A 254,250-nucleotide genomic window follows, 5' to 3' on the forward strand; every position below is an offset into this window, starting at 1 on the left:
CTCAAGCCGTGGAAGAACAGAAGAAAAGAAGAATTTGATAAAAATCTTGGACTTTGATAAAAATCTTGGACTTTGATTTGAACTTGAACTTTGATAAAAACATTGGACTTTGATATGCTAATGACTTTTACAGTTACAAGCCAGCAAGGAAGAAAAAGACAAATGGACTAAAAAGGGACGGCGTATGGTGAACAGTCAACAGCACTTGCTTACCATGGTCCCTGTGCCCCATGATGGCCCAGCTGACGCACGGAAAGACGCACCTCTCAAAGCAGTAATGATGTCGACGCTTGAACGAGGACAGGTGGCTCCTTGGTTTTCTGTAGCTGCTGCATCATTTGTCCAATTTTGCATGATCTTTGCCGTAAGCAACAGGGCAGAAGTAAATTTGCCACATAACACTTGCCTAGACCACTCTACCCATTTCAGGGATTGCAAATTGGCTACACTCAGCTCCTACTTGTTGGGAAGCATGAATATGTGCTTGTTGTTGATTTCTTTTCAGGTTGGAGACCTACCCTGTTACCAAAGTAAATAAGCAGGTAATCGCACAGAAGCTCATGAATGAGGTAATCCGCAGATATGAGGTACCGGAAGTGATTGAGTCAAACAAAGGTACACACTTCACAGGTGAAATAATGCAACACATCATGTCTGTTTTGGGTATATTCTAGGCTTTTCACACACCCTACCGTCCACGGAGTAGGGGGAAAGTAGATACAAAAGACAATGGAGGAAATGGGTAAATTTTGAATTGAGTGTTTTCCATTAGTTTTTCTTTTTCTTAGGAGGATACATGCCACGGTATCAGAGTTTGGGGAATGATTTTCTTGTTAATTTTGTCATAGGCCTCTCTAAGGAATTGTCAATAATGTATTCTGTAGTCTCTGCTTTTCTCCAAGGTCCTACAGATGAGTGTCACAATCTAAAACCAGGTGACAGGGTCTATGTGAAAAAGTTTGAGCGAGAAACCCGGTTTGAATGTCCTTACCAGATGTTGTTCACCCAACTGCAGTAAAGCTCGAAGGAAAGCCCACTTGGATCCACACTTCGCACTGCAAAAACTAATGATCCTGTATATCCTTTACATGCTATAATGTGGTACAATTCCTCTAACACACACCTTTGACTACTGTACACTAGCCCCCTGTTTCAGAACAAATTAATACAATGAAATGTGCAATATGAAGACTACACTGAGGGTGAGAATCCAACACCGCATCGTGCTAAGAGAGACGTTGACGCTCCAGGTGGTAACTTTGATCCACATGTACACATAGATGCAATAGGAGTGCCAAGGGGGGTGCCAGATGAATTCAATTCTAGAGATCAGGTTAAAGCAGGTTTTGAGTCCTTATTTGCTATTGTCACTGTTAATAATAATGTAGATTGGATGAATTATATCTATTACAATCAGCAGAGATTTGTAAACTACACCAGAGATGCTTTGCAAGGGTTAATTGACCAGTTAGGGCCCACTGCGTCCATGGCGTTCCAAAATAGAGTGGCCCTGGATATGATTTTAGCAGAAAGAGGTTGGGTATGTAATTTCCTGTTTGTGTATTATCCCTTTTATGTGACCAAAATTTCCCTTGTTTGAAAAAAAAAAAAAAAAAAGAAAAAGATGAAGAGCCAGTTCCGATAATGCCAACCAGGTACGTTACCAGAAGAATGGAGAGATGGACTAGTACTGTGTCTGCCTCGGTCTCATAAGATGGACTGTCAGTGGACTTCCCATTTGCCTAGGGAAAGTGCAGAAGACCTTAGGTTCCGGCGGGGGCACACCCTGTGGGGTGTTAACTCGTACAGATAGAGGGTATGGAGGCCCGGAAATAAGCCCAGGGAATCCATGGCTTCCTTCTGAGGTGAGGTAGGGATCCCTCCCTTTTAGGAGTAGGGACTTACGGGCAGTGGAGAAACCCTGACGCAAGGGAGAGACGACCGAGGAAGAGTGCAAGGTCTGATGCTTGATCTCCATATTAAGTTTTTTAGGGGGGTTTGTGAGGGTATATATATATATTGCCATATGTGTTTTTTATGCTTTTATACCTATATGCAAGTTTTATTCAATTCCAAATGAGAAAAAACTTTAATACTTCGCCTTACATCAGATATGCCAAGGTTTTGCAAGAGATGTATCTTAAACACAGCAAGAGAAGATACCGAACCAGACGCAAGGACGCATGTACTTGGCCGATTTCTCAGAAGCCCATATCAAGATGTTCAACCATGTACATAATTTTCACTGTCTTAGGCCCGAAATCCGGACTTCTTAGAATTAAGTGGGTGGTTCTTTGTACTGGAGTTAATTGAATACGTGATTTTCTGTATAAGCCAGAGGCGCCTCACTGTCTAAGGCGGAAATCCGGACTGCCCATATATGATTATGAGCCCATCACCCCCTAGTGGTGAGAGGGCAGAGGGTATAAGATCTCATGTAATCTGAAATAAAGTGCGCAGTTTTTTCTCCCGTGTGAGGAATGATACCAGATCCCTGTGTGGTGTCTCTTCTTACCGCCGGCAGCGGGGAAAGTGGGGTGGGCGGATTGGTGTTGCACTTAGAATTTTAACCCTCATAAAACTGCCTCCAAAACGTTCATGATTGCGTTCCATAATACCAACGTTCTCAGCCGCCTGTCGTCTCTTGACGACTTCTCCTTTTATAATCTGTCCGAAGACAAATTCCTTGGTCACATCGCAGTTCCCGTGCAGGCGCAACAAAAAGGGGAATTGCCGCTAAATGTTTTCGTGCCGCGTCCGCCGATGCGCACCATTCTCGCAGCTTAAAACGAATGTTTTTGGACCAAATAAATATATAAACATAATATCAGTAAGGTAGATTTCGGCCAGGATTTGAACATGTCCAAAGACAGCATTTTTAGCTACTATGCAAACACTTATCCACAGTGTCAGCTCCCCGTCACCTGCGCTACTTCCGGAAATAACTGCGTCCGACATCCATACTTTCCAAATGGAATTGTAATGCTTCCACGCCGATTCCGCAACCGAATTGCGAATCAGAGTCAGGAGCTCTCTTCTATTATTTCCATAAAAAGACGGGAAACATACCCCCTCGACATCCGCAGTCGGGTGCAGCTCCCTGAATCTCTCCATCTGGAAACGAGAAAGAACGTCAACAGTTTGGTTCACATTCCCGGGAACATGTCTCGCTTCCAGCTTGATATTATTCTGCAAGCATCTTAACACCAAATGGCGTATAGCCGCCAGAACCAAAGCGATTTGATGATTGTTTCTTCTCCACTCTTACCACCAATTGGTTATGCGACCAGAAGCAAATCCTTTTGTTTTCCAGAACCGAACACCAGATCTCCACAGCCACCCTCAAGGGGGGGTCATTCCAACAGCGCCACATTTTTGACCCACCGTTTCTTGACCCATTTTACCGGCCATGGTGCCTTGCACCAACTGTTCTCCAGCATCACTCCAAAAATCCCACGAACCCGACGCCTCGGAAAAGAGGCAGAGCTCCTCGTTTGCCACTTCCGCTACCTGACAAATAACCTGTCCGTTGAAAGAAAGTAAGACTTGCCAGACGTGTAAGTTGCCCTTTGTCATTCTGACAAAGTGATGCTGCTCTCTGACCCCCGCCATTGCCAATGACAGCCGCTTGGTGAACGGGTGGCCCATAAGAATGACCCAGCACGCAAATTTTTAACAAAACTAGTGGCTCTTGTAGCGTAACCTTTTTTTTTCTCCCGCGCGATAGCGGCACTCCGGCTTTCTCCATCAACGTTTGAAGGAGGGAAGTAACAACGCACCGGCTGTCGGCGGAAGGCCGACTCGATGTCAGCCTTTGCCAATAGCTCTCCGTTACTTTTCTAGCGGACCCGACAGACCGCCCTATCGAAAGAAGTATACAATACGGCCATCTGTTCCTTTGAAATTCTGTCGTTGACTGATTCACCTGTAGGATAGGATAAGTGATGGATGAGCCGAAACTTGCCTAGTTCCTTCTTAGGTACCAAAACCAACGGCGAAACTCGCAAGTTCTCGAATGGCGGCTCCTGAAAAGGACCCGCCATCTGACCTAGTTCAACCTCCTTTAGCAGCTTCTCCATCACTAACTCCTTATTCTCGTGCATATTTTACATTGCAAATAAGCGTCAAAGCAGAACTTGGGGTAGCACTGCAGAATCACGAAACCTGAAGCGAAACCTGATTTAAGTAGGCTTGCTTCCTATTTCCTTTTTGACCTTTGTTAAACGACCAGCAGGACCCCGAGGGCTTGTACGCCACGGGTGCCTGTTGCCCAACTCAGATTCCCGAGGTACTACTCTGAAAAACAGCTTCGGCAATTTTTGCACAGGATTAACTAAATTTTTTAAGCATCCGTCGCCTTAGGAACTGAATTTTTTTTTTTCTTTTTTTCTTCCCCGAGATGCGACGACGAAAATCCTCGTCGTAGCGCCACCATACTCGAAAAACGCTCTTTATTGACTTGCCACATGCTCCACCGACAAGAGGGACCAAATATCCATACATCCGTTCTTTATTTTCTCTACCGTGTCCTCCGTCATGCCCACACCCAATGGGGCTATGCAAATTAAGGAATCCGAATACCTTAACCATCTTTCCAAGCTCTTCGCCTTTCCCGCTTGCCCCCGCAGGCGAGTCACGGGGGCGTGAGCCAAATTACCAACCTCGGGCGAGCCTCGGCTCCCCGGATGAACATAGGACACTGGTAGTCCTTTTCTTTACCAACTCTTCGCCTTTCCCGCTCGCCTCCACAGGCGAGTCCCGGGGGCGACAAAATAGAGAATCCAAAACCGTAAACCATCCTTGGCCGACTCTTCGCTTCTCCCGCTCGCCTACTGCTGGCGAGTCCCGGGTGCGTGAGTCAAATTACCAACCTCGGGCGAGCCTCGGCTCCCCGGATGACCATAAACCAAGCTCTTAGTTTTTTTACATAGAATCCACTCTTTATCTTTTTACCAACCGAGGTGAGAATTCTACCACTGAACCACCAATGCTCAGGCACTCTTTGATCAAAGTGTTTAACCAGCGCTCTCAGCGCTACCATGAAATCGTTAACACCACCGAGCGATGCAGTGCCCCAGACTTTACCACATGCTGACTCACCCGCTCTGTCGTCCTCTGGCCCTGCCAAGGGAAAAACGGGGGCGGGTGGTCTCGCTCTGTGAACCATAGAAGTCTGAGCTGTGTGTCGTACCGGAGCCCTGTTGTGGGCGACACCACGGTTTCCTGGGCTCCTAATCAGAAAACCGTAAACCATCTTTTACCGACTCTTCGCTTTTCCCGCTCGCCACCGCTGACGAGTACCCGGGAGCGTGAGCCACATTACCAACCACGGGCGAGTCTCATCTCCCCGGATGACCATAGGGCACTGTTACTTTTTCTTTCTCAAATCATTCACCAGCGCTCTCGGCGCTACCATAAAATTATTCATATTACCGGGCGACGAGTCACCCCACACTCTATCACATGATAACTCACCCTCCAATTCGTCCTCCGGCCTTGCCGAGGGAAAAGACGGGTCACTCGGTCCAGTCTGGCTCCGCGACGGACTCGCCACCGCGTGTCGTACCCTGTCCCTATTGCGGGAGACACCACGGGGAAGCAAGCTATAGCCGTGTGAAGCTCTGGTGGCCGCGACCGGTTCGCTCCGCCTGCTGGTGCGGACGGCCCGCCTCTCATCTGCGGAGGAAGCCGGTGAATATGGTAAAGCTTGCCGGGTAGCCCAAGCCGATGCCCCTTGGCCGCTACGCCCATTGCTGCTTTTCACCGCTTCCGATCGTTTGTGCCCCTTGCCAAAGGGGGGCACCTCCCGGCCTGCGCAAAACTTTCCTGAATCCGCTGACGATGAACTGCCCTGCCTCGCCTCGCTGTGCCGTCCCCTGCCCGCCACATTAAACTCACCCTGCCTGTGTTCTAATCCTCTAACTGTCCCGCTACTGGCCCCATGACTACCGGGCGTGTAGCTTCCCCTTTCCCCCTTATAATCCTCCGCCTAGTCTGCTCCCTCTGCGTTGCCCCGTAAGCCCTCTGCCGGCTTGTAGTGGCCTCATAAAGCCGTGTTGGCTTGCCCCTCACATCAGGGCATGAGCCCCGGGGCGAGTTTGAAGCCGTGCTAGCTGCATTCCCCCCCCCTACCCCCCCCCCGGTTCCCCTCTGCTTTCCCGCCATGAGCCTATTCCTCCTAACTGTCCCCCCCCCCCTGCATTCTTGCTCTTATGTCCCCTACTGCTTCTTGCTTTCTTATGTCCCCTACTGCAAGAAAGGTTTGTTAATAGTGCAGTGAGAAGGAAAGGTGTAGACAAACGAAAGGAAAGTACCAAGGAAAGCTGGAAACAGGACAATAAGAGATAGATGCATTCCCCACATCTGAGGGAAGGTGCCGGATACAACACAAATTATAGAGAGCATTATCATAAATGTGTGATATGATGAATTGCTCCAAGGGCGGTATCTCCAGTCACCAAACTCTGCATTGTTGTGGACGGCAATTGGACCAGTATTGGAAATTGTCCTGTTTTCTGGGAACTACAAAAAAAGTGATTTTTACCTGTTTCGCCCTTACTCCGACTCCTGGAGCTCCTTTTCACGAGGGGCACCTGCACTGTACCATGTATTACACCACGCTCCAGGGCAATGGACTACAATCCCCAACAAACTAAACCCTCACTATGGCCTGCTGCGGACTGACATCATGAACTACAACCACCATCATTCCCTATTTTCCCCTTTTCAGTTGCATTGGAGTAGATGAGAGTCAGGATTTAAAGCTACCATGACCCAAACTTACACCCAACTCCCGCTTGCTGCAGGATGCACAGGCAGAAGATCGCTAACATCTTGGAACTGATGTTGCTGAACCAGCTGCAGCATGATGGGGGACCTGGCTTGAAGCTCTCCTGGCTCGGCACGCTGCGGTGCAGACCCTGTACTGGAACCTTCTGCTATCTGTTCTTCCAGCTCCCAGAAATGTAGGCCCTGTTGGTACGCATGCTCCTACCCACATGGCTAAGCCCTTCTCCACGCAAGTCCCAGTTTCTTCTGAGCAGTCAGTGGTGCACGGCTCACCCTCTCCACCTACTTTCCTGAAAATTGTTCCGCCTACCCCACTGCGCTCTCACCAAGCAGGAATATATCAGGGGGTAAGCATGTGTTGACCTGCCAACAGGAAGTGCTAGGTCTTGCTACTCGGGCTTACTCCTCCTCCTGGGCAATCTAGTACACCACTCCTTCTAATCACAGATGCAAATTCTGTGGGCAGGTTGGGCAGTGGGCACCTTCCACCGCAGATATTAATTCTGTGGGTGAGGTGGGAAGCAGGTACTGTCCACAGTACCTGTTAAACACATCCTCCAGCATTCCTCCCTATGTCACCGAAGACCGTTGGGGCACCCAGGCGGACTCTCTTCCCCTGCAGTAGCCACAGTGTGTGGTCCATCAGCTGGTGTTAAGGCAGTGGGTTCTGTGTCACCTGCTGCCCACACGAGGGCTTCATCTGTTAACAGTCAACATGGAGCAGAACAGGTGAGCGGGCAGCTGTTGCAGAGGTCTGCTGTTGCTCCTTCTGTTTCTCCTTTATTGTTTCTAGATCAGCAGATAAAGCACTATGGCAGTCGTGAGAGAACAGGCAAGAAGAGGAAAAGTTGGTCCAACAGACACGGCAGCCGGATCCGTCAGCACTGTTAGGAGTCTTGTACCAGTGCTAGTTATTTGGCTTCCCCAACCTCTTCATCACCTGAATCCACCCCATCTGTGGCTACCAGAGGATATCATCGGCATTGTCAATCCAAGAGGTGTCATCGGCACTGACAGCATTGTCAGCGGTCTGTGAGTGGGCCGAATCAGCCTCCGGTAAATGAGGTGTCCTCACAGGAGAAGCTGTCCCTAGTATTTCCGGCCACCTCAGCGATGCCTGCTGCTCCCCTTCCAGTTGACAGGCAGGAACACAGTGAGTTTGGATTTTACTGACTCTATGTTTTGTAGGGTAGCCCCAGTGGGCACTCGTCTTTCCAGCACCGTGAGAGAGATTTGGTGTCATGAATATGTGGACGTACGGTCCCTCATCCCAGTTGATAAGATGAGTGGATAAGGAGATGTCTTTCATGAGAGATTCAGATAGGAAACCGAAGGTCACTAAGACGTTTAGAAATTGGTTTCAGGGTTTTTCCGTGTTGGTACATGTTCTATGTCAACGTTGTTGGGCGGAACTTTTTGCATATCTGGATCCCTTCCATGAAGTCTACAAGCTGCACAGTGGTGCAGCTTGGGGGTGCTATGATAAGGAATTCTGGTGTCACCTTGCTTTGGCCCCTCTATGGTTGGGCCACCATAGCAATGGAACCCTGGATACAGCTAATTTTGGCATAGAAGAAATTCGGCCTCCTTTCGAGCAGAGCCACTACTTCTGTATCTCTGCCATAAGCGTACAAGGGCTTTTGGTTGTTCCAAGGGCCACTGCTATTTCCTCGCCACATGTAAATTTTGTCATGAGTGTTTATTCTGTGAGGGAGCACACCCCACAGTGTGATGTTTCCACAAAGTGAGGCAGCCTGCCAAGTTGGGTGGTCCCAGTAAAACAGAGAACGCCAGTGAACGTGGATGAGATGCGGCGGTGGTTCGCACTGTACCCTAAGAGGAGGAAAGCAGAGCTTCAGTAGTGGTTTTCGTGAAGGTTTTGTCATTCCTCATGAGCCCTCTGCTGCATTGCTTTTGTCTGATAATCTTAAATGAGTTAAAGAGAATTTGTCCGTCACAATAGTTAAGTTGGCGATGGAAATAAAATTGAGTTGTGTGGTCGGTCCTTTTTCCTGAACTGCCTGTTCCTAACCTGCAGGTTTCTTCCCTTGGATTGGTCCCTAAAAAAGAGATAGAGAAGTTTTGTCATTTGTCATTCCCAAGAGGGTATTCGGAAAACGATCGGATTTTGAAATACCAGGCGGCCGTCTCTTACACTTCCTCCAGCATGGCGGTTCACTTGGTCAAAGGCTGCAGGCACGGGGCGTTGTTAGCAAAGTCAAACATAAAATCTGCTTTCCGTCTCCTTCTAGTTCATCCAAGTTGTTTTCATTTGTTGGGCTGACGGTTAGAAGGTTTGTTCTACGTTGATATGTGTCTACCGATGGACTGTTTAGTTTTGTGTAGCTATATTGAAACAGTTAGCAGTTGGGAATAGGTGGCTAAACTTGAAACAGGGTCCCCTCCGTTTTGCACTTGATGATATCTTGTTTGTAGGGCCCAAGAAGTCAGGATTGTGTCTGTTTTAGTTACAGGCCTTTCGCGGTATAATGGGTAGACTTGGCCTGCTGGTTGCTGGAGGCAAAACAGAGGGTCCTGCGATGGTTTGGCCTTTTAGGAATCAAAATTGATTTGATGGAAGGAGATTTTCCGTTACCCGATGCTAAATTATCTTGTCTCATTTTGTTGATAGATCAGTCTCTTGTTGCTCATATGCTGATATTACAGCAGTTGCAGTTCCTATTGGGACTGTTGGTTTTTGCTTGTAGGATTATCCCAATGGGAAATTCCTTTCAGACAATTTCCTTTGGCTACAAAGGGTGTGCAGCGCCTGGGAGATTTTAGTAGAGTCACCAAGTCCATGAAGGAAGGTTTATAGGTTTTCTGTATGCTTTTAATGGTGGGCATTACTATCAGTCAGACAATGTGTCAAACATGGATCTACGAAGATCCATGTTTGATACCTCGGCATTCACTGCTGAGGTGTTGGTGCAAATTTTGGAGGACAATGGTGAAAGTCTCCCTGGCCAGAGGGGTGGGTTGATTTGGGCTTGACTAGGAACCATACATTGTGGAGCTCTGAGGTAAGGACTTTGAGAATAGTCAGATTCATTTTTAGATGGACAACATGTCCGTGGTTCAGGCGGTTAATAATTTGTCATCTGGGTCCTTGCCTGTGCTTGCATTACTGAGACTTTTAGTGATGCATTGTCGGCAGAAAAACATTTGGTTTAGGGCAGAACACGTCCCAGGAAAAGAGAACTTACCGGCTGATGTGTTGTCTCAGTCTCACTTTTTCCTATTCCGGAGCCTAGATCCGAGGTCGATGAAACATGAGGAGCCTTGCCCGGAACATCTATGGGACGTAGTCATGAAACTTGTGAGCTTGCTTCAACAACTGGTGGTACCTGTGACATGCAGGAGTCATTGCAAGGCCTGGCAGGAATGGCTGGAGGTGGCAGGTGGAGTCATTCCAGAGCCCAAGGTTAGACGCTCTGAAGTCACTTTGGAATTTTCATTAAAGGTTGGAGAGCGCTTTGTCAGTAGGAGTTGCGCAGAAGTGTCTTTCAGGGGCTGCCTTTATGATGTGAGGGGTGTTACAAAACAATTTATTATACAAAAGGCGTTGAAGGGCTGGAGGAAGGAGGCCTGGAGGAAAGATAATCGGAGACTGGTTTTGTTTGCTTTGCTCCAGCGCATTAGACATGGTTGGTCATAATGGGTAGGAGTGCGCCCCGGTTCATGGCGGCCATTTCCCTAGTCTTTTTTGTGGCACTGCATTGGTGAACTGTTTTCAAGGAGTACTCGTGGTATGGGTGGTTTGCAGGTGGGTGATGTAGTCCTTGCAGAGGCCAGGGTGAAGGTCTGCATGTGCCGTTCCAAAACAGATTAATTGGGTTAGGGGTGTGTGGTTGACGATAGTTGCATTGGGCAGGGGCTGTTGTCCAGTAAACTTTTAATGTGGTGTGTCCTACAGCGTCTCAATTGTAGTGCATGCCAGTGGTTTGAGATTTACGTGTTTTCAATTCACAGTGGTATTTAAGAAATGTCTTTGTCAACTCGGCGAGGCCAAGTTCAGCACACAATATTTTAGGATTGGGGCGGCAGCGGAAGCAAATGTGTTGGGTATAGTGAATGATAGAACTAAAAAGGTGGGTCGTTGGAGATCTGCGAGTTTTCCGTTTTATGTGTGGCCTGGTTTGGTTATTCATTAATTCTGTCCCCACCCCCAATCTTTTTATTTTTTTCTTTTTCGATCCTTTTGCCAGGTTTGGTACAGCAGCAGTTGGTTATCATGGTCACCCGTTTATTTATTGGGCACAGCAGTGGGCAGCTCAGCAGCCAACTGGACCTGACCTTGACTTCTCAGATGTTTATGTCTTGTGGAAGAGGATCAAAGGTCTTAGGTAGGTGCAGTTCCTGCTGGAGGTTGTCTTGCTGCCTAATAGGATCCATACTAGTATGATCCATATCACTGTGCACAGGCGGATGTATACCAGCTGTATACAGGAGATACCCAGGTTAAACGAGCATGCTCCATATCACTATATACATGGTTGATATCACTGTATACAGAAGATGTATGTACATCTCCTGTATATAGTGATATCGACCATGCTGGTGCTAGGCCAGTTTCACATCTGCGTCAGAACCTCCTGTTGGAGATCCCATCACAGATCCAGCTCAAAGTACCAGAAGAAAAGTCACTGCATGCAGCGCTTTTTCTTTTATCCAAAAGCCGGACAGCTGGGTGGAAAGCGGACGGATTCCATTATAGTCAATGGGGTCCATTCGGCCCTGTTTGGCTCTGTTCAGAGACAGAATCTTGGGAGGACCCCACATGCGGGGGAGTCTGCAGCATATACAGTTAGGGCCAGAAATATTTGGACAGTAACACAATTTTCGCGAGTTGGGCTCTGCATGCCACCGCATTGGATTTGAAATGAAGCCTCTACAACAGAATTCAAGTGCAGATTGTAACGTTTAATTTAAAGGGTTGAACAAAAATATCTGATAGAAAATGTAGGAATTGTCCACATTTCTTTACAAACACTCCACATTTTAGGAGCTCAAAAGTAATTGGACAAAGAAACATAACCCAAACAAAATATTTTTTTTTCAATATTTTGTTGCGAATCCTTTGGAGGCAATCACTGCCTTAAGGCCTCCTTCCCACGAGCGTGACGGGCTCCGCCGCGTAATATTACGCAGTGAAGCCCGTCACGGCGCCCCCCAGAGCCCCTATACTTACCTGCGGGAGATAGCGTGAAAACGCTTTCCCGCCCACCGCCGTCGCATCATGTGACACGCCCACCGCGTCACGTGACGCGGCCGGCAGTGTCACGTGACGCGGTAGGTGGGGAAGCGTTTTTTCACGCTATCTCCCGCTGGTTACAGCGGGAGATAGCGTGAACGGACGGCTTCCATTGACTGCAATGGAAGCCGTCAGCGCGTACAGCCCGTCCTCACCCGCAGCAAATAGAGCATGCTGCGGGTGAGGACGGGAGAAATCGCGGTGCGTAATTCCGCGGTGGAATTACGCATCGTGAGCATTGTGCTATTAGGTTCAATAGAACCTAATAGCAGGGGGCCACGCAGCGGATTTTTGCCGCGAATTTACGCGGCGTAAATCCGTTCGTGGGAAGGAGGCCTAAGTCTGGAACCCATGGACATCACCAAACGCTGGGTTTCTCTCCTTCTTTATGCTTTGCCAGGCCTTTACAGCCGCAGCCTTCAGGTCTTGCTTGTTTGTGGGTCTTTCCGTCTGAAGTCTGGATTTGAGCAAGTGAAATGCATGCTCAATTGGGTTAAGATCTGGTGATTGACTTGGCCATTGCAGAATGTTCCACTTTTTTGCACTCATGAACTCCTGGGTAGCTTTGGCTGTATGCTTGGGGTCATTGTCCATCTGTACTGTGAAGCGCCGTCCGATCAACTTTGCAGCATTTGGCTGAATCTGGGCTGAAAGTATATCCCGGTACACTTCAGAATTCATCCGGCTACTCTTGTCTGCTGTTATGTCATCAATAAACACAAGTGACCCAGTGCCATTGAAAGCCATGCATGCCCATGCCATCACGTTGCCTCCACCATGTTTTACAGAGGATGTGGTGTGCCTTGGATCATGTGCCGTTCCCTTTCTTCTCCAAACTTTTTTCTTCCCATCATTCTGGTACAGGTTGATCTTTGTCTCATCTGTCCATAGAATACTTTTCCAGAACTGGGCTGGCTTCTTGAGGTGTTTTTCGGCAAATTTAACTCTGGCCTGTCTATTTTTGGAATTGATGAATGGTTTGCATCTAGATGTGAACCCTTTTGTATTTACTTTCATGGAGTCTTCTCTTTACTGTTGACTTAGAGACAGATACACCTACTTCCCTGAGAGTGTTCTGGACTTCAGTTGATGTTGTGAACGGGTTCTTCTTCACCAAAGAAAGTATGCGTCGATCATCCACCACCGTTGTCTTCCGTGGACGCCCAGGCCTTTTTGAGTTCCCAAGCTCACCAGTGAATTCCTTTTTTCTCAGAATGGACCCGACTGTTGATTTTGCTACTCCAAGCATGTCTGCTATCTCTCTGATGGATTTTTTCTTTTTTTTCAGCCTCAGGATGTTCTGCTTCACCTCAATTGAGAGTTCCTTTGACCGCATGTTGTCTGGTCACAGCAACAGCTTCCAAATGCAAACCCACACACCTGGAATCAACCCCAGACCTTTTAACTACTTATTTGATTACAGGTTAACGAGGGAGACGCCTTCTGAGTTAATTGCAGCCCTTAGAGTCCATTGTCCAATTGCTTTTGGTCCCTTGAAAAAGAGGAGGCTATGCATTACAGAGCTATGATTCCTAAACCCTTTCTCTGATTTGGATGTGGAAACTCTCATATTGCAGCTGGGAGTGTGTACTTTCAGCCCATATTATATATATAATTGTATTTCTGAACATGTTTTTGTAAACAGCTAAAATAACAAAACTTGTGTCACTGTCCAAATATTTCTGGCCCTAACTGTAATTGGCTGCTGGCTGCCCAAGGTTACGCCCCTCCCCTCCCTGAGTGCCACCCACAGTCGGCCCGCTATAGTGCTGTAGCATATGGCGGAGCCCGTGGGCCCCTGTATGCTAAGAGGCCAGTTTGCAATTGCGACCCCTGATGATATTGTAGTGAGGTTCCCTCCAGAATGTTCTATGTCTGTCTCGTGTCACCGTCTTGTCAGTAGAGTGCATTAGATTTATGTGAATGGGATGTTTGCAGGACTGAAGGAGTTAATGTCCAGTATGTTCTGTCCTGTCTGGAAAATGTATTCTTCTGTGTGTATCATTTGTGGTCACGTGATGGTTATATATACAGATACAGTATATATACAGATATATATAATGTGCTTGCAGAATGCAAGGAGTCTGCAGTCTGTCAGTCAGTAAGAGAGAGTTGAGTGAGCAGTCATTGAGAGAGTCTGTCATGTTGGTCCGTGCATGGAATATGGAGGAGGCTGAGTGATTGCCTGATGCGCAGCCTGGGCCCGTTCAACCCAGGACTCCTCTGTACTACTGCTGAGTACTGACAGAATGGCACCGCTTATCAGCGAGCAGAGAAGAGAATCGGTGTGAGTGTTTTTGCTGGTGGAAAAACTGATTGCCGGGAGTGAAAGGACCTGAAGATAACTTGGACTGTGGACAGTTTCACTGAGATAGAAAGTCTTGTACGCTGTGATTACTGCTACTGTTATCAACCTTATTGAGAAGTTAAGTAAATGAACAAGATCGACCGTTCCCTGTTTGGTTTCAAAATATATCTTTCTGTTGAACTATTTTATTCGTCTACAAGATCCATTCCAGGAGAAGGAATGGTGGCATCACAAGTGACAATTGGACTTAAGGTAACCCCTGGTTACTATCTCTGTGATCTCCCCCTTGGCAACGGGGTCGAGTCCCAAGCTACCCTTAGCGGGAGGAGAGCTCCGTGACAAGGATAACATCTCTACCCCGCTGTCTCCCCGGCTGTGGGCCTGCTCCTCGGACGCTGCACTACATTTCCCATTCATCCTCTGACGCATGTGAAGCATGCACCTGAGGATCGCAATTTCACAGAAGTGATGCAAGGTGTTTTTGAAAGAAAAACGTTGGCAAGCGCGATATTGGGTCGAATTTCATGCTCGCCAATGGGAATCCGGCCTAAGGGTGTGTTCATAATGTAGTGTACAGAAGTTATTGTGCACATGTGTTCTGGAAGTTTCTGGATGGTCTATGCAGTCTTGTGTTTCTGTGTATTTCCACTGTCTCCTATGTGAGTGAATAGGATGTGTATTGCACCTTTGCAGCAGTGAATGGGTTACTATCTGGGTTATGTCTGGGAACGTATCTATTTGTATGTCATGTGACCTTGTTAGATATATGTGGGTGCAAGATGTGTGAGAGGAATCCTGGTCTTTTCTTTAGTTTGACTGTTTCCTTGGAGAGAGAAAGAGAGTCTGGCCTGTGTGAAGTGAAGAGTATCTCAAGTTCTGTGAGAGTGGACTGGTAGAGTGTTGGTGGAGTTCTTCAAGAGTTGGTGTCCGGGACCAGAGAACCACAAATAGTTTGGCCTGTGTAAGTCACTCTGTTTCTCCCGTGTTTCCTCGCTGTCACGTCACGTGTTCTAAACCCTCACTAACGTATCGGTGGATGTAAAGAGGACTGCTGTGATGGTTTTTTAAGTTACTCAGTAAATGGCTTCACCGATCGTTCCTGGTTTGGCCTATTGAATTCTACCCCGTGTAGGAAAGATGGACGAAAGATACTTTCCTCCAGGACTCTTATTTATTTTCCGGAGAGATCACCGCGGAGGAAGGAACAGTGTCATCACGAGTGACAAAGAAGAACCAACATAATCCACGTGTGGGTTTCCTAGTTAATATAGTCCGCCTGCCCTTGGACGTGTCCCTGGTTACCTTCCGGGTAGGTGATGGTAAAGCCACCATGACAAATGAACTACTCTATCCCGCTGTCTTCTAGCCTGAGGCCCGCTCCTTGGATGCTGCAATAAGAATGTTTTTCACGCACAAGTTCTGTTCAGTTGTGATATAGATGTAAGTCGAACGTGAAAAAAAAATATTAGTTTCAATGAGTCAACTCACGCGCAGAATTCTTCTCTTGCACTGATAGTGAGAGATCGAGAAATCGCAGCATGTCGTATTTTTGGGTGATATTTCTAAGCGAAGTAAAATAAAATCGCACTCGTATATAGATGGGATTTCCATGCAAGTGTGATGCGATTTTTACGTGCGTGGAAAAACGCACGTGAGACTCGCAAAACATCTCACACTCGCATAAAAAAATATGTAACTTTACAAGTGCAATATCAGTTCTCGGACCGATATCGCACTCACCCGTGTGACTACATGCTTAATCCTTTGCGATCCAATTTTGGATTCAGGATTTCCTATGGGGCTTTCTCTTTCTGCCATTATACAATGGCGCCATCTGCTGGCTAGAGCCAATACTGCAGTATGGGACATGCTGGAGAGGCTCCTGACAACTGAGCGGCCAGTAATCTACAGTAAGAATACCCTGCCGGACGTCTTCCGACATCGGAGCTGTACAGCCTTCAATCAGAATGTCTTCAGACGTCGGACAGTGGATTGGAAAGGGTTAAAGAATGATCACAAAGTATGTCTAACACTGCAGAACGGAACGAGACCTCTCACACGTGTCTATGGTTTGCGCAGCAGTAGTTTCATAATGATCTACGGTTGGATATATCCAGCGCGGTGGGGGATGGGACGGTCTCTGCAGCCACCATGTTGAAGCTCATGTTGCACAGATGTTGGGCAGTAATTCTCCGCACAGCTGAGGCTTCTGCTCCATTTACATCATCTTCCTGATCTGAGGGGCAGCTGTCCCTACACAACATGTGCTGCAACTCGTACCTGCGACCTGTAGGGGGACATTAAAGGGGTTGTCCCGCGCTGAAACTGTTTTTTTTTTTTCAATAGCCCCCCCCCGTTCGGCGCGAGACAAACCCGATGCATGTGTTGAAAAAAAAACCGCATAGTACTTACCCAAATCCCCGCACTCTGGTGACTTCTTACTTACCTTGTGAAGATGGCCGCCGGGATCTTCACCCTCGGTGGACCGCAGGTCTTCTGTGCGGTCCATTGCCGATTCCAGCTTCCTGATTGGCTGGAATCGGCACACGTGACGGGGCGGAGCTACGAGGAGCAGCTCTCCAACACGAGCAGCCCCATTCAGAAGAGAAGAAGACCGGACTGCGCAAGCGCGTCTAATCGGGAGATTAGACGCTGAAAATTAGACGGCACCATGGAGACGAGGATGCTAGCAACGGAACAGGTAAGTGAATAACTTCTGTATGGCTCATAATTAATGCACGATGTATATTACAAAGTGCATTAATATGGCCATACAGAAGTGTATAACCCCACTTTGTTTCGCGGGACAACCCCTTTAAGGGGTCCTGACATCACTAGACATCCCTGGACCTGAGGCCATAGAGACGATGGACCCTTATTTGAGACCATCAGGTGGAGGCAGGAATCTCCACTTTGAAACCAGCTAGAATATTGCATGAGACAATCGCAGAGTTAGCAATTCCCGAATTTCTACTTTGGAGCTGCTGATTAGGAGACCAAGGGTAATTTTAGACCAGACGATTCTCGTTTGCATGAGAGAAGAAGCCAGTGATGTCCTCACTAACTCATTCGCACTTGTGCAGCCTGTTTTCACGGTCAGATTCATCGTTGACTCGTTCAACGCAAATCGTTTAGTATCGCTCAGTCTTTCACACTCGCTATGTCTTGAGGGATGCTTAAAGCATCGCTTCTGTGAAATTGCGATCCTCACGAGCGTGAAATGATCGCAAGCGTTTTCCATTGACTTCAATGGGAAACCTTACATTGCATGGTATGTGAGTGCCATGCGACGTCTTTTTAAAGTCCCATTGATAGCATTGGGCGAGGTGTTCCGAGGGAGCGCCCAAAGATAGAACACGCTGCGATTTTTTTTTTTGTTGCTGCAAGGGAAAAAAAAAATCACTCGTATGAATGAATGCATTCAAAAGAATGGACTTCATATTCGTGCGAGTTTTGTGCGAATCACATCACTTAAAACTCATGTGAGTATATTGTTCGTGTGAATGCGCCCTCAAAATGACTTTACGTCTTTAAATATGGAGCTTCACCCCCCCTTGGCAGCCATGATGGCCCCGTGCTCTGCGGTGCAGTCATGTGAGGTTCATTAATTGTTATAAATGTCCGGTTCCTGGGAAGTCAACCTGACATTAAAATTCCACCAAGAAAACCACCAAGTCAGGAGATGTGGGCCATTCCTGGCCGGCGTTCTGCCTGAGGTATGAGCCGTGGTCACACATTCCGCTGCGCCGAAACCAGTGCTAACGCTGCAGCTTCTCTTCTATGGAAACTATTCATGCTTTACATGGTGGAGCTCATTGTGCACATTGTGTCCGGTACTGTAGTGTCGCTTCACCCTATAGTACAACTCCTCAGTACCCCCATAACTGTGATAGTCACAGCACCCTCATAACAATGCCAGCCTCAGTGTCCTCATAAAAGTCACAGTTACCCCATAATGGTGATATCCACAATGCCCCCATAATAGTGTTTGTCACAGATTACAATAACGCCATCCACAGTGAACCTTGTCAATGGGAAAAACCCAAATGTGGAATTTCCAACGTGCTTCCGCATGGATCCACTTGAGGTGACATGACACTTCTTCATGCGCCTCCATGCAAATAAGCGTCAGCAATCCACAAGCTAAATCAGTATGCGGATCTGTGGCAGAATAGCCACAGATGTCTGCCGCAGTTTTAGAGGTGGAATCCACAAGGAAATTCTGCGTTAGATTCGACCATGTGAACATACCCTAATAGTGAGAGCCATAGTGCCCCAATAGCCAGGCCAGACACAGATATTCCATAAACATGCCAAGCACAGTGTTCCAATAGCGAGGCTAGACACAGATAGCCCATAAAAGTACCAGCCATAGTGCCCCAATAGACACAGGTAGTCCATAAAAGTACCAACCAGTGCCCCAATAGTCAGGCTAGACACAGATAGCCCATAAAAGTACCAGCCATAGTGCCCCAAACACCAGGCCAGACACAGCCCATAAAAGTACCAGCCATAGTGCCCCAAACACCAGGCCAGACACAGCCCATAAAAGTACCAGCCAAAGTACCCCAATAGCCAGGGGAGACACTGATAGCCAATAAAGGTACCAACCACAGTACCCCAATAGCCAGGCTAGACACAGAAAGCCCATAAAAGTACCAACCACAGTGCCCTAATAGTCAGGCGAAACACAGATAGCCCATAAAAGACCAGTCACATTGCCCCAATAGCCAGGCCAGACACAGATAGCCCATAAAAGTACCAACCACAGTGCCCTAATAGCCAGGCCAGACACAGACAGTCTATAAAAGTACCAGCCAAAGTACCCCAATAGCCAGAGGAGACACCGATAGCCAATAAAAGTACCATTCACAGTGCCCCAAACACCAGGCCAGACACAGCCTATAAAAGTACCAGCCCAGTGCCTCAAACACCAGGCCAGGCACAGCCTATAAAAGTACCATCCACAGTGCCCCAAACACCAGGCCAGGCACAGGCCATAAAAGTGCCAGCCACAATACCCCGATAGCCAGTCCAGACACGGCCCATAAAAGTACCAGCCAAAGTACCCCAATAGCCAGAGGAGACACCGATAGCCCATAAAAGTACCATCCACAGTGCCCCAAACACCAGGCCAGACACAGCCTATAAAAGTACCAGCCGCAGTGCCTCAAACACCAGGCCAGGCACAGCCTATAAAAGTACCATCCACAGTGCCCCAAACACCAGGCCAGGCACAGCCCATAAAAGTGCCAGCCACAATACCCCAATAGCCCGGGAAGACACAGATAGCCAATAAAAGTACAAACCACATTGCCCCAAACACCAGGCCAGACACAGATAGCCTATAGAAGGAATAAAATAATAAGAAATAGCAGTCTATGAGGTTGTTTCAAACAGTCCTGGGTCATGGAGCATGCGGAAAGGAATTGGACAGCCTGCATTTAGATGCCACTCCTGAGCCTGACAATTTGGGGAGGGGATCCCCTCTGGAACAGGCGTGAGCGGCAGTGGAGGGAATATTGATGGGCTCTGATTGGCCGAAAATATACTTAACCATCTGTCTAGGTCAACTCAACTTTCCCCCGACCTGAAGGCGGCAGACTGAGAAGGAAGAATAGGTGACGATGTACTTGTATCATTTCACCATTCTTCGAATCATTCAGTTCAGAGCCGACCGCTGACACACCTGTGCTATAGTCCATGGTGAGAGATGTAGTTTCATTCCACATCCCCTACTCTACCTTTCTGCCAGGCATGCTCTTTGTAGATACATAACCCTCTGGGGAGCAGCAGGAAGATGTGAGGTCCTGAAGCCTGAGAGCTCGCAGGATTGTGAATGCAGCTCTGGATGTGGCTGGAGTGGAAGAGGATGTCAAGATCACAGCAATTTTAGTAAAGTTTGGGGTCACAGGGTCCCTCCTATATACAAGTGCAGCAGACATAACTGGGTCATTGTAATCAATCAGTACAGAAATGACGAGTATAAAGTGTGCCTTTTATTAACCCTCTCCCTGCTGTGTTTATATGATCTGCTACTCATATACTGCTACTCAGTAACATATGATAATATGTTACTGAACTGAAATAGCCGGGACTTTGAGGGTCCCTGTCACTAGGTGGGTGACATATAAAGAATAGAGGACTAGGATGGGGGGCATTGTGGGTCTAATGCACAGTATTAATCATTCTGATGACCTACCCTTTGCACTTTATGTTGTGGTTGGACCTAATAATTAAAGGGGTTGTCCCGCGGCAGCAAGTGGGTCTATACACTTCTGTATGGCCATATTAATGCACTTTGTAATATACATTGTGCATTAATTATGAGCCATACAGAAGTTATCAAAAGTTTTTTACTTACCTGCTCCGTTGCTGGCGTCCTCGTTTCCATGGAGCCGACTAATTTTCGCCCTCCGATGGCCAAATTAGCCGCGCTTGCGCAGTCCGGGTCTTCTGCTGTTCTCTATGGGGCTCCGTGTAGCTCCGCCCCATAACGTGCCGATTCCAGCCAATCAGGAGGCTGGAATCGGCAATGGACCGCACAGAAGAGCTGCGGTCCACGGAGGTAGAGGATCCCGGCGGCCATCTTCACCGGTAAGTATAGAAGTCACCGGAGCGCCGGGATTCAGGTAAGCGCTGTGCTGTTCTTTTTTTCAGTCCCTGCATCGGGGTTGTCTCGCGCCGAACGGGGGGGGGGGGGGGGGGGGTTGAAAAAAAAAAAACCCGTTTCGGCGCGGGACAACCCCTTTAATTTAAGGGTGGTTTCACACCTGCACCCGGCGTTCCGCTTTTCTGCTCCATTCGGGGAGCAGGAAAGGGGACTCCCCACACCGAACATCTCCATCTCTGGACAGAACCGCCCAGCTTTTGGACGGAAGAAAAAGCGCTGCATGCAGAGTCAGACACGATAGGAACAGAGTACTTTGCTACATGCTGTCAGGGCATGCTGGGAGTTGTAGTTATACAAAATCTGAAGCCTTGTCAATCAGCATGGGGTCCAGTCTTGGAGTCCATGGAGAGATGAACTCAAGTCTTCCTGCTCTTATTCAGGTATTCCAGGGTTCCCCCTTAGGGCCCATTCAGATGGCTGCCTATCCTGTTAATGTGCTGTCCATGAAATACAAAGACAGCACACAGACCCATTATAGCCAATTTAGCTATTCATATGAGCGTTTATTCATGCGAACTGAAAAAAAATCCTGCATGTCCTATTCTGGTCTGTATCATAGACGAGTAGGACATACAATAGCCGCTGCCCCTGCCACTTGGACAGCATCTGTGTGCTATCTGATGTGAGTCACGCCCAAGAATCAGAGGCGCACCTCGCATACGCCCATCTGAATGGACCCTACGAGATGGCAGCAGGGCACACATTCACCTTCTCACCACTGAGGATGTAACTAGGATGTAATAAGTTGGTGTAACTTGTTGTACTAAGGCCATATAATCGGATCTTCATGGAATCTAAACCCAAGTTTGGGGAGAGAGCGACCACTGAAGACTCTGCAGGAAGGTCCGTTCTGTTCTCTGTGCAGAGCGTGTTCTGTACCACAACTCAAACAAACCCTAAATCAACAGGGACTGCAGTGGCAGGAAAGGCCAAGGTGCAGGGCTGCACTAAAAACGGGGCCCCTGGTTGTTTAAGGTGGAAAGACGCAGAGTTATGGAATTCCTAACAATCGTATATTATATAACACCTTCCAATTTTCTCCAGGGGGGCACAGTATACAAGAGGGTAAGAGGGGGATACATGGAGGTTGAGACATAGAACATCTGTACCCTCTGTAAACTAATTCTGCAAAACAAAACTATCATATTCTGTTGAATCACACCTACAGTCACTCAGTGGAAGGGAGGAGCAACCCTGGGTAGCGGCCCTCCCCACCCCGAGTTGGCCATGACAGTTGGACTGCATATGGTGTGGGCCCGATAGAAACCCCTAGCTAAGGGGTTGTGTTGCAATTACGACCCCTAAGAGTATGCTGGTGCTCTAACCAGATCACAACGATCGGAGAACAGCTTCTCTGCAACAAGGAGGCTCCAGAGCCTGCTTACCGTCACACCAGCAACTTTACCACTACACCCAACCTCTCCGGACCATCTGAACATATGTCCTATAACTACCATAATACTGTCCCCTAAATACAAGACTATAACTACTATAATACTGCCCCAATGTACAAGAATATAACTACTATAATACTGCCTCCTATGTACAAGAATATAACTACTATAATACTGCCCCCTATGTACAAGAATATAACTACTATAATACTGCTTCCTATGTACAAGAATATAACTACTATAATACTGCCCCCTATGTACAAGAATATAACTACTATAATACTGCCTCCTATGTACAAGACTATAACTACTATAATACTGCCCCCTATGTACAAGAATATAACTACTATAATACTGCCCCCTATGTACAAGAATATAACTACTATAATACTGCCTCCTATGTACAAGAATATAACTACTATAATACTGTCCCCTATGTACAAGAATATAACTACTATAATACTGCCTCCTATGTACAAGAATATAACTACTATAATACTGTCCCCTATGTACAAGAATATAACTACTATAATACTGCTCTCTATGTACAAGACTATAACTACTATAATACTGCCTCCTATGTACAAGAATATATAACTACTATAATACTGCTCCTATGTACAAGAATATAACTACTATAATACTGCCAACTATGTACAAGATTATAACTAATATAATACTGCCCCTATATACAAGAATATAACTACTATAATACTGCCCCCTATGTACAAGATTATAACTAATATAATACTAACCACTATGTACAAGAATATAACTACTATAATACTGCCTCCTATGTACAAGAATATAACTACTATAATACTGCTCCCTATGTACAAGAATATAACTACTATAATACTGCCCCCTATGTACAGTAATATAACTACTATAATACTGCCCCCTATGTACAAGATTATAACTAATATAATACTGCCCCCTATGTACAAGAATATAACTACTATAATACTGCCTCCTATGTACAAGATTATAACTAATATAATACTAACCACTATGTACAAGAATATAACTACTATAATACTGCCTCCTATGTACAAGAATATAACTACTAAAATACTGCCTCCTATGTACAAGAATATAACTACTATAATACTGCCCCCTATGTACAAGAATATAACTACTATATTACTGCCCCCTATGTACAAGATTATAACTAATATAATACTGCCCCTATATACAAGAATATAACTACTATAATACTGCCCCTTATGTACAAGAATATAACAACTATAATACTGCCTCCTATATACAAGAATATAACTACTATAATACTGCCTCCTATGTACAAGAATATAACTACTATAATACTGCCCCCTATGTACAAGAATATAACTGCTATAATACTGCCCCCTATGTACAAGAATATAACTACTATAATACTGCCTCCTATGTACAAGAATATAACTACTATAATACTGCCCCATATGTACAAGAATATAACTACTATAATACTGCCTCCTATGTACAAGAATATAACTACTATAATACTGCCTCCTATGTACAAGAATATAACTACTATAATACTGCCTCCTATGTACAAGAATATAACTACTATAATACTGCCCCTATGTACAAGAATATAACTACTATAATACTGCCCCTATGTACAAGAATATAACTACTATAATACTGCCCCTATGTACAAGAATATAACTACTATAATACTGCCCCTATGTACAAGAATATAACTACTATAATACTGCCCCTATGTACAAGAATATAACTACTATAATACTGCCCCCTATGTACAAGAATATAACTACTATAATACTGCCCTCTATGTACAAGAATATAACTACTATTATACTGCTCCCTATGTACAAGAATATAACTACTATAGTACTGCTCCCTATGTACAAGAATATAACTACTATAGTACTGCTCCCTATGTACAAGAATATAACTACTATAATACTGCCTCCTATGTACAAGAATATAACTACTATAATACTGCCCTCTATGTACAAGAATATAACTACTATAATACTGCCCTCTATGTACAAGAATATAACTACTATAATACTGCCCCCTATGTACAAGAATATAACTACTATAATACTGCCTCCTATGTACAAGAATATAACTACTATAATACTGCCCCCTATGTACAAGAATATAACTACTATAATACTGCTCCTATGTACAATAATATAACTACTATAATACTGCCCCCTATGTACAAGAATATAACTACTATAATACTGCCCTCTATGTACAAGAATATAACTACTATAATACTGCCCCCTATGTACAAGAATATAACTACTATAATACTGCCCTCTATGTACAAGAATATAACTACTATAATACTGCCCCCTACGTACTAGAATATAACTACTATAATACTGCCCCTATGTACAAGAATATAACTACTATAATACTGCCCCCTATGTACAAGAATATAACTACTATAATACTGCCTCCTATGTACAAGAATATAACTACTATAATACTGCCTCCTATGTACAAGAATATAACTACTATAATACTGCCCCCCTATGTACAAGAATATAACTACTATAATACTGCCCCCCTATGTACAAGAATATAACTACTATAATACTGCCCCCTATGTACAAGAATATAACTACTATAATACTGCCCCCTATGTACAAGAATATAACTACTATAATACTGCCCCATATGTACAAGAATATAACTACTATAATACTGCCCTCTATGTACAAGAATATAACTACTATAATACTGCCCCCTACGTACAAGAATATAACTACTATAATACTGCCCCTATGTACAAGAATATAACTACTATAATACTGCCCCCTATGTACAAGAATATAACTACTATAATACTGCCCCCTATGTACAAGAATATAACTACTATAATACTGCCCCCCTATGTACAAGAATATAACTACTATAATACTGCCCCCCTATGTACAAGAATATAACTACTATAATACTGCCCCCTATGTACAAGAATATAACTACTATAATACTGCCTCCTATGTACAAGAATATAACTACTATAATACTGCCCCCTATGTACAAGAATATACCTACTATAATACTGCCCCCCTATGTACAAGAATATAACTACTATAATACTGCCCCCTATGTACAAGAATATAACTACTATAATACTGCCTCCTATGTACAAGAATATAACTACTATAATACTGCCCCCCTATGTACAAGAATATAACTACTATAATACTGCCCCCTATGTACAAGAATATAACTACTATAATACTGCCCCCCTATGTACAAGAATATAACTACTATAATACTGCCCCCCTATGTACAAGAATATAACTACTATAATACTGCCCCCCTATGTACAAGAATATAACTACTATAATACTGCCCCCTATGTACAAGAATATAACTACTATAATACTGCCCCCTATGTACAAGAATATAACTACTATAATACTGCCTCCTATGTACAAGAATATAACTACTATAATACTGCCCCCTATGTACAAGAATATAACTACTATAATACTGCCTCCTATGTACAAGAATATAACTACTATAATACTGCCCCCTATGTACAAGAATATAACTACTATAATACTGCCCCCTATGTACAAGGATATAACTACTATTATACTGCTCGCTATGTACAATATTATAACTACTATAATACTGCCTCTATGGACAAGAATATAACTACTATAATACTGCCCCCTATGTAAAAGAATATAATTACTATAATACTGCCCCCTATGTACAAGAATATAACTACTATAATACTACCCCTATGTACAAGAATATAACTACTATAATACTGCCCCCTATGTACAAGAATATAACTACTATAATACTGCCCCCTATGTACAAGAATATAACTACTATAATACTGCCCCCTATGTACAAGAATATAACTACTATAATACTGCCCCCTATGTACAAGAATATAACTACTATAATACTGCCCCCTATGTACAAGAATATAACTACTATAATACTGCCCCTATGTACAAGAATATAACTACTATAATACTGCCTCCTATGTACAAGAATATAACTGCTATAATACTGCCCCCTATGTACAAGAATATAACTACTATAATACTGCCCCCTATGTACAAGAATATAACTACTATAATACTGCCCCTATGTACAAGAATATAACTACTATAATACTGCCCCCTATGTACAAAAATATAACTACTATAATACTGCCTCCTATGTACAAGAATATAACTACTATAATACTGCCCCATATGGACATGAATTTGAGGAGGTCCTGACATGTTTGCAACTTCTATTTGGGGTCAATATGTTTGTAAGTTTGCTGATATGGGTGGGCTGCATATTGCTGACTTGTGAAGCTACAATGTTCATAGCAGCATCATAAATCTGTGGGCTGCAGCCTCTTCTGCAGACTACCCCTCCCAACATGACCTTATGGCATCTACCTGTTTTTATGGTGGTTGTTATAGTTGTCACCACTCACAATATTTAGCTCATGGTTGCATATGAATGTGAGTCTTTATACGGATGACACCTCCGCTGTTCTATGTACAGACATATTGTGGGGCCCCTCCGGCCCCGCTCCACACATGGGGGTTTATAAACACTTCAGCCATCCTGCGTAGAATCTGCAGCTCAGACTTCGTTAGTTTACACTCATCTCATCCTCTATGACTTATTGCCTAAATATAAAGCGATGTGCCCCCCGGCCCCCCAGCGTGAAGGCTCCTGTACACCAGAAGCTATATTAGAGTAATGTTAATAATATGCAGAAGGGGAAGGGGGGGGGGGGGGGGGGAATACTATAGCAACAGTTTGTGGTGCTGCTCGGTGTCTGCTGTTGTATCACTGATGAAACGTTTCAGTTCTTTTACACGACCGGCAGCTTTTTAATATACCTTGTTTTTCAGTTCTTCGCTACTTTCAAAATCAGTTAATAAATGGGAACATTCTTGTTCCATTCAGAGGCATTAAACTTGTACGTTCGCAATATTTCTCCCAGCTGAAGCTTTGTTACAGTTGTATCCATGAGATCACAATGGCTTTCAGCATCTGGATGTAAATAGGAATGCTCTCATCCACAGCCGGCAAGCAGAGATCTGGAAAACAGCTGAAATACAAAGTCTATAAAAAGTTTCAAAACTTTTCATCGTAAAGTTATTCGTATTTATTTACTTATCACTGAGAAGCTCCTATGAGCCAACAGCCAGGTGACTAACAGCAGCTCGCAGCAGTCTCCAGAATTCAGGATTTCTGTGTTGTTATTAGTGACTTTAAATGCAGCTTCGGTTGTGACTGGAGTAGAATAGTATGTTCACGTCTTGCAGATTTACTATATTTTCTGCAGCAGCAAATCTGCTCCAAATAGTAAATATTTTGTCAAGGATTTTGGTGCGAATTCGTAACGGACTTCACCCCTTTTTTTGAAGGAGTAAAACCCATTGTGAAAATCTGACATGCTGTGGCATTAAAGTCGGCAGCACTGGTCAATTTATGCTGCAGGTTTTCTCTGCAGCGTGTGGAGGGAGTGCTAAAATCTTATCCACAGTTCAGCTAACTGTAAATACTGCGCAAAATCTGGTTTGATCACGCCCAAAGGATGTAAATTAAGATCTGTACAAGGTAAGTAAGGCCGTGTTCACATGGGACGGATTTTCCATGCTGACTGTCCGCACAAAAATTCTGCAGCCTTTACAGTAGAAGCGAGGTGAATGTGATTTCAAAAATTTGTTTACATGCTGCGGGGAAAAAATTGCAGAAAATACATGCAGGAATTGGCAGGTAGAGCAGATTGTGGATCTGCAGATTGTCAATGATGGCACCAGATTCTTGGCAGATTTTTTGCATATTTCTCTCTGTCATAGACTTCAATAGAGATGGTGAAGTCCACAATAAATCTGCAACAAATCTGTAACAGATGCTGTGGATTTCTGCGCGGCAGATCCATCCAGCGTGAACATAGCTTTAAGGATTTTGCACATTCTGATAAACCAAGCTCTGCTACATTGAGTTGAAATGTATGAAGTGAGGAAGGGAATGGGGAGGGGTTATTGTTGGATTGGGGTCCTGATTAATAAGAGGAGTGACAACTTCTGGTATCTTCCACTTCTTGGATACAATGGAGGACCTAGAAATAACATCCGGAGATGGATCCTGAGGAGAACATATGGTGCCTGTGCCCGGGACTGTAGGTCAAGTGGGCACAACATCCACATTGAATGGAATCCAGTGAGAGGCTGTAGGAATAATGGATGTCAGCGGAAATGTTACATTGGAACTGGAGACAAAGTTATTTATTAATAAAGTGAAGTCTGTAAAGTGTCGCCTCCGAGTCCGAGACCACCGCTGAGGGGCTATAGGGGTCACTTATAATCTCCATAAACAGTGTCCTGGCCATAAACAGACACAAGAGAACAACAACTGCCATGACTGGACTGATAGCTTCAAAATCTATCCAAAGACAATTTGGCAATGATACAGCATGCCACCCCCAGAAGTAGTGCAGTACAGAATGAGATCCCCAGAAGTAGTGCAGTGCAGCATGAGATCCCCAGAAGTAGTGCAGTGCAGCATGAGATCCCCAGAAGTAGTGCAGTACAGCATGGGATCCCCAGAAGTAGTGCAGTGCAGCATGAGATCCCCAGAAGTAGTGCAGTACAGCATGAGATCCCCAGAAATAGTGCAGTGCAGCATGACACTCCCAGAGGAAGAGCAGTACAGCATGGAACCCCAGAAGTAGTGCAGTACAGCATGACACCCCCAGAAGTAGTGCAGTACAGCATGGAACCCCCAGAAGTAGTGCAGTACAGCATGAGATCCCCAGAAGTAGTGCAGTATAACAGGGGAAGCCCAAAAAGGGACAGCATGCATGCAAAGATCGGATAAGAGGAACAGCACAACCCCCAAAATCATAGAATTACAGACCCTGAGGAATGTGTGATTCCTAAAGCAGAGATAGGGAGAGACAGATTTATGTGCTGGCCCAGTCCTGGGTGTGGGCTACAGCGGGGCATGATGGGAGTACTTGGACTTGGACTTTCCAGATGATTTGTCCACTTGTTTGGTTTTGTGGGAATGTTGATTTGGAAATAGTCAGGGATGTCCATATATAACACCTCACACCAGCCCTGGGGTGAGACTTAACCCCTACTTGCCCCTGTTGGTCCCTACACTGCAGTTAGTGATCAGTATTGCGAATAAGATGAAGGCTTGAAAAATAAGAGGCCATCCCAGCTGAGTGCACAGAGGAGACACCAAAGTCCAAAAAATAATATAGTGGTCAGTATATAACATTAACGGGGTTAATATATAGGTGAGTATATAAGGTAGGTCACTGCAGCCTTTAGTATGGTGGCCAGTATAGCTGCTAGTACATAGTATTTCCATTATAGCACATTCACACAGGGCGGTCAGAAAAAAACATCTACATTTTTGCTGCATTTGCGGTTCAAAAACTGCAAACGCAGCAGAACCATAGCAAACACACATGGAGTCTTTCTGAGGTCGTTTTTACTGTATCCAAACAGTCCTGTTTAAATTCAGCGAAAGAGAGATGAGATTGCAAATGTGGGTTTCACAGGTGCTTTGCCCATTAAATAAAGGCACACAAAGCCTGCTTACTGTTCTGTTCTCAAGAAAGATAGGTTGCTTTCAGAACACCTCAGAAGATGTGTTATAGAGATGTATGAAGCTACATAAGTATCGTTAAAGACCTGAGTGTACATTAATCAATGGTTCGACAGACTATGCAGAATGGAAAAAAACATCAGTACTGTTGCTGCTCTCCCTAGTAGTGGATGTCCTGTTAAGATGACTCCAAGAACAGAGTAGGCAATCCTGAAAGAGGTGGGAAAGAACCCAAGGGGAACAGCAAGAGACCTACAGAAGAGTCTACAAACAGCAAACAGCTCTGGGAAAATGTTCTATTGACAGATGAAACATAAGGGTTACTTTTCTTCACAATGCTATGAAGAAAGTAAAGGCAGCAGTCCGGTACTTCAAGGTGAAGAGATGAGTGATGCAACAAGACAATGATCCAAAGCATACGTGTAAATAAACTAATACATTGTTAAAAAGATTTGTATTTCAGAATTGCCAAGTCAGTCTTGACATTCATCCTATCAAAGTGCTGTGGCATGATCTGTAGAAGGCTGTACACGCAAGGCATCTCAGAAATGATGATTAACCCAGACACATTTGCAGGGAGGAATGCTCCAAAATTCCTCATCAAAATGGGCACCTCTTATCGGCAGCTACAGCACACATATTGCACTCCCTGTGTGAAGTTAGCTTAAGGCTGCTCTCACGGAGCCCGCTTTTTACTGCGATTAGCACTTTTTAACCGCGGTACAATGCTCCTATTGATTTCAACGCCGCAATATTTAAGCGGTCTGCTCTATTTTGCAGCATTTCAGTGTTTTTTAACGTACCTCATCACCCATCACAAAGTTGGGGTGCGTTAAAAAAAACCGCTGTAACGTGTTCGAGAGCGCTACATGAAACTGCGATCTTGGGAGTGGTGTTTTCTCACTGTCTCTTAGCGGTGTTGCGTATGTACAGTATTTATTACACACCCATAGAGAACAGTAGGGTTGTATGGATGTGATACACAATAAAATAGAACACGCTGTCTTTTTTTTTTTTACACGCAATTAAAAAAAACAAAAACCGCTAGTGCGAGCGGCTTAGTGAAAACTGGTGCCCTAAGGTCTTATTCACACACGCGTGTACTTGTCAGTGGGCACTTCATGTTTGCAACAGCCGGCATACAGACATGACACGGACCTGTTAACTTTAATAGGTCTTTTCAGTCGTAAGACTTTTTATGTTTTTTTTTGTTTCGTTTTTTTACACTTGCGGTCCGTGCAAATAAAATAGAATTGTGTGTCCTATTTTCAGCCATTTTACGTACGAGAATAGGACATACAACGTCCAATACCTGCCAGTCTCAGACAGTACATGGACCCGTGTCCATGTGCGGTCCGCTGCGAATTGCACATGAGAAGCTCGGGGGCAACCTGCACACACGTGTGAATTAGCCTTAAGGTTAGGTGCACACTTGCATAAAAAAAAAACCTGAAATGTTTTCATCCCTGCGCCGGTCCAGGTGCCCTTTTTTATATTTCTGTGTGCCATCTATTTTTCATCTCCACAAAAATAAATGAAGCCGCCCCAATTATTGTTTACTGTATCTTTAAAATAAACGGACAGCACACGGACGACACCCAAGTGCCATCCTTTGTTTCTATACCCATTAAAGGGTTTGTCCCGCGGCAGCAAGTGGGTCTATACACTTCTGCATGGCCATATTAATGCACTTTGTAATGTACATTGTGCATTAATTATGAGCCATACAGAAGTTATAAAAAGTTTTATACTTACCTGCGCCGTTGCTGGCGTCCTCGTCTCCATGGAGCCGACTAATTTTCGCCCTCCGATGGCCAAATTAGCCGCGCTTGCGCAGTCCGGGTCTTCTGCTCTCTTCAATGGAGCCGCTTGTGCAGAATGCCGGCTCCGTGTAGCTCCGCCCCGTCACGTGCCGATTCCAGCCAATCAGGAGGCTGGAATCGGCAATGGACCGCACAGAAGAGCTGCGGTCCACGGAGGAAGAGGATCCCGGCGGCCATCTTCACCGGTAAGTATAGAAGTCACTGGAGCGCGGGGATTCAGGTAAGCGCTCCGGTAAGCTTTCTTTAGGTCCCTGCATTGGGGTTGTCTCGCGCCGACCGGAAAGGGGGGGGGGGGGGGGTTTGAAAAAAAAAAAAACCCCGTTTCGGCGCGGGACAACCCCTTTAACTGGAATGGGTGAGCCTTGCCCATAAATCAGAGTTTTTTCATCTAGTATGTGTAAAAAACTTTGTAGTGTGTTGCACCATAGAATAATATAGGGCCTGTATGCTGTCTGGGTATAGTCCATATATATACATACATATATATATATTTATCAGACTACACATGGACCTAAAAAACACTAGTGTGCCAAAGGCCTAATGCCTAGAACAGTAGAGAGAGATCTGTGCTGCTGGTGTATCTCAGAGGATTATCCACAGTGACACATTGTAACAACCCTCAGCTGTGAGCAGCATTAGGTCTGTACAGGTTTTGGGAACATATTTATTAATACCTAATGCAGTCGTTTGTCATTCAGACAAGTCCGAGCCGGTGGAGGGGTATAACAGCCTGTAACAAAGAGACATTAACCAGGAACTGAGACATTGTAGAAACATCACTGCCATGAATATACGCTACAAAGTAGCAGGTGCCCAGTCTCCCCCTGCTGGTGACACTTAGTAATACAGTTATCCTTTGTAGCTCTTGTACTGCCCCAGAGCCTGAGAGCCAGAGATCAAAGAGAACATGAAGGGCTCAGAACGTGGCTCCAAACTGGGATTAAAGAACATCTGTGACTATGTCCTTATAAGAGATGAATCCACCCCACCGCTCAGTGACGGAGCCGCTGTAAAGGAGATGAACCTACTGATTGGCAGATCCTGGGATCATGATCTCCCCCAGAGCAGCTCTGCTTAAAAAGGGTGATAAGAGATTTAACCCATCATTATAAAACCGCCCCCTCCTCCTGCAGCTGTGGATTACATGCAGAGATTTGGGGTGATTGGTCTTCCCTTTGTACATCTGCTTTTTCAGTCGACGACACTGCTATGTATGATGTGTGCCCTTCATTTGGTATGCTTCCAGGTGCCCACATGTCCTATGGGCATGGGCAGAGCTCTGTACTCTCAGGTGTCTCCCCACTCACATCATACAGTATCTGCAGCCGCATCCCCCTCCTCCCCGTCTACCATGTACTGTAGATGGATTTCAAGGGAACAGAGGAGGTTTCTGCATAGGCAAGGGGAAGGGGTAAGGAGAGTGACACCATCCCACAATAGTAACCCATGTGCCTTGGCCTTATTAGGTAGTGGTATATTTATCACAGAGGTATGGCACTGCAATGGGCACTGAATGTTGGTAACACTGTTGATGGACTCCTCACCTTCCCCGCTTGTGAGGCTACAAGACAGCAAATTAGGTTGTACTCCAGGAGGAGTAGGGTGCTGTGAACAATTGAAAGCACATCCCCATGACAACACTTCTTGTACTATGCTTTTTTTTTTTTTAAATCCAAAATTACCATCTACATCAGTGTTTACACATGAGACTACTCAAGGCAGGTATGATGTAGATGGCAATATGGTTCCACACAAAATCCTGATAACACAGGCAGTAAGTGTTGTCATGGGGACATAGGGAATATATTAATTTGTAGCTGAAAATCCTGATATTTCAGCAAAGCTGACCACGTATGTACAGAAGGGCCTATTCCAGGTCATGCTTTTATACCTCCAATCACACTAGGCAAAGGTAGGCTTCGGTGGATGCAGGTCCCCTGCTGCTCATATTCCAGACGGGTCTCATTTCTCCATAACATTTCTTATTCTACATTTACTTCAATTGCCTTAGTCCTTTCAGAGGGGGAAAAACCGTGCAGCTCAGAGCGATGCAGCAACGAACTGAAGCAAGGCCAGACAGGATGAGGAGTGCTATATAATAGTATATAATGAATCTACCCTGCCCCCTGCTGGGTAAGAGGAGCAATGCATTTTGATATTTGTCTGTTGCTGGTTTTAACCTGCCCTCTACTGACTAATGGGGTTAATACTTAAAGGGAATCGGGCACCTGCTTATATAGTCCTATAAACTAAAGCTCATTGGTGAGTAGTAGGTGACCACTGGAGGTCTGGGGTGTAAGTGCTATACTTACCTTCCCCATTGTTCCTTCTGTGTCAGCTCTGGAGCTTCTAAGTAGGCTTCCTGTTCTAATGTTATAATGGGCTGAATACTTAGCAGCACTGCTCAATGCACTGAGGGACAGCTTCCAGCACCGACACCGGGGGGGGGGGGGGGGGGGGGGGCGGGGGGGGGGGGTGATGATGGGGAAACAAAGTATAAAATTTACATCCTCAGGCTAACCGGTAAACCTACTTTGAGCCCATAAACTTGGCTTCTAGGATGGACACATGGCTTTTTTTCAGGCTTACAAACTATGATTCTAGGCCTAAAAGTAGGTGACAGATTCCCTTTAAAGGGGTTTTCCGGGAAGAATACTACTGCTGACGTATCCTCAAGATAGGTCATCAAATAGTTAATCGTCTGGGGTTTGTTGCTCGGGACCCCGACCAATCAGCTGAGCGGGCGCATGCTGTCAGCCCTGCAAATACGCAGAGGTCAGAGCAGAAGTCTCAGTGCCGACCTCTATGAAGTGGCCAGAGCCTGTAACTGCAGGCACAGCTCTCATTGAAATCAACACGAGCCGTGCCTGCAGTTACAAGCGCCGACCACTATGCAGAGGTCGGCATAGAGATTCCTGCTGCTTCAGCTCCGACCTCTGTGTATTTATGGCGCTGACAGCATGCACCCGCTCAGCTGATCGGTCGGGGTCTCAAGCAATGGACCCCAGCCAATCAATTATTGAGGACCTATCCCGACAATTATTCTCCTTGGAAAACCCCTTTAAATCTAAAACCGGGCATCAAACTTTTTTTTTTTTTTCTAGGGGCCTCACCAGGCAGAATATTGTGATTGCCTCAGTAACCACTAGAGTGCGCTGCACAGTTTAACAAACAGTTCTAAACCGCCTCCTGGAGGTAGCTGGGTAATTCTTTTACTATCAGGTGGGTGGTGGATGATGGTTTGAGGGCATTGGACATATAGGGTTAGTGCGTATATGAAACACACGGAACGCAGGATGTGGTTAGAAAAGTTTTTTTCTTCTAAAATAAAAAAAAAAATCTTTATTCATCCACATTACAGTCACAGGTCAGCTATGGAGTCAACAATTTCAAGTTTAAGGCAAGATTTGTATAAATATCTTTAAACGTGCTTGAATTTTGCAAAAAAGAGGCAAATTTCCTCAGTTACGTCCATAATGAAAAGGAAATGACCCCCACTTGGCCAAATGAAGAACACAGAGAAAAGGAAGAGTCCCATGATGGGCGCCGAGCTCAGACAGGAAGCACTGGGCACTACTGTGCATGAGATTGGGGCATTTTCCCAGCTCAGCACTTCCTGGTTGACATGAGAAACCCATGGCTGCTTTATAAACCACCCCGCCGGGCGTCACGGAAAACATTCGAGCAGGACCACCTTAAGATAGTTTCGGTAACTCGCACTGAAGTGAATGGGAGTTACGCAAGCAGCATGGTGCGCTGGGCTACAGAACTAACACTCACTTGGATGGAGTTAAGGAAACCTTGCAAGGTTGTCGCGCTCAGCTGTTTCCACAACACCCGGCAAGGTGGTCAGGAAATCGGCTGCGGGTTTTTCATCTCAACCAGGAAATGCCGAGATGGAAATGCCCTTTAAATGTGGGTCTGCCGATACGTCAGAAGGAATAATAGAAGAACAAGAATGCAGTAACGAAGCAACATGCCTCCGGGTACAGAAATGTAACCTGTTCCATGTAACCGTTATATCACATCTAATGTCCAAGCAGGTATGTACAGTGCGGTACCGAGAGGCTGGACATCAGTCATATTATTGACCTCTCGTATGCAAATCGTTGCAGAGATGTAGAAAAGTTTAACTTGACCGTGACGTCTTTCCTAATCCATTGAAAAGTTGTTGCCATCTTAAATTGAATCCATTGAAAAGCAATTGAGGGAGCAAAAACTGCAGCACAGAACATTTCCTTAATGCATCAAGAGTCAGATTAAACTTTGCTACATCTGTAATCTTCATATAAAGCTAAAGCTGGACCTGTACAGCCACTAGGGCTGTAAATCGCAGTGTAGGAGTGATAGGATGGGCATAACAACGAGTCCTGCATGAGGAACACGGCAGTAGCGCCAACGTTCAAACTTTCAAACAGTGCCATCTATACCTTTAGGAGAAGTGACCTTCATGATTAGCCATGAAAAGTGGAAAAAGAGAAATCTGCTTTGACTTTAACTCCCTGAAAATGGTTTTATGCAAAAACCTAATCCCTCCAAATCAATCCAGCATAATACATATGACCTCAGAGCATAATAAACACGTAGGCTTGTTACTCAGTAACCATGATAGCCACTGGTTATTGCAATGGTACACATGGCATGTCTGCTGCCCCCATCGCGGTCCCCTTTTTGTACGAGCTATAAGGAGATACATTGCCGTAATCACTGAGAAGGGGGAGCAATCAGAAATGTGTACTGTAGAGGGAAAATCTTTTTGCAAATGAAATATTTCTGGTCATAGCTGTAATGTCGGGTGAAATACAATCCCTCCTTCACCGTCAGCATGGTCATACAGTGTTAGAAGAGGAGACAAAGGAGATACATCTCCAATATACGGCAGTGATAGAATTCCATCCTACATAATGTTATAGTACAGACGGCTTACACTCTAGTGGGAGACAGTCTTCCTGCCTTTTTCCCACTTTTTGTAATATTTTTTTTTTTTTAATAAAACTCCTTTTTTCCACATTTTGAATCAATGAAGTGCATGTTAACGCACTACAAATATTAAAGGTCATTAATGCATTTCCTTCAAAAATATATATATTTTTGGGACAATCAAAACATTTCAGCAGACTAACAGGATTGTTAAATTTAAATTCCTGAATTTCAAAAAAAAAACAAAAAACTTTCCTGCACAACGGTTCAAAACTTTTTGAAAAAGACAAAAATATCTTACTGAAGAAATTCCAGAAATTCTCATCCTCTCCACAAAAAAAGTGACAAAGCTCAATAAAGGACCTGAATGTAGCCCCCTCCCCCGTATACAGGTGAGATATGGGGGGACATATGAGAGATTTCACAGGAATGTTGTCATCAGGTATATACAATATTAAAAACCAACTACAACTCCACAGGGGTTATGCAGAACATTGCAACCGTTGCATTACATAGGAACAATAGTTGTGGAAGTTTAGTGCAAATGCAAAGACATAAAGACCCCAGAACTTGGAGCCATTAACCAGAGTCTAGCCCCCCACAGTAGTATTCAGTAGCTCATTAAATGCCTATAAAGGACACAAATCATCATATCCATCATAACCGCAGTCCAGTGACCCACAACTAATGTCCTCAATTATGCTAAAGCCATTAAACCCTCACAATAAGCAGTAAACAATTCAGTGTATCACCCCACAGGGACCCCCAACCCCTCGCATTGCACGTTTCGATTTCTTGTGTAAGAAGAAGAAAAAAATTCTCATATTTTGGTTTTGCGTGAAAAAAATTCAAATCCCAGGAAGGAAATGATATAAAAATTGTAACAGGTTATCAGAATGCAGCGAAATGCGTGAGCCAGCAGGAAAGACGATAATCCGTCACAGCAACCAGCGCTGGACAAGAAGAAGAGACGGATCTCCAGGATTAAGTGCAACATCTGCTCCGTCCTTCCATGACGTAAAATACATGTTACAGTGTTTACTACAAAAGTCAATAAAAAATACAGGAATGTGATAAAACGGCAGCAAAATGAGGATACAGCCGCCCCCATAGAGTCCACAGAGCAGCAGCCTGACTTCGTCCTCATTGGCGCCCAGAACTTGTGTCATCTGTCCAACAGGGGAACGATGGGAGTGACCGTAAAATGTAGAAACCCCACCCTTATACGTCTTCATTACACAGTATTGCATTGTCTCTATGTACAGACCCCAAGAAACGAGAGCGGCCACTTCTCCCTTAAGGCAACAAGTCTGTAAAAATGTGCAAATGGTCTCCACATTCAGTAAGAAGAGTAGAGCAGTCCCATGTTATTGCTTGTAGAGAGTCTGGGTCTCGGATACAGTCCCGCCATCAACTACTAATGGAACAGCCGCTCTACACAGATTGCTGGCCAACGTCACGTCCCACCAAGAAGGTTGTACACCCAACTTGTGGGGGGTCGGTTTCATGCGACAGGGTTCCTGTCAGGCACTTGTGGTCTTCACATCACTCAGTATCCCATCACTTGGACTCAGTTGGTCTGTATTCAGTTTCCCCGGAAGACACTTGTGAAATACGCCGGGTAGAGCCCCAAAGCTTCCTTGTGAATTGTCCTGTTCTCAGCTGAAGAACAAAAACAAGGGCAGAAATGATATTCATGTTGTAAGAAAGAGAAACGAAAATGGAGGGTGGCGACCTATGGGTCACATGACTGAAGTTTATCGGCAATTTTAAAATAATTTTACAGGTCACATAAAGAATCCTGTACTGATCCTGAGTTAAATCCTGTATTATACTTCAGAGCTGTACTCACTATTCTGTTGCTGGAGTAACTGTGTACATACATTACTTATCCCCTACTGATCCTGAGTTATATTCTGTATTATACTCCAGAGCTGCACTCAGTATTCTGCTGGTGGAGTCACTGTGTACATACATTACATTATGTATCCTATACTGATCCTGAGTTACATCCTGCATTATACTCCAGAGCTGTACTCACTATTCTGCTGGAGGTGTCACAGTGTACATACATTACATTACTTATCCTGTACTGATACTGAGTTACATCCTGTATTATACCCCAGAGCTGTAATCACTATTCTGCTGGTGGAGTCACTGTGTACATACATTACATTACTTATTCTGTACTGATACTGAGTTACATCCTGTATTATACCCCAGAGCTGCACTCACTATTCTGCTGGTGGAGTCACTGTGTACATACATTACATTACTTATCCTGTACTGATACTGAGTTACATCCTGTATTATACCCCAGAGCTGTAATCACTATTCTGCTGGTGGAGTCACTGTGTACATACATTACTTATCCTGTACTGATCCTGAGTTACATCCTGTATTATACCCAGAGCTGCACTCACTATTCTGCTAGGGAAGTCACTGTGTACATACATTACGCATCCTTTACTGATCCTGAGTTACGTCCTGTATTATGCCCCAGAGCTGCACTCAGTATTCTGCTAAGGTCATGTATTCTTGTCACACCAGTGTTTTGTTGACTACAGTGATAAACACTTTCAGCAAATCCTGACCTCCAGAGGTTGTCCAGCTCCCACCACAATTAGCTTTCCGTCATCCAAGCCCACCAAGATGTGACTGTTTTCTTTCGTCACGGACACACAGTGTACAGGAACCTTCATCGGCAGTGGAGTGACAGCCAGACCAAGGCTGCAAAGGAACAATCCCATTAATGCACATACCTTCCGAACTCCAATTTACAGTTTTAATCTGCAAATAATATTCTGTAACTTTGTACTTTTGTCGATCATGTCAAACTCTAGTCACATCCAGAGCTGCATTTAGAATTCTGCTAACTGACATTTAGAATCTGTCAAGTCATTGCTGACAGACCCAGCATTCAGCTGGAACTCTCTACATCTCCTACAGTGCATCAGATAGGGAGGATGCAGCAAGATGCAGCTCTGGTTGTGACTACAGATTAGAACATAAATGAACGATCATTACAAAATATAACGGACAGCAGCAGAACATGATGAAGCCTTGTCTCTGCATCGGTTCTCACCTGTGCAAGTTCCGTATCTGCAGAGAGCACTGCATGGTGCCGAGGACCACGTAGTCTTGGGTGACGCACAGCGCGGAGGCCTGCTCCTCCAGGCACACAGAGGACAGGTGCTTCCCATTCACGGAGTACAAGTGCAGCCCAAACTTCTCCTAGAAACCACAACATGTTAGCAAATGAGGTCTGCAGGAAGATATACACAACACCCCCTAAATCTGTTTCCGGGAAAGCTGGGTGACAACCAAAATGGGTGCCGCCAAGTCCTGAATGGCAAATCTGGGTAGCCATGAAGCATTATGGGGGATGTAATATTGTGTAGATTTGCAATTGAGGAGTCTGGGATCGCTGGGTGGTCTCATTCCCAGCTGTAAAGGGGTCCCACCTCTTACAGAAGGATGTAGACAGGGGATATGAGGAGTGTCCTCACCTTCAGGGAGCTCCGGCCTTCAATCGTACTCTGGAAGACGATCTGCCCCTCCAGACCCACAGCGAGGTGGGAGATGGTCAGCGGGAGAGAGCTCTCACAGGGGGGCTTAATACACCTCAAGAACTGGCCCCGCCGGACGGCGTGCACGATGATCGTCCCGTCCTGCGGGAAGACGTCACGGATTACATAAGTATTAACATTCATATAAGCTTCTAACAGACTGTTTCAGTTCCTCACTATTTGCAAGGCATCTGCTTGCTGTTAGTGAATAGAAACATTCTTATTCACATCTAGGAAGCTGAAAACCTAATATCTTCTCCAAGCTGAAGGTTTGCTACAACTGCATCCAGTCTAAGCGATCAACAGTGAGGTAAGAATCCTGGAGTCCAGACTGATGCATGTTAACTGCACTGATACATTGTAACAAACTATCAAGACAGCAGAGAGATGTGTGCTGCCATTTTTTTTTAAGCTCACACTGGATAATCTAGACTAAGTGCCCGATATTCACCCCAATGATATCGTTCGTGTGATATCTTTCATACAGGAGCAATAATTGCTTACTGAATGGAGTTGGAGGGCGCTAGAGATCGCCTCCAGCAGCCCGCCTCCATTTAGAACAGGCAATTGTTCAAAGATCAATGTCAGTCGGGAAAGGGTATCATTTCTCCTTAAGGAGACCACCTAAAAGGTGTGTGAGGAGACTTGTAAGGCCATGCATGCTCCTCTGGGAAATATGCAAATCAGGAAGATGAAATAATACCTCTGCAGCGCCACCTATTGAAAGACAACATTCCTGCAAGCTAATGTTGGACTCTTTATACAAGTCTTATAACAATGACTGGGAATTAAAAGCCAAACCAGAATCGATACACAGACAGCTGTTTGGGGGTTCAGAAACTTACTGCACACCGATGAGCGACAAAAGCCCTGAAACAGCTGTCTGTGTATGGATTCTGGTTTGGCTTTTAATTCCCAGTCATTGTTATAAGACTTGTATAAAGAGTCTGACATCGGCTTGCAGGAATGCCGCCTTCCAATAGGTGGCGCTGCATGTTCCATCCTTCTCATTTGCAAGATCAACGTCTGCAAATGGGCCAATTGTCGTTAGATTTTTATACTTGCCTAAACTGAATGATGAAGATAAGCAAAACAAAATTATCATCGTTAGTCAATCAGTCGTTGGCAGCGCTTACACTTAATAATCAGCATTCAGTTTTGCATGATCCAGCGATAAACTGAACGATCATCGTTCTATGTAAGAGGGCCCTAACACATTGTAAGAAACTCCCAGCTGGGGGAATATTAGGCTAGGATGGGGTTGCAGCCTATGAATGAAGCAGAAAGTTCAGGTTCCCTGACAGCAAGCAGAGATGTAAAAAACAATGACAACTACAATTTCTTTTTCTGCAATCTATCATCAATGAAACATGTGATGACCAGATGTGTTTGTCCAGTTTTAATGACCTATCTCCCACTAGGAGAAATATTCTTGCATATTCGTGACAAGTCGGAGAGAATAATCAGCAAACGGATTCTCCCACCGCAGGTCAGACACAAGGGATTACCCAGCTGGAATGAGACTACATCAGGGCATGCTAGAAAGCCAGAGGTTGGACACCACGGCAATAGAATGTGGAAAGCTGACGTAAGAACCTCAACAGACCTTGGAACCAGAGACGGCAATGTCCAGCTCCGTGCTTATGGCCACGCACGTCACTTCGTCATTATGGCCATACAACACCTGCACAGGCTTAGGAGACAAACCCATGGAAAGTCCACCCTGGATGGGGAAAAAATGCGTAGTCAATATACCAAACCCCACTGCAGCACAAAACAGGGAAGATTAAGGCTGCTCACCTGCTGAAGAACCTCCCAGATAATGCATGTCGTGTCCCGCGAGCCAGAGATGAGGTATATGCCACACAGATCCAGAGCCAGGCACGTCACCACATCTGCCCCAGAAAGAGATAGGTGTGGAGTAGACCATGTTACTACTATGGACAACCCCAATGCTGTAATATGTGCTATATCACCCCAAAAACAGCAGATCTGATGCTGCCACACAAATAAAGGCTTCCTGCTAATTACCGATATGTCTGGTGATGTGACTGATGACTTTTCCCCTGCTCAGAGAGGTGACCCGCAGGCTATTGTCCCAGTGTCCACCACTCAACAGTAACTTTGCATCATGAGACACGACCAGGATCCTAGAGGATAACTCCGCACCCAAAGCGAAGGGGCCGGAGAGGAAGCGATGTGTCCTAAACAACAAAGTAAGGTCATCAAACTATATACAGCACTATATACACTGATGTCCATCCCAATCATCTTCCTATACAGACAAAAAGTAAGGCCAAAGAAAACCTTGTTGTGCCACTGGCTGTTAGAGGGTAAAGTACTACCTCATCATACCAGTCGATGGGGGTCACAGCTCCTGCCAAATCTGGCAGAAGTGGTGAACCTGGAAGGGTCACCAGCCTGAGCCCACCACCTCTCTCTACTTCTGCATCTGTCATGTGATGTCATGGGAGGCTTCTGGGAGATACTCACTTGGTGTTGGAGACGGTGGGGTCCTTTGTGAAGCTGAAGTAATTAGAGAAGTTCTTATCATAGGGCAGCCAGCCGTGAGTGCCGAGAAGACCGTTTGCACTGACCGTGACCTGTGAGACAAGAGAAAGCTGGGTCATCAGAACTCAACGTGGCTCTACGGGTCTGAGGTCCACTTAGATGACTCACCAACACATCCGGAGAGCCCTGGGTCATGAAGGAATGAGCTTGGTTTTTGGGGACCACAGCCTGCACCAAAGGGACCCCTTCCATCATGCCCTGTGAGATGGACACATATTATTACATGGCTGCTTGTATGATATTTCCTCACCAAATCCTCCAGAACATGGAAATAATATAATAAGTTTGGTGTCCAAAGCAGAAAACAAATGTGGAGGACAAATGTCTGCGGCCAAAGACCCCAACCCAAGTGACTGGTTTCTCATTGCAGGGTCCTCACCTCCACAAAGAACGGCTTCAGCTCAGATAACTTCTCAAACAGATTGGGTGAGTATGTGTCCATCCTGGAGAGTCTCCTGGCGGTGTGCTCTGCGGACAGCCGCGGTGGGTGAGGTTCCTATGGAGAATAAAAGATGAAGCTTATCAACTATCCGCTATTGAAAATAAAGTAGAAACTTCTCAAGAAACATATTATCTCTTTATTTCCTGTATTTGTAGAACCATCTTAATTTCATTCCCAGGTAAAACCATGTGTAAATGCGCCATTCCATCATCTGCCATGTTTAAATTCTATAAAAGTGGCCAACACTTCCACATAATACCTTGAGAAGCTGGCAGGGGGTCTGCCCAAAGTTACTGATGATCCCCTCCAGAGCTTTCCTCTCCGTCTCATCCGCAATAGCATCCAAGTCCACCACACCTGCGCAAAGAGAAGCTGGTGAGATCTGAGGAGAGGGCATTCAGAAACCTAAAGATCTTCTGTAAAAGTCTTATGAGATGCAAAACATCTCCCCAGCCTCTGACCGCCCGCATGGGACCACCATCCCTCCAGCCACATGGCAGTAATATCCCCCCCATACACTCACCTTCATATGTGCAATAATAAAACACGTTCAGCGCTTCTATGGCGGCTTCCCCCCTCTGCTTGTAACCAAAGATCAAATCTATCCATTCATGAAGATGAGCAGAGACGTACTCCGATTCCTGGTGAAGAAAACGCCACATCACCGATTATTACAGCGAACGCTGTCCACCATGATGAAAATGTAGTGCAAACACAGAGCAGAACCTACCAGAGCCTGCCTGTGCTTGTAGATGAAGTCCTCCCGAGACGAGGCCCAGCGTGGTAACACAACGTCGTCCACTTTACCATTGGAGATCTGGAGACAGCCGAGATCAAAATCTGGAAGAAGCATATAAGGGGCGAGATAATGCCAAAATCCAAATAATGACAAAAATACTACAAAAACAACAATGCTATTTAAAATATATAAACAATAGCAATAATAAAAAAACAATACTATAAACAAATATATGGCAAAAGCTGCACTATTAGGCCGAATGTCCACGGCCGGGTAGGATTCCGACAGCGAAATCTCGCAGCGGATTCAGACTCTGTGCCAAGCCAGGGAACATACTCACCTCTCCGGATCCGCCACGAGTGTCTCGGCCGGCACAGTGCAGGGCAGGGCATGACACGCTGGCGATGACACGGATCCGCGGCGATTTAAAAATTGACATTTTGGAAACGCTGCGGATCGGACAGCTTCCATTAACAATGGAAGCCGTCCATGCGATTTCCCACACCAAATAGAGCATACTGCGATTTTTCCCCACAAGCGGAAAATTGCAGTTGGTTTCCATTCGTGGTCATGGAAGAATTTTTTTAACATAGAATTCGTGGTGGGCGTCTATAGTTTATAGAATTCCGCAGCAAAGATCCGTCCGTGGGCATTGGGCCCAGAGTGTCAGTGCCACTGTGGTGTACCTTTGGGGTGAGGGCAGCCCACTGTTTTCAAATCTGGCGACATTAATAGGTTGCAATCCTGCATGGCGCACTACACGTATCATGTGGTCTGACATCTTGTATTTGACTTTCTGGTGCAGGAATTAACACTAAGCAACCACCCCCCCTCATTATATAGAGGGCTGTAAGTGGTTGTCTCATCAGTGTCCTCACGTGTCTGTTTTTGACTCCTCCGTATATCAGTCTTGGCTCCGTGTGTTTGAGGGATATCGGGTTTATATGCTTGCCTTCTTGTATCATTGAGTATGCGTCCACTTTTCGTCATTTCTTTTTTTTTAATATTTCCCATTCTGTAATTTTAACTGTGCTTCTAAATGGGAGCAATCATCATTCAGTGAATGGAGGTGGAGCGGCCAGAGAGAATTGCTACCCGCCCGTCTCCATGCACAGTAAACAGGCAGCTGTTCGTAGATGAGCAACGGCCCGTTTACACAGACAGATCGTCGTCTGATTTTTATGCCTGCACAATCTGAATGATGAAGGAATGATAGTTCATCGTTCAGACTCTGCAGGCATTTACACGGAATGATTATCGTTCAGATTCCTGCGATCCAGCAAGAAGATGAAGGATACTCGTTCAATGAAAAAGGGCCGTAAGGGGCTTAAACTGCATGCGGCTTCAGCTGAGTGCCGCAACTACAATATTGGGGAGAGAGCGATCTGCTTTGGTGTCATTTAAAATGGAATAATCATGTGAAAAATCTCATGACTGCTGGGGAATTTTACTGGCAGTCTGTATTGCTGTTGCAAGACCCGGACCCGTCACCGAACTTACATGGTCACAGAACCCTATAGCTTTCACAGTTCGGTTTAGTAGAATCGCAGAGGTCTGTGTGTTATATTCATAGTACAGACCCCAAATCCCTTAGCGCTCCCATCCTCAGTGGCAGCCTCTACTAGTGGTAGTGACGTTTATCTCCCCCTCCCCTACATACCATTCTCATTCTCCAGGAATTCAGAAAAATAGAAAAACTCTGGAATCAACTCTTTGACATCCACAGGGTTCTCCATACGGGCTTGCCAAGCAGCGGGGATAGAGTGGAACTGCCGGTCAGAGCAATCAAACCTGAGAAAAAAAAGGAACGATTATGAACTGTGCAAATGTTTACTGCAAACCCTCTAGCCAGAATAAGTGCTGACTCCTCCACCTGCCGCTCTGCAGCTGAATGTGCAAGGTAGTGAACGGCTCCATGCGGATCATGTAATGCATCACTCCAGCCGCGTTGGAGTAGTGGGTGCCATAATGGAACTTGTCCACTGTCCCTGTAGGGTCTTCAAAGCTCTCGTACCTGCGGGAGAAGAAAAGAGACGATGACGCCTGCTTCATTCACGCTTCCTAAAGATGTAAGCTCATGGGGTCAGTGTCTGAACACATCTCGTTTTATTGAATTCCACATTGCTAATTACTACAAAGGTTGCCCCTAGCTGCAAAAAACTATTGCACCTCCCATACTGGTATAGATAGACCTGTAATACAGATTTTTATCCCTAGGTGGCGCCACATTTCAGCAGCGCACTGCACTGATCAGCAGATCTGGAGGGCCATAAACGTTGATTACAGGTAGTCACTATGAGTGTAAAAACCTTCATTAATGGCCTCCATCCTCACATACTGCCCTCGGCCCTCGCAGGCTCCTTGCTGTAAGCACAGTGAAAGTCTCCACGGAAGGAGTGTTCTTACTAATTAGATCAGGTATTCCTGCCTACATAACGAATGTAGTACAATAGGAGTCAAGCAGCAGTGATGGGGGTTTTATTAGCAACTTACTTCTCTTTCACCTCCCGTGCATGCCGCTCATTCACTACCCCAATGGGTTTGGACAGGTCGCGGAATACTTCTGGGTTATTCAGGTCCAGGCTTTCAGAAATGTAATCTCTCAATATCCAAGGAAACTGGAATAAATGAAATGGAAAGAAGACCCTCATGTAATGTAACAGAGATAATCAGACCATAGATGTTGCATTATATCACATCCTCTTCTCCAATCGCATCCAAAGTTGCATTCACTATAGTACTGACTTCCTTTAATACATATATGTGCCATTGAGACATGTTAGATCATCAAGCATCCAAGAACCAGACCTCCTCTTATTTTAGCTTGGGGATTTTTAGATGTTGAGCTGTGATTGTGAGTCTTGCACTGAAACTAATAGGCAGTATCAAGATCCAGGGCCTCACATATCTAGTCTTGCTGCAGTGCATGGGAGTTGTAGTATGCCAGGGTATTAGTGTATCTTGACGCCACCAGCAAGTACTGGTAGAGTCAAGATTGACAGGGGGGGTGACGCCCCCCTGAAGCTGATTGGCTGCACAGGTGGTTAGGAGCCAGGTGCTGGCAGGCCACTAAAGAAGTATTAGAAATTCATACTGCGGCCAGGCACTGGGACTGCGCACTCACCACAGGGTACTGCGACAGGTCGTTGTACGTTCTTCCAGCGATCGTGTTCAGCTGCATAAGGTACTCGAAGTTTGAAATCTCCCTCCACACCCATTTCTGCAGAGAGAGAAGTCAGGATGAGAAGATGGAAAGAGGCAGCATAGCTACAAAAGAGAGCATAGGACGAGGCGGATTCTAGGACCTCTATTGCAAAAAAAGGGCCCCATGAATCAAAGCTGGCCATACACATAGGAAAATAGTATTTCAAAATGGCCGATTCAAAAAATTTCATCCATTAAAATTCGTACGCGAGCAATCATCTATGATGGTAAAAAAAAGTGATCCGTTATGTTGGCTAGTTCCTGATAAGCATCAGACAGGAGGCTGCACTGCATGGAGGTGGCTGCAATACATAGAGGGGACCTACAGAGTGTGACAGGCAATCCGGTAAAAAAAAAAAAACACATTTTATCATCTTTATGCCCCTCACCTAAGTGGCTCTTTAATTCAGGTTTTGCGTTTGTCAAAAACGTTAAAAAATAAAAAATTGTCCTGGCAGAGAAAGGGTTAATGAGATCCTAATAAAGACAGAAGCTTTGATTTTCCACTATCTACCATATATTACTGAATGTTTTTAGAAAAGAACCGCCAGAGTGTCCACTAGCGAACATATCACATACCTGAGTCAGGCCTGAGGCTTGGAGAAGCTCCTGTGGGGAACGTCTGCCAAACAGAAACTGGTTGGGGGGGTTTAAGCCCAGGATCCGAGAATACACAACATTTCTGACCTGCAAGACGACGGGAAAAGTGACTCAGAATACACATGGGGGTTGGCTGCGATGTAAAATCTCCTGCTGGCTGCCCCATTCTCCTCTAATAAAATAAGCCTGGCTGCCATATTTCTCACCCTGGCACTAGGGGGCACAGTGGAGCATACTGATAGAGTCCAATGAGATCTGTCTCACACGAGCGTATGATAATACACTGTACCAATATCCCATAAGTGGCCATGTTATCGCTTACACAAATTGTGCGAAAGACGTGAGCAAAAAAAATCGCAGCATGTTCTATCTTCGCTCGTATTATGCGAGTATACACGCCAAGACAGTACATGGCTATGAGCGGCCCGCAGCAAGTACACAATGTCACTGCATACCTGCTGCGTGCCACAAGTGTGCCACTTGTGGGGGGCATGCTGCAAATTACAGTCATGTGAGGCTGGCCTTGGGCCGAATGCACAGGCATGCATGGATTCCCCATGGGGAATCCCGCACGCATCCGCCTGTGCCCGCGGCCCTGCATACCTGTCTGTCTTCCTTACTGAGGACGTGTCCGCCCTCGCACATGCGCAGTACAGCTTTCTGCTCATGTGCGTGGAACAATTTACTTCTGCATTGCATCCTATGGACGGACATTGCTGGGGACGCCCGTGGGCGGATGCCCGCTGCGGATTCTGCAGCAAAAAAATGCCCATGTGCAATCGGCCTAAATCAGAAAGCAGTAAGCTCCCCCTAGTGGTGACTGCCAGTATTTTATCATTTAAATCTTTGACTGTTTTATAGGAGAGGATTTAGAGCTCTGTATCTGAGAAATGAATTGATGCTCATCGCAAAAGGTAGAATTTAGACAGAGGAAGATGGAATCCACTTACATTGGTCATTATTTCCCCCATCTACTGACTTATGGGTACTTCATGGGTTTGCGCCCCCTAGTGGTGAAGATGACAACCCTGGAGGTTTATGGAAACTATGTTCTGTACTGGAGGAGTAATGTCACAATTACCTGCTTCCTAAAGTTGACAAAGTAATTGGCTTGGTCAATGAAGAAAAACTCCAAGGCAGATCTCCGGAGATTATACCGCCGCAGATGGACTTCACGGAGCTGAGACAGGGGACGCTTAAAGTCATAGCCAATACCTGGACACAAGGAGGGAAGAACAAAAGGAAAAGACTTCTAGTGAAGAATATTTTCTGTTTTGTGTCTCAATTCCTCACCATTTTTAAGATCTCTGTTTGCTGTCAATAGACTTCAACCAGAGTATAAAAAGCTGGACCATCTGGCATCACATCCAGTGGTCACATTACGTAAGGCCCACCAGAGCCCAAGACCATTGAGATGGCAGTCATGTGACTTCTGGACGCGGTTAGGGCACTAGATATCGGTGCCTTCATTTATTATTAGCTGTTGATTAGTCAGAGAAGTAACTGCAGAATAAACATAGCGTTACTTGCGGTGTAACATCTCCCTCTAACAAAATAAGTAAGGGTTTGGCAGCCAAACTTCTTTAAGTAAGACATAACTGTCCCATCATTTGGCAGCAGAGCTTGCACTCTAGCGCTGTTGTCTTTACCTTCCTCAGTCTCCTCCTTCTCGTTGCTGAGATCATAGAAATAAATGTGCTGTGTAGTGACTTCCAGGCGGCCTGGGATGACGGCCACAATGGTGATGAGTTCACAGTCTTCGGAAATCACGAGCTTCTCCTTCTGACTCTGCTCCTTTATCTCCACCCTGCAGCACAGGACACGGGGAATCAGAGGGCACACGGACTAAAGACGTGGGTGGGCGATGCGCCCAATGACCAGAAGTGATGAGGAGACTGCGATCTCCTGGGGACAGTTTATGAGAGTGCTGCATGTGAGAAGGAGATTAAACCCTGAGCATCTGGGGTCAAGGATGATAGGAGTGATACCATTAGTAAGAGACAGATTAGACTGTGAGCTCCTGGGGACAGGGATGAATAGAGTGCTACATTGTGTATGTGATATGGCGATTAAATTGCCAGCTCTTGGGGTCAGACGATATTTGCTTTTTAAACCCTTGTATCACTCACTGGTAAATATTCTGCAGATCCTCTTCAGCCAACTGGTCATCTTCTTGTTCATTCACTTTAGCTTCCTTGGCAACAGCGAGCAGGAAAGAATCTGCCACTGCCTGACTGGGGTCCGTACCTAAGGGAGAAGACAGTGACAGCAAATCCCATTAAGTCAGCCGTCCATGTCCCATTAACCCAAACACTGCCCCTATACTGCACCCAAGAGCAGTCAGTCCTCACCTAGGTTGTCGCGGAGGGCGCTGGCCTCAGTATGTGCATCAAATTGGTAATTGGGCACCAACTTCAGCCTCATCCTGGAATAGGTCTCAGCACTAGACAGCTTCCACCTCACCTCCGTTGGGTTCCTGGAAGAAGGGAAATCGGTTATTGATGCCTGGAGACTCCATGCCGTGAGCGGAGACCCTCAAAGAGCCCCAGAACACTCACTGATCGGCCCATGCTCCACGGGACCCGGTCAGCAGACGCAGGAGGGATTTCCATTGCCTTAGGACAGCGTTGTGGTGGCTGTTTATCTGCTTCAGGACGCTGTTATAACGCTGGTTCTCAGTTCGGATCCTCTTCAAGATGAGCTCCAGGACCAGCTCCTGTACAAAAACATGGCGTTAGACAACAAAATGCATTTCTACCGTCTTTAGTATGCAAAGCAATGAGAATTTAAAACAGCATTAACCAGCGCTTTACATTGGGTTTTGCAAGTCATTTGCTTTACATGTAATGATCTTCAAAACACATCCAGAGCTGCACTCATAATTCAGCATCTTTTCTGTAAGCTCTCAGGCTAACCTCAAATTCCCCCTGATGTCCCTTGACGCCGCACGCCATACCATCATGTAGCACATCCATGTCTTCCTATCCAAGTACGTTACTGTTATTTGAATCTAGGCCATCAGTATTGAGATATAGCGCTGGATCAGGGTTTTTGACTGCACCTTGTATAAAAGGCGGCACAGGGTGTACAAGGAAATACACACACATAAAGTAAGAGTGAGTACAAGCTAAATTAGAGGAAAGCAGGTCAGATAACGGACCTAACGAAGTGATTCTTGGCAACAGCCCACCAAATAACATAAAAAACAAAACACATTGTCCCTACAAAAAAAAGAAGCGAGATCTCGGACATCCCCTTTAACGGACAGCTCATCCCCTAGCCTGCTCCTATGTTGTGACCGCATATTCACTGCCTTTCTGCTTAGCTATTACGGGGAGCTGTATGACAGGGCTGGGGAATGGTGTAGGAGATCAGGAGGGCAGAGAGTAGAGAAAGATACTATTATAGAGGGCCGTATGACAGTGACGGGAGATTGCGGATGAGAACACAGCAGAGATAACTATTACAGAGGGCTGTAATTCACTCCAGGTGAATTTTCTGCACTTAGCAGCAGCTACCTAAAGAATGGTTGAGATAGGAGGAGAGATAGCTGTGTAGTATTGAGTGGGTGTGGTTATGCTACACAGCCTCTGAAAAAGAAGAGGGAAATGGGAGCTAAGCTTGTGTTCATTCATTAGAGATATCAGCTGATCAGTGCTGTGAACGCCCCCAAGCCAGAAACTTGAATGTAGGAGAGCCTACAAACCAAGTATGATGCTTTTTAAATCTATGAGAAGGACAACAATGCAAAAAAAAACCAAAAAAAACAGGTAAATACATCATTTTTTTCTGCATGAACTGCATGTATGGATTTTTCATGCACAAATGTTTCTATAGCCTTTAAGCTCATGCCAGAGACAGCCATGACATGCATACAACATAAAGCTTACCTGAAATTTGCCTCTGCTCTCCCCCTTCTCCGACTCTCTTCTTAAGGAGCTGCTCATTAAAGCATCGTAACAGGAGTTCCAGAAGGACGACATCAGGTTGTGGCTTTTAGCAAACGTTTCTTTTTCCAGTTGCTCCATTGTAGGCTGGACCTGGCAAAAAGGAGTTGTGTCCGTTAGAAGACGGATTGGCATCAGAACGTACACAGCTATTGTTCGCTCATCATCATGAACGATGTGTAAACAGGCAGTCGTTCATCTGAAGTCCAAGTCTGGGAAACACACCCTGATCAAATCTGGTTCACACAGCTGAGGGATCGTTCTAATGTATCACTGCACTGTAGGTCAAAAACTCTGTGACCTAAACACATCGGCTGCACAACCATCTCTTCTGCCAGAGACTCTATGCCGTTAGGCCAGACCTACATCGATGCACTGCAACAAGCCCAGCAGTTGTGCAAGCAGAAATCGGGTTAACATAGATTTGCAGCCTCTGAATGGAAACTCTTAATTAATGACAGCGAGTAGGAGAGCCTGAATGAAAGCACAAAGTATATTAGAAAGTTGCTGAACTTTTTGCAATCCGATGAGATCCAGATAACGCTTCTTACCTGCTTTTCTATGAAGAGTCTCCACTCGGCTGTAGTGCAGAACCTCTTGAGGTCGTCATGGAAGGTTGGACTCCCATTGGTAGGGGGAAGAGAGGGCAGATGTTGCTGGAGCTGGAGGCACTCATAACACTGGTCCATGATAGTCCGGATAATGGGCACCAGGCCTAAGAAGGTCTCGGATTTGGCACTGAGAGAGTGCAGCAACGGGATCTGAATATTCCCAAGTAAGAAACAAGCCTCCTCCTTCTTCAGAGCGGTGGCGTATTTCAGAATTTCATGAAGCTTTGAAGAGGCTGATAAATGCATCTGATGAGAAGATTCACAGTCAACACCGATGGTGCCAATGTCCCCCGCCCAAGAACAGGTCAAAAGGGTATCATATATAAATAAGAGGACAATTGGAGAATTAATATTTAGTGAAGGTTTTCTACTTCTGAGGGATCAAGACCCCCAATGTTGAGGTAATCGTGTTCTCACCTGTTGGTCATCTAACTTGATAAACCCTACAATGATCCTGAGGCCAATCTGTGCCATTTCCTTCAGGTCTGAAGTCCCGGTCATTAAGTAATTCCAAACATCCAGTTTTTCTAATAAGTTAGTGACCCCTTCAAATATCTAATGAGATAAGAGAATGTTCTCAGTGATTAACACATTATAATCATATACAAAAAACAGAAAATATATGAATGGGCAATTCCAGATTAAATTCTGTATATTACTCCCATCATTGCTCAATACTGCCCCTACAGACAAGAGTATCAGCCTGAGGGCTCTTTCACATGGGCGTATTTTTCATCAGTCTTTTGTGAGCCAAAACCAGAAGTGGAGAGAAAGTAGAATGGAAAGATTTGCATTTCTTCCGTATTTTGGAGCCGCTCCTGATTTTGTCTCACAAAATACTGATGCAAAATACGCCCATGTGAATATGGGCGCATTCAGATGACCGTATATCGGCCGGGTATTCACACCGGCCGATATACGTCGTCTCTCTCTGCAGGGGGAGGAGGCTGGAAGAGCCGGGAGCAGTGCTCTGAGTTCACGCCCCCTCTCCACCAACTCTCCACCCCCTTATCCTGTACTGATCCTGAGTGCCTATGTCCCCTTCCAAGCCGTTTTTCGGTAGATCTATGAAATAGCAACATGTAGACTGAGAAATTGACTAGAAAATAAATATATAACCCAAAGTGTATCAGGGTTGGTCAAACTTGAGATCACATGACCATCTGAGGAAAAAGAGGCTGGGAGTTTCATGTAGATAGGAATAGCTAACCTAAGGTAACACTAGCTTGCTTATATATACTGGTGGAATAGCTACATAATGAATAAAAATAAATAAATAACTGGAATGGGCCTAACCCCTCTGGATAGGGGATAACTGGCTGATCAATGGGGAACAAACCGCTGGGATTCCCCATTGATGGCCAGAACGGGACACTGGCAAAATAAATGAAGCAGCAGCATGCATGCTCCACCACTGCTCCATTCATTTCAATGACAGCATCAGAGATTGCAGAGCTTGAACTCTGCTATTTTCGGCACTCCCACTGAAATGAATAGAGCAGTGATTGTGCATGTGCACGGCTTATCTACTCTTTTTACCAGTATCTAGATGGACATGTGACCCACATTTTGAAGATTGATGGGGGTCCCAGTGGTTGGACCCCCACCGATTAACTAGCTATCCCCTATACTGAAAACAAGGTATACTTAATGTCACTGGAACACCCCTTTAAAGTAAATTTGAAGAAGCAAAAACAACTGGAATGTCACCTTCTCGCTCCAGAGTATTTCATTGCTGTCACCTTCGGAGAAAAGAAAATCTTGAAGGAGCCGCATGAGCTTCAATACATTGTGGCAGAGGCCGGAAGATGAAGACGCTTCTTTAATATCGGTTAATGCTGATTCTAACATCATCTCCAGGAGGCTGAAGAAAAAAACAAGGAAGCTGATTAATTTCCATCATGTTTGCCGAGGGACATGGTCATCGTACTTTTAGCTCACCGACCTCCTTTTGATTTCATCCGGAGTTCTCACCAGTTTACAGGCAGATCCGAGCTTGGTGAGGACAGAGAAGACTTGACCTCGCTCCTTCCAAGCCGTATCGTCGTGACCTTCCACTCCCCTCCAGGTGACAGAGAAGATTATGTTGGTGAGAAGATTGCACAGCTCTTCCTCTGGTGTCTGCTGGAGAAAAGCTGCATATTATACAAAGGAGAAGCAGCCGATAGGAATCCATGGCAGAGGTTATGGTGGAAGAGGATGACGTGGTACAGGACAAGTATTGGAGCCTTTGTACCATGACTTTTGACCATCACGAATGGCACAAGATTAAGCTTGATTACAATCAGTCAAATATCAGAATACACAACGTCAGTAGTCATCTGGGATCGCGTAAAAATGTTGAAACTGGCCTCTGTAGTAATGGGGACATGTATCACCTCTATCTGCCAGTCCGATGATACATTAATCTGGGTTTGGTGGACGCTTGGAGAACACTACCTACTAGAATGCCGAAGTAGTGATGATCTGGGACTGTTTTTCAGGGTTCAGGCCCTTTACTACTAGCGAAGAGTTAATTCTACAGCATATAAAGACATTTTACAACTGCCACTTCCACCTTTGTGGTAACAGTTGGAGGAAATCTCTTTCCTGATCTAGCAAGACTGTTCCCAAATGTAGACAGCGCGCTCCGTGCAGACCAGGGGTGATGAGTTGTGTGGGTATTCAAGTGGATGCACACAAATGGAACGTCAAATTTCAGATAGATCTCCCCCCCAATATCAGTGCCTGACCTCAAAATGGGGCAAAATCTCCCTAAGACACCCCATAATCCTAAGGAAAGGCTCGTCAGAAAAGTGGAGGCTACAGTGACTGCAGAAGGGGAAGAACCACACATCGATGCCCTTGGTCTTGGTTGTGTCCTACCTGTGGGTTACTGGTGTTGGAGATGGTGTCACTTGGCAGAGTTTCCTGGTAGCTGTTTTCATCCAGGACATTAGAGAGGCTGGAGCTCTTCCTCGCTCGCATGCCGGGGAAGGGTTTAAAGGCCTCCAAGGGTGACGGCGTTCCTGGTTGGCTGACAGGTGTCTGGTTCCCGCTCTCTATGGTAACGGCGGAGCTAGTACTTCCCAGATCCAAGCGTAGATCGAACGGAGACATGGAGAAGGGTGAGAGGGGCTGGTATACATTATCATAGGGAGGTCCATCAGTACAGATGGTCTCCTCCAAACCTGATGTGTCCATAATATTGGAAGAGGAGTGACTTGTTCGGTCTGAGGAGTCGAAGGACTTGAAATTATAAGCATGAAATGTTTTATCTTTGGCAACTGGTGAAATGGAGTGATCAGAAAAACCTTCAGAGAAGTCGAGCTCGGGGGCCTCAAAGTTCTGGAACACAGGATCTAGATCAGTCTGATCTATTGACCCATGCTGACCATTTGACTCTCCATCCTTACTGCTGCCCATTCTCTTTAGAGGGCATACAGTTCCTCCGTACATTGGACTACTTAAGCTTCTGGGCCTTGATTCGTAGGATTCCTTGATGTAGAGTTTGGTCAGAATATCTTGCCATCCGATTTGCTTGGCGAGTTGTCGTACGATATCTTGTTGGGAGTAGATGAGGTGGAACAGCTGGGGACATATAAAAAATTGGCAATTCATGACTATACTTTTTACTGCATACCAACATGGGTCATGTAAGATTTACATCATGCACTGTACAGCGGTTAGGTGTAGGACAGCCTACATCTCACCATATACAATGCAGCAGCGGTGATGTGCCACAACATCTATTAGGGCAGCTATAAGGAATCATACGACTCTTCACTAACCTTGCGACAAACATCAAGCTTCACCGGAAGTTCTGCCCTGTGCGACAGGTAAACCACAGACAGAAGATCCTTATAATTAGGGGTTATATCTGAAGCGAAAGCAGAATTTAAAAACGGATTACCATTTTCAGCAAAGTTGTAGCAGAATTAATGCTCCTTGGATTACCCGTCTCATGAGAATTAAGGAGGGAGTTCTTACCGGAACCCAGGACCTGCTCAGAGAGGCAGCGGATCAGCAACATGGACACTGGGACATCACTGAGGAAGGAGATCAGACCCTGGTATCCGATGTCCTTCAACTTTAGCCGATGCTTCAGACGCTCACCGACTTTCTCGTACTTCACCAACTTGTATAGGATCTGAAAAAATAAGCATAAACAGATGCTACACCTGCAGACTATCCTCTCTTTATGTACTGTTATCAGTCATTTAAAACTGAGCAGAGGCTGACTGTAGTTGTTTTCAATGAGATGAGTGAGAGTAGGAGCAGAACTTCCCCCCCCCCCCATGATCCCTACTTTATATCTTATATTCTGTGGCAAGACCCTCCAGAAACATTTACATCGTATGTGTAACAATAAGACTGCAGAACTCAATACACACAGCAAGAAGTGAAAGATGACAAAACAAGCAGCTCAATATATGGGGAGATAAGCTGTCAGAAATACCTGACACCACCACCACTAAAACAAATCTTGCTTCCCGTAAAATCTCTGACCAGTGGAAGAAGGAAAGATCACACTTACCTTAAAAACTTTCTCCCTCAACTGATCTGAAAACTTTTTCTGGACAAGGAGGAAATAGAAGACCTCAACGTTTCCTTGTTCCAAGAGGAATATGTACAGATGCTCGTTATTAATGTTTGCCCTTAAGAGGCTGAGAAGAACGTCCAGGATGCCACACACCTGAAGTACAAGAAAACAGCAAATTAGGACCTTACATTACTTATCCTGAGTTACATCCTTTATTATACTCCAGAGCTGCGCTCACTATTCTGCTGGTGGAGTCACTGTGTTCATACATTACATTACTTATCCTGTACTGATCCTGAATTACATCCCGTATTATACTCCAGAGCTGCACTCACTATTCTGCTGGTGGAGTCACAACGTTCATACATTACATTACTTATCCTGTACTGATCCTGAGTTACATCCTGTATTATACTTCAGAGCTGCACTCACTATTCTGCTGGTGGAGTCACTCTGTACATACATTACATTACTTATCCTGAGTTACATCATGTATTATACTTCAGCGCTGCGCTCACTATTCTGCTGGTGGAGTCACAGTGTTCATACATTACTTATCCTGTACTGACCCTGAGTTACATCCTGTATTATACCCAGAGCTGCACTCACTATTCTGCTGGTGGAGTCACTGTATACATACATTACTTATCCGGTACTGATCCTGAGTTACATCCCGTATTATACTATATAATCTATCTCGAGTTACATCCTGCACTATACTTCAGAGCTGTGCTGACTATTCTGCTGGTGGAGTCACTGTGCAACAGACATTAAAAGGGATTTTCTGGGACTTAAAAGAAAAAAAATAAAATAAAATCAGGCTTAGAATTATGTAAGAGGACACTCACCTGCCCCAGCGGTTCCTCATCCAGTGCTGCAGTCCAGGTGTCTCCCACCTGAAACCTGAAAGAAGCCAGCTTGTCACCGCTCGGGCAAGCACAGACTTCACCAGTAATTCTTTCATTGCCACTAAAGCCTGTGATTGGCTGAGTGGTCATGTGGACAACGGCATAAGACTGAAATCTGGCTTCTTTCGGGTTCCGAGAGGTGGGCACCAGGGCTCCAGTGCTGGATGGGGAGACGCTGAGAGAGGGAAGTGTGATTTTTTTAAATATTTATTTTACACAATTCAGCGCCTGTAAAGTAATGTTTATATGCAGGGACTTCACTAACAGAATAGTGAGTGCAGCTCTGAAGTATAATACAGGATCAGTAAAGTAACGTTTGTACACAGTGACTCCACTATTTATGGAGATTTATTCTACTGCATATGTAACCTATAAAATCGAGTACATGCACTTGCAGATCTTATACGGTCATCATCTTTCAGGTACAAACTGGGCTTTCTTGGCCAACACTAAAATTGCTAAGAGTCTTGGATTGTCACACTGGGAGTGATTATGTCACTTGATGATATAATTACCCCTTCCGGGTCCATGACGTACATTTACGTCCTGGAGCGTCGGGGTATGTATGCAAAGAGGTCGCGGGGCGACCTCTCTGCATACAGCACGGGCGTCAGCTGTTTAGCTGACTGCCTATCAAGCCATCCCCGTGGGGTGGCTTGATAGGCTGCCTGTCAGAATGCAGTATGACATAATGCTATAGCATTACGTCATACTGCAGGAGCGATCAAAGCATCGCATGTTGTAGTTCCCCCAGGGGGACTTTAAAGTAAAGTTAAAAAAAAAAATCAATAAAGTTTTATTAATTATAAAAAATAAAAAAAAGTAGTTATAAAAGTTTATATCACCCCCCCACTTTTGCCATATCGATTATTAAAAAATCTAAATCCTAAAATAAAAATACATATTTGGTACCGCGTGTCCGTAAAAGTCCGATCTATCAAAGTAGCACATTATTTATCCCGCACGCTGAAAGTTGTTCGGAAAAAAAAAAAAAAAAGAACGCCAGAAATGCACTTTTTCAGTTACTCTGTCTCCCAGAAAAAACGCAGTAAAAAGTGATTTAAAAAATCGTATATATTCCAAATTGGTATTATCATAAACTACAGGACAGCCCGCAAAAAATGAGCCCTCGCTCAACTACGTCGACAGAAAAATAAAAAAGTTATTGCGTGCACAAAATGACCGCAGAAAATAATTTTTTGTTTGTGCGCCGTAAAAACAAGACGCACTGAAAGATGGCGGAATGTCGTTTTTTTCATTTTACTCCACTTATAATTTTTTAAAAGTTTTTCAGTACATTATATGGTACTTTAACCCCTTGAGTGGCACCCCCGGAAATTTTCCGGGACGAGCTCCACTGCTCATAGCGACATAGCCCGGAAGATTTCCGGGCTATTTATCACTATGGGAGCTGCAGAGCACAATGCCACAAGCTGTGACAGTGTGCTCTGCCTGCACAGACCCACATAGAGCAGTGCAAGGGCTTTGAAAAACCAGCAGAAGATATTGCCGATATGTCGGCAACCTCCTGCTTTGTTTACAGGTTGCCATAGAGACCATCGGCTTGTCAGAAGCAAGCCCATGGTCTCTGTGGCAGGGAGAGCTTGGTGCTTGGCTGTCAGAGGACAGCTAGGTACTAGCTTTTACAGCAGAGATCAGAGAAAACCTCTGATCTCTGCTGTGTTAACCCTTTACATGCTGCAGTCTATGTGACTGCAGCATGTAAAGGGCTGTCACTGCAGCATGTAAAGGGATGTCACTATCGGACCCCTGGAATGTGATCAGGGGTCCTGATGAGTCCCTGTGGAAGTCCCCTAAAGGGACAAAAAAAAAATTAAAAAAAAAAAAAAAAAAAAGGTAAAAAATTATTTAAAAAAAATAATAAAAACACTTGTCTCCCTTTACTTTGTAAAAAATCAAAAATACAATCACACATGTGGTATCCGTGCGTCGTAATGACCCAGAGAAGGAAGTTAATGCATTATTTAACCCCTTAATGACATGGCCCCTTTTTTTCTTTTTTCCCCATTTCTTTTTTTCCTCCCCCCCGTTTAAAAAATCACAACTTGTCCCGCAAAAAACAAGCCCTCATATGGCCATGTCAATGGAAAAATGAAAAAGTTATGGCTCTTGAGACGCAACTGCAAAATTAGTTGAAATTCAATGATTAGACCATTTTAAAAAACCTGCCCTGGTGGGCAGGAAACCCGCCACTCAAGGGGTTAAATGGCACCATTAAAACCTACAACTCGTCCCGCAAAAAACAAGCCCTCATACAGTGACATTGATGGATAAATAAAGGAGTTATGATTTTTTTTAAAGGTGGGAGGAAAAAACGAAAATGGAAAAAAAAGGGGGCAGCGCCATGAAGGGGTTAAAATAAATTTGAGAAGGTCACTAAAAATCTGTTGCGCAAATCTATGGGTCATTATTTACATATGTCTACAAGACTGTCTCCTTGAAGTGCTGGGGGGGAAGGTGACTGCCCTCAGATGCTTCAGGGGGAAAGTCCCAATTCTCTTCACTTACCTGCTCCTCATCATTCACGGCTGCTGTGTATTGTAATACGTTATGCAGATCCTCAGGACACAGGTTCTTTGAGAGGAAATCCTTAGTAAGAGTGAAGAGGGACATCTGTACGGTCTTCACATTGTCCCCAGTGATCTGCTCCTCCTTCTGCGTCCTGTGGTTACATAAAAGCTAATTACTAATGGAATGTCACATTTAAAGGAGATGTCCCGAGGCAGCAAGTGGGGTTATACACTTCTGTATGGCCATAATAATGCACTTTGTAATATACATCGTGCATTAATTATGAGCCATACAGAAGTTATAAAAAGTTTTATACTTACCTGCTCCGTTGCTAGCGTCCTCGTCTCCATGGTGCCGACTAATTTTCGGCCTCCGATGGCCAAATTAGCCGCGCTTGCGCAGTCCGGGTCTTCTGTAGTCTTCTATGGAGCCGCTCGTGCCAGAGAGCGGCTCCGTGTAGCTCCGCCCCGTCACGTGCCGATTCCAGCCAATCAGGAGGCTGGAATCGGCAGTGGACCGCACAGAAGAGCTGCGGTCCACGAAGACAGAGGATCCCGGCGGCCATCTTCAGCAGGTGAGTATGAAGACGCCGGACCGCCGGGATTCAGGTAAGCGCTGTGCGGGTGGGTTTTTTAACCCCTGCATCGGGGTTGTCTCGCGCCGAACGGGGGGGGGGGGGGTTTAAAAAAAAAAAAAACCGTTTCGGCGCGGGACATCTCCTTTAAAGGGAACCTGTCATCACTTTTGAGCCCCATTAACTACATTTAGTAGGAAGCTGCTTTTTGTACTCCCTCGTGAGTCCCTCGTTTCAGCGCTGCACCCGAGAAATCTGCGCATGCACACAGAGGTTTTTTCTAGATGGCTTTGTGTGCACTCTCCCATAGAGTTCAATGAAAGAAGAGCACGCACAGCGCCTTCTGAAAACAGTCCCACTGTGTGCGCGCGTGTGCTTAGGTAGTTTATGGGGCTCAAAGGTGCTGACGGGTTCCCTTTAAGAGATTCAAAATAAATGCTTGCTCTTGCACACCATTTTCTTTTACCTAAATACTCTAAAATTCTGAGTTGATATAGAATTGTAAGCATCTTTATGACACAGCTCAAATCCCTGCATAGACAGTTATAGAATAGAATCCTGCCTGCAGCCACCACAAGGGGGAGCTCACTGCACAATTTTTATACACTGAACTTTAAAAAAAATATCCTCAAACCATGCAAAATTAGAGAATTACCCATAATGCTTCCTGACCGAGTCCAGAATGTACTGCACGCCGTATTTCCTCCGCACTCGCTGCTTATGGTCTTTCATGATGGACGAGAGATACTGAATGTGACCTGTCCAGTGATGATGAATTAATTACTTTTAATTACACGGCATATTACACGACATTACCGTATTGAATATAGCAAGATGGAGGCACTCACCAAGTCGCACAGCAAAATCACTTTTACTCCAGATACGAAAATCGAAAAGTAGGTGCTGGTAGAGGTGGTGGAGCAGGAAATTGTGACCTTCAGACGCAACCTGGTCCATCAACATCTGAGAGGCCATCAGCACATTCATGTCCAGTATGAGGGGAGACACCTGAGGACAGATGGCGGCTGCAGGTTACACAATACAAGCAACCACCATTGCAGAAAAGGCCAGTCTAGTCTGATAAAGCTTCATCATTCTTGGAAAAACTGCAACTTTCTAGTAGAGTTTAGGGGAAACGTATGATGGCTCCTACACCAGAATTTTGGAGTCAAAACGTTGCCCCACTTGCGACAAAACATGCAATTTTTTTTTTGCTTTTACACTACTCTCACTGGCTTATCAGGAGAGAACGTGGCCATCGCAGACCGACAGAAGTATCAATTACACCAGAAACTGGCATACATTATGGTAGAAATATACGGCAAGTTGGACCTGATGTACATTTCTGTGTAGGTGCATGGAGGTGCCAGGATGGGCCCAATACATTAAGAGGCGTGTGCCTCCAAGTATCAGGTACATCATGCGCTGGAGGAAATTATACTAAGACTGCTGCTGGAAATGCCAGGCTTTGTAAATTTTCCAGTGTTTTAGTTCCTTACCATTCTCAAGATCTCTGCTTGCTGTCAACAAGTGGAAAGATTTCAAAGCCCGAAAACTTGGTTAGCCCAAATACTTCTCACAGCTGAGGTTCGTCAAAATTGTATCCAACCTATAAACATCTTAGACTCCAGACTGATACATATTACCTGCACTGATACATTGCAACAAACTATCAACACATGAGAGAGATTTTGTACTGCTGGTACATGTTCCTCACATGTGAAAAGTATTAAAAATTGACCTTCTCAAAAACTGACCTACTGGTGTTTCCGCCCTCCACTAACCGACCTGATCCTGACATCTCTATCTGAGTGTGTGGGACCACCATAACTCCCAGCACGCTCGCTGCCTTGGGGTCATATTCAACTCCGATCTCTCATTTATCCCCTACATCCAAGCTCTTGCCTGAACATGTCAGCTGCACCTCAAGAACATCGCAAGAATCCTTCCTTTTCTCACTGCAGACATGCTAAAAACGCCCACTGCTGCCCGCATCCACTCTCTGCTCGATTATTGCAACTCGCTGTTGATCGGCCTCCCCTGCACCACTCTTCCCTCTCCAATCCATCCTGAATGTGGCAGCCAGGCTCATCTTCCTGCCTGGCCGCTACTCGGACGCCTCTGCCCTGTGCCAGTCACTGCACTGGCTGCCCGTTAAATACAGAATACAATTTAAACTCTCTGCCTTCATTCATAAAGCCCTCCACAGCACAGCGCCCCCCCTATACTGCCTGCCTCATCTCAATCCATTACCTAGCCCGGGCTCTCTGCTCTGCTAATGGAATCAGACTGAGTGCCCCTTTAATTCGAACCTCTCATTCCCACCTCCAAGACTTCTCCAGAGCAGCACCGTTCCTCTGGAACGCGCTACCAAAAAATAGCCGGGCAATCACTGACACACTAAACTTCAGGCGTGCTCTAAAAACGCACCTCTTCAGGGAGGCATAACATATCCCCTAAACAAACCCCTCTGAACTCCCCCTGATAACATGCTGCCTGACCTACTGACTGCAATCCCTGCTAGTCGTGATCAACCAGCATCTGCAGTCATACCGATTTCACCACTATACGGCCTGACCATTGTCTGTGTGTATAGCATCCCTCACTCTCCACCTCGCCATACCGGGCACATCCCCAGCCCCTTTACCTTCTGTATCACCCCATTATCTGTTGAGGTGATACAGAAGGTAAAGGGGCTGGAGATGTGCAGCCCCTTTACCTTCATTGGAGCAGGACCCTCACCCCTCCTGTTTCCATCAATTGATTACTTCATGTAACCGTTGTCTTGTGTTATTTCCCCTGTATTGTAAGCGCTGCGGAATATGTTGGCGCTATATAAATAAAGATTATTATTATGTCCGTAGAGGATCTCATCCTCTGGATGTAAACAAATGTCTATTCCTTGACAGCATGCATAGATCTTAAGAGACTGAAACAAAAAAGTACAACTTTATCCAGTAAACCTCTTATTAATCTGCCATTTATCAGAATCAAACAGGTGATGGAATATCAAATATTCTGGATTATTGGAAGGTCACAAAAAATGATTTAAAAAAAATCTTTTCTTTCTGGCCCAGTAAAAATTTACATCATAGTTGATATTCTATACTAAAAAGTGTTGAACTTGCAAGACTCTGCACTCCGGACAAGGGGAACAATTGGTTGGAGTTATTCCAGCATTCACTATGATCCTGAAGGGCAGCAGTTCGCACCTTCTGCAGGAGGGCGCCTATGATGGCGGGGCCATGACATTGCAGTAAGCTCTCCTGATTGGCTGGGTGATACTGGATGAAGTTCTTCACCATGAGAAGAAAGGCCGCCACCCCATTCCGCTCCAGTCTGCTCTCTAGAGAAGAAAAAAAAATGGAGGACAGCGTCAGGATGGCGAATGTAGAGACACGAGATACCAAATTAAAGTCTTCACAAAAACAGGTACAATCTTCACCGATATATAGCCTACATGTGCAGCACACAGAAAAACGTTTGTAATCTGGCTTTACTAGAACTCGGCATTTCTTGCACTCCTCACGTGTTCTGGATTGTTGGAGGTCACATCATAATTTTAAAAAATCTAATAATTAGTTATATTTTCTCCCACTACTTTAGAGTTTGATTCTGCGCTGGAAGCAAATGTCAGACTATTGGAATTTCAGGTTTAGTGGATGGCAGATTAGCTCTTTGCAATTCAATTTTAGAGTCAGGGTTTCCTAGGGGGCTTTCTCTTTCTGCCATTTCACAATGGCGCCATCTGCTGGCTAGAGCCAGTACTGCAGTATGGGACATGCTGGAGAGGCCCAAGACAACACAGCGGCCAGTAATATACAGTAAGAATACCCTGCCGGATGTCTCCCGACATCGGAGCTGTACAGCCTTCAATCAGAATGTCTTCAGATGTCAGACAGTGGATTGGAAAGGGTTAAAAGAATTTTCCACCACTTAGAATTGCTATGGTTGAAGGGTTATGAGAGTCCATGGTTGCTCTGGGTTTTACTTCCACATTTCGGTTGGGTGTGTGAAGTATTCCAGACTATTGGAAATTTGCTTACACACCCATGTTATATATTTTATTGACGCACCTGAGGATTTTCCCAAGGCCAGTTGCATAGACTGGGCATTCCTGGAGGAGGTGAGTTCTGGGCCCACCAGGTCGTGGGTCTCCTGAACATCGGGTGCTTCTTTGGTCTGTGATGCTACTTGGTACAGCAGAGGCAGGAGGACGCCCATCCCTCCAACACAGTTCACCACATCCTGCGGGACAGAAGGAAAAGTTCACTAGTAGGATGTAATTCTACAAGGATTACTGGACAAGCCCTTTACAAACCTATTAAACACTTCAGGCGTGCAGAGGACCCCACAGCGGACCCCAGACACTGGCATTAAAGGGGTTGTCCCGCGCCGAAACGGGTTTTTTTTTTTTCAACCCCCCCCCCCCCCCGTTCGGCGCGAGACAACCCCGATGCAGGGAGGTAAAGAAAGCTCACCGGAGCGCTTACCTGAATCCCCGCGCTCCGGTGACTTCTCTACTCACCGCTGAAGATGGCCTCTTCCTCCGTGGACCGCAGCTCTTCTGTGCGGTCCACTGCCGATTCCAGCCTCCTGATTGGCTGGAATCGGCACGTGACGGGGCGGAGCTACACGGAGCTACACGGAGCCCCATAGAAGACTGCAGAAGACCCGGACTGCGCAAGCGCGGCTAATTTGGCCATCGGAGGGCGAAAATTAGTCGGCACCATGGAGACGAGGACGCCAGCAACGGAACAGGTAAGTATAAAACTTTTTATAACTTCTGCATGGCTCATAATTAATGCACAATGTACATTACAAAGTGCATTATTATGGCCATGCAGAAGTGTACAGACCCACTTGCTGCCTCGGGACAACCCCTTTAAGACAGTGTTAGATGAAGACTTTGGTCAGGTTATCTCAATTGGAGGCCAACTGCAAAATCCAAAATGTAACATGACTAGCGGTCTAAAGTGACAGCGCTTACCTTCACATCCCATGTGACAACTCTGTGACCCGTCAACCTCCCATCAAATGCTCGACTCGACGATAGGTCCAAGCAGATATTATTTTTGGAAGCCTGAAAACATCAAACAGAAAAAAAAAATACATGAACCTGGAAACCAAAAAATCTAAATGCAATATTTTATTAGAAAATCACAAAAAGAGAAGGAAAAAAAAAATCTTGTATTCACAACGGGAAATTTCCAAAACAAAACTTTAGTCACCCAAAGCAAACTTTTACTTTCCATGCAACAAGGTCAAATATTTTAATCTCTCTAGTGATGGAGGGGTTAACCCTTTCCAATCCAATTTGTATCCTGGTTTTCCTATGGGGCTTACTCTTTTTCTGCCGTTATACAACAGCGCTATCTGCTGGCTAAAGCCAGTACTGCATGAGGTGACACGTTGGATAGGCTCCGACAGCAGAGAGGCTGGCAATATACAGTAAGAGAACCCCGACGGACGTCATCCAACATCGGAGCTATACAGCCTTAAATCATAATGTCTTCAGACGTCAGACAGTGGATTGGAAAGGGTTAAAGGGAACCTGTCAGCAAGTACAGTATAAACCCGGGACGGGCGTATATACGGAGGGCATGTAGGTCTTGTTCTGAAACAGTGCGAATTATAAGTACAAAACACACTTTAAAAGATCCACTACGAAAGGGGGTTGGAGACACGGGGATGGCGTTGCGCCAGCCTCTCGCCATCCGTGTCATCTAGAGTGACAGCTCTATTCCTATACACATGCAGAGAAAGTTGTCACTCTAGGCGATCCGGGTGGGGAGAGGCCGGCTCGGCGACATCCCAACAACTCCAATCTAATGGCTCGTTCACATCGGCACTAGAGATGAGCGAGTATACTCGCTAAGGCTAACTACTCGAGCGAGTAGTGCCTTAGCCGAGTATCTCCCCGCTCGTCTCTAAAGATTCGGCTGCCGGCAGCGGGCGGCAGGGGAGAGCGGGGAGGAACGGAGGGGAGATCCCTCTTCCCCCCACTCACCGTCGCAACTCACCTGTCACCCGCGCCGGCAGCCGAATCTTTAGAGACGAGCGGGCAGATACTCGGCTAAGGCACTACTCGCTCGAGTAATGTGCCTTAGCGAGTATACTCGCTCATCTCTAATCGGCACCTTTGAATTCGGTTTTTTGCTGCTCCACTGTGGAGCAAGAAAAGCAGCACCCAGTGCCGGAATAGAACCGTCATATGACAGAACTGAATGGACCTCACTGACTATGACGGGGTCCATTTGGTTTCTGGACAGGCTGCGGATATTTTACAGGATGAAATAACACTCCATGCTGCACTATTTTGTCCTATGGTAATTATATTATGCCTAGCGGTCCGATGGGATTCACAAACTAGTAAATGCTATTCCTGGGGCACAGTGGTCACCTCCACAGGCTCCAATGCAGTTTCTAGCAGACTTTTAGCTCACACAGGATATTATCCATATTTTGCAGATTGTCCTGCAGTCCACACAGTGTTCAATAATCAATGCAAGCTGTATCCTATTTTGTTTGTATAAATCACACTCAGGTTTGTGGCGCCCCCTACCTGTGGAGTGTAGAACAGCAGAAGCTTGGTGCAGAGCTCAGAAAATTCACTCTCTGGTGTAAAGGGAGACACAAAGTTCGGTCCTGTTGGAAAAAAAGGGAATAAAATGTACGGTTGCTCTAGAGAATCAATATGAAATCCCCCACCCCCAAAAAACTCTTATGGATGGAGAAGAGTGAAAAAAAACCTTTAATTTATCCTGCCAATGATCAATGACAAACAAGACCCCTAAGGCTGCCTGTCCACGGGCGTTGCGATATCCCGCGGCGTATCTCCGCCATGGGGGCCGCTGCTGGAGAGCAGGAGCCAGCTGATGGATCTCCGTGGTGAGCGTATCTGACCGATAGGCTCACCGCTGCGAATCGCGGCAATTCGCAGCATGCTGCGATTTGCCGCCAGCGAGCAGAGAATCACTATAATTCTCCGCTCGTGGACAGAGGGCGGGCGCTTTCCATAGCAACACTATGGAAAGCGTTTACTGCGTTCTCCACGGCCGGGTTATAGCCGTGGGGAGCGCAGTGAAAATTCGGCCATGGACCGGAGCCCTAAGCCATAAACCATAAAGGCCTAAGGCAGCAGCAAGAAACTGCCTGCAGCTCCATCTGATTGTAACTGGAACATAAGGCCTGATAGAACTCATGATTAATAGTGGAAAAATGATTCAAAGGCTTGTAATTAGCTACTAATCGCAAGAACATACTTGCTCTTTTAAAGGGCCACTAACTAAAATGCCCTACCTGTCACACAGCCCATCCTCTGCCCAGCCCAAAAGACTTGATAACATACAACAGTAGATTGCATTCAATGTCTGAACAATTGCAAATTAAGTGTCAGTACATCTCTATATCACTGGAGAACATGGTGATGTCCGACACCTTCCTTATATTGCAAGATTTTGTCAATTAAAAGGGGCTTTCCAGTGAAAATACTATTGATGCTGTATCCTCAGGATAGGTCATCAATATAGTCGATCGGCTGGGGTCCATAGCTCAGAATCCCATCCAATCAGCTGATTGTACGTCCGCTGATAGCGCCTCTATCAGAGGCCAGAGTGTAGTGGCCGGCACTTGTAACTGCAGGCATGGCTCTCACTGCAGTTACAAGTGCCGGCCACTACACTGAAGTCGGCGCAGAGACTTCTGCTGCTTTAGCTCCAACCTCTGTGTATTTATGGCACTGACCTGACAGCATGCGCCCGCTCAGCTGATTGGTCGGGGGCCCAAGCGACAGACCCCAGCAGATCAACTACAGATGAGCTATCCTATGGATACAACATCAATAGTATTCTCACTAGAAAACCCCTTTAATGACCTGCCAGCCATCCTCCCACCCCCATCACAGAACTGCAGACCTACCAGCCATGTACAAGGCCTTTACATGAGTTGCCTGAATGGAGTCATGAAAGATGGACACTGTGCCGAGATGACCTTCTAATGAAGTAGGGGTCCCCCATTCGGTGTCCTGGGTTCCGGCCACAATGGTGGACACAAGACCTTCCCGTGAATTCTGCGTGCCACCAAGGCCCCATCCGTGTCCAACTGAGGTGGCTGGAAAGGACTGGGAGCGACTGAGCAAGGAGTGTGAGGCAAAGGTGAGGTCCGGGGTATGAGATGGAGAGGTGGACACTGTGGTGGTCGTGCGGTGGCCAGCAGACCCAATGCAGCAAGAGGTGAAGGACTGTAAAGAGGAGACACAAGCTGTGGATGATGGAATGACTGCCTGGCCAGGAGGCAGAAATATGAGCAGTCTTCAGCTATACTACTCAGTTTCTCCTACTTTGCACCCAAGCTTCTCTGAATGGCATATAAATCTCATTTTAAGGAGGCCCGAAATTCTACGAATGAACCAGGAGGTGCAGGATGAACAGAGCTAGAAGACTCCCAGCATGCCCTTACAGCCTGTGGATGTCAGGTCATGCTGGGAGTTGTAGTGTTTTACTGCTCCTCTCCCTGCATAAATAAGGGCTTGTTTCTCAGCTTACCTCATTGAGAGATGGAAAGCGGAGTGGCGCCACTTTTCTCAGTTGCCCGTCTGCATAAATATGAACCATATTCTGTCCGAACGGACGTCGTCCAGCGAGGTGCACAATGTCCACACAGTGCTGTCAGAGAATAGAGAGAGGTGAGCCCATATAGGAGGACGCAGCTAATGAGCACTCTGCGAATGAATCATTAATCTAAAGTTAATTACTAAAGAGAGGAATATCTGCAATAGATGCGGCGGCGCCCTCTGGTGGGCCGTATAGGTCTGGCACGGACTGTCAATAACCCTGCATCCCATGGTCACTTACCCACATGGAGTCATTGAATTGCAGCTCAGGAACAGCAACGGTCATATATTCCTTCTTGGTACAGACGGCCACGACCAGCATGCCGTCCGTGGTGAAAAACGCCTCGAAACCCGTCCCACTCGCTGCAAAGAAACTGCCACAGAGAAACAAATGGCGCGGAACAGTTACATTAATAGGACTTCTGATCCCTGTGTGTGCTACAAATGACAGACTTCATGTACAATCCCATGTAAATAAAGCTTAACCCCTTAATGACACGGCCTATTTAGGGCTTAAGGACGCAACGATTTTTGGCGGATTTTCATCCCATTTTTCAAAAGCCATAACTCTAATTTTTCCCGTGGACGCGGCTGTTTGAGGGCTTGTTTTTTGCGTGACGAACTGTAGTTTTTATCGGTGCCACTTTTGGGTACATAGACTATATCGTAAAACTTTTATTTTATAATCGCAGAAAGAGAAAACGCATCAATTCTGCCATAGATTTTGTTTTAAAGCGTTAATTATGCAGCATAAATGACACAATACAATTTTTTTTGTGGGTCAATACGATTACGATACCAAAAGTCGTTTTGTTTTTTTTTTTACTTTTTTGCAATAAAAGCCCTTTTTTGGAGAATTTTTTTTCTGAATCGCTGCATTCAAAGTCCTATAACTTTTTTATTTTTCCATGTACAGAGCTCTATGAGGGCTTATTTTTTGCCAGACGGGCTGTAGTTTTTACTCGTACCATTTTGGGGTACATATGGCTTTTTTGATCACTTTTATTGCGTTTTTGGGAGGCAAAAATGCTACAAATTAGTATTTTGCCTCAGTTTTTTAGCATTTTCTTTACACTTTTTGCCATGCAGGATAAAAAGAATGCTCAACATATTGTACGCAATGTTATGGACACCGAATATGTGGGATTTTATTTTTTATATTTTTTAATGCGAATATGAGAAAAAGCACATTTTTTTTTTCCATTTTTATTTTTTGTACACCATCTGTGTCCCTCTGGGAGACTTACACGATAGCACCGATGATAGCTATGATAAGGCATTGCAGGACTTCTCTCCTGCAATGCCTTATCCCTTCTTACAAAGATCATAGGCAATGGTAATACAGGACACCTGTAGGTGAGGTCCTGTAACCATGGCAACCTGCCGAGCTCTCTGCGATTATATCGCTAGAGCCCGACAACATTACAAAGGGAGTGCGCTTCCTCTGTGAACCCTTCCCATGCCGCGGTCTACATAGATCACAGCCGGGAAGGGGTTAACAACAAGGGTGTGGGGGGCGCATCTCCGATGCACCCCCGCTGTTGCAGCGGGAGGCCGGCTATCACCGACAGCCGGATCCTGCTGCTGGATAGCGTGAGATCTCTTATGATATTGCACTATCCACATGACGTAAGGGTACATCCAGTTGCGGGAAGTACCCAGCTGCCAGGGCGTACCCGTATGTCCTGGAGCGAGAAGGGGTTAAAGAGTAACTGCACTTTTTAAAAACTTGATGTATCGGAGTGGTATATCAAAAGTTTTGATCAGTGTTGAGACCCCCACTGATCATTAAATGTACAAGCTGCAGCATTCACCCAAGCGCTGTGCCCCTTCGGCTATCTTCGCTGCCTGTCGGTCACATACTCTTAATGACTGTATAATAAAAAGTAATAGACCATGTCCCAGAAATATTAAGACTTGTTTCAAACCTGCCCCAATATAAGGGCGCTGAAGTAAAATGCGTCAAATTTATTAAACGGTGCAATCCATGTGCTAGAAAATCATTTATGCCAAATTTTATACCGGCTTCTTCCAGTAAATCTGTTGGGTTTCAGGGGGCCCCATTCCACAAAGCTCTACTCACTTTAAGTAAAATTGGCGAGCATTTACCCCTTAACACCACAGGGTGTACGTTTACGTCCTGGCTCCGGGTTACTTAACACAACAGGACACAAACTTACATCCTGTAGATGGTGCGGTGTCAAAACTGAGTCCGCACTATCCCGCAGCGGGACTCGGCTGTTACTGATAGCTGGCCTCCTGCTGCAACAGCGGGGGTACATAATGACAGCGACGCCTGCTGATAACCCCCTACATGCCACGATCTATGTAAAAAAAAAAATTAAAAAAAAAAAATCACAGAAGGGGCACGCTCCCTCTGATGCAAAGGACCTATGGGTTGCCATGGCAACAGGTCACCAGATACTGGCGTCCGGCTTGCCATTGCCCATTACAAGTGATAAGACATTACAGTACATAAGTCATGCAATGCTTTATCATAGCTGCTCTGGTTCAGGTGCCGTTCAAGGACATAAAGAGTGTAAAAAAAACACAAAAAAAAACAACATTTTTCCCTATTATAAATTAAAAAATTAAGAAAAACCCCACATATTTGGTTATTCGTAATGACCTGTACTATGAATTGAACACACTGCTTTGTCATATGCTGAAAAAAACGCTAAAAAAAAAGAGGCAAAATGCTTATTTTTTTGTTTGCTTTGCCTCACAAAAACATGCCATAAAAGTGATCAAAAAAGCCGTAGGTACACCAAAATGGTACAAATGAAAACGAAAGCTCATTGTGCTGAAAAACAAGGCCTCACGGAGCTCCAATCATGAGAAAAATAAAGTTATGGGACTTTGAATGCAGAGATGTAAAAATAATTGCAATTTAAAAAAAAAAGGGGGGGCTTTATTGTACAAAGCTGGAAAAACCTAAAAAAAATTATAATATATTTTTGGTATTGTCATAATCGTACCGGCCCGCAGAAAAAAAATGTATAGCATCATTTATGATTAACGCTGGAAATAAATAAATAAATGGCAGAATTGAGGTTTTCTTTCCCTGCTCTCAAAAAAAAGTATAAAAAAACTTCTACAACATATTATATGCACACAAAAGTGGTACCAATAAAAACTACAGTTCGCCACGCAAAATCAAGCTCTTATACGGCCGCGTCCACAGAAAAATAAAGTTATGGCTTTTGAAAAGTGGAAAAGAAAATGTGCGTCCTTGCGGCCAAAATAGGCCGCGTCCTTAAGGGGTTAAAAGACAAAACAAAAAGCCACTAAATATTTGCGCGCGCACACAAAAAAAAGGCAAAAACGTTGCAACCAAGTTTTTAGCATTTCCAATATCTCTTCTTGCCATCAGTGCACAGCAACAACCGGAGACCCCCCCACCCTACAGTAAAGTCCTACCTTACGCTGCACTGTAAACCCCCCAAGTGGGTCCACAGACCACTATGCATGCCTGCTATTTGGGGGTTCTCACCTGTATAGCTGCTTTCGTCTTCTTCCAGCCTGAGAATCTTCCTTCAGGTCATCGTTCAGACAGATCCAGGCATGAAAGGCAAAGCCGGCACCGGGCCACTTCTGCATTGTCGGCACCATAATACCAGACATACTGGGGGTCAAGTCGAAATACTGTAATGCCCTCTCTGGCCCATCCTTCCTGGCCATGGCAGACAGAGCCCGGATAACCTGAGTTGCATATGGATGGGCAGTGCTACCGTTCACCCTGAGAAGTCTGATCAGGTCCCGGAGCTCGTTGGGTCTGATCGAAAGTCGCCCTAAAACCTGCAGGAGATGGATGAGGTTTTCTGCACACTTTGCATCCAGCTGCACCTCACTGCTCAGAGTGGTCAGGATGTGAGCAACCATCCCCGCCTGTACGCAGGTCATGCGATTACGCAGTGTAGCATCACAGATCTGGTTCAACCACTCCGACACCAAGATCTGGAGATGTCTTGAAGATAGATCCGGGATCCACTGGACCAAGATCAGCAGCGGCTGCTCATTCTGAATGCAATTCATGGGATCAGAGTTGTAAGGACCTTCCACGGCCTGTAAAAGGGAAAATGTGCAAAATATGGTTAACGCCTCAGAGGTCAATGTTATGGGGGAAGAAGAGCGGGGACTGTGCAGGTTCACATTATTTAAATTTAATCCCTGTATAGCAAAAAATTCTGCAACTTTCCAATGTAAGTTGTGCTTCACTTCCTTGCCACGTTCGGCTTGCTGTCAGTGAATGCAAACGCTCAACACTACAGACCCAATATTTATTAAAGTTGAGGATTTGTTAAACTATATCCAGTCTACACAATTTACTGGGGGGGGGGGGGGGGAAATCACAAAAGAAAGAAGTATATATTCAAAAGCAACAGAAGGAGGCCATCCTTACTGGTACAAAATACAAGGGCAGGAACAGACATCACATCCCTCAGCGTGCAGACGGGCAAAATGATATACGGAGGAGCTTGCACAAATATTGAACAACCATTCACCCACCTACCACATATTAAGGGGGGTTACTTATTATTACACTTGCACATAGATAAGGGTGCTAGTGGGTGCACCACACAGGATTACAACACCGGCTCTGACACTCCTAGCTCCCATAGCTTTAAAGCCAGAGTGCTCGCTTCAAAAATAATGATAAACAGAAGGTATTTGTTAAATATATTGGCCAAAATATGCAAGAGCGCAGCACATGTCAACGGTCCTTGTTTTCCAGTAAACCAGCAGGTATGGCCCCTCCTGTGATTTTTCAATTGACAAGTCCTATTTCTGTAATTGGTTTGTAATGTTCGTGTAGGGAGTGGCAAAAAAAACCAAGGACCCTTGACGTGGGTTGCGAGCTTGCGCATTTTGGTCAATATTCATCATTTCTGCAGCAAGCAGTCTGGCTTTAAATGCTGAGGGAGCAGAGTGTGGTTCACTTCTGAAGTGCAGGGCAGCCCACGCAGGCTGAATCGTATGTGGTGTCATTAACAGTTATAAACCCCTGTGGGCAACCTGCATTAGCAGCACAAACCTCTCTCCTCTCTTGATCGTTTGATTCAAATGTATCAATGCAAGTAAAATGCATTAATCTGGAGTCCAGGATGTTTACCACACAAAGGATTATCTAGACTGGATACAACTGCAACAAACCCTCAGCTGTGAGAAGGATTAGGTTAGAATGGGATTTGAATTTCTGGATGTAAAGAAGAATGTGCTTATCCGCTCTAGAACCCGCTGTCCCTGTTCTTCTCCTCCAGACATTTATGTAAGCAGCTTATTGAAGTCTTCTTTTCCAAGTCAAGACACCCCCATCACAACAGATAGTTGTTCCTGCCCCCTTCCTATAGAGATGAGAACCTCCTCACCCCAATAGTGCTGTACCTGTAGGAAGAAGGCTGGCACAAAAATGACCCCACCAACAAGGAAAGAGGATCATGACAACTATACATGGGGCCTCTCAATTTACTTAGCCCCCCCTCTAGAAGCAATAGGGGCAGCTTCTATTATGGACAACCCAGCAGTTCTCAGTCCTCACCATGTTCAGTAATTGCTGGAGGAGACGCTTGGTGGGCTGGCTGCGGCTCTTCAGGACCTCATAGAGATGCGGATATCCAATCCGCTCCTTGAATACTTCCTAAGGGAGCAAAAGGAAAAGCAAAAAAATGTCTTATAAGTTATCATGTACCGCAGCTCTATACCCAAACTATCCCATCAGTCCTATCCCAAGCATGGATCTTTGAATCACCATTATAGCAACACAGGGTTTGTTTCCCAACTCTTTCCGACTCCTGAAATATGTCCTCTAGTGGACAGCAGGAGGTCCCCCAGGCATCCATCCAATCTTAAAAGTGCCGACCCGATTTTGGGAAAAATTCTGTCCAACAACCGAATGAGTAAGGGGGTATATTACCTGCAGCTATTCTTCTCTGTTGTCCCTCCAATCTATCGCTTCCAGCAGTCCAAGACACAGACAAAATTTTCAGACTACCTAATCCCCCACGGTGTACTGGTAGTGTTAGACTACTAATGCAGTATATATTTGCTCTCTAATTGGCCAGAGCTGCTCACATGATCATCAGTGGCCAATCAAAGTAGTGCACAGCGTGCATTAGGTCATTTAAAAACTTCTGCAGACATTTTTGATGGCCAAAAAAACCACTCAAAATGGGTAGAATAACTGCGGGTGAAATACCGCACCTGTCCCGGGACCAGAGGGTCACTTTAATCACAAATTACAGCTCATCATCACTTACCTTGGCAGAAGGAGAATTCCTCATGATTGAGGTCAAGACACCAATGGCGTTAATGGTGATGGCGTCGGAATCGCTGTCGATAACCTAGACAGAAAGCCAGATAAAGCGCAGGATGAAGATCAACAATCACAGTAAGAGCCAATCACAATACAGCGGCAACAGCAAGATGATTCAATGACAGGCAGGAACAGAAAAGCACCGCCACCTCCATCATATCCAATCACTGATGTAAGCACTGATCACTAGGGGGCGCTCATGCACAGAAAGCTTCATCTATAGATATATAGAAAAATCCCATCAGCACCGAGCAAAAACTGCAAAAACCTTTCATTCAGGATCATTTCCAGATGGATGTCTGAGCGCCATTTTGGTTAATGAGATGAATGATGCAGAATTAAGGGAACCCAATAATAAACAATTTGAAGATTACCACTTGCTGTTGCTGAATAGGGATATTCCTGTTCACATTCAGAGGCTGTAAACGCATCCTGACCTGGTCCTAACTCACACAGCTGAGAACTTGTTACAATGTATCAGTATGTTATATACCACCTGCGCTGCTGCAGTATTTAGCTCATGGAAAATGGTCTACACTGATACACTGTAACAAAAACAGTGAAGCTAGGCTATGCGACCAGGTCTTGATCAGGGTAAGGCCGCCTGCAGACGGGCGGGTCGGATCCGGCTGCGAGGATTCTTGCCGCGGGACCCGACCTGAGCGCCTGCAGAGAGCAGCACGTACTCACCCGCGGCTCCGGCTGTTTGATGTGCCGCTTGCCGGGCAGCCGGCGCATGCGCGGAGCAGAGCCAGCCAGACCCGCAGAGAAATAGAACATGCCGCGGTTTGTTCGCAGCGCGAGATTTCGTGCGGACCAACTGCGGCCCTCTGCCTAGGATTGCGTTTGCTAACACAATCCTATGGCAGCTTCCAAGGGTGGAAATTCCATGGAAAATGCCGCCGCCGAATTTCCGCCCGTCTGCAGGCGGCCTAAAAGCGAAAGGATGGTCCTTCTTGGAAAATTCTTTTCAATATGACCTCTGTAGGTCTGGTAGGCCATTCATTTCAATGCATTATGCCCGATTTATTGTAATGAGCTAGTGACATCACTGCTAGCTTTATCGTTAGTCGTTGGCTTGCATTTAAACTGAACGATTATCACTCATTTTCACTTGTTGAACTTTTTTTGAACGATAATCGTCCCGCCTAAAAGCACCTTAAGGGACAGGAATCGATGTGATTGCACTCTGTACACTGCACTCCTTGTGCTCCCCCTGGTGGCGCTACTATGTCAGTGCACATTCTCTCCTAGCTGCAAAAAATCCCTAAAAGCAAACTCTGACTTCTGACGATGAAAGCGTGGGCGTCCCTGAAAGTAAAGAACAAAAAGCAGCTGCATCACATCTACTGTCTCCTAAAGGAAGGGAGGATAAACGCACGATCCAATAAAATGACAAAACCAAAAGTGCAAGAATTAATTTGATACTAAATCAAACACATTGTCAGGAACTCAGAAGGTAAAAATATTCTTTAATTTGTAGTATTTAAAAACCCACGTAATTGGGAAAGGTTAAAATGACCCTCTGGATTCAGGACAAAATTCTGTTCTGGGACCGGAGGGGGTATATCTGCAGTGTTTAGGTTCGCTGCCGTCTCTCTGATCTGACGGTTCCAGGTACAGTTTTCAACCTTCCAAGATGGCCAATGCAATCTCCAGATGATCTACGCCCACAGTGTATTGCCAGTGTTCGGGGGGTTTCACATCTGCCCCGGCACCACCGGCCAGAGGTTTCGTCAGATGCGGCTGAGAATAACGGAAGAAAAAGCATTCATGCAGTTCTTTTTCTTCCATTCAAAAGCAGTCAGACCCCATTATAATCCACGAGGTCCGCCCGGCGCCGTTCAATTCCGTCCAGAGAAGAGACCGTTCCCCTGCGGGGATTCTCCTTTTCTGCTTCCCGAACGGAGCAGGAAAGTGGAATCCCCAGCGCAGCCTTAGACTACCCATGCACTATACCTGCTCTCTGATTGGTGAGAACTGCTCATGTGATCAGCACTGGCCAATCAGACAGCAGTGCAGTGTATATTGTTGCAGTCATTGTGGGCATCCCACGATTGGTAGATTAGAGGGATGGCAGTGAAGAATTGTCCAAGAACAGAATTTTGTCCCGAAACCGGAAGGCCGCTTTAAGGCCAGCGTCATACGAGTGTACGCGCATTTGTGGAATTAACTATGCTTTTTTGCATGCGCATCAGCATATTTTACTGTACCATTTCCACATGTTATGCGGGGAAAAAACAAACTCCGATTGAAAAGGCCAATTAGACGGATGAATTCCAGGTAGATTTTATTTTTTCCTGTGGAATTCCGCAGTGTTTTACGCATCACCTGACGTACTTTGCACGCATTTGCACATCCCCATTGACTTCTATGGGGACTTTTGCTACACAAATGCGCTGCAAAATAGGACATTCTGCATTTTTTGGCACGACCAAAATGCGCAGGAAAAATATGCGCATTTGGACAAACCCATTGAAATCAATGGCTTCTATTCTCTGTGTATTCTGGATAGTAGTGGAAATCTGCTAGTGGATTAGAGACACAACAGACATCCAAGAACCTCCGTCCGTGAGGAAGTAATGAGTACGAAGCCCATATAGGAACAATTTCTGGAACTGCAGATATTCGCACAATGCAACGGAAAGTTCATAGATAGAATAATCACCAATTCATCACATGGTATCGGCTATATAGAGGTTACCGGCGAGTCCGTCAACCAAGGAGGTGGCCTAATAACAGATCCGAATAGTGGAGGCAGTGACAGTCCCAGGCAGGCCAGTAATTGCGCTTAGAAGCTCGTGGAGATAGCAACCCCACATCATCAGCGGGGATCATTAGCCTAGTAAGACGGTTCCGTCATCTGCCGTTATTAAGAGGCTTTCAGACAGAACAATTATTGTTCAAAAAAATCATCCAAAGTCGTGAAAGTGAACAATCGTTCGGTCTAATCGCGAGCGGACGAAAAATAATCGGTCGCTTCATCAGTCGGCGCTCATTTTACGCAGGCATAAAAATAATCATTGGCTCGTTCACTTATTGTTCAGTATAAATACGGATCGTTCAGTCGTTTTCAGTCACTTATACAGCGAATGTGAACGACTTCTCGTTTGTATGAGCTAACGATGTACAAACAGGCTTCCTGAGAAATGGTCCGTTTAGACAGTCTAAACTGACCCTTAAAGCCCTTTTACACACAAAGATGATATCTCAAAAGATGGCTTTTGAGCGATCATTTCGCATAAACTACTAATTGGTACGAATGCCAATTAATGGCTTATTAATGCGTGTGAGCCACTGGGAGCTACATTCAGAGAACAGCGGGTGGTCTGTTCTCTGAATACGTTCCCTTTGTTCTGCAGTGGGGCTGACAGCTGAGACAATGTTATCAGCGCTCCCCGCGGAGAACACAGCATTAAAGGCCCATTTAGACACAACGATTATCGCTCAAAACCTATTTTTTGAGCGATAATTGTTCCGTCTAAATGCGCTGCCATCATGCACTGTTCATTTATCGCTCATTTCTAGCCAGCTAGAAATGAGCGATGAGCCTTATCAGTACTGCACGCTGATATCTCAGTGGGCAGTGCCAATAGCATTCTTTCAGCTGGTATCCCGCTGGGACTTCTCAGCAGGATACCAGCTGAAAGCTCCAAGAAGAAAAGGAGCTGTATACAGAAGACAGCGCCCCAGCTGTATACCAGCTGAGCACTCTGAGAACACAGCAGCTGTTTACAGAAGACAACGCTCCGGCTGTCTCCTGTATACAGCGGGAGCCTTCATTTACACACTAATAAGCTCTTAAGTAGCTAATTAGCTACTTAAGAGCTTATGCAAATTGAACGCTTAAAACTGTCACTCAAACTGCTGTTTGAGCGAATTTTGAGTGATCATCTTGCCGTGTAAATGCACGCAACGATTTTCACTCAAAAGATTGCTTTTGAGCGAATTTTGAGCAATAATCATTGTGTCTAAATGGGCCTTAAGTCCCTGCTATCAGCTCTTCTGCCGAACAATGGATTTTATGCCAAACATAAAATCATCGTTCTGCAGAAAAGTGAAAGATGGGCACATTTACACACAACGATTATCGCTCAAAAGATGGCTTTTGAGCGATAATCCTGTGCAGAAGGACCCTTAGTCTAGCGCGCTTCTTTGCCATTGTGAGTCTTTGCCAATCCAAGTAGTTAGATAAAATACCAAAGTATCTGGTTTAGGCTACATTCACACGGTGAGAATCTCACGCATATTTTGTCCATGAGGAGACACACAAAACACTTACGAATAGGAACTCCACTCTTTTGAATGGATTTCTTCACATGAGCCCTTTTTTTCCTCACAACGATGCTGTGAGGAAAAAAAAGAAATGCAGCACGTTCTATCTTTTGGCGTTCCCTCTGAAAGCCTCGCTCGTTGTTTTCAATAGGACCCTAAAAGATGTTACATGGAACTCGCATACCGTATGATGTGCACGCGATGTGATGCTTGCGATCCTCTGAAACGAGTGAAACGCGCCATTTAACAGAAGCAATGTGAGGCGTTTTTGGATGAAACATGCCTCCTATAGGAGAGAAAACCGCACACTGGCAAGCGCAATATTGGGATGAGTATCTCACGCTCGCTTATGTGAATCCAGACATAATCAATGAAGGACTATTACTGCACCTTTCTCTTTAACCCCTTCATGACGCGGCCCTTTTTTTTTTTTTCTTCCCATTTTCGTTTTTCCTCCCCCCTTTAAAAAAATCGTAACTCCTTTATTTATCCATTGACGTCGCTGTCTGAGGGCTTGTTTTTTGCGGGACGAGTTGTATTTTTCAATGGTGCCATTTAATGTACCATATAATGTACTGAAAAACTTTTAAAAAGTTCTAAGTGGAGTAAAATGAAAAAAAAAACAAAAACCACATTCCACCATCTTTCAGTGCGTCTTGTTTCTACGGCGCACAAACTGCAACAAAAATGACATGATAGCATTATTCTATGGGTCAGTGCGATTACTACGATACCAAACTTGTATAGCTTTTTTTTACTATACTATTTTTTTCAATTATTTTCTGTGGTCATCTTGTGCGCGCAATAACTTTTTTATTTTTCCGTCAACTAGGTTGAGCGATGGCTCATTTGCGGGATGTCCTGTAGTTTCTGTTAATACCAATTCGGAATATATACGACTTTTTGATGACTGTTTATTGCGTGTTTTCTGGGAGACAATGTGACTGAAAAAGTGCATTTCTGGCATTCTTCATTTCTTTTTTCGGACGACGTTCACCGTGCGGGGTAAATAATGTACTACTTTGATAGATCGTACTTTTACGGACGTGGCGATACCAGATATGTATTTTTATTTTATTATTTACATTTTTTAATTATAGATATGGCAAAAGGTGGGTGATTTAAAATTTTATTACTTTTTTTTTTTTACACAACTAAAAAAACTTTATTAATCTTTTTTTTAACTTTACATTCAAGTCCCCCTGGGGGACTACTACCAGCGATGCTCTAATCGCTCCTGCAGTATAACGTAATACTTGATAGGCAGTCTCTCAAGGCAGCCCTGGGGTCTTTCAGAAGGCCCCCGGATGCCATGACACCTGCACGGCTCCCCCGATCTCACCGCGAGGCAGCTGTGCGGGACCCCCGAACATCGTGGGATTTAAATACCGCTGTCAGAACTGACAGAGGCATTTAAAGGGTTAATAGTCGTTCGGCTGATCGCGGCTATTGCCCGCGGGTGTCAGCTGTAATAAACAGCTGACGCCTGCGCTGTATGCAGAGAGGTCGCCCCACGACCTCTCTGCATACACACCCCGACGCTGCAGGACGTAAATGTAAGTCCTGGAGCGGGAAGGGGTTAAGATAGATATTTCCAACAGGTTACCACACTTGCACCTTTTCTGACGACGCTGCGACTACGTGAGACGATGTGACTGACCGATGTGCTTGAATTAGTATCCAAGCTAATTACGCATTTTCACTAAAGATAAAGAGCCTCATACTTGGTTACTATTAATGTTCTTCCCAATTAGAAGCCCCCATAACTCCGGTTTAATGACATTCGGATACATAGATTGGATACCAGTGAGGTGAGGCTTCCGTTTCTCGAGCTGCTGAGGTAAAATAAAGCTGTGATTGGTTGCTATGGGCAACGGGAACCATCTTGCTGTTGGACCGTTTTGCTAAATGAGGCCCAGGAGGGTCACTAGGAGGGATGGGGGGTATGAGACAAAATGGCTGCCAGTGAAGACAGGAGAGCGTTGTGTCCTCGATTTTGACATTTACCAGTCTGGTATTAGAAAATGACATGTCCCACTAACAAGTCTGGTGAAGACCCCCCTGTGGGCGCACAATCTGTAAGTAGTATTTCAATTTTAGGGAAAAATGTTGCATTTGTAAGCAAAAAAAAAAAACTGTGATTTTGCACCGGAACACTACAGATATGGTTTCTGCCGCGGCTGGAACAGGAAATCCCAGGTTTCATGTCCCAACAGGACACCTCCCACCTCCATTTTACAGAAGTGAGCCCAATAGGCGACTACCAAACAGATGGATTGGCCGTACAAGTTGTGATGATGGTGAACTTTCTCCGCAGCCTCCCCGGACCTTACGGCTTGTAACTTGTTTCTCTAGGGTGTTAGAGTCCAGCTGCCCCGCGCCATGTCTGATCTGTGAGTACGCACCACAGAAGCCATTGCAGCAGTTGTAATACGCTACCTCGTGTATGGCAACAACTTGACTATGTCCAGTGACAAAGGGGGTCATGTTGATCACCTCTGATGTGGAAAACATTGTTGATGTTGTGCAACAAAACTTTTTGAGTTTCCGCTTCCACCAATATCAGATTTTTGTATCCAAGTGTCATTAAACATCCGTTATGCGGGTTTCAAATCGGTAAGATCATGTGTAATAACCATGTATAATACACACACACAGCGCACCGACGCTCACTCTATACTGCCCCCGTGTGACCTCTATTTTAGGCAGACTGGAATCTGATTGGACCAGATATTCCACCTCCGTTGTTTCTAGTAACCTAGCACCTGCTAATAGTGCGCATATTCAGGGACGCCCCCAATACAGAGATGCCGGGGTCTGGGGACGCTGGGGCAGAGAGGAACGAGCTGCACATCTGCTGCCAGCGATAATTAACTCCTGCGGGAGGCAGATCTATTCCTGCTTCCTCTCTTTACCTTCTAGTATACGGCTGGCTGGAGACGCTCCAGGGAACATCACTATATCCTCATCATGGTTTCTTACCATATATTTGACTTTTCGGATTTCCATCCGCCTCACAGACAATGAGTGGGATGACAGGGCGCACGCGTGACCACTGGTCTCATGCAGACGTACCCAACTCATTCTGCTACTGGGGTTTCAATAGAGATTAATAGTTTTGGACAAAATGCGCCAAATTGATTACCGTATATATTTTCGAGTATTAGCCGACCCGAGTATAAGCTAAGTCAATAGGTTTTACCACAAAAAATTGGTAAAACCTATTGAGGCGAGTATAAGCCTAGCTATACTCGTGTATATAGTAGATTAAAAAAAAGCAATACTCACCTGTCAGACGGCGTCTGACATTACTGAATGGCTGTGATTGATTTATCGATCGCCGGCTGTGATTGGCCGGTGCTTGATCCAACCACAGCGCTGACGGTGGGGATTTCAAAAGCAAGTCAGGGAGGAGACTGCAGCAGCTGGCCGCACCGCCATGGACAGCATCACGCCGGGGACACAGACGCCGGCTGATAGGTGAGTATTGTGGGTTTTTTTTAATCTCACTCGGGTATAAGCTGAGGGGGGCTTTTTTAGCACATTTTTTTGTGTTGAAAAACTCGGCTTATACTCGAGTATGTACAGTAATAACGTGTAATTTTTTTTTGCCCAGTTTTGTAATTCTAGTTCATCAAGTATTGTATTCATTGAGTAACATATATATAACCAGTGACCGTAATCAGCGACCCCCAAGAAGATCACAATCAACATATAAGGCACAATGTAAAGCACAAGCAGCATGGTGTCAGCGGAGAGAAGATACACAGCGGTGGATTACAATTTTATAGAGCTGCTGTATAGGGGACAGTGGTACTAATGTTCCATGTATAAGGTAATGGCTGTAGATCCAAGAAGAAGAGGCAGAGGGGTTCAAAAGGGAAATGCCCAAGAAAGCGGGGCAGAACTTTAGGGAGGAGAGGAGCACAGCTGTAGGCAGGGGTGGAGTCTCATGCAGAGGAGGGGCAAAGCTTTAAGCAGGGGAGGAGCAAAGTTTTATGCAAAGGAGGGGAGGGGCCCAAGACAGAGGAGGGGCAGATCTCCAGACAGAAGAAGCGCTTCAGGCAGAGTAGGAGTAGAACTCCAGGCAGAGGGAAGCTGCCTCTTAATTTTATGCACCGCTTTCCAGGCACATCTATAGTTAAGCACAGTTGCTTGTCTTAAGATGGACTTAAAAATCTGAACCTGACAAGCCGAGTGCCGTGCTACAAGCCATTATATGTCTATACAAATCCTCTGCTGACCTTAGACAACCACCATGTTCTCAGAGAGAACTAGTCCAACTGCCCAATTAAAGGAGGGTCAGACATGGCTGCAGGGTGATCATATTGTATGACAATGACCTTTAAGTATCATACAAAGTCATGAAACCCGAGCGTGTCTGTATATCAGAGGGAAGGCAATTGCGACCATTGGGAACGGTAGCCCTGTGACTGCGTATTGGGGGCAGTGACACTCTTGACCCATTAGCTAATCATCTATGGATTAGCTTTGGAAAATGATGATCCCACAGAGAAGCATTAGACTGCGCCCCCCACTGACACCATACAATAACGACAATGTATTAGTAGAAAGCAATGCAGCACAAAACACGAATTCACTGGAAACCACGAGCACCTTGACCCTGTAATACCTTCATGATATCGGGCTCGGTCAGCAGCTGAGTGGTCAGATCACTCCCACTCTCCTCTGGCCGGTGACCACTGCTCAAATAAAGCTGTAAAGAGGTTACATGCACAAAGAGCTGTTAATAACACGGGAGGAGGAAGAGGCGCTACATGGAGCTTAATGAGCGGGTGTCAGAAGACAGCGAGGGAAGACATGGAGAGGGCGACGATGGGGACGGGGCAGATGAGGATGACCGGGAGAGAAGGAGGATGGGGACGGGGCAGTGGAGGATGACTGCAAGGATATACCGTAAGAGGAGAGAGCTGGGGGAATATGACAGTACTGGTACATGGAGGGCTGCACACTATATTTTGCTCCATAGCTTCCACTGCAGTATATATCCTGCAGACAGATATTCTTAGGAGATACCTTGGGGAATCCAGGAGCCCCTCGGCTATCCCGCTTACTTGCCTAATGGCTGCAATACCAAAATAACCTTAGATAACTACTAATTAAGTAATTCTCTGATGTGTTATTTTCATCCTTAGTGTCCACTAGAAGGCGCTTTAAGAATACAGACCCCTAGACTCTGTCCTCCAGGCTCATAGCTGCAAGTCCTACCTTGCTGTTCTGGATCAGACGTATGATATGCTCAAAACAGTTATTGCTGAGAAATATCGCTTGTAGAACAGGTCGGTCGCTGCAGTCCAGCATCAGAGGAATGGAGCCTGAAATCAAAGATGGGAGAAAGCAGTGACCTCCAAAGTGCGAGCACCAAAGTTAGGCAAAGATTTTTCAACCCTTTCCAATCCACTGTCTGACGTCTAAAGACATTCTGATTGAAAGCTGTACAGCTCCGATGTCGGAAGACATCCGGCAGGGTATTCTTACTGTATATTACTGGCCGCTCTGTTGTCGGGGGCCTCTCCAGCATGTCCCATACCGCAGTACTGGCTCTAGCCAGCAGATGGCGCCATTGTATAATGGCAGAAAGAGAAAGCCCCCTAGGAAACCCTAAATCCAAAATTGGATTGCGAAGAGTTAAAATCTCACACGGCTAATTAATCCTAAGTAAACAGTACCCTACATGTCAAATCAATACTAGCTATACAATACATGTTGTACAAAAGCAGCTATTCAGCGTTCCCATTCCCATTATACAATACCAGATATGCAATGGTGGCCACGCTTACTGACACCCAGCTTTTGAGGAATCCTGAATGACACTATATGTATAGTAATACTGGATGTGAGACACCACCATGTACCCCTCGCCTAAGTGAGCAATTACATACGGAGCATGTTGATGCGCAGGGCCAGCAGTCCTTCCTCCCAGTGTGATCCCAGCTCTCTCTCGGGAGAATACAAAGGCCGGTCACAGTTGAGGACCTTGAAGTAGCAGTCAAGGATCTGTCTAATCTCCACTCTCCGCTGGCCGGGGCTGCTGCCGTGTAGGATATGAATCATTGAGATGAGGCAGTCCAGGGTCAGCTGCAGCACCCGAGGGTCCCTCTCCTCCTGACCGATGCACCAGCTCTGCAGGACCAGCAGCAGGACATCTACAGAAGCGGGGGTGATGAGGAGCAGGGCATTCACCTGGAAGAGAACCGACAAGGGGACATCAGTTCACATGGAACACAAGCAAGGCACCCAGGCAAAAAGCATGTTATTTGGAATGGGTTTTTTTATTATTTTTTTTTTAATCCTCACAGTTTAGCATATACACTTACAGTCAGAAAGCATCCACCACCTGGCACCAGGTTGGGGTACATGTGACTTACTGCATTTTTTTGGGTGGGAAGCAAAAGAAAACTAATTCTGGCATTACTTTTTGTAACTATTTTTACGGCGTTCACCAAGCAAGATACATAACGAGATATTTTCACTGTCTGGATCGTTACGAACACGGTATTATATGCTGTTGTGTTTGTTTTTTTAAAATTTGGTAGGTTATCTACTTTAGGTTTAATGTTTTTATTAAGATTTTGCATATTAATCATATACATAACAAACACAGATAAAGAAAATGAAGGCATCTGTTTGTCACAAGCCACATAGGGCCAAGGCAAAAGGATGGATTATAAGAGACAAGTGCAACAATTGTTCAGTAAACCATGTAGTCGTCTGAAATTCTCTCTTGTAGCACCTTGTAAGCAGCCATCAATGAATAGTCAGGAGAAAAGATATTATCTCTAACATTTAAGGCATGGTATCAGATCCTCACATCTGATATTTTCTATACCTGTTTAAAGTGGTTCAGTTCTCGATTGTCTGAGCCCTCTTCAGTGAGAATGTTAACCAACATTGGGCAGACAAAAAGGGGTGTGAATAGCTAGAAAGTTGGAGGTAGAAGTTGAAAGAAACAGGGTCTCGGGGGGGGGGGGGGATCCTCCGTGGTCTCATCCAGATAACTCCACCCCATTTTATCTTTAACGCACCTCCTGCCTCTCGCCGCAGCCCGACCCCCACTTCCTCACCAGCCCACCGTCAGTTGGAATTGTGGTGAGTCGCGATATGCGTTCTACACTGCCCAAGCTTGAACACCATGTCTAGGTCCATCAGCTCCTTCATCGCCTAACTCTTCCATATACATTAATTGGTTCAGTTCCTAAACAAACTCCAGTATGGGGGGGGGCTAATTTGCTACGCCAATGGCGCAGGATAACCGCTCTGGCTGCCGTAAGGAAATGCCGCAACAGCCCTTTTTTGGTAGTGGCGAATGGACCAGAGATGATCGATAGCAGTGCCAACTGCGGGGTGAGCTCTACCACGCAGTGTGACGCATCTTCGTAGAGCTCAAACACCTTATCCCAAAAAGGTTTGATAAGTGCACAGCCCCACCAGATGTGTAGCATGGTACCACGCTCGGACTCACATCTCCAGCATTCCTCTGGGGTTGAGGGGAAAATGCGGTTGATCATATCAGGGCATCTGTACCACCTGGAGAGGAGCTTAAAATTTTTCTCCTTCGCAGGGCAGGCTAGGGGTAGCTTGTGTGCGAACGTGAAGGCCCTCTCCCAATCGGAGGCCTTTGTCAGACTTCCAGCTGCCATGGGAAACCAATGGTACTTTGCGATTACATTGTGGGATGCCGATGGGTGACAGAAGGAGCCCTCTTCCCGTCAGCTGCATTGATTGTGGCATGTAAGGGGTTAAGCAGTCAGGGTCTGCGGTTTCTCTGCTACTGGCTGTTAGAGCAGGAGCCTGACTGTCACTAGTCAGCCAAGCCACCTAATTAAAAAGATGTATGTGCAGGTTTAAAGCCCATTAGTGAGGTCAGTAGAAATACGTATTGCGGCCTCTAATGGCTTATGCACATCTCTGGCCTCTGTGCGCCAGTTACATCTATGGCAGCTTCTGCTAAGCCCCGCCGCCTTGATAGTAAAAGATTGATGGTGGCGCAACAAGTGGGCAAAATTTTGTGCCAAACTGATCTGTGGCAAAATTCGTAGCTTTTTTCCAGCAACCATTCTGGCACACAGCCGGCGATAAATTCCACTTTCAGGCCGTATTCAATATTTAGCCGCGTAAAAACGTTGCGTCAGAAATTATAGGATATCAGCAACGGAACACGGCGACCGATTTTATGCACGGTTGAAAAAGATAGGTCTTGCCCTATCATTTGGCCGATATACACTGGCGGCTCCCATAGACTCCTATGGGAGCTACAAAAAAAAAAACCGTGAGGGAGTTTAGCAGCGTCCAGCACTGCGAAAACATTACAGGCGCCTCTATTAGGCATTAGAAGAGGATTTACACCAACCAAAGGTCTTTTCACGTTGCAGCGTATATACGCCACAGCCGCTCGTGTGCATGGACGAGAAAAAGCAAATTTTGCCCACGACTTGTGAGCGCTCGTGTAAAATGGGCCTTAATATGTATAAGCCAAACTGCGGCAAAACATCAAATAAATGTGCATATGGCTGTACACACCCAGAATATGGCGTCTAGTGGGGCTTGATTAACGCAGACGGTAATGTTGTGCAGTAACTAGCGTCGGAGCAGTTACTGCAGTGTTGTTATAAAGGGTAATCAGCTAGTGTAAATCAGTGTCACGAATAGCAGGTAAGGCTAAGGCGTGCCAATGGGGTTAGCCCCTTAGTGACCACACTTATTTCCCCATTTTCGTTTTTTCCTCCCTCCTTTTAAAAAACCATAACTCCTTTATTTCTCCATCGTCGGCGCTGTATGAGGGCTTGTGTTTTGTGGGATAAGTTGTATTTTTCAATGGTGCTATTTAATGAACGAAACTGTACTAACGCAGCGATACCAAATATGTATTTTTCTTTTATTATTTAGATTTTTTGTATTGTAAATATGGCAAAAGGTTTTTTTTTAACCTTTATTACTTAAAAAATTTAACTTTAAACTTTATTGTTCTTATTTCTACTTTTTCTTTCAGTCCTCCTGGGGGACCACAACTAGCGATGCTTAGGTCGCTTATGCAGTATGATGTAATGCCATGCATTCTGACAGGCAGTCTATCAAGCCACCCCAGGGGGGCGGCTTGATGATCATTCTGCCATGACAGCCCTGGGGACTTTCAGAAGGACCCCGCATCGCAAGACACCCGCACGGCTCTCCCGATCTCGCCACGAGGGGGGGTGTTAAATACCGCTGTCAGGGTTACCAGTCCGGGACGGCTGAATGAGGCTGTTGCCCGCAGGTGTCAGCTGTAATAAACAGCTGACACCTGCGATGTATGGAAGGAGATAGCAGCGCTCTCACCCTCTATACACATCCTGCAACGGCAGGACGTAAAAAGACTATAGCGTGGTCACTAAGGGGTTAATTACTCCATGATCCACCGTAGAAGTCCGATATGCAAGAAAAGTCACCGGCATTACGGGATACATTTTTTTTGTACTTTATCGTGTGCTGTGTGCTCAAGGCGCAAACGCAAACAACAGCATTTCAGCCTGTAGGAGCCCTGTGTGCCGACATATTGCCAACATGTGCCTTTGTTTAATGTGTCATTAGTAGCTACACAGAATACGAGGGGGTTTTATCAACCGTCCGCCCCTTCCCCTGGAGACCGTTTATTTCTAGCAATTGCGGGGATTTCACTGCTTTCCCGAGCTCAGAACGGCCACAAACTGTAATAAGAGGGGATTTTTACCATTACTTTAGTCTTTCACCTTCACTTGGCGATACGGCAGTCATACATAAAATGAGACTAGTTAAAGGGGTTTTCCACTTTGGACGCTGCCTGTATGTGGCAAATACCGCTGTAAACAGGCAATCGAAAATCTGCATACCTCTGTGGTTTTCTTCTGCATTTAGGTTAGTGTTGTGAGAAACAGAAACTTCTTTAGTGTCACTTGGTTTCCCATTCAGTCTTTTTTGGTTGAATAGAAAAGTGTTGTTTTTGGTGCTTTTCTATCCTGCTAATAGTCTGACGGGGACAAAAACCCGCGGAAACCTCTTTGATTTGTGTTTCGCATATACAATATGGTTTTGTCCCGGTTCTCCACATAAAAGATGGAAACCCAAGATGAAACCAGCGCTGGATTCAAAAAAAGTTGTGTGAAAGTAGGCTTAATCTGAAGGAAGAATGCTGTGTTGCCCATAGCAACCAACTAGTTGCCTGTCAAGAGAAAAATCTTGTTGTCCATAGCAACTAGTTGGGTTTTCATTTTCTGAACTGCATTGTCCATAGCAATCACAGTTCAACTTTTTTTCTCCAAATTTTGGATAGAAAATGAAAGCTAACCTCTGATTGGTTGTAACAAGGCTGCTTTTTCTCATTGGCTTGGAGGCCTACAGTATTTCCTTTTAACCCTTTCCAATCCAATTATTTTTTCTCCCCCATTCTCCCCAGCTCCAAATAAATTGGAGCTGCTGAGAATGGATGAGAAAAAATACATTTCCCTGCACCCTCCTGAACTGGCAGAGTTCAGGAGGGTGCAGGTGCTCACTGCACCGTGGGGGGGCTGCGTACCTGTCCGGCGTCTTCCGCATTCTCCCTCTGCCTCCCGGCTCGGCGATCATGTGACCGCTGGGGTCAGGTGGCACCCAGCGGTCACATGATCGCCGAGCCGGGAGACAGAAGGGAGAATGCGGAAGACGCCGGACAGGTAAGCAGGCCCCCCCATGGTGCAGGCTCCCGGCTCGGCGTTCATGTGACCGCTGGGGGTCAGGTGACACCGGCGGTCACATGATCGCCGGCCGGAATCTCCGTGCATTACATAGCGCTAATTGAGCGCTATGTAATGTGTAAAGGAGAGGGCAGAAAGGGTTAAAAACCCTTTCTGCCTTCTCCTCGGGGGTCCTCAATGAGGACCAGTGCAGGAGTGTATCTGCACCCAATGTGTCTGACGATCGGGTGCAGATGCACTCCTGCACTGCAGTGTCGGGCCTGCCCTGACATCGGAGCTGGGGAGGGAAATGATGATGTCGGGGCAGGCCCAACATTGGATTGGAAAGGGTTAATAGGCAATCTGATTCCAGATTTCATAAATGGCAATTTTTAAGATGGTGGATGGGTAAGGACAGGAAAGCAATGGACCTATGAGTTATCCCACCAGCTACGGAGAGCTCCTATAACACATATGATGGCAATTCCTCACCTTACAGCCAGTGATGATGGCTCCAAACAGATGGACCAGACGTAACTTAACCGACTCCGGAAGATTGTCCCCATTGTGAAAGGCATCTACAAAAAAAATAAAATTACAAGAGTCACTAATTTAATAAAGCTTACTTTAAGACAAGAACACTCTGCTCAAAAAAAAAAAGGGGTAAAAACACTGTCGCAAAGGAACTGATCCGTTGTTGGCCGTCACAAGGCGGAAGAGTGGTGGGATGCTGCAGGTCCCGGAGGGGTTAGTTATCAAACGCAAGGATTTTATGGCAAATATTAAACATAATGAAAGCGAGCCTTTCTTTTTTCCATTATGTGCAGCCAGTCTCATGTAAACCACTTCCTGTTTGTCTGAGCATAAACTGTTGCTCTATATCCCCTTTTACACGCAACGATTATCATGCAAATCGCTCGTTAGATTGAGCGATTTGCACAATAATTGTGCAATGTGAATGCATGCAGTGTAAAGGCTCATTTACAAGCAAAGATAATCTTTCAAAGGAATAAAAGATTGGCCTTTCTAGCATTCATTTTGCATAAAGTACTAATAGGCACTAATGCCCATTAGGACTTTATTAACTTCATTTGCATGTAAATGAGCCTCCAGGAGCTGTTTGAAAATCCCAGCATGCGGTCTGGACTTTGCACTCAGCTGCATTATCTTTGCATGGGCTGCTCTCTCTCTCCGGCTGAACGATGGATTTTATGCTCATTTAAAAATCATCGTTCAGCTGAAGAGTGATAGATGGAAGCGTTTACATGCAACAATTAATCGCTCAAAAGCCATCGTCTGAACGATAATTGCTGCGTGCAAATTGGGGCTGAAGACTGAACAGCGACCTGTCATGCAGACCATAAGATCATCGTTGGTCTGCTGCTGTACCGTTCCGTGTTAACAGGCAGTCTTTAATCTCTGAGCAACTGCCTGTTTACTGTGAATGGAGGTGGTGCGTCGGAACAATCACCGATGTCCTCTGCCTCCATTCACTGAGCAATGATCCTCCTATGTAAAAACACTCAGGAGTAATCATTGCTGGGACAGCTGTCCAGCACTTCAGGGCCCGACAGTCATCCTATGCAACAGGGGCTTAAGTTATTGGCCCCACCGACCCCCAGTTTGTCAAAAGGAGTTCTGAATAAGAAGTCCATGAGCAAAAAAAAAACTCCTTCCGTGTTAACATACATTATAACTGTATCATGTGCCACTTACCTTGAAAGAAGGTGCAGAACTCGGGCGGCAAAGCGGCAGGGGAAAACTTATATTTACTTTTTTCTTTGGCGCTCACAATTTCCCTAAGAAAACACAATTATGTATATTTTTAAAAAAACTGAAATGATAGCAAATTGTTCCAGTTTCCATAGTCCCCACCACGCAGGACGCCTCCTCATCGCTCACCCTCCCAGTTGTCTCCTCCATGTCTGGTACGGATCAAAGAGACATTCGCACAGGTGCAAAGCGTAGACCGCGACTTTCTCTACCAGGGAGCCCTGCTCTAGCTCCTCTTCTCTGGGCGGGCTCCTTAACTGCGGGTGGGAAAAAAGGAAATTAATCCGATAACCCACCCCCAAAAAAATAAAAAATCCAGAACTTTAAAAATGTTCACCTTGATCGTAGAAGCCGTTAATAGATGAATGACCTCACATACAAAAACCGGGGTCTTCTCCTTTTCCACATTCTCCAAATTCCTGCAAGAAAATTAAAAAAAGCGTCAGTAGAAATCCATCCCTTACCGCGGATCAAAATTATAAAAAAAAGCCGGTCAGCTGGATGGAAAGTGGACAGACCCCATTATAAGTTTGGGACTACCGGCAACTATGCATGATGGAGGTTGAACAGAGACCCCATTAACTTTGGTTGCGGCGCTGCCATTTCTATGCCCGACAGCATTCCTCTACGTTTTAAAAATATATTTGTCGCAAGAAAGACCCTTTGAAGACGCCCCCACCAGGACAAGCTAGGCAGCCAGACCCTCTGGTAAACAAAAATCAGCACCGTAAATGCTTTTTATGGGACGAAATAGCGCAGCACGCAGCACTACTTCATCCGGTTTGTAAACGGAATTCTGTGACTAAGATTCCGAAAGGACGCTCCGACATTGATGTGAAAAACCCTAAATTAGGAAGCTGTGATAGAACACGGAGGATAAACAAACTTATTCTGAATTTCACCCCTCTCCCAGCAGCCATGATGGGCTTGGTTGCCATGGTAACTAAAGGGTCCTGAGCTCCAACAGCGAGCAGAGGGAGGGGGTTCGCAGAAAGCAGTCGTCGCCCCCTCCCATGTCTCCTATATCATTACACAACACGGGCGGATGAGATATTTATAACTACAGTCGCACTCTATGCAGAAGAGCAGCTCACAAAAGAAAGCTGGGGTCTGTGATTCGGCTTTGCCGAAGTCCTAAAAAATGCAGAAAAAGATGCAGATTACCTTTCAGGAGTCTGAAAAAGCTGAGTGGCTACCCAGTCAGAGGGTTGACTGCCGCCACATCAGGTGTCACCCCGCCATCCCGGGAACAGGTAGGTACAGAGAAGAAAAAGTTACGTAGACTTGATAGAAGAGGATGACTGGAGGACCAACGCCCCAGGGGTCTATGACCCCCCCCCATACCTGCTGATGATGATGAAAAACTTGAGAAGGAGGAGCGCCTGGTTCAAGCTGAAGTCTGCCTCAAGATCCTCTGCACACAGACCCAACTGCTGACTCAGCACCTTGAGAACATCTCTTGGCAAGACAGGGATCTCCGAGGAAGAGTCCTCTGGCCTGGAAGGAAAGGAACATAAAACCTACAGTCTGTCTTCTATTATGTATGAGGCAGGTGAATACAATCTGTTGCTCCCTGGCATCAGCCATTTATGCTGTGGAAAGGCTGACTGTAGGACGGGGTTATACATTCAATTGCTTCCTGTTATCAGCCCTTTCAGGCTGGGATAAGGCGGATCATTCACTGTGTAACTGGCACCAGAACTTCCACAATGCACTTTTCTCCACTAACAGGAAAGCAGAGGAGTGGTGCTCTGGATGTGATTAAAGGTATAGGGCGTGTTGTACGGGACGTGACTGGTGTATAGGATGTGACGAAATAATAGGACTAGGACTGCAGCTCTGGATGTGACCAGACGATAGAACAGGATTTAACAGCAGAACTGTGATTGCAGCTCTGGATGTGACTACAGTGTAAAATTTTTATGTAACTTAGGAGCAACATAAGATAAGTAAAAACAAAGGATGAAGACTTTGGCTCAATGTCTATGTCTGCGTGTCACCCGCAGATCTAGAAGCCCATAGGGATGCATTAGCATCTGCAGGGCAATTTAATGCATGCACATTTTTTTTTTTACCGGCGTTCGGATCCCACGTACAGAAAGAAATCGCAGCATGCGCCATTTTTCTGTGAATCCCGCAGGGACGGCTTTTGTTAAAGTCAATGGAAGCTGTCATATCTGCTGCACGGCTACAGTGGTCACTGTGGCTGTGCCACGGATCCGCGGGAGAGCAGGAGATTAAAAAGAAAGAAGGCACGGCGCACGCATGCGGCAGGCACGACAAGCGCATCCGCCAGGCAGAAGAAAGAGGATCCGTCCGCGACGGAGGGGAGCTCCGCAGCGTGGGGACAGGTGAGTAAATGTAATTTTTGGCCTCATGGCTGCGGGCACAAGTGGAAACCGCTGCGGCATTCCACACTAGGAAACCACGAATGCCAGTGGACACGAGGCCTTAGGGTGACTTTAGATGGAACGATTGTCATTCAAGAAATCATTCACATAAGAGAAAACGAATGAGAATCGTTCCGTCTAAATGTGAACTAAAAATCATCGTTGGCGTGTTCACTTACATTCGGTTTAAATGGCGCTCGTTCAGACCCTCTCATTCGCTTGTACAGAATGTAAAAGACTGAATGATTCTCGTTTGAATGAGCCAACGTTGTATCTGCCGGTCTACACAGGCCACACAAGTGCCAACAGGTTAGCGGCGACGTCACTCGCTCGTTCAAACGAGAATCGGCTCGTCTTAAAGGGCCCTAAGGCGACTTCTCTCTGTTACCACGAGTGACGGGAATCGGCACGGGGACTCGCCCAGCATTTCATACCTTCTTGGTTCCAGGGTGGTCACGGTGATGATCTTCTCAAAGTTTGTAACAAAAGCTTCTAACCATTGCTGCAGGTAATTCAGGTCTTTCTGCAAGAAATAGAGCAAGGAGAATGTTAAAGCAGGAGTCAGATCAAACTAAGAAGTAGCCCCCCAAAGTCAGGAAATCCTCAATAATCCCCTCCAATTATCCTTCTCCGTTCTGGAAAAGCTGCTTGACTGTCAAAATGTCTGTAAATACAGTTCTTGCAGTCATGACTCGGCTTTCCCAGTCTCCTGAATGACAGGTTATGCAGAGATCGAGGGGTCATATTACTGTGTCATAGTCAGTCTTGCACCTCAGGACTCTTACGCTCATGTGAAACCATAAGGGCTCATTCACACGGGCGTATTGCCACCGCATATTACTCTGGCGTATTTCCTGTGCGTACCACATGGCGACTCCTCCGGAGGCAGTGAAAGTCTATGGACTTCCATTCCTCCATTCATACCTGCGTGTGGACACTGTGTAGCGATATGCAGGAGAAATAAATCGCAGCGCGCTCTATTTCTCCGTGTATCAAACGCAACCCTTGAATGCTACATCATCATTGTAGATCTGCCATTAGTCGCCATTCAGCTTTCACAGGTCTCTAAGGAAGTAATACTCAGCGACTGCCACCAATCTTTCCTAGGGTCCTGAACAGCAAACACATATCAAGCTAAGCTCCGGCGCCAAGCAAGATGCCCACCAGAAGCCAAACCAAGAGGATGGGACGTTCCGAATCCCATAATCGTGCACAGAGCCTCCCCGCTCAGAACAACATTCTCTAGTCACATCCAGAGCTGCAATCACCGGTATTGTGGAGTTAGGTCACATGACTTAGAACGGTCTCTTTGAAAGCTGCTTTAGATGTGACTAAAGAAAAAGCATAAAAAAAGCAGTAAAGCTGACGGCATCCTGGAAACGTGGGAAGCTTTGAAGCTCTAAGGATGTTCCCACAGGAGGCGTCACCATAGGGTGAAGCCGACGGCTCAAAACAGAGGCTCTCGCTCCCTGCAGCGAGAACGGCGGAGTATGAAATTAACCCTTTATGTTCACCGCCACATCACCAAAGAAAAAACTATCCTTTTTGATGCCAGTAAATGACATACATCAATGATGCAATGAGGAAATCCTGCAGAAACCCCGCTCTTCTATCACCGCGCCGATTTCCAACCCCACGTAACATTGCGACACATTTTGCACTGCTGAAGACGCAGCCGGTCAGCGGCGCCGCTACACGTTGTCCCAATGCAATACTTTCCCCGACGGCCGGATAACACCCACCACGGCAAATATAAGTCAGGAGACGACCTCTACAGTGGAGGAATATTCAGACGTTTCATAGTGACATCTATTTCTGGGGAAGCTGCCTGACAACCAATATGGCTGCCATTATAGCTCTTATGAATCTGATTGGTCCGTAGTGAACATTCCGCTCCGGAGTCTGGGAAAGCTGGGTGTGGAGGACGTAAGGACAACAATGCTGATTGCTGCCTCGGCACTTTTAAAACGTCACAATTTTCTGCTCGTGCTTATTGAATACGCAAAAAAAAAAAAAAAGAAAATCTTTCTACTTGGCGAATACAAGGGTCACAAAAGGCGACAGGCGCGGTATTGGTGGCCATACACGCGTTCTAGTGACAATATTGCGCGTTCTTCTGTTAGGTTTTATATTTCCAGGGAAGAGTATCTTCAAGGCTGGAAGCGATCTATGGTTTTTAATGTTAAAGAGCTGCTTACTGCATGTATGGCCATAAGAAAATGTCCCAGCATGCAAGGCTCAGAGACACAGGAGAAGGAGTGCAGAAAAGAGCGATTACGGAAAAAAAAGAATTCCATGTTAAGACGATGAGCTTGAGGGCGGCCCGCCCGCTCCCCTGGGGAGCTTAAGGGCAGGCAGCTCGCCCCCTGAAGAGCTTGAGGGCACGCCACCCCCCCTGAGGAGCTTGAGGGCAGACAGCTCGCCCCCTGAAGAGCTTGAGGGCACGCCGCACGCACCCCCCCCCCCCCCCCCCATCCCGGGGAGCAGCAGCCCGCCCGCCCCCCCCTCCTTCCCGGGGAGCCCACCCACCCCCAGGGAGCACCCCCCCCCCCCTCCAAAAAAAAAAAACCTTCTAGCTTTGCCTTGTGATTAGTCAGTGTATTCTGATGCATGAATAAATGGCGCTGAAGCATGGCAGAACGCATGGCTGCTGCGGACTCTTGGTTAGGGTTCAGGGTCCATGTCTTAGTGAAATGTGCTTGTTTATTCATATGGAAGACTTTCATTTCATGCGCCATCCATACTTCCAGCTGACTGCACACGGACAGCACCCTGATGCATTACAATCAATGGGGTTACGCAGGCAGGAGTTTCGGGTTTTTTTTGTTACTTCAGTCTAAACCCAAGGGGAAAAAAAAACAGATGACACACAAAGGAGACACAGAATTATAAAAACGTAACCCATAGGGATACAACACAGACAGAAACATCACCGTGTAACTATAGGGGGTGCAGGGGATGCGGTTGCACGTAGGGGCCCCATAATCCCTCACTTCTTCATATAGGGAGCCCAGTACTATGGATAAGGCATTATCGTTGGGGGCCCCATTACAGGTTTTGCATTGGGGCCCAGCAGCTTCAGGTTACGCCTCTGCTAAACATGGATCAGTCCGTTATTCAGGGCCATGTGCTGTTCATGTAATTCCACGGACAGCCCGTGGCCACGTTTAGGCCCATGGCTCTACATACAAGGACATTTGGTCCCCACACAGACTCATATAGGACATGTGAATGCAGGTGTGGGGTCCAATGTGAATAGGGCCCGGGTGTTTGGGCACAGATCAGTCTGACATAATCATCAAACATCAGCTGAGCAGACAATATAACGTCCTCTCACAGATCGCGCACCGGACGGGGCATGGCGTACGCTATCTACCAGGATCTGTCAGCAGACGTCTTATCACAGGCGCACGCTCAGCTATTTTTTTTTTCCACTAGATAATGTTACAAAACATTTAGAAGTTATGAAGGCTCTAAAAACCAAACAAATATATAGATTTTCAAAATTCTATTTTTCTATAATCTAACACAAAAATCTTGATTTTTCGGTGCGGATTCTGTTCAATCCAGAATGCGCAGGACTCACTACATGTCCTATTTATGTGAGATTCTTCTTAAAGAATCCCCTATTATCTTCTATGGTAGCATTAAAGTGCTCATCCAGGACTAAGAAAAAATGTTAAACAGGCTTAAAATGAAATAAAATTGCATACTCCCCTATCCCGGCGGCTCCCCGCCCAGCGCTGCAGCCCCAGTGCCCGCCTCATGGAACCTGGAAGAGGCAGCGTGCGGGCATGAGCCATTCATTGTGCATGTGACCGCTCAGCCACTTACAGGCTTGAGCAGCAATCCCCACTGAGACCTGTGAATGGCTGAGCGGTCGCGTGCTTCTCCGTAAATCCTGAGGAATTGCACTTTTAACCATTTTCCAACATAGCCCCATCACCTATAGAAGAGAAGAGGAATAAGAGGAGATTCTCTGCTCCGTGCTGTCAGAGAGCTGAGGGGGAAGGGGGGGATTTCAGAAGGGGATACAATGCGTTGGAGTTTATCATCAATGGAGAGCGAATGTTGCGATGGAGTCGGCGTGCTCCGACGAGCCCTCCCTCTCTAATGAGACAGCAGACAGCTATATTCCGCAAACCGCCTGGAGAAATACTCCAGGAAACGGTCATTTCCCCATCGCTGATCTTCTGTTACCCGGATCTCTTCTACACAAAAAGAAAGGATCTTACATAATACATTTACATGAGGAAATCGCTCATAATGCAATTCCTAATACAAAGGCAAAGATTCATTAGAAGTTATTGCACGTTCCTTCTGGACCCAGAAAAATCCACATTTTACAGATTCGTAGATTATACAACACAATTAAAGGGTTGTTCCGTTGTCTGATGATTTCTAAATTCTAGGCGCACATGTTAAAATCCCAAAAGCAGCTGTAATTACCCGTATTCTCCACCAACCATACAGCTGCTCCAGGTCTTTGCTGTGGAAGAGCGACCACCTGACCGCTGCAGCCAATCAGAGATCACATCGGCGAGGTGCCGTTCTTCTAGCATCACTGTTGATATGCAGGGAGCCATGATGCCAAGTGAACGGCACCAGATCGCAGCAGCCTCTGATTGGCTGCAGCAGTCAGTTGGTAGCCATGCCACAACAAGGAGCAGGATGACTGTAGGAGCTGACGCGAGATCACCAGGACAGAGGACGGGTAAATACCCATGGTTTTGTTATTTTAACAAATATGTACCTATAGTTAAAAAAGAAAAAATTATATTATATATAATAATCCAACAACTGGACAACCCCTTTAAAAAGTTAAAATTTATAACTCTCCTCCCCCACGATGGAAGTATGTACCCTTCACCTTACAATCTAGTTACAACATCTGCATGACAACAAGTAAGGTGTCTGACTCCACCCCTTTATGCAGTTTTCAGCTCCTTTCTGTTGTCAGATTCCCAGTCATGTGACAACTAAGCTCCACCCACAGAGGGGCAAAAAATTTAAAATTGACACCTGGAAAAAATACATCACGGAGAGAACAAGAAAACAATACATATCCAGTTGACAAGTCCCAGCTCCGACCATCACTGGTCTCCTACCCGGTGAGGAGGGCTTCAGTATAACAATATGCGAAGAGTGGACTATTCCTTTAAGTCAACACATCTGACACCCTGCTATAACTGGGCCATTGACCTAGGGGGTGAAGTCTGGCAGGGAGTCGAGGTAATTGCATCCGAGTAGAAACCTGAATATTGCACAAATATCCTAAAAGGAGTCCATTATGGCAATCATCACTACAATGACTCCCCTCACTTCCTTGGACCCTCAGTTTAAATATTAAAAAAAGGAAAAAAAATTGAATTTCATAAATTAGGGAAAATTCATCCGTACATAATGCGATTACGGACATGGTCATTCCGTTTAAGAACGAGCTACTATGGAAGACCCTGAGTCTCAATGTGTCGTCCCATATTGGTTACCTGCTCAGGATGTAGTGTTACCATCCAGTCACCGGGAGCCGCCAACCTAGCAGCCATGTTAGAAAGTACCATTCCTCTAAACCATGGGGGGGGGGCGTCGCAGTGTTGGGGACCCGATCCGAGGAATTGTCAGCGCTCAGCCGAGACACACAAGAGTATGTACCAAACGTCAGGAAGTGCAGAGTCAGAGGAGTCAGCGCAACACTTCCTCTGCTATCTGTGAAACAAAACCACCAAAAGTGAGCGCACCGCCAGCACCATGACAACCTGTGCCCCCCCTCAGGTCACAACCAGAAGCATCACTGGAAATACGGAACTTTTGTTTAAAAGTGTGGTTTTTCGTATATTTCGGCTTGTGATGGTTTGGCTTTCCTCCTCCTCCTCAGTCACACACCAAGGGAGTGTCTCTGGCGACAATGGAAAAACATTCATAAAATTCTGAATTGGATTCTGAGTTTTACATCTGGATGTGTCCACTAGGAGGCGCTCTATTCCAATACAAACTACGGATAAAGAAAGAATTGCACTAATAGAATGAAACCGTCGGCCACATTACATGCTTATCTGTCCACTAGGGGGCGCCATCATGCTGCTCAGCAGGACACATTCTATGAATTGATAAATGAAATCCTGAAGTTGATTCAGCTTTTTTTTATGCCTATTTCTCCACTAGGGGGAGCTATACAATGCAGCTCAGTGTGACAGATGAGGATTGATCTACAAATGACTAAATGACTATATTAAAATCTAAATCGATATGCTTAGAAAATTCTGTGTGTCCCGACCTCCAAATATAATGTTATCGAGATAAACATGGCTAACAGCAAGTCATCTCCGTGCCGAGAGGTAAAAGCAGAACTGGGCAGAAGAATTATAAATACAGATGGAAACATAGACCAAAATACAATGCTGACGCGTTCTAGGTCGTAATGCAGTGTAAAGTATGGAAAAGACCTGGAACAACAAAGACATAAGCAGTGCAACAAAAAGCCGGATAGTCAGCGCAATGCCAATCGCAACTCACGGCAACAAAAGTTGGACACTAAAGAAACGGACCGGAGGAGGGTTGAGGCCATCGAATTTTGGTGCTGGAGGAAAGTCCTACAAGATAAGGGGGGAGAGGAGGAAAGGGGACTGGTTATTTGTATAGCATCAACGTATTCCGCAGCGCTTTCGGGTAATTTACTTATAACTCCCCAGCAAGCTGGATACTCATTTTACTGATCTCTGTAGGAAAGCCAAGTCAACCTTGAGCCGGCTACCTGAACCAAGCGGGGATTGAACTTGCAACCTTCAGGTCGTGAGCAGGAGCTTAGGACTGCATTCTGTTTCCTAAACACTCTGCGCCACACGAGGCCCCTAAGATCACAAATAAAACAGCCCTAGACCGCTTCAAACCAAAGTTTTCATTGGAGGCCAAAATGACTTGTACTTCGCCAATGTATTAGAAACATTGATAATGCTTGGAGTGGTCGGCGGCAGAAGAAGACCCGGCGCCAAAGAATGCGCTGGCTGGATACCATCAAGGCTGATCCCAACAGGCAAACGATCGAACTGGAAGAAGACGTACAAAGCAGGACCGCATGGAGAGAGCTGGACCATAAAGTTGCCCCGACTAGGCTGACATGGAACGGAGTAATACAGGAGCCACACATCTCTGTGGTCCTCCAGTCACATCCAAAGTGTCATTCACAATCCTGCTCGTACTTCATGTCTTCTACTTCAAATCACACCCAGTTTATATAGTGAGCCTCAAACGTGTGGAAACATCCATATACAATGATCCAAGTCTGCATAGAAACGGAAGGGAAAAAGGGGAAATCTGTTAGGCCATGTGACCAACATGACGGCCATTTTGAATGCCAGCATCTGGATTCGACTATCACTTTATAATGGGAAGGTAGGCGTGTGAGGCGTCAAACTGGGAGAGAATTTCATCAGAAAAACAATGGCGCGCCTCATTTTACCATAACGTCTTTCTCATGTTAATACAGTGATTTTTTTTAGTACAGGCAAAGTGAACAATGGCGATACCTCAAGAAGAATGTATTGAGATTGTCCCTACGTTAATCGCCACACATTTCAATCAACACCCCCAACCGGACCTCCCGTCACCCACAGTGCAGTTGCTAAACTTCTTTCCAAAATTGGGAAAAAACGGTTTTTGCTGATAAAACAAAATATGGACAACCAAAAATCATTGCTGATGAAGCATCAGCAACCGCTGTCATGGCCTCACTCAGCAAGAGCCTACAACATAGCGATCGTCTGTCTTAAGACAATGGGGTTAGCAGAGTCTTCTACTCCAGTTACAACCAAAGCTGGCTGATGCCTGCCCAATAACCCAACTATATAACTGTGTAGCATCAGCTTCCACAATGCACTGCCCCCTGGGAACAGAAAGCCGGAAAAACTGTGAATGCAGCTTTGTATGTGACTGGAGAAAAAAAATAAAAAAAGATCAATCCAAGACAAGACAAAGTATTTACTTGTTATAACAAGGAGCTTTATGATGGGTAAACATTTGGCTTGAGAAGGTGTTACTTTCTTTAAGAACAATGAGAACATAAAAGACGTAAACGAAAAACCTTAAAAACCACAAAACTGACATGAAAAAGAACGAAAATAGGTGAAGATGGGAACTGGCGTACACCACACGGCTCCACCCGCGCCGATAGAGATCTGCTAATCTGAGAGCGAGGAGGGGCTGCAGCTCGTAGGCAGGATGTGCCGTGTTCAGGGGGACACGCAACATGTGGCGACGCGTACATCATCCATGACGGGTGGAGTCATATGATTGTCGAACCTGATCGAGTGCCTTCTTCTGCGGGGGTCCAGTTCAGTAGGAGGGTGGTAACTACAAACATGGCGGCCATTACAGAGTTGAGCCCCCTCGATCACCCGGGGTAAGCGCTTATTCACACCAACGATTTTCACGTCTCTGCGCTGTCCATATTTGCACACGGACAGGACGCTGACCCTGACGTACATGAATCATATTCAGTCTGTTTTTCGGGAGCAGATGCGCTCATCTGAATAATGCCTAAGCCTGCTGCACGGACTTACTCTCAACCTCCTGCAAAAAACTGGCGCGTTTTAGTCGCCAGCGGACTGAAAAATGCTTTAACCCTTTGCAATCCAATTTTGGATTCAGGGTTTCCTAGGGGGTTTTCTCTTTCTGCCATAATACAATGGCACCATCTGCTGGCTAGAGCCAGTACTGCAGTATGGGACATGCTGGAGAGGCCCCCAACAACACAGCGGCCAGTAACAATACCCTGCCGGACATCTTACAACATCAAAGCTGTACAGCCCTCAATCAGAAGGTCTCCAGACGTCAGACAGTGGATTGGAAAGGGTTAAAAAGTGCATCATGGTGCCGACAAACAGGTTATTGTTTGTAGAATAAAAATGTTCTGTAATTGTCTGATATACTTCCTGTATCAGTTTAGGACAGTTTTCAAGATCTCTGCATGCAGTCAATGAATGCGAACTGTTCTGGCCATGTTCATTATGAGGCACAGCTCCAATAGCCGTGTGCCCATCGCTAGACCAGGACAGCGTTCTACTTACTGGAAGCGAGGTGCTATTCACTGAATGCAAATAAAGATCTTAAACACTTAATGATGGAGCCCACTGGATGGAGAAGGCGCTGCTCTTATCTGGCATGGTGATAGTTGGAGCTTTACAACAGCTGGAGAGCAGCAAGTATCCCATAACTTATAGTGTCGGGTTCATTGCAGCCGTCAGGACATGCTGGGAGTTGTGGTTTTCAACAGATGAGGAGTCACAGGTTGGGTTTAATCCGATTACCTGGGGGTCTCAGGCTGCAGGACCCAAATCACCAAGGCGGCATATTGCCCTACAGACAGGACCGTATAGCGGCTGGGTGCGCCGCTCCTCTGCCCACTCCTGCCAGGAACCAGTTAAACCGTCCCAGTATAAACCTTCCACTTCCTTTATAAACAGTTATTATAATCCGCTCTCCGCTGTTTACATTCAAAGCTGAAAATATCGGCGGCTGCAAAAGGCGAAGAAAGTGGGAAGAAAACACAGGAATATCTAAATATTTAACTGTAGAAGGAAACACTGTAAGAAGCAATGACACGACTTAAAGGGCAACGCCACCCTCCGCTGGCACTACCCAGACGGATGCGGGAAACAACCCAGTCTAATGTATTAGACTCCTTTATCTTATCCAGAATGCTACTTCCATCAATTCCAGCGAATGAATGAACGCCGTCCTAATTCACTCGGGCAGCCTGTTCATACAGCCAGATGTATTCCCACGGGTGGATTTCCGCGGTGTGGCCCTGCAGTTATTAGGTTTCATTGAACCTTATAGCGCAATGGAATTCCGCCCCGTGAAATCACCCGCGGCATGTTCTATTTGCCTTAGGCGTACGCGCGGACAGCTTCCGTCACACTATCTTCCACTGTAGCACAGCGGGAGATAGCGTGAAAACACTTCCCCACCCACAGACGCCCGCGTCACGTGACGCTGTGGGTGTGTCACGTGGCGCTGCGGCTCGTCACGCGCTGTACTGCTCAGGGTACGGGACGTCGGGCAGTGGATCCGGAGGAGAGTATGGGGTCTCTGGGAAGGGGGTGGGGGGGCGCCGTGACAGACTCCGCTGCGGAATTCCGCTTGCGGGGCCCGTCACAGCCGTGGGCACTAATCCTTATTCCCATTCGCTGTATAAGTGACTGAGAACGAATGAATGAGTGCTGATTAACCCGAAAAGCCAATGATGATTTTTAGGTCAGCATAAAATGGACAAAGAACAGTGAACGGTTATGGTTAATTTTTGGCTGCGTTTACACTGAATGAATATTGGTCATTTACGCTCGTTTGAACGATAATTCTTTCATCTATAAGGGCCCTAATATATGAACTGCCAACCGCTGCGGGGAAGAGAATGTAATTTCAAAAACATCCGCAGAACATTCGGACATTACCAGCGACAGCAAAAAGATTGTCCGAGACACTTATGTCTGAAGCAAATCATCGGTTTTAGGTGGACTGTCACTTTAAGGAAAAAAAATAAAAAATTTACATTTCCAGGTAACTTATCTGAAGGCCATGTCAATTTTACATAAAAGGGTCATAAAATAATGGCAGACAGCGAACAATGAAAGATACCAACAAGACTGAGGTGCGAGGCAGCACACACCTCCCGGTTCAAAAACAATCGATTGTAGAAAATGGGTTTAACCTTTCATAAACAACCGAGTCCACGAAGAACGTAACGCTCGCTGTGAAGAATGAAGCGTACACATCCAGACATGACGCTGCTTATCTCCCCTACACTTTACTGCAGCCCAGAACAGGAAAATCAGGCTCTGGCCTCTGGGCGTGCTTCCTCTTCTGCCCTGTGTTCTCACAACCTGCAAGATTAAATCCACCACGATACGAGGACGGAAATAAACGCGAGAAACAAGCGAATCCGTGTAAAGAACAAAAACATCAGGGGGAAAAGTTAGTCCCTTTAAACTTTGTGTGCTGCACTCCAGTTTCCTCAGTGCAGGGGGAGACCAGCGGTGGTCAGCGACCCGGCCGCACACCCTACGGTGGTCAGTCACGGGCCGAGCTGTGGATGGAATAAGGGCAAATTCACACATTGCATCATTTTCCTGAATGCAGTTATCAAAATCTGCACCTATTCCTTCTGGATTTGTGTGTGAATTGAGCTGCAGATTTCACTTGTTGAAGTCTACTCTGATGAGGAGTTGTGGTGTGCGCCTTACGCCCAAATAGGTGATGTGTTAGCAGACTCTGAAGAGGTGGGAGGGGATCCAGTAGGGACTCTGGGTCTTCGACCAGAGTCTTGTCTTATGTTCTGATGCAGCTGGACACCCAACAGGGCTCTCTCGAAGGACATTTAGCGAACGCAACGGCACAAATAAGCCCCCCATTAAAATATAAAAATTATGTCTTAAAGGGGTTTTGTCTCTTTTTACTATTGATGACCTACCCCCAGAATAGGCCATCGATAGCAGATCGGTGAAGATCCGCTGATAGTCTGGACCACTGTCAGCACAGCGAGGATGTACGTCCGAATCAGTGGTCAGGGCCGGGCGTGTAATAGGCAGCTTCACTTCCATTGACATATCCACGGGTCAGTGTAGAGTTCTTTAGCTTCCATGGGATATGGGAGAAGAAGACCCATCATAGTGCCAATGTTAATACCATAACAACCTATCATAGTGCCTATGTTATTACCACAACAATAGGGCAAAGCACTTCACCTGGGCTCATGAGGTTGCTCATGGGACCCTAAAGGACTGGACATGTGGCAGGGTCTGGCGAGTCATTAAACCGATTGACTTGGGCTGAGGGTACGTTTGTGTGGCACAGACTCCATGAATCAATGGACCCTAGTAGCCAACAAGGTGAGTGGGGCGTTCTCATGGCATGGGTTGGATACACAGGTCTGCCTAAACACATCACCAACAGATGGCTGCCACGCTTCACTGCTTGGTGACAGTTTGCAGCCCTTCATGGACACCCAGAATGGTGGTATATTCTAGCACAATAATGTCCTGCGCCATTAGGCCCAAGTTGACCAGAATTGGTTTGGAGGAGCATGTCTGGAGAGTTCCTACAAATGGTGTGACTGGAGAGGTCCTTCCATCCCCAATATCCTGCACCTACAAACCCCACATAGCTGAGGGTGGCTATCCAGACGGCATCGCTTTCGTCCACTTCTGTAATTGATGCCACATCAAGTTGTTACACTTCACCGAGCTTGCCGGTGTCCTACAAGATATTGGTTCCCATGCCGTAACATTTGGCACATCTGTATATGTTAGAATGATCTTCGAGTGAACCTGCTGTGGTCTCTTGCTAGTTCAACAGAAGTCAGTGCTGCATCGAGTATCTTTGAGGAACAAGACCAGCGGGGACTGTAGCAGCCGGCGATCTTCTGCAGACCAGCAGGGACTGTAGCAGCCGGCGATCTTCTGCAGACCAGCGGGGACTGTAGCAGCCGGCGATCTTCTGCAGACCAGCGGGGACTGTAGCAGCCGGCGATCTTCTGCAGACCAGCGGGGACTGTAGCAGCCGGCGATCTTCTGCAGACCAGCGGGGACTGTAGCAGCCGGCGATCTTCTGCAGACCAGCAGGGACTGCAGCAGCAATAGCGCTCTGTGGTTTAGTATTATCAGGGCATCTATAAGGGTCCGGTTACACCAAATGAGTAGCGTTTCACAGAGTTCCCTCATGTGGTCCGTTTATACAGGCAGATACACCGCTGGCTCGTTCAAATGCGAATCGTTCAGTCGTTCTCATTCGCTGTAACAGTGGAGAACGACTGAGCGAGCGCCATTTAAACTAAACGATAAGTGAACGAGCCAACGATGATCGTTAGTCCTGCATAAAATGAATGAAGAGTGAACTATTATTGTTTGCTCGCCTTTAGACTGAATGATTATTCGTTTTTGCGCATTTGAATGATTATCGTTCCATCTAAAAGGCCCTTACGGCACCTTCACACTGGCGATCAAAATGTGCGATGCGAGAGTGAGTGAAAAGGCTGAAAATCACCGGTTGCACGATTCTTTCTATGGTTTCTTTCACATTTGCCATGTTTTTTACTCATGCGACGTTGCAAGAAGAAAAATAGCAGCATGCCCTATTTTTCTGCGTTTTTTTATGTCCCATGTCTCCCTGTGGAGCCTCCTTTTTATCGCATCGCAAAGCACAAACTTGCATTTGTGTGATGCAATGCGTTTTTAATAGAGATGAGCGAGTATACTCGCTAAGGCACATTACTCGAGCAAGTAGTGCCTTAGCCGAGTATCTAAAGATTCGGGGGCCGGCGCCGGTGACAGGCGAGTTGCGGCGGGGAGCAGAGGGGAGAGAGGGAGAGAGAGATCTCCCCTGCGTTCCTCCCCGCTCTCCCCCACCGGCCCCTGAATCTTTAGAGACGAGCGGGGAGTAGTTAGCCTTAGCGAGTATAGTCGCTCATCTCTAGTTTTTAAGATTAGAAAGTCCCATTGATTTACGGGTGAAAAAAAAAATTGCAGCAAAACCGTGTGAAAAAAAAACGTGCGACAAAATTGCAAGTAGCGGCGGTGTTTTTGCAAGAAAAAGCATTGAACATCTTGTGGCCAAAATTGCGATTTTGCCGTGATTTTCTCACGGCGATATTGCAATCGCCAGGGTAACGGAGCCTTCAGGTCTTTTTTCCCGTGATTTTTGAGCGTCAGTGCTGCTTTTTCTTGCAATCGCTCAGCATTTTCTTATGCGTTTTTATCCTGCGATTTTGACGCAATTTATTTGCGCAAAAGTCAATGTTAAAAACGGACCACATGAAAATCACAAGTTTGTGCTTTGTGATGTGATAAAAAAGGAGGCTCTATAGGGAAACATCGCAGAAAGAAAGGACATGCCGCAATTTTTTTTTCACGCAACACCACATGAGTGAAAAATCATTGGTTTCATAATTCTGCATTTTTACTCACTCTTGCATCGTGATTTTCTCGCCGGTGTGAAGGCGTCCTTAAGAGGTAAAATATAAAGGGGCCGTTACTCGGAAGCAGTCATGACTGTTGGACTACTTGTATGGAGAGGTCTACTAGTCTGGAACGCCCACTGGTCCAGCACCCTGAGGGGATCCTCATCAGGGCTTATTCACATGGATGTCCAAGTTTGAAACTGACAGAATTTGGACAGATCGCCGACCCGTTACAATCAGTGAGTGTATTTACATGTGCAATTCTTTTTCGAACTGATGGTCCATGTGGGGAAGAAAAAAAAAAAAAACTTAAAAATAATTTTGCAGCATGCCCAATTCTGGTGTGATTCAAGTCAATGGCTGCGTTACAAAAACCGGAGTGCATTCACACGGCATGCATGTGTGATTTTTTTTTTCATGCATCCATTGACTTGAGAGTTTAAGTGACATCAATTGGGGCACTTTAATACATTTTTTCACATGCGGAAAAAAAACTTGGATGACACCAGAGTGTTAAAAAAAACACAAAAACTAAACAAAAACCAATGCAAGCTGCCCCTACACTTGCAATGACAGTCAGCTTTTCACTGACTGAGGTAGCACTTGCGTTACTGTACAAGCCGTGACATTCAGCATGGTCTATGAATCTCCCGGTCTCACGGTCATTGTTACCCATGACAGCTTCATCAGAGCATTCATATCTCAAGTTCAAAAGGCTCTGCGTAAAAACAAAAAAAATCCCGCCCCTAGAAGTAGTTTTGCTGCAGACTCAGCATGCAGTTCCATCTTAGGCAGACATGTAAATGATGAGAGTTGTGGTGATTAGATGGACGGTCTTGTCACCGGAGGCCCTAAAAGTGGATCCCCCCTTGTCCTATAAGAGGCTCTCGGAGGCTCCTTGCATGTAGTGACCTCTTCTTCCTCTTGTGTGGAGCTTCTTGACCACTAGACGCCTCTACGACGCAGAGAAGAGATGTCCCCCCAGTACCAGAGTCTGAGAGGGGCGCATTATTGGGATGTGAGAAGCTGGATGGTCATATCGATGAATTGTCCAGCACCGGCCGTTCTGACCAGACTGTTAGGAAGTGTTTGGACCAGTGGATGTGTGAGGGCACACAAGGTGACCGGGCTCAGGACCCCCGATAGACCACCAGTAGAGAGGAGCGTCGGATCGTCCAACAAGCATGACATCTCCAACAGTTAGCTTCTCCGACATCCAGAGACAGGTGGCACCATTACACCCTTGGGTCTGTTGGAACCATTTCCAGGAGTTTGGTTGGAGGACATTTGGCCCCATTACATGTATGGCCTCCGACACCCACCATCACTTCCGTTTGCAGTGGTGTCATGAACGACCAAACTAGGCTGCTATTGAGTGGAACCGGGTTGTCTTCAGTGTTGAATCCAGGTTTAACTTGGGCAGTGATGACGGCCAGGTTCATGTAGGGAGACCTTAAGGTGAGCACTTCAATCCTGCCATTGCTGTGGAGTGGCACACTGCCCCCTGCTGTTGTGATAGTCTGGGGGGCCATCAGATACGACAGTCGGTCACCCCTAGTAGTGGTACGAGGTACAATGACAGCTCAGCGATATGTTCAGGACATCCTGCAGCCACATGTGTTCCTCTCATGGCGACTTCCAAGAGGCATCCAGCAGGATAATGCTCGGCCGCACACACGGGGGGCACAGGAAGCCCCCACAACATTGTCACACTTCCGTGGCTGCCTGTCAATAGAACATTTGAAGGACCATCTGGGACGCCAACTTTGACAGCCTACGAGTTTGCATGATCTAGAGGGTCAGTTACAGCAAATGTGCAGGATAATAATAATCCTTATTTGTATAGCGCCAACATATTCCGCGACGCTTACATAGACAGGGGGAATACAGAAAGACAAAAGTACAAACATTACAGAACCACGGTTACATAGTAATCAGCTGATAGAAACAATAGTGGTGAGGGTTCTGCTCTAACGAGTTTACATACTACAAGTAATGGGGTGATACAGAAAGTAAAGGGCTGGAGATGTGCACAGTATGGCGAGGTGGAGAGTGAGGGATGATATACACAGACAATGGTCAGACATTTAGCCGTGTGACGGCAGAAACAGTATGACTGCAGGAGCGGTTTATGATGGCTAGCAGGGATTGCAGTCAGTAGGTCGGGGAGCATGTTATCAGGGGGGTATACATGGGGGTATAGAGACTCTGTAGACCTCCATGGCAGCCCATATCACATCTAGTATCCAAGCTAGAGGCGGTACAACAGGGTACTAGAGCCTCCATGCCCACCTGTATCACATCTTGTATCCAAGCTAGACACGGTACAACAGGGTACTAGAGCCTCCATGCCCCCCGTATCACATCTTGTATCCAAGCTAGAGGAGGCCCAACAGGGTACTAGAGCCTCCATACCCCCCATATCACATCTTGTATCCAAGCTAGAGGAGATACAACAGGGTACTAGAGCCTCCATGCCTGCCTGTATCACATCTTGTATCCAAGCTAGAGGAGATACAACAGGGTACTAGAGCCTCCATGCCTGCCTCTATCACATCTTGTATCCAAGCTAGAGGAGATACAACAGGGTACTAGAGCCTTCATTCAGGGGTTCAGTTCTCCACAATACATTCTCCTTTTGCTCAGATATTACAATGATACAGAGATGGTTTCCTTCCCTCCGACAACTTCTTTTTTTACAATAAGTTTACTAAATGAACGGCCTTTCCTGCTCACGGTGTAGACGGTGCCCTCCACCTGCCCCTCACCGCATTGGCATCTACAGCGGCACACTGCCAGCAAGGTGTTTACATGCACAACGTATGGGACGCGGATAGTGTTACCATGACAACGCCAAGTGCAGAGTTTAGGCCTGAGATCGCTACCAAACAATGCAAACTGGGGCAAATCGACTAAAACCTGTAACCCCTTATGTGCCAAGAGAACAGAAACCTTATCGGTCAGCGCCGGTCCAGTGCCTCCGAAGTCTATCCAGCTGTTTTGTAGTTCCATTTCTGAGAAACCAAATCGGACCGCCACCCTATCTGTAAAAGGACCGCCACCCGGATTTCCCAGACTCTTATACACTGTATATATGCAGGTGGGGAGGTTACTCTGCAGAGCTAGGGCTTGGGATGAGGGTGCATTCACACGGGCGTAATATGCTGCAGTGTAATAGGCAGTGAATAGAATCCATTCATCCCAATGGGTTTGTGTACTTAAGCTTATTTCGCCACGTGATGTGTGAGAGCGTGAAAGCCGGAAGAGGCCGTGTAGGGCTGCGAGCGTATTGCACATGACCGCGTATCGCACGGGCCATAGTCAATGTATTGCGTATGGACAGCGTTGCATACACTACCTATACATGTACAGGGCACACGCTCCTTGGTACCCCGAGAAACAGAGCAGGCTGCCATCTATGGCTCACGCCCATTTACAGGTAGCGTCTCTGTGTACATGTGCATGGATCAATGAAAGACCATGGCTGCATGCGTGCAACACACACGTTAGTAGGCGGTGAAGAAACACCCGTGGACATGAGCCCTTAGTGCACATTACGCACCATGAAAGCCCACTGACATCAATTAGCGTGCGTAAATACACAGGAAACCTGCGTATTCGCTAGTATTTTCCGCACTACAGCTCTCCACCTTCTAATGGAGGATCAGCAAGCGTTTCTCATTATCTTCAATACTAACCATCACACGCAGTGGGCGACGAATGCGAGAAGATAACGTGTAGCGATTTTTTTCCCGCACCACTCATGCATATGATTCCATTCAAAAAAATATGGTTCATATTTGCGCAAAATTTGTGCGTCTCGCAATGCGCAAATCTCGCACGAGTTTCTCGGCCGTGTGAAAGCAGCCTAAATCAATGAGATTTTGCGCTCTCTTTTTTTTTTACCCCCATAAATTTGCAGCGTATTTACGCAAGTAAAAAGACCGTGGACGGGCGGAAGAACGCACGGCAACAGCGTATTACAGCCGGTGAATATTCTGCGTATTCGTGGGCCGAAAAACACAGCCCCCGTGTGAATGCACCCCAACATACACAACAGCACTAGTAGCCATATCCGTTGTCACCCAGCCTTCTGAGGAGGAAATCCATAAAGTTCCATCTGACAACTTCTAAGTTCTATCAGTTCCTGGGAAAGCTGGGTGACAACCAACATGGCCACCAATGTAGCTTTCACAGTGGACGTCACCCAGCTTGGCTACCTCTGAGATCTGCCACCCCCATGGAACCGCATGCAGGAAAGCTTCATTGTAACAATAGCCGAATAGGAAACAGTGACGAGGGCATCAGAAGTTATGAGGAGCGACCCATCCCGACCCACCGATGGCCAAATCTAAAATTACGACAAGGGCTGTTAACCCTTTGGCGCCCTGAGCTTATCACGCCGCTGATAATTTAGCCGATGGTTTTTCCACTTGTCCTGTAATGACCTTGCGAATGACAGATGATAAACGGCGCCCCGGGCAGGAAGCAGATTGTATGTGCTAGGAGAAGCAGACCGACATCCGTGTGATGCTGGACTAGCAGAGATTCTGGACTACTGGATTTAGTCACACATGCATTCCATTGGATCTAAATTATGGAGCACCTGATGGTACAAAAGACGTATCGGTGTGAGAAGGGCAGGAACGCCGGACTATCAGATGCCAGATTATTGGTGATTGTATGAAAGAACTTTATATGAACTTCCTGTACAATTTTTAATGATCTACAAAAAGTGACGTCAAGCTCTGATTGGTTAGTATGAGGACAACTGCACTAAAGAATGGTGCTATTAGAGGAGAGCTAGCAACTACCCCGTTTCCCTGAATATTGGACCTACCCTGAAAAGAAGACCTAGCTACACTACATTAAAAAAAGGAGAGAGTACTTTACCTAGCAGGCTTTCTCCAGGTCCCTCAGCCAATTAATGCCGTGACAGATAATCCAATCACAGCTATCGCATTGGTTCATTTAGCGCTGCATTGTTTGGCTGAGAAACAGTCAAAGAACCAATCACAGCCATCGCTTCCTGGAGGCGGGATTTATGAATCCCGTAATCAGGAAGTGATGCTGTATGAGCGGCCGAGTACGTCGGGAAGCGTGCTGGTGCTCCAGAGATTACCGGGAAGGACCTGGACCAAGCTTGCTAAGTATAATAAGATCTCCCCTGAAAATAAGACCTAGTGCCTCATTTGGGGCATAAATTAATATAAGACAGGGTCTTATTTTCGGGGGAAACACTAGTATTTTCCTGACAACTGTAGGGCTGAACCTGAAAGCACAGGACAGCCCAGCAATTAACGCTATAACATGAGCATTTGCGGCACTCGTGTAATGGCGCCCTAAGGGTCTGTTTACACCAGACAGTTTCTCGTATGAACGAGCGAGTGATGTCAGAGTTTATACAGCAGATACGTTGGCGGCGCGCTCAAACAAGAAATCCTTCAGTCGTTCTCATTCGCTGTCTAAGTGACTGAAGACGACTGAACGGTCCAGATTTAAAACAATTAGTGAACGAGCCAACGATGATATTTTTGTCTGCATTGAACGAATGACGAACAAAAGTGACTTATTTGCCGTGCGGTGTATCCCATTGAAATCAGTAATAAGCACCAGCCAACCCTCTGACGCCTGCCAAACAAGCTCCAGAGGATAGCAATTTCCCAGAAGAGATGTGAGGCGTCCGTGGATAAAGCGCATGTTGACAAGTGCGCCTTGGGCTCGGTTTCTCAGCCCAATATCATGCGCCTGTGTGAATGTAGCCTTAGGGTATATTTACATGGTCGATTTTCTTGCGCAAGGTTTGTGCGTTGCGAGATGCACGAAAATATAACCCATTATTTACAACGGGTCTATTACATTTGCGATTTTTGTCTGTGTTTCCCCCAAAATAAGACAGTGTCTTATATTAATTTTTGTTCAAAAAGGTTTAACTTTTTTACATGTATAGCTGCCTGGACACTATTTAAATTGACTTTTTTAATTAACTGTTAGCAGGGCTTAATTTTGGAGTAGGGCTTATATTTTAAGCATCCTCAAAAAGCCTGAAAAATCATTTTGCATCCTCAAAAAGTCTGGAAAATCATGCTATGTCTTATTTTCAGGGAAACAGGGTAGCGGCAATACAGTCAAATAGGACATGCTGGGATTCCTCTATTTTTTGGGCGATTTTCACGTAAGTGTGATGCGAATCACACGTGCAGAAATGCAATGGGTTTTTCGCAAATGCATCGCAGTAAAAGTCACAGATTTGCAAGAACAATATGGGTCCCAGTTTCTCGAACGGATATCGCTCTTGGCCTTCTAGGCTAAAGTCACACGGGTGAGCGCCGTATCGGGATGTGGCTGCAAGGCATTTTTTAATGCAAAAACGTTTCGTATCACTTCCGTGAAATTCCGATCCCCCGACCCTTTTTTCACACTCATCGGACGATCAGCAAGTCTTCCCCACTGATTTCAATGGTAACCACCGCATCGTACCTGCGTGCGCATCGCGCAGCATGCAACGTGTTCGATTGTCCCATTGCAAACTAAGGCCAATACGTTCAGAGAATTACGGGGGGGGGGGCAAGAACACGCAGCGATTTCTTACCGCGCAGCATTACTGTAAGGGTAAACAAAGATAAATAAAACCGCTCGTGTATATTACGCCAATCAGAAGAATAGAGTTCATATTCACGCTCGTGAATGTAGCCTTGGGCTACCTACACACGGGGCAAGCGCGATATCGAAATGTGAAAACTTGGCCTGATATCCAACTTGTAAACGTGCAATTTACCCACGGATAAAAGGCGATTTTCAGGCAAAGACGCCTCGCATCTGTGAAGTTCCCATCCTCTCACGGGAGGATCAGAAGTGTTTCCCATTGATTTCAATGGGAAACTTCGCATCGCAAGGTCCCACTGAAATCAATGGGCGAACGCAAAGAGACAGGACGGGGGTCAAAAGAATAAATGTTCATATTAGTGCTTCACGCAACGTAAAATCTCGCCGTGTTTCTCGACCGTGTGAAAGCAGCCTAAGGCCGCCTGCACACGGGCGGAAATCCCGCGGCGGGATTTCCCGCGGGATTTCCGCCACTGAAAGTTTGCATAGGAGTGCATTACAATACGCACTCCTATGCAGACGGCCGCGGTTTGGCCGCGCGAAATGTCGCGCAGCAAACAAACCGCGGCATGTCCTATTTTTGGGTGGGGCTCGCACTCACCCGGCTGCCGGCTCCGGTCTGCGCATGCGCCGGCTGCGCAGCAGCCGGCACATGAAAGAGCTGGGGCCGCCAGGCGCGGGAGAGTAGGCGCTCGTCCCTGCAGGCTCTCGGGTCGGGTCCCGCGGCGAGAATTCTCGCTGCCGGATCCGACCCGCTCGTCTGCAGGCGGCCTAAGGCCTTATGTCCACGGGGAAAATCAGGCCCGCCGCGGATTCTTCATGCAGAATCCTGACACGGGTCCCTCCTTTCCCGCAGACATGAGGCTTAAAAAGATTTACTTACCTATCCGGACACTGCGGATCTTCCCTCCTTCCCATGCGCATGCGCCGTGCACTTTATTTATTTATTTTTTAACTCCTGCTCTCCCGTGCCGGAGAGCAGAAATTCAGCTGCGGGTGTGCCGCGGATCCGGATGCTTCCATAGGCTTTAATAGAAGCCTGCGGGGGACCTGCACTAAAATGGAGCATGCTGCGGGTGTTTTCCCTCACACGCAATCCGCGCCTCAGGAAAAAAATGACATCCTCAGGTATTTAACTACCTGCTGGTGTCCAATGCATCCCTATGGGGCGCGGATCACTCTGCGGGTGAAACGCTCCGGATTTTAAATTTTATTTTAGCCGTGGACATGAGGCCTAAGGCTTCTTTCACATGGGCGCTTTTTAACGCGGTATAACGCTCCCATTGAAATCAATTTTTGAGCGTTGTCTGCTCTATCTTGCTGCATTTAGCGCACCTCATCACAATGATGGGGTGCACTAAAACCCGCTGTCGCAGGTAGGAACCTACGTCCAAAAACTAAAGTAGAATCGCAGAGTGATGACGTGTGAGTGATCATTTCCCATGGTTGTTCCATCACATTCATCATCCCATTTGCGAGCGAGGCGCTATGTCGGCAGCAGGGTGCTGGAAAAGGGGGGCCCGGTGAGTATAAACAGCAGCTCCCCCCCCCCCCCTCACCTCACCTCACCGCTCCGTAACCTGGTTTATGACAGGGGCACTTTAAGTTTTATGTAAGTAAAGCTTAATCTGTGTATAATGAGAAGTTCTGCAACTTTCTATCGCTTCAGTTACTTATGTTAATAAGTCTGATTTCACGCCTGCGTTTAGGTGCTGAGAGACAAACCCTGAACTGAGCCCTTTTTGGAGAAGAGAAACTAAACTAAAAACACCGATCCTTTTTTCTTCATTGATTTCAATAGGGTTTCAAGAAAAACGGAAAGCAAAAGACAAAAAAAGGCTTCAGTTTGCTTCCGTTCCATTAGATTTGCTTTTTCAATGGGAGAATAGCACAGTCTGCAGCGTTATTTTTCGGTCCTAAAAACAAAAACCTGTTTGCTTTCCTTCCTGCTTTTTTTTAACCCCATTGAAATCAATAGGGAAAAAAAACTAGTACCAGTGTTTCTGGTGGCACAATGTGCCATTTACTAATATAGTGAAAGGGATTGGAGTTGGTCAAAATATTTCTGTGCACTGCACATGATTTACGAACTTTGGCAGCTCGCTGAGGAGACATGTTGGCTCGTTGCTTTCGCATATGAGATGCATGTGATTTAAGGACTTCAGCAGCTCGCTGAGGAGACATGTCCACTTGCAGCTTTCGCATGTGAGCTGCCTGAGATTTATAAACTTCAGTTGCTTAATGAGGTGACATCGTGGCTTGTCGCTGTGTCATGTAAGCTGCATTAGCTTCACGGCAGCGTTGGACCCCCTGTGGTGACATGTTTGCACAACAGCGACGGTTTGTTCCAATACTGGACAACGGTTGTCGATTAGATGAAGGCTGGACTGCTGTTGGTGGCATTAGTACTTAAGAGGACATGATATCACATTCAGGAGATGTGAAGGACTATGCTTCAATGTTGTTGGTCAATATGCACCACCAGCTATGTATCTGGACATCTGTGAGGTGTCATTTATTGGAGTCTCCACACAGGTGTGCAGCTACAAACTGCCAAACTGAGTACTGCTGTATCCATAGCAACTGAGGCAACGGTGGTTTGTGGAGGATGTAGTCCGCCTGTAATCCCTCATTCAGTGCATAGGGATGAAGGCCCTGTGATGACGTCACCCTCATGTAATAAGGGGCGGATCTCAGAGCTTGATGACTGATCACATGACGGTGACATCACATGTAACTCACAGTGTCACTCAGTCACTAATCACTCACAAGCAGGTCATAATTAGTATTTTGATTGATCCACGTTTTTCTGTTTAATTTCTGTTTGGACAGTTTCACATCTGTGCCTGAGGTTTTGTTGCAGATCCGCATGCAGCACTTTTCTTCCATCCAAAAGCTGGGCAGACCCCATTATAATCAATGGGGTCTTCCTGGCGCTGTTTTGTTCTATCCAGAGATAAAGCTATTCGGCCGCGGGATTTCCCCTTTCCTGCTCCCGAATGGGAACAAGTGAGGGGAATCCCTGCTGCGGATGTGAAGGGGAGTAATTTCTTACCGAAAATTCCTTTTTCCCGAGTCATCCTGACGGCAGACATGGAGGTTGCACCTTGACCTCGTAGGGACAGGAAGCAAGAGACTTTAAAAGGCTCCTCCCGTCTCCCATTCACCAGTGTCTTCTAAATTACTTACATGGACATGTCGTGGTTAACCAAGGAAGGTATTTATTTGCTCCGAAAAAAATAACATGGTTAGTTCTATTTGAATATAAACAATAAGAGGGTAGCTTACCCAAACTTAAACACAGGAAATATGCACAAATTTACCGCATGAAGGGAAATGTCCAACATAGGAGCCTCTGGGCTACTGGTTCGTGCCCGCATAAACGTTAATATAAACGTGTGAATTTTTGGGAGGGAAATACGTGCCGTCAGGATGACTCGGGAAAAAGGAATTTTCGGTAAGAAATTACTCCCCTTTCCCGGCGTCATCCTGACGGCAGACATGGAGTATACCAAATTAACTCTTAGGGAGGGACCACTGCTTGCAGGACCTCTCTCCCGAAAGAGAGAGATCGGAGGAGAGGTCCGCATTCGGCCTGTAATGTTTTGCGCATGTGTGCAGGTTGGACCATGTGGCTGCCTTACAGATTTGGTCCGGCGACGCCATAGCCCTCTCTGCCCAGGAGCAGGATACTGCCCTGGTAGAATGGGCCTTGAGTCCTTCCGGGATAGCGCTGTCGCAGGACGGAGTAGGCCTGCTGGATGGTGGATTTTATCCGGCGGCTAATGGATCTCCTAGAAGCCGCTCTTCCTCTGCCTGGCCCCTGAAATTGAACAAAAGACAGTCAGCCTTCCTAAAAGGATAATGTCTGCTCTGGGTAGCATAGAATGGCCTTCCTTGCATCCAGGCTATGGTAGTCTCTTTCCCTATCGTTTTGGGGATTTTGACCGAAGGATGGGAGAATAATTTCTTGCTGTCTGTGGGATTTTGAGGCTACCTTTGGAAGAAAAACGGGGGTCTGTTTTTTTTTTTTTTTTTTTTTTTTTTTGTATGACCCCATCGTCCTGGCTTAATAGGTAAGACGTCTTACAAGATAGGGCCCGGGGCTCATTTACGTGCCTTGCTGCTGTGAAAGCTACCAGGAACACAGTTTTAAACGTGAGGAACCTAATCGGAATCTGATCAGTAGGTTGAGGGGGTCTTTGCAGAGGCTTTGGAGAACTAGGTTCAGGTCCCATGGGGGGGAACTGTACTACGGCTACTGACCTCATTCTTTCCGCCGCTTTCATGAGCCTGCGGATCAGTCTATGATCCGCCAGAGGTTGGTCTAGAATGGCTGAGAGCGCTGCTACCTGTACTTCCAGGGTTCGTGGTCTCAGGCTTTTATCTGGAGGAAGTCCAAATCTCCGCCACCAAAGTGTCAAGATTGGAGACCTCCAGCCCCCTCCAGGAGAAGAATTTTTTCCCCGATCTTATTATAGTAGCTGAGGTTACAGGTTTTCCGGGACTGGCGTAGAGTCGCGATAACTCTGGAGGACAGACCTTGTCTTAGCGTCTGTTCCTCAATATCCACACTGCGAGGTTCAGTCTCTCTAGGTTGGGGCAAAGAACTGGGCCCTGCGCTAGAAGGTCCTTCCTGGATGGAAGGCGGATTGGCTCCGAGATGGCGAGCTTTAGGAGCACCGGAAACCATGCCCTTTTTTCCCCAGTGTTGGGTGATCAGGATCAGCGTGATGTTGCTCTGCTGGACCTTCTGAAGAACTCTCGGGATCAGGTGTATGGGGGAGGGGGAAGGCGTACGCCAGACTGAAATCCCAACTATGGGAAAAAGCGTCTAACCCCTCGGACTTGTCCCTCGGATCTAGGGAAAGATAGCCGGGACATTCTGAATTTTTGCTGCTCGCAAACAGGTCCACCTGTGGACTGCCCCAGGTTTCTGTAATGAGACGAAATTCCTCTTGATTCAGAGACCATTCCCAGGGTCTAGGCCTCTTTGACTTAGAAAGTCGGCTGTCAGGATCTGGGATCCTTTGAGATGGACCGCTGTCAGGACTGTACCGTGGACTCGGCCCATCAGAAAATCGGGGCTGTTAATTTCAGCAGGTGAAAGTTTCTGGTGCCTCCCTGGTGGTGAATAAGTAAAACGGCGGTCCCGTTATCCGAGAAGATCCTAACATGCTCCCAGATGGCCCTAAGCTCTCTGGAATTTGAGGTCTAGGCATGCAATGTCGGACCCCATTTGCCCTGGAGCAAACGCTGCCCCACTTGCGCTCCCCAGCCAGGCTGGCTTGCGTTGGTGACTACGGAGATGAAGGGCTTTGTCACCCATGGGGACTCCGCCTCTAGGTTGCCAGTTGACCGCCACCAGCGGAGGGACCTTGTGACCGCTGATGACACGGGCATTCTGCGGTCCAGAGAGGTTGTTGCCCCGTCCCAGTTGCCCAGGGTGGCTCTCTGAGTGAACCTGGGCCCAAGGAATAATGCCGATACAGGAGGTCATGAGGCCCAGGAGCCTCGTTGCGTCCCTAATCGTTATTTGTTTCTTCTGGCCGCATTTCTGCGCTGCCAGCCTAAGGTTTTCCTGCCTGGGGGGAGGCAAAGACAAGATCTGAGACACTGAGTCTATCTGTACCCCCAGGAGGTCTTTCGCGTCTCGGGGAGAAGACTAGATTTAGGGAAGTTAACTATCCACCCCAGTCCCTGAAATAGGGAGATGATTCGGCTGGTATCCTCTTTGAGGATCTTCGGCGAGGATGCCATTACCAGCAAATCGTCCAGGTATGGGACAATGTTTATGCCTGCCACATGGAGATGCGCCACTATCTCTGCCGCTATTTCAGAGAATATCCTGGGTGCCGTTGAAATTCCGAGGGGTAGGCACTGGAATTGAAAATGGTGTACACGGCTGCCCATCCTGATGGCAAACCGCAGGTACTTGTGATGTTCCGACAGGACTGGGACGTGGTAGTACGTGTCCTTTAGATCGACGGTACTCATAAAGTCCCCTCTTTTGATCAGAGTTACTGCAGACCTGATGGTTAAACCTTTTGTAGGTAATCAACCTGTTCAGGCCCTTCAGATTAAGGATCATCCGAAACTGTCGTTCGGTTTTTTGATCAGAAATAGGGGTAGAACCCCAAGCCCTGTTCTACTGCGGGGACCTGGACTACCGCCCCCATCTGTAGCACCTTAGAAATTTCGTTTCTAAAGATACCCTGCAGGGCGGGGGATCGCGTGGGGACCAGGAAAGCTCAACCGTCTATCCCCCACCTGGTACTCGCCTACAGGGGAAGGGGTTGTTTTTGTTTTACTCCTGCCTCCTTTGGGGTAGGACCAGCACCCCGTCTTTCCTTTGCCTCGGTATGGCTTGAAGGATGGCTGAGGTTTGTGGGGAAATCCCGTTCTTGCTTGGTCCGGGAAACTGCGGGTCCTGTCGGTAGCTCTTTTTAGGATCTCCTCCAAGTCCGCGCCAACATGTGCTGGCCATGAAACAGAGATGTTACATGGCCTTTCTTTGGAAGCCGTATCTGCTTTCCATGTTTTCAGCCAGACCGCCTGTTGCTGATCTAAGTAGAGGCATGCATTCCAGTAACACATCTCTAGAGGCCTTCTGTTTAATCTGGCCGTCGAGTTCCCCCAATCAGAGGAACATTGACCTTGCCACAGAAGTCGCTGCGACCTTGGACTTCAGCGTATAGGCCGTTGTTTGCCAGGCCCGTTTCATCAAGGCGTCGACCCTGTCCATCGGGTTTTTAAGATGAGAGGAGTCCTTGAATGGCAGGGCTGTCTTTTTGGCCATTATGGCCACCTGTGCCCGATGCCGCGCACGGCCGCACCGGCATGCCTGGAGGAGAGAGGCATCTGAGCCTATGGCCCGCCGCTCTCCCCAGCTGAAACCACTGCACCGAGCTGTGGCAGGGGAAGGAGGGGACCCAAGGACCTCTGGTCCGCCGCTCCGACTGCTGCGGTGGTGAACCCCGGGCGGTCAGACCCGTGGCCCGCCGTGCTCCCGGACTGTGCGTAGATGCTCACGTCTTTCTCCGCAAAGCGGAGTCTCTCTTTATATTCGCGGGACAAATAGAGGTGTTTGTCCGCGCAGCCCACTCATCTGTGATTACTTTCTTCAGGGTATCATTAACCGGAAACACTGTGCGGTTCCTTGGTCTGAGCCCGCCGGACACGGCGTCCTGTATGGACCTTGGCTCGACCACATCCTCGACCTTCCTTGTATCCCTGACTGCTTTGATCAGGTCAAGCAGGTCCCCAGATGAGAAATAGTACTTTTTATTCTCATCCCTGGCGTCAGGGGGACGGTCAAAGAGTTCGCCATTTGACAAGTCGCCCCGGGATTGCTCAAACTGTGAGCTCGTTAGCGGTATGTGGCTCACCCTTTTAGCGGCCCTTCCTCCCGCTGGGCTGGGGGGAGAAGGGGGGGGGGGGGAGACTGGAGATTGATGCCCGGACCTCCTCTCTAACCAGGGATATAATATCTTCCCTGAATGCAGCCTGTTCCTCCGTAAGGATCTTGGAGGTACAATCGGGGCATAGCGGCTTTTTTATACGCCTCGTCCAGTTTTTTTTTTTTTTTTTTTTTTTTTTTTTTTAAAGACACAGAGCGCCTTTCCTGTGTTTTTTCTTTAGGTCCTGTTTAGACCGAGTGGATTCCCTGTCCTGCAGAATATACATGCATGCACATAAGGGAAAACCCCCCACACAATGCTAAATTCCTGAGCATAACATTCCTGCAACAAGTAACACTTACAGTTTGCAGGGCTTCCATCTCTGGTTCCTTTGTAGTCATGATGCAGAGACGCAGACAGAACCAGGTAGACAGATAAATCCTTCTCTGAAGGTGTGCTGTCAGTGGAAGCTTGTCGGGGGGGGTCTCCATTTTCAAATCTCCCGCTGTTCCGGGTCAGCTGACGGCGTCTGACGTCACCGCGTCACGCCGCGTCATTGGCTCCGCCCCCCCGACGCCGCGCACGGCCGCGCCGGCATGCCTGGAGGAGAGAGGCATCTGAGCCTGTGGCCCGCCGCTCTCCCCGGCTGAAAAACAACTCCGAGCTGGAGGAGGAAGGAGGGGACTCAAGGACCTCTGGTCCGCCGCTCCGACCGCTGCGGTGGTGAATCCCGGGCGGTCAGACCTGTGGCCCGCCGTGCTCCCGGACCGCGCTGACTCTCCGGAGGGGAGATGAGAAGGGAAGCAGCCCTGTGGACCGTCAATCCCTCCAGTCAGCCTGCTTGGAAAAGGGTGAGGGGGGAAAAACAGCCCTGTGGACCGTTCCCCCAGCTGTCATCCTGCAGCTCCCTGGAGGGAGCTCCTCTTGCATGTCCCTGTAGGGACAGGAAGCACTGGTGAATGGGAGACGGGAGGAGCCTTTTAAAGTCTCTTGCTTCCTGTCCCTACGAGGTCAAGGTGCAACCTCCATGTCTGCCGTCAGGATGACGCCGGGAAAACCACCTTTTCCCTCTCCTAAAAACAGCAGAGACAGAAAGCTTGAACAGAGTCCTAACGCAGCGCATACTCCGAAGGCAGTAGCCTGTACGCCGCTAGACCCGCTCTCTACTCTGGATACAACCATCTACACAATCTACAATGTATCAGTCTGGATCCCAGGCTGCAGCCACAGCTGAAGCTGCACCAGGTATGCACAAATTTACAGATTCTGAGTAGTGTTCTCATCCACTGACAGCAAGCAGACCTTTTGAAACAATGAGGAAGTCCTTTAGAAAGTTGTAGAACTTTTCATTTACACAGAAATCTCTTCTAGATGCTCAAACACATCAGGTAGAAAAAAATAAACTTTGTATGTCCGAGCTGCAGAGAATTACCCTGGCATCCAAATCCCAGCCAAGTTTTCATTGCCTCCAGTCCCCATAAGTGCAGTACTGCCTCTATAGGGACCAGGGCTTATCAGTATCCCCTCCCAGACTCAAGGATCAGAGGACTGGGCCTTGTGGACTCAGCTGTGCGCTCAATCTCAGCCGCTGTTTGGACACAAGGCACCGATAAGATTGTGTGACGGAAAGGATCCAGGACTGCGAGGAATCTGCGCATGAGAAGAGAGCGGGCAACACTGACTCAGCGGCTACTGATCACAATATCTACAGGTAGTACCTGTATAACTTGGGCTGTACGTGATGATCTAACATGGGCTAGCTGGGTGACAACAGCTTTGGGCGCTATAATAGCATCCACGTTCACCGCCACGCAGCTTTCCTGGGAATTGACATAAGTAAGAAACAAAGAAATATAATTTCTGCCAACTTGCTACAAGACGATGCGTGATCTCCATAATGCATCAATTCCAGCAGCCATGTAACTCCCTCTCACCACCTTGGACTTATTAGCTGTCTGTCTTGGTGGCCTTGTGTTACGTGTCTTCCCATACAGCGGCAGCTGTCAAGCACAAAGCAAGTGATAGCAACGGCTGTAGTCACACGAACGAGAGCAAGTTGCACCCCAGAACTCATATCGCACAGCTCATGGGTACTGGTGTATCTTGCCTCCACCACAAGTATGTGTAGAAACGTAGTGAAGGCTGTATGCGCCCATTGTACGCCCCCAAGCTGCTGATTGGTTGCATGCAGCAAGGTCCTGGCAGCGTGGGGACTCATGTTTGCCTGGGATAGAGAGTTAGTTTTAGTGCTAGGCTGCATTATTAGCTGTAAATGCTTAGCTGTTACCTGTAATTTAAGCCTCACACTGAACCTAACCCTAACCCTGCATCCCAGGCAAAAAGGAATCCCCATGCTGCCAGGATATTGCCGTCCGTGTAAGAACCTTGCCTCCCACCCCAGAGGCTGAGCCCGGGAGGAGCGAGAAGGGAGACCTGACAGCCTGAGGACTGGCAGGAGCAAGAAGGGAGAATGGAGTGCTTGGAGTGCCAGGACCTGAGAGGCCGAGGACAGGGAGCGAGCCGTCCAGCCAATCAGGAAGAGGGGGCGTCACCTGGCTGTCAAACAGCCTTAGCCTTGTTGACACCCACCACTTCTGGTGTCGACAAGGTACACCAGTACCCAGCACAAGGACCCCTATCCGTGTTTTGCGATGTATGGGGCACCACACACACTATACGTCCCGTTCCTGTGAGAGACTTCCTTAAAAATACAACAAACTCGGATAGCTGGTTCCAGTGAAAAATCACTCATGTGAATGAAGCTGTATTTACACTGGAGAGTGCGATAATGGCCAACAAAAATCGGACTGATATCACACTTGTAAACCTGCGATTTTCAGGCTTCTGCAATGCCTTCCAGTGTTAATCCGCGGTTCGAATGGCTGTACTCAGTGTTTTTAATGCATGTCAAAACTTTAAAAAAAAGGCATTCCATTCCAATAGCTGAAATGGGGACTAAAAAGGCATCGAATTGGCATGCGAGTGCAATGGGATTTTTACCATGCTCCAATAGGAAAGAATGGGCAATTTTCCGAGCGGAAACTGTCCAGAAGTAGGACTTGCTGCAATTTCTCAATCTCACACTATGGCCTCATGTCCATGGGGAAAATCAGGCCCGCTGCGGATTCTTCATGCAGAATCCCACAGCGGGTCCCTCCTTTCCCGCGGACATGAGGCCTCCAAAATAAGCATTACTTACCTGTCCAGACGCTGCTGATCTGCCCTCCATCGTGGCCGGATCTTCTTTCTTCGGCCTGGCGGATGTGTGTGCCGGAGAGCAGGAATTCAGCTGCGGGTGTGCTGCGGATCCGGACGGCTTCCATAGGCTTCAATAGAAGCCTGCGGGGGACCTGCACTAAAATGGAGCATGCTGCGGGTGTTTTCCCGCACACGCAATCCGCGCCTCAAGGGAAAATGACATCCGCAGGTATTTAACTACCTGCGGGTGTCCAATGCATCCCTATGGGGCGCGGATCACGTGTGCGGCTGACCGCTGCAGATCTGTCCCCGTGGACATGAGGCCTGTTGGTGCAAAAAACAAACTAACAAAATCGCTCGTGTAAGTTAACGTAATGCAAATAATGGGTTCCTTTCAAGCGCAAATTCTGCAGTTCTCGCAGTCGCACAGAACTCATGCTTGATCACCACCCATATAAACACGTCCCGCAGCTATTCACAGGAATGGGCTCATCTTCCTTGTGAGTTCGGTCCATCTCGGACACCGCCAGAACTTGCGGATGATTACCGCCTTAATGACATGAAAAAATAGTTGTTGTGGAGAGGAATCGTAACGACCACTACAGAAGTACATCGCCCCAAGCGGGGAGCGCAGAATAAGACTATGGTGGTGAATCTCAGTACCCCCAGACCACAATGCCCACTCCGCTGTCCGGCACAGTAGGGATGAGACGCTGCAGTGTTACCATCATATAAAACGCAAAATCTGTATACAAATCCACAGTTCCGCTCCAATTTGAGTGAAATTTTGCATGAGCGTTCCTCAGCACCCGGCGACGAATACTGGCGGAATAACAATTCCATTTTATTTTGGTATTTCTCCTCTACCTAAATGTATATATAAAGAATGTATACGGGGAAAAAAAAATCACTGACTTCCCGTGTCATTTTTGTTGCCAATAGCAACCAATTACAGCTCAGCTGAGGTCAAATGAAAGCTGCGCTGTGATTGGTTGCTATGGGCAACACAGATTTTCTTTTGGACAGCTTCCATAAGAGTGCGGGGCTGGGCTCATTCTTGTGGCCCACTCTGTATATTCCAGAACTGCTATTCCTAAAAACGCATGGGTATATCACCTGGTTTCTAATATCACCCCCCTTGCAATTTCCAACAGTACCCACAATGCACTGCATAACCGTCACAGTATTGTTAATGATTGACAGAGGCGCCTACAAATGTAAACAGCCATAATCAGCTGGAGTAGCGATGAATTGCAGCACAAGTCGTCCAACTAGGTGCAAGTCACAAACGGCGGTGACATATAACTATATCATCAGTCTCCCCTTAAATCCATATAACATGAAAGTGAGCTAAATAATCCTGCAGGTCCTGAGCTGAGAGAGAATAAATGCCAGCAGTGTTGTCATAGGGACACAAGAAGAAATAGGAGGGGATTATATTTTAGATCAGGTGGGATCTGAAACCCATTATAATTTTTATACATAGAATTTATCTACAAAAGATATTGAGTGACATTCTAGGATACATCCTGTATTATTCTCCAGAGCTGCGCTCACTATTCTGCTGGTGTAATGTATGTAAACAGTGATGGCACCCGCAGAATAGTGAGTACAGCTCTGGATTAGAATACAGGATGTAACTCAGGATCAGTACAGGATAAGTAATGTAATGTATGTACACAGCGACTCCACCAGCAGAATAGTGAGTGCAGCTCTGCAGTATAATACAGGATGTAACTCAGTATCAGTACAGGATAATTAATGTATGTACACAGTGACTCCACCAGCAGAATAGTGAGTGCAGCTCTGGAGTATTATACAGAATGTAACTCAGGATCAGTACAGGATAAGTAATGTAATGTGTGTACACAGTGACTCCACTAGCAGAATAGTGAGTGCAGCTCTGGAGTATTATACAGGATGTAACTCAGGATCAGTACAGGATAAGTAATGTAATGTGTGTACACAGTGACTCCACTAGCAGAATAGTGAGTGCAGCTCTGGAGTATAATACAGGGTGTAACTCAGGATCAGTACAGGATAAGTAATGTATGTACACAGTGACTTCACCAGCAGAATAGTGAGTGCAGCTCTAGAGTACAATACAGGGTGTAACTCAGTACAAGATATGTTATGTACATAGTGACTGTGCAGTTTATGTAGATTACATGGCGATCATACTATTTAAAGCTACAGGTCACATTGCAGATGACGTTTTCAAATTAACTCATTTTCTTCTAGGTATAGCTGGCCATGCCCAAAAATAATAAACTAGACTATACTCACCCATCCTTGGTGCCCACAGTTTCAGTATTGCACCTCGTATCTCCTCCCCCCCAAGCGCCATATTTCTAGAACTTAACGTAGAAAACCCTTTTAATTAAAGCGCTTGTTCAGGATTAGAAAGTTCTGGCTGTTTTGTTCCAAAAACAGCAGCACCCCGGCCCATTGGTCGCGTCTAGTATCGCACCAGAGAGAGTGGATCTGCATAACCGCAGTGTGGAGCAGCGGCGTCTTCCTCAGGCCGAAAGGCAGGTCTATCCTGAAGACTTGTTGTTCTAGGAAATGACCACTTCCTTCCCAGCTACTAAGCTTGCAGCAACAAAAGGAGCCGATATGAAGAGGACGACTCGGGGAGAGCGCTGGGCCCAGGCTGGCCGGCCACCCAGCAGGCAAAGATGATGAAACCTCATTTACCCCTACATAATCCACCATTGCTGGTGTTACTGAAAACGTTATATGGACCCCCTACAGAGCACCATGGCACCGACACCTTCTGTACAAAGACCCATTGAAGCATCCACTGCACTACCTGTCCAGCTGCAACATGGGAGACCTTCCTATAACCAGGGGTGATGAGGATTCTCAACGGCTATATATAAACAGGACAGTGATCTGCAATACTACAACTCCCAGCATGCCCTCACAACTGAAGAGACACAGGTTGGAGAACACTGCACTAGAGCAGTATTCCCCAACTCCAGTCCTCAGGGTCCCCCAACAGGTCATGTTTTCAGGATTTCCTCAGTGTTACACAGGTGATGTAATTATTGTCGGTGCCTCACACATTGCCACTGGTGTTCTTACCATGGGATATCCTGAAAACATGACCTGTTGGTGGTCCCTGAGGACTGGAGTTGGGGACCCCTGCCCTAGAGTATCTAGGACTCCGGTGACTCCATATTGAGCGATATGACGCTCCACATAAAATGAACAGTTCTGCAACTTTGTAATAAATTTTAGTGGAAAACTACAAAAGTTGCCAAATTTTAGTACCCTTTTTTGAAAAAAAAAAATTGTTTTCTTGTTAATTTCATACTGCACGGACCAGTTTTTAATTTTTTTTTAGAGAAGTTGGTGGGGCTTAGCATGAGGCGGAATGACCTCCCACTGCCCGACAAGAGTTATTATAATTTAAGTTAGAAAGTGGCGTAAACTACAGCGTAAATGTATGACTGCAAAATGTGCACCAAGTTTAAGAGGCGTGTATCCTTTAAATGAGGTCCATCTCACCCTAGCATGCTATATGAAGAAGGGTGTATGAAAAACATCTTAACAGGTCTGGGGGTTTGCCTTTCAATGCTTTACTAATGTCACAATCTGTGCTTGCTGTCAGTGATATCCAGAGGCTGGAAACTTGTTCTCACAGCTGGGGGGTTGTTATAGTTGTATCCAGTATATATAACCCTCTGTGAGCTAAACAGCTGGGACTCCAGACTGATACATTGTAACAGGCAGGCAGTGGAGAGACAGTGTGGACTGGATACAATTGTAACAAACCTTCAGCTACAAGAAGTGGATACAGTGATCGCAGGAGGAGGGGGGGCAGTATGGGTTTATAGTTCTGAATTGAGGAGAAACACAAGCGTTTCTATTCATTGACAGAAAGCGAATATTAGAGGGGTAAAGAGCGCTCCAGATTTAACAACCCCCCCAGCCTCATCATTGTCTGTCCTGCCAGCCCTGGTTGGTTGAGGCTTGCAGTTCCATTTCAGTTTCAGACAATTCCGCATCTAATGGCCTGGTTCAGTGGATGGCGCTGGGTATCACGGGGGTTCAGGGTTGCCCACCTCTGTAGACCACATGAGATCTTATATAAGGGTCCAGCACCTGCACTGTTCTATGGTGGAGGACACAGAGCTGCAGCCTTTGGGCAGGTTTATGGAGGATTACACAGACATTCCTGAGACGTCTTCAGTTCTCAGCACCTGGAATCCAAGGCAGTAGAAAGTCAGGAGGAATGTTTCAAGGGCATTAAACTACAACTCCCATCATGCTCAGCTCCAGGGACAACCAATGCCATCTATGCAAGACCGGCACAGCCAACCAAACCTAGATGGAGGGCAACTCTCACAAATATCTGGTCAGGGGGCATCACATGTGCTAAGGGGGTGTAGAGGTTTGAGTTGCACCTGGGCCCTGGTGTCTGAGGGCCAAGTAACAGAAGAACAGGACTGTTACTTGTAGGTCCCATCAACCTTTACAACCCTGTTACAAATTAGGATTGTCCAGGTCTGAGCTCTTGATGACCAACCCTTAGGATAGGTTATTAGTAGTTCATTGACCTGTTCAGCCTTCGTACCCCTGGGGATAATTTCTTGAGGGTGCATTCACACAAGCAAGTACAATACCTGTCAGAAAAACTGATGTACTTGCAATCCAATGATTTCTTACACAAGTGCAATGCATTCCGAAGGAAAAACCGCATTGCGGTACGTGTGATTTTAACGCGTGTGGAAAAGAAAAAAAAAAACACATACTGTTCCAATAGTAAAAGATAAAATATCAGATCAAACTCACATTTACATGTCAGTGTGATTTTTTTTTTCTCCCATTTGGAGAAATGGGAGATTCTTGAACAGAAATCACCCAAAAATATTACATGCAGCAATCTTTCTTTCTCAAACCGTTAGTTCGAGAAAGAAAAAAAATATCGATTCCCCCATGCTCCGTCCATCACACTAATCGGAGAGAACTCGCACGGGAAAAATCGTACGTGTGAATACACCCTTATCTGCTACAGCCAGCAGCTGACTGCTCTGTACGCATTGCACTGACCTGGGAAGATACTGCAGACACATCTTCCTGCTCCGTCTACACATCTGATCACCAGGGGTCCCGAGCAGCAGACCCTTCTTAAATCAACTATCCTGAGGAGAAGTCACCAATAATTCAAACCTGGACAACCCCTTTAAGCCTACATAAATAAAATCGGTAACATGTAAAACCTGTCCGGAGACTCCAGTCTGCCAAGTCCAGACCCCACTAAACTATTGATCCAAGATGCCTCTGATCCCCCTTACAAACCGTTCAAGTCCTCGGTGAACATGGAGGAACTTATAAGTTTGTCCTGTTTACCCACCATGAAGAGTGAAGAGATGATGAGAGCCATGACGCAGGGCTGGGTTCACTCCAGTGTTATTCATGCCCGTTGTTTGGCTCAGTCATAAGAACCAAACAACAAAAATGACTCAAATGCCGGACACAACATTTCATCATAATGGGGTCCATCAAGTTTTTGTTACACCACCTTGTATCTTCCAGGATAAAATACTGCATCGTGCCGCGCTATTTTATCTGGGATTTTGTGCCAGATCTGCCTCAGTTCTCCGGCATCGACCCAAACAGATCCCAATGGTATGTTCACACAGCAAACCCATGGCTATTCCACGGATCGGCACACAGCTTTTGCTTTGTCAATGGGTAAGTCCGTGTACAGAATTTCCAACGCGTTTCTATGTAAAGAAGTTGGTCAGAAGCGGTGTCGTGTCTCCTTAAGGAGAGCACCCAAAAAGTGTGTGGAAACACCTAGGGGGGTGAGCGAGTCCGGGGATGGTATAATCTTCTTCCTAAGGAGAGCACCCAAAGGGGGTTTGGGGACACCTAAAAATGAGATGAGAAAGGAGACTTAGAAGGCCATGCTAGCTCCCCTGGGAAATTTATGCAAATAAGAAAGATGGAAAAAGAACTCTACAGCGCCATCTATTGGATGGATTTAATAGATGGCGCTGTAGAGGTATTTTTCCCATCTTTCTTATTTGTATGTAAAGCGACATGTTACTTCTTCACGTAACAGATTGGAGATTCTGCTCATTGACAGGGTTAAATCAGCGTTCGATTCCGCCGTGTGAACATACCAACACTCACACTTCTCCCCCATACTTGCAGGAGGAGTGCGCCATCAGAGCTCTGTGCTATAATTAGTGCCCCCCCCCCCCCCATTAGTAATTTATCTTCCTGAGCTGAGAAGTTTCTTCCATCATCAGAAAAGAGAGATGAGGACGCAGATAGGAGGAGGTAACAAGGTAACAGGAGGTCGTCTGCTCCATCTCAGCCTCATACAATCCTGGATAAGGTGCGTTTCTTCAGTCATCACATCAGAAGAAAACTGTTCAGACAGCAATGTCAGTCTATACTGTAATCTTGGCATTCTACTCTTGAACTATCCTTTAGGTCTCTTCTACACAGGAAAGTCTGAAACAGGAAGCCCCAACTTTCACACTCCACTTATAGTACTGTGTCCTCTTAGATGGAAGACAGGCTATTGGGCCAGTAAGTGACCAGCACCTGGGTGCCAGTGCAACCTCTGATAGCTGCCTGGTGACTGTGATCTATACGTGGGGTGGGGGGTTTGGTATAGCCCTTTGAAGGAGTTGCCTGGGTCCAAACTACTAATGACTCGTCCTTAGAACAGGTTAGCAATAGTTGATTGGCCGTGCTCCACCATTTGGGACCCCTGGCAATCAGCAGTTATCCAACCCACTGTCAGTGAAGACCGAGTCTGAAGCGGACCGCTCCATACACATTGCAGTGGCACAACTGGTAATGTGGGCACAGCATCCATTGAAGCAATGTGTACGGAGCGGTCAGCTTCTGTATTGGTCCACAGCGAGACAAATAACATCACCAGGAGTCCCTAGCAACGGACCCCACCGATCAATTACAGATAATCTATCCCAAAAATAGGTCATCGATAATTCTGACACAGACAACCCTTTTAAGGATAAAATACGGCCTCTTTCTTCTAGAAACAGCACCACATCTGGCCATTGGTCGTATCTGGTATTGCAAGTCAGCTCCACTGAAGTGAAACTATCTGTAATACCACATAGAACCTGCAGATAGGTGTGGCACTGTTTTTATCATCCAGGGCAAACCTTTCAGAAATATGGTAGCAGTCACGTGTCCTGGGCATTACAACCCCAATTCCAAAAAAGTTGGGACGCTGTGTAAATTGTACATAATTGTGTGATAGACATGATGATTATTTATAAAATGTCTATCGCTTTGTATAACCCAAATGTATTATGCTATTGTAATGACTTCAGCCTAATGTGGAACTCTGCTGCATAAGGAAAGAGTTAAATCACAGTGTTATATGTTATTGCTTGAGTGTTTTCCCAGTCCTCCCCATCCCCCACACACAGAATCTTCTTGAACAAAGGGATATCTACTTTCACTTTCAGATTTGGACACATGTTAAAGACAAAGGCTTCTACTTGAGAGAGGTGGGGAGAAGGGGAGGCGGGGGATTCTATATGATCCGACAAATGAGAATCCTATATGTTACTGATGTAACCTGTTGCACGCCCATTGTGTGTCTGTACAATAAAAGGCCCTGTCTGGCTGTTTCTGGGCAGAGAGCCATTTTGGATATGAGGCTGATAGCTTGTGTCTAATTTGCTCCACGATGATGTGTGCACACGATACAATTAGGAAAGCGACAAAATACCCCAAAAGCCTGCTGGAGAAAATCATAATCCAGTTCAGTGGCGTCCCTGGGTGGGCCGAGTTAAGAGATTTTGATTTCTTTCATTCTGGAAAAATACAGAGATCGGCGGATGGCACGCAGAACTCAGGGGCCCGAAAATCTACAGAACACGGTAAGATTGCTTTATGTAAATCTACCGATGTGATCTGGGTTCTGACTGCTTTTCTGCCTGTTCCTGGTCCAGAGTGATAAATCAATGAAAGGCAGGTAATATAGTTCTTTCTTACTCGGAAAAGACCACCGTTTTAACCTGCTTAAGGGGTATTTTGTATGCTGTGTCTGTTATGTCTGAGACGGTTAAAAATTGTGTATACAAGACCAAGAGATAAATTCTGTGAGGGTTAATGTGTCGGGAGGGCGGACTCGGCTGTTTAAGTCTGAGGGAACACGCCAGTGACACGTGCTCCTAGGTAAAACTAGTGTGAGGTTAGGAAGATTTATGATACGAATACTTACCATATGATTGAGCGTGTTATGTTCTCATATGTGGAAAGGTATTTACGGGTGAATATAGCCGTGGTGTGACGGCTGATTTCTCCAGAATATTATTGAGGTTTTGGTCATTGAAAATAATCGTCAGTCTCTGTGTATAGCTAAATGTCCTGTCTAGATCGTGTACAAGGAGTGCTCTTGGGGATTACTAGTATACGGTGGGCTGTTATAAAGGTAGATGAGATATATACCTTGAGCCGTTGTGGGTATTCTCCAGTAATCCCGTCTGTCTGGTATTATAGAAAGAATGTGCAGTGTTTATTGTTGGGGGGAGGGCTGCTGATAAGAGTGAACTGAAAGCTTTTTCCAATTAACCCTTTCTATTTACTTTGTCTTTCCCTGTGTTTTATAGAATTAATGCGTATTGTAATCTGAGTGGGAAAGAAGGGTTATATGGGAAGGATTTGAAGAAAGCAGATTTTACAAAAGAAACAGTACTGTGTGCAGAAACTTTGAATAGAATAGAATAAGCAGGTAGCATAGAGTTGAGCAAAGTGAGCAAGGACAAAGGTCATAGATCTTGTGATTTGGTTACTGAACAATGGGAAAGGATCAGGAAAAGTTGCAGAAAGAAATGCCAGGTTATAGACAGATAAGATAGATTGTAGAAAGTTTTCAGAAGATGAGCAGGAAGCCTAGCAGAAAGAAATGTGTTTTTAGATTGCTAGAAGGAGGTATAATGTAGTTAAGAGATTGAAGAGGGGAAAGCATGTAGGGGGGGTATGTGTATTGCTTATGAACAATGTAATGTCTTTGTGTTGACTACAGCCCCTCCCTGTAATGGCGGCCGTGCTTGCAATGTTTACAATCCAACATAGTGTGACTCTGCAGTAAATGTAGTGAGGCCTGCCCCCACCCTGAAGTTATTTCCCCCCATGTGCTCACTTTCAGGGTGTGTGATGTTACTTCCGGTCCCTCCCCATCCGGGGCAGGACCTGGCCCCGCCCCTTCCTCCTCCAGCGGCCATCTTGCCTCACCTGGAAGTGCTGCTACTCAGCAGCCATTTTGCCTCACCTGGGAGTGCTGCTGCCCCTGGCCCCGCCCGTTCCTCCGGCAGCCATTTTGCCTCACTTGGGAGATTTGTAGCCCCGCCCCTTTCTGCCTCTGGCGGCCATTTTGCTGCATTTGGGAAGCCTATATTTCCCAATGCCACTGTATCCAGTGCTAACATCATGATTGTCTGAACAAAGGTTTCGTTTGACCGGACTTTGTTACGCTCCAAGATGTGGCCACTTTGGACGTGTGATAAGTTCAGGGAAACAAACCTTTGTGAAGATGCAGCTTGGGACATAGTAGACGACTAAGCTGGTTTATAGTGCATGGAAGATTGGAGTTGATGCATGGGGGACAGAGGCCAGGAATACATGACAGGGGACGCTCTCTCATGTTCCCAGGGGCTCTGTTTTCCACTGCCCGCTTCTCCAATGGATGCTCAGACAGATGATGTTACGGAAGGCTCCTACAGATGAAATAATTTCCCTATAGTCACCCAGCAAACTTTTTCATGCAATTTGGTGAAGTAATTTTACTTTTTATGTGAAGAAAGAGGGACTGAATTGCCCAGAGTAGGATGTTAATTCATCCGTATTTTTTTAGTTTTTCTTTAAGTCTTTTGTATATTCTAGTGTCAGTCTACACTGAAGCTATAATTATATTCCGACAGGAGAGTAAAAGCTAAACGCTGGTCATACCCTGAAATACTATTACACTGGGTGACGTAAAATTTTACTTGTGTTGCGCCCCCTTGTGTTAAAAAATGCTAACTGCGACCTGAAATAAAAAAAAAAAAAAAAAAATTTTTTAAGGAGATTTTTGCTCAGACTTCGCTGCATACAATGTCACCTTGACCTACAAAGTGCTTGTTTTTGTGCCTCTTGGTTTACTAGTTTGAACGCAATGACTCTTTTTCCATTGAGTATTGCGGTTCAAAAGGGGGGAGGCATAGGTGATCTGGGTCATAGATGATCTAGGTGTTGTAGATCAGCTATTGGGTTTGGAAAAAAAATAAATAAATGATTTTGTGCTACAAGATTCCGAGCCATGTGAAATAGAACATCAGAACGATTATTTAGTACTAATTCAGTAAGAAACTGCAGATATGCAAACAGTTATCAGAACCTCTGTTGATAATGCATATGTTGAGCTTTTTGCAGATGGTACCAGGGTGAGGATTGATGACTCCACATCGGATATGCAGTGGTCACACAACAAGATGTCCTAGAAGCAGAAGCTCTGCCTCCGCATGTCACAGTACAATAAGCGGAATGGAAGGCCCTCACTGAGGCGAGTAGAGTGGCGAGAGGTAAGACCGGCAATCCTTTACACTGACTCCTGGTATGCATTTGGCATAGCTCATGATTACGGCCCAATATGGAAGGCCAGACAGTTTTCTACCTTAGCAGGACAACCAATTGAGAATGGTGCAGCGGTACAGAGTCGCATGGAGGCCCTACTTCTACCTGACAAAGTTGAGAGTTCGCACCGATTCCTACACTGGAGAGGCGAGAGACGACACCCTCGCTGACAGCGCAGCAAAGGCAGCGGCCCTCAAGCCGTGGAAGAAAGAAGAAAGATACTGACAGCATGAGTCAGTGGTAAAAAACTTTGGACATTGACAAAAATTTGGACTTTGATATGCTAAAGACTTTTACAGTTACCAGCCAGCAAGGAAGGAAAAAATAAATGGACTAATATGGGAGCAGCAGAAACAGGACAGCGTGTGGTGAACGGTCAACAGCACTTGCCCACCACAGTTCCTGTATCCCATGATGGCCCAGCTGATGGATGGAAAGACCCACCTAGTAAAGCAGTAATGACGACGACGCTTGAAAGAGGTTGGGCGACTTCTAGATTCTCTGTAGCTGCTGCATCATTTGTCCGGTTTAGCATGATCTATGCCATGGGTAAGTCAGGGCAGAAGTAAATTTGCCACACCACACTTGCCGGGACCACTCTACCCATTTCAGGGATTGCAAATTGACTACGTTCAGCTCCCCACTTGTTGGGAAGTATGACTACGTGCTTGTTGTTGTTGATGTCTTTGCAGGTTGGAGGCCGACCCTGTTACCAAGGTAAACAAGTAGGTAACCGCAAAGAAGCTCATGAACGAGGTAAACTGTGAATATGGGGTACCAGAAGTGATTCAGAGTCAGACAGAGGTATAAACTTTGCAGGTGAATGTAACATGTCATGTCTGCTCTGGATGTATCCCAGGCCTTTTACATACTGTACCACCTTTAGTGTAGTGGAAAGGTGGAGAGACGTAGTGGCACGCTAAAAGTAAGATACTTAAAAATGACGCCACTTTGGAAAGACTGTCATCCAATAGCCTTATACAGTGTTAGATATGAACCCAGGGGGGATTATACATTATCTCCCTATGAGATTGTTTGGGCTAGCCCCAAGGCTAGGTCGTTACTATCCTCAGTGGTTACAATTACAATCTGATGTGTTGACTGAGTATGTGATTTCCGTTGTTAAAGAACTAACCAAAGCCTATGCACAGGTGTTCTCTTCCAGACTCAGAGGCAGACACTGGGACACATATCTTGCAGCCTGGGGATTGGGTGTGCGTCAAGAAGTTCCTCAGGAAGCACCCTCCTGAGCCCAGATTTGATGGCCCCTACCAGGTGCTTCTGACTACTGCCACAGCTGTGAAACTAGCCGAAAGACTTACATGGATCCATGCTTCATACTGTAAGAAAGCTTCAGATCCGGGAGACCAGTCTTAAGTTGTGCCAAAGACATTACTCTGGTTAGGGCTAGTGAGAGAGGAGGGTGGCAACCGGAATCCCTAGTCGGAAGAATATGAGGGTATGGTTACCTTCTAGTATAACTCGTCCAATGCTCAAGTAGCCGCATATTCCTTCGACTATTGTACTGTGGTCCCGTGTCTAGGCGCAAGATCCCACCGCAGGTAGCCCAGTCCAGCTGGTTATATGACTTATATACCCGGGGAATACAATATGTTTGCGCCACTGATAACGTCTGGGGAGAAGACTGCCGTTATTGGGGATTAGTGGGATGGAACACAGAAATAGACTAGTCCTATAAACCGCGAAGTGCCTTAAATAAGAAAGGGAGGAGCGGGAAATCCCTAATTAGTCGTATAACCCTCCTTGAGAATAATAAGGACAGCAGGTATTGGAAGGCTGAACTTAGTATGTTGCTTGGTTTTAATGCGGTTTTACATTAACCATGGGAGATCCAAGCCCGGGGGACGGGGAGACTTATAGTCTGGGGACATACCGGTACGGGAGGACAGATCCCTTAGGGAAGTTTAAAATAAGGGATATGGTAGATGCAGCCGAATGGAAGCCTTCACTTAGTCCTGTGCCCATAATTAACCCCCTCCGCCGTAAGATAAAGACCTTGACGAACATGATGATCATAGCCGACCCTACCTTTTGAGGACACCTTGACAGTAGCGACTGGCTACTCTGACCAGAATCTCTGGTTGGAGTTGATGAGGTACAATGCTAACAGGAGCAACAAGTCTAACTGTTGCGTGTGCGGTAGTGCCCGACCACACTTGGGGATGGTCCCCCTAAATCTCCCTGTAGATGCTGAAGAGTGGTTTATTAGTCTCTTCACGAACATTTCCGCTAATTACACTGTCCGTGAGAAATGGAAGAAGGAATACTCTATAACTACTTAAGTGTTTTGCACCGGAGAGAGTGTTACTGACTACCCTGGAAACTACACCTGCCAGGCAAATAGGCAGGGTGGAGGGAGATTTTTGGGGAACTCACCAACGGGTATTGCTCCTCCTACAGTATGATAGGAGGGGAATAGATGCAGAATCAGGTCCAGTCCTTAGGAGACGTTTACTGGCTTTGTGGAGACATGAGGTAGAGGACCCGCCTGGAGGGTAATTGGACAGGGGAGTGTGCCTTAGTAAAGCCCTTATGCTCCTCCACATCCTGTCAGACACCAATGTTTTCCTTGTTTGAAAAAGATGAAGAGCCAGTTCCGATAATGTCAACCACATGCGCTACCAAAGAAAAAGGAGAAATGTACTAGTACTGCGCCTGCCCCGATCTCCTAAGATGGACTGTCAGTGGAATTCCCATTTGCCTAGGGATAGTGCAGAAGACCTTAGGTTCCGGCGAGGGCACACCCTGTGGGGTGTTAACTTGTACAGATAGAGGGTATGGATGCCCGGAAATGAGCCCAGGGAATCCATGGCCTCCCTCTGAGGTGAGGTAGGGATCCCCCCCTCTTAGGAGTAGGGACTTACGGGCAGTGGGAAAACCCTGACGCAAGGGTGAGGCGACTTGGACGTGTTCACCATTAGGACTATCTCCAGGAGGGACTTCGGTGTGGGTGAAGATTAGGGAGTCCCACGCCGTGCGTACCTGTGCACGCTACTAGTATTGTAACATTATGCTAGAGCGAGAAGAGAGACCCCTGGTGGTAGCTTTGATCTACACGTGTACATTGACGTCATAGGATAGCCAAGGGGGGTACCTGACGAGTTTTAAAAATTAGAGACCAAGTTAAAACTAGATTCGAGTCCATTTTCCTGATCATTAGGGTAAATAAATGTTGACTGGATTAATTATGTTTATTATAATTAGCAGTGGTTTATAAATTATACTAGAGACGCCTTATAGGGACTAGTCGACCAATAGGACCTACCTCGACTATGACTTTTTTAAAAATAGAATGGCCTTAGAGACGACTTTAGCTAAAAAGGGGAGTGTCTGAAAGATGATAGGGGAGACTTGTCATACCTACATCCTAGACGACACGTGACCCGCGGGTAAAGACGCAGTTGCCATTAAGAAGCTGACCGCACTAACTAAAAAGAGCTAACTTTTGGGACCAGCACTCGCCATGGATGAGCGGGTGGTAAAGGATCCTGGCACAGACGGGCGTCGCTGTTGTATGTGAACTGATGGTTATCTTTTCTGTTCTAGTCTGCTGTGTTATCCCCTGTGTCAGAGAAACCTGTGAAACTGATGCTGGAAAAGCTACTCCCACCATGAGTTTGCTGGATGCATCCCCAGAAGGAGTGGACAAGTCCTACACCCCCTTGAAGACCCTAAAACGAACCTTCAACGCGCTCCAGTTATAGGCTCATGCGCAGAAGACTGTGAAAATTAGATAAAGAATTAGAGGATAGACATTTTAAGGGGGGATTGTGATAGACATGATGATTATTTATAAAATGTCTATCGCTTTGTATAACCCAAATGTATTATGCTATTGTAATGACTTCAGCCTAATGTGGAACTCTGCTGCATAAGGAAAGAGTTAAATCACAGTGTTATATGTTATTGCTTGAGTGTTTTCCCAGTCCTCCCCATCCCCCACACACAGAATCTTCTTGAACAAAGGGATATCTACTTTCACTTTCAGATTTGGACACATGTTAAAGACAAAGGCTTCTACTTGAGAGAGGTGGGGAGAAGGGGAGGCGGGGGATTCTATATGATCCGACAAATGAGAATCCTATATGTTACTGATGTAACCTGTTGCACGCCCATTGTGTGTCTGTACAATAAAAGGCCCTGTCTGGCTGTTTCTGGGCAGAGAGCCATTTTGGATATGAGGCTGATAGCTTGTGTCTAATTTGCTCCACGATGATGTGTGCACACGATACAATTAGGAAAGCGACAAAATACCCCAAAAGCCTGCTGGAGAAAATCATAATCCAGTTCAATTGTTAAAAAAAAAATAAAAAAAAAGATTGCAAGGATTCGGAAATCTCATCTAACCAGATTTTATTCACAATAGAACACATATCAGAAGGGGAAAGGCCCCCTGCACACGAGCGGAAATTCCGCGGTGGGATTTTCCACGGAATTTCCGCTGCTGGAAGCCTGCATAGGATTGCGTTAACAAACGCAATCCTATGCAGATGGCTGTGATTTGGTCGCGCAAAATATCGCACAGCAAACAAATCGCGGCATGCTCTATTTCTGTGCGGGGCTTGCAGAGCCCTGCACAGAAATGTCACTCACCCGCTGCTGGCTCCGGTTTGCGCATGCGCTGGCTGCCCGGCAAGCCGGCGCATCAAACAGCCGGAGCCGGTGGGCGCAGGCGAGTACGCGCTGGTCCCTGCAGGTGCTCGGGTCGGGTCCCGCGGCGAGAATTCTCGCCGCCGAATCCAACCCGCCCGTCTGCAGGCGGCCAAAGGGAGACATTTTTCCATCTCATTTTTAAAACTTAACTCATTTAGAAATTGATGGCAGCAACACATCTCACAAAAGTTGGGACAGGCTGGAAAAGTAAGTGGTACTCATGAAAAGGAGCCTTATGTGGCGCAGAGTGTTAAGGCAGCAGAAATGCAGTCCTAAGCTCTCGCTTACGACCTGAAGGTTGCGAGTTCAATGTAGCCCGTGCAAAGTTGACTGAGCCTTCCATCCTTTGGAGGTCAGAAAATGGGTAAAAGATGACTGGGGAAGCAATGGCAAACCACCCAACAAAAACAGTCTGCCAAGAATATATCATGATGTGACGACCCCCTATGAGTCAGTCATGACTCGCTGCTTGCACCAGGGGACTTTATCTTTACCTTACTAATGAAAAACAGCTGGAGGGTCAATTTACTAAAAGTCACATAATAACATAACTGTGTATAATGTTAGAGAGGCAGAGGCATAAGCAAAGATGGTCAGAAATTCACCAATCTGTGGAAAACTGTACCTAAAAATAGTGGAACAATTTCAGAAAAAATGTTCCTTAAGGTAAAATTGTGAGAACTTTGAATATCCCATCACCACAATACATAACATCAACAGTCAGAGAATTTGGAGAAATTCATGCGCAGAAGGGATAAGGCCGATGGTTAATATTAGATGCTCGAGATCTACAGGCCCTCAGGCGGCACTGCATTAAAAACAGGCGTGATTCTGTAATGTAAATCACTGCATGGACTTAGGAAGACTTCCAGAAATCCTTGTCTGGGAACACAGTTCCACAAATAAAAGTTAAAGCTGTACCATGCAAAGTAGAAGTCATATCAACACAGTTACTGGGCCAAAGCTCAGTTAAAATGGCCTGAGGTAAAACAGAAAACTGTTCTGTGGAATCAAAATTTGAAATTCTTTTTTGGAAACCACGGACGCCGTGTCCTGCGAACTCGAGAGGAGAGCGACCAACCGACTTGCCATCAGCTCAAAGCTCGAAAACCAACATCTCTGATGGTATGTAGTTGCATTAGCGCCTATGGCACGGGCAGATATCCCATTTTGCACTATCAATGCTGAGCTGTATATAGAGGTTTTAGAACAACATATGCTCCCACCCTACAGACTCATGTCTGCTAAGTCCAAACCCCAAATAAGGCCCATTTAGATAGGATGAATGTCGAGCAAACGATGTCCGACACTCATCCCCACGTACACTCGCTCCCGTGCTATTGCACGGGAGCCAATATCGTTGGCTCACTCACAGAGCGTCCAGCAGGGGGCTGCAGGAGATTTCTCTCCTCTCGCTCCCCCACCCCTCTCAACTGACATAACACAGAGGCTGTTCAGTGTAAATAGCAGCAGTTCAGTATTGAACGATGACCGATCAGCTCATCATCCATGCAGCATAAACAATGGACGATGAGCTGATCGCTCAGTGTAAACAGCAGCCGTTCAGTACTGAATGGCCGCTATGTTAAGTCAATGAAGTGGGGCAGGGGAGCGAGAGAAGAGAAATCTCCTCCAGTCGCCACACTGTAAGCCAGCGATACTAGCTCCCGTGCAGCAGCAGCATGAGAGCTAGCATGTGTGGGGACAAGTGTTGGGCATCGCTTGCCTGACATTCATCCCATCTATATGGGCCTTTAAACTATTGAACCAACGTCCACCAATACCACAACTGCAGACTACTTGGGGAGGGAGGGCAGGGAGTGGTTCAGTCCTTCACAACTTCTGGATGCTGGGATCCCACGACACCTCTTCTTATGGCCTCATTTACACGGGGGGCGATTTTGTTGCGTTGCTACAAATCACATGTACGTGAAGCCCATGCTTTCCTACGAGTAACTTCACACATGCGATGTTTTGTAGCATGCAACAATACGACACAAAAACCTTGCAAGTCCGGCGATAAGCACGTGACTCGTGAGGTTCTGTAGCCCATGTTTCCCTATGAAGCCTTCCTCCCTGTTGCATCACATGAAAACGTAGTTTTCGTGTGCTACAATGCAACTTTGACAGTAGGAAATCCTACTGTCAAAGCTCTAATCTAAGCCCTAGCTGCAGGGAAAAAAACAAAACACATACATCACCTTAGAAGCGCTGTCAGCCCGACCGCATCTTCTCCCCGCGTCCCGATACTGATCATTATCTTTTTCTGGAAGCGCTGCCTCTGATTGGTTCATCAAGTGCTGACTGTGATTGGCTAAGTGTCAGCCATTTAGCGAGTGCTGGCTCTAATTGGCTAAGCGGCAGCCAATTACAGCCAGGGCTTCTAGGAGGCAGGGATTTTTCAATCTCCGGCCAGAAGAGAAGAGGAAGATCAGTTCCGTGACCCGGGGAGAAGATGCGGCCAGGCTGACAGCGCGTCTAAGGTGAGTTTTTTTTTTCCTTTAGCTACAGCTTATTTTCTAGGGAGGGCTTATATTTCAATCCCCCCAAAAAAATCCTTGCATGTGGTGCTACAAAGCTATGTGACTTTGTAGCACCACATGCGACTTTGTACCGCTGCAAACTCGCGATATCACTGCGAGAATCTGCAGTGATATCGCATGGACCAGCGATATGATATCGCTGTAATTTCCTCGCGGCGATGCCGTGTCGCCTGTTAAAACGAGGCCTGAGGACTTTGTATCTTCCCTGATGTATCTAATCCAGCGCATCACCATGCCAGCCGACTCACCAGGCATGTGCTCCAAATGAGAATGGAGGATTCCCGCAGCTGATCCTGAAATTACCTCTCAAGTAAAGGTGAGACAACACAAGCACCCACTTTTATAGAGAGTAATTAAAATTAACCCCATAACACCTAGATCCCTTGTGGCCACCGCTCCTAAAGGTCCCATCAACCTTACTTTTCTCTCCCAAAACTCCAGCAATTGGTCTCCTCACTTCCCAGATGTTTACAGACTGTTGTAAAAAGAGGGGAGGCTACACAATGGTGGACATGGACCTGCCCCAATTTTTGTGAGATATGTTGCTGCCATCAATTTCTAAATGAGTTAAAGGGGTTGTCCCGCGGCGAAATCGGAAAAAAAAATTTCTACCTACCCCCACATTTTGCCCCGTTAAAAACAATCCCTTTGTTATTATTATTTTTATTTTTTTTTAATCGCTTACCTGCATCCCCGTTCGGGCAGTTTCTTCTTTTCTTCTTTTAAAGATGGCCACCGGTCCTTTCCCAATGATGCGCCGCGGTTTTCACCCATGGTGCACCACGGGTCTTCTCCCATGGTGCACCGTGGATGTCTTGCGTTCCACTGCCGATTACAGCCACCTAATTGGCTGATCGGCACCACGTGACGGAGGCGGAGCTACGATGACGCGGAGAAGACCAGCTCTCTGGCGCGAGCACGGAGCAGAAGACCGGACAGCGCAAGTGCGTCTAAAGAAGCCAGAAGCTGCAGAAATTAGTCGGAGCCATGGAGACGGGGACGCCAGCAACAGCGTGGGTAAGTGTATAACTTCTGTATGGCTCATATTTAATGCACAATGTACATTACAAAGTGCATTAATATGGCCATACAGAAGTGTATAGACCCACTTGCTGCTGCGGGACAACCCCTTTAATATTTAAATGAAATGGAAAAATGCCTCCCTTTCCCCTTCTGATATGTGTTCTATGCTCTACTGTGAGTAATATATGGTTTTACGAGATTTCCAAATGCATTCTTTTTTTCTTTACTTTTAGTACATTTTACACAGCATCCCAACTTTTTGGGGATTGGGTTTGTACATAGTAGTAGTCATATGACCCGGGCATTGTTACATAATAGCAATGATTTGACCTGGGGACAGTGTTAGATGCTAGCAGTCACATGACCCGGGCACTGTTACATAGTAGTAATGATTTGACCCGGGGACACTGTTAGATGCTAGCGGTCATGTGACCTAAGCATTGTTACATGGTATCAGTCACGTGATCTGGGCATTGTTACATGGTAGCAGTCACGTGACCCTGGCACATACATGAGGTTCTTCCCTTACGAGTATTCTCCTCTCCTCCCCGGGTCTTTAGTGCGACGATACCTGCGACCAGTGTGAAGCTGGGGAACCAGAAGAGCCCGACTCGCCAACCTCTTGGGGCCATTTATGGGCTCCAGGTGCAATGTGATACAATATCATGTAGTTGGCGTGACAGCTCACGGTCCGGAGCGTGAAATGTGCCGATTTGGTCACGATATTTCCAGAACCCCAAAGAGACGTTGCCCTGCGGATGTTTCCCGCGGTCAGTGTGCGGCCTAAACTTTGCTCTACTTACAATGTAAATGGACTGTGAAGAGGCTGGAAAACAGCAGCGGAGAGAAGTTTTATGTGTAAACACCTGAGAATCCGCTCGTCAGCACCGTTCTGCCATGTGACCGCCATCACAGCTCCAAGGCGGTCACCTAGCTTTTCCTGATTACGAAAGGCAACTCTGCATAGACATACGTACTGCTAACTAATCAGTCACCATCACATATAATGTACTCAAGTACCCCAAGAACCCCCATAGGGTGGCCACGGACACAGCGCTACGTCCCCTTGTGTTATACCATGTACAGGCTATGACTGATAGTAATCACTATGACAACCTGATTAAGGAATGCAATGCAAGCACTACAGTGCAGACTGACACCAGAAGTAAGAGAGGCGCAGAGATACAATTTACATAACAATATTGATTTCTGCCACTCAGGGTCTATGGAAAGCTGGGTTACAGCGCCTAGCAGCAATGTCACAAAATGTCACCCAGCATTTTTACTTTTAAGACTGACGAGAGGACTGAACTGTAGAACACTGGGCGACAAACCCCTTTTCTATTATGAACGTGTGTGCCAAGAGAGCTGGCGCAAAGCCACTGCCCCTATGGATATATCCACAGAACGAGGGCACGTTTCCATGGTGGTTCACGTGCGCCATAGATTGTGCATGGCAGCCAAGAAGGGCGCTCCCAGACACCTGAGAAGGCCCTAAATAATTGATAAGACCTCCCTGCTCAGTTTACTGGCAAAGACTTGTAAACTACACCCAATGCAGGACGGAGGGGCAAGGTCTGCGCCATTACTACCGCGGCATCACAATGGCGGGCACATGAATGAAAAACGGTCTGCAACAATAACCGACTGCTCCAGTCACAGACTACTCAGCTCATTACATCCTAGCAGACTTCGCATTTCAATTCTTCACCATTTTCAAGATCTTTGCTTGCTGTCTGTGAATTGGTAGAGGCCAACACCGCGACTTCTAACCGCCCGTCTATTTAGTCCGGTAATCACACGTCCCGCACTCCATAAGGAGTAACGGGGTTGTCCGCTTTCCAGCATCTGACCGTTAATACCAGGAAAACCGCAGCTAACCGCAGCAGCCTGCGCCGGGCTCCAATGGTTCAGTAGCAGCCATTCCACAACAAAGACCGGGAGGACCGCGCGGCTGCGGCGCTGGATCGCCAGGGTGGCGGACGGGTAAGTACCGCCGCTTTTGTTATTTTAACACATGCGCACCTATATTTTGCACATAATATGCCCAAAGATAGAACATGCTGCAATTTTCCTCGTGCGCCTATTTTGTGCAATTCGAGGCAGACTGGTACAGCGTACCGCGCACATAATACGCTGTGACCATAATACGCATCGCGTTCGCATCCAGAATCACAAGCGTGATATCGACCTGAGTTTCTCGGACCGATATTGCGCTTGCTCATGTGAATACAGCCTCAGTCTGTCCTTGTTGCCCATAGCAACCAATCACAAAGCAGCTTTCAGAAATGAAGTTTGAGCTCTGACTGGTTGCTATGGGCAACAGAGTTTTTCCTGATAAATGAGGCTGAAAAGCTTTAATGGGTTGAAGTTCTGTCAGGTTCAAACATGGAGGGAACTCGGGACCCTGAGAGAAAAAAAAAACGTCAACCGTGTGAACGCGTCCGAAGTCCTAACTTTGCTGGCAGAAGCCTTGGAAAATGAGTGACAACCAGCACAGTTACCACAAGGACTGTCCCCAGCTTTCCAAGGCTGCTGAACAGCGGAATGACACTGCATAGTCAAACTATTCAGCTCCCCGAGCTTCAATGATGGCCATACTTGTTGACACCCAGCTTTCCCAGTAGCAGAGAGAAATCCGAAAACGGTCAATGAGAATTATCATAAGATGACTAGTAAGGTGCAGAGGCTCGATAGGCTGAAAGTGAAGGGTTAATCCAGGTCCCCACACCCAGCGGGGTGACGATCCTTCTCAGGTAGCAAATGAGGCCCTGCACAGCGCCGCCGCTCCATCCACTGTCTGCGGCCGAGTCGTACGATATACCATGTCCGTCGCAGCCGCATTACTAACACCTCAGATTCTCAGGAGAACAACTTTGTTCAAGGAGTGACAGTCATAACTGTCCCAATATTATATAGACCACCGATTTGCTTCAAAGCGGCTCCTAAGTGGCAGTCTTCACTGCACTTCCGGCATTCTATTCATTCACATCCGCGCCATTTCAACTGACAAATGCCGGATGGAAACTGAACGGAAGCGCCGTCATATGACTGTTGGGCAGGGCTAGCCGATGTGAGCGAGCCCTGAATGGCTGAAGGGAACGGTATAAGACGCCGAAGATCCGCGCCACATACTGTAGCTTTATTACAGAGTGCCTAACGGCTGCATGCAGCGCTCCGTGCGCTCCGCCGGCCAGAGCTATTTGTGCTGCGACCTTGCTAGCGGTCATCTGCTGAAGGTCAGTGAAGGAGCTGGCAAGACGCAGCCAGGGAGTGACCAGCGGGGCCGCGCCGGGGCTCCGTGACTTGGAAGGAGACCAGCATGTAGGGGAGGGGGGTAAGGACATAGCTGGCGGTGCCATCACGCTCAGACTAATGTCGCCATCGTAAGAAGTTAGATTTGTAATCGTGGTTCCTCGCAGCGACATTCCTCCAGTGCAGCCACGTGGCAGCCATGATGTGTGCAGGTGCGAGGGGAGCAGTCTACTTGTTGCTACCCGTCTGTGCGACTGGACGGAGGACTGCGCCCACAACCCTCCGGCTAAGATCCCAAGCTAGAGGCTGTATCCAAGCCATCGTGTGCGATACTGTCTGCTGAGCCCCCGTATCTAATCCTATGTGTGATACATGATTCCACTGCTGTGTGAAGAATGTGCAGCCATGGATAGAATGGTGACTCTTCACAGTGAACCTGCGCTGCGCCGTCCGCGCTCGCCGCAGAGTATTCAGGTGTTGTGAGGATGAGCCGCTGCCTCCTCATTCCAGACAAGACGCAGCACATCTGCCCCGATACCTCCTGAGGCGGAGGACTCCACATTCCACCTGTTCCACTCACACACGGGGCGGCCGCAGAGAGAGGCGGAGGACCGCCGGCGGATCAGCCCGGCCTCCCAGGCACAAGTGTATCACATGCTGAGAACAGATCCGTGACGTATCCAAGGGCAACAGAAACGAACGTGTCTGCCAGCAGATAGGCAGCTTCAAGGGAGAGAAAACAACCCCGGATGTTATTACAGAGCGCGGCCAACACGCCACGAGTATTACAGACTGTCCAGGAATTTACTGACGGCTGGAGACCCGGGCATCGTATACCTCGAAGGGTGACCGCGCATGCGCCAATCAGCCATCGCAACTAAACACCTGCCTAATATTGTAGGTCATCTTCGTGCTCTTCCCCCTTAAGGTATTCTTCACACTGGCGATCGCGATTTTGCCGTGAGAAAAATCGCAATGGTGTTCAGGCATTTTTTTAAATCGCTGCGTGTCCTATTTTCTCGCGGCCCTCGGAGAGCATCGCCCATCGTTTTCTATGAAACAGTGAAACACTTCGCATGCCGTGTGATGTGACGTTTCCAACTGAAATCAATGGGAAACACTTGCCAACCCTCCAACACGCGGGAGACAAGCGCCTGAGTATCGCAATTTCACTGAAGTGCTGCAAGGCGTTTTTGCATGAAACATACGGGTAAAACAAACATGACCAACCGCGATGTCGGGCTCGCCAACATGCGTTCTTCACAGCGAGGCAAAGCATTTTTGATTAAAAAACGCATTGCGCGCCTTCTGAAAAATTGTGATCCTCACACAGAAATAGAATTGCGTTTCCCACTGACTTTAATCCCATGGCACTCACATGCACATCGCACGACGCGTTGCAAGGGAATGCCAAAGGATAGAGCATGCAGCGCTTTTTTTCTCTCGCAGCGTTGCCGAAGGGTAAAAAAACCAAGACATCACTAGTGTGAATGAATCCATATTGACGCATTATGTGCGGATCACATCGCACAAAACTCACATGAGAATATCGTTTGTGTGAATAAGCCCCGAGGCTGGGTCGCATATTTCGGTGCGGATTCACCCGCTCATGGAGAAGAAGTGAATATCGCTGCGGAAAGGGCAAGAAAATTGACGTGCTGTGTAATTAAATTCCGCACCACATGTCAACGTCCGGACGGGTTTTGTGCGGATTATTTCCGCAGCTTGTGGGCGAGATTTTCTTAATCTCATCCTCTTTGCTGCTACTGGAAATGCAGCAGAATCTCCATGCGGAGGGTCCACACGGAATTCTGCAGCAAATCCACCCCATCTCCCCCCCCCCCCCGTTGAGCTAGGTATACACATATTCCTTGTTGATAATTGGCGCCATTTTGGTTTTCTTTGTACACCAGTACGACGTTTATAGGCGAACAGAAAAAAAAACTAAATCCGCATCCGCGCTGCGCCCTGCGGACAATTCCGTCCCGTGTGAAAGGTCCCACAAACCATAAAGCAGCACCAGTAAAATAACAAGCACCACATTCTCTCTGTTCCCTTCTGGCTCCATCCCAGTTTATAGCGGATGGGAACTACAAGTACCAGCATAGTAGGTGAAGTCACTGAAGGCCATGCAAGCACTTGTAGTTGCACATCACATGGTAGAGCGGAGCCAGCAGCAGGGAGCGCACACACACCTGCAGCAGGTACTGGCGCTGCTTCCTCCCTGTAGCTGAGTTGGCCCGGCGCTGCAGCCGCAGCCTCTTTATAAATAGGATTGTTTGATTTATGACATCACAGGAGTTCAGTGCAGCCAACGCACAGGAACCCGTCTGCACCAGGATTCACAGGCGCCAAGTCAGAGAGGCGAAAGTAAAGTGAAACGAGTTGATGAGGCACTAAACATGGCCGCTCACCGCTACGTGCCTCATACTCCCAGATCCACACTTCTATTGGGTTAGAATACAAAAAAGTTACAGAACTTTTAGTATCAACCTGTCACCATTTTCAAGATCTCTGCTTCCTGCAAGTGAATAAGAACAGTAGGAGGCTGTACAGACCCAATACGTCTCACAGCCGATTGCAAATGGTGCTTTATTCAACAGTACTGACCATGTAATAAAAACGACAGGGAATGGCCACTTTATTAGAGATCGCGTCCTTTTCATGATTGGAGCTTCCCTGGGTGGATATTAAACCCGTGACCCCGGAGTGCCGCATCCAATCAAGTGACAAGTTTATGTGGATCAGATCGAGTGCGAATCTACAATGGAAAGGGATCTGTGCAACTTCCACTGAGGGCCGGCCATCGGTGTAGACTAGAAGGAGGCAACCTTGTGGGGAGCGCTCCTGTACAGTAGTGTGGAGAGTATATGGAGAATGGTGCGATCGAGGAAAAACAGCCAACCAAATCACTAAAAGGGGGCAGAGGAAGATGTCACAAAGCGTTATGACGCACAGCCGAACACAACATTGGTGTCTGAACGCACAACTCGTCGTTCCTTAGTGCAATTACTGTCTAAGGCACACATGCCAAACATAAGGCCACCTGCACATGGACGGAATCCACGGCAGGTGTCCGCACCGTGGATCCGCAGCAAATACCGTCCATAGCGTGCTATGGGAAATCGATTTTTTCTGCACACAAGCGGAAATCAATTGCGATTTTCGCTCGCAGAGGAAAAAAAACAAAACAACAGCATGCTCCATTTTTGCATGCATTCTGCGCAGGCAGCTTCCATTGAAGTCAATGGAAGCCGTCCGACCCACGACATTGCAGAAAGGTTGTGCGTAACCGCGTCATCATCGAGCGATGGCGCGGGAAAAATAAATATTTGAAAATCTGTACTGCGCATATCCGACGGCGAGCCACCGGGGCCATCCATAGTATAGATGAAAATAAAAGACGACAGGATCACCGGCCGCGGTCAATGGCGAAATCCACTGCAGGAACCTGCATGCAGAATCAGACTCAGGCCTAAGGCCTGTGGAATAAATTTGGCCCGCCACCCCATTTTTGGTTGCTGTATGGCCAGCGGGCCACATAACAGGCATTCCATTCACCCAGCCTGCAGTTGCAGTCTGGCGGTGGCAGTGCAGAGTCTGACCGCTGAGCTCTCCCTCCTGGGGGCTGTGTGCACCGTCCTGATGTCGAGTGGAGAGGTCAGCGGTTACAGACTTGGCAACAGCTGCCGCTGCCACATCGGGGCTGCAAGATGGGTGAGTGGAATGCCTGTATATATGCTGCCTGACCAAAGACAAATTTGATGAATGAGGAGGGGCTTTGCTATTACTGCTGGGAGCCACCAACGTAGGGGACGCTATTACTGCTGGGAGCCACCAACGTAGGGGACGCTATTACTGCTGGGAGCCACCAACGTAGGGGACGCTATTACTGCTGGGAGCCACCAACGTAGGGGACGCTATTACTGCTGGGAGCCACCAACGTAGGGGACGCTATTACTGCTGGGAGCCACCAACGTAGGGGACGCTATTACTACTGGGAGCCACCAACGTAGGGGACGCTATTACTACTGGGAGCCACCAACGTAGGGGACGCTATTACTACTGGGAGCCACCAACGTAGGGGACGCTATTACTACTGGGAGCCACCAACGTAGGGGACGCTATTACTACTGGGAGCCACCAACGTAGGGGACGCTATTACTACTGGGAGCCACCAACGTAGGGGACGCTATTACTACTGGGAGCCACCAACGTAGGGGACGCTATTACTACTGGGAGCCACCAACGTAGGGGACGCTATTACTACTGGGAGCCACCAACGTAGGGGACGCTATTACTACTGGGAGCCACCAACGTAGGGGACGCTATTACTACTGGGAGCCACCAACGTAGGGGACGCTATTACTACTGGGAGCCACCAACGTAGGGGACGCTATTACTACTGGGAGCCACCAACGTAGGGGACGCTATTACTACTGGGAGCCACCAACGTAGGGGACGCTATTACTACTGGGAGCCACCAACGTAGGGGACACTATTACTACTGGGAGCCACCAACGTAGGGGATACTATTACTACTGGGAGCCACCAACGTAGGGGATACTATTACTACTGGGAGCCACCAACGTAGGGGATACTATTACTACTGGGAGCCACCAACGTAGGGGATACTATTACTACTGGGAGCCACCAACGTAGGGGATACTATTACTACTGGGAGCCACCAACGTAGGGGATACTATTACTACTGGGAGCCACCAACGTAGGGGATACTATTACTACTGGGAGCCACCAACGTAGGGGATGCTATTACTACTGGGAGCCACCAACGTAGGGGATGCTATTACTACTGGGAGCCACCAACATAGGGGATACTATTACTACTGGGAGCCACCAACATAGGGGATGCTATTACTACTGGGGCCACCAACATAGGGGATGCTATTACTACTGGGGCCACCAACATAGGGGATGCTATTACTACTGGGGCCACCAACGTAGGGGATGCTATTACTACTGGGAGCCACCAACGTAGGGGATGCTATTACTACTGGGAGCCACCAACGTAGGGGACGCTATTACTACTGGGAGCCACCAACGTAGGGGACGCTATTACTACTGGGGCCACCAACGTAGGGGATACGATTACTACGGGAGCCACCAACGTAGGGGATACGATTACTACTGGAGCCACCAACGTAGGGGATACTATAACTACTGGGAGCCACCAACGTAGGGGATACTATTACTACGGGAGCCACCAACGTAGGGGATACGATTACTACTGGGAGCCACCAACGTAGGGGATACTATTACTACTGGGAGCCACCAACGTAGGGGATACTATTACTACTGGGAGCCACCAACGTAGGGGATACTATTACTACTGGGAGCCACCAACGTAGGGGATACTATTACTACTGGGAGCCACCAACGTAGGGGATACTATTACTACTGGGAGCCACCAACGTAGGGGATGCTATTACTACTGGGAGCCACCAACGTAGGGGATACTATTACTACGGGAGCCACCAACGTAGGGGATACGATTACTACTGGAGCCACCAACGTAGGGGACGCTATTACTACTGGGGCCACCAACGTAGGGGACGCTATTACTACTGGGGCCACCAACGTAGGGGATACGATTACTACGGGAGCCACCAACGTAGGGGATACGATTACTACTGGAGCCACCAACGTAGGGGATACTATAACTACTGGGAGCCACCAACGTAGGGGATACTATTACTACGGGAGCCACCAACGTAGGGGATACGATTACTACTGGGAGCCACCAACGTAGGGGATACTATTACTACTGGGAGCCACCAACGTAGGGGATACTATTACTACTGGGAGCCACCAACGTAGGGGATACTATTACTACTGGGAGCCACCAACGTAGGGGATACTATTACTACTGGGAGCCACCAACGTAGGGGATACTATTACTACTGGGAGCCACCAACGTAGGGGATACTATTACTACTGGGAGCCACCAACGTAGGGGATACTATTACTACGGGAGCCACCAACGTAGGGGATACGATTACTACTGGAGCCACCAACGTAGGGGATACGATTACTACTGGAGCAACCATGGGGAACGCCCTTACTATACAGTCTTACAATTACAATCAGCCCTTGGAAAGCAATCATAAGGCTGATGTGGCCCTCGGTGACGAGGAGGTTGACACTCCTGATCTAAGACAACCAGAAAGACAAAACTCCAACGGCAAAAAGAGCATAAAAATTGGATCACTGAGCTGTAAAAAAAACATCTCCTGGTCAGAGGAGTTCAGATTCCTGCCGATGGGAGGTCAGAATTTGACGCAAGCAGCATGAATCAATGACCCCTTCCTGTCAGAACATGTCAGGACCATATAATCAGCTCTCCTGTCCGCACGGGCCACCATTCCCGCTGAACAATTTCTATACCCAAGAGAATTCACGCCACAACAAACTGAAGATGGTCCAACGCTCTACTAGATGGGGCTCTCTAATTCAATGTATCTATCAGTGCAGGTAATGTATCAATCTGAAGTTCAGCCCGTTTAGCTCACAGAGGATTGTCTATGGAGTGTTAGCTCCATACAGGTTTTCAGCCCCTGGATGTAACCAGGAATGTCCTTGCTCACTGACAGCAAGCGGAGGTCTTGAAAATTGAAAGTATATTTTATCCTTATGAACCCTTTATTGTCTCACATTCCATTTATGGAATGATCCAATTAAAGAGACAGTGCTCTAATTCATCAGCTACGCTTGGTTGGTAGAAGAATAGCTTGTAAAATGCTGCAAGAATCTATAGAAAGTGAAGGCGGACTGATGAGTCACACAGGGACCTGCTGGGACAAGCTGAGCCTTATCTTATCAGGTCCCAACAATGCAGTCAGCTGCGCCCATCCAGCCAGGAGGCCTGAAGAGGACGGATCCCGAGGCACAGCCAGTCATCCCACTGAACAAAAGGCTGACAGGTGGGGACAAATGCCTGCATTCAGCTCCCCAGAAAAGGAGTAGAGAACCTCCCCAAAGTCCCCATTATCAGGAACTAACCTGCTAGTCGGGTCAGTGAAATCTACTAGTCCAGAATTTCTGATAGTATAGGTGGAATTAAACAGATATAAAAAAGGGGAAGGGGCTACAAGTCACAGCTACATATAACAATACTGCTATTATTCTCTGGTGTCAGTCATTTTCTCCAAACACTGCAGGTCTATGGCCTTAATTCCTATAAAACGTGGAATATCCTGGTGTGCCCATATACTGGAGGTTTATAGCAAGTTGTTCCATAGAAGGTGCAGATTATACGAGATGGCTATAATGCGGGGAGCGACCCCCAATCTTTTGTTCTGCGGTTGCACGTGTGTTTAGAAGTAGAATGGTATGGATCTTCATAAAGTCATGACAAGTAACCAGTATATTGCTGGAGCCTATGGGATGTCACGTCACATCCTGTACGTCCTGGAAGTTGTGGATCAGACAGATGTGGGGAAGGATTCCGTGCTCCTTGTAGACACTTCCAAGGTGGACAGCCGTGACGCAAGCACCCTGACCGTGATCACACATGTCCATACATACCGAGCTGTGAGGTCCTGTGCGATCCCTTCCATCATGGCCAGCAGGAACCTGCCCTACAGTCGCTCCTCTGTGCGATGGGACTATTCTCCACATCCCGCTCACATCCATGAGCTTTGAGCACCCATCAGCCCATCACTGCCCAGTGGTCCTTCCTTGGACTATTCTGCTAGATACTAACCACTACCTGCCGCTTCGATACAATTTGCCCCTTGGCAGTCGCTCACACCCTTCCACGTCTCATCACCCGCCTTCCAATCCCTCAACTTCAAGACCTGCGGGGCGTCACACATGCCGGTTCTGTTCAGCTTTTATACAATTTTTGAAGCCAGAAATCAGGTGTAGATAAGAGAGCCCAAGTGTAAGGGGCGGATTTACGCCTGTTAATCACAATAGGTTGCATGAGCGGAGAAGAAGGCAGCGTGCTCTACTTGTGTGCATCTGCATACCAAAGGTCCCCATAGAAGTCTATGGAGGTGTGCAAAACGCAACTAATTACGTAATTCCGCTGGAAAAAGAACACGTCTAGAACTCATTACACTGAATAGCCATTTAATTCGGGTTTTCGCCGTGTCCCAAACGCAAAAAGGTGCAGTAAAATACGCCAATACGCACGCAAAACATCGTTTATAGCACAGATACATTGAGTCACGCGTCATTGCGCATCCGTCCCGCTGATGGAGCTGCACTTTCACAGGCGGTTTTCCTCTGCAAGTTTTGTGTATATGAGAAACACACAAAAAAAACTAAATAGTGTATGCTGCGGTATCGCACGCTTCATTCTACTGTATGCAAGACCGCAGAAAATACGTCCATTATTTACTACGGACGATTTGAATATCGCATCGCACTGGCGTGTACATGTTAGTTTCAAGCGAGTGCGATGCGATGCTTACATTTTTTTCTCGCCGGACACATTGCACTCGCAGTGAACACTGCAGGTTAAGCGCCCGCCATCAGTCCGCGTCTCTCAAACTAGTGTCACATTCGCCTGCGTAAATACAACGTAAAAGGCCAGAAAGTCCGTCTCCTCTTCTCTGTGACAATCCCCCTGACTGCTGCCCTTTATACCCCACCGCCGACAGGCGCCATTGTGACCACATCATCACTGACATTCACTTCACCTGTCAGTGTTATTGCTGGCATGTAGGTGACTGTTATATACACATCTGAGGTAAACCTATAGGCATCTACACGCGTCTGGGGTCTATATAATCGGTCCATACAGGGTAAACCTATAGGCATATACACGCGTCTGGGGTCTATATAATCGGTCCATACGGGGTAAACCTATAGGCATATACACGCGTCTGGGGTCTATATAATCGGTCCATACGGGGTGAACCTATATGCATATACACGCGTCTGGGGTCTATATATAATCGGTCCATACGGGGTGAACCTATATGCATATACACGCGTCTGGGGTCTATATATAATCGGTCCATACGGGGTGAACCTATAGGCATATACACGCGTCTGGGGTCTATATAATCGGTCCATACGGGGTGAACCTATAGGCATATACACGCGTCTGGGGTCTATATAAACGGTCCATACGGGGTGAACCTATATGCATATACACGTCTGGGGTCTATATAATCGGTCCATACGGGGTGAACCTATATGCATATACACGCGTCTGGGGTCTATATAATCCGTCCATACGGGGTGAACCTATAGGCATATACACGCGTCTGGGGTCTATATAATCGGTCCATACGGGGTGAACCTATAGGCATATACACGCTTCTGGGGTCTATATAATCGGTCCATACGGGGTGAACCTATAGGCATATACACGCTTCTGGGGTCTATATAATCGGTCCATACGGGGTGAACCTATAGGCATATACACGCGTCTGGGGTCTATATAAACGGTCCATACGGGGTGAACCTATATGCATATACACGCGTCTGGGGTCTATATAATCGGTCCATACGGGGTGAACCTATATGCATATACACGCGTCTGGGGTCTATATAATCGGTCCATACGGGGTGAACCTATAGGCATATACACGCGTCTGGGGTCTATATAATCGGTCCATACGGGGTGAACCTATAGGCATATACACGCGTCTGGGGTCTATATAATCGGTCCATACGGGGTGAACCTATAGGCATATACACGCGTCTGGGGTCTATATAATCGGTCCATACGGGGTGAACCTATAGGCATATACACGCATCTGGGGTCTATATAATCGGTCCATACGGGGTGAACCTATATGCATATACACGCGTCTGGGGTCTATATAATCGGTCCATACGGGGTGAACCTATATGCATATACACGCGTCTGGGGTCTATATAATCGGTCCATACGGGGTGAACCTATATGCATATACACGCGTCTGGGGTCTATATAATCAGCCCATACAGGGTGAACCTATAGGCATATACACGCGTCTGGGGTCTATACAGGGTGAACCTATATGCATATACACGTGTCTGGGGTCTATATAGGGTGAACCTATATGCATATACACGTGTCTGGGGTCTATATAATCAGCCCATACAGGGTGAACCTATATGCATATACACGTGTCTGGGGTCTATATAATCGGCCCATACTGGGTGAACCTATAGGCATATACACACACACACGTCTGGGGTCTATATAAAATCGGTCCATACAGGGTGAACCTATAGGCATATACCCGCGTCTGGGGTCTATATAATCATCCTATACAGGTTTAGCATATAGGAGATGAATATCATATAGCTGACCATTATACAGGTAGTCAGATCCAGCGCTATATGTCAGTACTGATATCCTATATAGAAGTAACTATAGCATACTTCTATAGGAAGGCATGGATGCGCTATATGATGATATGGCACACGGGGGCCACGAAACTGGGATTTCATTTTTATGTTGTGTCCCCTGGAAGAGAGAGTAAAACCCAATGGAAAAGTTGAAGAATAGCTGCCCCCGATATATCGTGACAGCTTCACCCACCGGAGGCGGGCGGCACCGCTAATATCTCACTTAATTATCACATGTACTAACGATGTAGAACACAATCAGACGCTGACCGACAGTCACATGACCCTACAACAAATTAGACGATGGCGAGCAATCCACCGGTGTATATACAATGTAACTCCACGTGTACCCCAATATTCTGCCAGTCACCCCAAGAATGAGTGTAAAATGTAAGATTTGGGGGAATCCTTGTCCACATATGGGAGCTTCATCCATGTACAGCCATGAAGGGGTTAACTCCGCTCTTATCGGGGTCTCAGCTAATAGCAGGTGCTGCGGAGGACAAAGAATAAGTCAGGGAAGGGTTAACATCTGACCCCCCAATACCTGGGGAGCACAATCCAGGGGTCCACAAAGTTAGTAGAGGAAGGGGGCAGCCTGGACACCTGCCCCCAGTGGCAGGGGCTGTAATGGGGACCCCCATCCCTGCACCCCCTTTGTCTCATGCCGATAGTACGTAGAACAAAGAACACCTGCCCGGTCCGGGGGTCTCCGCAGGAGGGGTCTGATCACAGCTGGGGGACCCCCGGACGATCAGCTCCATAGCAGATACCTGGAGAAGTTGTGTGCAGTCGGGGGGCTGCAGGGACCCCCACCCCGTCATTAACCTGGGCAGCCTGCACTTCCTGACAATGAGGGGCGCCGCCCCCCAGGTACATGCGCCCCCTCCCCGCACAGGTGCATGCTGCAGCCCCTGCCTCTCTGCTTGCAGCTGTCACGTAGGGGCCCCCAGGGGCCACACTCACCTTGGTGAAGTAGAGAAGCCACAGTTCATAGAGCTTCTCCTTGGAAGCCATCCTCCCTGTACCCGCCTCTAGTCCAGGCTCTTGTCCCGGGGTCCCCCGGCTCTTGCCGGCACGATCAGGCTCCATGTCGCCCCATGGCAGGTGCGGGAGGGTCTGAGGCTCCGTCCCCGGGGAGGTGTGAGGCTCCGGGCACAGCGAGGTGCGAACTTCACTCCACCTCCTCCCGCCGCTCTGCCTGTCCTGGTACGAGGGCGACACCCCCGGCCGCTGCTGGTACTGCGGCGTCTATACTGTAGAATATCGAACGCAAATGAGGAGAAAAAGATCGAAATAAGGAGAAGAAAACTGAAAGAGACGTAAAAAAAGAAGGGGAAGCGATGGCATGAAGAAAAAGAAGAAGATGACTTCATTTATTTCTCCACTACTGAAAAGTGTCCTAGCCCAATAATCCGAAATATAGTGCAAGTTCAATAAACAGTCTACCTCTCATCACACCCCTCCAGCTTAATATAAGTTCAGCCCACATAATACCCCTATATAGTGCCCATACACATAACATATAGCGTCCATATAATAAAACCATATATTGTCCGTGTATTACTGCTATATGCAGCCCACAAACCACCATATAGTGCCCATAAAATACTGCCATATACATCCTTCATGCTACCAAATAGTGCCTATATGATATGAGCATATACAGCCTATATAATACCAGCATATGGTGCCCATTTAATACCGCCTTATAGTGTTCATGTATAACCACCATATAGTGCCCATAAAATACTTGCAGATACAGGACACATAATATTGCAATATACATACTACTAAATAGTGCTTATATAATACATGTGTATACAGCCTATATAATACCACCCTATAGTGCCCATTTAATACTGCCTCATAGTGTTCATGCATTACTGCTATATACAGCCCATAAACCACCATACAGTGCCCATATAATACTGACATTTACATCCTATGTACCTCCAAATAGTGCTATATAAGGGCTCCCACACACTTGCATTTTTTTAACGCTGCGTTCTTTGTTAACGCGATTGTCAATGGGACTTTCTAATGTTAAAAACGCAACACACAAAAAACGCAAGTGTGTGGGAGCCCTAAGGGCGAATACCCACTACGGTTCTTTTTCATTGCGAAATTCGCAGGTTTTTTTTTTTTCTCAAGGGGTCTATGGGACTTGTTAATGCTACAATCGCATCGCGCAAAATCGCAATTTCGCAGTAAATTGCAATTTTGCCGCGGCGCGTTTTTTAACATTAGAGACACCTGGAAAAAAAATGCAGCAAATTCGCAAACACTAGAGGGTAGTCACCCTTATACCGGGATATACACCCTACATGGTAGGGATCTGCTGCTCCAGATCTCCACTGATCACTGTCAGTGCGGCGGGGCCGGATGTCTGTATCGGTGGTATCATATGACACAGCTGGCCGCGTCATGTGACGCTGTGGGCATGTCATGTGACGTGGCCAGCGTGTCATGCCGAAGCGTCATGCGGGACATAGGACGCCGGAGCCGCAGGTAAGTATTGGGGTCTCCGCGGCGGAGCCCGTCACGGCCGTGTGCAGCCGGCCTAAGGGTGACTACCCACTACAGTTTTTTTTTTCACTGCGAAATTCACAGCATTTTGTTTTCTGCAGCGGTCTATGGGACTTGTAATGTTAGAACCGCGAAAAAAATCGCAATTTACCACGAAATTGCGGTAAATTGTGATTTTGCGCGATCGCGGTTTTAACATTACAAGTCCCATAGACCGCTGCAGAAAACAAAATGCTGTGAATTTCGCAGTGAAAAAAAACCTGTAGTGGGTAGTCACCATTAAAGTACTACAGCAAAAAAAAAAAACAATATAAACTTGGTTTTGTCGTAATCGTACTGACTGAAAGTATATCATATCGTTTTTGCTGAAACGTGTGCGCTGTAAAGTCAAGACACCCCCCAAAGATGGTGAGATTACATTTTCTTTCCATCACACTCCACTTAGAGATTTTTAAGTACATTATTCGGTACATTAATTAGCACCATTAAGAAATACAACTCGTCCCGCAAAAAACAAGCCCCCATACAGCCACAGTGATGGAAAAATAAGAGTTACGATTTTTTGTAAGTGGGCAGGAAAAAAACGAAAAGGGCCCGAGGCCTTAAGGGGTTAAAGAACAGTTCCAGTCATCACACGACTGCACCCATCATCGTAAGGACGATGAGATATCCAAAAACTGCAGAACAGAACTTTATAAACACCCCCTAGTTGTGTCTTCACTGAGCTCCGATGATTCAGTGTTCCGACCTTCACATAAAAGCTTCTGCCATTCTGGGCGGAGCTCAGTTGTCACATAAAAAACTGAAGTGGGTGCTGTGGCTCACGTTGGCATTCATCATTGGCACCATGGGGCTCTTCATAATGCTAAAGATGGGACAGGGAATTGCGCAGGGGGTCAAGGAGCTCATTTGCGCTACAAGGGTGCTTTTACATATGCGGTATATTTCGGCAAGCCGCACACAGACAATTCTGCACCAAAATCTGCATGTATACATGTGGGATAGGTGGCTTTGAGAGAAAATGCCATAAGCTCTGTGCGTTGCAAGACGCGCGAATATGAACCCCATTCTTTTAAATGCGGTCATACACATGATCAATTTTTTCCCGCATCTCGGCATGGCAAAAAATCATGGCATGTCCTATCTTTGCGCGTTCCATCGGAACGCATTGCCCATTGGGCGGGCACAGCATCGCACAGCATGAAAGGGGCATGCGAGTGCGATGTTGAAAACAGTGGGAAACTGCGGATCGCTACTTTCCTGAAGGGATGCAAGGCAGTTTAAAGACAAAAACGACTCGCATCCATGAGGACATCGGATGTTGGCAATATCGGGCTAAGCTTCACGGTCTGATATCGCACTCACCCATGTGAAATTAGCCTTATGGAGTGGAAATCCACAGCAGCAGATAAAGCTGCATCTTAGGCCCATTTCACACAGCCAAGAAATTCATAAAACTCGCGCGAATATGAATGGAGTCATACACATGAGCGCGGTGTTCCTGCACTGCATCGTGGTCCTATCTTTTCACATTCCTCTGAGCGCATCTGCCATTGTTTTCAATGGGACAGTAAAACACACCGTACGCCGGGCACGCAAGTGCGAGGTGAGGTTTCACACTGAAAACAATAGGAAACACTTGCCGAACCTCTAACGCATGTTAAAACGACGCCGGAGGATCGCTACTCCACGCCGGAGGATCGCTACTTCACAGAAGTGATAGAAGGCATTTTTGCCAGAAAAAAGCTTTGCGTTGGTGTTAATATGTACGTTGGCGAGCGCGATATCATGCTCGCTCGTCTGTAGGTAGCCTAAGGCTGGGTTCACACAGGGCGGATTTGCAGCAGAAATTCCCTATGGAATTTCACTGCAGCCGCTAATCCTGGAATTAGCCAGTCATGCGGACGAGATCTGGTGGATGTGATGAATCTCCGGGGACTGGTCAGGTGCAGCTCGTACGTCTACAATTATAGGCAAAAGGTAAAACACAGCAGGAAGCGTTCCTGGATGAGATAATCAGTGGCTGTCACCCAGCTTTCCAAGAGCTCTGAATGGCATATCTGGCCATCATGAAGTGAATTGGGGAGACAGATTCACCAACCTGGACTCCGGGACCTGGCTGCAGTATTGATGGCTGTGTTAGTAGTCAGTGTCACCCAGCTTTCCCAGAAGTAGATAGAACGAATAAGACAGTACAATGATTTACTTATTGGAGTTTTTAATGCTGTCATTATAATTATTATTCTGGGGTGTCTAAACTTTTCACCCCTTTTCCACGTATGGACGATTTCATAGATTCTCTTCTTTTGTGGACTTTGGATTTACAACAAGATGCAACTGCTGGCGTACGGGGAATGTTCCTCACAAGGTGCAGGGGCGAGACAGTATGGCTGTGAAATGTCTCTGCTGCCTGACAAACACTTTCCGTAGAACCCAATGATGATGGATGAAGTTGGACATGGGGAAAGGAGACCTAAGACGGTGGCCGGAATAAATATGTATAGGGTTGTGCTTCCATCAATCACCTCGTGTTCCGTTCAGAATTGTCCCAGGTTGTAAGAAAATGATGGTCTGAGAACGTCCCGCAGAAGATGAGCCCACGTGGAGCGGACGGTGGCGCCAGCCAGTTGCTTCAGTCGTGATTTACCTCATGTTTTCAATGGGACAGTGGAACACATCACATGGCACTCGTGAGCCGTGCGAGGAGCTCGTGAGTGGGATGTGATGTTTCCCAATGAAATCGATAGGTTCTATTCACTGCACAGATACGGTCGTGTCTATTCGGCCTCAGGGCTCACTTACACAGGCATGTGTTTGAGTGTATTATAGGCATATTTTTTCTGTGCGTAGTCTGCAGTGCTAAAAGCCCGTTGATTTACATTGGGTCATTTAGGCCTGCATATTACATGCGTGGAATAAAAACCATAGCATACCCTGAGAGGGCAAGTGAGTGAGAGTCGCTCACTAGACGTAGTCTCTTCATTTTAGCTCACCCAAAATCTAAACGATGATTGGCCCTTGAATGGGGGAGGGTAACCGTCTGGAAGTGATCTCCGGCCCGCTCCACATCCGTTCTGTGAGCAATCACTGCTGTGGAAAACTACAAGATGATAACAGTTGTCTCGTGTAAAAGTACCCCAATAACACGTGTCAAACTTTAGGTCTGCTGACCGAATCCGACCCACCACATCATTTTATGTGGCCCATGACAAGGTCCGTATGCAGAAGGACCATCTCTCCACTCTCCCCGAAGGATGGAGCCAGCGCTGGACAGCGCCAGCACAGGGAGCAGGTGCCATCTTGGATTCTGAGCTCTGGTGGCACCTTCACACCTCTTCGTTCAGCAACTCACAGGTGGTGGCACAACTCTGACAGACCTACCCTGGCACCCTAGCCACCCTCCAAGGTAGAAAGCTTGGAGAACCTCCAAGGTAGGTGGCTAAGGAGAGAAACCCCATCACAGTGCACAGAGCTCCATAGAAATGTTAAGGAGTAGCTACATTTAGGGCGCATTCGCACGGGTGTATGCCGTTTCAGTCCGTATGCAGTGTTTTTGGCTTTACTTATGTATTCACTGCATTATTCACATGTGCAAAAATAGGTTCCATAGATTTCTTCTGCTTTCATGCATAAATGGGCAATTTCAGTTCGGAAAACAGACTAAGGGCTTATTTAGACGACCGTATATCGGCTCGGTTTTCACGCCAAGCCGATATACGGTGTCCTTGTCTGCAGGGGGGGGGGGGAGGATGGAAGAGCCAGGAGCAGGAACTGAGCTCCCGCCCCTTCCCCGCCCCTCGCCACTATTTGCAATGGGAGGGGGTGGAGCTAAGTGGCAGAACTTAGCCCCGCCCCATCTCGCCCCTTTCTATTGCAAATGTTGTTGTCTCGGCAACCTTATTTGCACTTTTTTGCCTTTGCTTGAATTTTACTGCAGCAACTGGTTATTTCCAACAAGTAATTCCCACTAGAAGAGTCAGACTGAGCGCTGACCATGTGTGCTTCAGGACTGCTGTTTAGCCCCAGTCTCACCCTGGTGGAGCCACCAATCATTTGCCCATTTTGTCCTTCCTCATTCCATCTTGGATGTCCGTGTGGATAACAGTATACAAAAATAATCTGTCCCCAGACAGGAATGCAGGGAGCAAATTTATGAACACCGGCCCTCATTTATCAAAACTAACAGGAAATCAACAAACAGTAAAAAACTGTTTGTGTCCATAACCACCAATCACAGAGCAGCTTTCATTTTACCTCCGCACTGAGGATTGAAAACTATTGCCCACAGCAACCAATCACAGAGCAGCTTTCATTTTACCTCAGCAGAATAACAAATAAAAGCTGAGCAAACAAGAACTCCGAGTGTCATCTGCAGCTTTCTATTGGCCGAAGGAACAAACCATGGTCATATTGGAATGCTCTGAAGTGGCCCCAGGAGACCCCGGGACTATAAAGTGGCCCCAGGAGACCCCGGGACTATAAAGTGGCCCCAGGAGACCCCGGGACTATAAAATGGCCCCAGGAGACCCCTGGACTATAAAATGGCCCCAGGAGACCCCTGGACTATAAAGTGGCCCCAGGAGACCCCGGGACTATAAAGTGGCCCCAGGAGACCCCGGGACTATAAAGTGGCCCCAGGAGACCCCGGGACTATAAAGTGGCCCCAGGAGACCCCGGGACTATAAAGTGGCCCCAGGAGACCCCGGGACTATAAAGTGGCCCCAGGAGACCCCGGGACTATAAAGTGGCCCCAGGAGACCCCGGGACTATAAAGTGGCCCCAGGAGACCCCGGGACTATAAAGTGGCCCCAGGAGACCCCGGGACTATAAAGTGGCCCCAGGACACCCCTGGACTATAAAGTGGCCTCAGCAGACCCCTAGACTATAAAGTGGCCCCAGGAAACCCCAGGACTATAAAGTGGCCCCAGGAGACCCCTGGACTATGCTGCTGGAACGGAAAGGTTTTACTATCAGCGCTTAGAACTCTTACATCAGGGTCGTCTTCCGGATCTGAACATTTCCTGGAAAATATGAGAAAGTACAACTCATGTTTTCAAATGACATCATTTGGCGCGACAAAGGACTTGAGCGACGGCGCATTATGGTCAACCTTTAGAGTCCAGGGGCAAATTTATCACTGCGTTGGTTCACTACTACCTGAATCACATGAGGAACACAAGTCCCTGCAGATCTACTTTATGGGGGGCAAACAGCAGCGAGCCGACCGACGCTACAAGAACATCCCAGCCACTAGGGAGGATATTGTCTTATCGCTGCGCGCGAATAACAGCGATGTTCGTAGTTTTAAATCAGCGCTACAGCGAGTGCCCCGTGATGCATTTAACGTAGTTATTCGGGCGGACAAAACACCTTCTGGTCAACATAAACGGTGTTTCAATGCGCCAACAAGTGATGAAGTAGCCATAGTCATTGCTGGGGATGAGATTGGCAAACGGGACATTATTTTGGAAAAACCCAATAGTCGTCTATCCTTACATAAAATGTCACATTTTGTCGTACAGGCGTTCTGTATTCGGGACCCCGGCTAGTATTATATAAAATAAACATCCCTTCACTGGTGCCCAAAGATTGGCACTCCAACCCACTTAAAGGAATGGCAGCAAGTGTTTTCTAAAACTAGAAATATTCTAGATCTCTCCTCGCCGGTCACCACTCAGGAATGAATCATTCAGAAGTTTTGCAGCTTGCAATGAAAGTCTTCAGTAACAGCGGGAGACGCTGCAGCACAAGTGCATTTGCTGAATTCTGCACCGACATGAGTAGTTAAAGTGTTTCAATGGGGCATACGTTTCATACACCGGTCTAAGTAAAGTCAGTGTAAGCGCGCCAAATGTATTACGAAGCACAAGTTGTAGCATCTAGCAGTACTTTTGTGCACCAGACTGAAACCAACACCAGCGACGAGTTGTAGTAGGTCTCAGCTATAATTTACACCAGCAACTGGTATGATTTATAGTAAATCTGATTGGCCACACATTGCCACACCCCCTGATGCCAGGCCTTGCCCACTTTGGTGAAAACACTTTGGGGTGCAATGTAAATAATAATAATAATTTTAAAAAAACAAAAAAACACAATATTGACACTTGTGCCAAAATTGTGACTTTTGCCACCAGAAGTGAAGTAAGCCTTTCTGCAAGAGACCAATTCAACGAGTCCAGTACTTTTCGCTTCGCCCAACATCCTTACTAAGGGCGCCTACCCACTGGCGTTGCCGATTTTCGTGTGTGAAAAACGCTGCATTTTTCGCGCGTTTTCCGCGCCTTTTTCGTGGCATTTTTGGCGCCTTTTTTGTTAATTTCCATTGACAATCATAGGTGCATTAAGAGAAAAACAAGGACACATATGCAACTGACAGTTCCTATGTGAAAAATTGCAACAAAACGAAAAAAAAAACCCAAATGGACAAGAACACATTCTATCCTAATTGCTCTTGGAGTTACTGTAAAACCTAGTGGGCAGATCTCCTCCCTAGACTTCTCCCGCTAGTCAACTCTTTCTTAAAGGTAACTTCAGTACCAGAGGCATTATGGTTAGGGATGGGGAGTTTAATTTTGCTGATGCCTTTTAGCTTACCCTTACAGATCTGCACACTAGACTTTAAGATGTTGACGCTACATCGTAGGAGTCTAGTTGGTTTTCCTGATATAAACACACATGCTACCTTTAAATATTCCACCCTGAAGTTACCTTGGCACAACTTTCATTACCAGTGGAAGGACACTTGAGTCCAAATTAGGAATTTATATTCCACACTTTATTCCCATAACTTCCCCTCCCTCCTTTATGTGCCACAATCCCTTTTGGAATGCACTTCTGTAACTAAGATGACCTTATGGCCCAAGTCACTCTGCTACATTGACGAGCTCCCCATCAGAGTTCCATTGTCAGAGATAAAATCATTACAAGCTAGTATATTTACCTTTATTTGTGATAATACAGGTCAGAGAATACCAAACCCAGTCATGCTGGCAGGACACGGGGACTCGACGTACCTAACATTCTTTATGGTATTGGGCTGCTCACCGGAGATCATCTTGGTCCTGCACAATAGGTCTTCACTAAATAGACTTAAATTGAGAAATTCTGGGTTGCTCTGCTACACACTAATTCTCTTCTATAGCAATGTGGCTCCCCACTTCCTCTCCTACCTGTTGAGCCCTCTGTACTTCACGAGGGATGTATGGACTACTTATAACAGACATTTTTAAAAATTAATCTAAGAGATCTATCTTGATCTTTAGAAATATATATTTCTCCTTTGCCTGGTTGTCTTCGGGGCACTTTCACTGATTGGATATAGTAGACGAAGTGTGATAGACATGATGTTTAATTTATATAAAATGTCTATCGATTTGTACTAAACTAGACGTATTATGCGTGTTTTGAGACTTCAGCCTAATGTGGAACTCTGCTGCATAAGGAAAGAGTTAAATCACAGTGTTATGTTACTGCTTATGTGTTCATCTTGAGTGTTTTCCCAGTCCTCCCCATCCCCCACACAGGATCTTCTTCAACAGAGATATCTACTTTCACTTTCAGTTTTAAGCACATGTTTGTAAGACAAAGACTTCCTTATACATTGGACTTGAGAGAAAGTGGGCAGGAAGGGGGGGGGGGGTTCTATATGATCCGACAAATGAGAATCCTATATGTTACTGATGTAACCTGTTGCACGCCCATTGTGTGTCTGTACAATAAAAGGCCCTGTCTGGCTGTTTCTGGGCAGAGAGCCATTTTGAGCATGAGACTGATATCTCGTGTTTGACTTGGTCAGTGTGCGCATACTGCTTCTACACAATTAGGAAGCTGCAAAATACCCCGAAACCTGCTGGAGAAAACTATAATCCAGTTCAGTGGCGTCTTTGGGTGGACCGAGTTAAGAGATTTTGATTTCTTTCATTCTGGAAAAATACAGAGATCGGCGGATGGCACGCAGAACTCAGGGGCCCGAAAATCTACAGAACACGGTAAGATTGCTTTATGTAAATCTACCGATGTGATCTGGGTTCTGACTGCTTTTCTGCCTGTTTCTGATCCAGAGCGATAAATCAATGAAAGGCAGGTAATATAGTTCTTTCTTACTCGGAAAAAAAATCACCGTTTTAACCTGCTTAAGGGGTATTTTGTATGCTGTGGCTGCTATGTCTGAAACGGTTAAAAATTGTGTATACAAGACCAAGAGACAAATTCTGTGAGGGTTAATGTGTCAGAAGGGCGGACTCGGCTGTTTAAGTCTGAGGGAGCACGCCAGACACTTACTCCTAGGTAAACTAGTGTGAGGTTAGGAAGATTTATGATACGCATATTTACCTTATGATTGAGCGTGTTATGTTCTCATATGTGAAAAGGTATATACGTGGGAATATAGCCGTGCTTTGTGACGGCTGACTCCAGAAACTCTTGGTCATTGAAAATAATCGTCAGTCTCTGTGTATAGCTAAAATGTCCTGTCCAGACGGATTACTAGTAGTGGTTAGTTGTTATAAAGGTAGATGAGATATATACCTTGAGCCGTTGTGGGTATTCTCTAGTAATCCTGTCTGTTTGGTATTATAGAAAGAATGTGCAGTTGTTTATTATTGGGGGGAGGGCTGCTGATAAGAGTGAACTGAAAGCTTTTTCCAATTAACCCTTCCGTTCCTTTTGTCTTGTAGAATTAATGTGCATTGTAATCTGAGTGGGAAAGAGAGGTTATATTGGAAGGATTTGAAGAAAGCAGATTTTACAAGAGAAACACTACTGTGTCCAGAAACTTCGGATAGGATAGAATGAGAAGGTTAGGAATAGACGCAGGTTGTTTAGAGAATAGAGTTGAGCAGAGTGAGCAAGGACAAAGGTCATAGAGCTTGTGATTTGGTTGCTGAAGGGAAGGGAGCAGAATTTACTGAACAATGGGAAAGGACCAGGAAAAGTTGCAGAAAGAAATGTCAGGTCATGGACAGATAAGCAGAAATGAATATGGTAAGATAGACTGTAGAAAGTTTTCAGAAGATGAGCAGGAAGCCTAGCAGAAAGAAAGGTGTTTTTAGATTGCTAGGAGGAGGTATAACATAGTTAAGAGATTGAAGGGGGGAAAGCATGTAGTGGGGGTATGTGTATTGCTTATGAACAATGTAATGCCTTTGTGTTGACTACAGCCCCTCCCTGTAATGGCGGCCGCGCTTGCAATGTTTACAACCCCACATAGTGTGACCCTGCAGCACTTCCCCCCCCATGTGCTCACTTTCAGGGTGTGTGATGTTACTTCCGATCCCTCCCCATCCGGGACAGGACCTGGCCCCGCCCCTTTCTCATCCAGCGGCCATTTTGCCTCACCTGGAAGTGCTGCTGCCCCTGGCCCCGCCCATTCTTCCAGCAGCCATTTTGCCTCACCTGGGAGATTTGTAGCTCCGCCCCTTTCTGCCTCTGGTGGCCATTTTGCTGCACTTGGGAGGCCTATATTCCCCAATGCCACTGTATCCAGTGCTAACATCATGATTGTCTGAAGTAAGGTTTTGTTTGACCGGCCTTTGTTACACTCCAAGATGTGGCCACTTTGGATGTGTGATAAGTTCAGGGAAACAAACCTTTGTGGAGATGCAGCTTGGGACATAGTAGACGACTAAGCTGGTTTACAGTGCATGGAAGATTGGAGTTGATGCATGGGGGGCAGAGACCAGGAATACATGACAGGGGACGCTCTCTCATGTTCCCAGGGGCTCTGTTTTCCACTGCCCGCTTCTCCAATGGATACTCAGACCGATGATGTTATGGAAGGCTCCTACAGATGGAATAATTTCCCTATAGTCACCCAGCAAACTTTTTCATGCAATTTGGTGAAGTAATTTTACTTTTTATGTGAAGAAAGAGGGACTGAATTGCCCAGAGTAGGATGTTAATTCATCCGTATTCTTTAGTTTTTCTTTAAGTCTTTTGTATATTCTAGTGTCAGTCTACACTGAAGCTATAATTATATTCCGACAGAGTAAAAGCTAAACGTGGCCATTCCCTGAAATACTATTACACTGGGTGACGTAAAATTTTACTTGTGTTGCGCCCCTTGTGTTAAAAAATGCTAACTGCAACCTGGGGAAAAAAATCTAAAGAATATTTTCGCTCAGACTTCGCTGTATACAATGTCACCTTGACCTACAAAGTGCTTGTTTTTGTGCCTCTTGGTTTACTAGTTTGAACGCAATTACTCTTTTTCCATTGAGTATTCCGGTTCAAAAGGGGGGAGGCATAGGTGATCTGGGTCATAGATGATCTAGGTGTTGTAGATCAGCTATTGGGTTTAAAAAAAATAAATAAATGGAATAAGATAACAAGATTCCGAGCCATGTGAAATAGAACATCAGCACGATTATTTAGTACTAATTCAGTAAGAAACTGCAGGTATGCAAACAGTTACCAGAACCCCTGTTGATAATGCATATGTTGAGCTTTTTGCAGATGGTACCAGGGTGAGGATTGATGACTCCACATCGGATATGCAGTGGTCACACAAGATGTCCTAGAAGCAGAAGCTCTGCCTCTGCATGTCACAGTACAAGAAGCGGAATTGAAGGCCCTCACTGAGGCGAGTTGAGTGGCGAGAGATAAGATGGCAACCATTTACACTGACTCCTGGTATGCATTTGGCATAGCTCATGATTATGGCCCAATATGGAAGGCCAGACAGTTTTTTACCTTAGCAGGACAACCAATTGAGAATGGTGCAGCGGTACAGAGTCGCATGGAGGCCCTACTTCTACCTGACAAAGTTGAGAGTTCGCACCGATTCCTACACTGGAGAGGCGAGAGACGACACCCTCGCTGACAGCATAGCAAAGGCAGCGGCCCTCAAGCCGTGGAAGAAAGAAGAAAAGATACTGACGGCATGAGTCAGTGGTAAAAACTTTGGACATTGGCAAAAATTTGGACTTTGATATGCTAAAGACTTTTACAGTTACCAGCCAGCAAGGAAGGAAAAAATAAATGGACTAATATGGGAGCAGCAGAAACAGGACAGCGTGTGGTGAACGGTCAACAGCACTTGCCCACCACAGTTCCTGTATCCCATGATGGCCCAGCTGATGGACGGAAAGACCCACCTAGTAAACCAGCAATGACGACGACGCTTGAAAGACGATGGGCGACTTCTGGGTTCTCTGTAGCTGCTACATCATTTGTCCAGTTTAGCATGATCTATGCCATGGGTGAGTCAGGGCAGAAGTAAATTTGCCACATCACACTTGCCGGGACCACTCTACCCATTTCAGGGATTGCAAATTGACTACGTTCAGCTCCCACTTGTTGGGAAGTATGAATACGTGCTTGTTGTTGTTGATGTCTTTGCAGGTTGGAGGCCGACCCTGTTACCAAGGCAAACAAGTAGGTAACCGCAAAGAAGCTCATGAACAAGGTAAACTGTGAATATGGGGTACCAGAAGTGATTCAGAGTCAGACAGAGGTATAAACTTCGCAGGTGAATGTAACATGTCATGTCTGCTCTGGGTGTATCCCAGGCCTTTTACATACTCTACCACCTTTAGAGTAGTGGAAAGGTGGAGAGACGTAGTGGCACGCTAAAAGTAAGATACTTAAAAATGACGCAACTTTGGAAAGACTGTCATCCAATAGCCTTATACAGTGTTAGATATGAACCCAGGGGGGATTATACATCATCTCCCTATGAGATTGTTTGGGCTAGCCCCAAGGCTAGGTCGTTACTATCCTCAGTAGTTACAATTACAATCTGATGTGTTGACTAAGTATGTGATTTCCGTTGTTAAAGAACTAACCAAAGCCTATGCACAGGTGTTCTCTTCCAGACTCAGAGGCAGACACTGGGACACATATCTAGCAGCCTGGGGATTGGGTGTGCGTCAAGAAGTTCCCCAGGAAGCACCCTCCTGAGCCCCGATTTGATGGCCCCTGCCAGGTGCTTCTGACTACTGCCACAGCTGTGAAACTAGCCGAAAGACTTACATGGATCCATGCTTCATGCTGTAAGAAAGCTTCAGATCCGGGAGACCAGTCTTAGTTGTGCCAAAGACATTACTCTGGTTAGGGCTAGTGAGAGAGGAGGGTGGCAACTAGAATCCTTAGTCGGAAGAATATGAGGGTATGGTTACCTTCTAGTATAACTCGTCCAATGCTCAAGTAGCCGCATATTCCTTCGACTATTGTACTGTGGTCCCGTGTCTAGGCGCAAGATCCCACCGCAGGCCAGATTTAGCTCAGTCCAGCTGGTTATATGACTCATATACCCGGGGAATACAATATGTTTGCGCCACTAATAACGTCTGGGGAGAAGACTGCCGTTATTGGGGATTAGTGGGATGTAACACAGGAACAGACTAGTCCTATAAACCGCGAAGTGCCTTAAATACGAAAGATAAGAGCGGGAAATCCCTAATTAGTCGTATAAACCTCTTTGAAAATAATAAGGACAGCAGGTATTGGAAGGCTGAACTTAGTATGTTGCTTGGTTTTAATGCGGTTTTTTACATTAACCATGGGAGATCCAAGCCCGGGGGACGGAGGGACTTACAGTCTGGGGACATACCGGTACGGGAGGACAGATCCCTTAGGGAAGTTTAAAATAAGGGATATGGTAGATGCACCCGAATGGAAGCCTTCACTTAGTCCCGTGCCCATAATTAACCCCCTCCGCCGTAAGATAAAGACCTTGACGAACATAATGATCATAGCCGACCCTACCTTTGAGGACACCTTGACAGTAGTGACTGGCTACTCTGACCAGAATCTCTGGTTGGAGTTGATGAGGTACAATGCTAACAGGAGCAACAAGTCTAACTGTTGCGTGTGCAGTAGTGCCCGACTACACTCGGGGATGGTCCCCCTAAATCTCCCTGTAGATGCTGAAGAGTGGTTTATTAGTCTCTTCACGAACATTTCCGTTAATTACACTGCTTGTGAGAAGTAGAGGAAGAAATACTCTATAACTACTTAAGTGTTTGCACCGGAGAGAGTATTACTGACTACCCTGGAAACTACACCTGCCAGGCAAATAGGCAGGGTGGAGGGAGATTTTTGGGGAACTCACCAACAGGTATTGCTCCTCCTACGGTACGATAGGAGGGGAATGGACACAGAATCAGGTCCAGTCCTTAGGAGACGTTTACTGGCTTTGTAGTGACATGAGGTAGAGGACCCGCCTGGAGGGTAATTGGACAGGGGAGTGTGCCTTAGGAAAGCCCTTATGCTCCTCCACACCCTTTCGGACAACATTGAGGATAATGAGGTTACCCCCAATAGTTACTTTATCTCGATCCAACTCAGTCTGTGTTTTGTGGTTATCCTGTCATGTTGGTCTATCCTTGTTTTCCGCATAGGTACAGCGGTTCCTTCCAGTCTTGTCACTAGGTAGTGTAGGGTCAGGGTGAGGCGACCTGGACGTGTTCACCATTAGGACTATCTCCAGGAGGGACACTGGTGTGGGTGAAGATTAGGGAGTCCCAGGCCGTGCGTACCTGTGCACACTACTAGTATTGTAACATTATACTAGAGCGAGAAGAGAGACTCCTGGTGGTAGTTTTGATCTACACGTGTACATTGACGTCATAGGATAGCCAAGGGGGGTACCTGACGAGTTTTAAAAAAATAGAGACCAAGTTAAAATTAGATTCGAGTCCATTTTCCTGATCATTATGGTAAATAAAATGTTGACTGGATTAATTATGTTTATTATAATTAGCAGTGGTTTATAAATTATACTAGAGACGCCTTATAGGGACTAGTCGACCAATAGGACCTACTTCAACTATGACTTTTTCAAAATAGAATGACCTTAGATATGACTTTAGCTAAAAAGGGGAGTGTCTGTAAGATGATAGGGGAGACTTGTTGTACCTACATCCTAGACGACACGTGACCCGCGGGTAAAGACGCAGTTGCCATTAAGAAGCTGACCGCACTGACTAAAAAGAGCTAACTTTTGGGACCAGCACTCGCCATGGATGAGCGGGTGGTAAAGGATCCTGGCACAGACGGGCGTCGCTGTTGTATGTGAACTGATGGTTACCTTTTCTGTTCTAGTCTGCTGTGCTATCCCCTGTGTCAGAGAGACCTGTGAAACTGATGCTGGAAAAGCCGCTCCCACCATGAGTTTGCTGGATGCATCCCCAGAAGGAGTGGACAAGTCCTACACCCCCTTGAAGACTCTAAAACGAACCTTCAACGCGCTCCAGTTATAGGCTCACGCGCAGAGATCTGTGAAAATTAGATAGAGAGTTAGAGGATAGACATTTTAAGGGGGGATTGTGATAGACATGATGATTAGTTAATATAAAATGTCTATCGATTTGTACTAAACTAGACGTATTATGTGTGTTTTGTGACTTCAGCCTAATGTGGAACTCTGCTGCATAAGGAAAGAGTTAAATCACAGTGTTATGTTACTGCTTATGTGTTCATCTTGAGTGTTTTCCCAGTCCTCCCCATCCCCCACACAGGATCTTCTTCAACAAAGAGATATCTACTTTCACTTTCAGTTTTAAGCACATGTTTGTAAGACAAAGACTTGCTTATACATTGGACTTGAGAGAAGGTGGGCAGGAAGGAGGGGGGATTCTATATGATCCGACAAATGAGAATCCTATATGTTACTGATGTAACCTGTTGCACTCCCATTGTGTGTCTGTACAATAAAAGGCCCTGTCTGGCTGTTTCTGGGCAGAGAGCCATTTTGAGCATGAGACTGATACCTCGTGTTTGACTTGGTCAGTGTGCGCATACTGCTTCTACACAATTAGGAAGCTGCAAAATACCCCGAAACCTGCTGGAGAAAACTATAATCCAGTTCAGAAGTCACTCTGGAACTCAGACCCTCCCAGATATTACAGTCATCTGCTGTCCATCCCAAATATATGTAAAATGGCGAAGGACAGATAAAACATATAAGGATTCTTAGTATGAGTTATTAATGCATTGGTACTATACTGCAGCTCTTCACACACAGTTCCACCGGTTTGAGGCATCTAGTCAAGGTTGGCACCAGAGGCGTAACTTGAAGCTTCCGGGCCTCGGTGCAAAATCTGTAACAGGGCCCCCTGCTATAATGCTTTTTTTTATAGTACTGGGCTCCCAGAATAGAGAAGATAGGCCTTATGGGCCCCCTAAGGCTCCTGGGCCCAGGTGCAACCGCATCCCCTGCACCCACTATAGTTACGGCCCTGGTGGGAACTTAGGATTTCCTTCTGGAGAGAACGAGGTTTAACTGAGGACTTATTTTCCCTCAACGTACCTCTAGACCTCCCTAACTCACATGTTGGGATCTTCTAAGCATCTGGGTACACCAGGATGTTCCTTCATGTTTGCTTAGCAGCAAAATCCCAAGATCCTGAAAACAGCTCCAGCTCAGATCTTTCTGCTAGGATGAAGGCTGGGCTCACACGGGACGGCTTTCCAGCGAAATTCTCGCGGATTGGCTGCACTGAAAATCTGCGAGAATTCCACTGGAAAACCGCAGCTGTGGGTTTTGGAGCGGCTCCGCCGCCTGCATTTCCGCTGTGGCCATCACTCCCCATAGAGAGGAGACAGGCCGCTGCAGAAAAAAAAAAAAGAATTGACATGCTGCGCCTTTAATTTCCGCGCCGCATGGCCATTTCCGCACAGTTAGTCCGCAGCGTGTGGACGAGATTTTTGCAAAATCTCTTCCCTTTTGCTGGCTGATCCCGGGATTATTTTTATACTATAAAATATATATAACTGCAGATCATAAACTTGCACAATCCACAATTAGAACCCGGTCGTGTGAATCCGGTCTAGGGGGCCGACGTCTATGCTGGAACCTCAGTACTAAAGCAGATAACACTAGACACATGCTGTAAGAGACTTGTAGTAGTCAGAGTCAGGTGGCTGTGATTCACCCCAAGGGGCGGCTGTGTTGTCATCACACTGGTGCAATTAAAGGCTTTACAGTCTTATTTACATCATTAGACCCCAAGATGTAGGGTTAACCCTTACAGAGGTGATCTCTTTTCTCACTTACTGCATGCATATGATTAGACGATGCAAAGAATCAGGGAACAACAAATCTCCGAACTGAGGATGCTGACCAAATGGGAATGGTCTGTAAAATCCCCCACCCCTCCCCAGTGACCATACACTTGTGTGAGCGAGGTCTTACAAAGCCACTGCTGATCAATCACATTGACCATCAGTGATGCAAACATTAATGAGGCAGTCTCTTGCAGAAAAACAGAAACAGGTGACTACAGCAGTAGTCTAGACTTGCCCTACAATGACCCTATATAGTAGTGCTCTAAAAACCGGAGTGATCACCCTGAGAAGGGCGGTCCCATACCACGATCTCCTACATAAGGCTTAATTGCACAATTTTGTAGCGATGTTACAGCGCTACAAGACGGGTATATGTGAATCCCATGCTTTCCAATGGGTTCACATTAGCGATGTTTTGTCTGATGCTATCTTGCTAATAGGCCCTTGCTTAAACTAGATAAGATGATGAGCCATGAAAACCTAATATATGTAAACTGAGATATCCTCAGATTGCCCACATCAAACATAACTTTGGATTACGACTAAATATTTGTGAAATGATCCAAGTTGGCCGACTATGTTCTGCAACTGATTATCTGTTGGTGATCAATCTATGCAATTTAAGAACTTTATTAGTTACTGCCTGAAAATCAGGAAATACAAACAACGGCATGTTCTCTAAAAATGAACTAATGTGTATTTAAAACTTTAATGTCAGGTTCACCTTGGAGCACTGCTTCATAATATATCTAGAATGACTCTTCATAAAGGGTGGAGTCACTGTTTACTTGACATACTTATCTTGTTCTGCTCCTGAGTTACATATTTATTATATACTCAAGAGCTGCACTCAATATTCTCCTGGTGGAGTCACTGTGTACATACATTAGTTATCCTGTACAGATCCTGAGTTGCATCCTGTATTATATACTCCAGAGCTGCACTCACTATTCTGCTGGTGAAGTGAAGGCCCTTTTACACACAACGATTATCGCACAAAAGCCATCTTTTCAGAGATAATCGTTGTGTGTAAATCTGTGCCCATTGTGCACTTACCGTCCACTTTTCGTCCATTGCTGAGTTCAGCTCAGCTTAATATTAAGGCCTCCTTCCCACGAACGGATTTCCGCCGCGTAATTCGCGGCGAAAATCCGCTGCGTTGCCCGCAGCTATTAGGTTCTATTGAACCTAATAGCACAATGCTCACGATGCGTAATTCCACCGCGGAATTACGCACCGCGATTTCTCCCGTCCTCACTTGCAGCATTCTCTATTTTCTGCGGGTGAGGACGGGCTGTACGCATTGACGGCTTCCATTGCAGTCAATGGAAGCCGTCCGTTCACGCTATCTCCCGCTGTAACCAGCGGGAGATAGCGTGAAAAAACGCTTTCCCGCCCACCGCCGCGCGTCATATGACGCCATATGACGCGGCCGGCCGCGTCACGTGACACGGCCGGCCGTGCACGTGACACGGCCGGCCGTGCACGTGACACGGCCGGTGACGCGGCGGTGGTGGGCGGTGACGGGCGGTGACGCGGCGGCGGTGGGCGGGGAAGCGATTTCACGCTATCTCCCGCAGGTAAGTATAGGGGCTCTGGGGGGCGCCGTGACGGGCTTCACAGCGTAATATTACGCGGCGGAGCCCGTCACGCTCGTGGGAAGGAGGCCTAATAGTTTCTGATAAGAGGGACCGTGCGCTAAGTTTTCCGCGGGCAGCGCTGATAACATTCTTTCAGCTGCTGTCCCACTGGAGAAAAATAGTGATGTATTTAGAGAACAGACCACCCACTGTTAGGTATCCTGTACTGATTCTGAGTTACAGCCTAGATTATACTCCATGTTAGGGTGTGCTGCTGGGATCGGTTGTACTATATGGGTTTCCAGCAGCAAGGATCCACAGGTGGATTGCTCTAGTCAGTCTATCCACCAGGTCTTCTGCTCATATATACCAGCTTCTCTGCTAAAGGCTGCTGGTTTTTCCCCTGTTTGTTCCTGTGGTTCTGTGCAAGTTTCTGTAGTGTGGTGTGAACTGTGTCTTGCTGGTGATTGTTTATCATCTACAATTAGGTAGGTCCCTAGGTTCCAGCACGGGGTCGTCACTAACGGGAATGATCACCCCGCATGCAGGCAGGTTTCCTGGGGTTAGCTGTCTCATTAGAGTAGGGGCCTGCAAGACAACGAGGACCCTTGAAGTGGGCTCTTGGCCAAAATACAAACGAATACCTCATACATTGTATAGTTATTCCATCTGGCTATGGGTGCAGGTATGCAGGTTAGTGTTTTGAGCACTTGTCAGTCATTGGTTTATGTCTGTCCGCAAGTACGCAGTACATTTTGCAGTTCTGCTGTTCTGTCTGACTTCGCCAGTTTTTGGGTGTGGAAGACGTAAACAAAATGTACATTGTTTGACATAACACTCCAGAGCTGCACTCATTATTCTCCTGGTGGAGTCACTCTGTACATATATTAGTTATCCTGTACTGCTCCTGAATTACATCCTATATTATATACTCCAGAGCTGCACTCACTATTCTGCTGGTGGAGTCACTGTGTACATACATTAGCTATCCTGTGCTGATCCTGAGTAACATCCTATATTTTACTCCAGAGCTGTACTGATAATTCTGCTGGTGAAGGTACTGTGTGCATACATTAGTTATCCTGTGCTGATCCTGAGTTACATCCTATATTTTACTCCAGAGCTGTACTGACAATTCTGCTGGTGAAGGTACTGTGTGCATACATTAGTAATCCTCTACTGATCATGAGCCAGCTGCACACAACCATATTTGCATTGCGGAATCTGGAGCGGGCATCCACCTCTGGGTTCCACAGCAAATGCCGTCCATAGCATGCTATAGAAAAGCACTTTTTCCTGCTCATGAGCGAAAATCAATTGCAACTGTCCGCTGGGGGAAAAAATAAATAAATCGCAGCATGCTCTATTTTCGGCGCGGTCAGCTTCCATTGAAGTCAATGGAAGTTGTCCGACCCACGGTCCTTTGGCCATTGACATTGCAGAAAGGTCATGGACTCCACATCATCGATAGGCGATGACGCGAGAAAAGCAGAGGTTTCAAAAAAATCTGTACTGCACATGTCCGACAGCGAGCCGTGCGGACCATCCACAGTACAGAAGAGGTGGCTGAATGAGAGGTACGCACAGACGCAGGCCGAGCACAGGCTCTGATTCCGCTGCAGGCTCCTGCATGTGGAATGCGACCCGGTAGTGTGCAGCCGGTCTTACATCCTGTATTAAATACTCCAGAGCTGCACTCTCTATTCCTTTGGCAGAGTCACTGTGTAGATACAATCATTTACTATCCTATAACTGAAGCCTGACAACGTCTTGCTGGCGTGAGAAAACAGAAACAGGCATAAACTGCTACAATGTAACAATGTGGACAAGATACACGTAGCCCTAACACAGTGGAGAAGGGATTAGGATTCAGGCCACATGCAGTATGAGAGCGTCTTCACACAGGTGTATGCGCTACTGTGCGTGCTTCAGCGCAACGTATTTGCGCTATGAAGGAGACTTTTTAGCGCATGCATTGATTAATTTTGCTGTACTTTTTCGCTCAGAATATGGATTTTTGTGCATAAGACACTTCCATGCCCCGATTTAAGTGACTATTTAGCCTAATGTGTTCCAAATGTATTCTTTCTTTCATAGAATTACGCAGTGTTTCACGTATCTCCTAGCGTATCACGCACATTTGCGCCCTTCCCACAGACTTCTATGGGGACCATTGGTGCGCAAATGCGCACAGAAATAAAGCAGGTTCTATTTTTTGGCGAGCACGAAACATGCTCGTACAAGAACGGAAAATGTGCACAAACCCAAATACGCTCGTGTGATGCCGCCCTAATGTATATTTTTTTACTACCTCTCCAAGTTCAGCATCAGACTGGCAGCCAGTGGAAGTTGTTGGGATCTTATCAGGACGGCCACAGTGAGATCTGAACTTCTCTCGCCCACCATGATTTCAGCCCAGACCAATAATCTTCCCAGCTGGAGCCGTGTCAGTTTCTTCCCACAGCCTGGAATTACAGCCACCATCATCTGTGATGCAGGCGGCGGGTTGTTCTGATAGCAACTACAGACTAAACCCACTAAAGGCAGTTTACTGATAGCTACACTGAGGTCAGCACTCCGAATCCCCTCAATACTGAGCAAGGGACCCCCAGGAGTAGAAGAAATTGGTACTGTTGTATCTTGTCAACACCGGAAGTGGTGGGTGTCAACAAGTGTTACGCTGCTTGACAGCCAGGTGATGCCCTCAGTTCGTGATTGGGTGAATGCACCCCTCCGCTCCTGATTGCCTGCAGTCCTCCCTCCACCACTGTGCCTTGTGCTGGGCTGCTGGAAGTTGTCTCCAGCAGCTGCAGTGAGTCAGGCCTCCGGTGTCAGTTGGCATCGGGTCCTCCTCTCTCCCCTCACGGCTCCAGTGATGTTCGGCCTCCCTGTGCTACCGGCTCCCGCCTGTGGCGCTGGCGACTTTGCCCTCTCGGGTCCTGCCAGTCACCCACTGCGCTGTAACTCTGCACAGCCAGCGCTGCTCTTCCAGTGCTGCTGTCTGCATGGCAGGACGGAGGGGCTGTGGCCACGGTAACAGGTTGGCAGCAGGGAGGGTGGGAGGGTTTAGAGGCTGCAGTGGAGATGGGGTGAGGTGGGCGGCAAGGTGCTAGCAGCAGGGGGACAGAGTTTTGCCAGTTTTGAACGATCATTTTGCATAAACTATTAAGTAGCTATCCGGCTATGTAGTAGCTTATTAGCGTGCAAATGAAGCCTTTATTTCCATTCAGCTCCATTGTTCTCCAGCGGGTTAAATAGCTAAAACAATACTATCAGCACTACCCGCACAACGATTTTTAGTGGTCATGCCCATGGCCGTGACGGGCCCTGCAAGCGGAATACCGCGGAGGAATCAGTCACCCCCAAAAGACGCCATACTCACCTCCAGATCCGCTGCTCAGCTCCCGCATGACACTGCCGGCACGTATGGGCAGTACAGTGCATGGCGCTCCGGCAGTGTCACGTGACATGCTGGCATCGCCATATGAAGTGCCGGGGGGTGGACAGGGCGCGTATTCACGCTAAACTTCCGCTGTGCTACAGCGGAAGAATAGCGCAACGGGCAGCTTCCATTGACTACAATGGAAGCTGTCTGCGCGTATTCCCGTGGCAAATAGGACATTTCGCAGGTAATTTCATGCTACAGAATTCCGCAGCGTATGCATTGAGCGGTTTCACGCAGTGGAAATCTGGCCATAGGCATTAGCCCTTAAGGTCCATTTACAAAGGACGACTGTTGGGCAAGTGATGCCCAACACTCGGACCTGTGTGTCCGCTGTCACACGGGAGCTAGCAGAGCTGGCTGGTTCACTGAGCGGCCAGCAGGGGGGCGGGGCAGTGCAGGAGATTTCACTCCTCATTTATGCAGCATAAACAATGGACGAACAGCTGATGGATCATCATTCAGTAGTGAACAGCCGCTGTGTTATCTCAATGGAGAGAGGCGGGAAAGCGAGAGGAAAGAAATCTTCTGCACTGCCCCGCCCCCCCCTGCTGGCCGCTCAGTGAACCTGCTAACTCCCGTGTGACAGCACGGGAGCGTAGATACACAAGGACGAGTGTCGGGCATCGGTTGCCCGACAGTTGTCCCGTGTAAATGGATCTTTAAGCAGGCTTAAATTCAACGATCAACCAGCTTTTGAGCGATTTTTGAACGATCTTCACTGCGTGTAAATGTGCCTTTAGGCTTAGATTATTAGCTGTAAAAGCTTCCAGCTAATAATGTAATCTCAACTAACCCTAACCGTCCATCCCAGGCAAAACTCTGTCCCCACTCTGCTAGCACCTTGCAGCAGCCACCCAATCAGAAACGTGTGGGCGTACACTGGGCGGATACAGCCCATCACCACGTCTCCACCTATACTTGTGGTGGAGACATAATACAATAGTACCGAAGAAATCCACCATCAAGTTAATATGATGAAAGATAACGTCAAAAGAGAGAATACAGAAATGTGATTATCGTCTCATAGTATACCAGTACACTAAAGGTTAATCCTATAAATAAGCGATTCAGTTTGCAGCCACTTCTGTTGTTCGCAGGAAGATTCTCACCACAGCCGAATTAGCAACAACTCTGGAAGTTGTTTGATAAGGAGAAGGAGACTTATTTATACAGTAAAGGCTATTACTATACAGCAGGAGGATTCTGTAACCTACCTGCAAAGTGATCTGTGTGTACATACCAAGAAACAACACAACCAAATTCTAAAGGTGTAACATAATGTCTTTTGCATTTACTACATTAACAGTATAATAACTAATCTTTACAAGCATCTTCTCTAAGCACAATACAATTTCTACTACAATTAATTCTAATAATGCAGAACTCTATGCACAAGAATATAACTACAGTATTCTAAGGCCTCCTGCAGACGACCGGGTTGGATCCTGCTGTGAGAATTCACGCAGCGGGATGCGAGCCGTGCCCCTGCAGTGACTGCTTCGGCTCACCCGCTACTGGCGTCTCCCCTCTCTGCTATGTGCTGTCTGCCGCCCAGCCGGCACATTCGTAGAGCGGAGCCGGTGTGAAATAGGACATGCCGCGATTTGTTTTTTGCGCGTGTTTTCACACGGCCAAATCGTGGCTGTGTGCATAGGATTGCATCTAATGCAATCCTATGGCAGCGGTCATGGCCGGAAATTCTGTGGGAAATCTCGTCGTGGAATTTCAGCCCGTCTGCAGGAGGCCTATACTATCTGATGGTTGCTCGAGTAACTGCTTTATCCGAGCGTGCTCGCTCATCACTAAATATAACCACTATACTACTGGCCCCCTATGTATAAGAATGCAACTAATATAATACTTCCCCCTATGTACAAAAATATAACTACTATAATACTGCCCCCTATGTACAAGAATATAACTACTATAATACTGCCCCCTATGTACAAGAATATAACTACTATAATACTGCCCCCCTATGTACAAGAATATAAATACTATAATACTGCTCCCTATGTACAAGAATATAACTACTATAATACTGCCTCCTATGTACAAGGATATAACTACTATAATACTGCCCCCATGTACAAGAATATAACTACTATAATACTGCCCCCTATGTACAAAAATATAACTACTATAATACTGCCACCTATGTACAAGAATATAACTACTATAATACTGCCTTCATGTACAAGAATATAACTACTATAATACTGCTCCCTATGTACAAGAATATAACTACTATAATATTGCTCCTGTGTACAAGAATATAACTGCTATAATACTGCCCCCTATGTACAAGACTAAAACTACTATAATACTGCCACCTATGTACAAGAATAGAACTACTATAATACTGCCCCCTATGTACAAGAATAGAACTACTATAATACTGCCCCCTATGTACAAGAATAGAACTACTATAATACTGCCCCCATTGTACAAGAATAGAACTACTATAATACTGCCCCCTATGTACAAGAATAGAACTACTATAATACTGCCCCCTTTGTACAAGAATAGAACTACTATAATACTGCCCCCTATGTACAAGAATAGAACTAGTATAATACTGCCCCCTATGTACAAGAATATAACTACTACAATACTGCTCTCTATGTACAAGAATATAACTACTATAATACTGCCCCCTATGTACAAGAATATAACTACTATAATACTGCTCCCTATGTACAAGAATATAACTACTATAATACTGCCCCCTATGTACAAGAATATAACTACTATAATGCTGTCCCCTATGTACAAAAATATAACTACTATATGACTGCTCCCTATGTACAAGAATATAACTACTATAATACTGCCCCCTATGTACACGAATATAACTACTATAATACTGCCCTCATGTACAAGAATATAACTACTATAATACTGCCCTCATGTACAAGAATATAACTACTATAATACTGCTCCTATGTACAAGAATATAACTACTATAATACTGTCCCCTATGTACAAGAGTATAACTACTATAATACTGCCTCCTATGTACAAGAATATAACTACTATAATACTGCCCCCTATGTACAAGAATACAACTACTATAATACTGCCGCCTATGTACAAGAATACAACTACTATAATACTGCCCCCTATGTACAAGAATATAACTACTATAACACTGACCCCATGTACAAGAATATAACTACTATAATGCTGCCCCCTATGTACAAGAATATAACTACTATAATACTGACCCCATGTACAAGAATATAACTACTATAATACTGCTCCTCTATGTACAAGAATATAACTACTATAATACACCCCCCTATGTACAAGAATATAACTACAATAATACTGCCCCCTATGTACAAGAATACAACTACTATAATACTGCCCTCATGTACAAGAATATAACTACTATAATACTGCCCCCTATGTACAAGAATATAACTACTATAATACTGACCCCATGTACAACAATATAACTACTATAATACTGCTCCTCTATGTACAAGAATATAACTACTATAATACACCCCCCTATGTACATGAATATAACTACTATAATACTGCCCTCATGTACAAGAATATAACTACTATAATACTGCTCCTATGTACAAGAATATAACTACTATAATACTGTCCCCTATGTACAAGAGTATAACTACTATAATACTGCCTCCTATGTACAAGAATATAACTACTATAATACTGCCCCCTATGTACAAGAATACAACTACTATAATACTGCCGCCTATGTACAAGAATACAACTACTATAATACTGCCCCCTATGTACAAGAATATAACTACTATAATACTGACCCCATGTACAAGAATATAACTACTATAATGCTGCCCCCTATGTACAAGAATATAACTACTATAATACTGACCCCATGTACAAGAATATAACTACTATAATACTGCTCCTCTATGTACAAGAATATAACTACTATAATACACCCCCCTATGTACAAGAATATAACTACAATAATACTGCCCCCTATGTACAAGAATACAACTACTATAATACTGCCCTCATGTACAAGAATATAACTACTATAATACTGCCCCCTATATACAAGAATATAACTACTATAATACTGACCCCATGTACAACAATATAACTACTATAATACTGCTCCTCTATGTACAAGAATATAACTACTATAATACTGCCCTCATGTACAAGAATATAACTACTATAATACACCCCCCTATGTACACGAATATAACTACTATAATACTGCCCTCATGTACAAGAATATAACTACTATAATACTGCCCTCATGTACAAGAATATAACTACTATAATACTGCTCCCTATGTACAAGAATATAACTACTATAATACTGCCTCCTATGTACAAGGATATAACTACTATAATACTGCCCCCATGTACAAGAATATAACTACTATAATACTGCCCCCTATGTACAAAAATATAACTACTATAATACTGCCACCTATGTACAAGAATATAACTACTATAATACTGCCTTCATGTACAAGAATATAACTACTATAATACTGCCCCCTATGTACAAGAATAGAACTACTATAATACTGCCCCCTTTGTACAAGAATAGAACTACTATAATACTGCCCCCTATGTACAAGAATAGAACTACTATAATACTGCCCCCTTTGTACAAGAATAGAACTACTATAATACTGCCCCCTATGTACAAGAATAGAACTAGTATAATACTGCCCCCTATGTACAAGAATATAACTACTACAATACTGCTCTCTATGTACAAGAATATAACTACTATAATACTGCCCCCTATGTACAAGAATATAACTACTATAATACTGCTCCCTATGTACAAGAATATAACTACTATAATACTGCCCCCTATGTACAAGAATATAACTACTATAATACTGCCCCCTATGTACACGAATATAACTACTATAATACTGCCCTCATGTACAAGAATATAACTACTATAATACTGCTCCAAGTACAAGAATATAACTACTATAATACTGTCCCCTATGTACAAGAGTATAACTACTATAATACTGCCTCCTATGTACAAGAATATAACTACTATAATACTGCCCCCTATGTACAAGAATACAACTACTATAATACTGCCGCCTATGTACAAGAATACAACTACTATAATACTGCCCCCTATGTACAAGAATATAACTACTATAATACTGACCCCATGTACAAGAATATAACTACTATAATGCTGCCCCCTATGTACAAGAATATAACTACTATAATACTGACCCCTATGTACAAGAATATAACTACTATAATACTGCCCCCTATGTACAAGAATATAACTACTATAATACTGCCCCTTATGTACAAGAATATAACTACTATAATACTGCTCCTCTATGTACAAGAATATAACTACTATAATACACCCCCCTATGTACAAGAATATAACTACAATAATACTGCCCCCTATGTACAAGAATACAACTACTATAATACTGCCCTCATGTACAAGAATATAACTACTATAATACTGCCCCCTACGTACAAGAATATAACTACTATAATACTGACCCCATGTACAACAATATAACTACTATAATACTGCCCCTATGTACTAGAATATAACTACTATAATACTGCCCTCATGTACAAGAATATAACTACTATAATACTGCCCTCATGTACAAGAATATAACTACTATAATACTGCTCCTATGTATAAGAATATAACTGCTATAATACTGCCCCCTATGTACAAGAATACAACTACTATAATACTGCCGCCTATGTACAAGAATACAACTACTATAATACTGCCCCCTATGTACAAGAATATAACTGCTATAATACTACTCCCTATGTACAAGAATATAACTACAATAATACGGCCCCCTATGTACAAGAATATAACTACTATAATACTGTCCCCTATGTACAGGAATATAACTACTATAATACTGCTCCCTATGTACAAGAATATAACTACTATAATACTGCTCCCTATGTACAGGAATATAACTACTATAATACTGCCCTCTATGTACAAGAATATAACTACTATAATACTGCCCCCTATGTACAAGAATATAACTACTATAATAATGCTCCTCTGTGTACAAGAATGTTACTGCTATCAACTCGCTGTCAACCCTGGTAGTCGGTGCTTAGTCTGTGAGTGTCATTCTTTTCTCCAGTCAGTATATATGCACTTCCATAGAGAACAGCATGCGAACTTTGAACGGGAAGCTGGTTAGGTACAAGAACACCCCGGACTCCACGTTCCCTGTTCTGGGAGCACCATAACTTACTTTATGGTGCTTACTGGATGTGACAGGTTCCCTTTAGTATGAGGTCATTGAGAAGAACTGAGATGTGAATAGGAGGGAAGCGGACAGACCTGTTCTCCCTGCTGGGTATACAGGCACAGCAGAGGATCTGCTCAAGTAAACATCACATATTATATTGTATGTAATGCTGGGGATTTATGGGATAATGAAGCCGAGTCAGCTGACGGGATCTGCAGCTCACCGCCTCTCAACCTCATGAAGAGCAGTCAGCCTGCAGCAGATCCCCCATAACATTGCATCATCCAAGATCTTCAGTGTCTCACCCACAGTGCCCCCATAGAAGTGTGTTATTAGACAGCTCCCCCCATAACAGTGTGTTATCAGACAGCTCCCCCCATAACAGTGTGTTATCAGACAGCTCCCCCCATAACAGTGTGTTATCAGACAGCTCCCCCCATAAGTGTGTTATCAGACAGCTCCCCCCATAACAGTGTGTTATCAGACAGCTCCCCCCATAACAGTGTGTTATCAGACAGCTCCCCCCATAACAGTGTGTTATCAGACAGCTCCCCCCATAACAGTGTGTTATCAGACAGCTCCCCCCATAACAGTGTGTTATCAGACAGCTCCCCCCATAACAGTGTGTTATCAGACAGCTCCCTCCATAACAGTGTGTTATCAGACAGCTCCCCCCATAACAGTGTGTTATCAGACAGCTCCCCCCATAACAGTGTGTTATCAGACAGCTCCCCCCATAACAGTGTGTTATCAGACAGCTCCTCCCATAACAGTGTGTTATCAGACAGCTCCTCCCATAACAGTGTGTTATCAGACAGCTCCCCCCATAACAGTGTGTTGTCAGACAGCTCCCCCCATAACAGTGTGTTATCAGACAGCTCACCCCATAACAGTGTGTTATCAGACAGCTCCCCCCATAACAGTGTATTATCAGACAGCTCCTCCCATAACAGTGTGTTATCAGACAGCTCCCCCCCATAACAGTGTATTATCAGACAGCTCCCCCCCATAACAGTGTATTATCAGACAGCTCCTCCCATAACAGTGTGTTATCAGACAGCATCCCCCATAACAGTGTGTTATCAGACAGCTCCCCCCCATAACAGTGTGTTATCAGACAGCTCCCCCCATAACAGAGTGTTATCAGACAGCTCCCCCCATAACAGTGTGTTATCAGACAGCTCCCCCCATAACAGTGTGCTATCAGACAGCTCCCCCCATAACAGTGTGTGATCAGACAGCTCCCCCCATAACAGTGTGTTATCAGACAGCTCCCCCCCATAACAGTGTATTATCAGACAGCTCCCCCCATAACAGTGTGTTATCAGACAGCTCCCCCCATAAGTGTGTTATCAGACAGCTCCCCCCATAACAGTGTGTTATCAGACAGCTCCCCCCATAACAGTGTGTTATCAGACAGCTCCCCCCATAACAGTGTGTTATCAGACAGCTCCCCCCATAACAGTGTGTTATCAGACAGCTCCCCCCATAACAGTGTGTTATCAGACAGCTCCTCCCATAACAGTGTGTTATCAGACAGCTCCCCCCATAACAGTGTGTTGTCAGACAGCTCCCCCCATAACAGTGTGTTATCAGACAGCTCACCCCATAACAGTGTGTTATCAGACAGCTCCCCCCATAACAGTGTATTATCAGACAGCTCCTCCCATAACAGTGTGTTATCAGACAGCTCCCCCCCATAACAGTGTATTATCAGACAGCTCCCCCCCATAACAGTGTATTATCAGACAGCTCCTCCCATAACAGTGTGTTATCAGACAGCATCCCCCATAACAGTGTGTTATCAGACAGCTCCCCCCCATAACAGTGTGTTATCAGACAGCTCCCCCCATAACAGAGTGTTATCAGACAGCTCCCCCCATAACAGTGTGTTATCAGACAGCTCCCCCCATAACAGTGTGTTATCAGACAGCTCCCCCCATAACAGTGTGTGATCAGACAGCTCCCCCCATAACAGTGTGTTATCAGACAGCTCCCCCCCATAACAGTGTATTATCAGACAGCTCCCCCCATAACAGTGTGTTATCAGACAGCTCCCCCCATAACAGTGTATTATCAGACAGCTCCCCCCATAACAGTGTGTTATCAGACAGCTCCTCCCATAACAGTGTTATCAGACAGCTCCTCCCATAACAGTGTGTTATCAGACAGACCCCCCCATAACAGTGTATTATCAGACAGCTCCCCCCATAACAGTGTATTATCAGACAGCTCCACCCATAACAGTGTGTTATCAGACAGCTCCTCCCATAACAGTGTGTTATCAGACAGACCCCCCCATAACAGTGTATTATCAGACAGCTCCCCCCATAACAGTGTGTTATCAGACAGCTCCCCCCATAACAGTGTGTTATCAGACAGCTCCTCCCATAACAGTGTGTTATCAGACAGCTCCCTCCATAACAGTGTGTTATCAGACAGCTCCCTCCATAACAGTGTGTTATCAGACAGCTCCCTCCATAACAGTGTGTTATCAGACAGACCCCCCCATAACAGTGTGTTATCAGACAGCTCCCCCCATAACAGTGTGTTATCAGACAGACCCCCCCATAACAGTGTTCTCAGACAGACCCCCCCATAACAGTGTGTTATCAGACAGCTCCCTCCATAACAGTGTGTTATCAGACAGACCCCCCCATAACAGTGTATTATCAGACAGCTCCCCCCATAACAGTGTGTTATCAGACAGCTCCCCCCATAACAGTGTATTATCAGACAGCTCCTCCCATAAGTGTGTTATCAGACAGCTCCTCCCATAACAGTGTGTTATCAGACAGACCCCCCCATAACAGTGTATTATCAGACAGCTCCCCCCATAACAGTGTGTTATCAGACTGCTCCCCCCATAACAGTGTGTTATCAGACAGCTCCTCCCATAACAGTGTGTTATCAGACAGCTCCTCCCATAACAGTGTGTTATCAGACAGCTCCCCCCATAACAGTGTATTATCAGACAGCTCCCCCCATAACAGTGTGTTATCAGACAGCTCCTCCCATAACAGTGTGTTATCAGACAGCACCCCCCATAACAGTGTGTTATCAGACAGCTCCCCCCATAACAGTGTGTTATCAGACAGACCCCCCCATAACAGTGTTCTCAGACAGCTCCCCCATAACAGTGTGTTATCAGACAGCTCCCTCCATAACAGTGTTATTAGACAGCTCCTCCTATAATAGTGTGTTATCAGACAGCTCCTCCCATAACAGTGTGTTATCAGACAGCTCTTCCCATAAGTGTGTTATCAGACAGCCCCCCCCCCCATAACAATGTGTTATCAGACAGCTCCCCCCCATAGCAGTGTGTTATCAGACAGCGCCCCAATAACAGTGTGTTATCAGACAGACCCCCCATAACAGTGTGTTATCAGACAGCTCCCCCCATAGCAGTGTGTTATTAGACAGCTCCTCCTATAATAGTGTGTTATCAGACAGCGCCCCACTAACAGTGTATTATCAGACAGCTCCCCCCCATAACAGTGTGTTATCAGACAGCTCCCCCCATAACAGTGTGTTATCAGACAGCTCCCCACCATAACAGTGTGTTATCAGACAGCTCCCCCCATAACAGTGTGTTATCAGACAGCTCCCCCCATAACAGTGTGTTATCAGACAGCTCCCCCCATAACAGTGTGTTATCAGACAGCTCCCCCCATAACAGTGTGTTATCAGACAGCTCCCCCCCATAACAGTGTGTTATCAGACAGCTCCCCCCCATAACAGCGTGTTATCAGACAGCTCCCCCCATAACAGTGTGTTATCAGACAGCTCCCCCCATAACAGTGTATTATCAGACAGCTCCCCCTATAACAGTGTGTTATCAGACAGCTCCCCCCCATAACAGTGTGTTATCAGACAGCTCCCCCCATAACAGTGTGTTATCAGACAGCTCCCCCCATAACAGTGTGTTATCAGACAGCTCCCCCCATAACAGTGTGTTATCAGACAGCCCCCCATAACAGTGAGTTATCAGACAGCTCCCCCCATAACAGTGTGTTATCAGACAGCTCCCCCCATAACAGTGTGTTATCAGACAGCTCCCCCCATAACAGTGTTCTCAGACAGCTCCCCCCATAACAGTGTGTTATCAGACAGCTCCCCCTATAATAGTGTGTTATCAGACAGCTCCCCCATAACAGAGTGTTATCAGACAGCTCCCCCCATAACAGTGTTCTCAGACAGCTCCCCCCATAACAGTGTGTTATCAGACAGCTCCCCCCATAACAGTGTGTTATCAGACAGCTCCCCCCATAACAGTGTATTATCAGACAGCTCCTCCCATAAGTGTGTTATCAGACAGCTCCTCCCATAAGTGTGTTATCAGACAGCTCCTCCCATAACAGTGTGTTATCAGACAGACCCCCCCATAACAGTGTATTATCAGACAGCTCCCCCCATAACAGTGTGTTATCAGACAGCTCCTCCCATAACAGTGTGTTATCAGACAGCTCCTCCCATAACAGTGTGTTATCAGACAGCTCCTCCCATAACAGTGTGTTATCAGACAGCTCCCCCCATAACAGTGTGTTATCAGACAGCTCCTCCCATAACAGTGTGTTATCAGACAGCACCACCCATAACAGTGTGTTATCAGACAGCTCCCCCCATAACAGTGTGTTATCAGACAGACCCCCCCATAACAGTGTTCTCAGACAGACCCCCCCATAACAGTGTTCTCAGACAGCTCCCCCATAACAGTGTGTTATCAGACAGCTCCCTCCATAACAGTGTTATTAGACAGCTCCTCCTATAATAGTGTGTTATCAGACAGCTCCTCCCATAACAGTGTGTTATCAGACAGCTCCTCCCATAAGTGTGTTATCAGACAGCCCCCCCCCCCATAACAATGTGTTATCAGACAGCTCCCCCCCATAGCAGTGTGTTATCAGACAGCGCCCCAATAACAGTGTGTTATCAGACAGACCCCCCATAACAGTGTGTTATCAGACAGCTCCCCCCATAGCAGTGTGTTATTAGACAGCTCCTCCTATAATAGTGTGTTATCAGACAGCGCCCCAATAACAGTGTATTATCAGACAGCTCCCCCCCATAACAGTGTGTTATCAGACAGCTCCCCCCATAACAGTGTGTTATCAGACAGCTCCCCCCATAACAGTGTGTTATCAGACAGCTCCCCCCATAACAGTGTGTTATCAGACAGCTCCCCCCCATAACAGTGTGTTATCAGACAGCTCCCCCCCATAACAGTGTGTTATCAGACAGCTCCCCCCATAACAGTGTATTATCAGACAGCTCCCCCTATAACAGTGTGTTATCAGACAGCTCCCCCCCATAACAGTGTGTTATCAGACAGACCCCCCCATAACAGTGTATTATCAGACAGCTCCCCCCATAACAGTGTGTTATCAGACAGCTCCCCCCATAACAGTGTGTTATCAGACAGCTCCTCCCATAACAGTGTGTTATCAGACAGCTCCCTCCATAACAGTGTGTTATCAGACAGCTCCCTCCATAACAGTGTGTTATCAGACAGACCCCCCCATAACAGTGTGTTATCAGACAGCTCCCCCCATAACAGTGTGTTATCAGACAGCTCCCCCCCATAACAGTGTGTTATCAGACAGCTCCCCCCATAACAGTGTGTTATCAGACAGCTCCCCCCATAAGTGTGTTATCAGACAGCTCCCCCCATAACAGTGTGTTATCAGACAGCTCCCCCCATAACAGTGTGTTATCAGACAGCTCCCCCCATAACAGTGTGTTATCAGACAGCCCCCCATAACAGTGTGTTATCAGACAGCTCCCCCCCATAACAGTGTGTTATCAGACAGCTCCCCCCATAACAGTGTGTTATCAGACAGCTCCCCCCATAACAGTGTGTTATCAGACAGCTCCCCCCATAACAGTGTGTTATCAGACAGCTCCCCCCATAACAGTGTGTTATCAGACAGCTCCCCCCATAACAGTGTGTTATCAGACAGCTCCTCCCATAACAGTGTGTTATCAGACAGCTCCTCCCATAACAGTGTGTTATCAGACAGACCCCCCCATAACAGTGTTCTCAGACAGACCCCCCCATAACAGTGTGTTATCAGACAGCTCCCCCCATAACAGTGTGTTATCAGACAGCTCCCCCCCATAACAGTGTGTTATCAGACAGCTCCCCCCATAACAGTGTGTTATCAGACAGCTCCCCCCATAACAGTGTGTTATCAGACAGCTCCCCCCATAACAGTGTTCTCAGACAGCTCCCCCCATAACAGTGTGTTATCAGACAGCTCCCCCTATAATAGTGTGTTATCAGACAGCTCCCCCATAACAGAGTGTTATCAGACAGCTCCCCCCATAACAGTGAGTTATCAGACAGCTCCCCCCATAACAGTGTGTTATTAGACAGCTCCCCCCATAACAGTGTGTTATCAGACAGCTCCCCCCATAACAGTGTGTTATCAGACAGCCCCCCCCATAACAGTGTATTATCAGACAGCTCCCCCCATAACAGTGTGTTATCAGACAGCTCCCCCCATAACAGTGTGTTATCAGACAGACCCCCCCATAACAGTGTATTATCAGACAGCTCCCCCCATAACAGTGTGTTATCAGACAGCTCCCCCCATAACAGTGTGTTATTAGACAGCTCCCCCCATAACAGTGTGTTATCAGACAGCTCCCCCCATAACAGTGTGTTATCAGACAGCCCCCCCCCCCCATAACAGTGTGTTATCAGACAGCCCCCCCATAACAGTGTGTTATCAGACACTCCATCATTGCAATGGCTGCTGTAATGCACTAATACTATCAAAGTTCGATTAGCGCAGAATTAGAAACGCAGCGCTAAAACACTTGTCTGAGACGCCCCGTTGGAATCAATGGAGGCTCACTACAGATTTATTAGAGGGCGTTCGAAACACCCGCTAAAACACTGTAAAAACGCCTGTGTGAGAGTGGCTTTAGGACGGCTTCACACGGGCGATAAAAATTGTGTGACATTTTTGCATTGCGAGACGCACAAATATGAGCTCCAATCTTTGGGGTCATACACATGAGCGAGGTTTTCCCACATGGCACCGCCATGCAGGCAACAAATCACAGCGTGTTCTATCTTGTGCGTGCTCTCGCAGGGCAGCCCCATTCCTTTCAATGGAACCAGCGGCAGCATCGCACTATGTGCAAAGCGCACGCGCTGAGAGGTCTATCGGGCTTTTCGGGGGGGGGCCCTAGCTGTATAAAAAAAATACATCACCTAACAGCCGCTGTCCGCACGTCTTCTCTACAGGTCTCCGGCAGGCAACTCTTCCTGGTCAAGGTTTTGCAAAAAAACCCGCCTCCCGGAAGCACTGCCTCTGACAGCATCTTGAGCGCTGTGGCACAGCCAAGAAGAGTCACCTGAAGACAAGTGTCGGGGACCCGCGGAGAAGACACAGCAGAGAGCGGACAGCGGCTGTTAGGTGATGTATTTGTAGCACTGTTGCATCGCCAGAAAATTGCACGAGGGAAACCGGACTTGGACCAAGACTAGAATTTATTCCCTATCCTCACCGAGCGCCCTCCACAGGTCCCCCGTAACCGAGCGCCCTCCACAGGTCCCCCGTAACCGAGCGCCCTCCACAGGTCCCCCGTAACCGAGCGCCCTCCACAGGTCCCCCGTAACCGAGCGCCCTCCACAGGTCCCCAGTGACCGAGCGCCCTCCACAGGTCCCCAGTGACCGAGCGCCCTCCACAGGTCCCCAGTGACCGAGCGCCCTCCACAGGTCCCCAGTGACCGAGCGCCCTCCACAGGTCCCCCGTGACCGAGCGCCCTCCACTGGTCCCCCGTGACCGAGCGCCCTCCACTGGTCCCCCGTGACCGAGCGCCCTCCACTGGTCCCCCGTGACCGAGCGCCCTCCACTGGTCCCCCGTGACCGAGCGCCCTCCACTGGTCCCCCGTGACCGAGCGCCCTCCACTGGTCCCCCGTGACCGAGCGCCCTCCACTGGTCCCCCGTGACCGAGCGCCCTCCACTGGTCCCCCGTGACCGAGCGCCCTCCACTGGTCCCCCGTGACCGAGCGCCCTCCACAGGTCCCCCGTGACCGAGCGCCCTCCACTGGTCCCCCGTGACCGAGCGCCCTCCACTGGTCCCCCGTGACCGAGCGCCCTCCACAGGTCCCCCGTGACCGAGCGCCCTCCACAGGTCCCCCGTGACCGAGCGCCCTCCACAGGTCCCCCGTGACCGAGCGCCCTCCACAGGTCCCCCGTGACCGAGCGCCCTCCACAGGTCCCCCGTGACCGAGCGCCCTCCACAGGTCCCCCGTGACCGAGCGCCCTCCACAGGTCCCCCGTGACCGAGCGCCCTCCACAGGTCCCCCGTGACCGAGCGCCCTCCACAGGTCCCCCGTGACCGAGCGCCCTCCACAGGTCCCCCGTGACCGAACGCCATCCACAGGTCCCCCCGTGACCGAGCGCCTTCCACAGGTCCCCAGTGACCGAGCGCCATCCACAGGTCCCCAGTGACCGAGCGCCATCCACAGGTCCCCCGTGACCGAGCGCCATCCACAGGTCCCCCGTGACCGAGCGCCATCCACAGGTCCCCCGTGACCGAGCGCCATCCACAGGTCCCCAGTGACCGAGCGCCATCCACAGGTCCCCAGTGACCGAGCGCCATCCACAGGTCCCCAGTGACCGAGCGCCATCCACAGGTCCCCAGTGACCGAGCGCCATCCACAGGTCCCCCGTGACCGAGCGCCATCCACAGGTCCCCCGTGACCGAGCGCCATCCACAGGTCCCCCGTGACCGAGCGCCATCCACAGGTCCCCCGTGACCGAGCGCCATCCACAGGTCCCCAGTGACCGAGCGCCATCCACAGGTCCCCAGTGACCGAGCGCCATCCACAGGTCCCCCGTGACCGAGCGCCATCCACAGGTCCCCCGTGACCGAGCGCCATCCACAGGTCCCCCGTGACCGAGCGCCATCCACAGGTCCCCCGTGACCGAGCGCCCTCCACAGGTCCCCAGTGACCGAGCGCCATCCACAGGTCCCCCGTGACCGAGCGCCATCCACAGGTCCCCAGTGACCGAGCGCCATCCACAGGTCCCCAGTGACCGAGCGCCATCCACAGGTCCCCAGTGACCGAGCGCCATCCACAGGTCCCCCGTGACCGAGCGCCATCCACAGGTCCCCCGTGACCGAGCGCCATCCACAGGTCCCCCGTGACCGAGCGCTCTCCACAGGTCCCCCGTGACCGAGCGCCACCCACAGGTCCCCCGCGACCGAGCGCCATCCACAGGTCCCCCGCGACCGAGCGCCATCCACAGGTCCCCCGTGACCGAGCGCCCTCCACAGGTCCCCAGTGACCGAGCGCCATCCACAGGTCCCCCGTGACCGAGCGCCATCCACAGGTCCCCAGTGACCGAGCGCCATCCACAGGTCCCCAGTGACCGAGCGCCATCCACAGGTCCCCCGTGACCGAGCGCCATCCACAGGTCCCCCGTGACCGAGCGCCACCCACAGGTCCCCCGCGACCGAGCGCCATCCACAAAAAAAAAGTTCCATCGCCCGCGAACTGCACAGGTTACTATGGAAACTGCATTAAAAAAAACAACCAGGAAGGGCAGAGCGGTGAAAAATGTGCACTTTTCACAAACATGAAAGTCACATGGAATAAAAAAGGTCAATTTTTCACTGCGTCGGCCGTGTGAACACAGCCGGCGTCATCCACAGATCCCCACTGTGTCCCAGATGTCAGCACAGGAGATACACAGACCAGGTCAGCAGGATGTATCGCACAATGAAGGATTAGATACACCGGCATGGCGCCGCGCTCCCCCGCTTCTATCCCGGTGATATCTGCGGCTCCCGCAGCTCTCCGCTCGTCTAGTTGGAAGAATCGATCCACTCGGCTATCTACTATTCTCTCTTGTTGTTGCCTGTCTCCATGGTATCCTAGTGCGACACTCGATTTAGTTAGACTTACAATTCCGTCACGTGGTTTCTGCGGCTTACTCTGATTGGATTCTTGTGCTGCTCGCAAGGCATTGTGGGAAGATGGAGGGAAGTGTGGGCAGACTGGAGGAAGAAGCGCTGAAAAGAAAGGAGAGATTGCGAGAATTGAGGAAGAAGAGGGTAAGAAGCCGCGACCAGGGCGGGAAGGAGGGGTTGGGCAGGCGTCCATTAGTGCCAACACATTCTGCCCACTCCTCCATGTTTGCTCCCTATAGCCCTCGGTGATAAAGGCATCATGTGTTATGTAGGTAATATAATGACACTGGTGGTGTCAGGCCGATGACCCCGTATACTCCGTCCTGAATGCAGACCGCGGTTGCTATGGTGATTACGTGTGGCCATCAAAAAGCGTAACCGCACGTTAACAAAACTTTTTTAACATGTCAGAAGTTTTGATGGGTGCTGCTGAAGAACGATCACAACCGAAGGGGGTCAGCCCTTGTCTGCGCGCTCCTGGCGCTTTGTATTGGCGATCGTTACGCCCGTCCTCTACCGACATGTCACAAGTATAAAGTGCAGTTACTCTTTAACCCTTTGCTGACATGGACTGTAAATATACGGTGGATGTCAGAGTATGATGTGGGCTCAGGAACACATCCGCTCCGTAGATAGCAGGTGTCGGCTGTCGCTGACCGCCAGGATCATAGATTACTCCAATCTTGGCTGTTTAACCATTTAGATGCCGCTGACAGAACTGACCCCTCCTTTTGGGAAGGAGATTTCAGGTGCTCTTCAGTTACCCCATAAAGCCCCCCAGCGGTGCGATGGATTTCCTCCTAATCATGTAGCATGTTGTATATGCAGCTGCCAAGTTCAAGTTCCGTCCGTGGATGTGAAAATAAAATTTAAGGTTCTTTTATTAGTAAATTTTATAAAAACATTTAAGAGTTAAACTAAAATAAAAACTGCCGTCGCATCAGACATTGGTATTGTGGCTTCCGTATAGGTTCATTTTATTAGAATATCACATGATCAGTCCTGCACGGTGACCGCTGTCCGTGCGCAGGGCCAGAATTGGGCTTTCTGTCGCCTTGTTTCCAAGAAAAAATATTAATAAAAAGCAATCAAGAAAGTTGTATGTTCCCCAAAATGGTACCAATAGAAAGGACAGCTGCAAAATAAACCGCCCTTATTTGGCTCCATTGATGGAAGAATAAAGTCGTGGGGTCTGTAGAGGGCGAATAAAGCAAGTTTTTAACCCTTTCCAATCCAATTATTTTTTTCTCCCCAGCTCCAAATAAATTGAAGCTGGTGAGAATGGATGAGAAAAAATATATTTCCCTGCACCCTCCTGAACTGGCAGAGTTCAGGAGGGTGCAGGTGCTCACTGCACCGTGGGGGAGGCCTGCTTATCTGTCCGGCGTCTTCCGCATTCTCCCTTCTGCCTCCTGGCTCGGCGATCATGGTCAGGTGGCACCCGGCGGTCACATGATCGCCGAGCCAGGAGACAGAAGGGAGAATGCGGAAGACGTCGGACAGGTAAGCACCCGATGTGTCTGATGATCGGGTGCAGATGCACTCCTGCACTGCAGTGTCGGGCCTGCCCCGACATCAGAGCTGTGGAGTGAAATTATGATGTCGGGGCAGGCCCGACATTGGATTGGTAAGGGTTAAAAGTTGTTGTTTTTTTTGTTTTTTTTTACTTACAACATAAAAACTATACAAATTCGTATCGCTGAAATCGTACTGACCCATTGAATAAAGATGGGATGATATTTTTGTTGCACTGTGAACACCATAAAAACGTAACACCCCAAATATGACAAAATAGTGGGGCGCTTTTCCATTTCACCCCACTTAAGGCCCATTTATATGGAGCGATGATCACTAAAAAATTGCTACAAGGTGATCGTTTCAGCGATAATTGGTGCGTCTAAATGTGCACTTTTTGGGCACTGCTAGCTGATCGCTAATTAGTTCAGCCTTATCAGCAGGTCTCCAAGGAGAGTGCTGATAGCATTGTTTGCCACTGGAGAACAAAAGAACTGAAAGCAGATAAGAGGCTTCATTTGCACACTAAATTGCTTTTAAGTAGCTGAGTAGCTACTTAACCCTTTCTAATCCAATTTGTATCCTGGTTTTCCTAGGGGGCTTACTCTTTTTCTGCAGTTATACAACGGCGCTATATGCTGGCTAAAGCCAGTACTGCATGAGGTGACACGTTGGATAGGCTCCGACAGCAGAGAGGCTGGCAATATACAGTAAGAGAACCCCGACGGACGTCTTCCAACATCGGAGCTATACAGCCTTAAATCATAACGTCTTTAGATGTCAGACAGTGGATTGGAAAGGGTTAATAGTTTATGCAAAATGATCGCTCAAAGCTGTTACTCAAACTGTCCTTTAATCGATCTTTGAGCGATCATCGGCCCGTGTAAATGGGCCTTTAGAAATGTTAGTCTTCCTATACATTATATGTATTGTGCAGTTTTGCAGCATGCTGTGCAACATTAGGGCAATGCCATGAAGCCGGCGAACCCCTTTATTTTAGTGAAGTCTGTCCGTGCCCATTAGATTGAGGAAGCTGGCACTTCCCTTATTTTCGTTGGTATGGGGCCGAACAACGGAAACGATAACATAGGTGTGAAGAATAGAGATGAGCAAACACCCAAATGCTCGGGCCCCTGTTATTTGAGTCGAGCTTTTCGTAAAATTCAAGAGCTCTACTCGAGTAACGAACCCCACTGACTACAATGGGAGACTCGAGCATTTTTGTATGTGGGACATTTTTTGGTTTTTTTTTCTTGGTTCGTGTTCTTCCTCCCTCCCATAAATTTTCAGTCTCTGCATGCAAACAAGAATAATCTCATTCACTGACGGCAAGCAGAGGTCTTGAACATAGAGGATTGAAACACAAAGTTTATTTAACTTTTCAGAAATTTGAATTCCTGGATGACGAAGTCTCATTCTCTCCGTATTCTGCAAAGTAGGATTAGGGGGTGTTTTGAATACAAATCTCTCTTTTTTTTCAAGATACCCGGAGCTTCTTCTTGTATTAATACAAGGTAACAAATCCTCAGCTATGATAAGTATTAAGTCAGTGTGAGTTTTCAGTCTTGGGATATAAACAAGAAAGTCGTCATTCACTGACAGCAAGCAATGATCTTGTAAATGATTAAGAATTGAAAAACAAAGCCTAGTAGAGAGTTGCAGAACTTCTTGTTACGTGGTGTTCGGAGCATTGGCGTCTCCTCCTGTGTGTGAAACGGAAGCCGTGCCGGGTGATAAGCCAACCACTTCCTGCCGCTTCACTCACATAATGCTGTGCAGATAATGCCGTGCCGCTCCTACAGCGTAACTCCCCGCTTTTCAGCGGAAGGGCTGGAGCTCCACCATGCAGTATATAAACCCATCGCAGGGTGTAATGGGACCTTTCGTTAATTTCTGATAACATTTGTGTGGCAGTTGTTCCGTTTTCTCACGTTTCCACTTGTGGTCAGTGAACTCTTATTTGCACCCAAATGCTGAAAACGTCTCCTGCCCTGTTATAATACTAACATGTCTGAGGGTCTCACTGGGGGCTCCCAAGACTCAGTCCCCTGCAGAGAACAGGCACCGATACCCAGTGGAACCACCAATCTAGGGTCATTGTCAGAAAGGTTGGTTTTTAACTTTTCTAGTAATGCGCCCCCCCCCCCCCCAAAAAAAACAACTTTATCTGCCCGCATATGTACACAATCCTACCAAAAGTAATTGGACACCCGTGCAAGAATCAAAAGTAGTATTTATCTACATATGTTATTATTCAGTGGGCTCCTGTGGCCCTAATGACATTGGATAGTCTCTGGGGAATACTTTTTACTGATGTCTGATACACTTCAGCTGATATTTCCCTCCATTCATCCTGCAAACTTCTGGGGAAGAAGATGGACGCTGTTCATATTTCCTGACCTGATGGTCTCGTTCATCCCGAAGATGTTCAGTAGGGTTCAGGTTGAGACTCTGCATGCCAGTCCAGTCATGGAACATCCATATCCTCAAACCATCATGAAACAGTGTTGGATGTGTGATGGGGCGCGTTGTGTCGTTGCAAGTATGGCCGACCATTCCCAGAGTATTGCCACATTGTTGGCAGCATATTATTGTCTAGGATGTTGGAGTACACCTCCGTGTCTATGGTTCTTGTCACTACAACAAAGGGACCGAAACCGTAATGGAAATGCCACCCTACTTATCTGTTGGCACAAAACACTCAGGCAAAAGGTGTTCCTCAGGCTCCTTCACACCAAGGTGCGTCCATCTGATGTGATTGGTTACTCCATAGAACATTCTTCCATTGCTCAAATGTCAAGTGACGACGCTCCTTGCAGCGTTGTAGATGGGCCAATGCATCTTCTTTGAGAGATCTCAACAATTGTTTGCAGGATGAATGGAGGGAAATATCCGACACTACCGGTAGTAGAAAGTATGTCCTAAAGAGTATCATTAGGTCCAACGGAGCCTCACTAAGTATTAATATATATAGAAATAAATGCTAATTTTGACTCTTGCTCAGGTGTCCAATTACTTTAGTTAGGATAGTATATGGAGTGTTGGGGTGCGCTGGCTGTTCTTCTTTTTGGGAGAAGTATATGTTATGCTCACATGAGCCGGTGTTACACGCTACCATGTTTAACAGTGATGTAAATGACCTGTAGGGGCTGCACCATGGAGACTTATCCAGGGAAGGACTGCAGGCGCCCCCATGTAATATGTCTTGTAAAGGACGAGGTCTGCAGTACATCGCACCTCTCTGCAGCCTCATCTCTGTCTATAGATGAACGTCTGTACAGATACGTCTTAGGAAAACCGCAAGTGACAACCTCGCAGCTGCGGCGTTTAAAAGCCGTCTTCATTCTTCCATAAATGCCCCGTTTCCACTTCACCAGCCGTTCTCTTGAGACGTTTTATTTAAGGAAGCATGAAGGCGGCTTTTACACCGTGCGCCTGCGATATTCTCACTTGCGTTTTTTGATCCGTGGATTCCGGATCGGAGTGACTCTGCGCGGGACGCCCAGCTGTAGCGGTGACTTCATTGCGCTGCTGACACCATTGTGCTTATTTTGTGCAGATATGTCCGTCATGACAGAGTCCTGTCTTATCTGTTCTAGTTACGAGAAGAAGGCGGCGCAGAAGAGGATGGGGCTGGAACGGAGGAAGAAAAACACCGGTCAGTACTGAGATGTGCAGATGGACTATATATGTCATTGGCCTATATATTTTGTGTGTGTGTGTGTGTGTGTGTAATATATATATATATATATATATATATATATATATATATATATATATATACATATACATATACATGCATGCGCAATTTAAGTGCTAGTCACGCTTAGGTGCTGAGATCCTCATGGCAAACCCTCAGTCCCACAACCCATCACAGCTAAAGACCTGGATACTGGGGACGCACCGCAACAATCATGGGCCTTACAGTCTGGCTCCATGGAGACTTGCCATGCCAGAGATAATGGGCATAGAAGAGCGTGACGTCTCTGTGAGAGACTAGATCATCCCATCCTCCCGCTTTCCTTTCTACTGCTACAGTTTAGGTGCCTTATATTCTTTAATCCATTTGATCCGCCCGCCCTAATCTCATTCACATTCATCACAGCGGTCTCCAACATGGAGCTCCAGCTATTGTGAAAGCCTGAGAGCCGCTGCAGCTTAAAGTCCAGAGCCGGGTTTCCTACTAACACCAATAAGTTGGATAGCAGGAATTATCAATAAGAGATTGCTAAGGAGCGGAGGAAGAGTCTTCTGGGTCTAACATTGTTACTTTTTTTTTTGCAGAGAGCTGAAGCTGAGGAACTATACACCCCAGGACGAGGGCCTGAAGGAGCGGCAAATAGCACCGGCCAAGCCGGAGTCTGGTAAGTAGTAGAACTGGGACTCGTATCTTCACAAAGTTGTCTTGTCTGTCTTCTTGTGACGCAATCTTGTCTTCTTGCTCCCTCTAGTGGAGGAGAAAGTGAAGGAGCAGCTGGAAGCAGCCAAACCGGAGCCCATCATCGAGGAAGTGGTGAGTTTGGAAGAGCTCCAGCGGAGAGGAGAGCACTTTATGTAACACTTGTGGGTAGGGAGGACAACCCACGATCTTTATCTCACATCATCCTCTTCATAAGGTTGGGACGTGTTGCAAATATCACTTTACTTCATTATCTATATTTTACTTCTTTTTTTTTTTGTAGGATTTGACTAATCTCGCACCCAGGAAACCAGACTGGTAAGTGTTTACCGCAGGATTATGGTCCTGCCACTCTGTATGAACAGGATTTTGTAATGTTTCCTCACCTAAAATTGAGCCTCTACTCGCTACAGGCACCACACTGCACCAGAAACCTCCTTTATAGAAGCACCACGGAAATTTTAACGTTTTTGGTCTGGGCATGTCATGGTGACTCGCAGCATTAGGCTGCCTGTCCACGGGTGTATTTTCATTGCATTCCCCGCTGCGATAATCCGGCCGCAGGAACACAGTAAGCGCTTTCCATAGCGATGCTATGGAAAGTGCAGACCCCCCTGTCCACGAGTGGAGAATCATAGCAATTCTCCACTCGCGGCCAGAAAATCGCAGCATGCTGCGAATTGCCGCAATTCTCAGCGGGATCTGCCAGGCTCACCACGGAGATCTGTCTGCTGGCTCCCGCTCCCTGGCGGCGGCTCCCGCGGCAGAGGTCCGCAACGCCTGTGGACAGGCAGCCTTATTCTAGCACTGCAATGTGTTTCATCCCAGCTGAGTTGCATCCATACAGTTTGAACCCTTTTATTCTGGGCAGCTGGAGGTGGACGAGCGGAAGAGATCTCTGGCGCACTTAGCCCCATTCACTGCACAACTGTCACTCCCTAGTAGCGGAGTCCATACATTGATTAGCTGCAGAGTTATTAAACTCGCTAACTGCCTGTACTATATATGTGTGCAGATCTGTAGTGTATTTCTATGAGATGCAGCTTCACATAGGAATACACCATGACTCTCAGCAGGCAGCAGTGGGAGTCAGGGGCGTCTTATAAATCTTATTCTAGTCTCTCCGAGACCCATAACTATTTTTTTCTTTTGCATTTCCACTTACAGAGCTATGTGTTTGGGGTTTTTTTGTCTTTTTTTTTTTTTTTTCCAAAGTCAATTGGTCGAAAAATAGCAAGTCTGACCTTTTTATTTATTTATTTTTTTTAAACATCGTTCACCTTGTGAGATAAAGAATGAAACATTTTAATTACCGTATATACTCGAGTATTAGCCGATCCGAGTATAAGCCGAGTCAATAAGTTTAACCACAAAAAACTGGGAAAACTTCTTGACTCGAGTATAAGCTGAGCTATAATCGAGTATATATTGGGTTAAAAAAACCCGCAATACTCACCTCTCAGCCGGCATCTGTCTTCTCGGCGCGATGGTCTCCCCAGAAGTACAGCACTCTGCTTCAGAATTCTCCCCGCTGTCATCTACCTGCTCGGTTTTGAATTCCCCCACCCTCATCGCTGTGTAAGTAAGCGTTGCAATTGGATCAAGAGCTGGCTATGATTGGCATGCACTTGAGCCAATCATAGCGCTTACTTACACAGCGCTGGCGGCAGGGAAATTCAAAGCCCAGCAGGGAGAATTCTAAAGCAGCTTGCCACACCGCCGGGGAGACCATCGTGCCGGGGACACAGACACAGGCTGAGAGGTGAGTATTGCATTGGTTTTCTTTTTACCTCACTTGAGTATAAGCCGAGGGGGACAAAAAAATGTGCTAAAAAACCAGGCTTATACTCGACTATGTAGAGTATTTGGGTCCTTAGGACTATGGCAATAATTATTTAAATTTGTATTTTTTGTTTTTTAAGTAGACTTTATTGAAATTTCTTTTAGCACTATTAATTTTTTTTTAGTCCCTTAAGAGGACATGAAGATATGATTGCTTGATCGCTAGTGTAGTACACTGCATTACTTCTGTAATGCCGTATACTATGCACATGCCCTCAGCCTATCATGTCTGATAGGCTGAAATACCTGGAAGACACTAGAGGCCGTTGTCAGGCCCCCTGCTGCAATGATGACTCATTGTAAGCTCGCGATTGCATTGCAGGGTGCTGATGGGTGACAGAGGTAGGGAGCCTCTTCCCCCGTCACTCGCTTCCATGCTGCAAACACTATTGATCATGGCATGAAATGGGTTAAATAGGCAGGAAGGACGGAAGCTTCTATGCTCCCGGCTGTTACAGCCGAGCACCGGACCTGCTCCTGCTAGATTGCAGGTGACTTAAACCCGCAATATAAATTTACTTTAGTGCGGGTTTATAGGCCAGCACCGTATACTTATATTTATAAAGGGTTAATAATGGTCTATGCTGCATTATATAACCCAAAAAAAGAAAAGTGTCGGAGTTCAAGATGTCCCTACAGACCCCTGTGAATGCACTTCTGTCTAACACTCTTCCAATCTTTTCTCCAGGGATCTGAAGAGAGACGTGGCCAAGAAGTTGGAGAAACTGGAGAAGCGGACGCAGCGAGCCATCGCAGAGTTAATCCGTGAGTTTCCACCCTGACACCGAGTCTACAGAGCCGCTACATGCTGTAAACAAGGTGTTATGTACTAACGGTTCTAGATCACTCCAGATCCTCTTATTTCCATTCTTTCTGGATCCGGAGTACTTCTTATATAACAGATTATGGAAGGTGGTAGGACGGGTTACTGTCCTCTGCTGTCCCCTGTTATCCATCAGTTCATGCTAGAGAAAGGGTTAATACAATCCCTAATGCTTACCACTAGAGATGAGCGAGCGTACTCGGATAAGCACTACTCGCTCGAGTAATTGGCTTTATCCGAGTATCGCTGTGCTCGTCGCTGAAGATTCGGGTGCCGCTGCGGCTGACAGGTGAGTCGCAGGGGAGAGCGGGCAGGAGAGAAAGATCTCCCCTGCAGCTCCCCGCTCCGTGCCGGCACCCGAATCTTCAGGGACGAGCACAGCGATACTCGGATAAAGCAAATTACTCGAGCGAGTAGTGCTTTTCCGAGTACGCTCGCTCATCTCTACTTACCACCTTGTCCCATATCTCCAGTGCTGAGAATCTACTGTGTGGGAAGCATATATCCTCATAACGCTGTTGACTAGGGTTTGTGGCTCTTGAACCAGCGTCTCCATGATTCCTTTTCTTGTCTCTTCCCACAGGAGAGCGATTGCAGGGACAGGAGGAGAACCTGGCGAGTGCGGTGCAAGCTGCTCAACAGGAGAACGAGGACTCAGACTAAGCAAGATGGCTTCAGTTATGGCGGACTGGGGGGTTAATATAACCGGGACTGGGATCATCACATGATGATGAGGAGGATATGCTGAGCTTACCACCATGCATGGCGACGGGGAGTGTGGAGTGTCAGCCTCTCTGCCCAGTATGTTCTCCTGTACTACAACCAGCTGCAGGAACTTGTGTATTTTAGCACAAAATAATTGCAGATTTTTTTTATATGCGCCAACGATGACTTAATTGGGGCAACTTTTTTTTCTTTCCAGAATTTTTTTTATAATAAACACAAAAATTAAAACAAATTCTGATTTTATTCTTTCTAAACTACACTGAGCAACAGAAGCCCTTACACTGTGCAGCATCATCGCCCTGTGTGATATGCGGTATCCTGTGCCCTGTATAGAATAGGCTCGGTCAGTTTAAGGCTGTTGCATGGGAGGTTACACCGAGGGGTGCAGTGGGAGGAGCCAGGTCCCACCGCAGTACAGAGTATTTCAGGAGAGGACTATGCTGATCCTGTGAGGGGCAGCATACTGTGTACACCCTAGATGCATAATCTAGCAAGAGGTCCCTTTTGTGCTTGGCCATGCTGTGACCCAAGTAGTATCTGATGCTGCCGCTATTGTGATGGGGGAGAATGACGAGTAACATTATCTAGTGATGGAAAATGACTGGATTTTATTGTTAAAGGACTGCCCTCTCTAAACATGATGTCAATGCCTGGGGATGGGGGTATAGCTTCTACTCTAAATAAATGGACATTGTGCTGAAAGTTGCCCTAAACTGTGTTTCTGCCACCGTGTGGTCAATTGAATTACAAGCCAGGCCAGTTGAATGTCGTTGCCCCACATTGGGACGGTTGTCCTATTGCTCGTCCTTCAGGCAACCTGTCTGGAATTGAACTCCAGCCTGCAGCATGGCCGCATCACCACAGCATTCTCCTGCCATACAGCTTGGGGACATCAATCCCATGAATTAGGCGGATCGGAGCTTCTGCATGAGGAGTGACTCCATTGTGTTTGCCGCAGTCGGAGATCTTCTGTTTTAGTGTGGTTGTCCAGACCTAGAAATTACAAGACCCCCACAGAGAGAAATGTCACATCATTATTGTAGGTTTCAGAAACAGCTATCTTATCGCACAATGAAGGCAGCAGTTTTGATGTAGAAAAGGTCCACAAATGTCGATTCACACCACATTGCAAAATGCATATTTGAGTGTAGGATCGCTCTAGGCCACCAGGGATCCTGATATCAAACTGCCCTAGATCACCAGAAGTTCCTCATCATGTCCTATGAAGAACGGTTAAAGGATCTGGGAATGTTTAGCAGAAGAGAAGGCTGAGAGGAGACTTAATAGCTGTCTACAAATATCTGAAGGGCTGTCACAGTGCAGAGGGATCAGCCCTATTCTCATCTGCACAAGGAAAGACTAGAAGCAATGGGATGAAACTAAAAGGGAGGAGACACATTTACTGGGGAACATTTTTTTTTTCTGTTGCATGAGGTTTTATAACGATTTCTATATATTTCTGCATCGCTGATTCCAAATCTGAAATCCGTTTTTTTTGTGCCTGCTTTAGTTTTCATGCAATTTTAATTTCCTTTTGTTACATTTAATGGCACTGATTGGTTTTTAAATTGGAGTTAAAGGGCACCGACGCTTAGATTGAACAGAACTACAAGGTAATTAATGTTTCTCAGACTTTTACATAATTGTAGTTGTTTTTTAATGTAAAAAATTATCTGATAAAAACAGAGTTATTTTGTAGGGTTTATTTTAGATTGAATCATGGCTTCTTCCAGTAGGCATAAATGTAAGAATAGTCCTGACACCTGTTATATATGTGGCTGCTACATATTTCAATGTTCAATTGTTGCAATCAAGACAAGAATTGGGCTCCTCATATTGTGATGAAATGCTCCATGACTGGACAAAAGGAAAACGCTAAGGCATGCCTTTTGGTATTCCCATGGTGTGGCGTGAACCCAAGGACCACAGCAGTGACTGTTATTTCTGCCTGACCAATAGAAAGGGCATCGGCAAGAAAAACGGCATATGATCACATTCCTAACATTCCTTCATCAATACGACCTATCCCACGCTCTTAGACACTCCCGGTTCCAGGTTTTAATGATCTTGTCTCTTCTATGGACAAAGAAAGTGACCAAGGGGATTTTGATAAGATTCATCAGGAAATGGTTGTAGAATCTGAATGATCTTTTGATGCCAAAAAGTCATCAACCCCCTCAGCAGTTTAGCCAACCGGAATTGAATGACTTAGGCCTCGTGCACACGGGCGGAAATTCCGCGGCAGGATTTCCGCCTCTGCCTGCCTGCATAGGATTGCATTACAATACGCAATCCTATGCAGACGGCCGCGATTTGTCCGCGTGAAATCACACGCTGAAAACAAATTGCCGCATGCTCTATTTAAAAAAAATGAGCTCTCACACAACGCCAGCAAAGGAAAAATTAAAATTATGGCTGTCAGAAGGCGGCGGCAGAAAATAATTTTATATTTTTCCAAAGATTTGTTTTTAACAGTAGTACAGCAAAAAAATTTAAAAAAGTATAAAAACTCAATAGTCATCCTAATGACCCACAGAACAAAGTGCTCATTTTTGCTGCAGTCTGTACGCTATAAAAGTAAGACCCCCTCCTCTCCCCCTCTCCAAAGATAGCACAATCTTGTTGGAAATTTTAACATTTTCATGACATTTGTTACGACGGTCTTTCTCGAGTGGAAGGATATAGACATTAGGTGACCAGCAGGTTTGTAGTTCCGGGTCTTATATTTAGGTAGGAACTATCAAAGGTTGATCCAAGGATTATTCTGGCTGCCATTATGGAGTCGGGAAGGAATTTTCCCTCAAATGGGCTAGTTGGCTTCTGCCTCTTGGGGTTTTTGCCTTCCTCTGGATCAACTGGGGGTTGAGATGGCTGAACTGGATGGACATTGTCTTCATTCAGCCTAACATACTATGTTAGTACATTATCTGGTGCATTAGACAATACAACCTGCCCTACTTAAAGGGGTTGTCCCGCGCCGAAACGGGTTTGTTTTTTTTTCAACCCCCCCCCCCCGTTCGGCGCGAGACAACCCCGATGCAGGGGTTAAAAAAGAACACCGGACAGCGCTTACCTGAATCCCCGTGCTCCGGTGACTTCTTACTTACCTGCTGAAGATGGGCGCCGGCATCTTCTCCCTCGGTGGACCGCAGGGCTTCTGTGCGGTCCATTGCCGATTCCAGCCTCCTGATTGGCTGGAATCGGCACGTGACGGGGCGGAGCTACACGGAGCCCCATTGAGAAGAGGAGAAGACCCGGATTGCGCAAGCGCGGCTAATTTGGCCATTAGACGGCGAAAATTAGTCGGCTCCATGGAGACGGGGACGCTAGCAACGGAACAGGTAAGTGAAAAACTTTTGAGAACTTCTGTATGGCTCATAATTAATGCACAATGTACATTACAAAGTGCATTAATATGGCCATACAGAAGTGTATAGACCCACTTGCTGCCGCGGGACAACCCCTTTAAAGCAAGCGCTCAGCCAGCTCTGTCAATGAATAAATAAAAGTTTGGGTTTTGTTTTTAAGTGTGTAGGAAAAATTGAAAAAGGGCTTAAAATGAGCTCACATTTCCTCGCTGTGAGGTACCAAATTTAATAATGGCGGCTCTTGTCTCATTGCCTCAGACGTAACAATGTGCGTTTTAAGTGGTGGATTTTCCACGAATTAACTAATTTCTAGGTTCACATATGGGTATGTCCATAAAATGCGGCGCAAATCCATGTGAACATCTGCACCAAACTCCGGGCGCCGATTTTGACCGTGGAATTCAGTCCCTGCATTGCATGTTGTGCCCCATCCCATACAGACCTTCTCAGGTTTGGTCTTGTCCCCAGGCTGCAGGATTCCCCTCCTGTCTGCACTCTGGCAATTTTCTGCTGCTTTGAACTTTTCTCGGCGAGGATCATGTTTCTGATGGGGCTTCGGGGAGGCCCTGAGGCGACTGACCAAATCGGATTTGAAGATGTTCCATCGATTCTGCTCTAAGAAAATTCTGCACAAGTCATCGTCACTGGAACGACAGAAAACATGGTCGTGGGTTAGTTACAATTGTAACAAGCTGTCTACAACAATGCAACTGTTGCGGTTACAGAAACCATCAGGACGTGTGTATGTATATAATATACAATATAGATCAAATATAAAAGCAGAGATCCAGTCTGTTTGTTTCAGGAGAAACCCAAAGTACATGGAGGGACAGTGCTGCAACATAAGCTTCTGATGAGACAGGAGGTGGACTTCAGAATACCCGACTCCAATAGACCGTGCTGTTACACCTAAACTCTCCTTTTTAGATGTACTAATAGAGCAAAGCCGCAGTGTAACAGCATAGGGATACAAAAAGTAGCAGGCGCTGAGGAAAATAATTACAGTATAAGTATAGCCAAGAGGTGGTGGCTTTATTTAAACCATTACCGACCGCCTATCTGCCTTTCGACGGCGGCTGTTAAGGGGCTTTATTCTGATGCAATTGCCTTTTTACGACACCGCATCAGAAGCCTGGCATGGGTTTCTTGAGGCAGGTGATCGGCTATTGGATAACTGCTTGGCACTTGCCCAAACAGTGGGATCTAGAGAACACCTCTCATCCCCGTTGTTTAACCCTCTGTCACAAATTGGTTCCCTGCGTTGTGATTGTGGGGTCCTGAGTGATTGCTATGACACCTGGTGGCTTGAATTTGGCCTCCAAGTCTGCCAGCTACGGTGGTCTATAGGAGGTTCAGCCTCGGCTTGAGCTTCATAGGCCTTATAATACACTGCTATACTGAAGTATAGCAGTGTATTATAAGAATGATAAAAGATTGTGATATTCAAGTCCCATTGTGGGATAAAAAAATAAAACTGTCAAAGCCCCACCTTTCCCTTCTTTTTACCATATAAAAATAATGAATTTTAAAAAATCATGAATCTTGTATCGTCGCGTTCGTAAAAAGTGTGAAAACATTGCAAAAAAAATGTAAATATAACTTTGCTATTGACGTAGTCATACTGACTTGCAGAATTAATTTAACATTATACCGCACAGTGAACAATAATAAAACTTTTTTTTGTTTTTTTGTTTTTTTTTTAAATGCCAGAATTGCAGAGTTTGTTGATTTTGCCTCTAGAAATTATTGGAATAAAAAGCAATCAAAATATTATATGTTCCCAAAAATAAGATCAATCAATCCTAGAGTTCAGCCCGCAAAAAACAAGCCCTCATAGAGCGCCGCCGATGGAAAAATAAAAATGCTATGGCTCTTGGAAAGCGGCGATACAAAAGAAAATCTTTAAATAAATATAAAAAGTTTTTAGTGTACAAAAAGAGCAAAACAACAAAAAACTCTAACTTGGCATCGCCAGAATCGTACTGAGCTAGAGAATAGTGTTAGCACAGTTATTGTCCTCACTGAACGCTGTGAAAATGACATCCAAAAAACACATCCTATGTACCCAAAATGATGAAAAATACAACTTGTCCGATAAAAATAATCCCTCATACGGATATGTCGACGGAAAAATTAAGATTTATGGCTTTAGGAATTAGATGATGAAAAATTAGTTGGTCATTAAAGGGGTTGTCCCGCGCCGAAACGGGTTTTTTTTTTTTTCAACCCCCCCCCCCCCCCCCCCCCCCCCGTTCGGCGCGAGACAACCCCGATGCAGGGAAGTAAAGAAAGTTTACCGGAGCGCTTACCTTAATCCCCGCGCTCCGGTGACTTCAATACTTACCGCTGAAGATGGCCGCCGGGGTCTGCTCCCTCCGTGGACCGCAGCTCTTCTGTGCGGTCCATTGCCGATTCCAGCCTCCTGATTGGCTGGAATCGGCACGTGATGGGGCGGAGCTACACGGAGCCGCTCTCTGGCACGAGCGGCTCCATAGAAGACTGCTGAAGACCCGGACTGCGCAAGCGCGGCTAATTTGGCCATCGGAGGCCAAAAATTAGTCGGCACCATGGAGACGAGGACGCTAGCAACGGAGCAGGTAAGTATAAAACTTTTTATAACTTCTGTATGGCTCATAATTAATGCACAATGTATATTACAAAGTGCATTATTATGGCCATACAGAAGTGTATAGACCCACTTGCTGCCTCGGGACAACCCCTTTAAAGCAAAAACAAGCTTTGTCACTGAGGGGTATAGAGGTGCACTACAAAGAATGGCCTGTAGGGGGCAACAGGCAGGCGTTCTGGTGCCTGAGAAAAGGGAAAACGCCCATAGGTGTGGTCAGTAAGTTGGATCTAAGGGTACATTCCTGCTACACCCAGGGAGATGTTGGCTGAGAGAGCCAGAGTGGACCTGTGCAGCAGAGTTAAGCTGCTGCAGGCCGGTGGCCTAGGACCGGCCAGAGTCCGGCAGGGGTGACCACCCTAACCTTAACACCCAGGTGGGGTGTTTATTTGGACTTTCATGCTTTGTTGAACGTTATATGGACTCTGTTTATGTTGGTTGTACTCTGAATAAAGACTGGCAGGAGCCAGGTTTAAAGGAAATCCGTGTCTCCAGAGAGTACTTCGACGTGGTCGGTGCCCATTCTGGCCTGAGAGTTGACGATCCGCAGGCAAGTGCACCCCGCTTGCTACAGGGGTTAAAGACCAGACACTTTTATATTTGCGTTAAAGTACAGGAATGGGTTCGCCATTTTGTTTTGGACGTTTTGGTATACAAGTTATATAATCTAGGATTACATGGTGGATATGGTGACAGTTTAAGTTTGCTGTGGCTAGTTTTCATTTTTTTATGTATATTTTATTCTGTATCTTTACTTTTTTTTACACTTTTGTGCTTATTTGTAACATCTGTCCCCATGACGTTATACAAGACCCCTGGGGAACATTAAAACTTTTTTTTTTTTCAATTTCACAATTTTCTGCTGTAAATGGAGCATCCATAGGAGCCCCAGCTACAGGGGAAAACATCCCACCAGTGGGACAGTAGTCACCGTCAGAGTTGGTCAGGGATCTGCTAAGACCCTGCAACTCTGACATGCTTGTGATCGCTGGCTTCAATAGAGGAAACTGTAGTGCCGCTTTCTACATTCTCTACTCACTGAGTGCTATGTAGCCTGTAAAAGAGAAGGCGGAAGTGGTTAAAAACTGCTTCTGTTTTCTCTTTTGGGCCCGTAGCCGAGAACCCGACCTTCTTCTGCTATTCCAGCAGCAGGAGCTTTAATCCTACATTGTATATTTACTATCAGCTGGGACTAAAGCCCAGGATCATACGGCGTATATTTATGGTGCTTGGTCCTTAGCGGGTTAAACCTAACTTTTCTTTTGCGTGAATACAAGATATTTACTAGGGCATGGTATAATCTTGATCACCTACCAGCAGCCCTTCTTTCCCTGCCTACATCTCTCTATACAATTAGACCCCCCCCCCCCCCCAAATAAAAAAAAAATGTGCAGTACTGTAAATAGAATGCAGGGACTATATGACAAATGCAGCAGGACTTATGGCATTCAAGTGAGGGCTAATGCCTATCAGTGTCAAGATAGGGAGTCTAACAGCATCCCCCGCACCCCAATCATCATCATCATCATAGTCCACTACAATGGAAAGTGGACTTTGCTGCCAGTCGCTGTCCTTTAACTATTCCATTAATGTTTCAAAATTGGAGGTTGTACCATATGTAAGCCACTAGACAGATGGATCTCTCATGTACAGAGACGTGCATCGCCCAATAGAGGGTGCTCCAGCATGATGTACCATGTTCTAGCCCCTGGAAGGAGCTTTGGCTTGTAGTACAGTACACACCAACTACCAAAGAGAGCTCCAGTGTTGGAAACAGATGAACAATGGCTCCAGACAGGAAAGGAAAGTCTGCTCAGGTGCTCGAAATGTCAGTCATAAGTAGATGCTGTTTTCTTACAGAGGAAATGGATGCAGCTGCAGCTTCTCTCTCTGTGAAGGTCATGCTGTGAGAGGGGAGAAGGAGCAGCAGAGAACACAGCACAGCTCTGCCACCACACTACTCGGCAAGCATGGAGAGAGGAAATGTTCTTTAACAGAAACCTACATATGGAAGGAAAGCAACTCAAAATCCAAATTACACACAACATTTCTGACTGCTCCACATCTACAGATGCACGAGGAATTTCGCGATTGCAGCTCTAGCGGTAACCTCTGATTTGTGGACATCTTGCTTTACTGCCTAATGTCATACCTGGGGTATAGGACCATCTTCTCCTTTAGCTTTTTCAAGGTGGTAAAATCCAACAGCTCTGCGAATTTATCCAGTTTTATACGAATGACCTCAGCTCCCTGACTGATGATGACCATTGAGCGAACGTCTCTACAGACTGGTGGCGACTGGAAGAGGCTCTAGTGGGGAAGATATGGCCATTAGATATCTCCTGCATAAAAGAAATGCTGCTGTCTGCTACCTTGAAGACAAGTCAAGTCTAGACTATGCTCTCGGTACTTCTGCAGACAGCCCTTGCTTTTGCTGTGTAACCCTTGTAAATAGGGGGTTCTGCCTCAGAAAGGGCAGGGTGGAGACCCATTCTAAGAGGCATACCGGTTTTTGTTTTTGCAAGGGTTGTCTCAGCATGGAGGGGTTGTAGTAGTCTAAATATCCACCAACAAGGCGGATATTTTTTGCTATGGGGCCCGCTCTCCTGTAGAGATACTCTGCATCTATTTGTACTGTATATTATATGTGGTTCATTTTTCTCTTTGTGTGTGCGCTATATCACTAATTGCCTGGTCTGACAATATAGGAGGTTGTTGATGTACCTGATCATGCAGCTGTCGTCCCTCCTTCTCCAAGCAGCAGCTGATATAATCTATGTCCACACCTCTCTGTAACATAATACATACCATGGATTGGTTTTAGATTATCTGGATTATTTTAGCACACTGGCCACTATGGATTGAGCTATGTTGGTAGATTGATCAATAGCAAAATTGGGGAGTGTCTGTAGGAAAGGAAACACACCCTTAAGGCCTCCTTACCACGGCTGTAGGCATTTTTACGCCCGCCAGCACCATAAAAAATGCATGAACGGGCGCACAAATCTAATGTTTGTGCGCCCGTTCAGATGGCACGGGCCCCGGCGCATATACGCCAATGCCGCAATGCCATTGCCTCCCCTTCCTTCCCCCTTGCCGGATCAACTCCTCTCCTTCCCTCCGGCTGTTTGCAATGGGAGTGGCCGGGATTGGGGCGGAGATAAGCACCCGCCCCTTGCCAGCAATGGGAGGGAGGCGGCAGAGCATAGCTCCGCCCCCATCCGGCCCCTCTTATTGCAAACAGCTGGAGGGGAGGAGAGAAGAGGGAGGGAGTTTAGCAGTCACGCTGCTAAACTCCCTCCCACCTCCCTTCTCTGGTCGCTGTCATGGACTCCCATAGGAGCCCATGCAGCGGCCAACATATTCCGGCCAAACAGATAGTTCCAGGACTATCTACTCGGCCTGACATGAAAGCGTTCGGCGCTACATTGACCAGGCCCGGCGCTTTTATGCCGCAGGAATATGGCCACGTGATCTGAGGCATTGGAATCTAATACATCAGATCATAGCGTATATTGGCCAGCCGTGAAAACGGTGGCTGATATACGCTCGTATGAAAGAACCCTTTTGGGTGAGGAACCCATAACCACTTAGAGCTAAACATGGCAGAAGAGTCTAAGCCAAATTTAGTTAGCAGCTTAGTGAGTTCCGAGCTCCTACAAGCCTTGTTACTGTTCTTTGGTGACCAGGAGCTAGGTCCTGCTGTTGGGATGTCTTGGTACAATGTCCACCAAGGACCAGGCTTATAGGGTAAACTGCTTCTTATTTCTTGACTAGAAATGAACATCTATTTACTTGGTTGCTTCATCAGTCTCAATTCCAGCATGGTCTGGAAATCATGCTGGATGTAGATGGGACTGAGCACCGCAGCATATCACCACCCGATTACCGTGCATAGATCCTTATACATGTAACATATAGTGAACCGTATTAAGGTACAGTATCATCTCACAAAGTACTGGCCGGGCTGTAGAGAATCTATCCTCATGTAGACGGCAGCCGTGAGATCACCTGGTAGCTCCAGATTCCCAGGATATTCAGCAGAGGAAAGTGGAAGGTCGCATTGAGAGGCCGGATCCTCCAAGGAGAAGGGCCTACAGCCAAGAACAGAAGAATACATCTCATGTTCCTGGATTGCAATATTTTTGCATATTTTCCTATGTCAAGCCTCTCTGCTCCACATAGAGCTGTCTCCAAAGTCAGAGGGCATGTAGTAAGTGTCCCACCAACCTCTGTCTAGCCTCACCTAGTATCTGAGGGTTCACTGCCTCCTGGGAACAAGATTCCATGAGCTTGCTGCTCCCCATATGTCCTCCCTATTGATGAGGTAAAGGATATGAGTGTTACAGGTTCATGAACATCACTTTTTATCTTCCCTGAATGTACAGTAATACATGAAAATCAATGACACCACGTTCTCCCGTCCCAGCGAGGGCGCAACACTGAGAATAATGCCATCAAGAAGACCTGAACTGATCTTGGGGAAAGTCAGTGAAGATAAATGCCCTGACTGCTCTACTCTGATCAATACTCAATTTGCACCTCATGTCTGTGACCAGTTATGGCCATCACTTTGCAGATTAAATCTATAACTAGGGTCGAGCAACTTTGTAAATAGTTTCTTACTTTACAGCCTACAGTAAACCAAACTTATCAAAATAAGCTGTTAATTAAGAGGTATTTTCAGACGAGAATGCATTATAGCCTGTTTGGACAGTTGAAAATACAATATTTCTTTATTTTTTAAAGCAAAACTAAACAACTATTTGAAAAATATCTTTTTTACTTTAAAAACAATTAAACCTATAAGTCACTTTCCGGTGATGGCCCCATTACAAAACGGTAGTAACAATGTGAACCATTCTATAGATGACATGTCTCTTCTAGGACAGGCAGCAGCTACAACCTAGACACCTTTCCATTCATCATCCACATCATCAGGTTCCTGCTCACCCTCACCTGTGTAGTTCAGCAGAGTGGATGTTCCCAGCAGAGGTTGGTGCTGCTTGATCCACTTGTGGAGTGAAGGACACTGGCTGAGATCCACCAGACGCAGGATTTCACAGCGCCCCTAATTGGAGCAGAGAGATATAATAATCTGGTGATCCAGTCATTTAGTGAAATAGTATAATGATCTAGGCATCTAAAGATATAGTAATCTGGTGATCTAGTCTTCTAGTGATCTATCTATAAATGATGACTGGATGACCAGAATACTATGGCACTAGATGATTAGATTAGAAATTACTATAATTTCGTGATCAAGTCATCTAGTGATATAGTAATACATTAAATCATGGATGATAAAGTAATCTGTTCATACAGTCAGCTAATGACATACGTAGTGATCTGGTCATCTGGCAATATAGTAATCTAGCAATTTAAGAATGGAATGATATATTATTCAGTCAGGGTAGGATTGAGCTGGGATCTAGTGGTACAGACTTCGGCCTTCTTCACACTGGGACCTACACACACAAAAAGTACACGCTTAAAAAAAATTGCGGCTCTTAGAACCAATGGATTCCTATGGAAACGTTCAGATGAAAGAATTTTAAGCACTTTAAAAAAATTGCACCTAAAATAATAGGACATGTGTGACTGAAATCCCACAAATTAAATGCCCTGCTGTGTGAAAAGATATGACCTGACCTATCTTTGGTGTGCAAAGCCCAGGAGTTTCCATAGACTCCTATGGGAGCTGGATAATAGAGGAGGGGGAAGGAAGATTAGCTAAACATTCCAATTGTTTAGATGAAACTTCTAAACAATAGGAATGGGAGATGAGGGAGTGCTGATGCGCCGCTAAACACAGAAGCACATTTAAAATCTCCCGCTTTAAGCTCCTGTTAGCCCCCACGGGCATGAGGGGACTCCCCAGGGCTTCCCCTTTTCCCAGCAGGGACTAACAGGAGTTTACAGAGGTACATTTTAAAGTTGCTGTGCAGCTGTCCCCGAAATCCAAACAGCAGCATCGGAGAGAAGAAATTCCCCTGCAGGGGAGAATGAGAGAATCCCATAGCGGTGAGAGAGAGGAGGCAAAGCTACAGAGTTTCCCCCATAGCAGTGAGAGAGAGATTGGCGGAGCTACAGGGCTTCCCCCATAGCAGTGAGAGAGTGAGAGAGGGGTGGCGGAGCTACAGGGCTTCCCCCAGAGTCGGGGAGAGAGGGTGGGACTAGAAGGACGCACTCTCTAGCCCCGCACTCTCTCTTCTTACTAGGAGGGAATCCATGGTAGAACCCCTCTAGCCCTGCCCTCTCTCTCTCCCCATAGTGGGGAGAAAATGATTCTCTGCAAAACATAATTACACTGACCTTCATTATGCATTTTAGCCCTCAAACCACCCGTTAATGTCTGTTGCTAATGGGTAGTTTAAGAGCTAAAAGGCATAATGACAGTCAGTGTAATGTACGCCCTGCAGGGGACCCTTCTCTCCCCGCTACAAGGGAATTTCCCCATAGCGGGGAGAGAGAGAGATGAAGGAAAGCCCCAGGGAAAAATCTAATGAGCTTCCCTTCATCTCATCTGGGCTGGAGGGATATCCCCAGCACCAGCGTTTGTCTGCAGGGGAGAAGGAATTCCCCAGCAGCAGAGGAATCCCTTATTCTCCCCTGCAGGCGAACCCTGACGTTGCGCTGCTGGGGATATCCCTCCTGCCCCGCTGAGATGAAGGAAAGCCCGACAGAGAAGGTGGTTCCCCCAGGGCTTTCCTTCATCTTTCTCTCTCTCCCCTCTCAGAGCAGCAGCGCTCTTTTTCAACGTCACGCAGCTCCCGATCGTGTGAATGGGCAATTTCACCACTAATTAAGCTCGTGGCTTGATTACAGGAAATCATCCATTTATACTATTTTTTGCGCGGTTAGACGCAATCTCTTTGCCCAGGTAACCTCGGCGCGATTTTCCTGCTCGTGTGAATGAGGCCTTAAATTTTCCCAGAACTGATTTTATGGAGAACTGCAGTGAAATCAGTAAGGAAAATCCCTAAAGATCCTTGAGAAGAACAAAAAGAGATTCAGCATGCTGCAGTTTTGTTCTATATAATGAACATTTTTGGTCGCAATATGTGAAAGTTACAGCAAATTATTGCAGTGCTCAAACCACAAGGGAAATGATACAAATAGGCTAAACACTAGACATCTTGTAATCTAGTGATCTACTGTAATTTAGGGCTCTATGGATTTACTTATTTAGTAAAAAAGTGATCCTGGAATCTGTTGTTAGATTCCACTAGGACCCCTGAGCTGCCGGTGCCTCTCAATGTAACAATGAACTCAGTATTTTATCTGGAAGTTGGTATCTGTATCCACCATCAACACATTAAAGTGGCAGCTGGAGGTTGGGATCCGCTGTAGGCTATGAGAATCACCGGGTCCAACCTTGAAATTACCTTTGTGACAAAGATTATGTTTTTGGTCTCGTGGGTGTCGTTCACCATGACTTGGCTGTGGTGACTTTCTTCCATCTTGCAATGGTCAGCTAGCGTCTGCAGGGTCTGATCAGACCAAGTGGAGAAAAGATCCAGTGATCTAGAATAGATTGAGTTTAGATGGAGATAATCCATAAGGTCTTATTGGATGCATCTCTGATATAATTTATATCGACTATAACCAGGGACTACATCTGCATAGAGTCCATCTGACCTCCATATGCTTGAAAAAGACCTGAGAGTGCGAAACGTCGCAGCTTCTGTGTTGAGGAATAAAGTTTTACATCTTATGGAAGAATCTCTTGAGTGCTGGTCCTTCCTGTTGGATCTCCATATGGTTCCTGACTAACCACAGTTTACAGGTGGAGTGACCGCACTTTATAACCTACAGATCCCCATTACCTGAAGAACTGGAATCGATACTGTAGCTCTTTCTGGAGTTCTTGGTCCAGTTTATTCTGGAAGAATTCTGTCCGATCGACCACCAGGAATTCTGTGTCCTCCATACAGATGACTGTCGCGTTTCTCCTCATTCCTTTGAGTAAAGCTACTTCCTGCACAAAAATGGAAAAAACGTTTTGAATGTGATGCCAAACTTGGATCACTGGTGCAAGCTGTCTGTACCCAGCCCCTATCTACAATACAACCCCCAAACCTGAGCAAAGAGGTAAAAACCCAGATACTCATGTAAGTGGTGGAATCCTTAATGAAGCAGAAAGCTGACGGCCCAGCATCTGGTGCACAGGGTGTGCATTGCCATTTTTGAGGCGCCATTTTCACAATCTCTCCTAACTCTACAGGCTAGGTCTGCATGCTAATTTTGCAGTAGCACGCATGATGCTATCTTAAAGCCTAATGAATAGACTAAGATTATGTTCTGATGTGACACAGATATCACAAGGAATCCAGCATTGTTCCTTCAGGGATAACCCAAAGCATTGGTGGTTGTCCTCCTAGCACTGTGGCATAACCTTGAGATGTTATCATAAAGCATTGATCTGGAACTAGAAGTACAATATGGAGTGTCTAGGCAAGTGATCTCTTACCTATGGTATCGCAAAACTACAACTCCCCCTATACTTGGTGTTGTAGTTTTACAGCAGATAGCTGTAAGTGCCATCCATAGATCCTGTAAGTCAATGCCTAAAAGTAGAATAACCCTGCTCACGTGTTCCATTGGGATACATACACATGCAAGAGGTTCCCCCACTTGGAGAGAGCAATTCTCACTCTGGAGGCCCAGTGCAACCATAGGTTACATGATCAAATGTATTTCTTCCATGAGCATTATGAAATTCTACACCACCATTTTCCCCTAATAATTGCTGATTTGTTGGGGCTTCAACAGTTCGGCCCCTACTGTCAACCTTCTCTGTGCTACTGAGGTCCAGAACAGGGAAACAGCTCTTCCCAGGCAGGACTTTTGGTTGCCCAATAAGTCAGGTTCTAATACTCTGTTTTGAGGTCTTTGACTTACAAAGTAGCCGCCTATAGATAGCAGAGAACATAAATACCCACCCCAAAACTGGCTCCTTTCTGCAGCAGGATGGGTTCTGGGTCCAGGAGGGCACTGCTGCCATCCTCATCTTGTGTGACTGCAATAACGCCTGAGAAGACAAAGTAGAAGCCATCGCCCCAGTGCCCTTTCCGCACTACAACCCGTCCACGTCCGAACCTGCCGGAGACATAGAAGTCCAGAAAGTAATTCTAAACAAGGTTTCCTAACATTCTGCACCTTTTGTACAATTAATTTCATTAGGCATCGGACATGACGACGTTCCTATTACTGGATCCCCCCATAAAATTGTTGGGGAGCTACTTGGCGCTTGATCAATTTCCTTGCAGAAGACAGCTAGGGTCCCAGAATGGAGCACCCCATGGTCGATCTCCTTCTAGGTTCTCTAAGGCTAAACTGACAACTAATCAGCTGCAAATAAAATCTTCACTTTTGACAATCGATTTCTATACAACCTGACTGTATAATGATAGAATAGTTTTACCTGCATTGATACACAGCCTAGATTGTCTAGACCATATCCAACTATAGCAAAACCACAGCTGTGAGAAGAACTAGGAGTGTGCAGGTTTTAAGTCTTTGGATAATGAGAAATAGGTTTTAATTCACCGACAGCAAGCAGACATTATGAAAATAGTGAGGCATTGATACGCATTTATAAAGTTGGAGAACTTTGAACATGTACAGTGATTAAACTTTACATACAACCAAGACATCTCGCTAATAGTGGCCATAGAAGGCTGAAGGTAGAATTTAACCCCTTAAGGACACGGCCTATTTTGGTGCTGACGACCAAACGATTTTTGGTATTTTTTCATCTCCATTTTTCAACAGCCATAACTTTTTTATTTTTCCGTCGATGCGGCCGTATAAGGGCTTGTTGTTTGTGTGGAAAACTGTAGTTTTTATTGGTACCACTTTGGGGTACATAGACTATATTGTAAAACTTTCAGAATTTTTTTATGATCGTAGGGAGAGAAAACTCATCAATTCTAGATTTTTTTTTGTTTTTTTATAGCGTTAATTATGCAGCATAAATGATACACTACATTTTTTTCTGTGGGTCGGTACGGTTACAACCAAAGTTCTTATTTTTTTTTAGGTTTTTCCACAATAAAAACCCTTTTTTAGGAAATTATTATTTTTTTCTAAACTCACTGCATTCAAAGTCCTGTAACTTTTTTATTTTTCATGAACGGAGCTCTCTGGGGGCTTATTTTTTGCGAGACGAGCTGTAGTTTTTATTGGTACCATTTCAAGGTACATATTTTTTTATCACTTTTATTGCGTTTTTTGGGAGGCAAAATGCTAAAAATTAGCATTTTGCCTCAGCTTTTTGGCGTTTTTGTTTTAACGCTTTTTGCCGTGCAGGATAAAAAAGCGTGTTCCATTTATTGTACGCGTCGTTATGGACGCGTCGATGCCAAATATACGGGATTTTTTTTAATGCTAATATGAGAAAAAGCATAAAAAAGGCTTTTTCTTTTACTTTTTTTTTTACATTTTTATTTTTTGTACTTTATTTTGCTCTTATTTTTACACCGTCTGTGTCCCTCTGATGGACTTACACTGCAGCCCTAATGATTACTACGATAAGGCATGGCAGGACTTCTCTCCTGCCATGCCTTATCGCTTACTATAGCAATCTTAGGCAATGGCAATATAGGATGCCGGTATCTGGCGTCCTGTAGCCATAGCAACCAGCCGGGCTCTCGCGATGTTATCGCGAGAGCCGGCTGGAATCGCAGAGGGAGCGCAGGGAAGGGGTCAACGGCGGGTGGGCGCATCTCCGATGCCCCCCGCTGTCGCAGCGGGAGGCCGCCTACTAGTGACAGCCGGCTCCTGCTGTGGGATAGCGCGAGATCTGCTATGATCTCGCGCTATCCCTATGACGTAAGGGTAAGTCATTTTGCGGGAAGTACCCAGCTCCCATGACGTACCCTTACGTCATGGGGTGGGAAGGGGTTAAAGTCAATGTTACACGTTCCAATCTTCACTCTACCACAATCCTTTTGTTTTTCCTTAGGAGAGGATCACACTCAAATAGTTTCCAATAGTCCCACTTGGTCAGTGTATAACCAACCGTATAATCCTGCCCTCTATGCCCGCACTGACCTCCTGTAATAGGCGACTCTGGCCAACATGTGCTGCATATGAGTACTGTATCTCCGGAAGCTCAGGATGCCCATCATCATACTGCGGATGAAGCGGATGTCACATGCTGCCCGATCCTCCGGCCTCTGCAGCGCTATTGCGATCGCCTTCCCAGGAAAGATGAACTGTAAGAACAGCCAGAGGTCCCCCCGTGTGAAAAAACACCTGAATTCCACATAGCCCCCCTATAACGATTACTCAGAATCCCACACCCCTCACCTCATACTGACTCTTGAATAAAGTCACGTCAAATGATAGCTCTTCCTTCTTCTTCTTAGTATTTTTTACCTTGGAAAATAGTGTAAAAGCATCATGTTGATCACCACAGCTATAGTGTATATATACTGTATACCAGCACATACATATATAGCCATTCAGCATAACATTAAAACCACTGATATATGAAGTAATAATATCATGTTGACATAGAATTCAGGATACGATGCAGCAGATGGAGTAACCAAAATGTACAATATTTCTTTAAGAAGAAAGGAATCAAAATAAAAGTAAAGAATGGAATGACAAGGGTTAAGAAACTAAACTTGTACCTTTGATTCACAACATACAATAAAAGAATATGCTTTTATACCTCTTATGCAATATCGTTAACACAACGCAATGCAGTCTCTTAGGATTTATTCACACGAATGTATATCGGCCACTGTTTTCACACAAAATGCCTATGCTCATGCCAAAGAGCCCTTATAAATACAGTGTACCCAACCCCCCCACTCACCATGTGTCTATTATCTCACACTTCCATTTGTGACAATCACTCAGTCTACATACAGAGGTTGGAGGAACAAGGGTTTGTTAAACAGTCCACTGTCTCCGGTGTAGGACATCTTCTGCAGCAGGCCTGCTGATTAATAATTAGTTTTAATGTTGTTTGGGGTGTGTACCCAATGTCCCCTACGAGGCCGGCCTCACTTACAGTTTTCTGCATGGGAGTCGCAGCTACTACTGACCCCCCAGCTTGTTTGTGGCTAGGAACACAACTCTACCACTGCTTTCCTCAGTCTTTGTCGCAATCTAGCTGTTCCCACCAAGTGAGGGCTGTAGTGTGGCTGCTCTCTACCTTTTGGCTCCAGGCAGTGGGCACAGCAGCCCTTTAATCCTCTCCCCAAGTGTCTGTGGAGCTTCTTCTTATTCCTAGGCAGCGCAGTCTCAGCCTCCTGACACTCCACTCTGTGCCACAAGCTCTGCACAGTTCTGTTCTCCCTGCCTTGCTCACAGTTCCCCTGGGCAGCCTGTTGCACACCAAAAATTGCCCTTTTTATCTCCTGGCTTAAAGGAGATGTCTCGAGGAAGCAGTTAATTTTTTTTTTTGCCCAGTCCCCCCCATTAAACATACATTACAAAGCCCCCCTGTAAATGACATTTCTAGCTGGTTCGTACTTACCGTTCCAGCGTTTCAGCAACTTATAAAAGTTTCCTCAAGATGGCCGCCGGCTCTTTCCCCGTCGCTCGCTGCAGCCCGACGTGCGCGCTCCCGAGACGCCGCCAGCTGTGTCTCCATGGCAACCGGACGCATCGCAGCCGCCGACCAGACGCCCCGCAGCCGCCGACCAGACAGCAGGTAACCGGTGCTAGCCCCCGGCTCCCCAGCGCTAGACCCTCAGCCCAGGTGAAGGCCCCGGAGCCCAGCGCTAGGTTCCGGAGCCCAGCGCTAGTTCCCCCGGCCTAGCGACAGCCCCCCCGGCGCAGCCCGGCGCAGCGGCAGCCCCCCCCGGCCTAGCGACAGCCCCCCCATCACAGCGGCAGCCCCCCCCCGGCCTAGCGACAGCCCCCCCGGCGCAGCCCGGCGCAGCGGCAGCCCCCCCCCCGGCCTAGCGACAGCCCCCCCATCACAGCGGCAGCCCCCCCCGGCCTAGCGACAGCCCCCCCGGCGCAGCCCGGCGCAGCGGCAGCCCCCCCCGGCCTAGCGACAGCCCCCCCATCACAGCGACAGCCCCCCCGGCGCAGCGACAGCCCCCCCCGGCGCAGCCCGGCGCAGCGGCAGCGCAGCCCGGCGCAGCGGCAGCCCCCCCCCCCGACCCATCACTTACCTGGGAGGCTTCTCGGGGCTGCTGGGCTGGGCTGGGCTGGGCTTCTCCGCTGGGCAGCTCCAGTTTCTGCACCTTCCTCTAACAGAGGATGGTGCAGAATGGCCGCTTCAGCGCGCTCCCGAGCAGTGACAGCTCGTCTGCGCATGCGCAGAAGAGCTGTAGCGGGGAGCACACTGAAGCGGCTCGTGCTGAATGGAGAAGACCGGACTGCGCAAGCGCGTCTAAAAAAGCAAGCTGCCAGCAAATTTAGACGGAACCATGGAGACGAGGACGCTAGCAACGGAGCAGGTAAGTGAATAACTTCTGTATGGCTCATATTTAATGCACAATGTACATTACAAAGTGCATTAATATGGCCATACGGAAGTGTATAACCCCACTTGGTTTCGCGAGACCACCCCTTTAAGCCAATCAGCTTAGGTCCAGCAAGCATGCTCAGTTTCATTGCTCCACAAGATGGCGCAGATTTTGGCACTTGCGGTGATTTGGGCACATCTGCACAATCAATCTCCATAGCGACTTAACCCTTTAGAGTAAGCCACTTACAATAACACCAATTATCTGGTGACAAAGGCATATATATACACAAGATATATTTGGAAGAAAGTGACTCTGACAAGGGCCAAGTTCTGATGCCTCAATGACTGGGTCAGATTATCTCTAGGATGGCAGGTCTTGCAGAGTGTTCCCTGTATGTATCGGTTAGTGTAGCGGCCCAGAACACCATCCTGGTTCCCTCCATAAATGTCATACATGTTTTGTTCTATGCACTGCGCAAAGCTTGTCTTGTCATATCCTGTGTGTGCATTGCACAGCTGCGACACTTTAGAGGTTAACTCTAATAAAATCATAGCCTGCCTGTAAATGTATCAGTCTGTCATGTCATGTGGTATCAGAGAAGGTATAAATAGGAGCGCCTGAGAGCGGTAAAAGGTTCTAGGTTCCATCTTCACTGTGAGTGCCATCTCGTTCAGGGACCCAAGATAATGCTAACACAGAGCCACATGGAAGCACCTTCAGCTTCCATGTAGGTGAAGATGGAGGAAAAGGAGCGATATCCCGTAGCGTTTGGAGTGTGGATGTGAATGGAGTGAGTCCCAAGATCCTATAGAGACAGAGAGCAATTCCAATAATTCTGTATACAGGAACCCACCGTACAGGACCAATTCACACTACAGGCTTTTCCTGTGCGTCCGTCCAAAGTCAGGATCACCGCACAGAAGTACGTTATTGAGACACACAGACACACCCACGTGCTTGCTGTGCGGGGTGTTTATGGTCTAAGCCTTCCTTTAAATAATTGTCTGTGGAGTGATCCCTACCCCCCTTCCTCCTCTTGAGTGCTCCCAATCCAGGACCGGTGACATATAGATAACGTGGACTGTAGGACTGGTTTTCATCCTGTGTATTCTCCCCAACCTCTGAGCTCTAGTCTGCTGTCACTTAAAGAGAATTGTACCTGCATTGACTTGAATACCTGTTTGTAAAAGTTTTATTCATTAAGTAAAGTTATACCGGGCCCTAACCGTTCCTGAGGACCCTAGGTACTATACACAAGTCTCTGTGTTGTTTTCATTGTCGTGTAGCATACTAGTGTGTGGGAACGGTGACGTCACGAGTGATAACTACTACTACCTTTATCAACCCGTTTATTGGCATTCCCTATCCTAGGGGTGTCGAAGCTATCCTGCAAACCTACTCTAGCTTTGCCTGTGTGTTATCCCTCTGAGACCAGAGCCTGGTAAGTGCTGCCGTGACAAGCCAACACTTAACCCTCCCAGCTCTGCACATTAGTCAAGTGTCTGGAGTCATCCCTCTGGGGTGTTGCATTAGTACTTACCAAAAGTGGACCAAGGAGGGATAATCGGTGAAACAGCAATGGGGTCATGAGCACTCAAGGCTTACTGATGTGTGTAAGGAGTGACATGTAGTCCGTCTGGTCCGATCCCATATAAGAGCGACTGTAGCACAAATTACTGATAGAATTCCTGCTGCTATGATAGAAAGGCACCAGAACACACAGGACATCACAGCTCACCATGTATGGTACGGCATGACCTCTCTCCAACACTGATCGTGCCTACAGTGGGCATGTGAGCACCAGAACTGGATCATGGAGCAATGGCAGAAGGCAACCTGGTCTGATGAATCATGTTTCACATCATGAGGGCTGCCAGGTGTGTTGCTTACCTGGGGAAGAGATGGCACCAAGACACACTATGGGAAGAAGACAAGTCAGGCGAGGTAGTGTGATGCTTTAGGTGATATTCCGGTGGAAACCTTGGGTCCTGGCAATTATGTAGATGTGTCATGTACCACCTACCTAACCATTATACATATAAGTACCCCCCTTCATGGCAGCAGCATTCCCCAATGGCAGTGCCCTCTTCCAGCAGGATAATTCCCCTGCCACACTGCAGGAATGGTTCAGGAACACAACAGTGGACAAGGTGATGTCTTGGCCTCCACATTCCCCAGATCTCAGATGGATTGAGCATCTGTGGGATGTGCTGAAAAAACACAAGTCCGATCCATGGCAGCCGCATCTCACATCTTACAGAATGTAAAGGATGTGATGCAACATCTTATGCCAGATACCACAGAACACCTTCTGGGATCTTGATCCAAGCCTCGATGGGGCAGAGCAGAGGGTGACCTTCACAATATTAGTCAAGTGCTTTTAAAGTTAGGGTTGATCATTGTATATCTACATATACCAGAAGTGCATTATGGTCTTCTCATGATATAACATCTTCTACTGACCCGATTTGCATAACTCTGCTCCTGAGAAGGGAATCCTGACATCCCAACATTCCCCCAGAATGAAGATCCTCTCGCTTCCTCTGCAGTCTGGGTGAAGCATCTGATGGCAGCTTGTAAGAGTATAACCTGGTGCACCGCGTGCTGGAGAGTCTGCAAAGCAAGGACATTTAGTCACATTACATGATGGAGGTTGTAGTGCTCTGTGATTTTATGTGACAGTATCACACATGGTAGGATTAGATACAGGACCCCAGCAGAACCGTGTCCTTGGCAACATGGAGGAGAAGCTCAGACCTGTCATTATTCTCCGGTCACCCCTTGACTACGCTGAGATACTGAATGATGTGTTTATCCTGAAGCTCTATGACAACTAATAACTGATTAATCCAGAGCAATGATCCAGGTGAGCAAGGGCACAACAGACATGCAATATATACATTACTAGCAGAACATGGACCCCTCCGTCTCTATGGACCTCCCCTACATGTACGCCAAGGCGCTGGGCCAAGAAAGACTATTTGTCTAAGTTTTTACATGCGAGATGAAATTTTTCACACCTGTAGTGTCCAGTGATGGATCCTCTGATTTCTTTGGTAAAATCTATCAATAAGTAGTCTCTTCCATAACCGAGCTTTCAGTCCTGCATACGCCTAAGGGTTCTTTCCCACTAGCGTATATCGGCCCGCCGTTTTCACGGTCGGACGATATATACTGTGATCTGATGCACTGGATTCCAATGCATCAAATCACATGGCCGTATCCCCGCAACGTAAAAGCGCCCGTTCAGGTAATATAGCGCCGGGTGTTTTTACGTTGTGCCCAAAAGATAGTCCTGGAACTATCTTTTAGGCAGGAATACGTCAGCCGCTGCATGGGCTTCTATGGGAACCCATGGCAGCAACTAGAAGTGGGAGGAAGTTTAGCCGCGTGGCTGCTAAACTCCCTCCCTCTGCTGTCTTACCCCCGTGCAGGATCACCTCTACTCTCCTTCCCGCTGGCTCTTTGTAATGGGAGGGGGCGGGACAGCGATGGAGATAAGCACCGTCTTGTCCTGCCCTCTCCCATTGCTGTCTGCGGACAAGGGTGGGACGTGGGCGGAGCTAAGCTCCCACCCTCTCCCCGCCCCTTGTTCATAGTCATCAATGGGAGGAGGTGGGATGGGATTATGCTTAGCTCCGCCCACTCTCATTGCAAAGAACGAGCGGGGAGGAGATCAGAGGTGAGCCTGTGATGAGGAGGGAGGGGAAAGGGGTGACGGCATGGTAGTCTCGACGTATATGCGCCTGGACCTATGCCGTCTGAACGGGCGTATAAACGTTTGATTTGTGCGCCCGTTCACCAGTTTTATCTCTCCCAATGTAGTGTATATCAGCCGGACGTTTTCACGGCCAACCGATATACGCTTGCGGGAAAGAGCCCTAATTGTGCTGCTTTTATGCAAATTCAGTCAATTTTGGTGTACACCTGCCATTGAGTTGTACTGTGACACAATGAATGACTTTACGCCTCATGACCTATGAAGTTGCTCATGGCCTATTTTGGAGTAGTCACTTAATTTAGGTGATACTCAGAGTGTAGAGTAGCCTTATCAATCAGGTATGCCAAATTGTATATACGATGCATCAGAGAAGAAAACGCATGAAACAGACAAGATGGAGTTTCAAGCTTCTCTTCGGAAGCACATTGATAGCATACATCTTATATATAGTAATCTTGGGACTGACAGGAGCTAATCACGAGCTTGCCTCACTCCGTTAGCATCCAATCAAAATATAATAAGCATTTCATAGTGAATCATAGTAAAGTTATGGTAGCTTCATAGAGGATTCTTATGAATAATGTTCTATTGTAAGGAGATATAATAATTAAAGTGAAGAATGACGAAAATCATGGAGTACATACGCTAGGAATAATGCCAATGCATCTGGAGGCATGATTACAAATACAGGGACATGTCTAGTTAAAAATAACAGTTCATTCATTATACTTGTTGCTTTGTGAGCTGTAATGAAGGAATGATGTAATGCAACCTTAGTCTAGGTTACTTTCCCACCCTGGAACTGAATAGTGTCACACAGCTTGCAGACCCTAGAGATAATAGACAAGGATAACTAGAGTTGTGTCTCGTTATCTGTGAGCATTAACCCTAAATGTCAGATGGTTTGTCTAAAATAATAGGGTCTCATGTACCTGGGGTGGTTCACACAGCCATTGTATAGAAGATGATGACGCAGTTGTCATGTGTGATGAGCTTGGACTATCAATCATCCATTTTCACTATTAGCGCGGTTCCAGACGGCCGTAGGCACAACTATGCTCACCGGTACGGAGCATATTTGCGCCCGAGCGATGGAAATTTATTCAGCGTCATAGCAGAAAAAAACTGCGGAAAGACAGGTCCTGTCCTATGTTTCCTGCATGTACTTAATACGTGCGCCAAAATAAAAAAAAACCCTGATGCTCCCAGCCATTGAAATGGCTGATTAGTCTAATGAGTTTAATATGTCCTGTGCAATTATGCAGTGTTTCACACATCTCCTAGCATATTACATGGGTTCTGTTCACTGCGTATTGTGTTTGCAGATTTTGCGTGCGCAAATACGCCTATGTGAAGCCGCCATTAGTGCAGATTTGACGGCTGCAGGTTAGCTACATACGCATTATGTATTTTCTGCTACAGAAAATCCACAGCAAATTCGTCCTGTGCGAACATGCCGTTACACTACATTCTGCGCCTTTGCAGAAAACCCTGCTCTTAACACTACATAGTTACCGATGAACTGCAATGCTTTAAGGGGTTGTCCACGATTAGTGGACCCTCCGCATGGAATTTCATGGCATTTACAGTTGCAAAGTGGATGAGACTTTAAAAATCTTGTCCACAAGCTGCAGAGATAATGCTCACACAACCTGTGTGGAAATTGACATGCGGTGCAAAATTCAATACTGCAGCATGTTCAGCGGCCGGGGTCAGACCTTTGGCCGGGGGAGACAGAGGGAATGCAAGATGGTGTGAGGTAATGATGGCGCTACCATCTCCTCTGGTACCTCCAAACACACGGCCCAGCCTAGCTGCACGCAGGGGATAAAATTAGCAACCGTGCTATAGAACTTTTGGTACTTATCTATTCACGTGACGCCAGTGCCTCTCTGAGTGATAAATCATCTGAGTCAAATAAATGAGTCCACAGTCAAAGATGTAGTTTCAAATTGCAGGCACATGGTTTTCTTTTACTTGAAAAATCAAAGTTGGAAATTCTAAGAACAACTTATGACAGACAGTCTTAGGTACAACACTTAGGTAAAAAAGAGTCACTCTTTTCCTGTAGTACAGTCGTTATCAGTCTCAATTATCTGATCATAGAACTTTTGAGAGAACACTCCGGACATGGAGGGGAAACACTTATTTCTCATTGATCACTCACTATGTCCCTTAGGGCTTATTTAGACGACCGTTTATCGGCCGGGTATTCACGCCGGCCGATATACGGCGTCCCTCTCTGCAGGGGGAGGAGGCTGGAAGAGCCAGGAACAGTGCACTGAGCTCCCGCCCCCTCTCCACCTCCTCTCCGCCCCTCGGCAGTATTTGCAATGGGAGGGGGTGAGACAGGGGTGGAGCTGAGTCCCTGAAGTTAGCTCCGCCCCCACCTTTCTCCTCTCATTACAAATAGTGCTGAGGGGCGGAGAGGGGGCAGGAGCTCAGTGCACTGCTCCCAGCTCTTCCAGCCTCCTCCCGCTGCAGAGAGGGACGCCGTATATCGGCCAGCGTGAACACCCGGCCGATATACGTTCATCTGAATAAGCCCTTAATTTGCTTCTCCGGTGCAGTTGCTTATGTGAAACTTGTCATCCGACCTGAAATAACGAGTCAGTCTCTTTTATCCAACATGCAGTTAGGCAGGGGAGTGTGTGATACCATCCGCCAACTCCTTACATAGGATACAGTCTCTAAGCTCCATTCCCCGGAGGGTATACTTCCCATCTCAATTGGGAAAAGGCCTGGAGCTCTGCCCAGGTAGAAGCGGTAGAGCCACCTGCTCACACCTGCTCAGACTACATCTCTACTCTCCCTCGACCCTACTAGCTCCGCCCCCAACCCCTCTAATGACCAATCACACCACACAGAGCAGGTTAGGGAGACAGAAACACCGACACCACTAAAAATGGTGACACCAACACGAACACAGTACATAACCCAACATACACACAAAGACAATACAACTGGCATAGACACACACACCACCTAGAGGTACCCTACCACTGGGCCATCACACATGTCAATTTTGACAAAATTCACCTCCAATTGCACAGGAATACGCAATAAAATCCGCATCAAAATCCACACCAAATGGTGCAGGATTGGAGGCAGGTTTCCCATTGCTGATCTGCTGCAGAATGCCCATTGTGGACATTCTGCTGCCAATCAGCCCCCATGTGGACCCAGCTTCATACTTTTAATTAATTGATTCCAATATTAAAAGGGGTGGTCCAGTTTAGAAGATACATTGCGAAAGTCCTATTAGAGAATTATTATTTCGGAAGGGTCCCCATTTAGGACCCATCTATTAGAGGAAAAAGAGAGCAGGTAAAAAGTGCATCTCTCTATCTTTGGAGGACCCGACATAACAAAGCATTACACAAACAGCCAATCGATTTTAATGAGAACAGTGTAATGCTTCATATCCCCTGTGGGGGCGCTGCAAGGATATTTAACACAGATTACAGCTGCTCATTGGGGATCTCAGCTATAGAATATTCCGTAATCAAGCTTCTTGTCAGGAGACCCTTCTAACAAAGGGACATTATCCAACATAGAGAATCCAATTAAGTAATTAGGAAATTGCCATTTACATTGTTGTCTCACACATAACTGTAGTTTCGGTAAAGTTCAGCCTTCGGTATAAATGTCATTTACACAAATTGTTCTATTGGATGTTTCCGGTAACAAGATTACGATTCATACAATAAAAGTTTGTGTCCCTACAAAGCTGGAGATCATATGGCCGGAGCGCACCTGTATAGAAGAGGTATCACATATCCGAGTGGGAGGTGGCTGAACCTGTGCTGATACCTCTGTGGCAGCCACCAGATTATCATAAGGGTGCAATGACACGTTAATGATGTCACAAGTGTTCCTTAATTAGCAGCTCAGTAATTGTCACTCACAGAGGCGCTGAAATTTCAGCCTACTAATAATTACAGCTGTTTAATTGGGTATAATTGTACCATGCAAATGACTCTTAACGCCGTAGCAACTAATCACAATATCAATTACTACAACTTAAGGGCTCTTTCCCATGAGCGCATATACGGCGACGGTGTTTTTATGTTTTCACGCCTGCTCCGTATAAGCGCCTGCATAGGCGTTTTTCCGCGATCGTCCATTCACACGACCATGAGCATCGCTTTTAGCGAAAAAATACGCCGCACCTTGGAAAAGCCTCACTCTGCCAAAGTCCTTGGGACGCCTTCCAGTGCCTATGTAGAGGCACCCATAAGCTTTTCGGAGCGTTGGACGCTGCAAAAATGCCCCCCTTCCCCACTCTCTTTCCCTGCTCCCATAGGAGTCTATAGGACCCACTGGCATATACTGGCCAAAATATAGTTCCAGAACTATGTTTTGGCTGAGCATATATGCGCCGGATGCGTATATATTCTTTTTTTGGCGCTGACGGCGTATTTAGATGCCGTATATTCGCCCATCTGAACGCCTGCATTGGAAATCAATGGTTCACATGGGTACCGTATATGCGCCTGAGCGTGAAAGCGCACCATATATGCGCTCGTGGGAATAAAGCCTAAAAAAAAAAAAGTATAGCAAAAAGAAGACAAAAATAGACGTTAGAATTAAGTACATTTTTAAAAATGATATAAGAAATCCAAATAATGGGGAAAAAAATAAATCATAAAATGTATATAAAATGTCATATACAGAAAAAAACTATAAAAACATGTTCCAGATAAAAAATATCTCCCCAAAAAACTAGAAATAATGAAAATACATAATACAAACTAAAAGAAAAATATATGATTAAAATATCTTTAAAAATTGTGAAAAAAAACTAAAACAACTCAATAATATCAAATAAATTCCGCAGATTTCATGCTTGTTGCAGTACGGATTTTTTTAGGCTATATTCACTGTACCTTGCCCTGTCTGCTGGAGCCGGGGTACAAGTCCTGTGTTTCGGCAGGTGACATGCTGCAGCAGCTTGGTTCCCGTTTGTCCTGTCAGCCAGACAGAAGCCGCACACTCCCTGCACTAGCCACACACCAAGGGACAGCCGCGGGCTGAGGGACACGGCTGCCTCCGCCTGGCTCACCAGATGGATCATATTCCTCGTGTTATTAACTACTTGGTGACTTTGAAGTATTGCAAAGTGTTGCAAAAAAAAATAAGTGAACCCTTTGGAATGAGCTGGATTTCTGCATTGATTACTAATAAAATGTGGTTTGATTGTTATCCAAGTGACACTTATAACAAACAGTTGTATCTCTAGCAACAGCTCTTCTATCTCTTCATCCACAACACATCCATGCTTGTCTGAGCCTCTCAACCTCTGTTGGAAGTCACTGCTCCTAAAGGGGCATCTGCAGGTCATTAAATCCAAGGGTTCACTTACTTTTCCTCACTGCAATGTGGATGATTGCTCTATGTGCTCAATAAAAGAAGTGAACAACACAACTGTGTATTGTAGCTTTAGGCTAAATGCACACGGGCGGGAATTCCGTGGGGAGATTTTGCGCAGAATTTCCGCCGTTGCACGCTGCCATAGGATTATCTATGCAGACAGCCGCGACTCTGCTCTGCGCATGTGCGTCTGTGCGCCACCTGGCACATCGCAGAGCAGAGAGAAGACGCCGGAGGAGGTGAGCCGCGGGTCACTGCAGGGGCATGGGCCGAATCCCGCTGCGAGAATTCTCGCATTTGAAATCGGACCTGGCTGTCTGCATTCACCCTTAGGCTTTATTCTGACAAGCGCATATACGGCGCATCTTCACACCCGGGACTCATGTGAAGCATTGATTTCCAATGCAGACGTTCACATGGGCAAATATACGGAACGTAAATACACCGGCAGAGCGAAAAAAAAGAACATATATGCAGCCGGCGTATATACGCTCAGCCAAAACATAGTTCTGGAATATGTTTTGGCCAATATACGCCGGCGGGTTCTATAGACTCCTATGGGAGCAGGGAAAGAGAAGGGAGGGGAAGGCATTTTTTGCAGCGTCCAACGCTCCGAAAAACTTACAGTTGCCTCTACATAGGCACTGGATGGCATCCCGAGGATTTTGGCAGAGCGAGGGTTTTCCGGCGTGCGGCGTATTTTTTTGCTAAAAACGACGCTCGCAATCATGTGGACGAGAAAACGCTGGCCGTGATCACGGAAAAACATTGATTCAAGCGCTTATACGGAGTAGGCATGAAAACATAAAAACGTTGTCGCCGTATATGCGCTCGTGGGAAAGAGCCCTTAGGGTGCATTCACACGAGCATAGGTGTATTTACGTTCGCACGTCCGCAGCGTCTAATCGCTGAAAAGAATGTTTTTTGCCGATCACGACCAGAGCTAAAAAAGCGTATTCTCGTCTGTTCCTACTTTTCAAACTATCTTTTTGGCCATCGTATATGCGTCGGCACGTATTTCGTGTGAATGCACCCTCAGGGTGCATTCACACGAACATATATCGGCTCGGTTTTCACGCCGAGCCGATATACGTTGTCCTCATGTGCAGGGGGGAGGCTGGAAGAGCCCAGGGGCAGGAACTGAGCTCCTCTCCGCCCCTCTACACTATTTGCAATGAAAGGAGACGGAACGGGGGCGGGGCTAAGTTGCGGGAATTAGCCCCGCCCCGTTCCGCCTCTCCCCATTGCAAATAGTGCAGAGGGGCGGAGAGGAGGCAGAGAGGGGGCGGGAGCTCAGTTCCTGCTCCTGGGCTCTTCCACCCCCCTCCCCCCTCTGCACATGAGGACAACGTATATCGGCTCGGCGTGAAAACCGAGCCGATATACGTTCGTGTGAATGCAGCCTCAAGGTGTTTTTATATCGTTAAAAAAAAAGTCACTGGATCGTTCGAATGTGAACAATCGTTCAGTGTGAACACGGCCAACAATCAGACGAGAAATGATAATTCATTTGCTTATCGTGTATTTCATGCAAGCATACAAATGATCATTGCCTCATTCAGTTTGAATACCGATCTTTCAGTCATTCTCATTCACTTGTACAGTAAATGTGAACGACTGAACGATTTAAGGCCCATTTACATTGGATGAGTGTCAGGCAAACGATGCCCGACGCTCGTCCCTGTATCCCCGCGCTCCCGTGCTCCTGCACTGAAGCTAGCAGAGCTGGCTAGCACACGGAATGGCCAGCAGGGAGGTGGGGCAGTGTAGGAGATTTCTCTCCTCTCGCTCCCCCGACCCTCTCCATTCACATAACATAGGCGCCGTTGGCTATTGAACGGCGGCTGTTTAAACTGCATGATTAGCGAGGATCTTCATTGCTCATCTTTTAAGGCCCATTTACACCAGCTGATGGTTGCTTAAAAAAAATAAATAAATAAAAAATCGGTAATCGGTGATCGTTTTAGCGATAATCGGTGCGTGTAAATGTACGCCCATCCTCCGCTTTTCAGGCACTGCTAGATGATTGTTAAAGGGGTTGTCCCGCGCCGAAACGGGTTTTTTTTTTCAACAGCCCCCCCATCCGGCGCGAGACAAACCCGATGCAGGGACCTAAAAAAAAATCCGCACAGCGCTTACCTGAATCCCCGCGCTCCGGTGACTTCTTACTTACCGGTTGAAGATGGCCGCCGGGATCTTCTCCCTCCGTGGACCGCAGCTCTTCTGTGCGGTCCATTGCCGATTCCAGCCTCCTGATTGGCTGGAATCGGCACGTGACGGGGCGGAGCTACCAGGAGCCGCTCTTTGGCACGAGCGGCCCCATTGAGAAAAGCAGAAGACCTGGACTGTGCAAGCGCGTCTAATCTGGAGACGGCACCATGGAGATGAGGACGCTAGCAACGGAACAGGTAAGTGAATAACTTCTGTATGGCTCATAATTAATGCACAATGTACATTACAAAGTGCATTAATATGGCCATACAGAAGTGTATAGACCCACTTGCTTTTGCGGGACAACCCCTTTAAATTCAGTCCAACCTAAAAATCGTCATTCACTTTTATCAGTAGTTATCCACGGGGAGTGCTGATAGCATTGTTTCCTAGTGGAGAACAAAGGATCTCTGGCTATTAACTGCATTCAGGGAAGGCTTCATTTGCACACCTAATTGGTATTTAAGTAGCTGAGTAGCTACCTAATAGTTTATGCAAAATGATCGCTCAAAGCTGTCACTCAAACTGTCCTTTGAGCGATCATCGGCCCGTGTAAATGGGCCTTTAGCAGCACAAAAGATGAGCGATGAAGATCATTGCTCATCGTGCAGTTTAAACAGTCGAAACGTTGCAGTGCTGTGGAACACATGTCTTGAATAAACACATTTTGATCTTAGGATCCTCGTGTGAGTATATGCTGAATTAATTCCTTTAAATTACTGCTCTGCTACATACTTTACGGACTGTTGACTTTGCATCTTGCTGTTCGCATCCTGAAACAGAGCGTGCAATACAAACAGTGTGGAGTCGAGGCTGCTCTCCCCCTGTGGGGTTGCAAATTGTAGTGCTGCTGTAATTGTGGAGTTTTGAACAGTTTAAACAGCCGCCGTTCAAGCGAGTGAACTCTTGCATGTACAAGAGGCAGCCATGACCAGTCACGGCTGCATCTCCCGTTTTAACGTCCATTCAGATGGCCGGGCCTGCGGCATATGTACTCCACAGCATGGGATACCGCCAGGCGAGGGGAGAGAGTTTAGCTCTGCAACACTCCCTCCCCATCCCCTTGCTGTCCGTAAAGAGAGGGGGTGGGATGGGGTGGGAGCTAGTGTGCTAAACTACCACCCCCTCTCCACCCCTTGCCGGCTGCCTGCAATGGGAAGGGGTGGGACGGGGCGGGAGCTAGTTTGCTAATCTCCCACCCTCGCCCTTTGTCGACAGCTCTGATAGGAGTCTATGGCACCGTCTGGCATATTCCAGACAAAAAGATAGGTCCAGAACTATCTTTTCCGGACAGCGTAAAAACAACCGGCTGGAATTCGCTCTGTACGCGCTATCTTTTCCGGCCGGCAGTTTTTACGCACAGGAAAATTGCCCATCTGAACTGATGCATTGGAATCCTATGCATCAGATGGTCATGATTTTTGGGTAGCGTTTTATTGTGGCAAAATTGCCGCAATAAAACGCTCATGTGAATAAAGCCGTAGATTGTTATAACAATTATAGACAAACACAATCAGACCACGTAAGTAATCAAGGCAAAAATTGCGCGTGATTGCCCAATGCAGAAGCCATTGGGTGACCAGTGCCATGCAGACCTCAGAGGCTGGAAGGAGCAACACAGGCGAGTATAGACTTTTTTTTTTTACTTTAGTGCACTTCCCAGGACCAAATTGGCACTCTGTAATTTTTCCTGGTGGGTTCAGTGGCCAGTCCACCCTGGGAAACCGTGTAACAAGGTCCTCTCTGCTACTTCCTTAACCTTTCAGTGACCAAGCCTATTTGCGCCTTAATGGCCAGGCCAGATTTTGGAAATCTGAGGTGTCACTTTATCATAGAATAACTCCGTAAAGGTTTTGCATATCCAAGTGATTCTGACATTGTTTTTTTGCCACATGTTGTACCTAATTTAGGTGGTAAAAATAGATTGATAAAATTTGTGTATATTTATTAAAAGTGCCAAAATTGGTAACAATTTGAAAAAATTTTAATTTTTTTCACAATTTTGACTGCAATATCTCAAATATGTGTAAACATACTGTACAAACTTTTGATGAGATATATTTTCCATCTGTTTACTTTATTCTGGAAGCACATTTGAGAAACTTTAGATATTTTTTAACCATTTAGGAGACGTACAAATTTAATATTCATTATTAACATTTTGAGGAAGATTTTGTTTTCCTACACAAAGCCAAGATTGCAAAGGCTCATAGGTGTCAGGTGATAGATACCCCCACAAATGACCCCATTAAAAAAAAAATACACCCCTATATACCCTGTTTCCCCAAAAATAAGACGCATCTTATATTAATTTTTGCTCCCAAATATGCGCTACGTCTTATTTTCAGGGGGTGTCTTATTTTTCAATGAAGAAGAATTCACATTTATTGTTTAACAAAAAAAATGAACATTTATTACCGTATATACTGCACAGTGCCGTAGTTGTCACCACAAACCAATATAACTAGACAAACTGTGAAAACAAAGCAAAAATTACTCAATGACCGTCATGTCATCATTTTCTGGCACATCATCATAAACATCTGAACCCGGAATCTCCTGCTGAATTTCTTGACACTCCATTTCTTGTAAAATCTTCGGGCCAAAGCAGGAAGGTTTTTGCCCCAAGAATCTTCCACGATTCCTTTCTTGTACTCAACGGAATAGCTCTTTCTTTTTGCGCTCATGTCTAGGGGTAAAAATATACGGTAGGAACATTGTTTATTTCTTGTACTTTAGACTCCTCAGCAAAAAAGCAGACACCCCCTATTGAATCAAAATGACACACAAAAAAAAGAGCTGTAAAGTACCTGGCTCCCACACACTGTCTGGAGACTGTAATGCTCACCTCCTAAGGCTGGAAATACACTCTGTGAGAACCCAGCCTTAAGAATCACACATATGGTTGCCTGACTCACACACAGAGCCATACAAAAAAGTAACGTACCTGCAGACAGAAGTTTCTGTACTACTTGTAAGCAGGGATGGTATTGCAGCTTCCGGCCACCAGGGGGAGCTCATCACAGCAGACGTGTGCAGCAGCAACAGAACGACAGTATGAGGTTTTCCAGCCAGCAAGGGGAGCTTACAACAGCACACTAGTACAGCACAGGAGGAGGTAGGAGACAATGGGGATGGCAGCAGGGGACAGGCCTCTCGACTTGCCTGCACACTTTAGTATGCCTTATTATCGGGGTGTGCCTTATATTAGCGATTTCTGCAAATTTCTTAATGTGTCTTATTTTCGGGGGTGCCTTATTTTTGGGGAAACACGGTATATTTACTGAGGGGGGTAAGGAGTATTTTAACTCCACAGTTTCTTTTCAGGAGTTAATGCAATTTAGAGGAGAATTTTTATGTCTGTATGCACAACGGGCCCAAACCGAAAGGAGCGTCCGGTGTCTTTCAGAACAGATATTTTACTTGAAGGTGATTTAGGCCCCATTTCCAGCTTGTAGAGCCCTTGAGCGGCCACAACGATAGAGAACCCTCACAAATGACCCCATTTTCAAAACTAGATCCCTTAACAAATTCCTCTAGGGGTGTACTGTGTATTTTGACTTCACACTTTTTGAATGAATCTAAGCAAAGCAGAAATAAAAAATTACGATTTTCATTTTTTTGGCAATCGTGTCATTTTAAAAACTGTTTTTTTGTACAGCATCATATAAATGAAGACTTTTACGCCAAAATGGACACCCCTATTTGTCCCGTGTTCAGTAACATACCCATTCTAGCCCCAATCTACTTATAGGACACATCGCTAGGCCTATAATGGAAGGAACACGCATTGGAGTTCAGGGCACAACTGAATAAATTCTAGGCCCCATTACTCACTTGTGAAGAAAAAAAATTGACTCCCTAAAAATAATCCCCGTGTTTTTACAGCCCTGAGGATTAAAGCCCAGCAAGCTAGGACATAAAAACACGTTGGGGTGGTCACTAAGGGGTTAAAAGCCCTTTTACATGCAACAATTATCACTCAAAATTCGTCCAAACGGACGAAAATGAGCAATAGTTTTTACATGTAATCGCGGGCATCGTGCATTTTTGTTTTCCATGCCTTCTTGAATCACATCTTATATAGAGGCGGTACAACCAGGTACTACAGCCTCTATGCCCGCCCATAGCACATCTTGTATCCAAGCTGGAGGTGGTGCAACAAGGTACTAGAGCCTCCGTGCCCGCCTGTAGCACATCTTGCATTGAAGCTGGAGGTGGTACAGCAGGGTACTAGAGCCTACATGCACACCCGTGTCACATCTTGTATCCAAGCTAGAGGCAGTACAACAAGGTACTAGAGCCTCCATGTCCCACGTATTACATCTTGCATCCAAGCTAGAGGTGGTACAACAGGGTACTAAAGCCTCCATGCACACCCGTATCACATCTTGTATCCAAGCTAGAGGTAGTACAAGAGGGTACTAGATCCTCCATGCCCAACTCTATAATATCTTACATCCAAGCTAGAGGCAGTACAACAGGGTACTAGAGCCTCCATGCCCACCCGTATCACAACTTACATCCAAGCTAGAGGCGGTACAACAGGGTACTAGAGCCTCCTTGCCAGCCTGTATCACATCTTGTATTCACGCTAGAGGCGGTACAACAGGGTACTAGAGCCTCCATGCCCCCCGTATCACATCTTGTATCCAAGATAGAGGAGGTACAACAGGGTACTAGAGCCTCCATGCCCTGTCTCACATCTTGTACCGCCTCTAGCTTGTATACAACCGGATACCAGAGTCTCCCTTTGAGTGGTCAGTGAGCAGGTGAGTAGTGCACATCCCTGACTATGGTTTTTGTATTTGGTGTTACATGGTGCACAGCTGGGTTTATTCTGAATGGTTATCAAGTGGTGCCAACCTATATATTTGTGTTCTCTTCAACATGACAGTCACACATATAAAGTTTCATTCGATTCCGACAACTCCTTCTAGGTGCTTGATTTTTTTGACAATGAGTATTTTTTTGTAATATGAGTATCTAAAACTGTTTATATCACAGCTGAACACTGTTTAATGAATCAAGTAGCCAGCTCTGTTGCTCTCATTGAAATTAAGGGAGCGGTGGCACGATTACGCAATCTCCACTTCATTCATGTTGGGACTTTTGGGACCCCTGTTCTTAGGATCGGTAGGGGTCTCAGCAGTCGGACCTTTGATAATCAGCTAGCTATTCCTTATCTCGTGGATAGCGGAAAACCTTGTTCCAACCGGAAAACCCCTTTTATGGCTCCTGTCCACGGACGATGAATCGCCGGCGAATCACGCTGTCTGAAGCTTTCCATACCGTTGCTATGGAAAGCAGAGGGCCGGTGTTCACGAGCGGAGTATCATAGCGATTCTCGGCTCAGGTGATCTAAATCGCAATTTGCTGCGATTCTCCACGGTGAGACTGTCAGATAGGCTCAGCGCAGAGAGCTGTCAGCTCTCACCTGCTCCCGGGCGGCAGCTCCCACGGCGGAGATCTGCCGCGGGATGTCGCTACGCCCGTGGACAGGCAGCCTAACTTTTGATGGACGATAACAAAACTGAAGTTACCAGTTATTCCTGTTTGGTGGATACCCAAGAAAGGCATGTTGAGGGTTTTGTAAAAAGTCAACTTTAGTAGTTTATAGAAAGCCACTAAAGGAAGAAAGACAACCAGAGATGTACAAAAGTTGTGGCCATCTTTCCCTTCTATCTGGGTGAAGGTCCTTAGATTTCGAACTCGGAAACTGATTTTTTTTTCTTAATTTTTGCCCCTAAAACAAAAACAACAAGCATGTAATCTATAAAATCCATAAAATGAAAGGGATTGCCACGGAAAGGAAATACTTACCTCGTCCAGCTGTATTAGAGCCTCCACTTCCGGCTCACTTCTAAACACGAAATCATGTGCAACGGCCCTTCCATTGTCTATGATATCATCGCAGGGGGGCTAGCTGTTCATCTCATCAGCTGAACAGCCAGCCCCCTGCGATGACATCATGGGCAATTGAAGATTTATAGCATGTGACCCGGTGTCAGGCCGGACGTGAAGGCTCTGATACAGTTGGACAAGAAAAGTTTTTTTTCCACCCTGGACAACCACTTTAAGTCATAGTGATGATAAAGTTGATAATGATTATGCCTCCAATATTTCCAAAAATTACATCTCAAGGGTAGGATTAAGAAGATATATAAAAAGTTAATATATGGGCTCATGCATATGACATTGCTGTATATATGCAGTATATGGCGTCCCTATGAGTCCATATTACAGAACTATTGGCACTTTATGAATGGAGAATGTAGCTGCTGTTCTCAGTGACCCTGTGTGTCTTAACAAACAGACTGCTAGCATACGGACGACTCTCTTTTGTCCGGTGAATCTGGGTCATAGAAGATAGAGCGTAATATCCAAGTTGGATACCTAGGCTTGTTTGCAACTGTAGAGAAGTGGTGGTGAATAACCTGTACAAATTAATGTAACACATATTAAGCAACACTGGACTGATACTGGGTTCCAGCCAGACGTACCAGTCCACATCCAGTTACTAACCCAGGTCTACTATGTTGGCCTGAAAGACCACATAAAACGAAAAATTGACCTGCGTGGCGGTCATTGGCCTCTGAGATCCTGTAGCGTCCCAACGGCCACCTAGACACCTGGTGCACACTGGGGATCTGGTGGAGTAGAGTTGGCACTTGTCACGGTGGCTCTACCAGACTCCTCCCTGGAGGGATGAACACAACCTTGGCCAAAGCACCGCTAAGCCTCTTCCAGGCAACACAGGGACAGCAGTTACCTGTATAAGTGTGGTAGACTTGAGATTGTCATGTGTGACAACACCGTTCCTTCTCACCGTAGCTTGTACCTGGCAGTTAAATGAAGAGAGTCCATACACACAGTTGAACTGGATAACTCAAGTCACTAGGAACGGGCAAAGACCGGGAACTTTACTGCAGTTTTGCAAAGTACAGTTTTACACACCAGTGCAGGCAAGATGGAGGAGATGAGGTCATGGAGGAGACACTGAATTATGCCGGTCCTACAGACCAAGTTATCTGAAAGGTACTGCTCCTGGAAAGGGAACACTCCGGAGGAGGATAGGGGTTGGAAAACTTCAGACACTCACTCAGTATTTGAAGACAACCCTGCACGGCAGACTTCTCACTCCTTTCTTTCTTTAGAGGTGGCTCCTGGCATGGAAGGCCTCAGGATACCTTTTTTCCCCTCTTCCATCACTTCACCACATGAGGGTTAAAGGTACCCCCATGTGGCCAGGACTCTCACTCCTTTCACTACTGTTGACGTTGACAGAACTCAGACCCTCACCAGATTTCAATCACTCACATTTATAAGCTACAGACATCACATGACTAGACAGATATTGATACTTTCCCAGACATATCCCAGCCACTTTTAAAAATTAACCTTTCACATGCTGCAGCTGTGCAGTACACATAACAGCAGACAAGACACTCTGCACAGTGCATCCACATTGAAGACATGGCATGTATGACATTTATGGAGGGGCCAGAAATAGGTTTTTCGGGCAACAACAATCCTTTTCACAGATTCCAAGGGGTGTTGAGTGCCAGCAGTCCACCAACGCTGGTATCAACATTGCGCAGCATATGGACTCTCCCGTCATCAAATCATTTGTTACAAGTGCAATAAACCTGGACTTGTCAAGAGAAATTGTCGGTCCAAACCAAACACCCAAGGTGGACCAACAAACCAGCTAGGAATTTGGCATGTCAGTGTTCAATGACGATTCCTCTGTCCTTACCTGTGTTAACAGACTCCCTTTAGGTCCAACCCCCATTGTTACACTTAATGTTGAAGGGGCAGGACAGCTCCCTTTCCTTGTGGACACTGGCACTGCCAAGAGTGTAATAAATGGCAAATATCCTCCCCCCCCCCCCCCCCACAAGTGAGTGAAAAATCCCTTTCATGCGTTGGAGTAGACGGCATGCCGCAAGAAACTCCACTTTCCCATTCCCTCAATATTACCTTTGCACCTAATTAGTCCATACTAACTCAGCTTTTGGTCAGTGACACTTGCTCCCTTAATCTCCTAGGCGCTGACTTGCTGCAGAAAATCCAAAGTAATCTGCAGTTCCTGCCCGGCAGTCAGGTAAGTATGGCTGGCAATGTAAAAGAAAAGTCAGTTTGTCTGCCAGCTGTCATAAAAGCCCATCCCTCTACTAACATCATGCCCTCTATCCTGACACCCGATGAGATGACAGCAGCCTTACAGCAGGTGCCACAGGCGCTCTGGGCGCACTAACCGGATGATGTTGATCGCCTTCTTGTCCAGCCTGTGCAAATAACTCTTAAACTTGGTGCAAAGTTACCTTGCAGACCTCAATACCCTCTTACTATGGCTCAGACCAATGTAGTCACCACACAGATACAAAAAGGTTGAGAAAGGACAGCCTGATCAATACTGCATGGTACAGAATCTCAGAGCAGTGAATGAGGCTACGGTCTTGATCACTCCAATTGTACCCAATCCTCACATTCTTTCGGCTCAGGTCCCTCCCTCATCTGTTTACAGTGGTTGACCTCACAAACACTTTCTTTTCAATTCCCCTACATAACGACAGCTGGTACCTATTTGCCTTCACACACCAAGGCCAACAGTACACCTGGGTGGTCCTACCACAAGGTGCCCGGAATTCTATGCTCTACACCCAACTCATGGCACAGATTCTGGAGGCATGGCCGTGCTCTGACCCGTCCATTGTCCTTCTTCAGTATGTGGATGATCTCCTTTTGTGTGCTCCCATTAAGGCTAAATGCATCCAGTACTCCGTTTACCTTTTGACATTTTTTGGCTGAAAACAGCTGCAAAGCTTCCACGAAGAAACTACAATTATGTTGCACCTCTGTCACCTTTTTGAGTCACTGCATCTCTGCAGGGGTACGGCACCTTAGAGCAGATCGTAAGGCTGTTGTAGCTGGACTTTCTGCCCCTACATCAGTTTCCGCTCTTCACACTTTTCTTGGACTTGTCTCCAACTGAATACAAAATGCTTCACAATGCATGTAACCTCTTTATGTTTGTCTACATGTTTCACCATTCTGCCGTACTTCGGAGGCTCTACACCCCTTTTCTGCCTTAAAAGACCTGATTCTGGCTGCACCAGCACTTCGATTACCTTACTACAGCAAACCCTTCACGTTGTATTGTCAGGAGAATGCTGGACATGCTGCGGGGGCTCTCACGCAAGAACATGGTGGACATCAACTTCCAGTCGCCTACTACTCTGCTAGATTAGATCCTGTAGCTAGAGGGACACCCTCTTGCCTACAGGCACTAACCTCTGTCAGCCTACTACTGGACAAATCCTCCGACTTTGTTCTTGATCACCCTTTGACCGTTTTGGCCCACCATGACATTACTCCCATCCTGACTCAAGTGCAGCCTAAACACCTGTCAACAGCTCGGCATTTACGCCTCCAGTATGCTCTACTCATGACCAGCCATGTTACCTTAGCCAGATGCCAGACCTTGAATCTGGCTACTCTTCTGCCCCCACCAGACACGGAGGTCCAGGAAGAAGACCTTTCAGTCCATGACTGTGCCCAGCTCATGGTCAAGGAAACCTGTGGATTCAGCACTGTTCTGACAAACATTTGCACAATCCGGACCTTATTTTGTTTGTAAACGACTCCCGGTACGTTGTTGATCGACGCTTTAAGGCTGGGTTCACACGAGGCGTATTCCCGTCGGAAATCTCGCGGTTTGGCCGCAGCAAAAACCATGAGATTTCCGCCGGGAGAACCACGGCGGCTTTGAAGCAGCCCGGCTGCTCACTTTTCCGTTACGGCCGGCGCTCCATAGAGGAGAGCGCAGCCGCAACGAAAATAAAAAAAAAAAAAAAAGGAAATAGACATGCTGCATCCTCTGAAACCGCGGCTGCGGCCGCCACAGCCGCGGTTTCAGCCGGACTTACCGCAGCGGATTGGCCGTCCCGTGTGGATGAGATTTCTGAGAAATCTCGTCCACATGGCTGGCTAATTCCGAGATTAGCGGCCGCGGGCGGATTTGCCGCGGCAAATCCACCCTGTGTGAACCCAGCCTTACACTTGGTTCGCCATCACCTCAGAGTTTGATGTTTTAAAAGCACGCTCTCTTCCTCCGAAGTAGTGTGTCGGTTTGATATCCCTGAAACCATTGAGAGTGACCGGGTTACTATTTTTACTCAAATGTTATGAAGGAGATGGCAGAGATGTTGGGCATTGAACAAGCTTTCCACACACCCTACCATCCTCAAAGTAGTGAGAGCTTTTAACCAGTTAGCCCCAAATGCAAATGTAGGGACAAACCAAACAAACAAATGGGGTCTGTGCTACTTTGTCCCTCTGGGCGTTGTGAGGGATTAGCGTTTAGGATCAGTAGCAACCTGGGCATAAGCAGTCAGAGACAGTGACACATGGGATAAAGTCTTTAGTCCAGGCTTTGCCTGGGTTTATTTCCAAGCAAACAAAGCAAAATACAGGCCTTAACATCAGGCAAACACAAAGTAAATCCTGCTCGTCTGAGCACTTACTAAACATGGAGCGTCCCTGTCTACACACTGGTAACCAAATGGTATCTGCGCACAGCCAGCCAGGCTCTTAGACCTGCAAAGGTCTCAGCTCTCCTCCTCCAGGACCTGTAGGCCCAGGCTTTATAAGGCCTGGTACCAGCCTCACCTGGTACGTGGGAGTGGCCATCCCACCCTTCGCTTTGACCACTCCAGGAAAAGCCGGCCTGGATTATGTGGCTTGGAGCCACTTACACACTACAACGTGTCAGTGATTTAATGTTACTGACACCATACTGCCGGGTTCCTCCACCGAGCCCAGGCTACTCGGTGGCACGTATCTGCCCAAGTGCTCCCTAAAGCCGCATAGGAGAGCATCCTAGGCGAAATGTAACGGCCCTCCAGCACTTTGCCGGTCACTGTCTCACAGCGTATACAAATTATGCAAAATAAGGAGAATTGCTTACTTGAGGAGGGATCCCCCTACTAGGAGACCCCTCATTGATGTGATGAGTCCGTAGATATATTACTTCCAGGTAGGTCTTCTATCTGGCTGGATCATTCAGATGCTCCTTAAAGACAGGACTCCTCCACTGATCTTCTTTTACAAGAACCCCTATGTCACGGACCCACGCTCCGTCACTCTTACCCGGCACTGTCCTCCCCTCTGTGCTTCCAGTGTCTTCACCGGCCGCTGTCACTCTCCTCTCCATGGGGCCGGTGCTCCCTCACTGTCCCCTATCGCTCTGTGCTCCTGGCTGCTGAACCCACTGTCAGTCTCCTTGCCGCGGGGCATTGCAGGGAGGCTAGGCGGGGAAGGCGCTTGCAGCTGACACTGGAGGGTATCGCACAGCCCAGCCAATCAGCAGCTGTGGCATACCCTACGCCTCCCACAGCAAAATGACAGGTCTCTTGTGGTGGAGACAAGATACAACAGTACCCCAATCTCCTACTGAGATGGGAGATTTACTGACTGCATGTTGCTGCTCCTGAGATTACCAATGTTAACAGGTATGGAGGGGTTCCCACCCAACTGCCCCTGGAAAACTGCGTAGGAAGGGGCAATCTGCAGTGATAACCTGTACTGTCGTACTCTGGTGCTTGACAGAAGAGCTACTGTTACGTCTGTGCAGGCCGTGGGAACAATGACCTACATGAACACAAGCTAAATAAGGGCTGGTGAGAAGAAAAGGGAGTTGAAATGTGCATACATGATCAGACAGCAACATCAAACAAACGTAAACCAGGCGTGCATATCAACACCCACAGGGAAAACAGGGACATCAGACCCAACAACTCATTGAAAGGCTTCATACTTACCAATGTACTAAACAACCAGACAGATGTAAATATCTATAAGTAAGTAGTAGGTATTGGTTTGTATTTTGGCCGAAACATGTAAACTTCAAGCCCACGTCAACAGTCTTCGCAGTCTTGTGAGTCCCTACACTAACAAGACAACTAAAACACAGGGGGGACCCTACCTACATGTGGGGTGATTGTCCCAATAAGGACGGCTCCATGCTGGAACCTAGGGACCAACGGTCTTGCCCTAGATGGTAATAAACAGGAGCACCAGACAAGGGAAATACAACATAATATATACCGAACATCTACTAACACACTGAACAAGATAGTTCACACCTAGTGCAGTCCACACCTACAGACATACACTGAACAAGTCATTCTTCACACTTGACCTCACATACAGAAGGAAACCCCACTCAAAACATCATGAATGCATAGATAAACAGGAGCTAGTTCAAGTGTCCACACATGGAGAAAGGGGAAAGAGAGTCAGACACCAATCTGACGTAAAAGGTACAGTGTCAGAAATCACCCACCTGACAACGTACAGGACATCAGATGGCTGGAGGCCGTACCTGATAAAAGGGAAGGGAATAAGGACCTGCAGAACAGACATGGAGTTCAGGTGTCCAGACCATCTTCAGGGAAAGTTGTGAGAAACAACTCAAACAAGCTGTATGCTTGACACAAAATACCAAGTACCAAGAGGGAATGATGTAAATGGATAAAGGTCCAGCACCTTCTAGCAAAAGTGGCTGGAACAAATCTGCACGGACCGCTGGTGATTGACTGGTTGGAGCAATCTATACATCCAGGCAGCTCAATCATTCCACAGCTGTGGAAGTGTGCTCCTGTTAACCCATAGAACTACAGGTCCCAGGAGCAACACGTGACAGCTACAGTATGGTCGTAATACTGGAGAGCACTGGTTAAGGCTGTGCTGCAGCCATCATTGGTGTTCTCTTGCTTATCTGGAGAAGAAGAGGAGAATGGGTTAAGACCTCATGTCCACGGGGGGTCGGATTCCGCCCGCGGGAGCTGACCCTGCCCGCGACCGAGGTCATTTTTTACCTGTCCGGGTCTTCTGGGGACATGTCCGGGTCGTCTCCCGCCCATCCAGATCTTCTTTCTTCTGCACTGCGGACACATGCGGGCATGCCGTCCGGCACGCCACGCCACACGCATGCGCAATGCACTTTTTTTTTGGAACTCCTGCTTTCCTGCGGATCCGCGGCACGTCTGTAGTGTCAGCTGTGGGTGTGCTGTGGATTGGGCGGCTTCCATTGACTTCAATGGAAACCGTCTGTGCAGGATCCGCAGCAAAATGGAGCATGCTGTGATTTGTTTTCTGGACAGCCCATATATCCCTATGGGTGGCTTGATTTTTGTATCTACCGCGCGGATTCTACAAATGAAATCCACCTGTGGACATGAGGCCTAAACGGTGAAAATCCAGCCAACCACACCACTGATGCACTTTTTTCTTTCACGGCTTTAGTAAAACCTCTGCATTTACTGAAGAATCAATTCTTAAAATCTTCAGTAACTATTAAAAGCAATAAGGGAAAGGGAGCGCCAACCATAAGAGTCGCATGTAGGTGTAGAAGAAGATCCTGGAGTTGTTGGGAGGAGAGCACAATGGGTGCTGAATTCATGGCCCCTCATATATTCAACCCCTTAAGGACCAAGCGCGTTAAATATACGGTGCTTCGTCCTGGGCTTTAATCTCTGCCGATAGCAGAAGTACAGTGCAAGATTAAAGCCTCTGCTCCTGCAATCAAGAAGGAGCAGGTCGGGTTCTCGTCTGTCAGACACAGCCGAGGACCCAGAGGAGAATGGAGAAGCGGTTTTTAACCACTTCTGCTTTCTACTTTCCAGGCTACATAGTGCTAAGTATTAAAGAGTGAAAGCGGAAGTGTTAATTCTGCTATGCGATCCAACAATCACGTGACTGCTAGGTGCCGTCTGTCACAGCAGAGCTGCAGGGTCCTATCAGACCCTGATCAGCTCTGTTAGTGACTATTGTCACACTAGAGGGATGTTTTGCCCTGTAACTGGGGCTCAGAAAACAAAAGACAATGTGAATGACCCCCAGAGATTTTATATGATATCATGGGGGTCATGGATGGTAAAAAAAAATAGTTACAAATCCTAGAATATACAAATTATATAGCAAAACGTCGGAAACAAAATGAAGAACCCATTCTGTACTTTATTTAAGCGTAAATATACTAATTTAAAAATAAACAAGTATAAATTTAGGAAAAATTTTTTTCAGCCTTTTACCCCTAATAAAACAAAAAAATGGAAAAGTGTTATCTACACAGAGGCTTTTATACAGCCTGATAAATCGTTCACGATTTTCTTCGGAATTGTGTGCGCAAATCGTTCAGTCATTCACATTCCCTGCCCCAGTGAGTGTGAACGGTAAAAATAATCGCTATTCACATGCAACGACATGCAAATGATTATAATCAACTGTAATGATATATAATGATTAGAGTTTATAATGTAACAAATAGAGACGAGCGAGCGTACTCGTTTCCGAGTACATGCCTGCTTGCTCAAAAAGATTCGGGGGCCGGCAAGGGGGAACGGGGGGTAGAAGATCTCTCTCTCTCCCCCCTGCTCACTCCCGCAACTCACCGCTCACCCCCGCCGGCCTCGAATCTTTTCGGATGAGCAGGTATGTACTCGAAAATGGCGAGACTCGCTCAAGTAATTTGCCTTAACGAGTACGCTCACTCATCTCTAGTAACAAAGAATCAGCAATTATTGTTCAAATTTGCACAATCCAACAATTTTTTGAATGCTAATCGTTCCGTGTAAAAGCGTCTTTGGGGAGATGCTTGCGGCAAAGCTTTCTTTACAAAATCATCCTACAAACATCTGGCAAATTTTCACAAAGAAGATGACCACTTTTTGTATATGCTGCCCCTATGTTCCAGCTCGTCCCAAAGATGTTCAGTAGGTTTAGTTTAGGACTCAGCCGGTCTAATCGTGGAACATCTATATCCTCAAACCAACATAAACCAATGTTGGATGTGTGGCGAGGTCCATTGTCTTGTTGGAAGTATGGCCGACCATACGGAACCTCCTTCGTACTTAACTATTGAATCTGAAGATTGAGTATTGTGATTGGTTACTCCGTAGAATGTTCTTCCATTGCTCAACTATCCAATGACAACGCTTCTTGCACTATTGTAAATGGACCAATGCATCTTTCAGAGAACTCACCAGACGTTTGCAGGATGAATGGAGGAAAATACCAGCTGAAATGTATCAGACGTTAGTAAAACGTATGCCACAGAGATTATCTGATGTAATTAGGGCCAAAGGAGCCCCACTAAATATTATTATATGTAAATAAACACTACTTTTGATTTTTGCTCAGGTGTCCAATTACATTGCTAGGATAGAGTATATGGAGGTACACAAGTTTTATAGCCTGCCAGTCATAAAGGTTGGAGGACCAGTGGCTGCCGGCGGGCCAGTAATGCCAGGCTTGGACTGGGGTAAGGTTGGTAGCTCTAAGCCAGCGGGCCCCAGCTCAAGGAGTGCAGTGATGTGATAAGTCAGACCCCGACTTGCTGCAAAACTACAACTCCCATGATGTTATGACAGCACAAGGCTGTCAAGGTATGCTGGGAGTTGTAGTTTTGCAACAACTAGAGAGAAACTGGTTGGGGAGTACGACCTTAGAAGTTCAGCATGTGTGTCCATGTGGAATGCTAATAAGATAAGTGTGTTTTGGGGGTTGGAGACGTCTGTGGGGACAAGCACCATTTCTGGTAACGACTGAGTCCCGGACACAGTTCCCAGTGAAAAGATGGCTGTGTATCGAAGATCCGGCTTGATTTTCATGGTACGATCGACTGAGAATGCTATTGGCAGCCTCCAAGTTCCTGTTGGGGATCCCAGCCATTGGTGACACTTCCATGACGTCTCTAACCCCGTAATATTTATTATTGTGATGATTCTTCTGATCTCATCCAGACCTAAAGTATTAAATACTTAACATATATATTATGTTGTGGACTAT

At 46.4% G+C, this 254,250-nt stretch overlaps 3 protein-coding genes and 1 long non-coding RNA gene across 7 annotated transcripts; 2 read left to right on the plus strand and 2 right to left on the minus strand.

The window, feature by feature from the left end:
* Window positions 1–35,125: 35,125 nt before the first annotated feature.
* Window positions 35,126–159,752, minus strand: NBEAL2 (neurobeachin like 2). Of its 4 annotated transcripts, none has more exons than XM_066585247.1 (55): window positions 159,562–159,752; window positions 95,452–95,540; window positions 93,972–94,124; window positions 92,965–93,046; window positions 92,757–92,884; window positions 92,571–92,653; window positions 91,347–91,432; window positions 86,073–86,373; window positions 85,399–85,505; window positions 84,803–84,886; window positions 75,839–75,922; window positions 75,121–75,219; window positions 73,075–73,646; window positions 69,823–69,955; window positions 69,514–69,633; window positions 68,888–69,209; window positions 67,533–67,615; window positions 65,958–66,050; window positions 65,044–65,215; window positions 64,180–64,313; window positions 61,816–61,975; window positions 61,623–61,725; window positions 60,391–60,544; window positions 56,948–57,106; window positions 56,401–56,560; window positions 56,202–56,290; window positions 55,297–56,001; window positions 54,377–54,552; window positions 54,142–54,295; window positions 52,849–52,986; window positions 52,372–52,677; window positions 51,764–51,913; window positions 50,432–50,589; window positions 50,225–50,349; window positions 50,003–50,120; window positions 49,523–49,680; window positions 48,955–49,088; window positions 47,853–47,960; window positions 47,194–47,289; window positions 46,563–46,687; window positions 45,943–46,083; window positions 45,730–45,860; window positions 44,061–44,170; window positions 43,854–43,971; window positions 43,590–43,687; window positions 43,268–43,384; window positions 42,997–43,086; window positions 42,811–42,920; window positions 42,349–42,521; window positions 42,118–42,212; window positions 41,924–42,040; window positions 40,258–40,419; window positions 39,834–39,982; window positions 39,343–39,478; window positions 35,126–38,410 (listed from the first exon to the last, which is right to left on the minus strand). In XM_066585247.1, exons 1-55 carry the CDS (start codon window positions 159,685–159,687, stop codon window positions 38,309–38,311), a joined length of 8,376 nt encoding a protein of 2,791 aa, XP_066441344.1. In that variant the 5' UTR covers window positions 159,688–159,752; the 3' UTR covers window positions 35,126–38,308. The 4 variants fall into 4 exon arrangements, with proteins under 4 accessions (XP_066441344.1, XP_066441343.1, XP_066441345.1 ...); XM_066585246.1 differs by having other exon boundaries at window positions 54,377–54,555; XM_066585248.1 differs by lacking the exon at window positions 159,562–159,752 and adding an exon at window positions 100,507–100,601 and having other exon boundaries at window positions 54,377–54,555.
* Window positions 133,425–140,988, plus strand: LOC136586925 (uncharacterized). Its single transcript, XR_010787355.1, has 2 exons — window positions 133,425–136,703; window positions 136,810–140,988. It is a non-coding gene; the product is annotated as an uncharacterized lncRNA (long non-coding RNA).
* A 38,648-nt stretch (window positions 159,753–198,400) lies between the features above and the next one.
* Window positions 198,401–207,883, plus strand: CCDC12 (coiled-coil domain containing 12). Its single transcript, XM_066584610.1, has 7 exons — window positions 198,401–198,490; window positions 203,461–203,519; window positions 204,146–204,225; window positions 204,313–204,374; window positions 204,544–204,578; window positions 206,791–206,867; window positions 207,509–207,883. The coding sequence occupies exons 1-7, from the start codon at window positions 198,413–198,415 to the stop codon at window positions 207,586–207,588; spliced, it is 471 nt and encodes a 156-aa protein (XP_066440707.1). The 5' UTR covers window positions 198,401–198,412; the 3' UTR covers window positions 207,589–207,883.
* On the minus strand, window positions 207,874–235,777 carry LOC136586495 (cyclic nucleotide-binding domain-containing protein 2-like). Its single transcript, XM_066584608.1, has 14 exons — window positions 235,701–235,777; window positions 229,554–229,703; window positions 224,962–225,030; window positions 224,704–224,867; window positions 222,591–222,747; window positions 221,475–221,626; window positions 221,034–221,172; window positions 218,605–218,716; window positions 217,892–217,961; window positions 217,598–217,739; window positions 216,370–216,435; window positions 215,798–215,955; window positions 211,462–211,663; window positions 207,874–208,644 (listed from the first exon to the last, which is right to left on the minus strand). The coding sequence occupies exons 1-14, from the start codon at window positions 235,752–235,754 to the stop codon at window positions 208,507–208,509; spliced, it is 1,773 nt and encodes a 590-aa protein (XP_066440705.1). The 5' UTR covers window positions 235,755–235,777; the 3' UTR covers window positions 207,874–208,506.
* Window positions 235,778–254,250: the final 18,473 nt, after the last annotated feature.

This window comes from Eleutherodactylus coqui, chromosome 12, assembly GCF_035609145.1.
Source record: "Eleutherodactylus coqui strain aEleCoq1 chromosome 12, aEleCoq1.hap1, whole genome shotgun sequence".
NCBI lineage: Eukaryota > Metazoa > Chordata > Amphibia > Anura > Eleutherodactylidae > Eleutherodactylus > Eleutherodactylus coqui.

Bases quoted from the DNA above. Each gene is read 5' to 3' on its own strand.
- LOC136586495 (XM_066584608.1), bottom strand. From the start codon at position 235,754: ATGTCACCTGCCGAAACACAGGACTTGTACCCCGGCTCCAGCAGACAG. The intron at 221,173-221,474 runs GTAATGGGGATC...AATCTATTCTAG, and splicing joins TATCGATTCCAGTTCTTCAG to ATCACTGGATCTTTTCTCCA. The intron at 217,962-218,604 runs GTGAGGGTGAGC...CCTCATCAATAG, and splicing joins CACTCTGCTGAACTACACAG to GGAGGACATATGGGGAGCAG.
- CCDC12 (XM_066584610.1), top strand. From the start codon at position 198,413: ATGGAGGGAAGTGTGGGCAGACTGGAGGAAGAAGCGCTGAAAAGAAAG. The intron at 198,491-203,460 runs GTAAGAAGCCGC...TATCTGTTCTAG, and splicing joins GAGAATTGAGGAAGAAGAGG to TTACGAGAAGAAGGCGGCGC. The intron at 204,375-204,543 runs GTGAGTTTGGAA...TTTTTTTTGTAG, and splicing joins AGCCCATCATCGAGGAAGTG to GATTTGACTAATCTCGCACC.
- NBEAL2 (XM_066585246.1), bottom strand. From the start codon at position 159,687: ATGGAGCCTGATCGTGCCGGCAAGAGCCGGGGGACCCCGGGACAAGAG. The intron at 91,433-92,570 runs GTAAGTGGCACA...TTTTTTTTGTAG, and splicing joins GTTCTGCACCTTCTTTCAAG to ATGCCTTTCACAATGGGGAC. The intron at 43,385-43,589 runs GTATTATGTGGA...TATTCTCCATAG, and splicing joins CCCCCTGCCAGCTTCTCAAG to GAACCTCACCCACCGCGGCT.